The 223,193-nt window shown below is 41.8% G+C and overlaps 8 protein-coding genes across 13 annotated transcripts; 5 read left to right on the top strand and 3 right to left on the bottom strand.

Moving 5' to 3' along the window:
• The first annotated feature begins 17,427 nt into the window (after nt 1-17,427).
• On the top strand, nt 17,428-64,128 carry SEC24B (SEC24 homolog B, COPII component). 4 transcript variants are annotated; one of them, XM_075421347.1, is made up of 24 exons: nt 17,428-17,656; nt 23,432-24,145; nt 30,696-30,881; nt 36,218-36,322; nt 39,875-39,955; nt 41,459-41,640; nt 43,951-44,135; nt 45,295-45,397; nt 46,294-46,420; nt 47,047-47,156; nt 48,093-48,205; nt 49,727-49,845; nt 50,207-50,262; nt 50,586-50,792; nt 51,435-51,558; nt 52,193-52,351; nt 52,811-52,984; nt 53,664-53,774; nt 54,937-55,112; nt 56,757-56,894; nt 59,005-59,109; nt 60,183-60,275; nt 61,956-62,059; nt 63,223-64,128. In XM_075421347.1, exons 1-24 carry the CDS (start codon nt 17,533-17,535, stop codon nt 63,335-63,337), a joined length of 3,711 nt encoding a protein of 1,236 aa, XP_075277462.1. In that variant the 5' UTR covers nt 17,428-17,532; the 3' UTR covers nt 63,338-64,128. The 4 variants fall into 4 exon arrangements, with proteins under 4 accessions (XP_075277462.1, XP_075277464.1, XP_075277463.1 ...); XM_075421349.1 differs by lacking the exon at nt 30,696-30,881; XM_075421348.1 differs by lacking the exon at nt 36,218-36,322.
• An 11,110-nt stretch (nt 64,129-75,238) lies between these two features.
• On the top strand, nt 75,239-128,151 carry MCUB (mitochondrial calcium uniporter dominant negative subunit beta). The gene is made up of 8 exons (XM_075421345.1): nt 75,239-75,359; nt 118,651-118,729; nt 118,985-119,155; nt 123,616-123,720; nt 123,929-124,089; nt 124,904-125,107; nt 126,458-126,574; nt 127,531-128,151. The coding sequence occupies exons 1-8, from the start codon at nt 75,288-75,290 to the stop codon at nt 127,606-127,608; spliced, it is 987 nt and encodes a 328-aa protein (XP_075277460.1). The 5' UTR covers nt 75,239-75,287; the 3' UTR covers nt 127,609-128,151.
• Nucleotides 128,152-128,200: 49 nt separating this feature from the next.
• CASP6 (caspase 6) lies at nt 128,201-138,718 on the bottom strand. Its single transcript, XM_075421346.1, has 8 exons — nt 138,494-138,718; nt 136,861-136,902; nt 136,057-136,099; nt 133,855-134,001; nt 133,337-133,413; nt 132,714-132,889; nt 130,342-130,498; nt 128,201-129,778 (listed from the first exon to the last, which is right to left on the bottom strand). The coding sequence occupies exons 1-8, from the start codon at nt 138,522-138,524 to the stop codon at nt 129,540-129,542; spliced, it is 912 nt and encodes a 303-aa protein (XP_075277461.1). The 5' UTR covers nt 138,525-138,718; the 3' UTR covers nt 128,201-129,539.
• Nucleotides 138,719-140,371: 1,653 nt separating this feature from the next.
• On the bottom strand, nt 140,372-149,820 carry PLA2G12A (phospholipase A2 group XIIA). Its single transcript, XM_075421343.1, has 4 exons — nt 149,603-149,820; nt 148,505-148,581; nt 143,210-143,375; nt 140,372-142,171 (listed from the first exon to the last, which is right to left on the bottom strand). Exons 1-4 carry the CDS (start codon nt 149,805-149,807, stop codon nt 142,053-142,055), a joined length of 567 nt encoding a protein of 188 aa, XP_075277458.1. The 5' UTR covers nt 149,808-149,820; the 3' UTR covers nt 140,372-142,052.
• A 3,085-nt stretch (nt 149,821-152,905) lies between these two features.
• Nucleotides 152,906-167,558, bottom strand: CFI (complement factor I). Of its 2 annotated transcripts, XM_009932131.2 has the most exons (12): nt 167,358-167,558; nt 165,559-165,877; nt 164,500-164,644; nt 162,927-163,105; nt 161,846-161,956; nt 160,161-160,277; nt 158,943-158,981; nt 158,348-158,451; nt 157,599-157,714; nt 156,564-156,838; nt 155,342-155,443; nt 152,906-153,355 (listed from the first exon to the last, which is right to left on the bottom strand). In XM_009932131.2, the coding sequence occupies exons 1-12, from the start codon at nt 167,415-167,417 to the stop codon at nt 153,138-153,140; spliced, it is 1,785 nt and encodes a 594-aa protein (XP_009930433.1). In that variant the 5' UTR covers nt 167,418-167,558; the 3' UTR covers nt 152,906-153,137. The 2 variants fall into 2 exon arrangements, with proteins under 2 accessions (XP_009930433.1, XP_075277456.1); XM_075421341.1 differs by lacking the exon at nt 165,559-165,877 and having other exon boundaries at nt 167,358-167,456.
• Nucleotides 167,559-169,458: 1,900 nt separating this feature from the next.
• GAR1 (GAR1 ribonucleoprotein) lies at nt 169,459-174,830 on the top strand. Its single transcript, XM_075421342.1, has 7 exons — nt 169,459-169,746; nt 170,134-170,343; nt 170,424-170,578; nt 172,054-172,113; nt 172,518-172,653; nt 173,570-173,680; nt 174,037-174,830. The coding sequence occupies exons 2-7, from the start codon at nt 170,169-170,171 to the stop codon at nt 174,048-174,050; spliced, it is 651 nt and encodes a 216-aa protein (XP_075277457.1). The 5' UTR covers nt 169,459-169,746; nt 170,134-170,168; the 3' UTR covers nt 174,051-174,830.
• A 3,642-nt stretch (nt 174,831-178,472) lies between these two features.
• RRH (retinal pigment epithelium-derived rhodopsin homolog) lies at nt 178,473-192,086 on the top strand. The gene is made up of 7 exons (XM_009932130.2): nt 178,473-178,651; nt 184,579-184,769; nt 187,049-187,148; nt 187,872-188,025; nt 188,388-188,556; nt 190,836-191,014; nt 191,937-192,086. Exons 1-7 carry the CDS (start codon nt 178,546-178,548, stop codon nt 192,040-192,042), a joined length of 1,005 nt encoding a protein of 334 aa, XP_009930432.1. The 5' UTR covers nt 178,473-178,545; the 3' UTR covers nt 192,043-192,086.
• A 9-nt stretch (nt 192,087-192,095) lies between these two features.
• LRIT3 (leucine rich repeat, Ig-like and transmembrane domains 3) lies at nt 192,096-206,127 on the top strand. 2 transcript variants are annotated; one of them, XM_075421340.1, is made up of 5 exons: nt 192,096-193,653; nt 194,884-195,362; nt 203,563-203,868; nt 204,909-205,328; nt 205,368-206,127. In XM_075421340.1, exons 1-5 carry the CDS (start codon nt 193,538-193,540, stop codon nt 206,009-206,011), a joined length of 1,965 nt encoding a protein of 654 aa, XP_075277455.1. In that variant the 5' UTR covers nt 192,096-193,537; the 3' UTR covers nt 206,012-206,127. The 2 variants fall into 2 exon arrangements, with proteins under 2 accessions (XP_075277455.1, XP_075277454.1); XM_075421339.1 differs by having other exon boundaries at nt 204,909-206,127.
• Nucleotides 206,128-223,193: the final 17,066 nt, after the last annotated feature.

The following is a 223,193-nucleotide window of genomic DNA, read 5'->3' as shown; positions in this document are numbered from 1 at the left end:
GGGGGCTCCCCCTGCCCCAGCCCATCCAGGTAAGGCAGCCCGCACACGGGGTCCACAGCCCTCCCTGCGCCTGCTCCGCAGAGCTGCTGGGCGGCCCCAGGGCTGCGCGGATGGGACATTGGGCTCTTCACCCACGGCTCACGCTTCTGGTCCCAGCCCCTTGGTGGAAAGACGGAGCCCAGCCTGGGGCAGAGCTCTGGCCCCGACTGACGCTCTTGCAAGGCAGCTCCTCAGCCAAGTCACCTTCCTGCTGCATCTCTTGCAGGACCTGCTGGCTGTCCTGCACCAGCAAGGACCGACGACAGAGGGGATATTCCGCCTTGCTGCCAGCGCGACAGCCTGCCGGGAGCTGAGGGAGGCCCCGGACCACGGCGTGGATGTCGACTTGGGAAGCCAGCCCGCCCTCCTGCTGGCCGTCATCTTGAAGGTGAACCCTTCTCACCTGCAGCTCTAACAGCTCCTGGCTGGCCTGGAGGCTTCCAAGGCTCACCTGGAGCCCTTGGCATGGCAGGACTTCCTCCGAAGCATCCCTGACAAGCTCCTCGTGACCCACCACTACGAGGAATGGATGCAAGCCAAGGAGAAGACAAGCAGGCAGGCAAATGTGGAAGAACTGAAAGCGTAAGTGTGGCCAGCAGCCTGCCTGTTGAGCGGGGACTGGGAGAGGGCTAGGACTTTCCTCAAAAGGGATGGTCTCCTTCCAAAGCTGTGTTCTCTGCCAGCTCGCTCTTGCTGGGCTGGGGTTACATGCTGGGGGAAAGGGCACGCACAGGGAGCCTTCCCTTATGGGGACTTGGGGGAAATCGGGAGCTGGCAAGCAGCGCTGTGCTTCCTTCCTTGAAAGCTGCACAACACAGCCGCTGGCTCCCACCTGCCTTGGGCAAGCTTCGCGGACGGCTGTGGGCAACGCCTGCTTTATTAACGTTCTGTTGCTCTTCCCTCAGGGTGGCCGAGAAGTTGCCTGCGGCCACTCTCCTCCTCCTCAAGCGGCTGCTCTCGCTGCTCCAGCACATTGGCCGCAACGTCTCCACCAGCCCAATGACCTCCAGTAACCTGGCCATCTGCCTCGGGCCAAACCTCTTGAGCCCGGCCAGCAGGGTCCTGCTTCCACTCAGGGCCGTGCTGGAGGCGACTGCAAAGGTATGCTGGATTGACCAGCCGGCTGCAGCCTTCCCACACCATCAGAGCTTGGCTCCTCACAGCTCCCTGGCAGCCCTCTCTCTCCACCAGACCATGGTGGGGTGCCTGCCTGGAACATCAGCCCCACACCAACAGCCTTCTGCGCAGACGCGAGGCTCAGGAGAGGGAAAGGCTGCCTGGCACGTTTGCAGGCACCTGGGTTCACAGCAAGGCTTTGATGTCTGCAGGTGAACGTGCTGGTGGAGTTTTTGATTGAAAACTGCCATGACATCTTTGGGGAGGAGACGGCTGGCCTCTCCTGTCCGTCGGCTGAGGAGCCACCAGCCCGCACGGACAGATCCACAGGTAAGAGGAGGAAATGAGTGTTCTCACAGACTGGGGCTTGGGGTACCAGAAACCTCAACGTCCAGAAGACAACCAAGGCAGGGCTTTGGGTGGGTTTTGCCTTAGGTGCATTTTCCTTTCAAGAAGTCCCTTTGCTGCACCTACTTTTCCTTTCTAGAACTGCATGTGGAAGAGCAAAGTGGCCCTGCATGTGGGGCAGATGCGGAGCAGCAGGCAAAAGCCTTTCAGGACGCGCCGCCCTCCCTGCTGGATGTCGTCCAAGAAGCTGGGGCAGACACAGCAGTGGAGGCCAAAACGGCAGAGGTACGCCAGCTCCACAAACACTGGGACAAGCTGTCCTGGGGAGGAGGGTCATTTCTGACAAGGCCAAGTAGCTGCTGTGCCTGCTCCTGGCAGCCGATTTCTGGCGTGTTTGGGGTTCCTCCTCCCCCCGCAATCATAGAATCTTAGAATCAGTAGGGCTGGAAAAGACTTCTACGATCAAGTCCAACCGTCAACCCATCACCACCATGCCTGCTAAAACCTGTCCTGAAGTGAATGATAAATTGTAAGCAAAAGTGGAACAAACTACCCAGGAAATACCTGCAAAAAGACACAGGGGAGCGGCTGTCCTCTTGAGAGGGCTTTGCTCACATCCTGCTTCATCACAGCTTCATCGAGTCTGTTTTGGAGCGGGTGGACTGTGCAAAATGAGGATGATGCAAACCGGCATCTTCTCAGTAGAGCCAAGGTGGCAATTTGGCAATCAGATGCTTCCTACTCCCGGCCGTCTCTCGGCACCTGTTCACTCCCAATTTTCTCGTTTAGGCACCTCGAGCTTTGCCTCCATCCGCCCCTGAGAGCGCAGCTGGCTCCCTGCTACCCCTGGACTGACTGCGGAGCCTCTCAGAGGAAAGAAGGTAAAACCAGCTAGCTTTGGTTAAAATCAGAACTGACTCCAGCTTGTCCTGGCTTTGCCTATCTAATCCCACTCTGGCATTCAACGGTGTGCAGGATCTCCCCAGGACAATGAAATCCCAAGACAGCGAAAGAGAAAAGAGGCCTGGCGAGAGGAGAGAGAAAGCCAGGAAGAAAGAAAAAGGAGGAAGAGAGAAAACGTTTTGGGGCATCGAAAACTGAAAAAACGCAGGAAGCTCCAGCAGATCAGGAAGCCCAGGTGGGTACCAGGCTCTGCTGCCCGTCTTTCCCAGCTCCCAACACTGCTCTGAGTCGGTCCAACTCGCTGGCAAGGGACGGCGAGGGATGGTGCTGCGCAGGGTGTGTAACGAACTCCACCCCAGCTGCCCGTGTGCTCCCATCGAGCCCTGCTGCGTGGCACAGAGGCACTGCGCATCTCGGCCCGTGCCCAGCACTCGAAGGGCATCACCCATGGGGATCAGGCGCCAGAGCCACCCCGCAGTCAGTGCCAGCAACAGCTGTGTGTTCTGGGCCTCCAACAATTCCTTGGCAACCGTGTTCCCCAAAGAGAGGGGAACCCAGTCCTGCCTGCTGCTGCCTCTGTGGGTTTATCAGTGCTTTCTGGCTCTGTCGTTGTAGGTGCCGCTTTCCTGTTCCTGGCTGAACCCCTGAGACTCCTGGGCCCCCCCGCCCCCACGCTCTCGATGTTTGCAATAAAATGATCTTTTCTCTCTTCCGACTGTGTCGGCCGTACGATATTCTGGACTGGGGAGACGTTCTTGGCTGATGAACCCTAGGGGAGGACTTTGGGATGGTCGCTTGCTCCAGCATCCTGGGGGCCAGCGTCCATCAGGGCTGAGTTCAGGGCCTTGAGGAGTCCAAGCACAGCACAGACCCACAGCAGATGGAGGCCGGACAGCCCCTCTGCAGCCGTGACTCTTCACTCGGCTCCTGCTCGCACTGGGGCTAGCACACAGCTCGTCCTAAGGCCTGGAGTATGCTGGGAGCAGCGCCGTCAGCTCAGAGCGAGGGCGACGCAGAGGCAGACTGGGTGGCCAGAAAGGGCTGAAGGTGCTTATAAAGCCACCATCACCTGCAGCTTGCTGTCCCCTGCGGACCACATCCCTGCCTACTGATTCTCGGGCAGTTTCTTCAGACCCCCCCTAACTCACGCCAGTGGTAGAGATGAACGTCCATGCTGGGCGCTACAAATGCGTCGGCTCACCCAAAAAGCTGCTGAAGCAGCTCCAGCAGCAGCCGCAGTGCTGAGCCCTTCGTGCGTCCCGGTGCGACACAGGGAACGCCCGCAGCCTGACGGAGGAGGAAGGAGGAGCGCTCTCCCCGTCGGCTAGCCAACTGTTTTGCTGACTGGTGGCCATGGTGTAACCCTAGCCGGCGGCTGAGCACCACAGAGCTGCTCGCTCACTGCCCCGCTGGGGGCTGACACGGAGAATCGGGGGGGTAAGAGGGAGAAAACTCGTGGGTTGAGATAAAGACCGTTTCATAATTAAATAAAACATAGTACATTAAAAAAAACCCAACCAAGCAACCAAGAGCAAACTAAAGCCCAAGCCAAACAAGCGATGCACAGCAAAGCAATTGCTTTCCAGCACCTGAGCGATGCCCAGACACTCCCTCAGCAAGGGCAGCCCCCACCAACCTCCAGCCCCGCAGTGTGACTGCCGAGCACAGCGTGGCATGCTGTGGGACATCCCTCTGGTCAAGGGGGGGTCAGCTGTCCCGGCTGTGTCCCCTCCCAGCACCTTGGGCACCCCCAGCCTGCTGGCTGGCGGGGCAGCCGGAGGAGCACAACAGCCCTTGACGCCGTGCCAGCACTGCTCAGCAAGAACTAGCGCATCGCTGGGTTAGCAACGCTGTTCTCAGCACTGGTGCAAAACAGAGCCCCAGGGTAACTACTGGGAAGAAATTTAACTCTATCCCAGTGAAAACCACTACACAGGGATGGGAGTTACAAGTTGTGAATGAGGAAGGAGAGGCTTGGTCAGTCGGAAACCTGAGGAATGCAGTGATGAAGGAGTGACGTCATGTGTTAAACCGCTCTGGACAAGGGGATCGAGCCCTTGTTTGCAACAGGGGTTTGTTTTCTTTCCTAACAAGCTCACAGCATCCAGCTGACTTTACATAGTACCTTGTCCTGTAAATGGGAGAGGTCTGGCTGGGATGGGCGGGGGAGAGATGGTCTCTCATATGACACAATGCAGTGGATATGGGATGCTCACTGAGCAATGCAGAAAGTACAAAACACAGAGCTTTAAGGAGGTTAAGGAACAAAGATGGAGTTCTGGGGAAACTCCGTGTCTGGACTCTGTCATCAAGGTTCGTTCTCTTTCTCCCTGTCTCCTAACAAGAGGCAACCTGCTGACTGAACCCCCATGACTCCTGGCTCACCCCCGCAGTTGATGTCCACAATAAAATGCGGACATCATCCTGACCTATGCAAAAATCTGTTTGTGCCCCATTTACCACCTCGATTTCCATCTTCCTTAAGACCTCAGACCCCCACTCTCCACATTCCACTCCTGCCTCTCATGTTGCTGGCTTTGCTGTGGGGTTATGCCTTTCTTCCCACTGCTGCAGCCACCAGATGGTGGCTGCCTTGATGGCCTTCAGCAGCAGTAACAAGCAGGATGTGGTCCCAAAAGTGGCAGCAGCAGTGATGGAACTGCATGGATGCATGGCTGAGGAGTATTTTTTCCCTTAAATGGCATCTTAAAGTATATACATTTGCTTTAGGTGCACAATATAGCACACCCATCAGGTGGGGCCATAAATGCACAGAGACTTGAGTCTAGGAATAGAGCTACTTATTTATACACTGTTCTGGAATTTAAATTCTATCTATTTATATAGCCAAATAAATGGCCTCTTTTTCTGTAAGGCTGAGAACTGCATTTACTAAATATGGAAATAGGGTATCTAAAAATAAACACACAATTATGAAGATGTTAGCCTTATTCTATAAAATGGGGGCAAGAGAACTGCAGCAACTTACATGTTCAAAATGCTTCTCAAAAGCATCCCCTCTCCCACCCAACCCTCAAAGAGCCCTAAGCAAAACAAAATAAAACAAAACAAAATGAGCCTTCACAGAAATTCCCAGAGTTGAGTGAACATGTCAAGAAAGGCATAGAGAAAACATTGCTAGCGGTAAGTGGGCTCCCTGTGGATGAAGAGCCATTTATGTTGCCAAAGGACCATGCAAATGTGACACCAATTTTCACATTCTTCGTTTTATGGCCACAATCATCATATGCCATCAGAAGACAATACTATCTAATGGCAAATGAACAACGTGAACACTCACAGCATCCCCAGCCACCGTGGAGGGTGATTAAGCTACACAGCATCTGGAGTTTTGCTACAGTGCCTAGCAAATATAAACACATAACTGGAGTTTACAGTTAATCTCCATACTTTTGGATGTCCTTCAACACAGCTCCAGCAAATGCTTTTCCAACACCTTAGTTTCAAACTGGAATCATCATTAAACCTATCAGGTTTCTGCCCAGACATAGAAAATCCCCTCACTTGAATTCCCAGGCATATTTCTAATTTCTCTCTTTAATTACATCCTTCAATTTTAATTTCATTTTATCCTCGAACTTTTTTTCAACATATGTTTAAGTAATATTATCAAGCAGGCTAAACCTTTCCATGTATAGAAACAAACAGTTTCATTGCCCAAATCCCAGCAGTCAATATTCTAGACTAGAGAAGTAAATTCCTGGGTTAGTAATTTGTATCACGCTATAAGGCAATGCCTTTCTCTAAGTGCTGAAGTAGTCCTCCTAAATTACTGCAAACTGTGAGTTACTGTTTCACTCAACGCAACAGTCTTGTACATATTTCTGTCTCAAATTTCCCCTCTAAATGCCTACGAAAAAAAGCGTCATGTCTCAGCCTGGCTTGAAGTATTTCTTCTCCCTTTTTGTCGTTCCTCGCGCATAGTGTATTCCGCGTACAGCAGCATCTCCTGGTGGCCACACCGCCTCTGCCCAGTGGGAAAGGCAGCGAACAGGGGAAAGTTCTCGTTTCCCACCGTTTCAACTACATTTCCATGTGCTTGTGCAATAAAAGGGATCAGCTGGGATCGGGTATTGGCAGTAACGCTGCTCAGCAGTATTTACCTTTGTTGCAGTGAGGGCTGTCCCCTGCACTACAGAAGGCTCTGGCAATGTGGGGATCACAATCCTTCCCACCAGCTGCCAAGAGGCAGGGTGGGCTTTGCCAAACGGCCCTGTCCAAGGGTCCTTTGTGGGAAGGGTTTCTCCGAGGCTTGAATTAGATGTCAGGTCTAATTCTGTGCTAATTTATACCAGTGTAACGCTACTGGATTCCTGACTTCTATCAGCTTAGATGAAAAAGATGCCTACTTACTTTCTGTAGAAAGGTTAGAGAGATGCATAGGATTTCAGCACACTAAATGCAGCAGAGAGATTATAGACACTGTTAACATTTCAGCTCTGATCTGTAGCTAGCAGGCTGGAGCTGGGTTCATCAATGTGCACAGAACCAAGTACAGTGTTTTCAGCACTCACAGGATGGGCCTAATCCTCTGAGCCGCTGGACACCCACTGCATTCCATTTGGCCATTGCCACTGCTGGCCACAGCACAAAAAGCCCGTATTTGAGAGACGGCTGCTATTCAGGGCGGCTTAAGCACCAGCTTAGCTCTTCTTGAAGTCAAGATTAAATGTCAGGCACATGTTTTGGGACTTTACTGAAGGAAGTAAAGAACATTACTTGGAAAGTAACTTGTCTTTTCCAACCTGTGATTCTATGACTCTAATCCTGGTCGTTATATCCATGTGTACATTACCCCAATCCACAACTGTTTGGAGCTTCAATATTGTTTTCTCCAAAGCCTGCTGAAGAGTGTTAAAACAGACCAAGTATTCCATCTTCAGTGGTAAAAAAAGAAGGAAAGAAGTAACGCTGAAGTTGTGTGGGAGTGTGCTCTCTCAGTTTCACGTCCTCTGTGTAGATAAATCAGAGTACTTCTTTTTTCATTTCACATGAGTTTTGATCTCCGCTCCACTATAATGTCTCTAGCAAGGGAAACATTGTGCAGCAGTAACAAAACCAGCATTATTTATTTATTGAGCACTCTCTGCGTGATTGACATTTACAGGACCCAGAGGGACACACAGGCCCTGTCTCCAGGGTCTTGCAGCCTGGAAAAACAACACAGTTTGGAGTCATTGGCTAGACAATGACAGCCAAATATGTAAACCTCAAACAATTCACCATTTACATTTAAATGTTGCTTTTTTTTCTGGATTAATATAGAAAGGTTTAGCAGATGAACAGTATTTGGGGGGAAAATGTAGACTGTTTCTACTGTAAAGTAGAAAAGGCAGAGAAAATACTATTTTCATTGCACCCAGAAAGACTAAGTACACTTTAAGAACCAGTGGATAAAATCCTTAAGAGGACTGGATATTGGTGCTCCGTGATAAGCAGAAATTAAAAAAAATCATAAAAATAACTGCATACTTCTTCAGCCTGAAGTAAGAATTAGAAACATGTTAAGCGTTGATGTGATCTTGAAGGCTGGGACTTGCAGCACCCTGCTCTTCACCCTCTCTGCCTCTCTCTCGACCCAAAACTCCTCTGTTAACCTGTGTTGTATTCTCCCAGGTAGGAAAATCCCATTTAAATCTATATTAATTCTCTTGTTTTACCTCGAAGACCAAAGAAGGTACTGCAGCACAAAGGCAGAGGGATTATCTCCCAGGGCTTTATGAAGTGGGAGGAAGTTGCTGCAGAGTTTGCAGAGCAACCAGTTTTCTCTGAACTATTGTGCAACTGGTCGAACCAGGCAAGTAAAAGCCCCTATATACTATTAGTAACCAGTAACATTGACGCTGTTGCTTCAGTTCAAATCTTGCTTCAAATACAGGACATCCCACTGATTCTCCTGTTATGTGATTGCCAGTAATGCTGTCATATTGCATATCTCTTCTGACATACTGTATGCTAATGGGAAAAAAAAATCAGTAAATGCCCACATTAATTTTTTGAATTCTGAAAATAAATGAGCATCTTTAAAAAAGTAATGATGTTTTTTTAAAAATCAGTATTATTCCCTGGCATTTGTTGAAAATCAGTGCTTTTTCTAATTGAAATCCATAAGAACTAATGACCTCAGCACGTTAAATGTGAATCCTGGGGAAAGATTCACATCCAAAGCTAGCAGAATGTTTCTTGGTTACGGCTCCTGCAGCTGGGAAATGTGAATGCCTGCTGCTATTCTCAGGGGACAATTTATTTATGGTCTCCCCTGTGCTTGACCAGCTCTCTTATTTGAATATGTTTACTCAGGGAACAGTAAAATAAAATCTTTGAGCATGGGCTTCTTAGCTGCTCACAGGTCTCCAAGGAGATGGAAAAAGAGGTCCCTCATTTCTCTGCTTTCTCCACCCCACATGCAAAGGTTTTGGTCCTGTGACACAAACCCTGCTGTATAGAAAGCAAACACTGTGCAACAAGGGCAACAGAAGTCGTCACGGCTATAGGAAGTTAACAGCATGAAATTTTGTACAAGAAGGCTAAGTTTAACCCCAATTTCCCTGCTCAAATCTAGCCTAGAGCTGGAAAGAAAATAGCTGGAAAGAAAAAACACTGTTGCATGACGGAGTTTGCTGCTTTCTGAACAACTCCAGATTCTCAGGGGTGAATGTGTGAGTGCTCCCAGTTTCAGAGACCTTAGATCACGTCGGGTTAATTTATCTCCTGTAAACATAATCCCCACTCTTATGAACCAGCAAACAGCAAACTGGGGCAATGGGGCCTGTCCAGTTGATTCTTCTGGCAGTACTTTGCCCTTGGAAACTACACAGGAACACACTCAGACACATGCTTAACTCCCTTAATCTAGAAGGCACTTCAGCACATCATTAACTTTGGGCACGTTTCTGAAGCAGAAGACTTGTTTAAATACTAAAAGGAATACAAGAAAATGGCTGTTGTCATCTTCTGGCCAAAATGAAAATAAATAAACAGATCTTTTGGGTCAGCCTGATATGAAAACAAAAGGCTTTTTGACACCAAGGAGAAAAAGAAGGGTGAACCCAATATGCATCATTTAGTTGCACTTCAGGTGCTACCAGTCCTTTCATCACCTTTCCTTATTTTGCATTCTACAGCAGTCAAAAGTGCTAAAGAACATACTTCTGAAACAGAATATTCGATCACATTTCCAAATGGTGCCAGGTCAGAGCTGCTTTCTTTGCAGGCAGTAAATAATCTTTCAGCAAATGTTCATCTACTTCTAGAACTGACCCACAACTGGGACCTCAGTTACAATGAAAGCAATTAGGTAGAGGGCAAACGAGGAGGAAAAAACAGAGATGCGTCTCACTACAGGCTAAGAAGCAGCGACGTCTCGTTGTCCCAAGTCACAGAATCACAGAATCACAGAATGGTAGGGGTTGGAAGGGACCTCTGTGGGCCATCTAGTCCAACCCCCCTGCCAAAGCAGGGTCACCTACAGCAGGCTTTAGAGGACCTTGCCCAGGCGGGTCTTGAATATTTCCAGAGAAGGAGACTCCACAACCTCCCTGGGCAGCCTGTTCCAGTGCTCCGTCACCCTCAGAGGGAAGAAGTTCTTCCTCATGTTCAGACGGAACTTCCTGTGCTTCAGTTTGTGCCCATTGCCCCTTGTCCTGTCACTGGGCACCACTGAAAAGAGCTTGGCCCCATCCTCCTGACACCCACCCTTGAGATATTTGTAAGCATTTATAAGGTCCCCTCGCAGCCTTCTCTTCTTCAGGCTGAACAAGCCCAGCTCCCTCAGCCTCTCCTCGTAGGGGAGATGCTCCAGTCCCCTCACCATCCTTGTAGCCCTCCGCTGGACTCTCTCCAGCAGCTCTTCATCTTTCTTGAACTGGGGAGCCCAGAACTGGACACAGCACTCCAGATGAGGCCTCACTAGGGCAGTGTAGAGGGGAAGGAGAACCTCCCTCGATCTGCTGGCCACACTCCTCCTAATGCACCCCAGGATGCCATTGGCCTTCTTGGCAGCCAGGGCACACTGCTGGCTCATGGTTAACCTGTCGTCCACCAGGACACCCAGGTCCCTCTCCACAGAGCTGCTCTCCAGCAGGTCCGCCCCAAGCCTGTACTGGTGCATGAGGTTGTTCCTCCCCAGGTGCAGGACCCTGCATTTGCCTTTGTTGAACCTCATCAGATTCCTCTCTGCCCAACTTTCCAGCCTGTCCGGGTCACGCTGAATGGCAGCACAGCCTTCTGGTGTGTCTACCACACCTCCCAGTTTGGTGTCGTCAGCAAACTTGCTGAGGGTACACTCTAACTCTTCATCCAGGTCGTTGATGAAGAAGTTAAACAAGACTGGGCCCAGTACTGATCCCTGGGTGACACCACTAGTTACAGCCCTCCAACTAGACTCAGCGCCACTGATGACAACCCTCTGAGTTCTGCTATTCAGCCAGTTCTCAATCCACCTCACCGACCACTCATCCAGCCCACACTTCCTGAGCTTCCCTAGGCAGATGTTATGGGAGATCGTGTCGAAAGCCTTGCTGAAGTCCAGGTAGACAACATCCATGGCTCTCCCCTCATCTACCCAGCCAGTCATGCCATCATAGAAAGCTATCAGATTGGTCAGACATGATTTCCCCTTGGTGAAAGTCATAGCAAGCATCTGAGGAAAAAAAGTTCACTTCATGAAATAATGCCACAGATTGTGCTACTTGCTCTTCTGCAAACAAAACGCTTCTCCTTTGCCCTTGCAGGTGTGACCTGCATCTGCACTATTTCCAGTACAATGTGAAACCACGCAGCACAAGCTAAGATGGCAGAGACCTATTTCCACTGTTTTTTAAAGCAAAAGCATCACACCAAAAATAAGTTGGTCTTTGCGTATGAAAATTTACATTCTGTGTTAGAAAAATATTTAGATGTAGGCATTTTGTTACGGAAAGGAAGCCACTGACTTTTATTGTTGTTTTTATAATTTTACGTTGTGGCGTAGGAAATGCTGCAGTCTTAGTAAAAGACATGCTAAATGGAGGAGCGAGCATTCCACTGCTTCCTGTGCAGGTGAATTTGAAATCGTAGTGCCACCACTTACTTCAACAGAAGTCAGAAGTGTAAAAATACAAGGTGAATTCACCCATCATGAAAAATGAAATTAAATTGGGATGCAACTTCTGGGAAGAAGCTACCGACAAGTAAAAAGCTACAGTTTTAAGAGCTCCAATTAAGATTGAGACTGTAAAGGCTATCAGAAGAACTCTAAACGCAGAAGGATTTTTTGGATGGGCAGTTTACACATCTGAAAAGATTTTAAACATGTCTTTCTCCATGAATGCTGCTACTTAGCTTGTGCTTGGAAACAAAACTGAGCATTACTGTTTAATTTTTTTCATGCATATAATGTTATATGAATCACCTTCCACTCTCACAAGCTGTAAGCTCTTTTTTTAATTACATTTATTTATTCTCCCACAGAGTGAAAAGCACTCTCCAGGTTCCCTTGGCTGAAAACAACGCACTGCTACTCCTTAAAAAATCTGACCTTCAGTAAGTAGTACTTGAAGGGGTATTATGACTATATGGCTGTAAATGGAGAATGTGTCACTTCATATGATGCTTTTGAGCAAAGTTTTTCCTGCCAGCGTGTGTTGGCGTGGGTTACGGAAACGTTGTAACAATGTCACCACAATATGAGTATGATCGTTCACCTTTATTAGTCAGCAAAACAAGGTTTATATAGCAAAGCAATTACAGCATCTCATTAGTCAGACCCCCAATTCATATATAGGCAAAACTACTGCAACTCGTTGTGATTGGTGCAGAGCTGCATCTCGATGTGGAAGCAGTGCTGTGGCAGGAAACGACAGCGTGGCAGGAAGGAAGTGACAGTGCGGCAGGAAACGGCGACGTGACAGTCCCCCTGCTCCAGTGTCCCGAGCTCGTCGCTCTACCTTCCCAACAGAGTTCTGTGTTTGCCACTCTCAAGGCTCACCTCCGGATCGGAACCTGGGTTGCTCACAGCACCAAACTATGTCCCCTCTCGTCCAGCCAGGACTCCACAAGCACGGAGCTTCATGTGCCTCCTCCAAAGTTAGTCCCACTGAAGAGGACAAGGCAGTCAGCGCAAAATCTGGCCCTGGTCAGCCAGAGTCCATAATACTTAATTGGCATGACATGCTTCCCAAACATTGCCAAAACATCTTGTGAGAGGAATTTTTCAATTAGTTTCAGAGGGCAGCAGTCTCTTCAGATAAGGACGGAAGCAATTTCAGATTCTCATGTTGTTTCAAACGTACACAGAAAACCAGAGATTCTAAAGTGTTACTGTGAAGTCCTTGACATTTACAGCATTAAGCTGCTAATCCACAGCACAGTACTTTCAAGTTTTAACTGTGCTTCAATGTTTTAGTTATCTTCTATTTTAGTTTTGGATGGTTTGATCTACAGTTCACACGAGCCCACCTCATTGCCATTATTCACATGAGAAGCCCTTTGAAGCCAAGGGTATTGCCATGTGACTGAGCTCCTCAGGACCTACGGCGTACATAAATAGTGGAGCCTGCGCAGCCAAAGAATGCAGGGGACCAGTGACGTAGACAATCCAGAAAAACTGAGAAACTATTTTTAGACACAAGTTCCCATGTTTGCAGTACATTTCTCTTTCAGAAGTAATGGCAAGCTTTGCTTTGGGGGCAACCGGCACATGTGGAGCCACACTATAAAATATCAAACTGCCAGAGACTAATAGATCTTTCAGGGGTTATTAGTTTTACAGGTCTTATAAAAGTTACTGGAAAAACATAAAACTTCAATAGCTGAAAACTGAAAAGGTTTCATGAGTTTAAGCTTGTACTGTTTGGAGCACAGCATCACCACGCTTCTACAGATGGGATGTGGCACACTGGCTGCAAAAATTCCTCAGACTCTCTTCCTTTTGTTTAGCAGTCCTCCAAGGTCACATGCAAGCTTGTGGCTAGAGTTTCCCTTTGAACACAACTTCATGAAAATATTTAGATCTCTGGATATAGCTGAGGTTCTTCTTTAGTCATAGCTTGCCTGGTCATTTCTAAGCACTGATGCTGCAGGCTGATGTTTGCAGCTGATGAAACCACCCAAGAGCATTACACATCTAGATATGGATATATGTGTTTATCTACATGGCATACTCAAGGGGCTTACCAGGCATAATTGCCAACCAGGAGTATCAATTTAACTAAGAATTTATGTCACATTTCCAGATTTGAAGAGGTACCACAGAAATTATAGACTGTGAACAGAGACGAGACCCACCATTAGGGGTTACAAGACGGAACGACCACTCTGACTTCCAGTCTCAAACACAGAAGCCATAACGATTAGCTACATCCAGCAACTATCAGCTGTAGCAGTTAGCAGGGCGCATCGCCTTGGTCCAGAGAAGAGCTAAATCATCTTCTTACATCACTTAGTGCCACCCTAGGATGATGACAGTTACACTGTTGTTTATGCCAAAGTAGTCAAAGGTGGCTGGATCACTACCGTTAGGCTGGCAGTGGCAGTGACCGTCCTCTTTACCCTGTAATCTGCAGAGGGACTGGTAAAGATGATGTCTGTATAGAATGTGCATGTGGAAGGTTTTCCTTAGAGCTGGTGAAACCACAGCCAGGCAGATCCTGATGCTTTCTGAGCTTCTTCAATTACAGATATAAATACCCCAGAAAAAAACAAAAGGAGAGGTAACAAAAAACACCACAAAAATTAAGCACAGTTCAGTCTTCTGTGCCCAACCTGAATACATGCCAAGTGCTTCAGGTGGACAAGCAGAAGCCCTGCTCATTGCTGTGACAAAGAACTCCTCTGGAGTTATCTGGAAAAAAAAAAAAAAAACTACATGGAAAATAAACCTATACACGTACAAGAAAGCTGAGTTGCATCACAACTGATTTCTCTTTCTCTGCTAGGTTTTAGATCTTTGAAAGATTTTTATTTCAAATGGAGCATGACTACCCTGGGGCCTCTTCTAGTAATTAGCCAGCTACAAATGAAGTACAGCAAAGACCTCACCCAGCGGATGCAGGGATTTATCCTTCAGTCAGCTGCAGAGGTCACCCAGGCAGAGGCACACTTTACAGCGACATCAAGAGTCTTGATTTGCCTTTCTCATTCTGGAAAGCAATTGCACAACAGTGACCACAGGCAACTTACCAAATATATCGATGTCAACACAATTTGGGATTTGTGATTGTGAAAACGTGAAGCTTTATTACTTGGCACTGAAATGGCCCACTTCCTGTAAGGAAAGCAGGAGAATAATTGGAAATATATTAGGGAGCTAGGGTGACCCACAGCTATATTTTGATGACAGAGATTACAAAATTGCCTAATTTTGGCATTCTCCTTCTGAAATGTATGGCAAAGTGGAAGAGACTTGCCTTAGTTATGTTAAAGCTCAAAATTATTTCTAACTCTGTTTATAACGATATCGTTCACAGATTTTTGTCCTTGCAAAAACAACTTCTGCTCTCTAGGTTTGCACATTTAATGCCCCTTTTATCATATTACAGGTAATGAGATACACTTTCACGTTTTGCTCCCCCAAACACAAATGACAGAGAGACCTTTTTCTGTCATTGCAAAACTTCCTGCACCAAAGGTAAAAATAAATCTACTAGCAATTTAGCCTCACCAACTGGCCAAAGAATTCATCACTCTTGTAAGCTTGTTGCTAGATCAAGTGGAAGCAATCATCAAGGTGAGCCAGCTCATGTGCTGTTTGTTGCGAGATATTAATAGTAATTTCTTGCTAATGTGTTCAGATTCATTATAAATGAGGAAAACAATATTAATGGATTTGAGTTTACAGTGGATTTCCATTAGGGGCTTATTTTCTAGCTGCCAACACATCTGAATTTCCTAGGAATGAATGGGTTTAACCACAGTGTAATTGTTGTTTGTATAAAATAATTAATTAAGCCGTGTAAAAGCTTTTGTAAAAGCGTTCAAAAGAATGGGAAAATTCCCACTTGCCTCTCCTTGCTTTCAGTGCAATGATACATATCCCCTTGTGCTTGATCTTCAACTGATGTGTAATTTTCACAGACTGTGATATAGGACGTACTGGTGGCCTCACAGCACAAGGAGTTAGAGAAACAAGACTTTGGAAAGGGAAATCTTTGTCAAAAATAAGATTCACATGTGTTGCAAACTGTGACAAAAGACAGTCGTGGGATAAGCAAGGAGTTACGCACCTTCTAGAATGGCACTGGGAATGAAAAGACAAACCAACTGGTTGTCCATATTTCTGAATTATTTTGCTGTCGTGCATTCATTTCACACAAGCGCTTTGTGTGGGATGGAGGATGGGTTACAAAGAAGGAGGAACAGCTTTAACAGTGGAGCTTGTTAACCCCATCACAACAATATAGCCCTTGGAGAGACTTCAGGAGACCACTTGCGCCAAAGTGGGGTGACAAGCTGGCTCTCAGCATATTTGTGAAACCCCTGTTAAAAGTCCTTCAGTTACGGCAGCGTCACATCATTCCCATGTCACCCAGTCCTTTACTCTCTTAAGGTAATATTTTTTTTCTTAATAGCTCACCTGAACTTTGCTGCATTTTGAGCCCATTATTTCTTCCCCTGGTTTATTAGGGCATGGAGAAGAAACTATTTCTTTCAGATATGGATCTATCAAAGGATTAACGGAGGCCTGTGCAAGACACCTGTACATAGTTTGATAGGGTGTGAGGGCTGAGAAACTTTAAAATACCGTCAGTTCCTCCAATATTTAAAGATGCCCTGCATGCTTCGAACAAAAAACAGTAACAGTCAGAGCTGGACCATATGCTCAACATACAGGCAAAGTAATTAAAAAAGTATTAAAGTATTTAATGGCAGATTTGTGTAATAACTATCAGGAAAAGCAGCATACAAACAGGGAAAGAACTGGTTAAATGTACGTAGCAAGTAAAGGTGACTCAGTGCCATTGGACTTGGTCTTGATAATACAATCACTAGTATATGTTATTGTGCTTTCGACTTCTGTGCATAATTAATAAAAGAACCTGAGCAATGAAATCAGTCTTGAACAGCATTTGAGCGAAGGACAAATGACAGACAGACACATAGTCAAAATTAAAACGGTTTAGTGTACGATTGACTGCAGCGAGTGCTGGAGATCCCTTGCCAACAGTAGCCAACAGGGGAGGCTCACCACACTTTCCTCTCTATTCAGAGAATACATAGTATATATTCTGTACAAAGACTGAAAAGCCTTGCCTCATCTCACCTCGCTCTTCCTTGTCAAGGCCTTTCTGTGTATATAGATGGTATATACACGCTACAGAGAGAGAATACACAGTGTACGCTCCTCCCACGGAAAGCAAAGCCTTGCCTCACTCACCCTGCCTCACTGAGGCTTTTCTGTCTGTATATAGCATAATCACACGGGGAAAGTTGTCACTTCACCTCACGTCACCTCAAGGGGCCTTTTCACTGCGCGAGGCCTTTTCCCCCTGCGCAGAGCACACCCATCAGCTCTGTGTGTTCCAGGGCACACAGAATTCCTAAGATACAGATGGCATGTATTATGTATACAGACAAAAAAGCCTCAACGAGGCAAAAAGACAGGAGGTGTACGTACAGCCCCCCTCCCCGGGCCTGGCTGCCCACACCCACAGGACTACGGATGGGGCACGCGGCCTTCGGCACCCACAGACTAATGGGCCGGGCCGGGCCGGGCCGGGCCCCGCCGCGCCGCTTCTCGCTGCCAGGCAGGACGCTCCCGGCACGGAGGGGGCAGGACACCGCCACGCCAGCGCGCCCGGGGCCCAGCCGGGAGCGGCAGCCGCCCGCCCGCCCGCAGCGGCCACCGAGGCCCGGGCCGGCGGCGGAGGGCCCGGCCTCCCTCACGCCGGGCAGGGCGATACTGCCGAGGCGCTGCCAGGGGGCGCTGCGGGCGGCGCCGCTAACGGCCGCAGGGCCTCGGCGGCGGCAGCGGCGCTCGGGCCCGCCTGCGCGCTCCCGCCCTGCGCGTTCCCGTGGCGCGGCCGCGGCCTCCCGCCCGGTAGCGACCCCTTGACGGCCGGCTGCGGTCGGGGCGGAGGAGAAGGAAGAAGGGGAGCGGGCTGGCGTGAGGAAGCGCTGCGAGAAACCATGTCCGCGCCCGCTGGGCTGCCGCCGCGACCCGCCGGTGCCGCCGCCGCCGTTTACCCGGGCGGGCCCGGCGCCTCCCGGGAGGCCGCGGCCGCTCAGGGCGGCGCGCCTTGCTACCAGAACGGTGAGGGGCCGGCGGCCTGCGCGGGGCCTAGCGGCGGCGCCAGCAAGGAGAGGCCGGCGGCGGCGTCCGCGGGGCGAGCCGCGCTGCTCCGCGCCGGGGGCCCTGCGGGGGTGCCGGGCGGCGGCTGGCGCTTCCCGCCCCGTGAGGCGCGGGGTGCGGCGGGGAAGGGCCGCGGCGGAACCGGCGCGTAATGAAGCCGCTTCTCTGAGAGGCGGCGAGACCCGCCGCAGCCGGTCGGGGAAGGCGCGTCCCGGGCCGGGGCCCCGCCGCTACGTGCGGAGTTAACTTTTAAGAAGGCGCGGGGTCGCCCAGCCCGGCCGACGGAGCCGGGGGGAGGGCGTCCGCTTCCCGCTCTGCGGCGCGTTGGGAGGCCGGGGCACCGCCAGGCCTCGGCCCTGCGCGGGAGCGGGCCAGACCCGCGCGCTGTGGGTCAGCGAGCTCGGCGGTGGCGGGCGGGCTGCGTTCTGCGGCTCGGGCCTGGGTTCGGAGCTGAAGGAGCCGGACCGCGCCGGTGGAAACTGGGTCGCTGAAAAACAAAGGAGTTCAGAGTCACCACGTACTGGCTTGCGCGTCAGGTGGAGAGGGGCTGAGACTAACGGCGCTACGGATTAAAATAACCAGCGTGCCGTTCCGCATTTTTAAATTGGTGCGCTGTAAAATAAGGTTTTTAACGCACCTCGTTAACTTTTCAGAATGCCTGTTATCATCTTCCTAATGATCACTTGGTATCTAAATTGGGCCTCTCCTACTTAAGCCCTTTATTTTGTAGTCAGGCTGGTTTGTGCACAGGCATTTTTCTGCACAGATCAGTGTGCAGGGTAATGACCTAAGAATTTTTTAATCATGAATATTTCTCGTGTCCAAAGTGGTAGTTAGGTGATAAGCACTTATATGGCTACAAGGTAGGGTTTGGGTCAGTTTGCAGATAATGCAAAAGTCACTGAAGTGAGTGAAAAGGAAGGTAATTAAATGTTAGATTTTAGGGAGCCTCAAATGTGTTCTCCAAACTTGAGCGTTGTAATGTTGAGTTTTATCGAAATTGTTCAGCAAATGCCAACTTAGATGGCTTTCAGTAAATACCATGTCATTGTCAGGACACAGCTACTACAGCATCAGTAGCCTGAATGTTCACAGAAACGGATAGAAACTGACATCATACATTCTCCTTGTGTTCTTAACTCAATGAAATGGTAATTTTAAATAGCCATTAATATTATTGGTTATTTAATTAATTAACTCCATATTGCTGCCAATATTCTTAAAAACAGCTTGTTTAAAATCTTGTAGTAGACCATTTATTTTCTGTGAAAGTTTTTCCTAATATCTGAGAAATGTATGCACAGTTCAGTAATAGTCCTGAATTCTTGTTGTATGATTTGCTAACTACTCAGCTGAAGAAACATGGAAGCCAAAGCTATCTTGCAGTTATGTGTATTTCATGATTTGTAGGCAAGAATTCTGAATTTGTCATTTTGTGTTATTTAGCAATAGCATTCCAGAATTTTTAGATTAATGTATCTGTCTTCTTTAAGTACTAATCTTCTGAAGTTATAACACAGGATTTGGGGCTTCTTTTTTTTTTTTAAACTGTAATAGGAGGGGGAGTAGAGGGGCATAGTAGCAGAAGACAACTACGGGAACTTTCCGTTCCGTCTGATAGAAACTAAATTTCACAAAGAAGATTGTCATTGTATTTGAAATTTAGTTTTACGTCAGTATAATGGAGTTTAAATGTAAGATACTTCAGTGAATACAGCTATTTATTGGCTGAAAGGAAACACTATAGTGCATCCTTTCAGATGTTTAGAGTGCTGTGTTTTAATTTCATGAAATGTGGATTTTTCAGGTTGAACTTTGAAGTTACTGGGATCTGATGAAACGGAGTCTGTTTTTTGGCAGAAAGCAAGCAACCTGTTGCTGCACATACAGTGGTATTCAGCTTTGTTTTCAATGACTTTTGCCCAGTCCACTGACCAATGAGTATTTTTTCTTACAGTACTCTGTTTGATCCTATAATGGAATTAAGTTTTTTTTTTCCTTTAAAAAAAAAGGCCCTTGTTGGGAGTGTTGTTCATAAGTCTGTGTCTTTAAAATACATGAATAATATGTTATGAAATATGAATAAAGTGTTGCAAGTTCAAGAAGCTTTTATTGTAGTAGTCTTACAGGTGGCTTTGTGTCTAAGTGGAAAATTACTGGTTTACTAATATCAGCATAACAAAATGCTACTTCACAGAATCACAGAATTGTAGGGGTTGAAAGGGACCTCTGTGGGTCATCTAGTCCAACCCTCCTGCTGAAGCAGGGTCACCTACAGCAGGCTTTAGAGGACCTTGTCCAGGCGGGTCTTGAATATCTCCAGAGAAGGAGACTCCACAACCTCCCTGGGCAGCCTGTTCCAGTGCTCCGTCACCCTCAGAGGGAAGAAGTTCTTCCTCCTTTTCAGACGGAACTTCCTGTGCTTCAGTTTGTGCCCATTGCCCCTTGTCCTGTCACTGGGCACCACTGAAAAGAGCTTGGCCCCATCCTCCTGACACCCACCCTTGAGATATTTGTAAGGTCCCCTCGCAGCCTTCTCTTCAGGCTGAACAAGCCCAGCTCCCTCAGCCTCTCCTTGTAGGAGAGATGTTCCAGTCCCCTCACCATCCTTGTAGCCCTTTGCTGGACTCTCTCCAGTAGCTCCTCATCTTTCTTGAACTGGGGAGCCCAGAACTGGACAGAGTACTCCAGATGGGGCCTCACTAGGGCAGTGTAGAGGGGAAGGAGAACCTCCCTCGATCTGCTGGCCACACTCTTCCTAATGCACCCCAGGATGCCATTGGCCTTCTTGGCAGCCAGGGCACACTGCTGGCTCATGGTTAACCTGTCGTCCACCAGGACACCCAGGTCCCTCTCCACAGAGCTGCTCTCCAGCAGGTTTGCCCCAAGCTTGTTAAGTACATACTAAAATATCATGTATTTTTCCAGTAGTGATGGAGGACTTCAGTGCTAGCAATTTAATGTAATGCTGAGAGGATAACTGTATTGAATCCACATGTTTCTTCAGAAGTTTTTTCTCTAGTGTTGTCTACAACTGGTTTGTAAGATGACCATCGGTATCTCTACTAGCATTTTGGGACCGTAATTTTCATTATGATGTTATTTGGCTTTGTTTTCCATCCCTCCTCAGACTTTGGATCTTTTGGATAGTTTCATTAAATTTGATAAAGAGGATAAAGATCTGAAAGTTACAAAATCCCTGAATATTTTGTGAAAATGGGAAGCTGGGTGGATGAAGGAGGTAGACATTAATCCCACGACTGACCTGCTGTGAGAGCTCAGCAGTGGCTTGGTTTGCTGGCTTGCTGGTGACAATTAAGGGCAGGCAAGGCTTAACAAGGCACTGCAGTGCTGCCTACTGTCTATCCTGTGAGTGAGCCGTGGTGAGTCTTCCCTGGAGGTGAGTAAAGGGGTGTTAGAAGTTACAGAAAACGAACAGGTGCTCTTGGCTAGAAGGGAAGCTGGTGGTGTTGAATATGTAGACTACATGTAGGTAGGGTGCGTGGCAGACGGCTAAATTATTCAGGTGAGAGAATGCATAGATAGACATAAACCCCCAAACAAACATGGCGTTGGCAAGCAAAAGTTTACTAATTCACATAGTGGTATAGCCATAGCGCTTGTGTGTGTGTTTGGTGTTTTTTTTTTTTTGTGGTGGCTTCCTACCCCTTTAAAAATGGTAAGGCTTTTGGAGTTCACCTGTTAATGTCTGTGTAGCTATACATTATAACATTATAAAGTAGTCATTTGTCTGTAGAATTAGTGTTTCACTGCTTTCACTACTGAGGTGGCATTTTAGCAGTACACCTTCTGCATGCAGCTAAGGTTTTCAACTCCTCTCATGGAGTTTTTTGAAAGAGATTTGTCAGGTGTTTTGGGAGGAAGGTAGAGTACCTGAGACATCAGAACAGATTGTGCAATTAACCGAGTTTCAAAATGACACTCAAGATGTACCCAAATTTCTAGTGTTGAAAACTGTCAAATTATCTAGTCATCATTAGTAGCTTCAGCTGCTAATTGCAGTACAAAAATTACTTTCTACTCACATTCTTATTATCAAATGGACAAAAAACTCACTTCAGATAATGGGAATAATCTTTCATCTGTTATTGTAGAACTTGCTTTTAAAGGACCAGGAGTGTGAAAGCAAAAATACAACTTTTCAAATGTTGGGTTTGTCTGTCTTGGTGAGGTCTCCATGGAATTCGTACTCTTGGGTGCTTACGTATAGTTTTAAACTTACAGACGTTTCTACTTAAAAATGTGAATAAAGATGACTATTGGTGTATTTTTGAGTTTGCTCTTTCAGACTTTAAAAAAGCCGGTCAGAAGTCTGCCAAAGTTCATGTAGCTGTTAATGACTTGCGAACTCAAAATCATTTTCCTTTAAAGGAGAATAAACTACAGAGCTTTTTGAAGCTGCTCTCACTTTTTCAAGAAAATAGTGAATCAGAAGCATAGCTACATACTGTCCTCAAAACTCAGGATGGAATTTTTATTTTTTTAAGGAAGTATGAAAATACATTGTTAATTTTTTCAGAAAGCAATTTTGGACAGTATGTTCCTTGCTTACAAGATTCCGTTAACAAATTCGTTATTAAGATTGCCTTGCAAGTTAATCATAGAACATCTGGGTGTTACTGTGAGAACAGTGACTTTCCAGAATTTCAAGACAAGAGAAGTAATATATTTTGTAATAATTGTAAAGACAAGGGGGGAAATTAACAGCTTATTATTATCTGTTTAAATTTGTGAGCAGCCAAGTGCCATGCTTGTGCTTCTGCTCACCAAGAGCTGTGAAATAACACCGTAGTCGTTCAGAGTGACATAAGCGGTAGGGTGTAGTAATTTTGAGAAAGGAAGTTATCCAGGGAAATGGATTTGTGGTTCACTGGAAAACAAAAAGAGAGTTCAGGAAAAGAACTTGAGGAGGAACTTTCAGATTTACTATAGATTAGTTGGCATTGAAAAAATACCTGGTTGGACATAGTTAACATTCGATCTCAAGCAAACAAGTACTTGTTTGACCCTTGCTGGAGCAGCATATAATTAACCTCTACTGTTGGAGAGCCAGTTGCTGGACAGCAGAGGTCAATTTCTGTGATATCAACATCTGCTGTACCTGATGGTAGTATCAGGTGGTAAACAGAAATGAAGTGCCTTGTCAGAGACTCTGTAGTTTCATAAAACTGTTGGTTTTCATAAAAGCATGATCCAGAAGAGAAACATAACTACCCTGGAGCACCTTATCTTGGTCACTGTATTGAGGATTTGTAAAGCAGAGTACCTACATTTTTAGATATTGACATGTTGGCTTGACTGCAGCTTTTCGTTTTCTATATTCAGTTGGTTTCTTGAAGGCATACTGTTGTATTCAGACATGTAGAAAAATCAGTTTGGTGCTTACTGTTGCTCACTATTTGTTTAAATATTAACCTCCTTAAGAATATTAAAAGTACGAATGAGAGGCATACAATCTTGGTGTGGAAACTTCTTTCGATAGTGGAAGCAATCAATTTTTCTGTTACTTCTGTGTGTGTTTGCAAATTACTTCAAGTTTTGTATTTTGCATGCATTATACTTGTTTTTTTCTCTTTCTGCTGATGGAAATTGACCTCAGAAATAGTGACAGAAAACAAGAAGAGACCAATTGTTTGTTAGTTAGAGTAAGTAGAGTCTATTGGCACTACTAGCCAATGCACCCTTAATACATGTGATGTTTTCTCTTCGTTTCAGGTCCTGTACAGGGTCAGATGCAGTTCCCCTCTGGCTATGGCTCGCATCCTCCGAACTATAGTGTGCCCTCAGGACACTATTCCGAAGTGCCCAATAAAGCTGCTGCTTCCCATTTGGATAATCAGTATAGAGCCTCTTACTACCCTACTTACTATTCAGCACCAGCACAAAATGTTATGACACCTTCTGTGGGTACCAATGTGTTGAACACACAGGAATCACAGCAGTTGTACAACAAAACTCCTCCCCATACAGTGGGGTCAGCTGAAGGACCTATTCAAGGAGCAATACCACCTGCATCCTACTTGCATACGAATGCTCAGCAGTCATATTCAGCATTTGGTAATCTCTACAGCACTTCTGTCAGCTCTTCAGTTGCGTCTCAGGGATTTCCCCTTGATTCTGGTCACTGCACCATGCCCACCACGCCCGTGGTTTCTGGTGCCATGTATCCTAGCGTTTCCTATCCTGCGGCTGCTGGCAGTGTGTATGGGAAGGCATTTACCTCTCAGAGCCTAACTGCTGTTGGACAATTCAAAGAGACAAATACGTTTTCTAGCTGGAGTATATCAGTACCTCATTCACTTCAACAGCATGTTCCCATGGGATATAATTCAACATTATCAACTATGTCATCTGCTCAGTCCGTTCAAGGCAACCTCAGCAGGAATCTCACTGGGTCAGCTGCTAAAGTAAACAACCAAATAAATACAGGTATGGTATTATTTGAAGGATAGTGAACTTCCAGATGCGTCTGGGAAGCATCAGAAATCATGTGCATTTGTTCGTTTGTACTTGTTCACTATGTGAAATCCTGTATCGTAATTTAAAATTCTGTCCTTATTCATTCTTGAAGCTTTTCTCATTTGGTTACCACAGTCCTCACAATAGCAGCTAATTATATCACTGACGTGTTTCCATTGAGAGACAGAAAGAGACACTATTTGGGGGATGCACTTAGTTTATTGGTTTATTTTTTTTTAATGTAAGTGGCCTTGGAAGGATATTGTTTCATGCAGTTTTGAAGGAATATGTGATTTCTGTGATATGACTATTAATCATAAACATATTTTTTTCCTTTTCTGGCTAGAGATTTTTTTTTTTAAGTCGTGATCTAAATTGATTGTTTAAATTTTACCTAAGGAACACGAATGTACTTTTTTCCTCAGGAAGATCAGAAAAAGTGGAAGCCTACATGGGTTTGGAGGCAATTGAAGTTTTTTTAATTAACATTTTTGATAAACATTTGAATCAGAGCATAATTTTGGTGTTTTTAGCTGATTTTTGTAAGCAACAACTCAATGTTTTTAGTATGGAGGTAGCTATGAATGAAGTTGCGAAGGTGCCAGTTGAAGGCAAGTACGTTCAGTTCTTCCTAGTAGCTGCAGCTTCTGCTTCGTGGGAAAACAGTACAAGTTCACAGGGTAGGCAGTGCTTGGTAGGAAGGGTGGCAGAGATTAGAGATGTGGGAGTGCCTCCACACTGAAATTTGTCTTTCTCTCCCTCTGAGAGCGCAATAGCATGTGCAGGAAAAATGTTTTTTTTTCCTATACTGATAGTTTTCTGACTTCATGCAGTTTTGACTTGTAAGCTGTGCAAGACTGATGCTTTTGTTTCTGAGACAGGTACTAGAGAGCTGTATAATGTTTCCTTTTTTTATGCCAAATATTCCAGATTATAGTTTAACATTGGAATTATGTTAGCAGTCCTTGTAGCTGAGGTTTGCTAAAACCAAGGGCATATGAAAGGTCATGGTTTTGATGATGGTAAAGCTTTGCCTGGGAAAACCAGCTAAACTTAAATCAAGCTCATCTAATCCATACCAAGATTGAATTTAGTTTCAATATTGTTTTTTTGTCTCCCAAGACTAGGATGTAGAGTGTCATCCTTCAGCTCAGTTTTAGTGGTTTGAATGTTAGTAGATCTCAGTCTGTCTCTGTGAGGTGCTCTGTGCGATTTTATTTAATATTTCAAAACCATAAACCAAAATACTGTTTCAAAAAGAAAAATAGGGAGCTCCATAAAAAGCTTCTGAAGTTAATGGCATTTCAAGGTTGAGCATAAAAATGGATTCCTTCAAGGGCTAAAGGTTTCAGACTCTGGCAGAAGATAATTATTCTGTTGAGCACAGAATGTACAGCTGGACTTGACAGAATGCAGGTGTCATTTCAGAATAGTAAGATTTGCAGTAGTCATGTTATTGTTTGTTCAGACTCTTAGTGTTTTATTTATAGAAATTTTTAATTTGAATGCCTGTTAATTTTATTTTTTTGGGGGTGTCTTGAAATCTATTATTTGTTCATAACGGTATTTTTTGTAAGGAACAGCTGTTTTAAAGGTGAAACAGTGGAGCTGACCAGACCATGAAGAGCAATATGAGCAATTAATAGTCTTATTTCTGAACCATTCAGTGCTCTTCGTAAGGGAGTGATTGAGTTAATATATGGCCTCAAGAAGAAGTAGTAATATCACACTTGAATTTCAAAAAGCTGATGATAGAACTGGCTGTGGTAGTGGTGTGTAGTGAGTACACACTTTGCAGCTAAAAAAAAAAACCACTGATCCACTGTTTCTGTTACACTTCAGTAATATTGCAGTACTTGGTTTGTTTACCAGACTGTAGGCATAGTTACTTAAACCACGTTCAGACTATTTCTGAGCTTGTAAAGCTGCTGAGATAGGCATCCCCTGTGCTTCACTGCACAGTGGACTGGATTGTGGAACTGATTTATCTGGAGAATAGTGTTTTTTCTCTTCCCTCTGAATCCTAGTTCAACAGCAGCACACAAATGAATATGTATTTACAGACAGGGAAGGAACAAAGAAAGGCAGCAACCAGTAGCTATGCTGAAGGAAGAGCCAGGCTGCTCTGTTACTAAAGTCTGAAGACTTACACCATTTTTGAAGTCGGGGGCTAAACAGGCTGCCTCCAGTAATATCCGACTTTTTTTTTTTAGACTAGAATTCAACATCTTTGGCTAAAATATATTAAAAATGCAGTTGCTACAACACCTGGCTAATAAAAGATGGCAAATAATTGTTTGGCCCTGGCATAACTGATTATCTTTTTGGGACACTGATATGCTTTCCAAATTTCCCAGTGCAGTCTTATTGTTCTTAGAAGGAGTTATTTTATGTATTCTAAGCCTTTGAAAAAAAAGAGTTGGTTCTTGAAAATTATTTGCCGTTTCTTGTACATCCTTGGAAAGTGTCTGAGTACAACACACATGGAAGTTAGGAAATGATGAATGATTCATAAGAAGAATTATTTTTTTTTAATATTTCATTCTCCCCATTGATCTCCAGGAAGGACACAATGATAGAAAACAGTTACAGCCTGTTCTATGCATAGTTTTTAGCAAATTTGTTGGAAAAAAAAGTTTAAGATATACTGAATTTCCTAAATGTGCTTTCTGTGACCGTTCGTGTAAAGAAATTTTGATGTGGTATCCTACTACTAGTCAGAGTGCCAATAGGACAGTTTGCTGTCATTGCAGCTGTGCTGTGAAAGAAGATGCCTTACAATGCTTAAATTATAAATAAGCAAATCTTACACTGTCTTTCAGGATACTGCTGTCTTAATGTATTTTTCACGAGCAGTTTTGTGCAGTCAGTGAACACTGAAAGCTCCCTGTGATGAAAATGAAACATCTTTATATAGAAGAATGCCGTGTTTTTGATAAAATGTATGTGTTTAAACAAGACTTACATAGGAAACTTAGGCTGGCATAAGCTTTTCAGAAGTTTGATTTCTGAATTGTGTTCTTCTTGAATCAGAAAGGTTCTAAACATTGGACTTACAGTTGCATTTTTAAATAAACCATTTTGTGCAGGGCCTTGGAAAGCCCCCAAAGTGATGAATATATTAAGATCAAACCTCTGAGCTGCTGTATGTCACATACTGAGGACACAGAACTACAACAAAATCTTTTTCTAAAACTTTGTCAGCCACTGTCTGAAATCACTCAAGTATTTCCAGTGAAGCTTCCTGAGAATTCACTAGAAGAAATTTATTTTAAGAGGAATCTCTTGCTGTGAGTTCACCTGTTTTGATGAATAGCAGCCAGTGAGAATAATTTTCTTTGCTTTAGAAAGTATAAATAAAGTAGAATAGAAATAGTTAATTTGAGATTTTTCTGCTTACTGGTTTAAACTAGTTTTTTCTAGCAAAAATACCCTCTTCTAGTTTTAAAGTCTATATTTCAACAGAACAGTGTTGGTATAAATCTGTCCAGAAGCAGTGTTATGCTATGTAAATAATATATTTTGTATTATTTAGGCTTTTTGTCTTTCTAGGTCAGTAGCTTTTCTTAATGTTTTTTCCAGCTTATTTCAGCTGAAATCAGTGCACTCTGATTTTTATTGGTGCTTTCCAGTCAGTGTGGATGTCAGCCAGGATGCCCAAATTTTACTGGACTCCTCCCTGCCTCCCTGAAGAGGAGGAGACTGAGAACTTCTGCGGGTATATGGTATGGGTTTTTGCTTCCTGGGTCTTGTCTACCGTCCTGTAAACGTAGGCAGTCTGCCTGAGCAGCAGACACTTTAATTTCTTTATCTCACGCACATCTTTGCCCGTATGTCAGGTCAGGGTCTAAAGTCCTTGCTGCCCCAGTTCCATAGGAATGTAGGCTATAATCCTGTAAATCTGCTAATATAGGTGTGGTTGGAAAAAGGGGAAGGACTGCAGCTGAGATAAAGTTGGGGAGATGGGATGCTGTTGAAAACCAAGCTGCAGGGTAGTGGTAAATCTCTTAGTAGAAATTACATGCTGTGTCGTGGGGTGGGGGAATCAAGATTGTAGCTGTAGCAACTCAAAGGGGATTGTTCTTGTCCCTCTTCTGAAAACTTGGGAAGATACTACCGTGGTGATACACTGTTTAACTACTGCCTGTAGGTCTCAATTTGAAAATTAAATAAAAATTCAAATGATAGTGTGTAGGAAAAATGATGAATTACACTGCTAATTTGCACAGCTCTGTGGAGTCTTTCAGTAACCTTTTAGCTGTAGATCTTCATTGGTACATGGCTTTTGTAACCAAATGGTATAGTTGGTCACTTTTAGAGCTAGAGATGTTCATGACTGAAAGGTGCAAGGGAAAACTTCAGTGTACGTTAAAGGTGAGAGGAGTGGAAGGTGAAAACTAGGAAATACCATGTCAATGAGATTGAGTCTTACATTTATTGCAGCGTGACAAAGCTCTTGGCTTCTCATGGTATTGGTTGGTGGGAATGTTGTATGGCCTGATCGGACTTGTCTTGCATAAGCTGGTGGGAAACTTGTAGTCCAAACTGGTGTTGAGTCCAGCTTTGTCTTGAGCTAACATATGCGATCCTAAATTGATCAGTACTTGTATGACAGGGTGCAATCTTGTTACTGTCCAGAGGCAAAAAAAAAATTGATAGCAAAATTACCATAACAGTAAATTGTCTCATGTGATGATAGTTACTAATGACATATTTCTAAAGATTAACTTTGTCGAAGTGGTTTTGGTTTTGGTTACTTACAGCTTTTGAAAACTTTCTGGAGTCACCAAATAAACATTAACATGTAATTTTGCAGACAGGCTTTTTTTGTACAAAGAGAAGGTTACATCATATTTTTTCTCAGGAGTTTAAAAATGTTTTCTTACAATACATGTAAAAGATCCATGTAATTTTGAAGGATATTTTGGATAACTTTTATTAGAGAATAGATCCTAGTACATGGCAGGAAGGTATTACATCTTCAACTAATCTAGGTGTAAATTGGTTTTGGCTTTGAACATGTGACACTGTGACTTTACAGCATTTAGCATGCTCTACAGCAGTGCTTGATGTTGCGAGCATTGCTGTATTGACTTGAAGTGTGGAAAATAACCATAACCTCATAAACAACTCTCTGCTACAAAACCTGGGTAAGCACACTAATGTCACAAAGAACTTCCCTTGTTGTCTTGCATATCTTGCTTGAGAAAGCTGTGGAACTACCCTAACGAACATTTCTGCTGACTGGTGCTGGTGCTTCTGTGGTGAGTCTGCAAGGCAGAATGTGTAGAAGCAGAGGTTGTAGCAAGTACATTTCAATAGAAAACTCTGTGTGTGTGTACTTCGGAGAAATACATATTTTGATAGTACTTGCGAAAAAGCAGTATGTATGCTTAACATTATATTTGAAAACTACATAATAAATAAAAGTTCTGTGAAGGGGTGAAAGTGTATGCTGTTATTTTTGATACTAAATTAGGAAAGTGGATCATTTTCAGCCATCTCTTCTTCTTACCACTCTAAAGGAAGCCTCAGCTTCCCCATAAAGTCCTTTCAGGTACCAACTCCAATTTAAGGAAAAGTGAGGAACTGTATGAACTACACTGCTATATGTGCAGAGGAAGCAAAGTGAATGGATGTGCATCCTCTGGGAAATTCTGTAACTAAAGTACTCTACAGACAGTGAATGTTGTTCTTGCTTAATTTCTATGTTTGTTTACTGAGTAGTATTGGTCAATCCATTTCCTTTCTATTCTTATTTTTAACAGTTTTGTCCATCAGTTTTTTTAGGAAGAATCATAATATGATGAATTTTTTCAATTTATAGTCAAGGAGCAACGCTCTTAAAAGCTAACTTAATTGAAGTTATATTGTCCTTTTCAGATAGGAATTTCAACTGGACTGTGTTAAATCTCTCAAAGCATTAATCTGACTTTTTAAAGCAGATTATATCTAGTCCAGATGTTTAAAACACATCAGAAGTTCTGTGGAATACTCAGCGTTGATTGAAACAGATTGCCTGGAATATGGGTCTCATAATTGAGTACCAAAATTGCAAAGTGCCAGCCCTTTGAGAGAGGCGGGATACTGGTCGACTACACAGCTGACTTTCAGGTTTCCTGCCTGTGGGATAAATATTGAGAAGGAGCTATCCTGCATGGACTGCATTCCCCTTATCTGGGAAGAGCAACCTGTGAAAGCATGGACTTGTGGGGATGGATCAAAAATGGCTTAATTTAGCTTCCGTTTAATCTTGATCTTACTACATCATGCTTTCCTTTTTGCTGTTATTTGTCAGAGCAGTTTGTTCATTTTAATGGAGTTTTAACATTATAGGTATTTAACTGAAAAAAAAAAACCCACCAACCAACTTTTCCATGTATGCTTGTTTGAAGGCATCTCTCTTTAAACTACTGTATTGTTTTTGTAGTTATTGTGAAATCAAATGTGATTGCTTGTGTTGTCTAATTGTCTGTGCAAATACAAACAAAGCATTCCTGCTTTCTGCTGTTGTTTTCAGGTGGCATTGATTCTTCACAACCCGTGCACTCTATTAGCCAGAGCATTCCGTTTTCCCAGCCTGGGGCTGGGACATCTGTTTCCTCTGCTCTGATCTCGTCAGGAAGGACACCTGCACCAAGCCTTTCTTCACAGCCACGATCTTCACCCTCTGTTACACAGTCACCAGAGTCAGCCCTTCAGGAAGGTACTAAAAGAGAATGGGAAGTTCCAATACAGACTTCTGCCCTGTTTCACACATGCACGTGCAACCTGGAAGCTTTATTGCTGCTCTTCTGCATTTGTCTGACTGGAGTACATCTCTTGCATCTTGTCAGGCTCCCTTAGTGTTCCTCTTTGGTACCACCTTGGTTCTAGCTTCTCTTAGCTCTTCTGTTCGATTTCCTTTGGCCATATGTCATCATTGGCTTGTTTGTCTTGTTGGCAGTCTCACACATCTCTTCTTTAAAAAGCCCTTGTTTTAGTTCCCTTATTTTTCCTGAAAAGCTGATCACTAGGCTTCTTAGAAGGAGATCTTAGAAGTAGCTTTTGTAATCAGTTGGTATTGAAAAATCAGATCTAAACTAGCAATTTGCTAGTACTAGCGCTGGGTAACAGAGTGAGATTGAGTGTTAAAGTCAAAGCAAGAGAAATGTTTTCTTATTCCCTAGCTGTAAGCTCCGGTGGAAAGCTGCTGCACGAGTTCTTGTGGGAGAACAGAGGAGTTCTTGTATAAACTCCATCCTGTTCTGATGTTGGTAGCCTCTTGAAAAAGAATCAGTTGGGTCTTGAGCCTTCTTCAGCCGTGCTAATTCTGCCCTGATGTTTTGACTTGCTACTATTCCAAATCTAATTTACTGCACTGATTTATAATTGTTATTTTGGTCTGTAGTTCCTCTTGGTAATTTCAAAATTTTAATTTCGTATGGAAGAACAACTCATTGTGTGAGATGAAAGTAAGCATTTATTTTTTCCAGAACGATGTGATATGTCTAGTTTTCAAAATAATGTGACTGTCACAGCATGTTACTTACTCTTAAATGTCAAAGTCCTCTGACATAAATGTCCAGATTTCCCCTTTTGCTCCATTTCTTCCTGTTTCTGGTGGAGTGGAGAATGTAAAGAAATAACTTGTCTGTGAGTCAGCTCTGTTTATCTTACAGGCAAAAAGATACTTCCTGATTCTTATGAAGTCCGATGTACAGTGTACCATTTTAAGGAAAGTAATAAATCAATTTTTGGAACTGTGCTTGGTTCTTGCACAGTTTTGTAGCTGATTTTGGTACTGGATAGAATTTGTAGTGTGAATGCATTTGCTAGAAAAAAACATTGCTTCATCTTCCAGCGAAATCACGTAACTGTGTTTCTAACAAGAAAAAGGATTTTAGCTGTTTTAATTGTGCTTGCCTTAACGTGCAATATATGAGTTCTTGCAGCGATTCCTGTATAATGTGTGAATACTTCCTACATTAAATACAAATTACTGCCCTCACTGCTGAACTCTTCACTAAATTAAAATACTTTCAGTAAGTGGAGGTTAATGCAATATGTAGCTGAATGAGCGCACTTTAAAATCAACAAGATATGTATGTCAGGAATATATAGATAAGTCATCAGGAGTTTGCATTGATCTAGTTGTATTTACGTTAATATAATCAATAATAAATCCATGTGCATGTCATCACATGTATGTTTCTATGTTCAGATGATATTTTTATGACCATTAGAAGATTTCAAACTCTTTTCAGTTAGTTTCATTTGAGCAGTCTGAAATAGATAATGTACTCTTGCAATACCTTTTTATGAACAATTAAGTGTGATAACTTTATTTGTAGAAATTAACCTACTGAAAAAATCACACACATCTACTGAATGTTTGTCTGAGTTGTTAGGATTCAAAGTGTGTTTCTTATGCAGGGGTTAAACGGGCTGATTTTTTATCTTATGTTAGAGTAGTGTTGTGTACATGAAAGCACTCTGGAAAACCAGTTTGAATTAACTTTTAAAGTGAGTTTCATTGTTTTAAGCTCCTGTGTGGGCATTTCTATACAGAATTAAAATACTGCAATTGTTTAGTTGACTGAGTTCTAACAGGACAAAAAAACTTAAAATGTATTAAAGCCTATTTAGTCTTCTATAAATAGCCATATACTTTTAATGCAGATAACCTAATTTACTTGAAAATGGCACCCTAGAGATGAACTTTGAGAATACGTGTCCTGGCTGGATGTTGTTTGTAGAACTCCTTAGGTTTTATGTTGCTGAGAGGAGCTGATGTGTAAATGAAAATAATTCAAAGAGTTGAAGACAGTAGGAGGGTTCATTTTTGTAAGAACTACTATTTGTGATATGAAGATTTTAATGCCATAGTAAATTCATTGAAAATTAGGGTTATGGGTGGACAGCCAGTTAAAGAACTTCAGAATGTAGGGGGGTTTTTTTGCATGTGGTTATTTCATTTTCATTTTTGGTGGGGCTTCCATTATGAAACTTAAGTCACACAAAATGTAAGCTTTATATTTTAAAAGTCTTTCGTGGTATGGGTGATTGTTACTTGAAATACCTAAATAGTTGGTTTATTTCATGGACAAAGGGGTTCTTAGCCCAGTTTATCATAACTTTTGTGTCTTCCCACCTACGTTTCTAGGTGTCTGTACAATATAGCAAGATAAAGCCTTAGGGTGCAATGATACTGTGTTACAGGTACACTGGTAGCAGGGTTTAGAAATTTCCAGTCCAAGAAATTAGTGATGATTTAAATTTGTGGTTGCATTTTAAGCCAGAACTATGAAGGAATCATACTCAAAATAAATAATGATTTCACAAAAAGCTTTTGCAGGTTGAAGAGTGGGAGTTTTTAACTTTATTAGCCACTCTGTAAAAGGTATTAAGCAGAACTGAGTTGTCACAACAGAAATCATGATTAGGCATATGGTGGCACTTGGAACTGCTGTCTTCAGCCACCCATTTCTGCCCTTCAGTTGCTTTCTCTCATGTGCTGGCCTACTGGTGGCATGGCTGGGCAGGCAACCAGAATGGGAGGCTTCTCCACTTGAGAACCACTTTTTAAACTAGATTGTTTTTCAGCCATATCAGTTCTCGGCTTGTTTTTGTGGCTGAACAGTTGTGCTAGCACAATGCAGAAGTATCCTAAAAGCAGAAGTTTGTAGTACTGCTGGCAATGAAAATAAATATAAAAAAGAAATCTTCGCAGACTCATAAGGCTGGTAAAAGTCAAATCAGCCCTGCCTCCAGAGGATTCATAATGACATAGTTAATGATTACTAAACTTCTGTGTCACTAGCATATTTTTAATCTCTTTTTCTGTATTCTTTCTGAACACGTGTATCCTTTACGTATGTGACCAGTGACTGGAAAAGGGGGAGTTTTAGCAGTAAAAGCTTGTTTGTTTTCCAAAAAACATTCCAAAGACTCCAAAGTAGCATTATTAGAATGACTAATTCAGTCTTTTTTCTCTCATCTGCCCGTGCTTGGAATTTTTGCATTGGCATGCCCTTTTGAGGTAGATTTACTTTCTTCTCCTATCAGTGTACATATTTTTAGAGGTCCATCTTTGCACTCTCACACTGTGCCCATCTTCTTTTACTTTGGCTTGCTGTTTGTGTTACACTGCGTCTTTTATTCTCATCCCGACTTTTTTCCCCTATTACTTGCATGTTAATTATTTTCAGTTGTTTTTTCTCCTTCACAATAGTGCGGTGGTTCTGTGTAGTTCCTTGGTAGCTCTCCCAGGCCTGAGAAGAGACATGGTCTCCTTGGCTGTAGCCTGGTTTTGCACAGAGAATCATTTTCTTGTATCCTTATCAAGCACATCCAGTAACCTTCATAAAAGCTTGGACTATGAATCACTTGAGTTAGTCCTGTGTTTTAGTAGTATAGAGAAACTGAAGCATTACACCTCCTCAATTGCACGTGGGTTGATTTTGCCTTCATCATTGTGACCACTGGTATTGTGGAGAAACTTGATTGGAATGAATGCACTAGATAAAGTGAGATAATATCAGTCTCTTTGTGCACTAACCTCTGTATGAAAGTTCAGCTTCTCAAAAGTGTTGTGATATGGTTTTGCTCTGTTTTCTTTTTACTTCCAGTGTTTGAATATATACTCTTCACCTTGATTCTGTTGTTTTTTCTAGAGTGAAATGGAAGTGGTCCTCTTGGGTTCATTTGTTAACCCTTTTGAAAAAGCCATGAAACTGCCAGCATTTTTAGCCCATAGTTTACTAAAATAAAAGTTGATATAGTTGATTGAAGTTGTGGATGGGGAGAGATTGTTAATTACCATGACAGTTTTAGATTGTGCATCACGTAGAACACTTTTGTAGCGCTTTCTGGTGTTAAAATAGAGAACAGTAGTGGTGCCACAGTGCTTCCACAGGGGAAAAAAGTCCCAAGCTCTCAAGAGCCTGAAAAATTCTGAAGAGTTTTGAAGGATTAGAGTATTTTCTTGCTATAGCAATGCATTGGATAGCTAAGAGAGAAACAGTGGTCACTTGCATTTATTTAAGATGCGTCTGCCTGACTACAGGCATATTTAAAAGTCTTTGCTAACCGTGCTCTGTGACAAGAGGCACTTAAGACCTCTTAGAGGTGCTGAAATTGCATCAGTGATTAGTAATGTAGGATATTAATTATAAGCTATTTGTGCATGCTTTGCTCTGTTTTAAAATGGTATATGTGTGTGCTGCTTTTGTGTATTGTTCACATATGTTTAGAGTAGATATTGTAAAAAAAACAAACAAAAAAGCAACAACAAAAAAACACTACCAAAAAAGCCACTAACAAACCCTACACATTATGGTTTGGCGGTGACTGTGGCAACAGTTGTTGAGTTGTCACCAGATCTTAAAAGTGGATAGTGTATTTAGGTGCTCAAATACAAGTCTGTGAGCCTGAATTTAGGCAGTAATTTAAAAGTAACGCTAACCAAGTTTTCAGGTATACCTCACTTAAATTTCACTGTGTTGCCAAGGTATCTGTTTGTTCTCTCGCATGTTGTGGCAGCAGTGTATGTCATTAATTTCTGGTAGCGTTCAGAATTCCAATGTGAGTGATTCTGGCCTTAAAAGGGGCAGGTGTGCCAAGAAAGAGTTTAACATTAGTGTTTTCATAACACAATTTGAATTTCTGGGAAGGAGCTCATTTATATGTATTAACTTATGAAAGTGTTCCAGTGGACAAACTCATATTAAATACATAGAAAGTCTGTGTGTGTGTGTTTAACTTCCTGATACACATGCGTGCGCACACACATGCACATATATATATAAAATTTCCTGCCAACTTCCATGTGCTACTAATACTTTGCTAAACTAGCCCACTAAAAACCGCTTCTACGGTACTGCTCATAATAGTTCGTATATGGACTATAGTTCTGTGGTCTAGGGTTGCAGATTATCTATTTGCATGTTGGGATTTTCTCTGGAATGGCAAATTTCTCTCACTTTTAATGCAGTGATTTGTGACTTGTTTCTCATCTTTCCTGTCTGTCTGACTCTTATGTTTGTGCTTTCCACTTCACAGGCGTGCAGTATGGTGGATATGTTAATAACCAAGCTAGCTCTGCACCAGCTCCCTTGTCATCAAGTTCAGATGATGAGGAAGAGGATGAGGAGGATGAGGAAGCAGGTTGGCTTTAGCTTTACACCAGTGTCTTGTTCTCTTCCTACTCAGTTTTGTTCCATATTTCCATCCCCTGAAACTTTTTTCCTTGAAGACAAAATGTCACTCTGACTTATCATGTATCAAGTTAACTAGACATTTCCCAGCTGTTACTAGTATAGTAAACAAAAATGAGTTCAGTACTGGTCAGGAAAGGGTCTCTTTTTTTTGTTTGTTTTTGTTCTGTTAATACCAGATGTTTTATGTATCTAACAAAGTAATATTCACAACTTGCAAGATTCCCATATTTTTAGTATTTTGATTTGCCGTGGATTTTAAACTCTTACCTGAAGATAATTAGCTCTAGAACTTAGACTGATAATTGCTTATATTAAGCAACTAGATGCTGTTTGTATCATCACATAAAACAGTGTTTACGTTTTTTTCCATTTTGTGCATAGGGAACTCTTAGAATTAAGGTGGTAAAGTAAATATTGAAAGGTAGTAAGTGTGCTTTTTAAGATAGTAAATTAATTTGTGCTGCTTTTTTTCTCCTTCTAAGGTATGTCTCTATGGTCAGGCACGTAGGTTCAGTTTTAACCTGCTTGCTTTGTAAGGAATTTAAAATTTTTTTTTTTTTTTTTTTAAGAAGCAGTTTGTCCTGATTGAATGAAATGTTATGTTCTTGGTTGCAAGGATTCTGCCTGTATTTGTCAGAATTGTGTGGTTTTGTGAGTTTGGTGTTGCTCACCACCTTTGATTCTTGATTGGTAACTTTTTTCCTTCTAACAAAGAAAAGTCTTTACAAACTGTATATGGGTGGTAACAGTGTAAAAAGCTTTTTTGAGATTAAACATTAGACTTCAACCCTTGCTGACAGATGGAAGTAGCAGCACATACCTTGTGCTGATGTACTACTCCCATTTGTGTGTGCTGGCCTTGAGTATTAATTTGGGATAGCAAACTTTTTAAACTTTTCCTTTAATCTTATAATTCATGTTGTAACTAGGCAGAAAAAATTCGGTGTCATATAATTCTGAGTTTTACTAAAATAATTAAGTCATAAAACTAGAATACTGTGAAAATAGTGCCCTCTTAATGATATAATGAAGAATGGAGCAAAAGAATGATGACATCCAGATCATGGTTAAGAACAGTGTCCTGGTTTCAGCTGAGATAGTTAATTTTATTCTCAGTAGCTGCTGTGTTTTAGATCTAGTACGAGAGGAATGTTGGTAACGCTGCTGGGTTTAGTTGTTGCTGTGAAATCAAGGATGTTTTTCAGTTTCCCATATTCAGCTGATGAGCAGGTGTGCAGGAGCTGGGAAGGGAGCACAGCCAGGCAGGTAGCCAAGCTGGCCAATGGAAATATTCCATACCATAGATGTGGTGCTCAGTTTGAGACAAAGTTTTCATATTCCCTACCATCTTTTGCTCTCAAGTTCTGTGCTTCACTAAAGCTTGTAGCCTTTGAGCTATCATTGTATTTAAATTTGATTTTATGCGGAAGAGTGAAAGGACACCCAGGTTCAATACATAGGCTACCTGATGAATAAACTTGCTTTTTCATGCCCTGTCACCAGGGGTTAATACAAATCCTAAACAGATCCTGTAGACAGGTTTCTAGCTCAGGCTGTGCCAGTAGTTTTATGGGAAATAAGTGTTGGACATCTGGCTGCTTGTGTTTGTGTAGCTTCTCAATTCTTTTGTTGCTCTTGCAAGCTAGATCTTTAACTATGTTGCAAAAGAGTTCTTGAAAACTCTGAAAGCAAAAGTTATATTGGTAGAATAATTATTTAACAGTAAAAACATGTTATAAGTATTACTTTTGCCTAAGCAGTGTTTTCTAATATTTTTTTTCTTCCTAAAGCCATTTTTCTGTCTTCCAAATGTGTGCATATTATGCTAAAGTAAACTGACGGCTGTTGTGGCTTAATTTAAGCTTAGGAAAACTTTTGTGGAAGTTGTTGTGGGTTCTTTTGAGGGACAGTATGTGAGATTTCCATGACACGTGTGACCAGCTTAGAGTTTGAAGCTACTTTTGGTCTGCAGGAAACCGTGCAACTCATTTTGAGTTAACTATTTATTTTCCAGTGGAGAGTAGAATAGGACACAGTGTAAGTGTTGGGACTCTGACAGTTCTCAAGAATATGTTACAAAATTCAGAAGTTCTTTAGAGGAAAAGACTTTATGTGAAAGGTCTTCAGTAAGTATACGAGATACTTAGTAAAAGGATTCACTTGCTTATTTTAAGTTTGGCAGACCTTGTTCGTGTTTCAGAATATCTGAGATAATATGCTCTGACTAGAACGTTTCTGTATGTCAGAAATTATGCGTAGTATTTTTTGTAGTAGAATTACAACTGAGATGCACTATTATATCTTACTAGTGCAGACAGCAAACTCATTTTGTATGTAATTGTGTTATAGATGGGTATAATTTTGTGAATACAATTTACTGTGAGAAAAACTCTGTGAAGAGTGACCGGTTAAATCACAAAGCTTGAACTAGTGTGTTGCACGTTCATGCTGTGCTTATATGCTCTTGGTATTTTTTTGAAATGCGGAATGAACTTCTAGTCAAAAAAGAAAAACTTCTTGGAAATTCTTAAATGTTGATCTTGTTGACCTAATAGAAGCGTATGTTGGCTTTTCTATAGTAGGACTTGTCAAACCTTAGAAAGCTGTGTTCCTGCTCAGGGATCAAAATAATGATTCCATTTTCCTTCGGTGTTTAGAATAGAAAGAAAGATAAAATTCAGTAGGAAAAGAAATCTTGCAGTTGTGTCTTGTATAAACTTAAGAAAAACAAAGGGAAATCTACAGTGAAAAACAGTCTGAAAATTAGCATTGTAGGAGTTTCACACTGTTAATATGTTATTTAAAATAAAATCTGTGGTTAGTGTTAAGTGTTTTTTTAATAGTTTTTCTGTTCTTAGCTGAGTGCTTTAAAGGCGAAATGCTCAAAAATAATCTGTACAGTCATGATGTTGCCGTGGTATTAATGTGTGCCAAATTTCAGTGATGTTATGTTTCCATATGCAAGAGTCTCTTTACTTGGAAATCCCAGCTGAAGGGGGATCAAATCTCAAATGTTCCACCATGGAAGTTCTCCATTGAAATACTTTCACCTTCACAATGGGATGTGTCATCACGGTTGATCCTTCTGAGTAGAACAGCATAAGTGAAGGAAGTCACAATAGAGACGATTTTAAAAATGTTGTACACTGCTTCAGTAGATGTAGTCTAGAAAGAACTTTTAGTTTAATAGAAAAATACTTTTTTTATTTCAAGAAACAACTTTCTAAACTGTTTTTGTCCTTTTCTCATTGATCTCTCTTTTGCTGTTTGTTTGGCATGTGCTTGTTTGTTTGTTTTTATTATGTTGATTGTTTATCTCTTCCTCCCCCTCCTCTTTGCAGTGCTAATAGATTTCAAGTCTTAGGGCTGAAGTGGTCTTTTTTCCCAGGATCTTTCTTGACAGTTTCTTACCAAAGTTTTTAGAAAAAATTCAGTCTCTTACTTCTCAAAAATCTGCGATTTCTGAAGCACCTAACTTTAAATTATTTTCCTCCCCCAGCAATTGATAGTTCCTCTACTACAAGCAGTGCCTCTCCTGTTCTAAACAATTATGATGCCCTGGAAGGAGGTGGCTATCCAGGTAAGCAATTTATCACATGTTAGTTCTGAATTGTTTGTTTGTGATTTAAATGTTTACTGTTGATTATTTTTTCTATTTCTGCTGTTTTTTATTAATTAACAAGTAAGTAAAAGGAAATGCCTATGAAAGGGGAGGGGGGAGAATCATCAGAGAACGTACCTCACTTTTTTAATCACTTTTCACAGTTTTAATACTGCAGTTGGAGTAACGATTGAATAAAACTTCCCTGTATCATAAGTCATACTTTCCATTATAATATTGAGAACAATGCTGAAAGTGTGCTCTGTGTGAAAGCAGACAGCTTTCTCTAGACTATACTGTGGGCCTGATTGTGTTGACATTAGTAGCTGATAATAGTTGAGACGCCACTACTAGCAGACTACCTCAGTCTTGAAATCTGTAGAGCTGTCATATTCAGATCAGGTGGAAAAGATTCTGTTCAATGTGGGTATGTTAGCCATTATTTTAAAAGATAATTGGATTGATTTGAGGGTCTCCATCTCTGGGTCTTTTGCATTGATCTGGCCACTGAGAATGTCAAAGTAGTTTGCTTAGTTTGGTGGGTTCCTGTGTAAAGTAAAATCTCTGCCAAGTAAAAAGCCGATATTGTTATCCGCATAGGGTCTAGCTCATGCAGTAAGGGTAGCAGAGGTATGGCTGCAGGATTATGAATTCTGATTTCTCAGCTAATAACTAAACATTTTGGTTCTGCCGAAGGCGTATTCTAAAAATAATTTGTTCCTTTTGTTTTCCTTAGAGTGACAGGATCAGCTTTATATTTCTTCAATATGTTGATTCCCGCCCCCCCCCCTTCTCCTGGAGCACTCATGCCAAACATAGTTTCATGGCAGTTGGTTTCTTGAGTTGTTGGTTTCTTCGCTTGCCACTTTTTCCAGTGGATTTTACCAAGCTTAAGTTCTTCTGAAACTTAGTTCACATTTGTAGACATTTCTAAAGAGTAGTTTCATCTCTTTACAACTGTTTTCTATGAATTTAGGTCTATATGTTACTTTCAGTTTGTCCTTTAAAGATAGTGGGACCAAACTGTGCTGGAAGGATATACAGGAGGGGCTTGCATTACTTCAAGAAAACCTCTGTGTCTACATTTAGAGGATAGTTCTGTTGCCTTAGCCTTAAGTTTGAAAAGTATTTGAAAGTGGTAGAGGAGAGGCTAAGCATGAATGGTCTCTTCTACCATTTATATCGAGTGCAAATAGGGCTTTTTATTTCTTTCTTATTCCATTGAAATACTTTTTTTTTTTGTTAGGTAGCATTTTGTTAGTAGTCATACAAGTCTATGGTCATTTTCTCATGTATACCCTCTTTATACATCAAGTTGTTTATCTGCACTGATCAAATAACTTAGCAAGGAAGACTACTTATAATGTAAAAACTTATAAATGGAAAAAGTGTTGTTTGTTAAGGATTTAGTAGTTGTCATGTAAACTAAGAAAGAAATAGTAAGTATGTTCAATACCTGTGGGATTTCTTTTCTCCTTCCAGAGGCACGTTCTGTGACCAGCAGCCCAGTTCCTGCTCCATCAGTCCCCCAAACATCAAAAGCTTCTAAGCCCTTTGGTTATGGATATCCAACACTGCAGCCTGGCTACCAAAATGCAGCACCACCTACTCCTGTGCAGCCCAGTAATCCAGGACACCATCCTGGGCTTCAGCACTATCCACAGGTTTGTATTTTTAATTTAAAAGTTGCTTCATGAAGTAACTTCAAGGGAAAAGTCCTTTCTGTATGATATATTTCTTTTTTTAAATATATTTTCGTATTTTGTTTTTATAATTTCTGAGCCAATAAATGTTAAGTATAGTGTTGATGTCATAGCTCTGGATCTGAATTTCTTATTAGAAGGATTTTGAATTAAAATTTTAAGTGTGTGTCCAGACAGTTTAGAATAGTTTGAGTTGGAAGGGACCTTTAAAGGCCATCTAGTTCAACCCCCTGCAGTGAGTAGGGACATCTTCAACTAGACCAGGGTGGTCAGAGCCCCAGCCAACCTGACCTTGAATGATTCCAGGGATTGGGGCATCTACCACCTCTCTAGGCAACCCATTCCAGTGTTTTACCACATCATAAAAAAATTTCTTTCTTATATCTAGTCTGAATCTATCCTCTGTTAGTTTAAAACCATTGCCCCTTGTCCTGTTGCAACAGGTCCTGCAAGAAAGTCTGTCCTCATCTTTCTTAATAAGCCTCCTTTAAGTACTGAACGGCTGCTATAGGGTCTCCCCACAGCCTTCTCTTCTACAGACTGAAGAACCCTGACTTTCTCAGTCTTTCCTCATAGGAGAGCTGTCGTCCTCCTCTGGCCCCGCTCCAACAGCTCCATGACATTCCCGTGCTGAGGGCTCCAGAGCTGGATGCAGGACTCCAGGTGGGGTCTCACCTGAGTGGAGGAGAGGGGCAGAATCACCTCCCTCGACCTGCTGGCCACACTCGTTTTGATGCAGTCCAGGATATGGTTGGCCTTCTGGTCAGCGAGCGTGCATTGTTGGCTCATGTCCAGCTTTTCATCCAGCGGTAACCCCAAGTCCTCCTCGGCACAGCTGCTCTCAATCCCTCCCTCCCGCAGCCTGTATTGATAGTGGCGGTGGCCCCAGTCCAGGTGCAGGACCCTGCACTTGGCCTTGCTGAACCTCATGAGCATGGCATCATCCACAGTTTTAAGGTTTGGTATTTCAAAGAGCTGTACTTTTTGATAGGAAACCATAAAGAAGCATAATGAAGTACTTCAGTAAATACACATGTGATCAGAGCACTTTTATAAGCTATGGTCTCAAGAATTACATCACCTTACCAGCAAGGCATGGCATAGGGTCCAGATGAAGGAGTTCTGTAGAACCTGTGCTGGGTGTGTGATGGAGAAGTCTGCCTGCATCTGCTCTATTTTCCTGGAAGAGAGAGCACCAAACACTCAAGTTGTGTACAATCATCTGGCTCCCATTGCATGCGGGTAACCAGTAGCAGCAAAATCTGAAGAAGAGACAGACACTGAGGCAGAATACTTCTCTGCACTGCTTCGGCATTTGTGTATGTGTGAAGGGGTGTAGAAAATGAAACCTACTGACCTACAAATTCCACTCTCTGAAAGAAGTCCTAGCTGGCAAATGGATCAAAGCTGCTGTTGTAGTACCATAAGTTAGCATATAATATCCAAGAGTGCTTTTATTGTTATAGAGGTAATGTAAAATGTGACCTGGAGGGAATGTGTAATTTTTAATTTTTTTTTTGAAGTTGAAAAACTTAGCTTCATCTTCACTATAATGCAAGATGGAGTTAGGCTCTTTTCAGGAGTACACAGTAAAAGGACAAAACGCAACAATTACAAGTTGCAGCAAGTGAAATTTTGGTTGGACCTATAAGGAGAAAATTCTTCAGAATGGGAGTGGGGAAGCAGTAGTACAGATTGTGCTGTGACGTCGTCAATCCTTAGATACTTTCAAAATTCAGCTGGAAAAGGCTATGAGCAACCTGATCTGACTCTGAAGTTAGCTTTGCTTGAGCAGGGGGTTGGGCTTCCAGACCTCAGAGGTGCCTTCCAACCTAACCTTTTCTCCTTTTCTATGGTGTTTTGTTTTGTTTTAATTTAAAAATAAATACATAAAAACCAGTTTCTGGAACTTTTTTTGAAAAGTAACATTGTAACATCTTTGAAAGAGGGGAAGAAAATTGTCAGCCTTGCTGGTAACTTGTTTTCTTACGCCTGGAAAGCTTGAAGGATTGTGTGTGACTTGCAATGTTGATTTGTATCATGAACTTGAATTTTGTCCAATGATACGTTTTTGGAAGGTATGTCACATTTGTCTTAACATTTTTAAATTTCTACTGTACAGCTCTTTCCTTGTTTGTTTGGGTTTGTTACTAATTACTGCTGTATCTGTTTTTTAATACATGTCTGGAAGAATAGGGATTACAAGATTTAAGGTTGTTGTTTAAACATGATCCTGTGTTTACCCATTTGCAATGCTCTTAATTTTTTCAGCAATATTCAGGGGTGAACCAGTTGTCCTCTTCCTTGGGAGGGTTAAGTCTACAGCATTCTCAGCAGCCAGAAAGCTTGAGACCAGTAAACCTTACACAAGACAGAAATATTTTGCCTGTATCTTCGGTTCCAGCACCTGTGCCTAACTTGAATTCTGATCTTAGGAAATTAAACTGCAGTCCAGAGTAAGTGTACTGTTTCTAGAACAGCATCTTACATTTCTTGGTGGCTTAATTATTAATGTGTCAAAAAATGGCTAAACTGACTTTTGACTTTAAATCTTTTTGATGAGCCAATATAACCCGTTTCACTTGAAAAGAAATTTATCGTCTGCATCCTTACACAAATATTGAAACTGTCCTATCAGAATACATTATATGCAGTGTGAGTGTAGCTTGCTTACTAAAATGTGAAGAAACCTGTTTAATCTTTGCCTTGTTTTATCCATCTTAAAAAAAAAGTCTGTTAATAAACAATTTAATGTTATGCAGTACATTTCATAGAATATTTTTGTAATATTGCATAGGATTTTTTCCAGAAAATTATGATGATCATGCCTAAATACACTGAATAAACTGTGAGTACATTTTACTGTGGTAATCCTTCAATCATGATGTATCCTTTCACCTTTAATTAACTTCAATATTATTTATTATCGCAAGTCAGGTGCATCTAGGTACCATGGAAATTGCTCTCCCCCAAAGATCTTAATTCTAATTCTGAAACAAATTTTATTTGTTGCCCCAAATTAACTCAGCTTACTGCCCTGGTGACAATGCATGGTCCCTCTAGAAAACAGAAATCAGAAAACTGGAGGGTTCGAAATCATTCTTAGGTGTGGAAGAATTTGGACAGCACTATCCGTGAATTGGGTTTTTTTTGACGCTCTTTATTTAGCTTGAAGTCTATCCTCCACATACACAAAAGAGAAGATTTTGACTCAGTATTTGACATCCTTTTCTGATGTTTTCTTATACAAATACTACTTTCTGAGAACTAGTAAATACTATATTCCTTCTGTAGTTCCTTCACCCAAATGATCTTTATAATGAATAAAAAAATACATCATTTTACAGTGAACGTTGTGCTTAAAGCAGTTTTATCTCTTTACTGCAAGTTTTGTTTTGTATATTTGCATTGCTGAACTACTAAATTGGGGAGCGGGGGAGTATTTTGTTTCTTTAGGAAGCTTTTTTAATCTCTGCATTAATTTTGTTTATTAAATCAGCTTTGTAAAACATAAGATTTCTTCAATTTCAAAATTATTTAAAATTGGGCGTTAACACAGTGTTTTTAACATTTTAAAATTTTCATTTTCAACATAATGTTTTTATTTCCTTTCAGCTCATTTCGATGTACATTGACAAATGTTCCACAGACACAAGCTTTGTTAAACAAAGCTAAGCTTCCTTTGGGTTTGTTGCTACACCCCTTCAGAGACCTAACGGTAAAGCAGCTTAATTTTTTTTTTTTACTGTGTATGTTTAATATAAGCATTTGTCCTATTTTCATTCAAACAATAAAGTATGATGAACTGTAAGTCCTAATTTTAATAGAAGTAGCAAAAAATTGTTGGAGACGTAAAGAGGAGGAAGGGCAAAAAGCCTTGAAATTACTACTTCATTGAAGTTCATAAGGGCAAAGCTTTGAACAAGTCCTTGAAGATTTTTTTCCTAATTGTTGGAAGTCTTTGCTTACCTGTTGTTCTCTGAAGCTCTGAACTACTGCGCTGTATGTTGCGCTCAGAACTGTCAGATAACCTCTTGAAAAGGTGTTTACAGTGCCCTCTTGAAAAGAGGTGCTTGTGTTGAATGCGTTACTGGCATGATAAGTGCTGTCGAGAGAAGGTAAGCACAGTGTAAGATTGGAGCTGTGTTGCTAACTGTTAAGCACCTCCTCTCCATCTAATTTATTTGTATTTATGTAACAAAGTCAATAACTGTCTGGTATGACTGTTTTCATATAATGTGTGCTCTTTGTGTAAGATTTGCTGTCTATCATGTTTAGTTGCCCAAAGTTGTCCTGTCTTTCATAATTTTTCTTACCATAGTAGCTGTGTTATTGTAACTGTGTAATTTAAAGAAATTTCATTAGAAATCTTATTACGTCTTTGATTTGTGAGATTGGATTAAGACGATTAAATATTATGTCTTCTGATTTTAAAGAGGAGGATATTTTTAATAGGCATCACTATTACTCTGTGTGAAAATGAGCTAAAAAGATAAAAGGAAAGATGATAGAATAGCTAGTCTTACGAAGCTTTTATACACTGTACTGCACAGTAATGTTTTCCGTAAAATGTAGTATGTACCTTTGTTACAGCTTTCCATTGCTTCTTTTTAGCAATTACCAGTAATAACATCAAGCACAATAGTGAGATGCAGATCCTGCAGGACGTATATCAACCCTTTTGTTTCTTTCATTGATCAAAGGAGGTGGAAATGCAATCTGTGCTACAGAGTTAATGATGGTAAGTTTTAATAGCAGGAGATGCTTGCGTTTATAGAACCTCTTTCAAGTATTTACATCATATCAGCCCGAGGGGTACTTTTAGATGAAAATGTAGATTAAAATGACTGTTCTTAAGATGTTTTTTAAAATCTCTGGATTATGTCAGATGTGTTGTGCATTTTCTGAAGCAAAAGGTTGTTTTGCAATTTTCTGGGAGATGAAGAAAATGTGATCACACTATGCTGATTACTTGTATAATGAAACGAAGTTACTCCATTGACTGCTGTTGCAATACGCAAGTGGAAACCTGATGACAGCTAATACTGTCTGCAATCCAGGCCAGAGGTTATGAGAAACAATACAGATAGAAGCTTGTTGTTGTGAAATGCTCTATTTGCATTGGTGTTTTTAACTTGCTGTTAAAAATAAACCTTTTGTTTCCAGTTATTTAACTTTGATGTTGCTTGGGCTACTGAAGTGTTCCTTAGTTTTATGTATCCTTAATGTGAATTTTTTCCTGTTATTAGTGATAATTGAAATATGTCTGCCTTAGTTTGCTTGTAGCTACCATAATGGCTTTTATTTGCTGACAAACACATAAATTTTTGTGGGGGGGGGGGGGAAATAATTTTTTTTTTTTAATAGTTCCTGAAGAATTTATGTATAATCCTCTGACACGATCTTACGGAGAGCCTCACAAACGGCCGGAAGTCCAAAATTCTACTGTGGAATTCATTGCTTCCTCAGACTATATGGTAAAAAAAAGTTTTCATGGTAACTTCCAGGAACAATTGCATGTTAATATAAATGCGTTTGAAATGAATGTTGCACATTGCTCCAGTGGTGAATATTAATTTGTCTGTGAAGGTCCTGTTAACATCAAATAAAATTAAAATTTGTATTTATTTTGAGTTTTGGCAAATGTAGATATTCAGAGGATTGTCAGTTAAGGGCAATTGCAATGTGTGTAGTGTAGTTTAATGTGGCATAATCTGGTTTGAGTCTGATGCAACATGATTTCTGGGTGTCCCCTCGTTTTGAAGAGGTTTTGAAAGACCGCTAATGGAATAACGAGAGAATTAAGTCAGGTTCAGATTTTTAGTTAGTAATTGTGACAGAAACAATTCCAAGTAGGAGTCAACCTACAGTCGCTGTGACAGTAGTCTTGTCTCCAAGAAAGATAAACAAGGCCTGGGAAAAGGCCCAGTTCGTGATGAGGTTAACAGCAGCAAAAATACATTGTTCTCTTGTCTTTGAATTGAAACACTGGTTAAGACATGTGGCAATGAATAAATACAGCTTGCTGTATGATTGGGAAGAGGATGTAGAATATTTTAACCCTCAGTGAATCACATTGTCCACATCCTTAAAGAACAGTGGTGTTTTGAAGAGTGAAGTATTGGACATCAAAGAGTCATGTTTGAGTTGACTTGGAATGAGAGACTAAAATATCCAATTTCTGTTCTAAAGCATAACACTGCGTGCTTATTACAAATGGGAATTATTAACCATTAGGAATTGTGGTTAAGTCTATCCACATGACTCTTACTTAAGTAAATCAGTTTTACTGTATAATGTATACCTTGCACTTTTCCAAGTATTCCCTTTTCCCACTTCCTTTCTAATGACTAATCATTTTTAACATTACTTTAAATATGATTTTTGAACTTTTTTTTTTTTTTACTTTGTAGCTTCGTCCTCCTCAGCCTGCGGTATATTTATTTGTTTTAGATGTGTCTCATAATGCAGTGGAGGCTGGATATTTGACAATAGTCTGCCAGTCATTGCTGGAAAACCTAGACAAGTAAGAATATAATTAACCTTTTGAAATTAGCTAACATGTTATTAGGAAAAATAGTAACCTACAGTTTTGCAGAGAACTTGCATAAACATTTGTGTTTAAACATTCTGTCCCTAAAGGACACAAGTTCTGTTGCCTGAGATTCTGAAATGCAACTTACATGTCTGAAAAAAAAACAAAACCAAAAAAACCCCACCACCAACCCAGCAAAAAAGTCAACGCCTCCCCAATATCAGCTGTGGAAGCACTTTACGTGATGAGAACGATCTTCCCTGCATGTGATTAAAGGTGGATCTGCAAGTAATTTACTTACTTATCTGCAAAGAGTATTTAGCTGTAACTTCTAACAACAGCTTGATTGTGCAAACGTCTGTAAAATGTGTGCTTCCACTCTGCCAAGACCAACAAAAATAACTAAATTACAGAGATTAAATTGGCAGGTTCATGTGCTGAAACAGCTGAGGTGCTGCGTACTGGAATGTTGTCACCACTAGTGTGAGACTGCCTAGCTGAATTGTGTTGTCAGTTTGGGTTTTTTTAGATCACGGTTACCGAGATCTACCTGTGCTGCTTTGTCTCTGTTCTCATTTTTGTACTGGAACAGCATGGGTGGGATTGGTGGTGGTGCTTTTGGAGGGATGGTTGATAAACTTCAGTATGTTCGTGTCTTGAAAACTAATTTGCATCTGTGGAGGCCTTGATCTGAAAATTGTTTTCCACAAGTTTTTCTTCAGAAACTTGATTTTAATAAAGACACCAACATGTACAATAAAATTCTTTGCTTACATTTATTGATTTAGTCTTTATTTGTTCAGATCTTTATGGGTATTTTGTCAACAGATTCTCAGAAACGTGCTAAATTATTCTAGGAAAATTCATAAAGTCCCACGCAAAGTCTATACGAAAATCAGTACCTTCAGTTCATTTGTATACCCAGATGGTAAAAACAATTATTTGCCTCTGTTGCTTTTGTTCACTGTCATGGTTTTTGGCACTTGCTGATGTTTTATATTTTATTTGAGAAATCCTGTGTAGTTTTTCTTTTTGTATTTTTAATGCCGTACGTAGGAATATAGTCAGCATGAGAATTAAGTATGTTGCTTTGTAGAGACATGGGATTTTGGTTTAGAGCTGCAAGTACCCTGTAACTACGTTACTAAATGGGTTTTTTGGACTATGAAAGAGCAGAATTGCCATTTTCTATTGAAGAACTGAGAAGGCTACCTTCTTTTATGTGTCAGTGTAATGTGGAAATGAACCCATTAAGTTCTCTCTTGGAACAAAATGTCGATACATTAATGAGTGCTTACCTGTAACAGTTTTGTATACTGTATGATTATTCCAGCTCTTCAGAAAATACTGAAGAAATATTACTTGAATTCATGTTTCAGATCTCTCTTCTTTTGCTCTCTCTTCACCCCTGTATACATGAGCTAAGTTTCTGCTAACATCTGCAGGAGCTGTGTGTATGTATTTGTCTTGAGAGAAATTTAGGGCTTAATAGTTTATTTTTTAATGCTTCAGGCTGCCTGGAGACTCAAGAACAAGAATAGGGTTCATAACGTTTGACAGCACTGTTCAGTTTTACAACTTGCAAGAAGGTTTATCTCAGCCTCAGATGCTGATTGTCTCAGATATTGATGGTAAGTAAAAAGAAAATGGAAACTAAATTTTTGAAAAGCTACTTTTTTTCCCAGAAGACAGATTAGAAACTCTCAAACATTCTGCTATAGGTCAGTTTTATTGAATGTATAGAGGATATATTTTTAAAAAATGTTCTTAGGCTAACTACAGAGTAGATGGTGTTTAAGAAGTGAAACTCAAATGTTGATTTTGCTTTGAATAAAACAAGCTTTGTATAAACTGTATTATTCTCTCTAATATATGTATCAGAAAAGTAGACTGTATTTTATGGTATGTATAGCAGTGGGCAGTGAAATGTTTTGTACTATTTTAATATTAATTTTTTCTTTAATAAAATGTTTTTTTACATTCTCCCTACAGATATTTTCCTACCTACACCAGATAGTTTACTTGTAAATCTCCATGAAAGCAAAGAGGTATGTTTGCTGAAAATATATCATGAAATTTCAAGAGGTAAACATTCAAAACAGAGGTTCCTTTTAAACTTTGAATTCAAGCCTATCTTCATAATACTTAATTTCAATGCTACTTTTTAATTATAAAAGTATTACATGTTGTTTGTGTGATGCATCATAATTTTTTAAAATTGTGATTTTGTTTTCCTTAGTGTGTTGAAACTAAGCTGAAATATTTGGTACTGGTTGTTCATCACTTTAGTTATGACAGTACAGCTTTTTAGAAATAGTAGAAAATCTCAAGCTTGCAGAATCTCATAAACACCTTGCAATCTGTTCTACAGCTGATAAAAGATCTATTGAATGCATTACCAAATATGTTCACCAATACAAGAGAAACACACAGCGCGTTGGGCCCTGCTCTTCAGGCTGCGTTTAAACTGATGTCTCCAACGGGTGGTCGGATATCGGTGTTTCAAACTCAGTTACCATCTTTGGGAGCAGGGCTTTTGCATTCCAGAGAAGATCCCAATCAAAGGTCAAGCACAAAGGTACATAAACTTCCTGTAATACTCGTCTCATGAAACTGGGGATTTGCCACGTCTTTCTGACTTGCATAGTTCTGCAGATCAGCTCTTGGTTTTTGTTTATAACACTTAACTAAATTTTAATTATTCAATGTCTATGTTTGTGTGTTTAAGATGACTAATTTATACATGTATGTGTGGTATTACTGATTTCAAAGTGCATGGGTTGTCTCTTGGGCCTTTGGACCATAGCTTTTCGTGGCAAGCCAAAGAAGCTGCAAATACCTCTGACAGATAATATCAATGTCAGTTTTGAACCAAACCATGGATATATTACATTGTAGACCTAAAACAGTATTTTTTTACTGGCTTTATGGCCTTGTAGTTTACAGCATCCAGTAAGTGTTACATAGTTACATGAATGTTTATTTGTATGAGAACATAAACTTCTTTGAAAGTAGTATCATAACTGCTTGTAAATACAAGCTAAAAGAATGTGGAGCATAAGGAAAAGAATTTCTGCAGGTGGAGATGCCTATAAATTATTGCTTAAAGGAAACTTCTTTGTGATATGTTGCTACTGAATAGTATGTCTTTTGTTCCATGAATTCTTAAGAGAGCACAATCATTGTCGTAACTCTTTCCTACATAATTTATTCACCAAAGGTGGTCCAGCATCTTGGTCCAGCAACGGATTTTTATAAGAAGTTGGCACTGGACTGCTCAGGCCAGCAGACTGCTGTGGATTTATTTCTCTTAAGTTCACAATATTCTGATCTAGCTTCTCTTGGTAAGGAGTACCTAATATTCACCCTTTTCACATTGTGTCTTACTTCAGAAGCACAGGCTACTTCAGGAATTCTTAAATCATGTAAATCTTTTTGCACTTTTGTAAATGCAGCTAATGCTGCAAAGGAATTGACTTTGAAGTTGATAGAGTAAAGAACAAGAGTATTTGATTGGTGGTAGCTGACAATTTATTCTGGGATTTCACAGTTTTAAACGAGAAGGTACTCTCCTGATCAAGAACAGGAAACAGACAGGTGGCAAGAAATGAACAAAATTTAATTGCAAGGGTTGAACAGAGTTCTCTTCTTGCAGTATTAAACCAAGGTTCATCTCTGCACACAGGCTTAATTTTGCCTCTACACTGTTAAAAATTTCTGCATGCAGTCATGTATTGGCTGCCAAAGGTACCACGCTTTTTGAAGTAAGTGTACGATTAGATAATTGTGTATCGGAGTGACTCATCACTGTCTTCATGGGCCTGAGTCTGGGCCAGTTCTCATTGTCTTACAGATGTGGGTCCATATCAGGAAAAAGATGAAACATAGATGTGAATTGCAGAAGGTTGGACACAGTTTTTGTGTCCTGACATCGTGTTATGGTTTTACTTCTTAACCGTATGTCTTCCTCCTTCGCAGCATGCATATCCAAGTATTCTGCTGGTTGCATCTATTACTATCCATCTTTCCATCGTAGCCATAATCCTACTCAGGCCGAGAAGTTGCAAAAAGACCTTAAAAGATACCTTACAAGAAAGATAGGATTTGAAGCAGTTATGCGCATAAGGTGTACAAAAGGTAGGTTTTAGCTACTGATTCGTATGTAGAAGTTGATGTAAGCATGTTAACTGTCATTTTGAATGCACTTAGTCTGTAACAACGTTAGATTTCAGGTTATTTCTTTTTTGCTGAAGAGTAAGATAATTACCTTCTTCATGTAAGTTACGCTAGCTTTTGCTATTTGGGTATCTGGGTTTCGGCGTGTTTGTTTTTTTTTACTTAAGATGGCACCATCCTCACTTCAACTAAGTTGACGTGTAGTGTAAAGGCTCATTTAGTTTGGAGTGTTCAGAATTGAACGTGAACTCTACAAGATTGTGCTGAAATGTCTCATGATGCATGTAATTGATTCTGCATGATGGAATAAGTATTTTTACTGTTTTCTGAAACATAGCTTGAGGGCTGTGGGTTTTAATTATTGATAGGAGTTTGTCATGCTGTTTTAACCTCACTTTGAATTACTTAATCTGCTTCTAGGTCTTTCAATACACACTTTTCATGGGAACTTTTTTGTACGATCTACTGACTTATTGTCCCTTGCCAATGTCAATCCTGATGCTGGATTTGCAGTACAAATGTCCATCGAGGAAAGTCTGACTGACACGTCTTTGGTTTGTTTTCAAACAGCTCTTTTGTATACTTCCAGCAAAGGTAAATAAATTCAAATGAATTGGCCACTGACGTTTTTGTTTCTTTTTCTAACATAATGTTTGTATAGTTAGTTCCACAGCCTTTTGTTGTTCTCTATACCATAGGAGAATCTTCTCAAATCTAGTGAGCCTACTTGGCAGTTAATCGCATAATGTAGATCCGTATAAACTCTCTTTTGGTGGGAAAATGTAATTTATGTCCATCTTACATAGAGCTGGTTCAGCAAGATTCCTCTACTTAAAAGGCATACTGTTCTAAGCAATAACATGTTTGGCACTCGCTTTGTCCAAAATCACAGACCCGTGATGGATCGAAGCAAGCTGCTGGTACATTGGGTGGGCATAAAGAATAGCAGCTACTTTCTGTTGTGGACGATGCCACAGTATTTTGGGATGGAAATCAATGTACTTCATTAGTACGATCAAGACACTTATTGTGTATGTTATAAGCTAGTTTGTGTTATGAACTTGTGCTGATTCATAAGTTGAGTGCTTTAGAATGTTGCTGAATTTGAACAGGTTAAGAGACAGGAACAGGAGATAGTGTTACAGCAATTTTGAGAGTGGTGTGTTTTTACGAAACGAGTACAAGATGAGAGGGGATATACTGTAATGACTGAATTTGTATACCTCTTTCTACCAGGAGATACTGCATAATGATTTCTACTTACTTATATTAGGTGAACGTCGAATTCGAGTGCACACGCTTTGCTTGCCTGTAGTAAGCTCACTGGCTGATGTATATGCAGGAGCGGATGTACAAGCAGTTGTATGTCTCTTAGCGAACATGGGTGAGTACAGACCAGGAAGAATCAAATATCTTTTTTTATGTTCTTAATTTTGCTAGTCGATTCAATGAAGTAGTGAAGGAAGCCTGAATATTGTAGAAGAAGGTTGGAGTGGAGCACACTGAAGCCTAAGAATACAAAAGGTGACAAAATCAAAGTTATACGAAAGCTATTAACTGAAATATTCCTTAGTCTGAATATTTACTGGACTTTAATCTTTTGAAAGGAGCCTTCTTACATTTGTTTTCTAGAGTTTTTTAAAGGACAAAGAAACATAACCCTCATTTTTGTATCATCATCATGGTTCTTATCTCAAACTTCAGCATTCCAGGATTACTTAAGAAACAGAGTGATTCAGTTCAGTGAGTTGCTGGAGTCTAAAAGGGAACTTCCGACAACAGTGTATCCATGATATACCTTAGTTTTCTATGCTTCTGTCCTGTCGTTGCTGGATTGAGGTGTCTTATTTATCCCCTGCTTGTGGGTCATAAGTAGCTGTTTCATAGACTGATCTCTGCCATTGAACGCCTGTGAGTCTATGCAGCATTTAGTACATGCTGTGTTGTATATTAATAGTCAAATACATCAGAATAAATAACTAGCAGTTACGCATCTCATCTTAAATGTGCATTCAGTCCAGCAGGTGGCTTCCTCCAACCAAAGGATTTGCAGCCCTTTTTTAGCAGAGAAAGGTGAAGCTTTATTTACTTTAGGAGAAAAGATGAAGCTTTATTTACTAATTGTAATTATGCCACGGAAATAAGGGAAGGTATTTCGGGGGAGGGATCAAAAATAATTGCTGTAAACCTTATCTTGGAGATAGGACAGCAGAGAGTTTCATCAATAGATAAGTTATTTGTATAAAGTTTAAAACAGGATTTATATTTAGTCTTGAATATATACCGCAGTTTTAAACAATTTTTTAAATTCTCCAAGAGCAGGAACTAGAGAGTGAAGATCAGCCACACTGTATTTTTTAAGCATCATGAAAGTGAGTTTCTGTATGGGCAATCACCTTATTTACACCTAAAAAAAAAAGTTAGGACCACAGGTGTGGGTTCTTTAAAAATCTTAAAATATCACCCAACACAACTAGTATTTTCAAAATTCGAGGGAATGAATAAGGCTAACTCTAGTAACTCCTTGTATCCTTCTAACCCAACAGCTGTGGATCGCTCAGTTTCATCTAGTCTTGCAGATGCAAGAGATGCCTTAGTTAATGCTGTGGTAGACTCCTTGGCAGCATATATGTCAGCTGCCTCAAATCTGCAGCAGTCCATGCTGATAGCACCAAATTCCCTCAAGCTGTTTCCACTGTATATTTTGGCCCTTCTCAAACAGGTATGTACAATCTAGTGGATTAATGTTTGATATTTAATTCATTGTTCCATTTGAGAAATTCTATAGCTTTATGTCTGCACTTTTCTAAAATTATGAAAATTGGCTTATCCTCTTCAAGCTGACAGAACTCCTATGTAAAAGATGACCATGTCAGCTTATTTTAAATTATTAGTACCTGACCAGTTTCTTGGTTTACTTGATTTTGAATGTTTTATATGTTGTCTTATTTTGTTTTACAGTGAAAATAAATATATATATATATATATATATATATATATAGTAACAATTAGCATTGGCAGATTTTGGCAGCTAATTGATGTTGCTCATAAAGACTGTTGGAAGCTGCTTGATAGTGCTTCTTCAGATTTATTTTATGAAGAAAAAACAAGTCAATTATTTTTCAGTGCACATACTTTGTACTTCAAAGTACAAAGAAGTAAAATGAGTTTCTATGGAGATACAATGAAATCTATTACAGAAACTGAAATTATATAGTTTAAAGTTCATACAGAAGTAGTTACCACTTCCTGATATTTTTTTTAGTATCTTTGTTTGTATTACCAAACATCATATTTAAAAATAAAATGATCACTTACTGCAGTTAAGTGCAGTTTTTGTTATCAGTGAACCTCACAGATCAAAGATTTTCTTGTCTGACAGTTCTTTGTTTTCTTATCATGAACAAAACTTTATGGAAGTTTGGTAAGAAATACAATCATAATTTATTTTCTTTGGCTTAGTGATTACTTCAGTCTCTAATATACTGATTAGGACTTCTTTGGTACTTGTGTAAGTAATGCGGTTAATAAATGGTCTGGCTTTTTCTCCACCATTATCAGGAGGGTCCATGTAAAAGACAGAAGTAGGAATGGCTGAAAAAATAGGTTTAAGGGTTTTTTACTGTCTTTGTTAACAATAAGGAAAACACCTGGGATACAGAGAAACCAAAACCAAAATGCTTATGGCAGCCAAGGAGAAGAGGACTCTGTACTTATCTTTGTTCTAGAAGTGCGTATGAACTTTGATTGTAGGAATATTCTCTGCTGTATCAGAATCAGGTGCTTACTCCATTGTGTTGCTTTTTCTAGCGATTGTTTAGTGATTGCTTTTAAAGGAGATCTGAAAAATCTAGTAGGAGAGAGAGTTACAAAATAAATTTTGTCCTATGAAAGCCTAGTTTCTGCTTTAAAACGTGAAAGTATATTTCTCTTCCAAAGCTTTTCCTTAACATTTAATTCTTACTAATATAAAATCAGACAATCTTCTTACCTACAATAGTATCTTTTTTGAATTCTACTAATCTCGTATCTTCCTGTGATATCTTGCATTGGTGAGTTTCACAGGCCAGTAACATCTGTCAAGAATAAAAATGAGAAATGCTGGCTCAATCACATACGGATTTTATATCAGTGGGGGAGGAATTTTTTCTATTCTGCTTCATCCAATAAAGAGGGAGAACAGATTAAGGTTTAAAATGTACTGTATTCAAGTTGTATTTGATTAAGATTCTAGTGTATCTCAATAAGGTACATTTCTTTACAAAAGCTTTGCCATCTTTGACACTTCAAAAAAATCTGAAATACACCATTTAGATGTGACATAAAATATAGGATCTATCTGAGTAACAAGACTGTTCTCTTACAGAAAGCATTTAGAACAGGCACGAGTACACGCTTGGATGATCGCGTATATGCAATGTGCCAGATGAAGAGCCAGCCTCTTGTTCATTTGATGAAAATGATACATCCCAACTTGTACAGAATAGACAGGTTGATTGATGAGGTAATATACGAAACCTGTTTTATAACATTTTCTAGTTTTAATGGGATATTAAACCTGATGTTGTGCTGCAATAATTTAATTAAAAGTTGTTGTAATTTAATGTGAGCGTTTTCTGTAAGTTATAAAAGAAATCAAGAAAAACATTTATTTTCCAGTTTTAAGTTGCAAGTACATTAGTGTGCTATGAGAAGAACTGTGATTTTATTTCATTGTGTTTCAGTGACCACAATAATTCCATATTTTTCTATTATACAAGGAAAGTGGAGAAGATTTTATGCATTGGAAACATCCCCAGTGTAGTTTTGTGTTTTAGAACTGTCTAGTGGAAATGGATTAAATAGACTTGGTGGAGGATTCTAGGTTTTGTGTATTGAAACCAGGTAAAGTTGCCTGCAATAACAAACTTCCAGTGGTTTCCTCAGACTGATGTGGATGAAATAGAATTGTACTTCTGGATGGTCATGATCAGCCTGAGGAAGTACTTCATGACAAAACCAGTTTTTATTAGTTTGCCTTTTACAGAGGATGGAATTTTTAATAGTGAAACGTAAGATAGGATTTTATTTAGGGTCAAAGTTAGTTTTAATTGCAAAAATAAATTGTTTTTTTAAGTAAGTTTTCACAAGCTTGTTAGTCGTAACTAGCTTTGGAAAAATACATGTAGGAATTTTTCAAATGGCCATATAATCTTGTATGACACTTGAGTAGGTTGTCTGTCAGTTGGTATTGTTCTGCACAACCTGTAAGCTATTTATAGTCTCAAAGTTTCTTTCAAAGTATTTCATAGACTCACATACGTGAGTTTAAACTCAGTATTCTTCAGTGGAATTAAATAGTTGGTCTTTCTATACTTCTCCCCCCGGTACTTGAGAAGCCAGCTTCTTCAACTAACCTTTTTAAGCTTTTTGTAGAACTTACACTGAAACACTATATTCAGTGTGTAAAGAGCCATCAGTCTCTCTGGGAGATCCAGTTTTATTAGCAAAGGGTTTCAGAACAGTTATTTCTAGTGGAACAATACAGAAAATAGGGCTTACTTACCTACCGAAATTAATCGACAAACCACGTTTTAAATCATGTAACAGAGTGCTAGTCTGCTGTTTAGTACTACTCCAGTTTAAAGTACTTGTGACAGAGGCTGTTCTTAAATTTCTTGTTTCATTAGGAAATTCTATTATATATATTACAGATTTTTAATTTATGCCTTTGCTGATTTTCTTTTCTCTTAACGCTTGATTCTTGAGAGCATTGAATAAAGCCTGGAATTTTCCCAGTGGAATTCAGTAGTATGTATAAATCTCAAAAAAATTCTCATCTATTGCATTATAATATGGAATTTTTAAAATAATGATTTCTGATAATCTTTTACCACGTGGAGATGTGCTTACACTCTAGACTGTTTTTTTTTCTTTCCCCTACATTATTTGCAGAATGCTTCACAGATTCTTAATAGATATTCAGCCTATTTTTGTATTGGAAGGGGAAGCAGCTTTAATCTGAAAATGCTGGGGGGGTTGGGGTTTTTAAATTTTGTTTGCTTGTTTTTATTTCTGGGGAGGAAGAGATGGTTGTTATTTTTTAATAATGTCATTGGTAACAGTCAGATTGATCAGATCAGTCATAGTGCTCTGTGGAAAAACCCATGTATCGCTTCAGAGGGGATGTTAAATCAAGGAACTTTCTGTTACTTGAATGCAGTAAAATAGCGAACCCTTATAGGGAGTAGAATTTGACAGTTTTCTGCTCTCGCAACATTTCTAGTGAAGTAGAACTCAATGAAGAAATCTGCAAAAGTTGTTTGTGGAAAAATGAAGTGTAGACACTATAATTCTTTTGATAGCTTGGTATCTATAGCATGAGAAATATTACATACACAACTTAAATGAGCTTGCATTATTCTTTTTTAGGTAATAAAGTAGCCTTTAGGTTAAGTAACATTCTAGATTTGCTTGTGCGTGATCATTTTAGGCTTAACATGGCATTTTGTTACATGAGAATCCTCATTTTTTCTGGAGATTAACAAATGTTTTTCCTGTTTATTTTACCTGGTTAAGATAAAAAATGATTTATTTATATTAATAGTGTTACTGAGTATTGTTTGTTGTTACAGAGTACAATACATGTAAATGACAGAGTTGTTCCTCAACCACCTCTTCAGAAGTTGTCTGCAGAGAAGTTAACAAGGGAAGGAGCTTTTTTTATGGATTGTGGTTCAGTAAGTTACCAGTTTCACACGTTCCTTTTTCATTTAAAAAAACCAATGCATGCTGAATTATTAAAAGCAGTCAACTCTCAAGAATAACAATGTAATAAATCAGCATTCCAAGTCACCTGGCAGTCATCTGTGTTCCAGTGAAAGGCTTTCATATTTTGATCAGAGGACTGTCTTTAATTGAGGTTGCATATTAAGGCTTCAGAGGTTAAGATTTTTCGTGCTAGACTGATTGGAATACACCAAGAGTTGTCATCAAGGGTTTTTTTCCCCCCCCGTGGAAGTAGTGGATTTTCATTTTCAAAAATTTCTCTTAATGGTTATTAAATTGTATATACTACAGTCTCTCTAATAAAGCACTTCTCATTGATGCAGGAATACTTCTCAGGTACACACAAATATAGTGGTTTTATGATTTGTGGCTTGTGTGACGTAAGAGTTGCAAGAGAGAGAAAATAGTGGGGAGTGAACAAAATCTGTAGATACAGTGTAAGGTAATCATAGAAATTACATTAAAATAATTAGTTAGATAAAGCATTATGCTACTCCAATAACGTGATAAAACATTATGCTACTCTAATGGCAGTCTAGAAATTGCTTTAAAACTTGTGTGACTTTAGGAGCTGAGTGTGAACGTCAAACTGGCTTCTGTCTCCAGATGTCTGAAATAATTGCTTTAATGTGTTTTGATAACCAGTGCTTTACTATGACTTGTTTACACTGGTAAGTCAGTGTGCAGTAACTGACAGAGTGATGTGACTTTATAAAATTCTTGGTTTTTCATTTTAGGAGGTAACATGGGAAGTTAATGCATTAACCGTTCCTATATACGTGTCCTGTGTCCTCGTTCTTTCAGTATTTGCATTCTATCTGTATTTTTTACATTTAATGATCTTATTCCAAATGCTACTAATTTATTAATAAGTAATAAGTAAATATACAAATAATGAATATAGGGATGTATATATCTCAAGTGATTCATTTGCATAAAAGGTATTATTAGAATTACGTCACCACTTGTCTCTCTCTAAAATGTAGGCAAGGCCTTTACTAAACCTGATTCTGACATCTTACAGATTTTTTACATTTGGATTGGAAAAAACTGTGATAACAACTTCATAAAAGACGTCCTTGGATACCCAAACTATGCATCAGTACCACAGAAAATGGTAGGCATTTTAATGAGCTGTGCACTATAGTGCTTACATTTGGGATCTGTATTTACTCTACTTTTTCTGCATCTTCAGTTTTTAATTATGTAACTGTTAATTAGAGGGTTTTTTATTGGGAATCTTCTGACCTCTTGCCAGCTTCATAGGAGACAGGTGGAACTTGTCAAATGCTTTCAATAAAAGAATGTAAATATGTAAATTTTGGCATTCATAAAATGCCAAAAAGTTGTTCTATGATGTTCTTCTGTTATTTTTGTAGAAATACATGTGGGCTCACAAGAATAGGATGGGATTTCATAGAATGGATACAAAAATTATCTAATTAGAAGTGTTAATGCTTAAGATTATTTTATTGATGTCATAGTTTTCAGAAGCCTTGTGTTCTCCAGACCTGGTGTAAGATACTGAGTCTATGGTATTAGGTGATAGGCCTGTAAGTAAAGGCTGAGAGTTAAGTTTTGCACAGCTTCCAAGCCTGAGTGAATGTTAAAAAGAAATACTTTTAGCTATTAGAACATCAAATGTGCTTGGATAAGTGTTTTGGTGGAGACGAGGTTTTGTGTTATAACCTGTAGTCTTGTGCGTGAAACGGCAGCAATTAAAGAGAAGACCCATCTTCTGTGGGTAGTGATTCCAAAATGTCAACAAGTAGTGGGTAAGGATGGACCGTTTTAAGACACTCTAGATAAGTTCAGAATCGAATGGTTACATTCAGATAGTACCAAAAAATGCATTAATCATTGCAGAAGCACATAGGAAGATGTCTTCTGCTTATAAAGCTTGCACAGTATGAAGGGGGAAAAATAAGTGACAAGTGATAATTGTAAGATTGGTGAGCTTTAAGACTACTATAAAATTGGACTGCTTCTTCAGATTGTTGTGTTTTGCTTGTATTGGCAATTTAAAACTGTCCCCTCTGATCAGCTGCTGTGAGTACTAGTTGACAAAGTTTTCAGGAAGAATTTTGGTAGAGGAAGGATGGCAACTTTTTTTTTCAATGGTTACATAGCATCTATTGTAATGAAAATTAGAGAGAAAAAACTAACAGAAATAAAAGTTATCTTTGCTTTTAAATTACGTCCTCCATTCATTTACTATAAAGGTAGCAGTGGAATTACTTTTAAGTCTGTAATAAATTCTTTTCTGTCATATTAATTGTCTTAAAAGGTTTATCGGCCTAAGAGTAGGTATGTTTAGCTTGGTGAATGGCTCAGACTTTTTTAGTTGGTCTTTTGTTCCAGCTCATTCCACAGCCAGATAGTCCAGTATAATCTTTGTGTTGAAATTTGTTTACAGTTCGGATTTCACTTCTTCATGTCTTGTTCGTCTTTTCAGCGATGCAAAATGCAACATGTAGGAACTTGATTGCAAGGGGAAGATAAAGGCAAGAAAGCTGCGAAAGCAGCATATTGAAAAGATGACTTTTTAAATGAGCTTGTTTTCCAAAATCTTTGGCACTTAAAAGGCAGTTTAAGTTAAAGATGTACTGCTTCCTATAGAACTGATATTACTGAATTTTTGTACTTTAGCTGAAGAAAACATGTATATATATAATCCATGGTTGGTAATTTCTTGATAGAGATTATGGCATAGGTCATGTTATGACTATCAGTATCTATTTTTTAAAATAGTCTTGATAATAAGTGATGATGACTTCTTTCAATTACCTTCAACCAGACACAGCTTCCTGAGATGGATGCACTTTCTTCAGAAAGGACCCGATCTTTTATATCTTGGCTTAGAGACGGTAGACCTCTAAGTCCAGTTCTTCAAGTAATAAAGTAAGTATTTGTGTTAGGTACTGAGAGATTATTGGCAACTTGTATCTACAGTTTGTATTTGACACTGATGAAAAGCAGAAATACCTCACCTGGAAGAAACTGAATAACATCCTCCTTCTAGCTGATGTAGTGCTGTTATCTAAAACTCCTTAGCGGCAAAGGTGATCTTTGAATCTAGTGCAAATTCAGTTACTGATGGCTTTATTGGTGGGAATTAGTTGCATATTTTTATATTGTTAAGAATATACTAAAGCATTGGATATCTTTATGATCAATGAGTTTGACCAGGTTAACTTCTGGTATAGCTTTTATAATTTCAATATATCCGTATAAAAATATTCAAGTGAGGTTAATAATCTGTAGATGGCTTAATAATTGTATGTATTTGTTAATGAGCTCCATAGGACAGCAGTTGATTTATGACATATGAGGCAAGTTCTGAAGCCTTTTCAAGCCATGACCCACTTGAAGAGAGTGTGATGACTTTCTTACTCAGATAAATAATGTTTAAACATATGACTGAAGCTCTACAGCTGTTGGTGTTGTGGCTGCTGGTTGAATTGCGAGTACTGCTGAGAGACCACAGTAAATAGCAGAGCTTTACTGCACGCTGTGCTATACTGGTACAGAGACTGAGCCCCAGCAAATATCTGCTGTGTCCCAGGAAATTCTTATTGGGGCAATAATTTTGGGTACTAGGTCTTCGAGATGTTTACCTTCTCTGTTCTGTTGCCAGATAAGAAAAAATGGGGAGGGGGTTGAGGTTACTTGTAACCAGAGATGTAAATTTTCCATTTTTTTTTCGTCTTTATCAGGACTTAATTTAACCCTTTCAGAATTCATTGCCACCAGCATATTTCTGAACTTCTAAAACAAAATCATTTTTATTTCCTTATTTGTGTTTCTACAAAATATTTTAAATGCTATTTCACCCTCTTTTCCACTCTGTTATACTTTTTAAAAAGATTCTGTTGGTTGATAGTGTGTTACAAACTTCAGGGTTTTTTTCTAAACTTTGTATTATTTGCAATTGTAGTATCTTTCGACTGAATCTAGACTCCAAAGGACAATAAGCAATTCATTAGAACTTATGCCTCTGCTTGAATTTACAGTGGATTTTTCGCTCAATGTTTGGACTAAAATGCCTTCCTCTCTACTTTCAGAGATGAGAACCCTGCCAAAACAGATTTTTTGCAGCATTTAATTGAGGATCGGACAGAAGCAGCTTTTTCATATTATGAATTCTTACTTAATATTCAACAGCAGATTTGTAAGTGAACAAGGAATAAATAGAAGAAAAATTGTGACTTCAGATGGAAGCATGGGCCAAGAGAAGCATATGGGAAGTTACGGAAGTGGATGCTTGTTCTTCACAATATACAGTGACCAGCACTGTTTCGGAAGCTTTACAGATGAAGAAGTATACATTTCCAAAAGAATTTTGCAGATTTACTTCAGTCTAAAAGTGCTAGGAGTGATGAAGCTGTTTTACTAGTAAACTTGAAATTGGTTTATACATGTTTCCAGTTGTGCAGCGGTATGGTGCTCTGTTTATTGCAAGCCGGTAAATTTATGTAGCTATGTGGGATGGTATTTCTTAACGAAATGAACAATTAGGTAAAGCTTTTTTTTCTTACGTTTATTATAGAAGCCCTTCCAGATCCAAATTGTTAACAGAGATGTCAAAGGGCCATGCTGTATGTTGGTTGTTTATATGAATTTCTTTTTAAAAGGAATGATTCATATTTACTAAAGACTTCAGCAAATTCCCTGTGAAAGTTGTAGAGTTTCAGTAAAGTACATCAGCTGTAGAAATAAGATATATAATGTACATAAATATTACATTTGTAAAGAAATGTAAAAAATATAACAAAAAAAAGACTTAGCTCAGTGTGTAGAATTATCGAGTGCTCAATGATGAATTGTTTTGTCCCAGGCTAGACAATGAAGTTGACTATTAAAACATGCTAAAAAAAAGTATCCATGTAGAAAGAACACAGCTGTTGCTTCTGTTAATTTTAGGTGAATTTATTTATGATTGGCTTACTAATTAAAAATATTTTGCTTTATCATGTGTTTTTATATTATGCAAGTATAATCTTTTTGCAACTAAACTCTTACTGAACTGAATATTGTGAAAAGAACATGTTTACCACTTTTTATTTCACACACCTCTGGAAAGGAGGACAAAACACTGCGTAGTCTGAAATGAGCTATTGATACAACGTTCTTAAAACCATGCTTGTGTGTTATCCTAAAGAAGGCATATCTGTTAGCCTTGTTTTATGTTTTGTGAACTACTGTAGTCTTGGTCCATGTTTCTGTAACTTGTGTTATCCTACCATTTAGAGTAAGCATGGGTAATCACTCACTCACAATTGATGATTTGATTTCTGCTGTGGGAAGAAAGAAGGGGGGGCGAAAAGGCTTTAAAATGTGAAAATTCAAAATGTAATCGCCCTGTTGCATATTTCCAAAGCCTTGATTTTGCTAATGTTTTGTTAACTCAATGGTGTGGGCTTTTCGATAGATTAATCACAGATTTTTAGATTTGGTTGTTAAGTTAGGGTGTTTTTTGTTTGGGTTTTTTTAGAGGCACGTTGGAAGTAATTCATAAAGCACAGTCACTCATTATTCTGAGCTTTGTTTATTTGTTTGGTTTAGTGAAAAGAGGCTACAATGAAATAAGTACAAAAAATTAGATGATTATTAGTATGATTACATTTTATTTTAAAGTAGCCTTGAAAATGCTAACAGTGCATTCTAATTGCTATAGCCCCTTAATCACACAGTCAAGAAAAAAAAGTACTAGCTATGGCTTGCAAAAGCTTTAAAAGCTGCACTAATTAAATTCTGCAAGTGGTGTTACTCTGCATGTTAGCACAATCTCATTGTGTGGAGAAGATGCCTTATTATAAGTTAAATCTGTGTGTTGTCCTTAACTGAATCTGTTTAGGTTACCCAAAGATTACTTCAGAGAAGCTTTCCACTTAGTAAATTAGTTTATCATGTAATCAGTGTCTGAGGCAATGCTGAATGTTGTCCCTAAATCCCTAAATCAAACCTCCAGGATTTCAGTACTTCTACGTTAATTTACACTGGGTGAAAGCTAAGTGCTGCTGAAGAGTGGGGCGTCTTAAAAATCATTTGTAGTTGCAAAGATGAGAGGGCGTGTTACAACTTTAAATGCGCTGTGATAGATGCTTCTGATTTGTGAGCTTGTTATTGAATATCTGGGAACATACTATGCCATGATTAATTGCAGTGTGTTCTGTAAAACCATTACTTAAAGCTTTATTCTTCTATGGGTTTTGTATATAGAAATTATGAAAAGTACATTTTGAGAGCTATTTGTTCAGTAAAATTATTACACAGCACAGAGAATCTAGTTATTGTTTACTAATTATAGAGCATATCTCCATAATGACTGATCTTTAGTGTAAACTTTGAAGAGGCTGTCTCATAGAAGCATCTTGAACATCTCAGGATTTAGTGTTTTGAGCAATAGAGTGTCTGTAGGCATGGTGAAAGTATCTAAAAGACAGCTTTGCTTGGGATAGTTGGATCACACCACTGTACCAGAAAATACACACGAAAGACGAGTCCCTACCCCAGGAGATGGACTGTGAAGCTCAACAAGCATTTTCCCTACAGAGTAAGATTTTTTGGAGGAGAGATAAGGGGCATGCTTTTGTATTTGTTTACATGAAATTCCAAAGAAGATCTCTAGCCATTTTAGAGATTGAACTCTTCCCAAAATGCCTTCAACACTGCATGATATAAATCATGCCTATTCAGTAAGAAATTTAAGGTTTTCTGGGGAAAACATTTCCCAGTCCCAGCTAAGTAAGTCTTCGGGGGATCAGTTCAGATTCTCAGCGTGTTAAATACTGACAGAAATACCCTTTCTGTGTCTTAGTTGTAAAAGCAAAATCTTGTACCTCTTTTTACCAACAAAGTAGGGAGTTCTGTTGGAGAAATTACAGTCCAGGAAGCCCTTAACATGGTAGGACACATGATGCAGCTCCCAGAGAATTATTTCTAATCTTGATTCTGTATTACGTTCTTCAGCTTATTAGTATTCATTAATCTTGACGTAGAGTTTCATGGCAATGGAGAAAAAATGACCAGGTGCGGGTGATTTTATTTGTCTGTGGTTTTCTGTACATTTTGTCAGATACTGAAAATACGGTGTTGTCATTACTGTTGTTTTTAAAAAGCTACAATCAGTTGTTCGTAATCCTGAGAGTCTAGAGCTCTTCAGTAATTTTAAATGTGGAGTCTTACTTTTTTTCAGGCCAAATACATTTTAAGAATTTTACGCAGAATTTTCAGGGTATGGGACAGAAGTGGGTTTATGAGGGAACAATTACAACCTCAGTCACTGATTTCTGTAGTTAGAAGTATTTAATTCATGCATAAGAGTCCTGAAAGTTCTCATTTTTATTTCAGAGTATATTTTGTCTCAGTGCTGTGTTCTGACCGCAGGCAGGATGTAACCCTGCAAAAGCTTAGCGGCCACTTTAAGTCATAGCGAGTTTGTAGGTCTGAGGCTCTAGCTGGCAATGAATTTATGGAATACCCCAAATAAGTGTCAGTTACTATGTCAAAAATTACTTCAGTGACTTCTTGTTTAAAAGCAGTTCTTCAAATTTTAATACATATTAAACCTTTTATGTAATTCTTTCTGATAGTTTACTCTTTTAAAAAAAGGGTGGTGTCTGCACTATTGCTTCTCATTTTTGTCCATAGAGGAGGTAGAATATAATCACTCTTTCAGAATCACAAAAGTTAAGTTCTAACTAGAAAAATTTCATAGTTATTTCATGCCTGTCAGATAATTCTGAGATTTTAACATAACAGATTTTTTGGTGCAGTTGTGTGGGGAATTTTAAAGGGAGGGTAGGCAGACTATAATGTTTTATTGATATATCTTTCTTTGCCTGTCAGTTCCTAGAATTAAAAAAAGCACATTTCCAGCAGCCATGCATACCTTTACTTAAACTGAGATTGTTATATTCAAATGCAGGGATCTGGAAAGTGTGGTTACAACTACTGGAATTTTCATGGAAAGGCATCTACTTGTTTGAGTGTAGAAGGAGAATTCTCACATGATTAGTGCCGCGTAAAAGAGATTATTACAAGAGGAATGAAAATTCAAATAACCACATTTGTAGGTGATTCTTCAATTTCTGCTCCAGTCCTGAATTCTTACCGATTTCCACTTACAGGGCCTTTGTTGTCTTTTGCTTTATGATTTTGATAACTAGAAAAAGATCAGATACTTTACAGATTTTTTTTCTTATTTTCTTTCGAAGGTCCTTAGCAAAAGTGATGGAGCTGCCTAATTAGGAATATCAATCTTGCACAGGATTTTAGCAGTTACACACTTCTACAGTAGATAAGTAAAAGGAGATGGCAGAACTCCTGGAAATATTTCAGAATTTAAAAAGTGTTTTGAAAAGGAGAATGAGTTTTAAATTGTGTTTTTCTTGCATCTGTTTATGATTTTCTGGTTTATATTTTCTTAAAGCTATGTATGTGGCTTGTATTTGATTTTTCAGATGTTAAGAGAATACTACCCTAGAGACGTCAACAAATACAGATCTCCAATTACACCCTTAGTCATGTTACAATTAAAAGTGACAGTTTGTAGAAGGTCAGGAGTGCTGGAAGTAACTGCTTGGCTAACAAGTAGTACAAGATTTCCATTCTTGTTTTTATCAACATGAGCAGAAAGTCTCTGTTTGTGAGACACTGAGGCCTTATGAGATTACGTGAAGTGTTTACTGGCACAAGAATCCTCAAGGATGAGGAAGAGTTGGTGATCATTAACTGTCTTGGTAATACACTAGCCATAGGAAATGTTATTCTTCTAAATTGTTTGAAAATATTTTTTTAAAATTAAAAAAATATTTTGATGTTAGAATATCATTGAGGGGGGAAAAAAAATCACATTTAGGATAATACTGTAGATACGATGCTTTCAAAAAAATTCTACAGGCTGTAAATCCCAGCTCTTGTACTAAAAATTACCTGATGACCTAACCCTGAAGCAAAGAAAAAAGAACAGAATGTGTAGCAGTCATCTGTAGCTAAGGAATTCTTTCTGCTTTTCTTTGTCTCTTTGTTGGCTGAATGCGCTGCCTTCATTACCCGCTGTAGAGTTTAGGAGAATCCAGGAGTAAAAGTAGAACTGGAGCCACTGGTATGCATGATGGATGTCTGCATCCAGCTTGCTCAGCACGTGCATAGCTTCTGAAAGGCTGGTGCTTGACTGCCTATACAGATGTTGGGGTTTAGCAATTTCTTGTGATATGGCTGTATTTCTAAGTGCCTTGTATGTTCATTCAAAATAAAAAGCCGTTTTCCAGGCTTCCTCTTTTCCCCCTTCCAAACTATTATGTCTAATTACCAAAAATACTTTACACAAAAGTGTAATTTATTCTTGGAGAGCAAGCATAAAAACTCTCAAGCCTTCCAAACATGTATTTTGAAAGTGTAACTTCCTGGAAAGAGGGTGGAAAGTACCTCTGCAACCATGACCATGGTGCCTCTAGCAGTGTGGATGGATTAGTTCTGCAGGAGGAATGCATCCGTTGAGAAAAGCAGCACACGAGGGGTCTGTCAGCTCCTCCATCGCTGTCAAACTGCAGCTAGATCTTCGAGCGGCGCTGCCCACCCACCTGCTCTGGCATCCTGTCTCCTTGGAGAGTGGCTGCTGTTGGGTGGTCTGGGGTGAAACGTGAGAAATCCCTGGTGCGCGGGTTGTCCTACCCTGAGTTGTGGCTCTGCCTTACGTACTTAGAGATCAGCCTGACGTGAAACCCTGCTGGCATTTTTGCTACTCCAAATAACTGAGTATTGTTGACTTTAGATTGAGTAATTTCTTGTGATGAAAAGCTTTGCAATCACCTGTGAAGAAAAGTGTAATTTTTTCTTACTCTGAAAAGTTTATGAATGATCCGTAGCTTCCTGTGCTGGGGAGAACAGGAGACAGCAAACTGCTCTTTACCCTTCTGTCTTTGATGCGCACTTGTCATGTCCTCTCCTTAATTTGCTATCTAAGCCTTTCATTTTCTCGGTATCATTAAATATTTGATGGTGTTCATCTGTCTTCTCACACCACCTTACTAAGACTATACTTGAGATAGGGTGCCGGGTTCTATGCAAGGTATCGCAAACAGTGTTGCACGAACTGATTTACATAAAGGTGAGTATCACCAGCCTTTTCTACTCTTTTTCACCCTAATTTCTTGTTATGGTGAACTTTGTTCACAGTAATACTTGGGCTTTAGATAAGTGTGTTTTATAAAAAATAAGTTCTCTTATATGGATTCCAGAAGAAGTTTAAAAAACAAAACAGAAACAAAACCTGTGAACTATCTTCCCTCCTCAGTTGCCTAAGGTAGCAGGAAGAGTCTTTCAACTCCTTACTGAAGCAATGGCTTCAGAGTTTAGGACTTGCCTTAAAAAATAACTATTAAGTAACCAGAATCTTGCAGAAACTGTGCATGTTATGGATAAGGTCTAGGCAGGACTGCAGAGCTTACTGAAGCAAGAGCTAGGACCTCTAGGAACGTCCTTCAGCTATAACTTGTGATTTTTTTACATGAATCAAGTGTAAAATTGCTTAGAAGCCAGGCTTTTCTCCAACAAGTTGCCATGCTCCTCCTGGCAGTCTGTCTTCTTTAGCCTAAAACAGTAACAGGGCAGGCAACATGGTATCACCTCAAAGGGAGGGAGAACAACTCCCAACTAAGAATATTACCACAAAACCCTTGCACAGACGTGCTCTGCACAACAGGTTGATGGAGGATCATTTTCTGGGAAGGGAGTGAGGTTGGGGTGGATGCTCAGCTCCTGGAATATTTGCATAAAACGGGAAATCAGAATTTTTAGAATGAATATGGTTGTGACTCATAGGGTTTGTGCTAAGCATTGGTGGTAATTTGTAATGACTAACATGAAATGCCCTAACAAAAAGAACCTGTGTATCTAGGTGTGCATGGTTTCCTCTGGTATAATTAATGTCTGTACTTGTTTGAGGAGTCATTTATTATTGCTGTTTGTAGTTTTTGGACTGTAAAATACTTATTTCAGTTCCACTCTTTTACCTTGATTCCACCATCTCTTCCATGCATTTGAGTGAAGTGTGTTGAGCTGTGCATAGCTATTACTAACTCTCAGTTACTAGCGCTGAGTACTTACACAGAGGTTTCACTGAGGACCCCTGACCACAGGGACTGCGCTGTGCTGAGCTCTGAACAGCCTTTGCTTCCTATTGCACACTGATGACATTAAATTTACCCATTGGCATGTTTTAAGCCATGAGTCATTCAGAGGTCTAGTGTAGGTCATTAAGACTGCCTGGGTGAGGAAAAAGATGTAAATGTAGGGTTTCTAAGCTCTTCTTAATACTGCAGGTGCCAAGCTAGAGACTTGAGCTCGATCTCTGTGGCAGAGTGGTGCAAAAGGAGCCAGAGCCTGAAGCCAGCTGAAGCTTTGCCCCGTGCTGGTGGTGTGTCAAGGGAAGAGGGAACAGCTGAACGTTTCTGTCGTGCTGCTGCTCTCTGATGACAGATTGTCCTGCCTTGAGCGGGAGCTGGGCCTGGACTGGCTCCAGAAAGAGGAAACCCGAAACGCGAGATCTCCGCCCATATTTTTCGTGTGCGTTGGTTGTGTATTTCTCCCTGGAGCTGTGGCTTCTGTGGCAGCGTAGGCTGATTTCCCTGTGCAGTGGTGCCAAGAGGGGAACGTCTGCCCTGTCCCCATCCTTGTGTCAGCGGCAGCAGTCGTGCGGCTGCTTGTCCTAAGACAGGAGTGTTCACAACTGGGCAGCCAAATAAACTCTCGGCAAGGGTTCAAAGTATACCTATGGCATTCACGTCGCCCTATACAAACCATTCCTATTGTTTCAGCTGGCTGTTCTGCAAGGTCCCAAGTGCTCAGTGCCTTGAGGGATGGGAGATGTAAACTTCTTCACAAAGATGTTAGTGATGGGGACCTAGAAACTATCCGGGCCCCGTGCTCCCCCAGGGTTGTAAGGATGGCTTTCACTGAAGAGGTGCTGGCGTTGGTACCTGCTGCGCAAAGGCCTAATGGGCTGGTAAAATTGTGCTGGGAACATGAAACTAAAAACTGATATGCTGCTTCTATAACTACAACAAACTTATCATTGAACTTGTGATTTTTAATATTAATTAACGTAGTCAAACAACAGTCTTTGCCATGGATGCACTTCTAAGTGAATTCCTAGTGAGTTGGCCTGTCTTATCATGCGGGAGTCAATTTAAATGTCAAGCTGCAGCCTTTCCCTCCTGGGCCAGTTCTTTCCTCATCTAGACCTTTTTAGGAGATAGGATCTGAACCATATTCTGTGTGCTGATTTTCTGCCTGGTGCAAGCCACGTTTGTGTGTGCAATCCTGACCTGAATAATAGCTTACTGCGTAGCTGTGATAGTTTTTTGAGACTTTTGTGCCTATCAAGTGATCCTATGTGTCATTCCTATATTAAGTTCTCAAATGCGATAATTATCTTTTTTGCATTGTAAGCATAAATTCTTACAAAAATAAATTTACAAGCAAGATAAAGCATACAAGAAAGTCTAAGGAAACAATGAGACACAGTAAAAAGGGAGGGAAAGGAGGAAAAAAGGATGACTGTGGATGGTGCAGCCTCCCTATAATCGCGACTCATGTCTCTGCTCTACTGACTTCATGCTCCAGTGCAATTTAGACTGCCTGGCAACTCTGAAATAAGAGTGTAATTTATGATCCTCTGCCTAGTCTAAGCACTTCTCATTCCTTGAGTAAGAATATCTCTCTAACTGGAGTCAGGGTCTTTTCCTATGTAGCGTCACGCCTTCCAGCAGTTTATTTAGGAAATCTTACAGGCATGATCCACTGCTCAGTAGAAAATACAGAGCTTTTGTCTATGTTCTGTGTGAGTCGGTGATAGGTCTCGTCTCACTCTTCCTTTACTAGAGCAGGAGGATCAGCATATTAGTACTGGCAGAGCTAACATTTTGCAATGAGCTGCTCTTCTGTACTTCGAAGAGAGATTTTTGCGCTCTGTGCGCTGGGTGGGAACATAGTTTTCCCTGGTGAAAAAATGTGTCTTTACACTGAATGGTTATTATCATGTCCAGAAGGGGTAAAAGAACTTTATATGCTCCTGTCTTCATGAAAACATAGGAGCTTGGGTTTCATCATTGTGACTTTTGGGAAACTTCAAGCTGTTTACTACTGACTTGTAATGGCCTTACCTGGAATTCTGCTAGCAAGGCTAAAGATCTTAACTCGTATTTGCTGCTGAAGAGGAGAGATTTTGCAGCAGCTTCTTGTCACCAGATGTGAGATAAACCTGTGAGTAGAGGCATGATTTTTCAAAGATTTATCACATAATTTTATTCCATTCCATTATATTTTCTGTTTTGAACTGTAGTATGCAATAGTTACGTGAAAACCAACAGCTAGAGGTTTTTGTTTTAAGATTCCTTGGAAAGTTTTGTTCCAGGGGGCTGCTGGAACAGCAGGAAGTGGGAGGAGGATGTCCTGGTTACTGAAGGAGGACAGCATAGGACTGCCTTAGGGGGAGAGCTTCAAGCTATCTGCCGTGGGTTTGATACTGTTGTACAGATGGGGACGTTGAGTTTTGCCATCAGGTTTTTCTCTCCTCTCTCTCCCTTACCCTGCAACTCTGGAAGGGTGCCTGTGAACAAACAAGGAAGCATTAAAAGGACTCTGATGAAGGAAACAAGGCAGAGGATGAGGAAAAGGGCACTGGCTTCCCTGTAATTGTGACTGAAGTCACATCTAAGCATATTTGTTTCCTTGAGTGATGGGAACATCATCCTATAGTTGGGGTCCTGATTCATTTTGTCATCAGACTCCTATAGCTGGCTAATGAAGAAGATTACCCTGTAGTTAGGCTGTGTGCGGTCCCCTTCCGAATGTATTTGGCATATGGTGCACGGCATCTTTGGTCACGTTCCTCCTTATGGTGAGGGTAGACGTCTCTGCTCTTGCAGTTTTGTGCCTCTGACAATCCAGTTTGTGAGACGTGGCTGGAGTTAGCGTGCTCTTCTAGAGCCTGGTATATTGCCCAGGGAAAAAGTTTTTGATTCAGAAGACCATCTGTGTTCTTCTGTCCTAACTTAGAGTTTGGTTTGGGTATTTTTTACCTAGACAAAGATTTGAAACGAATGCCCTGAGATGTATGAGACAGACCCTTCGCCACTTGGAAACACCGTGGCCAGAGACCCTCTTATTCCCTCTTAATTTCACACTTTCCTAGAACTCCATTTGGTTTTATTTTGTAAATAGTTACCTCTTTAAAAAAGTGTCCCTGAGAATATGACTTGAAACATACATCTCAAGTCTGTAATAATTTGCTTGTTTTCCTAACTATTTTCTTACTGGAACTGAGGCCAGTTGTGTATGTACAATACAAAGACAAGAACCCGGATGCTGTGCATGCATAAATCACTCTCCTTGAAGTGCCATTTCCTAGTGGCAGAGCACCAGAAGGGAAGAGATTAACCTCACGGAAGAAGAAAGCTTATTCCAACCTAGTTTCAGGTTAACATAATCTAACTCCTTGTTTCCAACTACATTGTAAGCATGGGGGGGAAAAAAAGGCAAAAGTTTGGGAACTAGCAAGTCATCCTAAAAGCTGTTCCCCTTGAACAGCCGTCAGATCCAGACCTTGTTTTAGTGGTTGCACTCCAGAAACTTTGCCATTCACTCCATTTTATAGCTATTTTCTATATGTGACCATAATGATGTTTCACAGGATTTTTTTTAGCATTTACTGTATTCAGTGGCTATGAACAGGTAAATATAATGACAGTTTTATGTAGACTTTTCCTTGTCAGGTGTTAATTATGTATGATGTTAGTTTAGAAGTGAAGTATGTTATAGATACATTTCAAGGTGTGATTTGAAAAAAACCAAGTTACAGTGAACAGTGAGTACTCACAATGGAACTCGTAAGACACAGAACATGCTGCCTAGCCAACAAAGCAGGAGTTGCCTCATGAAGCGGTTGGAAAGGTGTGAAAGGTAAACGTCGGGTAGGTTTTTCAGAGAGTCAAAGTCGTCTTTTTAAACTTGGCAGTGACACGAGGCCAAAGTAGTAAAATGTTTTCTTGTTTCTCCTGGCCTGTAGATAAAAACATGAGTCCTGGTTCCCAGTCCCCTGCAGAAGCTAACACCCGCCAGCTGCTGCGAGCGGCCGTGCTTCTTTGCTCCTTGTTGACCTTTTAAAACAAAGCACAGAAAATAAGTGTAACAGTGACCAAAACTAAATGGTCTCTTTTCTAGTCCTGACACTGATTTTTTTTTTTTTCTCCCCAAGGAAGACAATGTTGATAAAACCACTGCTATGTGGTGAGGGACAGAGAAAGCAGGGGAACACGATGCTTTCCTGTAGGGCTCCCTGATGTAAAGCCACGGGTCTGGTGCACTTCGGCGGTTTGTACTGAACATGAAAACCTGCGTATGTGGGCACGGAGATAAGATGATACCAAACAAGTGGCTGACCAGAAAAGGTTTACGCCTTGCTAATTGCCCTACTGCTGTAAGCAGACCTTTCTTGTAAAATAACAAACTCCAAGAGTGTTTCTGCCGTTCGTTTTAGTGGTACCAGGACATGTTTATTCCACTGAGACACCGGGGGGTAGCAGTTGGCTTGTTCCTCAGAGAAGGCAGGTGTTCAGGTAAGACAGAAATTTATGATTCCCTTAATCTTATTTATAAATGTAGTTACTGAAATCCATTTTCAATTGCCAGAAGACGCAAGAGGCGTTAGAGGTGGGACAGCACCCGCGCCCAAGGGCGGTGGGTTGCGCCCGACAGAGCCGCCCGCCCTCCCGCAGCTCTCCCCTGCTGCCGCGGTACCGGCTCCCGGCCGGGCCGCGCCTGGCCCAGCACCGGGCGCGCGGGCGGAGGGAGGGAGGCAGGCAGACCCAGGCACCCGCTGCAGCCGCCCTGGGTCTCGCCCGCCAAGCGGGACGGACCTCGCCGCCTGGCCCGGCCCCTCCTCGCCGGCTGGGGGAGGAAGGAGCAGCGGAAAAGCACCCCCGGGCACCCCGGCCGCCGGAGGAGCCGCCCTCCGCTCGGGCTCGCCCACGCCCGCCCTGGCAGCCGGCGCAGCCCGCCCCGAGCCGAGCCGAGCGCGCCCGCAGGCGGCCCGGTCCCGCCGGCGGAGGGGAGGTGCGGGGCGATGCTGGCGGGGCTGGGGCGGGCGGTGCGGAGCCGCTGGGCGCCGGGCAAGCGGCTGCTCTCGGCGCCTCAGGTAAGGCGGGGAGCGGGGGAGCCGGGCGAGGCGGAACTCCCGCGCCCGGCTGCTGGCTCCTGAGGCGCGGCGGGGCTCGGGCCGGCGGCGGGGGCGCGGAGGGACAAAACTCGGGGGAAGTTCAGGCCCGGCGCGGCCGTTACCCCGGCGGGGATGTGGTCCCGCCGCTGCCTCGCTTCCCGGGGGGGGAAGGGGGACGCCGGGGGGCCCGCGGGGCGTCGCTGCCCGGCGAGAGGCGCGGTGACTCACGCGCGGGGAGGGGCCGCGGGGCCGGGGCCCTCCGTGCGGCCGCGTCCTCGGAGCTCCGTGAGGGGCTCCTGAGGCGGTGCGCGGCCTTCCCGAACCCGGGCCGGTCGGAGAGTACTTGCTGGGCGACAGCCTGCGAGGAGTAAAGCGGGAGCGCAAGAGAAGTTTTCTTGACGTGCTCTGGTGGAGCTGCCTTGCGCACGCAAAGCTAATGAAGTCCGTCTGCCTCGGAGCTCCTCTTGGCTTGCGGGAGCCTCAGAGATACTATGAGTAGGAGGAGGGAAGGAAAAGAAGAAGACGCAATGGCGGTAAAAATAAAGGTCTGCTGGGCCGTCGGGCGGCGTGGCTGTAGAGCCCTGAGCGGCTGCCCGCGGGGAGAGGAGACGACCCCTGGTTATTGCCTTTGGTGACAGAGGCTTGGAGACGTCGCTGCGATGAGACACGCCAACGCCCTGTCCCTGCGTGCGGTGGCGAGGAGGCCGCCGGGACGCGTGGCGGCACCCATGGAGGGAAGGAAGCGCGGGGGCTGGCTCGTGGGCAGCTGCCACAGCTGGGGTCCCCGACCCGCGGCGGCCGTGGGAGCTCGGGAGCTGTGCAGAACGGCCTCTGCGCTTTTTGCGAAGAATTTTTGCACAAACGGTTGAAAAACCGCTTTTGCGAGATTCTGTGGTATTAGTTTGCCCCACCTCTGTGAACACGAACGGCCCTTCTTCGCTTTGTCACTCGCGTACATGAGGACGTTTGAGAAGGGAATTTGAGATAATTATTGACTTAGCCTCCTTAGTCTTCTCAGGTTCAAACACGGGGTATTAATCCTCTTGCACCTCACTGAGAGCATTTACACTGTCAGTCAGCACACACCGATATTACACATTCAGTTTGCCACCTCTGACTTCTCCAGAGTACTGCTTTGCAGACAAGCTTCGTGCTTTTCTAAGGCTCTAAAATGAGACTGAAAGCTGATAAAGCTTCAGGAAGAGACACCAAAAAGGAGAGGAGGAGGAGGAGGAAGAGAAGCTCTTGCTTTGGCAGTGCTGCCATTATAAGAAAGAGCAGAAAAGTCATCAGCCCTGTTACTTCATGGGATGGAAAACGACAGTGACACATCTCAGCAATTAAATTCTTGTGCTGAATAGGTTAAGGAGAGGGATATAGTAACGTTGAAGAAAACTCTTACTTAGAAAAATGTTTAATGCAAGATTTTGTTTACTTCTAAAGTAGAAATGTTTGGAATAAGCTAATACAAAATGCTTTTTATGTCTGCAATCCATAGTTCTATTTCTTTTACAGAGTTGCTAGCATGACAGATAATGAAGAGTGTTTTATCAATTTCACCCTTCCTGTTTTCATCTGTGGGTACCTTTCAATTTTTTGACTGTGTCTGCGGAACAGTTCAGGCAGTTAAAATACTTGTTCTGGTAAACATTAAATGAATGGCCTGTAGCTGTAATTTCAAGCTAGTGAAAGTAAAAGAACATTGTAATTGTTACTGCAGTTTAGCTCTTTAGATTTCAATGCAATGCAGGACCTCACAACACGTACATCTTGTCCGGTGCAAACACTGTCGTGGTTATTTGATTTTTTTTCAGCAGTATTTTATGTTTTAGCTTTTTTTGTTGTTGTTATTGTTGCTGTTGTGTGTTGCCAGCTCTGCTGCTTGCCATTTGGGTGAACAAGTATTTTGCCTCTAGCTCTGGAAGGAAAGGCTGGAGTGCTTCTGCGGCACTGAGGAAAGCAGGGCTTGATAGCTTGTTGCCTTTGCGCTTGGTGTTGTCTGGTGCCGTCGTGGGCCGCGTTCTCCAGCTTGTTTTGCACTGTGTTTGGTGATGGGAATCAGTTTGCCCAAACAGCTTCTGGGGCATTGACTGTAGGTTTCCAGTGGGAAAGCTAGAGGTGATACCTGGGTGGCCACGCAGGGTTGTAGCATGTGTCCTTGGTCATCGCATACTGCGAGAGATGCAAGTATTAATGAGCAGATGTGTAAGTATGAGGTGTATTTGTGTGCTGTGTTTTAGACTAATGAATACACTGCTGTGGGGACACACAGACCATTACTGGCTAATTTGCTGTAATTTTTTCTGTAAAAGCAGGGATTGCTGTCCGAAAGAGCTGTATCTTTAATTGTTAGCTTCTCAGCTCTGCTTTTAGATTTGTCTAAACTTCTTGTCCACAATTTTTCTGGTGGCTGTGATTAGCTGCTTTGCCTTTGGAGCAGTGCTTGTACAGATTCTTCTTAATTTTGTAAAGTTGAAGGGTTTTGTTATGTGAGATTTTTTCCTTTTACAAAGTGAAGCATGTTATATTGTGTTCTTTGAATAGGCTTTCTTATTACACCTAATTTTGTTCCAAAAGGGGTGCAGTTCATTTTACGAGAGTCCCGGATTTGTAATGCTGCAGTTGTTTTGCGTGTGGTGAAACTTAAAGGTTGTCAGCTCTTTTGAGTCCTCTTCACTTGCATGTTTTAACTCCTGCAGCGCTTGGTGAGAGAAATGCCCTGCTTACACTGCTGTCTGCGAGGAAGAGCTCCCCTCACCATATTGCAACGGAGAGCAGTTGTGTTCACACAGAATCAAAGCTTAAAATTGCTGGGGTTTTTTCTTATATTTGTAAACCTTCTAAGTTAGGAAATATTGAAGAGGCTGGATTTAATTTTTTTTTTTTTTTTTAGATGGTCCTAGTTAGCTTCTCTGTAGTGCCAAATCCAACTGATTTAAAATTGTGTTGCTTTTTATGGCCATTCAGATACGTGAGATTCCCAGTTTAGTCCATACTATGGAAATACGTACCAGCATGCCTACATCACTGGGGATGGGTGGAAACTGTGGAAAATGAATCCTGGGTTACGCAGTTTCCCTTAGCTTAAAACTAGGTTTCTTTGCAGTTGCGCAGCCCCATTGTAACTGAAACCGTTTCTATCCTGTATGAAAAAGCTGGAATGGTGACATCACCTCCTGCAAGAGGTAAGGCTTGTTTTGAACAAGTATGAGTGAGGGAACTAAAATGGGGAAACTTTAATTTTTGAAAAAAGGTGAGTTTATTTAACATCATTAATTCAGAATGAATTCCATTTTTGTGTGCAACGTTCTCTTAAAATTGTGCCTCTGGAATACATTGGCCAGGGGAAAGATTATGTGTAAGCTGGCAAGATCAAATTGCAAAGGCTTCTGTGAAAAACATTACAGATTTGTTTTCCTCGTTGGTTAGGATATCGCATATGCTTGTTGCTGAGGGGAATTTTCCTCCTAGTTGCAAACTGCAGCCAATAGAAGAGTCATTGGTTTTGTTTATCTGCAGAAAGCAGAGGAGAGAGGTTTATTTTGAGGATTTTTTTGGTCAGTTCCCAGTGTCATCCATATGTGTCAAAAATGTTTCTTTTAATGCTTTCAGCTGACAAGTTGTTGACTACCCAGTTCCTCAGGCTGGCTTGAACTTTTTGTCTGTCCTTCCTCTTAGTTTTTATAGTTATTCTTCTTACTCCGAAATTACCATAATGCTCCCAGCATTATATCTATCCAGTTTGTCTTCCAGTTTTGTACAGTCTTATAAGCGAGGATCTAAATGCGTCCAAACAGCCACAGGATAATTTGAAATGTGTTTTTTTCATTGGAGTTTTTAATTCTGCCCCTTCCTCTTTTGCACATACTCTGCTGTTGGGATTTCCAAGATGCTCTGTCAAAGCAGCAACGTCAGGACATCCTAGGCAGCTACAGAGAGGTGAATTATCTTTGAATGTCTTGTGCAGCTGAATGTTTCACATAAATGCCATTTAAGTTCCCGCTTTGCATTTTCAGCCTACTCAGGCCCTGTGGAAGTTCAGATCTAATTGGAGCCAAGAACTGGGAGTAATTTGTGGCCGCTGGGCCTGTTTTCACCCCATCTTTCCTTCCCTTTGAAAGCCTTGCACAACAAAAGTTAGCTTGTTGATACAAGCCTTGTTTTCTAAACAGAAGCCTGGTGCTTATACTGGCGTATGTCAACAAAAACATACAACCCACTAAACTATTTGTTTGTGGAAGTACTGTTCACTCTTAGAAGTACTAATTTATAAATACCTTAAAAAAGCCATTTAGACCATCGTTGACACTTGCTGTAGGAAATGTGCCTGTCTCAGCAAGTTCATTTATTTGCCGTTGATGCTGTGTCAGAGTAGCAGGATGGCACTGGGAATGGCTGCTAGTCCTTTGCTGTTGTCTGTTCTCATCTGGCAGCTGGGAGATGGCTATGTTTTCTCTGATAAATGCACTTTTGGAGAGAGATGTGATACATAGCACAGAAATTCATCATCCAGTGTACTTCTACGCATACTCTCATATACTGCTCTTCTGTATCTTCTCTCTCTGGTCCAGATTCTTTAGCAACTCTGTGGGTTGTGAGATACTTTTGTATGTGCATATATAATTACCTGCAAAACACTCATATCCTTAGAGGTTTAAGAAACTTCTCATAACCAGCCTCACTCAGTGTTTGAAACTAGCATAAACAGTGTGACTTCCCAAAATTGTGGTTTTTTCCAACAGGGGAGATGACAGGAAAGCAGCAGATTGGGATGTGTAGATCAAATCAGCTCTCCTTGCATAGAATATTAGGATGCTTTTTTGCCTACTCTGAGTAAGCGCCGGTAGGTGCATGTCATTGGTGTTTGTGTGAATTTTTTTTTTTTTTTTGGCTGGTTGTTTTTTGTTTTCTCGTGGTGAGGACTTCACCTTCTGAAGTCCTTCTTACACATTAAGATTTTTGGCATCAGAAAGGAAGCAAACAGTACACCGGTTCTCAACATGTAGTTAAACATTAAAAGCTTTATTCCCCTCTTCCCCTTGAGGGGAAATGAGCTGAAGGAAAACGAATGGAATAGCTGAGCTTGAGCTAGGCTTGCTTTCTCTAGTATCATCTTCACCCTGATGGCATACTCGCAAGACAGCAGCAGAGGGGAATTTCTCATTGGGCTGTTTGGTGGTGAGGGGAGAGGTTCCTCCAGGCAGGTGAGAAGGCAGTAAGCCATTCTCAGCCCAGAGGTGTTTCACAGTCACTTCTGGGCCTCGTTACAATATGCTGTTAACTAAGTGTCTGGTAAGGGCATGTGACACCAGCTCTTGCTCTGGGTTGGCTTCTTTTCTCTTTTGCCCTTTTCCAGAAAGATGGAAGGGAGAGACAGGTTCTCTCTGATGCTGCCATGTCCTCTGTCTTGCTGTCAAATGCTGAGTAATAACTTGGTGATTAGGTCTATGTGGGGAAGAGGTGGCTTTCTATAACGTCACTTCTGCTACTTTTACGGCTGCTCACTGTGTCATTTCTGGTATCCCAAGCTAATCTCAGGAGCCCAACAAACAAATTAAGCTATTTGTTCTACGAGCTTGCATAGGGAAGCTAGGAAGAGGGCAGTTTTTAGGCCTGCAAGTTATTTTCTGTGACTTTTTCCATCCTCAGCTGATGCATCAGTCCTGGATCATCTTGAAGTTGCATCCAGTGCAGGTATTCTTACGTGCTGTCCCCAATATACTTTGTGTTTGCTGGGCAGGCTGCTCTTCAATTCCTGCCATATGTGTAGAGTGGCTTGGTCTGTAGAAGTACTGCTGTACACCCATTCGTAGGTGATACAGCGTATGAGGGACCTATGGCATCATCATGGTGAGGGTGGATGGCTTATGAGGAATGCGTGGCCCAAAGTCTGGGTTCCCCCAGTGTTGGGAAGGTGCAGACCTGGACTGTGAAGGTCAGGTCCCTCCCTAGCAAAATAAATCCCTCGTGTTAGAATGGCTCTATTTACTGTAACAAAACAGCTGAAGAAGGGAGTAGAAGTTGAAAATGGACATTGGTTGGCTGCCTGCCTACTGAAGATGGTGACTTTTGTAGTCCGTGAACTAATTCTCCTTCATCCAAGGGGGTAAGTGGCCCGCTGCGCTCTCCGTGCGGAACTGTCAGGTGTCGGCGGTCAGTGCGTGGACTGACAAATAACTTCGCACTTGTGTGATGCTGACTGGCGAGCACAACCTCTCCGTACTGGTGAGGAATCGTTCATATGACCTCAGACTGAAATGGAAAAAAGGTGTTTACTGTGAAAATGGGAAATCTATACCTTTTAAAAGCTGCATTTGTCGTGATGAGCACAGGCAGTGCATCTTCAACAGGACAGAAAAATTGAGTACATTATATACAGGCAAGATATCATTTACTGTTTTTTTTTTTTACATCAGGTAGATAATTTGAAGCAATTATCTTCACATTTACTGTGTGGTCATTTTAGATCAAAATTACTACAGTCTTCACATTCTAGTCAGATGGAGAGAAATAAATTGTTGTCTTCTAAGAAATGTTTTGTTCATCTGCAAAGTAGGCAGTGATTTCATTTTCCCAGTATCTCCCCACTGGTACTTAAAAGTATAGTAAGAGACCATGAAGTTGATTTAGAGATCACAAAAGCATCTTTAAATGTCTTGTATGTTTGCCAGAGTGGAGGAAAAATGACATTGCTCTTTCTCCTGGCAAATCAAACTTAATGTATCATGAGGACATCTCTGTGGTCAGAGTGACATGGTGGGTAAAATATGAGTGCTCTCCATGTACAGTGGAGTTGCCTGTTGTACCCGCAGTGCTTAGGCCATACTGTTCACAGAACAATGTTCCTACGGTTTTGTTTGAGCTTTCTTTTTTCCTAGGGCCTGACCTGACCTTCTCTGTACCTTCTCATGCAAACTCTTTGTTATGTATATTCAGTACTTGCTTTTTGAACCAGCCTCTCTCTGCCTATGACAGCACAGCTGTGAAAATATCCCGTCGTGCTATTTGGGGAAGAATAACTTTTCTTATAAAACATATCTCTCACCTCTATGTGTTTGTTCTAAATAGAAGTATGAAGGTGCCGGGCCCCTGAGACGCAGCAGCATCTACGCTCCTCCGTGGCCGCAGCTGCTCCTTGCCGGGCCGCTCTAGGCTGGCGTCCCTCTGGAGGCACGGTCATGGCAGGGCTTGGCCCGAGGAGCAGACCCAGCACCAGCATGGGTTTGCGGCTGGGAGGGTTGGTGGAGCCGTGGGCTGGTCGCCAGGCTGAGCTAGGTAGGGGCTGGGTGCTGCAGTGGGCCAGAGATGTTGGCTAGCCTGGGGTATGCGGCTGAATAAGTATGTTAGCAAATAACCAGTTTTAAGTTAACTGCAATAAATTAAGATGGATTAAACTGTCTAAAAGCATTAGAGAAGATGGCAAACCCACTGCATAACCACAAAGTAGTTCAGCTTCCTCTTCTGCAGACACTGTCTCTGCCTTGCCCTAGACGATGAGAAACTGAAAGAAGTGTTCGCAAACAGTGAAATGAAAACAATACAAAAATATAAGGTCAGTAGAAGAAATAAATCTGTAATAAAATACTGTGTGAGAAGCTGAAGTTATGATCTTGCTGTCTTGAATGCTGTTCCCAAGGCTAGCAATTCTGAATCCACTCAGTGCTGGAGGTCAAGGACCTTGATCAGTGGCTCAGGTAAATACAAGATGCTGTTAGTGTAGATAAAATAATTGAAACTTAAAGCCAGTCAGTCATCTCTCACAACTGTACACGTAAGAGCTGTGTATCTTGTTTGTATATCGTACGTGTTTTAAGCAGAATGGATACCTGTGAAATGGCAAGGTTAGGAGCTGATCTTAGCTTGTCAGTGGATCAGCTTCAATTTACCGCCCCTTCCCCAGTTTTCGGGATTTTAAAATTCCGCATAAAACTACCAGGAAGTTGTTAACAAATCAGCAGCTTCGTAAAGGACAGCAACAGTTTTCAAAGTTTACGCTGAGCTCGTGAATTGACCCAGAGGAATTTCCCAGCTCTGTAAATAATACTGATTTTTCAAAGGGCTACTTATGCTAGTATTTTTAACTGAAGGCAGGAAGTCTGTTATATTTGGGGAGGGAGGGAATGGAGACACAGCAATTAGTGATATTGAGCAGTCTGTTTTCTTCTGCTGCCAGAGTCGAGAGGGTGAGTGTGTCTCTTCTGCCTTCCTCTGTTTTGATTTGACTGCTGAATGGTCCTGAATTATGTTCAAACAGGAAAATGGAATCAAGTCCTTGTAGCTCCTTCATGAGGAGCTCTTGTGCTCAGTAACCAAATACCATGATTCAACCCTACACTGTCTCTGTGTTAGATGGGACTTTGCTTTTAGTGTACACGCTCCCTTTTAATCTTACATGCTGCTGGTGATACCCTGGATTCTTGTTAGCGCCTTCCCAACGGTTACTTTTAAATAAGCTCCGAACTATTCAGGTATCAGGTTATTTGTGTTTGTGGCACACCTTTCGGCCGTTTGCTTGTTGGTTTGGAAAAGTTTTTGAAGCCATAGTGTGTTCCCTGTAATATCCCAAAGCGTAAGCCTTGCTGTAGGTGCAGCACAAGGAGACCATGAAGGTTCACGATGCGGGATTGCTGAGGTTTTGCCCTTGGTTGACTTGGAATATGACCTGCTGCAGAGTGAGTTGCAACTCATTTAAAACAAGAAAAGTCTAATAAGAATCTTGAGACAAGATTCCTGCTAGAATTGATTCCCAGGCATTGGCACCACAGCAGTATCTTTTATCTTGCAGTCGATTCTGACTGGTATGGTTTCTCAGTGAGCTGTAATGGTTTGCAGTCACATGCGGTTTCTTGTAAGGCAGGTAACACTGTTTTTTGCAGAGCTGGAGCCAGTCCCAATTTAATGTGCAGGCATTGAAATTTCTGCACGGAGTTTTCTACCAATTTTTTCTCACTTTAATCTATTGATTGTGAGAGCATGCTCCAGTATTCTTTATTGTAGTAATTTTAAATAACATTATTTATCTGAAGCCATAAAGTTTGACATGCTATAGGGTGTGAAACTACAGTTCATATTTAGGTCCTTGTGCTTTAGTCAGAAGCCAAAGTTGTGTATTCAGTGTTTGTAGCCTTTCTGGTATAATAAAATCAGGCGTGCTTAGATCGCAGGTTGAAGGCTGAAGTTTGAGGCTTAGTCTTGCAGTGGTCTGTGACTGCAAGCACACTGGAAATGTGACTGAGCTGGAGTAATTTAAAGAGACATCAAATAACCCAGGCTGTAAAACTGAATTACAGCTGTTAAACCGTGCGTGCTCCTTGGGAGTATCGACCCCAGGCTGTTCTTCATGGCAGTGGAAGTGTAAAGTGAGTGCATTTTGTTACAGATCACGCCCTGATATGACTTTAATCTGGGCACACCATCATACTGGTGCTGTTCGTCAACATTTCATAATGCTGCACATACTGTAGCTTGTTTCTTTGTGAGCTGGTTACCTTTCCTTCTGCAATGGCCGTGTTACTTTTCCCGTGAACAGGGATGTAACTGTCTTCGGGGATTCCCCTGAGCCAGCTGATGAAACCTGGAGTCTCACAGGCGTTCAAATATAAATATAGTTTTGGGTTGTTGGGAAGTAAGAGCTTATAACTGTGCACTCTACTGCTAACAATTACAGCACATCTTCTCTTACTTGGCATTAACTCTCAGTAGTTAATAGTTTTCTTGACGTATTACCAAAGCTTTTATGCAAGTTATGAATATTCGTAACTAATGCAAGAAGTAACTGCATAAAGATACCTAATAAGGTAGATGCTATCAAAAGTTATTAACAGACTTGAACAAAGATGCTGAGTTGGTTATTCAGATGCTGCTAGTAATTTTGAATGTCACATAACATTTAGAATTCAAGCCCTTAGATACTGCTGATGGCCTTTGTGGCGTTCCTGATAGTTTCTAGGTGTTGGATGACACTCTGCAGTGATGGGTCAGACTGTTCTGTAATCCCATGACTCAAGGATTTGAGCTTTACGAAAAATACACAGCACCTCGTGGCAGCAGCCAGACCAGAGAGATCCACTAGAAGAAGCCAGCAGCAGTGTGCTGGTTCACAGGTCAGTGCATGCTTTGGTGACACAGGCTAATCTTACCTGCAAGCACGCAAGAGAAAAATTATGTATTTCCTTGACACAAATTTGAAATACTCCATATGCACAAGCAATACAAAGTTCTGGGAGCGGCCATCATAAAAAATAGTCAGCCAGGAGCTATTCCTAGGCCTGGAGCTGACAGGGGAACCATCTTCTCTGCAGCTTTTTTATTTTGTTTGTAGCTAAGCTTGAAACTGGGATGGCAGGCCACACATTATATTTAAATCAGGTGGTTGCTGGTGTCAGAGGGGCTCCCTTGCTGCCGCTAGACATTCCACGGTGTGTGTCGTTTATTATTCCACGGTGTGTGTCGTTTATTATGTTCCACCCAGTTTATCCCTCTCAGTGTTGCTGGCACCCCACGTAGCCCAGCCCAGTGCAGCTGGCCCTCAGACTGTGTCCAGCTCCGGCACTTCCGCTGGAGAGGTCACAGAGCCACAGCTGAAGCCCTGTGGAGCGGTGAGGGTCGGCTGCTCAGTGCGGTGTTCACAGCCGGTATGGGGTGGTGACGCTGTTTGCAGCGTTCTCGGGGGATCCACTTGGGGGGGAAGCTGTAGTTGGAGAGACTTGTTTTGTTCCCTGCTTTCATGCTCTGTCCGTGTCCCCCACATTGATGAAAGTGGAAAAAAATGATGTGTGACTACAGAAAAATACAGTTGAACCCCAACAGGACATATTCAACAGGAGGGAAATGTTGAACAGCAATGTTTATTCAAAGGCATGGTGAAAGAACAGAATTGATGAGCTATTTTGCTTAGCCCAAACTATCAATATTTTGTGAGAGGTTTGTCCACGTTGTTACTGGTTTGTTGTAGCATGCTCTGCCTGGTGGAACATGCACTCGGTGTTAGTTATATCCCCTCATCGATGCAGAACTATTCAGGCTATCCCTTTTTGTTTAAGTTACTGTTTCATAGTGTGAATTAATGCTTCTGTGTAAATTTCAGTAGTTTGTATGTTGCTTCAGAGACTTCAGCTGCAACAGGTAAATATGGAGGATGCTAGGTATTTAGATGAACTTCAATGATGTCATTCTGAGAGTGAAAGCAATATAAAGATATGGAGGAAACGACCTACAGAGACTGATCAGTCTCTTTGTACTCTGTGTAGCCAAAAACAAGGAAAGAGGTTTTTCTGTATGTTTATTAATCTATATCAAATCCTCACTTTTGGAACCGGCACACTGGAGAAACATATTGCAGCAAAATACGGTGGTGTGAAAGAGATTGTGATTGTATTTTTCCTTGTACTTTCTTCCAGGGTGGCACATTGCACATATGGTTATGAGTCTGTATTGCTCACTTACTGTTAATCAGGTGTTTTTTTCTAATTTCCTGGATTTTTAATTAGCCATCACTGAAAAAATTCGGACACAGTTTTGCCCTCCAGGAAAGCTTTTCTTGAGTCCTAGAGGTGTTTGTTATAGGCTACTGCAGCTTCTCCAAAGTGCAGTTTTCTCAAGATGATGCAAGTTTTATAACATGAGAAAGATTTACAAGAATCCTTTTCCTGTGTATTTGTGGGGAACTGAGCTCAACTCCTACTGTCTTTCTTCACCACAAAGCAACAGTCTGAGAGCATGGCTGATCCCACTTTCTCCATTTCGGTGAGGAGGGTGCCGAGTTGTTAGTCCTGGGTATCTGCATTTCATATTGCAGGTGGTCTTGGATGCAGATTGGGCTCTGTGAGCATGATTATGCTTTTCACTGCGGCTCGTTCTGAGTGGGCTGCTATATCCAGAAACACCGTCCATACGGAGAGGCTCGCGGGGCTCCTGGAAGCAGCACGTAGCTGCTTAGTGTGTGGGTGCACTGGGACCAGAGAGCCCTTCTGTGTTGTGTAGTGTGCATCTAGCGTGCACCTTCTCACGAGGCTGGGAAGAGAGCAGCGGTGCCAGAGCTTGTTTCAGGCGCTTGCTTCAGGATGCAGCTTTTTGTATGAGTGTCGAATTCAGAAGGTAACACAAAACAAAAAATTTCCTTAACCAAAGTACGTTACAGGGTACAGAGGACTTTTTCCTTCTGTATTTCTAGCAATGTCCTCTGTGTCCACGTTGAGTCACTTGACAGCAAGCAGTCCTTAAATATTTTGTGTGTGTATTTTTTTTCATGTCATAACTTCTCAGAAACATTAGGCACTTATTTTCTAAACAAAATATTATTGTTCTGTGTACTTAATTTTCATGGGGATTTGAGCCTTTGAGATGGATTTGAATAGTTTTGGGGTTTTTTGAGCTCTTTCACAGGCAAGAGGATAACATTATTTTATGAAAATTGAGATTCTTATATGTAGACAAGCAATTACAGAAGATCTGAGAAAAACAGCGCAAGGATTTGGAGCATGTGGATGTCTATGAGTAGCTGATGGATACTGATGGATATGTTTTGCTATCTGAGATTGGACTTTTTTGATTTTTTTTTTTAACTTGGTCAGCAGTATTGACCTGAGTTAGAGTGACTTGACTGAATGTGAAGGGTGTTGTTTCAGCAGGGAATGAGTTTCAGCATCAAAATGATTTTCCGAATGAATTCTGATTATTGCCTTGAGAATGTTTCAGGTATTTTCTATCAAAGTATTTTTTGATCTCATTCAAAAGCTAAAAAAGCTTTCAGCTTTAGTGTTCAGCCTCTCCTGCATAAGGGGTCAGTTAATCTGTACTAGCAGTATTTAACACAAAGTAGCTTGAGCAGACATTGTTTTGCTAGTGGAATTTACAAACTGCTCAAATTGAGAAAGACATACCAGTCAAAGGACGACTACTGCGGTAGGAATTCTGCCTTTTGAAACCTGTAACCAGCAGGGATTTTCTAGCCAAAGTCCTAGGGCCGGTGAGATCCAAGGAACAGGTGTTAATCCTAGTATAAGATCTTCCAAGGAAAAAGAATCACTGTAATTATTTACCTGTCTTGCATACATGAGATGCTTCTATACTTCTATAACTGTACCACAAATCTGTTTCTCTGTAGGAGTGGCATAATCTTTTCTGTGGATGCTTTAAAATTCTCATAAACAGGAGACATAGTATTTGTAACTGCAGTTTTTGAGTGTAACTTATAGCATTTATTAGTCAGCTGTTTTCTGTTTACTTTGAAAATTCTAGGCTCAAAATACTTAGAATAGCATGCTACCATAATATTAATATACTTACACATTTAATTTGGGGTAGGATATGTAAAATTATAAGAAATATGAACGAGTATGGGGAGTGATGCTCTGATAAACATACAGGGAAATTCTCAGTGTCTAGCTATGTAACTGCCACTAGGTTTTACTGTTTATTGATCATTTTCTGTATTGCAGCTGATAGCTTTGATAATTGATGGGGAAGAGAAGTTGCGTGGATTTTTTTTTAATTAGACACTTCAGAGCCAGTAGTAGCTAAAGGACTCCCATATATATATCCTGTGTCTTTCTTGATGATAGCAATATCAGTAAGCTCCTTCTAATGTTGACAATGCCTTAGCAGAGCTAATGTGAAAGCATTTTTAAAATATGTAACTCCATCTTTAAGATCTGAAGTATAGTGAGGTGAGAGCTAAATCAAGTATTGTCAGCTGGACACTAATCACATCTATCCAGTGATGCTGTGAATCAAGGTGAATAGCTTGTCTAGGATAACATGTCAAATTGCCATTTTCTTTGCTAAGGCAGAGGTTAAGCATGCTGATAGGTACTCAGTGGAAGCCAGAGGTGCTGTCTCTCAAAGCAGCGAGATGCTGCCAGCCAGTTAATTGGCAATATCTTGCCTCTTGGTTTCTGTTCAGTGTAGAGCTCCATGGGAGCTGGGAGCTGGAGGCTGATGACTCTCAACACACTGGGATGCCAGCCCTGTGAGGCAGCATGGTCTTCTTTTTCCATCTTTTTGCACCAGCACCATGGGATGCTGAGCTCTGCTTTGTAGAAAGGACAGAGGCCAAACTGAAAGCTGTTTTCTCTTGCCCACTGCCAAATGCAACGTAATCGTCTGTTTTATGGCTACTAATACTGAAGTAAGTTTAACTCATGCTGATAAAATGCCTGCAGAGCAAGTCCTCCATTCTTAGTGGAATACAGAAGTGAAACAGCTGGCATAATAATGAGGTCTGCTGCTTGCTATGGATCTGAAGGTAGAGTTGGGAATGCAGTCCTGGCATTACTATTCTAATGGTGCTGGTGACAGTTGAGCTGGAGTTACAGAAATGAGTGATGTTCTGAATTCTCATTAAAAACCATTTCTTCTTATGCAAATGGTCTAACTAGCGGCTTTTGCTGCAAATTAGAGATATGAACGAAAGCTGCTTTGCCCTATCATTGCAGTGGCACCTAAAAGACATAAAAAGAAATTGCAATGTTGCCTAGACCCACAGATGTGTCCAGAACTGCACTTCAGATTGGACCTTTGGATTTGATACCTTTGTAGCATTTTAATCAGTGTGAATGTACATGATTTTCTTGGCAGATAGATTTACAGATAGGGACCCTGTAACTCCAGATCTTGGGCGTTTTAGGTGGAGTCTGTTCTTTTCTGCATGCTGCTCTTTCAGTTCTGCATGCTGCTCTTTCAGTTCTGAATGCTGACAGGGAGAGCAGGATTCAGCTGACTCTTTCCTAGGGAGATCTGAACGTGCTGGCTACTATAATTTTAACAGGCTCAAGACAGAAGAAAAGAGGCAAAGAAGAGGGAGAACTGATAGTTGCAACTCCAGCCTCTCCTTCAGAGTCCCCAGGGATGGAGACGCCCCAGTGCTGTGATCTTTGCGGCGTGAAGGTGTGGGCATGCACTCTCTGTCTGGAACAAACAGTGGCCGGAACTTACCTGGTGTCCTCAGAAGGGTACAATAAATTGGGGCTGCTCAGTGCTTGCTACTGACCTTTCCCTGTAGCTGCTGGGGCCTGGAGTTGGCTGACGACTTTTTCCACGTTTGCCCTTCCCTGCCGTGGTCTACACCCAAGTGGAGAGCAGTTGACCCACAGCTGTGAAATGCCACCCCTCAGTCTCCTCCGAATAGTTTTAGAGACTAAGAATCATTCTCCCCCTCTGCTAATAGTTGAGGAAAGAGCAAGTTTTTCTAATCTGTGAAGCTGAAGCTCGTAAAGCAACAAGTGTAGAACAAACATTCAGATGATTCCTTATCTGAACAGATAAAAGGAGTGACTGAAGTTCATCTCAAATTAAATGCTGTCGTAATCTGTTAGTAGGATCTGTTCACATCCCAGAGCGGGAGTACACTTACATAGCTAAATACGATATGCTATCAGCTTCAGGCCATAGGAGAAGATGAAAGCATGATGCTGAAGTAAAGTTAAGGAGAATCAAGCTGAGAAATATGTTGGCATGATTCTAGTAGTTAAATATTTACCAGAAGCAGACTGCTTTTAGAGTCTCATTTTTCTTCATCCATCGGTATAAGAAGGTAATAAACCATGCATAGATGGCTGCAAAGGATCCTGCTACAAGGGCAGGGCTACAAGGATGGTGAGGGGCCTGGAACATCTCTGCTACGAGGAGAGGCTGAGGGAGCTGGGCTTGTTCAGCCTGAAGAAGAGAAGGCTGCGAGGGGACCTAATATATACTTACAAATATCTGAAGGGTGGGTGTCAGGATGATGGGGCCAGACTCTTTTCAGTGGTGCCCAGTGACAGGACAAGGGGCAATGGGCACAAACTGAAGCATAGGAAGTTCCGTCTGAACATGAGGAAGAATTTCTTCCCTCTGAGGGTGACGGAGCACTGGAACAGGCTGCCCAGGGAGGCTGTGGAGTCTCCTTCTCTGGAGATATTGCAGACCCGCCTGGACGCAGTCCTCTGCAGCCTGCTGTAGGTGACCCTGCTTCGGCAGGGGGGTTGGACTAGATGACCCACAGAGGTCCCTTCCAACCCCTACCATTCTGTGATTCTGTGATTCTTGACCGAGGACAATTAATGTCCAGTTCCTTTTAAAAAAAAAGAAACTAGAATATATTGAGTATTTGTTGAGAGTAAAGTTTCTGCTTGAGCTGTAGAGTTGCTGTAGCACAGTGTAAGGGAATATTCTGCCTCTGAGTTCACTTCTGCGAGTATCAGGATGGGTGCTGGCTGTAATAGGGTGGCTGTTAAAGTGGACATGAATTTAGTGGTTTGATGGGGTCAGATTTTGCTGTTCATCAGCTGCAAGTCCAGTAGCCAGTCTTAACTCTCTTTCGCCTGCTGTTTGTAAAGGAAGCAGTTTTCAAACCTGCTGTCCTGATGGTAATTTGTGTTGGTAGTGATGGGTGCAGCGATTACGCAAGGCCTCTTTCCTTACCATGAAACACTTTTGCAGGCATGGTCATGATTCTGCTGGCTGGATTTGGTGTTGTCCTCCTTCACAGACCCCTTCATGCTCACCCTGCTTTCTCCCTCTGGACTGAAAGCATTAACACTCCTGCAGAGGTCCAGAATCTGTGTTACATGGAAAGGGAAGAGCAGCAGCAGTACAGCAATGCCTGCTCAGTCTTAACACAGCTGCTAACATCACCCTGCAGCTGCTGCTACTGAAGAGAGAGACTGTGTTTACGTCTGCCTCATGTTCCGTGCATGCAGAATACAACATGAGGTTCTGAAGTGGCCGGTGTATTTCTTTCCAGGCCTTGCTGTCTCGCTGATGCTGCAAAAATAGAGCCATTTGATAAAAGAGATAAATAACTATAAATTGCTCTTGTGTCCCAGTGAAATCCAATGGCATAGATTTTGAGAGAGAATCTGAAGGGCATCTGAACAGCAACATCAACGTGACAGGCTTTCGGAGGATCGACATAGTACTTATTTTGTAATTTTTGTTGTAGTAAACTTGAAGTCTCTTGATATTCCATTTTACTATGCACTATCTCAGTGCTAGACAAAAGGAAAAGAGCAAATGTGATACCTTTGTTGTGCTCCTCCCCATCTCCCTGGAGGAAACCCACTGAATTTTGGCACTCCTGAAAAAAAGGTTTTAATGATGAGAAAACCAGGTGAATATGCTAGGGTCGTAGGAAAGACCAGTGTAATTTTGTGTTGCATATGTGGCAGGAATAATTTCAGGGGACAAGAGAATAAGAGCACTGTTTGGACAGTACCTGAAATATTATGTTAGGCTTCGGTGTTCCTATTACCATAAAGATATTGATCATATAGGGAACTCAAAAGCAGTGTAAGTGGGTAGAAGCTGTAGAGATTAATTTATGACGAAAAATTTAAGAATTAAATATGCATAACTTGTCTAAGCAGTGGCCGCAGGGGTTCATAAATCTAACAAGCGTGAGAGGTGCAAGCAGAGAAAAAAGAAAAGAACTATGTGTACAGTCGAGGGTAAGGCTAAATGGAAATTTTGAGTATCCTACACGTGACTTCTTGAGAGTGAAATAGTCTGAGCTATTAAATACCCTGCTTTGGGAGAGGACAGGAATTCATTACTTCATGTACACAGAGCTACGCTAGACAGAAATCTAATAATTATGTAGTAAGAAAAATCCAGTTCTTTCAGGGTGATTAGATGTATGTATTGAGTCTGGCTTCATCCTGTGACATTAGTCACATTAGCTGTCAGCATTATTTGAATCTAGTGTGAAGGACATGCAACGCAACAAGAGTTAACCATGCTGATTTGGGTCTGACAGGCAAATGCGGATTTATAAACCTGGCAAACTCCTCACTCGGTACTCATCCTTGAACACCAGGTTGAGGGGAGAAGAGCGTTGCAGTCCTTGTGGGTCTCTCAGATTTACAGGACAATGTACTCTGTAAATTAAACTTTATTTAACGAGCTCATTAGGAAAGAAAACAAAGGAACACATCAAACCACAGACCAGTCTAACGTCAATTTAGTAGCTGATCACTTAATTCATGAGGTTTCTGACTCGCAGGTTCTCTGATTTCGTTAACTTGTGCACCTGTGAGCCCAGCAGTTGCCTTGCTGGGGGCGAGAGGGCTCACCCTTCTCCCCCTGCATGCTGCGGGCATCCCCGGTGTTGGAGGCACGAGAGCCTTGGCAGTCTGGCTGCCGCTGGGTCTGCTTCAGAAGCTTCCTGTGTGAGCTGAGGAAGTTGGCTCTACACCCTCTCCATAGGTTAGTGGATTCTAAAAAAAAAAGGCCAGCTGATCGAAATGCAAGGATGACGGCTGCCGGACGCCACAAGCTGCAGGTGATGAAGGTTGCGTAATGGCCTTAGCCCTTCCTGCCCATCATGTCCTGCCGACACAGTGCTCTCGCTTCGACCTGCTGGTGCTGCTCCCGGTACTTCGGGCCTTGGGATGGGCGGCAGGTTAGCCAAAACCTGAGCGGGAGCTGAGCGAACAGGCACGGAGACGCTTTCTCAGACCCGCCTCTCCATCAGACGGTGCTGCCTGGTAACAGCTCCCCCGCCTTTGCCAGGGGCTCGTTCTTCGACCTTTGCTGCGCTTCCGTGGGGTTCTCCTTTGAGAACGTACCAGCTGCATTTTCTGCTGCTTACGGTCACAGGTGGGCATGGCAGATGTCTGCCTGAAAAGGGGCCAGAGTCTGGAGCAGAGCTGACTGCTGTACAGCTGCTGCGTGCTGCACTTGTTGCAGATGTTTTCTACATTTAGCAAAATAGCTGAAGGCTGTGAAATTGAATCTCCTAAAAGCAAGTTGCTCAGTGTCTTTTAGTACATGTGATTTTTGCAGTGACAGTTGTGAGACAAAGCAGCATCGTAGCGTCGCAAGGACGTGAAGCTGCCGTACTTTGTGAAACCCATGTTAAATGCACTTGTATTTTGCTCTTCGAAGAGGAGATGTAAAATGTGCTGTTGAAGGGAATTAAAACATTCTTGCCCTGTTCTCATTCCTCCCTGGGCATCACTAAGGGATCTGCCCAACCTCGGTTGAGTGGGGGGATGCTGAGCTAGCTAGACTTCTGTCTGGAGCATGATGGCCATTCGCAGGGTCTGAGAAGCATGAGATCAGTTCTTGGTTTCAATGCAGTTCTTTCTTCATGACACCTGATCTGCTGTGCCCTCAAAATACAAGCAGCAGGTGGGATAGGACACAAATATCCAATGTCCTTTGGTCAAAAAACAGTTAAATCAATAAAAATATGCACTCATAAAAAAATCCCAGGATTTAGCCATTATAGACTTAAAATTTAAAAGTCATAGGTGGATAGGTTAAAATGTACTGTTTATCTTGGTGGGGCTGTTTTCTGCTGAGTCATAGAACAGGGAAGCACGCTTCACTCGTTCGTATGTGGTACAGAGATGATACTTTGACACACAGGTCTCTGCTCCACCATAAACTTTGTGTTGCCTTTGGCAAGTCACTTAAACTGTGTTGTTTTTTTAGTCTAGATAAAGAAGTTATTGTACTTCCCTGCCTGCAGCAGCAGTCTGAGGTTCAGAGACAGGGATGCTCAATTATGGTGGGAAGAAGAGACTTTTAATCAAATCAGCTGTAAACTCTGTAGAAGATAAGAACATGTTTCCTGCCTCCAAGCTTTCCCTCTTTTCCAAAGCAATGTTTTTCTAAAAAGTCTTTTGGCAGGCTTGCTGCTTTGTTGTTGAGCACCGAATACTGACAGCTGTTGCGTTCTGGGACAAGGTCCTCTTTACTGTCTGTGCCTGAACACCCAGCAGCTGAAAACAAAACACTGGGAAGGGTGAAGATGCCAAGTGCTCATTCTGTTTCGTGTTTAGGATGCCAACTGTGATTACCACGTAGGGTCAAGCTCTTGAAGCAGAGGCGCAAGGAGCTGCAAAGGGCTGTCCCAGGAGACCTCCTGCTTTCTTGGCAGGTGTCAGTCAGCTCCTGACTGTCACAGGCTGCAAGTACAGAGCGTATCACAGCAGCTTCTTGGTCATCAGCGGTAGTGAGACAGGAACGTGACTTTCTTTTCGCAGTAAGGGCTAAACAGTAATGGGGACTAAAGCTAACAGTGTGGTGTAAAGAAGCAGCACCCCATGGAGACTTAGGAATCCTGCAGCCCTGTAAAAATTTTTGGTGTTGTTGCCAGTTTAATTTTCAGAAAGCTCTTGAGCTTTCGTAAATTTGAGCTGTTTTGTTACTATTTAAATGCAGTTCTCCCTTGAAGGGTTGAACTTACGAAGCACATTGTTAAATTAGTCCCAGTGAATTACACAGTGCAAAGTAAATACAGGTTTTCAGCTCTTTGGCTCTGCTATGTTACTGGCTACTGGAGCCTGGCTAAATCTTCATGCTCCAAGCCGATGGATACTGTCAGTAGCTGTTCCAGCTCAATCATCAGTGAAATATTCACAGATTTACAGTCAGCTTAGAAGTGAAGCTGTCAAAACAACCTGCCTGATAATGATAAAGAAGTAGCTATCAAAGAAGTGCCAGGCAGCTTCTGGGCTGAAGTGTTCCACTTCAGATATTTCAGCACCGTTTGCTTTTTGTATCATTTCTGAGAAATACATAAATAAGCATTGTTTCTCCTTTGTGTTTTTTAAGGATTTTGAAATGTCCAAACTTGTCATCTGGCTGTTGTTTTTAGTAGGTTTTGACTATTTTTCCCTTGCAAAGGAAGAAAGAAAGAGGAAACGGATGAATGACTTAATACATGGGTTGTAAAAAAAAACACACAGTGATGGATTAATTTATACACTTTAACTGCCTGACCAACTTGTCTGCTGGCAAGTGGTTGAAACTTACTGTTTTAAAGTTTTCAAAAGAGACTGTCGTATTAACAGTAGTGTGGGTTAAGTACCCACAAGTAGAAATGCAGCAGTTGAGGTCAGCTATTTCCTGTCTGATTTCTTAAACCCAGGTCCACTTTTCAGATGGAGGAAATGAAAGGAAGCGGTGCTATTGTGCTGGTCTGCTTGGCTCCGCGTGGAAGGTCTTCCTTTCACACTCTATGGGAAATAGGAATGGGATTTGGAAATGGTGTCATCTGGGATCCAAATGAGGGTATATTGCGAAAGCAAACACTGACTGAAGAAAAGGGCAGCTTAGAGAAATATGCCAAAGCTGCAAACAGAACATGTCCCTTCTGTGCAGGAGGGATGAGGACTGTGTCTTTGTCCGCCACTGTGCTGTGTCCACCTCAAAAATAGCTGCTGACTGCTTCTCTTGTCTCACTGCAGTAGTTTTAATTTCCTTTACCCGCTCTTTCCATGCTGTTCTTTTTCTCTGTAGCTTTACCATAAACGTGGGAGGAGCAAGGGGCAGAAGCGCTGGGGAGAAAGCCCAGCTCCCGAGGAAGCAGATGCATCGGGTGAGAAAGCAACACATAGTCAGCGTTCCCTGCGGCATGCAGATTGTGGTCAGCTCCACTGCTCTGGGATATTGCTCAAGTTCCTATATTTGTGTGTGTCCCAGCCTTCTAAATCCCCTATTCTGATTCCTGTAAATCCATGTCTGCAAAGCTTCATTTGGGCCACTTGGATGTTTGGTCTGTCTGTTCAGGGAACTGGTATCTTGTCAGCTGGTGACTTACCTGAGGTCACTAGGCTGCGTTATTGTCACTGGGGACATCTTTTACAGGGTGCCTGCAATTCCAGTGGCAGAGGAAGACTTCAGGAAGGGAAGGATGGAGCAGAGCTCAGAGTACAAACTCCGCACCTTGCCATTCCCTGGCCTTCTTGCACTGTCTGCATGAACTGTGTGGGCGTCTCAGTTCCTCGTTAGGTGAGCTCCTGTTCCACAGCTTTGCTGTTACATTGCTAGCAGCCACCAAATTGCTCTATACATCACTGCTTCAGATAAAGGTCAATAGTTTCCATGTAATGTATTTAGAATACAACATAGTTATCACTGCAGCAAAATTCAGCTGTTCTTGTGACTTTCCTTTTAGGACACAGACTGGTTTTTTTCCATTCAGAGCACAACTGACTTCCTACTTGGTTGGTTTGGTTTGTTTGTTTTCTGATCCAGTTCAAGATATAGTTTCCTATAGGCAACTTCCTCAAGATTAATACAGGCTAAGAGACTCCTTCCCTGGTTACTTTTTTCCCTGCGTGCTCTTTTTTGCTCAGAGTGAATCCACTTGAAACCTCTTCTGCCTCTCCTCCACCCCCCCTTATTGTTTTTACTCTCTGTCAGCTGGTTTTCAGCTGGTTCAGATTCCTGTTCTGGTTGATCAGCTGGTTGTAGTGATGAAGCTGGGGCAAGCCATTTTGCTGTGACCTGCACATCTCCTTAAGACGGTCATGAAATTGTCCTGACGTTCCTGAATTCTCAGCCAAGGAAATATGTTTGCGAGCACCTCCAGGCTAGCCAAGGGAGTTGCAGGAGTATTGGAGATTGAGAGCAGTGCTCCAAACAGATTCCTTGAAGCCTTTATTTTCCTACCCCGGAGATCTGTCCTTTCTGCCCTACACACAGCTCCAGCAGAAAAGTTGTTTATCCTTATTACAGAGGGTCTGCCCACTCCAGACTGCATTCAGTATTAAAATGTTAAGTCTGGAAACAGACTAAGCCCTTAATTTGCAGTTTATTTTGGTTGATATCTCAAGCACTCTTAGAGAAAACACAGGCTGTACCTAATATCTGTAAAATGGAGGTGGTAATAGCAAAATATAGATGAGATCATAGGGATGATTAAAATGCAAACGACGAGTCAGAGGGAGGTGTCGCCATAGGAAAGGCGGCACTGGCGCGGGATGCAGGATTAAGGTATGTAAGGAGTTGTGGAGAGGAAAGCAGCGAATCTGTGGTGCTATAGCTTGGTGTTGTGATGCTGATCACGTCTGTCCTGCTGAGCTCCCCTCTGATAGAATTAAACAGTACAGAAAATACAAACATCATTGCTGAAAACAACTTTACAGCTAATGTACTTCGATTTTGTGCCTTTAGGCCTGCAACATGCTGTGAAAGCTTGAGCCATTTTGTAGCTACAGCACCCCCATCCCTCCTCTGTCTACTAGGTTTTGCCAAATGTTTTGTTCAGCCTGCAAGTGTTTTGGTTTCCCTCTCTGGAATATGAGGAAGTGCGGTTTTCCTTATTTAAATGAATATGAGAGAGGTTGTTGGTCATCATGCTCTCCCTGAAAGATCTGCTTTGTTTTGGGCTGAATTACTCTGGAGCATCAGGAAATGTGGTTGTTGCTTTGTGGGAAGTCTCTGTACTGTGTATATTTGAGGTATGTGCAAAACTGGTGCAGAGTTAAAGATCCCGTAACAGCCTTGCTTGGTGTTTGCATTCAGGTAGCCTGCAGTGATGTGATTATAGGTTGAGTAGGACAAGCTGTCATAGTTAGATGGCTCATAGACCCAATGAACCTGTTTTTCTGCAAATGTGTGACAAATATTTCCCCGGTGATCCTTATCCTCACCCACAGGACTTGCCATGTCAGGCAGGGAGTGGAAAGTGTCAGTGAGTGCCTGGCTGGTAATGCAATGGCTGTCTGCATGCCTGCCTCTGTGAGTGGGTGAGCCATTGCCTTGTACTCCCTGGGGGTGTTAATTTGCATCTCTCTCTGCCATCTAGCATCTGATTTTTCCATGCAACGTGCAAGAACACCATAATCTTGAGACCTCTACCATCTCTTAAGTTGAAAATAGCTAGGAGGTTCGAGAGCTCGAAGGATAAGGAAGGCAGACAATTTTCCTACAGAAGTGTTGCTTTCTCAGAAACCTGTGTTATGATCATGGTGCATAGGTACAGTGCAATGAGTGGGAAAAGTAAAAAATTTATCTTAAGAAATACTACTGGAGGGGGTTTGGCACTCTGTGGGCTCCAGTGGGGGGTGGCTGGAGAGGGAGGAAGAGAGACTTTTCAGAAACGTGTGCGTGCTTCAAAGGCTCGTTTCTGCCTATTCTGTGCTCTTAAAACCGTGGGTTCAAGCCTATCTTCTAGTGTCTCTTTACATGGAGATAAAATTGTGTTGTTGATTTTAGAAGAAAACCTCATTAGCCAGAGGTTTTTTTGTTTATTTTTAATCTTATAGGCAGCAAGGAGGACAATCTATTTTGCTCATTGCAGCAGTATGCTGGAGAAACAGAATAGATGGCAAATGGAAATCTTTGTAATTATATGTTTAGATTATTTTCTTCTTTTGTCAACTCACTTGTTACTATTTTGACCACTTTGGTGAGGTGGATTTGGGCGAGTGCTGGGATACATGATGGAGCTCTGCCCATATGCAGTTGTGCAGCATGCTGGTAAGAGTGTAAGAGACTGTCTTTGAAGAAAAAAAAGATTATACTACTAAAGCCCTTTGAGAGCTCTGTGATAGTGGTCTTAATGTCTGTGTTTGTATTCCTGGTTGGTATGAATAAATACTGTGCTGGTTTTTGAGAAATGGGCACAAAGTCCAGGAGTTACAGGAAGTTTAACAAAAATACAGTGTAATGTACAATTTATCAACACCAAAGAAAAAACGAAGTACATTGTAGAGATAACACAAACGAGAGGAAAATAAAGATCTTCTGCACGTGTGCAGGCACTGGAAGACCACCCTGGAAACCTGGGAGGCTGAGTGGTGGGAGAGCTGCTTGCCATCACTAGTAAAATAGGTGTTCAGCTGGTTGAAAACAAATCCCCAGGCTCCTAAGCTCTTAGCTTGCTTGCGAGTCCTCCCTTGATACTGCTCAATTTTATTCTCATCTAACAAACTCCTGTACAAGGCTACTGGAAATTCAGGAAGTCTTGCTTGGCAGTCAGCTGCTCTTTCTGACTGCCAAGGATGGGCAACCCCATGCAGCTGCGTGGATGGCTCTTCCCTTGTTGCCTGGCTGTTAGTGGACCTGAAACTGCACACAGGATCTTCTCTTTGCTGTGGGCTTCAGGACAGTGAGGATGGAATGCAAATTTTAAGGTTCTTCAAATAATGAGCACTGTTTGGAAGTGTCGTGGTTTAACCCAGCAGCTGGCAACTAAGCTCTAGACAGCCACTCGCTCACCTCTCCTCTTTCCTCTGAGCGGGAATGGGGAGGAGAAATGGACAAAAGGGGAAACTTGTGGGTTGAGATAAAGACAGTTTAATAAGACAGCAAAGGAAATACTACTACTATGAATAACAATGATAATAATAATGATAATAAACTATGTAATACGCAGTTTTCTCACCACCCAATGACCGATTCACAGCCAGTCCTAAAGCAGTGATCACGGAGCCCAGAAATCGCGGATTTCATGAAACTCCTGAAAAAGACCAAACTCCCAGAAAAGTTCGAACTGCCAGACAAGAGACAATTTGAACTCATGGAAATGAGAAAAAAAGATTCCTGCCCCGCAGCCAACCCCCAATTATACACTGAGTGTGACGTCTATGGTATGGAATATTTCCAATGGCCAGCTTAGGCCAGCTGCTTGGCTGTGCTCCCTCCCAGCTCCTGCACACCTGCTCATCAGCCGAACATGGGCAGCTGGAAAAAAGTCCTTGATTGCATAGCAACAACTAAAAACATCAGTGTTATCACATTCTTCTTTTACTAAATCAAAAACACGGCAGCTACTGGGAGGAAAATTAACTTGATCCTATCTGAAACCAGGACTGGCAGCAAAACAGAAAGAGATCAAGTTGAATCGACCCAGAATATTGCGGTTCCTTACCAGAACAGAATTTTGAAATGAACTGGGGAGTTCACTGACCACGTCTGTCTGGTTTTCAGGCCTTTGTAATTTAAGCCAAGGACAGAAGGGATATATATGTGTATGAAACAGCTAGTTGAAGGTCATGATGATGTCATTTTCCCATAGCTCAGGGCTTGGGGTGCTTGTTTTCGCTCTAGGCAAAACAGGAGTATGAGTCTCTACAGAGTCACCCATCATTTACCTTTGCAGTTAACATGAAACTCTGCCTAATAAGTATTCCTTGATTTGTTGCTTTAATCTTCTAGAGGTAACACTTAGTTTTTGACATTGCCTCCCTTTCCTTGGAAAATAAATTGAGTCCTTATGTCCCTTAAAGAGAGTAAATTGTTTTCTTAGAAACTTCTGACTCCATTTCACCTACATGTGAATACTCTGCTCTTACTTGTAGGACATAAATTATGACACAAAAGTGAGCAATTTTTTTTTAAATTATAATGCTAGAGACTTTTTACTGGTTGCCTGGAAATTGCCAGCTTGGGATTTCAAAACAGAAAGGAAAGGAAATCAGCTGCTTGCCATTTGACAAAGGCTGGGCTCTGGCTGGTATGCAATTTTATAAGGAAATAGGTAATCACACATAATGTAACAGAGGTACGAGACGGCAGGCTGGCTTGACCATAAGGAGTAAAAAAAAAGGCAGTTACTGATTGCAGAGAATCCTTATGCACTGAATATGCTTCCACTGTATGAAACCTTTTGCTGTTGCCTCTATTGCATTTCATCTTTAATTTATACTCTTAACACCAATTGTCCTAATAAAATTCACTTGAAAACTTGTCTTTCTCATTTTTGTACAAGGAATCTCTCTGGCACTGTGAAAGGTACAGTAATCTATTTTCAATTGTAAAGTCTGAGAAACCAGAGGTGGGAACCAGTAAGACCTAACTGAGCTACCAACAATTAGTAATACCTACTAAAAAGTACTTATCTTTTAATTCATAAATGTCAATAAAGTGAGAGCACAAAATTAGCTGTGAATGCAGTGATGACATATGTTTGGGGTGGCTGTGTAAGAGCTCTTACCTGCCGCTATTTGAGTATCCTAAGCATCGAGCAAAACACAGTTGCTGGTAAAATGTACAGATTACCTGAACAGTATGGTTTAACAGCTTCTTGGCTGATTAATGGAGAGGTCAGTGGTGAGTAACTCTGGGTGCCTGCTGAGGCTGGTTCCTTTTCATCCCCTAAAACATGTAAAGGCTGGTAGAAATTGGGTTAAGTGTCATTATTTCTACTTTAAGATATCCCTATTTCAAGATACGGAGAGCGGAGATGGAGTAACGTGTCCAAGGTTGTCCAGTAAGCTGGAAGGCATTGGCAGCTTTCTCTTCTGTATCTCACTTTCACTGAGTGGTGTCATTTCAATCCATTAAAAAAAAAAACCCACAGAAATTACAGGACATCAAAAATAAGGTCCTCCATCTGGAAATGAAAGACTGCATCCTGTAAAGCAGCCATTCTGAAAGGGGCATGGAGGTTGTGAAGGCTGGATTTGAATCCCATTTTGAGGTTGTAGTCAGAAGATTTTTGGGCAGATGAGTGTGGGCAGGGAGCTGTGAGGTAGGAGCGTTTTTCTCCTGTAGAACATTAGTGAGTCTGGAGTTCTGAGGGCTGGAAAGCGGGAAAGTGTGAGTTTTCCTTTGAAGAAGTTACAAGAATTGTCTCCAGAGTGGAAAAATGTTCTACAACAAAAAATTGAAGACTTTCAGTCTAAGTAGCTTCTTGTAGTCTATGAGTACATACGAAGTAGAGACGTTTCTGAGGCTCGACAGCATTAAAGAGAAACATAGTGCCTGGGGTTTTTTTTACTATGCTAGTTTATAATTGTCATCTGTGATTTACAGAGAATCTACAACATCCATCTATGAAAATCTTTTAAATCAAGGCAAAGACGTTTTCTGAAAAACGTGTTTCAGCTTAGGCTGAGCTTTGTGCAGGAATTGCCATGCTGTATCATGCAGCACAGCAGATAGGATCGATACCACTGGTCTGTTCCCACCTTAATGTCTCTGGGTGTGTTTTCTCATCTGTACTGTTGCGGTTTTGATTCCCTAGCTATTTAAATAACTGAACTGGATTAAAAAAACCCAATCAAACAAACATCTAAACAAAAATACCCAACAACAAAGCAAACCAAACAGAAAGCCCCTAAGGCTCTTACTCTTCTTTCCTTGTGATGCAATTAGCAATATAAAGGTCCAATGAACAGTGATGTACGGAAATGTTCCATGTCAAAATATACACAGGGCTAAACAGAGCAAGAATTTAGGGAATTTGTCTTGTTTGACAGTCCGCACTAAGAAAACTTCTCCCTGAAATCTGGGCTTGTGTGTAGATGGTAGAGGTGTATTTTCTGGTGAGAACAGCAGGCAGTTTACTTGTGCAGAAGACCCTGCAACGTAACACCCAGGTGTGTGCTGCAGAGACCTGGGAGCTGAGCACTGGTTCTGCCGGTTGGGTGCTGCTCGGCCCCCTTCTGATGTGCAGCGTTACTCGGGCGTTGCTCTGTTCTGCCTCCCCCTAACAAGTACATTTTTGTGGAAATAAGTGTCCCTGCCTTTCTGTGCTCGGTTTGATTGCTTCTGAGATCCCTGAGCTGAAATAGCATTGAGGCAGTTTAAACAAGGTTACACTCTTGGCTGCATGTGTATTGGAAATATGTAAACAGTACTCATGCATTGTGACACTTCTTATGCAATTCTCTTTCTAATAAAAATGTGTGAAGATAAAAGCTAACAAACAGAGTTATTTGCTATCCTCCTGTGTTGTTCAGCTGATCAAATTAGATGCTTGATTATATTCCGTTTTTATTACTGCCAAGACATGTGTTGATTTTTGTGTGGTTGTTTACATGGAGCTAAATATACTTACATATAGGATATCATATTTGGACATCACCTGGACAGATTAATTTATGTACCTGTTGGCTGTTGAGCTTTCAACCTGAACTAAAGAAATAAGTTTTATTCATGGCATTTTAAATATGAGGAGAAAAAAAAAATTAAGTCAGCTATTGTTAGTGGTGTTCTGTCACTCTCAGCCACACTGAGAGGTACCAGTGGATCTGTATGCCATTTCTACTCTGCTCTTTGGTTTCTCCTCTAAATTCACCAACATTTTGCTTGTGATAGGCATTTATGACTAGACCTTTCATTGTTTTGCATCCTGCAGTTCCCCTCCGCTAGCTGTTAGTGTGTTGAGTACATTATCGGCTTCATCCTTTTGAAAAAGTACATCTTGAACATTGATATTTGTAGTTTGAAGAATATTATTACCAAAAAAAATGAAGATGGCTGATGACTTCTCACAGAAACCTAGGAATGTTGTCTTGCCTGTTTTCCATACACTTTCTCACATACACAGAAAACAGTTACGCTTTCCTGCAAAACTGAATATACAGATTGTTATCAGTGAGGGTATCCATTAATGGAGATGTAAATCTGGACAACTGTAATGATCTGTAGCACAAAATCAGATTGGTTTTGTTTTCTGGAGAATGTCCTTAAAATATCTTAGAGTAACATGCATATACATGGAAAGGTTTTGGAAGAGGACATCAGTACAGCTTTAAGGAGGATATTACACTGTGATGTCTCACTGATACAAAACCATGATGCATAAATGTGTGCTTTCAACTGAATCTCTTCATCCCATGAGATCTACAGGCTCTAATGAAACGTAAACATTGTAAGTGATGAACCTATTGCAAGTCCCTGTAAGTGTCTATGAGGAGATCTCCAGTTCGGATTACTACAGCTCACTCTGTGCTGGATGGAAATCCACGCGACAGGTCTTCTGAAATCTCATTCTCACGTGGAAGTGGGTGTGTGTTAACCTCTAGTGGTATGGGTTATGGCAGGTTGTGGTTGACTCTGTCATCTGCTGAAAGTCTTACAGCTGTATTTCTGCTGTAAATATGGGGTTTAGAGGCTGAATAATCTGACATTTTATGACATACATGTGGATTTGGGGTGCTCAGTTGGAAGGCAGGTGTGACTGAGGTTGAAGCCTGTGGTAGCTTTTGGGTGCTTGATGCCAGGCTTAAACACCTCAAGCATGAAACACCTTGAGATTAGAGCCGTCTCTGAAAACTTGGGTGCGAGTGACTTTGCCAAGTCTGCACGGTGAGTCCGAGCCAGAGTTACCGCCTGGTCTGACTTCCGGGTCGCCTGCTTACATTGCCAGCAGGAAGAAAATTGGTGCTCTGTAAAATGGCAGAAAATATGTCAGTGTGGTTCTTTTGCTGTAGTGGATGTTAAAATTGGTACCTTCACTGAGATAAAAAGATACGCTCCTGTAATAGACTCCAGGAACAGTCTGTGCTGTCCCTGGCCGAGGGCGGATTGGATGGAGAAGAGTTTGCAGTAGGACTGCAGAAAAAATGACTGAAAAGTACATCAAAGGTGAAGTACCTGCATACGCGTTGAGCAGTTTATAAAGCCTTTTTCCTACAAAGCAGTGATTTCTCGGAGTGGGTTGTACACCTTTTCCATGTTTCTGAGAACATATGTGTTTTATAACTGGATTGTTCCAAGAAAGGCACTAAACAATGTGTCTTTAAATACAGTGCCCACAGTGCTCTTGCCTTGCCTGCATTCAGGCTTTGTGAGTGACCACAGCCTCTGAGCAATATTTGAAGTGCTCCAGTGCTTGCTCTGGAGGTAAAGCTACTGACGACCTGTATGAAAAATGACAATCTCTCCACATTGTAAGAGATAAACAGGCGGAAAGCGTTAATTTGGTTGGTTGAGGATGCTTTTGTCCATACACACAGAATAACGTTAGAACTGTTCTACATACAAATTAGTTGGTGTTAGAAGGGTAGTGGGTAAGCATGCTGAGGTGGAGCAGCTCACCCTTGCTCCTTGACAGGATTGCTCCTCTATGTTGTTTTGGTGGTACGGAGTGCCGAGCTTGCTGCCAGGAATGAGTTGATGTTAGATGTCAGTTTGGAGTAACCTCTCTGTAATCATATTTAATTTAAAATTAACATCTCTAATGTGCTAATATTTTATGCATGCTAGTAGAGAGGATGTAGGCTGTTGGATCTTTGAGCACTTGTTAACTGTTTCGGACTGTGAGTGGCTGATAGCTGTATAATTAGTGCAAACTGACTTTGGTAGACAGGCCAGACAGCATGATTAGATGTCTTGTCCTGTAGGAAACCACACTGCCGAAGCAAAGAAAAATACAGATCATCCATAACTCTGCACAATAGTCTTAACCTGATGTGGGATGTTAACGATGGGAGAGTTTCCTCTCTTCTGTTGGCAGAGTTAGTAAGGCTTTGAATCGCCCCTGATGAACTGAGAAACTTCACCTGGAAAATATGGAAATTCAATTTGGAAATTCAAAAGTGTTAATTAATGAGACATGTAAGATGGAGCTGCCCTGTTAATCCGCTTGCAAAAATAGAAGTGCAGTGAAGACACTCTAGATTCCTTCAGAGCAAGAAGGTTTTGCAGGTGCTGGTATAACCTGTACTATACATCTTCCTTCAGATCAAAGTTGATAAAAGGGAGAAACAGGATCCGTAATTTTTAAGGGCTAAGTGTAGTTTTGAATTCAATCTTATATACTTTTTTCACTTTACAGTTAATAGCTTTCCAGTAAGTGGTTTAGTTGGTGTATCGAAAATGTAGATTGTCCCTCTGTGTTAGTGTTTCAAGGATGAATTTCTTTGCTGTTGTCAAGAGAAATTGGATGCAACATGTTAGACTACCTGTTGGCTTCCCCCCCACCCTGTTTTTTTTCCTGCACAAACTGCATATACATAAGGCTTTGCAAAATAAGACAAACGTGATACTTTTTGATTATTAATATCAAAATGTAGTGGCAGAATATTTTCCTGGTAGGAAATCTCTCTGTGTGTGCGCATTTATGTCACAGAGGGAAGGAGTAACTTTAGTTTCCCAGTGATCCCGTGTTAAAATTCCAAGATTAAGAACTAAACAGTTTTCATGTTCTTGAAATGTGAGAAGTTTATGTGTTCCACTGCTTGCTCTGAGTAGTAAAGCATTCATGACAATTATGTCAAACCTATGATGGCTGTAATAACTTATTTGAAATTTGACTTTACGTAGAATTCTGGAACAAATTGGGGTGCACATCGGGGTGGAGTAAATAGAGTGACCACAGACTGTTAATTTTCTATGTCAGTGTTGAGGCTTGTTCTGCACTACAGTCCATTAACATGGCAACCTGACATAGAGAACTCTACAGGATTTATTTACCTTATTTTAGAATTTGTTTTTAGTGATGCTTTCCCCAAATGATATGCTTCCATTCAATTAGGAGCATGTCTGGGGACAAAAATGGGCTGTAACTGCAAACTTCACTTGATTAATTCACAAGGTGAGATGATTTGTTGGAGATGGCTTAGAGAAAACTTGCCAGCCTAAACCAGACTTTCACTGGTGTTGCAAGCTAGAGATTCTGCTGTCTGCAGGAGTCTGATTCATCGACGGCAGCTTTATTTAAATATATCCCAAAGAACAGAGCTGGGTAAGAGGTTCTGCCTTATAATCATTGCATTATAGCAGTCTGCTGGTGTTGGAAGACCAAGTGACTACATCCAACATATGTTGATGTTACAACGGGCCTGAGGAGAAGAGCAGCATCTTTTGCCTATTGGTTGCTTGTTCTGCGTGGCATTAAATTCTTGTTTGTTTTAGCATTAAAAGGGTTTCCTAAAACCACTTGGTAAACCCTGAATTTAGAGAACATAGGTTCTGGTCCTGTTTCTTGCCTCAGTCTTTCAAATAAATGTCCTAAGTGAATTAGTAGAGGAAAGGGAAATGGAACAGCTCTTTATTGGCTGGAGTTCAAAGGCTTTGGGGTGAAAAGTGAGCAGCTAACATGCAGATTTGCCAACCCCGCCGGGAGGCACGGCAGGCACATCGGAACACAGGTGCTGGACCATCCGGGGCATACAGAGCCTTTCATCTTCTTGTGCTGATTTTAATTGGTTTTCTCATGATAATAAGCTATAGAAAAAGCCATTGGAAACCTCTACAGGAAATCTTTAGTCTTTCTCTTTGTTTTGCCTGCTCTATAGAAGGGTATAAATGTATGGGTTTGTGTACAGAGTAAGACTGAAGGGCAGAGTGATAGCTTAGTATATCACAGCCAGTATTGGTTGTGGATCTCCAAATATCATTGCCGTCTGTGTGCTTTGTACTTCTGTAGGAAGAAGGTGCAAATCAGACTCTGCTGGATTTGGTAAGGAATGTTGTGAGTTCCCTGAGTCACTATTTCAGCTGAGGTATGTTTTTAAAACACTGATGCCCACAGCTGAAACATGGAAGTGGGCAACATCAGCAAAGCCACAGCCATTTGATGTTTTTAGATTAAAATAGCTTTTTGAACAGCAATGGGAGAAGATAGATTTCCAAAAGAAAAACAGAAAATAAAGCAAAAATTTTTTTTTCTTGACATCTGGCAACACTTTGGTGTGTCTGTTTGGGTGATAGCAATGTTTGAGCCCTCTGTCCACAAGTAGATTTGAGAGTGGTAGGTCCTTAGACAAAAGTCTGAAAGTGCCAGGACATACATTGCTCATCAGGACCTTTGCTGAACTCTTGGATTAATGAGGCCTCTGCTCGCTCAACAGCACGACTGTGTTTTGTTTCATGCCAGAACAGCAGTTGGATTTTCTATGCATCTCTGCTACGGCTACCCTTCTGGCAGGAATGTTGTTGAAGCTACTTCTCCCAGCAAAGCTCTTTTCCAAGAAAACGAATAGACGTCTGTAAGCTTACCTGCTTAGATGATTTTCATGGTTTTAAAACTTATGTAGACCCCTGATAAGAGACTTTGAGCAAAGTTGTCTCTCGAGTAAAGTGTTGCTGTTGCTACGACAAGTGTTGCTAAACCCAGCTTGTTGCAGCTGTTCTGTGAAGTGTGCATAAAGGCTGGAAGCTCTTACTCACCTTGGTACTGAGGCTTTTGTAGTGCCCCCTTTGATCTTGTTGCTTAGAAATGTTTACTTACTCTGCTTTTGCCTGAGTTTTTAGAAATTTATTTTATATTTTCCTGCTGCCAGGGTCTATTAAATGGCAGCTCTGCAGTTTCTAACAAAACCTGATGAAGTTTCTATTAAATTGTTATCTTAAGTTCGCTGTTGGTTACTGGCTATGGATGTTCTTATAGTATCTGCCCTAGAATTTTTTCTTTAATATCATTCATCAGAAACTATGGAAAGGGAAAGGATTAGCCTTGTCTGTTTACGTGCCTGTTTATGCCTTTGTTCTATTTGGTTACTTTCTAATAAGGCTAAGACATATATTTTGCACACTCTGGAAGTAATTTGAGGATCCACAGGAGCGTAACAGCAGGTAGAGCTGGAATATAAGCTAAATACTAAGTTCCTTTTGGGAATTACACTATAACTATCTGTTATGAGGGATATAAATCATTGTATCTACATACTAATACTGACCACTAACAGAGAAAAGCTTTTGATTTAATCTAATATGTCAGTTCTTCTGTTTCTACCTTTTTATTTTTTAAGCAATCAAAATAAATTTGTGTTTTTCCTTTAGAAAAATACCTGCTCACAGATGCCAGCACAAAACACTGATTCCTAAGTGTTTGGGCTGGTTTAACTGTAGACCTCAAAAAAAAAAAAAAAAAAAAAAGAATGGAGATACGGAGGTGGTTATAATAACATCTTTTCATGGTCTGCTATGTTAAAATAATTACATAGACAAATGATTCCTGGAAATGTCATGGCAGGAGAAAAAGGGGAAACCTCTCTAATAGTGCAACATTCAGATACTTGCACCTAGATTTGCTCTAAATTATACTGGGACTAAGCCAGACTAAGTACCTACCCTCTTTTACTGTCCTCTGCTGCCTTAGATTTGTTCTGTACCATTTACCTGCCCCTCCAAATAACATTTAATTATTTAATTTAGAAGCCTGTTTGCTCATTGTGGGTGGGCAAATGAAATGAATCCTCCATGTCCGGCTGAAGTCAAGTGCAGGATTTCTTGCTCTGCGTTTTCCTGCTGGGATGGCGTCCCCTGCGCCAAGGTGACCGGGGGAGCGTGGAGAGCAGCCGAAAGGAGAAGGGCTCTGCCTGCCTCAGAGCCGGGCCTGCAGAGCTCGGCGGCATGGGTGGCTCTGCATCTGCAGCTAGCGGTCTGCGTTGCCAGGAAACCTTCTGCTTTTGGGATGGTGCTGTTTGGGTAGCAGAAGTTGCTAGCTGTGGGGAAATGCGCTTCGAGAGACACCAAAATTTCACTACTACTACATAAGAACAGTGTGGTTAAGTTTTTAGGGAGGGGGGAAAAAAAAGAAAAGGTGGGGCAATGGAACAGGGCAGATGGTTGCTTTGATTTTGCAGGGTATTGGGGTTCCTCATGGCTTGTGGTCAGACCCTAGGGAGGACTGAGAGGCAACAAGGTGGGAAATGCACCCAGTGGGATAGAGATGGAAACCATTTGCTGGAGAGGTGTCTAAGTAGGGAACAGAGGGGATGCTGTGGAGGAGAGTCAGCTTTCCCTGTTCTGCATGTTTCCGCAGCTGCACAGCTGGTTCCCTTTCCAAGGTCTGTTTGACAGAGTGGATCTGCAGTGTGTTACCTGCTAAAAAACTTGCTGAAAAGCCGGGGGAGAGCCATCGCTGGGAATTCCTCCATTGCTGATAATTCTGACTGACCTTTTTGCACACATCTGTCAGATACTAATTCTAAGTCCTGAGTCAATCAGATTTCCCAAGCTCTCTCTTTTTTATTAACCAAGCTGTAAATGCCTTAAGGCATTTGAAATCTGCACAGTTTAGTAAAGAAAAGCCTGGGAAAACTATACTCATAAAAATTAACAGAAGTGCATCCTTGTAAGTGTATAAAGAACTGTGGTTTTTTGTGTTGGGGGGTAGGGTTATTTATATTGTGTATAAGAGTGTCCATTCTAAACGAAAATGTTGAGAAGCAGTTCTGTTTTCTGAGTTACATCTTTTTCCTACTTGCTACAACCTGCCTAGTGCTTTCAATCTGAAAAGCTCTGTAAGAGAGAAGCAAAGAGTTGCCTGTAACTTGGTAAACCTCTAAGTGCATTCATCTGGCTTTCTATCCTTATCTCTTTTCTGTTCTCTCATTTCAGCTGAAATTTAAACAAGTTTTTTCTTGGCTGGCAATTTGAAGAATTAGTGTTATTCCTAGAGATGCATTTGAGCAGGGTTTTTTGAGAGAGATAGGAAAGCAGCTGCGTGCATTAAGATACGCTTTCTAAGGCCTTTGAAGGAAAAGATACAGCATGCTCATTTTATTATCTAATGAGATACACTGTAAGTGTAGTTTTGAAAGCAAAATCACTCTTGTTACCCTTAAAGTAAAATTTTGCAACATTTCCCAGGTCAGGATGCCAGTCGGAGGAGGCACAGCACAGGAGCAAAGATCCGTTCTGTGGCACAAATGGAAAATGCTGTCTGTGCTAACAAATTATCTTTTGACCCAGGCTGTTATTGGGCAACAGATGGCACAGCTCTCTAATGTAGGCTTGATTTTGCTTTTGATAAAGCACAAATACATTTTCACACTATAATCCCTCTCTCTCAAAGTCTTACCCCTCTTCTCTTTGCAAACTTCCTTGTAGGTGTTGCGTCCCATCTTCCATTCTGAAAATCAGGTAGGTTGGGAAGGACAGCATCTTTCAGACAACTAGACTTTACTAAAACCGGATGAAGATGCGAGATTTCCAATAGTGTAAAACCTCAGGCTCAGAGGAGATCTTAGGTCTGCTTCTTTTTGTAGGAAGGGAAGAAGAACATTTGATGAAATAATAAGGCACAATTCTTGGTGTTCCTCTTAACAATGGACTTGCCCTGTGTAATTGTGTTGGTTTTAGACCTGTCTTTATGCCTGCTTGGAAGCCTGTCTTCTGGGGACTACACTGGAGGCAGAAGGTGTCAGCTGGTGTTCAGTCCTTCTCGTCTCCTCAGCACTTCTGTGGCGAGGGGTCACTGTTACCAAAATCGCGCTTCTGGATAGGGGAGCGCGTGGCTTAATTTCAGCCTGCTTTAAATGTTAGTGTTTTCAGCATCTGTTTTTGTGGCTCGTGAAACCGGTACGGATGCAAATCCAGGTGCTTCCCTAGATACCTGTAGCTCTGCATCCTCAGCTGCCTGCTGGAGAGTCAGATGGCCTCGGTGACACATGGTGTGAGGAGAGGGCCTTTGCCACCTGTGATCACCCATGACTTGCAGGGGCTGCATAACATGTGGGTATGCGTGGGGGAAGAGTTTGAGCAGGGAGCAGGTGGGAGAGCGCAAAGGGTCGGTGAGCAGAAGTCAAGCGGAGGATGCACACTTGCTCAGCGGAGGCTGGGTGAAACATCTCCTGACGAAGCCCTGCGGCAGGGGTGGATTTGACCAGCTGGGCCTTCATGAAAGAGGTTCTTGGTGGCCAGTCACCTCGATGCGCTTCTCATCACAGCTGTCACTTCGGTCCTTGGTAGTGTTTGTCTGGCTGCTTAAATGTGGTGCCAACTGTTCTTGGAACCTGCGCAGAGGCAGGAGATGAAAGATCACCAGGAATGATAAAGGCGCAAAGAATAACTGGCATGGGAAACCAAACTTTTGATTACTTGGGCTCTTTTTTTTTTTAACAATGCTAGGAATCAAGTGAGTTTTGAAGGAAAGCCACATGAATGCTGTATTGCTCTTGCTTCTTTGAGGTCATCATACTCATGTTGAAACTACTGCTTTGCTGCAAAAGACCTCTTGGTTACTTTTTTGAACTTTGCTTATACTGAGGAAGGGGTTAAAAATACTGTGGATTTTGAGTAAGCTGCATGGTTGAAATGTAAATGTTGCAGTGCAGTTCTTGTAGTGCCCTGTGGAGCAGCTGGGAGAAGGTATTCACCGCGTGGTCCATATTGAGACAGGAAAGCTGCGTCTTAGCAAAATAAGAAAACCTGTCATCTTTTTTTTTCGCCTGTAGGAAAGAGAAGTATATCCTGAATGCTCCCAAGTGTCAGAAGTATCTTCCCTGGCTGAAACTGTTACTTGGTATAGGGGTGTTATGGCAGAATGAGTGGTGTGTCTGTTGCGGGGGTTTGGTTTTAATTTAAGCTGGGTTTCCAGAGGATGTTGCTAAATCTGAGCGATGTGCCTTGAAGCTGCTGTTTGTATTGAGGCTGTTGTTGCATGATCATCTAAACTCGTTCCAGGGCCAGTCAAGAAACAATTAAAATCATTTCAGTGTAAGCTAAGACAAATTACTGAAAAGTTAATGAGAGAGAAGATGTTTCTGTAGCTCAAATGGGTACTTGTGAGATGGTTGTAGGCGGTTGTTAGGGCTCCTGATGTCTTATTTTCCTACTCGTGTGGGATTGCTTATAAAAACAGCACAGAAATTTAACAGCAGATATCTCCAAAGTGGCCTTGGTGACTCATTTTAAAAAGGGAAATACCTTATATGTAGTTACTGTAAGCTTGGTCCGAAAACTGATTAATTTTTGATAATCTTTGTTGTGCAAGATCTGCAAACTCAGTAGACTGTGACAGCACCTGCTTTTTTTTCCTCCTCTCCCTTGGTTTTAAACCTTTCTGAAATGCCTGTAAATAGTTTATTCTGAAATTTCAAATTGTGATTCCGTAATTAATTAATTAATTGCTTGGTTTGTTTCCCTTTGAGAATCAGACAGGAGCCGACATCATTCATATGCGGAGAACTTCTAGATGTGTTTATGAGAGATAGAAAAACATATATGTCAATATGGGAAATATAAATAGCTATTTATAGTACGTGCCCTCACTGAACAGTGGCTAACACGTAGCTGCCCTCATTTTCCTCCTGCTCCAGACAAGCAAGGGTGGGTGTCAGGAGGATGGGGCCAGACTCTTTTCAGTGGAGCCCAGTGACAGGACAAGGGGCAATGGGCACAAACTGAAGCATGGGAAGTTCCGTCTGAACATGAGGAAGAATTTCTTCCCTCTGAGGGTGACGGAGCACTGGAACAGGCTGCCCAGGGAGGCTGTGGAGTCTCCTTCTCTGGAGATGTTCCAGACCCGCCTGGACAAGGTCCTGTGCAGCCTGCTGTAGGTGACCCTGCTTTGGCAGGGGGGGCGGACTAGGTGATCCACAGAGGTCCCTGCCAACCCCTACCATTCTGTGATTCTGTGATCTAAAGAGGTGACTTGTCTTGCCCTCTCCTTCACAGATCAGCACGAGGGGAGAGCGGTGCATACCGGGGATGTTGGCTCATGTAGTGACTCTTAGAAAGAGAGACCTCAAAATTCATTTGCAGGCATTGCAACTACTAGTTTCCCCCATGATTTTTCTCCCTTCCGTGCCCTTTCCCCCTCGGTTCTCCAGCAGCCGTGTGAAGGGAGCTGTACCAGGCGTTCGGCGAGGACTCCAGGCAATAACTCAGCTCTCTTCTCCTGCCAAGGGAAAAACTGTAACATTGTATTACTGTTGAAAAGCACACTGCAAGATACAGTTTAATTAGAGTGTGTTTTGCTGCAGTGTAATTAAAATAAGGGTAAAAAGCTTACTCTCAGTGTGCTTTATTATTGTGCTTTTCTGTTTCGGATTCTTATCATTGCCTTAGAGAGAAGGAAATGAGAAGATGGGAGATGATAGCATTCATAGTAACAGTCTGCGGTAAGCATTTTTGGTGAAGGCTGCTTATGAGTTTGACTTGAGGCATTATCGACAGCATCTCACGCTAGGGAAATATAATGCTTCAGCTGTAGCATTGCATGGCACTTCCAGAGGAGCACAGACGGAGTCGAGCTGACTCTATGTCTTTTGAGTGGAATGAAAAGCTTTCCACTAATAAATGCAAATTAATGGGGACTTGAATGTTGAAGGAGCATTATGTTATTTTTTATGTTGAAATAACAAACCAAATCTTCTGAGATTTATAGGAGCAAAGTCAAAACAGTTTCAGATATGTGGTTGTTGGTTAGCTGCATTTTGATTCAGATTTTTGCAACGTTTTGGTATGGCAAGTCAAAATGAAAGAAATCAACTAAGTGTCAAAGATAGTAATTCCATGCTCTCAGAAAGTCTCCTAATTACATCTTTTCACAGAATTCCTTTTTCAAGGTCACTTTTTCATGAGAAAAATATTTTTACTTCTTTCTCTCTCCCTTCCCACCCACATTACAATTTTCCACAGAACAGAAGTTATGGTTCCTGTTGAGGTTTTTCTCTGCGTATGCAGTGCTGAGGAAGATCAGAGGCTTTTATGCCACCTTGTGTACTGATGCTGATACCAATTTCTTACACCTAACTGGTCACACATAAATTTGAGCTTAAGTTTGCAGCAACAGTCACTCAACATTGTACAAGATTGCTTATTTGGAACAGCTGACTCCAGAAAATGCAATGTAGATGGGTTCAGTGGTTTGCCACTCTCAAAAGTGAAAAATGCAGTATTGCTGTTCCTGTCTCTCCCACCCCCCACGTCTGGCTGCTTCGTTTTCCAGCTCAGTTACACTAGTTCCTAAAGCTGTGCTGTAAACCAGACCATTGAAATTTCCACTCTGACTTCAGCAGTGGCAACTTCTCTGCGATTAGAGACAGAAGTACCATTAAGAGGGGAAGAACTTCTTTAAACTGGATATATATTTTCTGTTTTACACAAACTGGTATTTTTTAAATGGAATACGTTGGATGATTTTTATCACAGTTGGTGCTTTGTGCCTTAAATTCTCATGAGTTTTCACTCCCAGAGTCCATGCCTTGAACTGAGCCAAGAGATCTAGTGCACTGTGGATGACTGCTTCCAGGTCTTTTGTGTTCAGAAGCAAATACAGTGGGGGGAGAAAGGGTGTTTCACACCTAAGTGCTGTTCACAAGCCTTTGGCCTGATTCCAGAACATAGCTGTGATTGCGTCAGAGGTGTGTTAGCCAGATGTCCTGCCACGTGTGTATTCGAGTTGCAGAAGGATGTAGAATAGCTTTCTTTAGCCTTTGTGTGGTTAGATCAATTAGCCAAGAGATGTGTGTACTGGCATATAAAAGAGTTAGTAGGATGCTGTTCTCCTTACAGTATCTCAAAGCTAAAGCTGTGATGCAGTTAATTCAGGGCGTATTCCTCCTATTCCAGCTCTCGTTGATGTTACTGTGAGGGCAGCCTCGTTGGTTTGGTCCTGTACTTTCAAGTCTCCCTTTTAGCCGCGGTGGTTGCCAGCTTCATTTCTTTCCCAGCGGCAGGATAGGGGTCATTCCAAGCACCTCAAAAGGGGCACAGTGATTTGGCTGTAGGGAGCAAGCTAATGGTTTACTAACTTCACTGAAACTGGAGATTTAAATCTGGAAACATGAGGAGAAAGTTAACTCAACCCTTCACGCTTCCCAGCTAATCAACCTAGAGCTTGTATAGAAAGAGTTCATTATTTGGAGCTCAGTTCAACTCCATGGCTCAGTGGCTTTTGCTTTTCTTATACTTCACACATTCTTTGCAGCTGATTTTAATGGTAGGCTGCATTAACAGACAATCTAAAAAAGAAAAAAAAAGGCTTTGGTATTTAGAGATTCTTTCAATGGATCATGAATGGTAAATGTCAAGGTCTGAAGAATAACAGAATCAAATACCTTAAAAATCTTATCTCAATAAATGGAATTTAATATAATAAATGTTTTCACTTAATATATTAGTCTAAATATTTTAATATATTAATTCACAGTAATTGTTGAATGCATTGCTTCCTCTGTAAGCAAAGTAGATACCGAAGTTCACCGAAACAATGACAACTAACCCTTGTGTTTCAGGGACTCTTGTGGAAAAGCAGATCAGGTGTTGAACGTTGTCTCCCTGCTGCTAGGCTCTGTGTTTCTAAGTGTTTTTTGGATGTCCGTGCCCCCTGTAGATGGGATGAGAACTGGTGAGCTGGGCTGTGTCCCCTGCTCTGCTCCATGGAAAGTCTCTTGTTCTGCTGGAGAAACACACAGGTTACCACACCTGTCCTAGCTCTGGGTGGCCATTTGGCATTCCTGCACCCCTAGTGTCTACTCTTTTTGACAATGCTCTTGTGTTTAAGGTATTGTGCTGTTTAGTCAATGTTTCTGAGTGCCTTTGATGCCTGAAGATTACAATACACAAATTTCTCAGTGTAGGAAACTCCCAGTGTGATTAATTTTATTTTCTTTAAATCCTGAAAGGTGCTTGTTCCAGGTAGAAAGCTAGGGCAGGGTCAGCATCTTTGAAACACACAGATTTATTTTCTACAGGTGAATTTTTAATTTGGCCTAGCAGGATATTCCTGTCCAGACAGCCAAGCTTGTGATTCTTTAAAAACAAACAAATCACATGAGCGTGGTGCGCAGTGCTTGGCGTACTGCATGGGCGCAGGCCTCTTGCATTTGTGGCTTTCCTTTCCTGCCTTGTCAAAGGAGACTGGCTTGCAGACTATGAGATGTTGTGGCCTTCAGAAAGAGGAGCTATAAAACTCACCAGAGGGATAATCGGTCCTTGTCATCTCTCCCCACATTGTTTTCCACTTCCCCCAGCTATCATATCTCAAACCCCATGCCTTGGTCCAGCCCACACACAATTTTTGTAACCAGTGTAGTCAGGGATGTGATTTCCCTTCCTACTTCTGCCTCTTACACTGAGTTTATAGCAGTAATGCCTGCTTTGTGGGAGTCACTGCAATAAAATTGTTCCTCTCCCTGTGCAGGGGGACTAGCTGCAGAAGCAGAGTACTCCTGTGTTGGAGTAGCTGCGTCTTTCACAGCGTGGCTGGACGGCTCTGAGTACACAGGTCTGATCAGAGCAGTTTGCTTTTCCATTTTGACATGGCCATGTTGCAGCGTCTCGATGGTTCTCATGAATGTCCCTGGAAGGGACAGGCTTGGGAGCATGGCTGTTCAGGTTCAAAACGTGCTGTCAGCGCTGTCCTGGGGTGTCAGGGCTGCTCACTGCATCTGGGTGTGCCCCTTCGGTGGGGTGCCAGAGCCCGGGGGTGCTGTGAGCTGCAGCAGCATCTCGGCTGTAGTTGAAATAGCCATTCAGATTTAAAAAATAAAAATAAAATATCTTTCATACTTCAGCAAGCCATGTTGTTGTTGCTGTCTTTTAACACCATGAATGTCAATAGTTCACTTTTGGTATATGATACATAATTATGAAGCGAAGGGGAATGACCTCAGTCTACATTGGATTTTATTTTAATTGAGATTATGAAGGGTGCCATTCTCTTTGTCATTCGGCAGTAAAAGATTTCACTGAAACCACGCACACTGTTTCAGTTTACACTGCGGACTCCGAACTGCTGCAGAACACCTCTGCCTTCAGGCACCACGATGCAGAGATCTTTCAAGCCACTGTTTTTGGGGCAGAGGCTTATTGTAAGAGTTGCGTCAAGCACTTCAGAAACACTGCACTTTTTTCCCCTCTTTCTTTCCTTCCCCTTTCCCTTTTCCTTGAGTTATTTACACCACACTAGACAGAAAGTTAAACTATGGGCAATACCTTAATACCCTTGGCAACGTTTATGCTTTCTGTAAGGATGGTTCTATCTTTTAAACAGAAATTGGTAAGCGAGGGGTTTTTCTTCAGGACATCTCTGCTGTCGGATGACACAGAAGCAGATCACCCTGGCAGGGTGGGCACTGCCTTTGACCGGGTAAATCTTGTGTCCTCACCTTTCTGAAGTAGTCTCCCTGTGTCTCTGCTGCAGGTGTGGCTGTGGAGGGACGCTGGGGCTCCGAGGGGCCGGCGAGGAGCAGCACCGTGCAGCACACTCGTGCCGTCCGACGGTAAGCATTCCCAGCAGGCTCTCTCCCTTCCTATCAATGTTAGCCAGCTGTTCATTTATTTTGTGGTGGTAGGGTCAGATGACATTAGTTGCATGTGTTCTTTACATATATATATCTCTATCTATATATATAAAAATATATTTTAAAATGTCCCAGAAGTAGAAGTACTATATTCATGAAAGAAATCTAGAATGTATTGCGTGGTTTTCTTTATTTTAAACTACAACTTATGACTTTCTCACTTTCCCTCCCCAGAAGTAACTATTAATTACAGACATGGTCTTCCTGTGATAACTCTTACGCTGCCTACAAGAAGTGAACGCTGTCGGTTCACTGTCAAGCCAATGGTGACCACCGTAGGGGCATTCCTGCAGGATGTGCAGAGAGAAGATAAAGGTATTGAGAGGGCGGAAGTCTTTGCAACAGGTATCTTACATTTCTGTCACTCCTTAAAATGAATATATTCCTTTTCAAATGGACTGTACTTCTGTCCTGAAGCATGAGTTCAGATCTCCATCAGGTTTAGCATTGCTGCTGTTGGGGCAGCTCTTGAATGCTTCGGGGGTTATTGGTGTTTCAGATTTAATATCTGAGTTCTCTTGGAACAGCTGATTAAAAATGCAGAATTGGACATATTACTATAACATTCCTTATATTTCAGTAGTGTCCTCTATTAACCTTTTAAGGTTGTTTCTTTTTGTAATGCTGTCTTTAAATAAGTGTCTCTCTTCCAGTTTCCTTGATAGCTTTTTCTTTCCATGTCCTCCATGATCATTCTTATAGTCAACCAGTCAGGCTCTTGAATGTGATGTCTGCCAGTTGTTCAGTGTAACTCAGAGCTGGAAGAATCTGTTTGCCTTACTACAAACTTGAACTCGTATGGAAAACTTGCTAAGAGCTAAGCAACCAGATAATGTGTGCAATGATAAAGGGCAGCTTTTTGAGGCTTTGGGGCGTTTTCATTCATCAGCTGGAGTACAGTACTTTGGGGCCCTTGGGTTGAAAGGAGAAAGCTATACTGATATTAGCATTGATGTGGACTTTCCTCCTTGTAGCAAACTGTTTATTCCATTGTCCCAAGTCTTCAGATTATTTTCTCAAGCTCTGCTCACGGTTTTCGTGTGTTTTGTCTCTTTGGTCTGCTGTTGATAAAAGCTAACATCCAGTTACGTAAACTGGTTTTCCATTTTATTTCCAAGACAACTTGGTTTGTATTTTGGCAGTGCTTTTTAGTTTTTCTACAGCAATTCTGAAAAGTCTTGCAACCCCTGTCCTGGTCCTAGAGAAGGACTCAGTCTTAAAAGTAGAACCGAGATGTAGCGTCCTTGTCTGAATCTGATAGAATAGGTACTTGAGTTTGGCTAACTAAAAGCATCTATTTCTTCCCTTCCCCTCTCACTCCCGTAAAAAGAAAGAAAGAAGAGGAAAAAAAAGGCTAGCTACATCCCTATAGATTGCTTTTCCATCAGGTAACACATAAATAGAAGAAAGGATGGGGTCAAGAAAAGTTGGCTCGAAGTTTCATAGCTGGGTGCATTCATAACACTCCCTTTATTCCTGGTTGATGCTGCAGGGACTTTTAAAGGAACTGAAAATAGGTCGATGCTCCTAGGAGATCCAGAAGCCACAGATCTAGGAGGAGCTTCTTTAGTTGCCTTTGAGAGCACATTTAGTAAAACACAAAAATACCCCAGAGAGCAATATGTTTATATCCTCTAGAGCAATGGAGATGTGATCTGTGTGGATCGCAGTGTGTGCATGAGCTTCATGTACACAGGAACTTTGAGGTTGGTTTTTTTCTTTATGCTGTATTTGCTAGGCAGCAAAAGTAAAAAATTCTCTTGAAAAAGATCATTTCTTAAGAGACTGTTCTATCTTCAGAAGCCACTGTAACAAACGGTCATTGTCAGCAGCTGGCCTTGCCCTTAACATGGAAGTTTTCACTAAAAAGGATCTCGTACTGGGGTGAGGCAGGGCTGGCCAAGAACAAGCGCCAGCAAACATTTAACCTCTGAGTACTGCTGTCCTGTGGGGACATCCATGGCCGAAGTATTTGTGATTCACTGCTGAATCCCATTTTTCTGTGATATGTCAGCAAAAGCTAACCACTCATTCTGCTTCAGTGCAAACATCGGTCACTTGTGCAGCATAAGATAATTTCTGTAAGAAACCTACAAGTCTGGCATTTTTGGTGTGAGTGGGCCGCTTTCACCTCATCTCATCAGTTTATGCCCCCCCCCCCCCCTTTGGAATAGAAACATTGTCCACTTGGATTAAAACAATGTCGAACAGTTCTCTGGTCTGTATTTTTCAAGTGCTGGGGAATTGTAATGTTAGAGAACAGCTTACATGTTTAGTTTATTAGGAAACTGATACTGTAGAGAGAAACTATTGGTCAAGTATGAGAGTTGAATTTAAACATTTATTATTAAAGAAAAATTACTAAGCCTTGATTTAGTGCAGACACTAGGTGTCATTTAGCCATTAAATGAAACCCAGCCTTAACTGAAAGTATTAGTGCTGTGTATAATGACTTTCATTTTCTGTGGATTCAATTTTAGCCCTACAAAACTTCTGTAGACAAAAAATGGCCCTTCGTCCACATTTGAACACTTGTGCTTAGGTATAGGAAGGAAAGCAGCCTTTTGCTGAAAGCCTGCGGGGAATTTTCTAAAACAAAACACCTCCCTTCCCCCAAAAACCTTCCTGTTTTTCAGTTAATAAAAAGTTGGACAGGTTAATAAATCGGTGGTGTGCCACATCCAGAACAAAGAGCCTGTCTGGCAGTTCTTTTTAAAAGCATTTTTTGCTTAAATGTCACTTTATAAATGTCACCTTAATAATTTATATGCAAATGAGGTTTGATGTTCTATTACACTGTAAAAAAAGAAGAAATGAGAGGATGGGCACATTAAAATTTCAGATTTTGGCTTGAAAGTGATAGCTTTCCAGGTTTGCTTTGCTGCCCACCCGGCGTGGGTCGGGGAGCCATGGGGTGCGTTGGCTGGCAGAGCGCAGTACTCTCAGGCTCAGCAGATGGGGCGAGGACAGAGCTCCAGTGAATCGATGGTGGCAGGTGTGGGGCTGTCTGCCATGCCTGTCTGTCGTGGGCACGTGGGGACAGGTGGAGGAGCTGGGGCAGCAGCACTGTGACAAATACTTACACACAAAAATCGTCATATTTGGTAGCCTGATCATTATTCATGGTGGGAGTGAAGCTGCTGTTCTCCACCACTGCTCACCCCGTGGCAGGGGCAGGGGAAGACACCCTTTTTAGGTGTAGGAAATGAAGACCAGGTCAAACAGCTACCATGGAGCAGCTGCTCTGTGGCTTTTGAACCCCCCCATGCCACAGCAGCGTGCCTGGCTCTGGGGGCTCTTGGGCCATCTGAACCCCCTGGGGGGGCTGGTTTTACTGGGTGGCTCTGGGATCTGCCGGACTTGAGCTGGTGAGAGCTCCAAGGGATCCACTGGTGCATGTTTCTGCTGATGTTCCTTCTCAGTGTCTTCAGCTCCCTGTGGGGTGTGATGTGTTCCTTTGCCTCCTAGCCGCAGTGAGGTGTGGTGCACGGTGAAATGAAGAGGAGATGTTAAAGCTGATAGGCAGGAACAGTAGTAATATACCAAAGAGGAGAGGTTATTTACAAACTTCAGGCCCATTTAAACAGGGGAAACAAAAAGCAGAGATGGGACAAAACAGATCTTTTACATTCCAGCAGAGGTTTGAGATTACATCTGCTCTCGTGTGTATTGAATGTAAAATAGGAAGATATTATATTATCTCCACTCTCATTTGGATGCAGCTATTTTTCCTGTTATTGTGAAATCAGGAATGTTGCCAGAGTACTAATCTTGCAAGACCTGCTGTATTGAGAATGCCCTGGGAAGCGCTGCGGTGCATCCGTGCCACTGGATGACAGCCTTTTCATATATTGAAGCTGCAGTCTGTCTGCCAGTGGCAAATCTCTTCTAAGCCCTTGGCAAACACAAGTGCAGCCTTTTGGGTGAAAGGGCCTTTGGCAAAGAAAAATGGTAGAGAGGGAATGAAAAGAAGGAACAAATACAAAAGCAGGATAAAATCTTCAGCAACCAGCTGATTGAATGTCACAGTTGCCCCCTTGTCTCTGATTTTAAGTCACTGAGAATAGATATGATTTTTTTTTTTCTCAGCCTGTTCCCTGTGTTGCTGATGGGGGTAGCATTCCTGTAAATTTCTGCACAAAAAAGAAACACAGAAAAGGGTTCTCCAGAGTTTTTTAGAGTAATGCCTCTCTGGCTCCTGGTCCCTTTTACTAGACAGTCTAGCTCTCCAGTTCTGAACTCCCAGTCACAACTGGTAGTGGAACACGGTGATTTCAAGCACCGTTAACTAAAATCTGAACACCACTAGTGACTTGCTCCTTTTGACTAGAAGAGCCTGTTTAAGGAAAGACATAAATCTATAACTGAAGATGAGGTCTCTGAAGGTCTTTTAATTTCCACAAACCCTTTGTCCTAATAAAGATGCGAACTTGCATGTGGATGGAGAAACAAAAATGCAGATCTCTATGTTGCCATTTGTTGCTGTTTTATGCAAGACTTGTTCTTCTTCTGCCCTCCCCTTCCCAATGGGTCGATTGTAGTCATAATCACAACACAAGAAAATACAAGGCTGCTCATAGTAGTGACAAGTCTGAATGACACTGCTAAAGAAGGCATTCAGGCACACACTCCATGTTGATGTGCTCCTCCTTACTGTTCAGCATCAGTTACCAGAATTACTAAAAGTACAGTTCCCTTCCAAACATTATTAATAAAGAACTCTAGCACTTTTCCAAAGGGATGTCAGCTACTGTTTTAAGATTTCTTGTAATAGATGATTTAGAACGTAAATCTTTCTTCTGCAGATGGTGGCAAGGTCTCTGATGCAACCTTGATGGAGATCTTACTGATGAATGACTTTAAACTTGTTATCAACAACACAGCATACAGTGTGTCACCTCCTGTAAAAGGTAAGAGCAATGCTTAATGACTCTGATTATCTCACTTCCTCTAGTGAAAGGCATGGGAAGTCTCAGAAAAACAGAACCTGTCTGGAGAAAGGAATTTCTCTGTTTTTTTTACCATTGGATGGTCCTGCTTTCTGGCGTTAGAGGTGGGGAGAGAATGAAGAAGGGTGGGTTCTTGAAATGTTTTATATGACAAACATTTTCTTTTCAGATAAGCTGAGTAGTGAGCATGCTACTGAAATGGAAGATATCAAAACCTTGGTTCACAGACTGTTCGTGGCTCTGCATTTAGAAGGTCACCAGATAAGGAGAGAGAGAGAATTGCTACAGAAACTGGACCATCTGAAAGAAGAGCTGCTGCCTCTTGAACAGGTTGGAAAGTGGGGTTACTTTTTTTGAAAACTCAAAAGCATTTTGTTTCATCAAGAGTAAACCCTGTGACAGAAGAAAATCAAGCGTGAATCGCTAAGGTGTGTCTGTTTTGTTTGTTATGTAAATGAGGGTCAATTCAAATACAATTCAAATTATTTTCAATACAGTTGTTTTCCCTCCTGTTATGCACATTCCCTGGGTAGAAACCACACCACCTGGAGAAAGCTGTCATGAACAAGCCTCAGCATGGCCAGTATTGGTATTGAAAGGCCACTTAGTCACCTGTTGCTGTATGAGTTCTGTGAGGTAGAAATCATCTGTGGCTTAGGCTAAGATTTTCTGCATCCCCAAGGCAGCAAGGCACATTGTTTGGATTAATGGTTGCCAGAATCCAGGAAGAGAAGGTGTGAATGTTGATCTAGGACAGGCTAAGCTAACCCAGCATGAGGAGAGGAAGCCAGAAAAAGCCTGACAAAGTGGACACTTTTCCTTGGCTTCAGACCTGCTTTGTGATGACCAGCCTCAGCGTTAACCAGAGCTGCCTTGCATGGTAAATGGAAATCCAATAGACATAAATCCATAGTAGTGGGGAGGGGCAATTAAAAGTAGGACTTCTTGGTGCACAACACCCAGGAGATCTGGTTGCCCGTGGATTTCAGTTCTCTTCTTTTTCAGTGGGGTAAGTCGGTAAGAGGAGTCAGTAAAAGATCCTGAAAAAGCATCTAGCCCAGCAGCAGAAAGCATAGCTGAGGAGCTGCTCATCAGAGGAGTGCTCACGTTTGCTTGAACAGGTTTCTGTATTTCTCTTCCGTAGATGAAAGCCAGAATCAAGGACAGTGCAGACGCAATGACCTCCAGGCTTCTGTGGGTCGGCTTAGCTCTGATGTCAACACAAGGGGGAGCGTTGGCGTGGCTCACGTGGTGGGTCTATTCCTGGGACATCATGGAGCCGGTCACATACTTCATCACTTACGGGAGTGCCATGGCTTTCTACGCCTACTTTGTTCTTACTAAACAGGTAAGTCCTTGTTTTGTAAACGTTTGGAGTATTGGAAAGGAGGAAAACTGACTCTTAAATTAAATCACAGTGTGTGGGCTCTGATGAAAGCACAATTCAGTAAGTAGCCTTGCCATCACACAGGGACTTGTTTGATCCCTAATGGGGCTGGATACAAATGTTACATTACGTGACCAGCTGCTGAGCATAACTACTATCTGTAAGATTTCATAACCTAGCGAATGAAAAGTGATGAAAGAAGTCTCTCCTTTTATTTTAAATTTTTGTAGACCACTTTGAATAGTAAACGGCATCTTGCTCACTGCTGTAAAGGGAGAGCAACTAGTGCTGTGCCAGTTTGTGAACGCTGCCTTACGGAAGCAAATCACTGAACAGCAGCTTTAATTTACTGGAGTTTGTGTATAAATGGTGCAGGATACCAAACTGCCTGGAACTCTGGCAGTTGCATTATTGACATACACCTAATTTAGTGCCTGAAAAAGTGTTACTGTTTTGTTCTTCATTATCCGATTGCTTTTCCATGACTTTGAATGAATGGAGGTAAATCTAGGACAGCTGAATGGAGCAGGAAACAGGCATTGTTTAGAAGAAAATAAGTTTGCTGAGTAACAAAAACACAGATCTTAACTGAGCTGCACAATACAGACTTGTCCTGAAATCCTGTAAGACTTCGAGAAATGTTTCTTTTTCCTGTTTTAGCTCTGTACTTTACTCTCAAAGTGGGCATCCTGATGTTGAACTTTCTGTGATGCAAGATTCTTTTTGTTTGTTATGGAGGTATGTGGAAGAGTAACCAACACTTCCTTCCACGATACCAATGGATCTATAGACCTTGTGGGACATCATGTTCCTTTAGTGAAAAGGGGAGACATGTCTGTTTTTATGAAGAGCTAGCTCTGATTTTGAGGAAGGGCTAAGGCATTCCTGCTTTTTCTATGTGAGTCGATAAAGAGATTACTATTTGGCTTTTTTGAACAGCTGCTGGCACCATTGCTTGAGACTTTCAAATAAGTCTTTGAGAAAAAGTAGCTGAACTTTGACTCCTTGGAAGTAGTGTCCATTGACTCAGGTGGCTCCAGTCATAAAGGCCACACTTTGTCTTTATTATAATTGAAAATTCCTTTAGATGCAATAGAAATGATTCCTACCATGTTTCTAAAAGGTCCTTATGACCTATAAGGGCATAACTTCATATGTAGCCTCTTAAAAGAACATATGTGTATGTTGAACTAGATACATCTTCCTGCAACAGGCTGACTTGCTGTTGAAAACTCATTTGTACAGATAACCTTCTGACCTCTACCCAGTTTTCTTGCTAACCCCAAATATGTGCTCTGCTTTCTTTGCCAGGACTACATTTACCCTGATGCTAAAGACAGGCAGTTCCTCCACTACTTCTATCGGAAATCCAAAAACCAGCATTTTAATGTGGAACAATATAACAAGCTCAAAGAAGACCTAGCAGAGGTATTTAAATACAGTCCTTAAATAATGAGGTAGCCTCTGGGTTAAGACTTTCTCAGTAAACTCTCAGCTAACAGCAACTGACCTCAAGGTTTACTTACATTCAGAACAGTGTATTGCTTATCAGCCAGGTTCAGCTGTTCAAATAACCACACCATGTTTGCCATTGGCCTGTTAAGTCATCAGAAAGGGACACCTTCATGAATTTAATTTAAAGCAAGTCAGTTTATCAGCCCTACAGATCAGTTTTCTGCATACTCTAATACGTTGCATTTTGGGCCATTTTAATAGAATAGCTGCATTGCTTTTGGAGACGGTGTGTTTGCTGCAGTGCTGTGGTGACAATCTCCTCCCTTCCTTGGAAGGAGACTGTCTTGCAGAGTTCAGCATTTGACATCTTAATCCTATTCCTTCAGTAAAAGGCTTAGATTTACAGAATATGGGCGACTGGATGGAAAAGGTGGTGTGTGCACCTAGGAGAAACTTTGTGGTCTTCATGAAAAAGTGTAGCAGATCTCTCACTCCTCAGTTCTGACTCCCCCATCCCATCTCACTGGCCCTGTGTTCAAAGTCTCGTGAAAGAAAATTGAAACTACCCCCAGCTTTAGTTCAAGACCAGTGGTTCAGGGTGTCACGTCATGAGCCACATTTGACATAAGGCTAGAGTTTGATGCTTTTTCAGTAGCCTGTGAGTATGAATTTTGTAATTGTAATTTCAGGAAAATAATACTTAGGGGTGTGGGTGATTGGGTGGACAGGCAGGGCACGGGCTTCTCTCTGGAGACTGGCTGAATGACCTGAGCAGGTCTGTAAACGTTCAGCGTCCTCCCTTTGATTAGTTTGGCTTGTTGCACAAGACCAATGCCTTCTGAGAAGAGAAAGATACTGGATGTGTGAAAGAGCACGAGAGAAGGGAGGGCTGCAGAAGGATGAACTCTCACTCTCTCTTGCACTGGCAGGCAGAAGAATCCCTGAGGCGTCTGCGCCAACCTCTGCACCTGAGGCTTCCAATCCAGGAAATCAGTGACAAGGACTGACTTTGATTTTGTATATATTAGAATTGCCCTTTCGAAGCCGATACAAACATTTAGTTACTCAACAGAAACTGGATATTTTTGACCACTATAGTTTTGAAAGTTGCAATAAGTATAAAAATGATTTGCTCACTTGATGGCTTGGGTTTGTTTTTGTTTGTGGCTGGTTTTTTTTTTTTAAACCTATGAACAAGCTGCTGAAGCAAAGTTCTTGAAGATATTTGTCAAATCTCACGAGTAAAATGGAGGCATTCTGCCTGCTGGTAAAATGACAGGGATGTTTTATAGAACAAGGGCTGTCTTTTGAGTACCATTTACTATAGCACAGCAGTACCTAATGGAATAATTAACTTCTGCATTGAGTATTTTTTCCCCAAAATTACTGTTTTCTTTTGCCTGGCTTTGTGCATTGACTCTGTTGGTGTAACACCATTAGTGGCAGTTAGACTTACATCACAAGTAAGCTTTTTTAGTAAATATTGCTGGAAAAGAAAGATATATCAAACTTATTTACTATAAAATCATTTATGTTTCACTGTTGCATTTTATTGAAAAAAAATATCAAAACATTCAAACATACATGATTTATACAAATCTTAAAAGTAACCATAGTAAGATATAACATCTATGACTCAGAACATAATATATGGAAAGATTTAACAAAAGCAGAGCCAGGAAATCAATTATTTTATACCCAGTAAAGTGGATTAAGACACTTTTCTCAGCTTCAGTTCTCCATTGTCCCCCAGAGTTAAGCGTATGTATGGATAACGTAAAAAATAATGAAAGAAATATTCGCTTATAGTCAGTATCATTGAAATTACTGATGCTGCAGTAGTAACGATCCTATGGTGAAACATCCTATGGTGACAAATCACAGACTTAAGAGTGGCAGGGGTTGGAAGGGACCTCTGGAGATCATCCATTTAGTCCAACCCCCCTGCCAAAGCAGTGTCACCTACAGCAGGTTGCACAGGACCGCGACCAGGCGGGTTTTGAGTATCTCCAGAGGAGGAGACTCCACAACCCCTCTGGGCAGCCTGTTCCACGCAGGAACGTTATGTACGCAGTGACAAAGCATGGCTGATCTCCTCTGGGGCCAAGGGGAAGAAGAGGCTGATCCAACACCAAGGCCTGAGGTATGACGGTTTGCATACGTTGTATTTTGCAGAGCTGCCTAGAGATGTCCAGCAGTTGTAAGTAAGCCTGGAACCTTGAAATTATTTGCTTTAGCTTTAGAGATGTGTACAAGGCGAGCTTACCCAAAGTCATGCTAAGCAAGCTGTATGTGGTCTCATTTCACTACTGCTTGCTTTTCTTCTGAGGATGCAAAGCACCAGCAAACTTTAATTGTGCCCCAAACATAAATGATGTGCAAGCAAAAAGAAGCCCTTTATCTATACTAATGCTACAATTGTACTCAAGGAATTAAGTTCCTTTTTAGTGTTGAGAGAAGATAAAAAAAGTCTAAAAGGCTCAATAAATCTGCAAAAATTGGAAGGTGGATACTGCTCTCCACGGATTCAAAAAGATGCCCTACAAACATATTCCCTGTAAACTGTGCTCTTGGAGCAAGACAAGCTGATCTAATGCAACATTTTGGACACAGTAAAATGTGCCATAGATGACAATCAAGCAAAAAACTTGCAAGAAAAAAAAAGTAATCTAGAATACAAATTTCAATAAAATCTGAGCTCCTCTTAACAGTTTTACACCAGTCAACTTTTCCTAAATTCCCTGAGATGAACAGAGCTGTAATACTAGCTTTAAAATTGCTTTAAGATTTTAGAAACTATCGTGTATACAGACTATAACATTTGATCCCAGTGATTTTGCAGACAATCTTGTAGAATATTCGTCTCCTGAACTAAGATTCTGTGTTTTTCAATTCTGCAGTGCGTATTAGTTAATGGTTCTCATTGTTAAGTAACAATCTACTTAGATTTTGGATGAAAATACAATTTTTTAGTTAGCATTGAGGCAAAACAAGGAATCTGCTTCTTTCCTATAGCATTAATGTCTCTGCACATATCTACTTTGCGATGAGATACTTTCCTGTTAACGACAGTAAGAAGTTCTGTGAACTCCAAGGAAGAGCCGTGCTTCCTAAGTGCCTCACACAAATCTTGAATGTACCAGGAGCCATTTACAGTTTCACGATGAGAAAAGTAACCTATTGTAGAACAGGAAAGTAAAATTATATCCAAATGTAAGTAGTGATGCCTCTTGAAAAATACTCATGAGAGTTACTGCTCGCTAGCTGCCTCTGTAAGGGATCACTAATGGCTGTTAATCTTACTTTGCCAGTTACGCAGTTTCTCTGTAAACTGTAGATGGGAAATGGCTTTGAGATCACCTATAGTGCTCAGCCACGAGGAGCACGATTCAGGGACTGGTAGCTTACAGGATCATATCTGCACATTACAAGAGAGCAGATGGGACTTAGGACGAGACACACGGAGGACTGGAGACGACAGCCACATGGTGCCAGGAAATTTGTAAGCCACCAGAATCCTACAATCCTGGAAGAACGGGGAACGCGTGCTGTCAGCCGACAGCTCTGCAGCAAGATTATGATGGGAGTGTTTCTGCTTGGCAGATTAAGTGCAGCCTTGATGGTTTATTTTCACTTTTTCCTTAGCATGCAAAGCAGATGACCTGCACTGCAAAATGAGGAACTGTTCAAGCTTGTTACAGTGAAGTATCAGACATCATATATCAAATATTAGAACTTACCTTGTGCCACAGAGTAGCACATGATAAAGTCTGCACCAGCAGGCAGGGTATAGACACCAGCTGCATCCACTTCAGTCTCATTGACAGCGGGTCGATCGGTGCCATCTATTGAATCCTGAGCAATAACTGGATCGTCATGTTTATCACCTCGACATGCCTGTTGGTGAGAAGTATTGTTATGCTTTCATCTGTCCAAGCTCACCTGTGTTAATGTAATACTTCTGACACTAACCAGAGGGGACTTCTGTTCAGTTAGGTGTTCCACATTACCTAATGTGGATGAGAGTACATATGAGTCTGGATTCGTAAAGACCTGTTTACTTCTGTCAATTAACATATTGGTGACAAAGTCTGGTGAAAGCTCTCAGATGATCACAGAATTCCTGAGACTGGAAGGGACCTCTTGAGATCACCAAGTCCAAGCCCCCTGGCTCAAGCAGGGTTAGCTAGAGCAGACTGTCCAGGACTACATCCAGCCAGCTTTCGAGTATCTTCATAGATGGAGACTCCACAACCTCTCTGGGTCATCTCTTCCAGTGTTTGACCACTCTCACAGTAAAAAAGTGTTTCCCTGTGTTGAGATGGAATTTCATGTGTTTTAATTTGTGCCAGTTGCCTCTTGTACTGTCACTGGGCACCACTGAAAAGAGCCTGGCTCGCTCTTCTTCATTCCCTCCCACCAGGTGTTTATAACATTGGTGAGATTCCCCTGAGCCTTCTCCTCCAAGCTGAACAGTCCGAGCTCTCTCAGCCTCTCCTCATATGAGAGATGCTCCGGTCCCTTAATCATCGTTGTGGCCCTTTGTGGGACTCACTCCAGTAAGTCTGTATCTTTCTGGTACTGGGGAACCCAGAACTGGAAACAGTACTTCAGAAGATGCAGCCTCAGCAGTGCTGAGTAGAGAGGAAGAATCGCCTCCCGCGGACCTGTTGGCAAGGCAGTGCTGAATAAATGCTCTGAAGCAGAACCATCGTTGTATGCTGTTACACTTCTGCTCTTAGTTCAGTCTTAAATGTGTTAGTCAAGGGAGGGGTTTTTTTTTGTGAGAAGCCAGTAAGCAAGGCCAGTATTGTCAACGTTGCAGAAAGGCTATACATGGAAGAAGGTAAGAACACACTCAAAAGATGCAAAGTAGGTAAGGAGCATCACTAAAGAGAGAAACGTGAAAATCTTTTTTCATTTGCGGTGATGAAGTTCTGTCCTTGCTGTTTCCTCTGATTTCCAAAGGTAAATGCTATGCCCCTTGTACTGCAAAGGAGCTCAGCTGATGAACTGAACTAAGTTAATTTGCTTTTGATGAGTATATATTGTAAATGTTTCCAAGTATTACTTAAAACTGAAATATATAAATATTTTTCCATCTTTGGCACCTGGTTAAAAAAAAAATCAAAGCTGAGTAAGTCCTAGTGAAAGATGAATTAACAACGTGCTGATTTTTGTAGCAGCCTTGTGCTTAAGGACGCTTTTATTTGAAAAAAGGTAATTCTTAGGATTACTCTATAAACTACTACAATTGCAATCTGCTGAAGGCCAGGTTCTCATTTGAGTTTGCTAATTGTAATCTGGCTAAAGAGTGGGATAACGCCCTGTGTAACCTGGCTTTACCCCGTAACTGACTCTGCTTTGAACAGGAGGCTGGACTAGAGGCCTCCTGAGGTCCCTTCCAACTTGGATTATTCTGTGAACCAAGGAGTGAAACAGGAGATTGCACAGGGGCTTTATTTGACCACTTAGCACAAGCAGTATTTCTGAGACAGTAAAGCCTTAAATTGACTCTTTAAATTCTACAGAGACCAAGTATTGGTCATGGACAAATAAGAAGAATAAAAAAAAAAGAAAAACAAAAAAACCATTACCACCACCACCACCAGAACCAACCAAACAAAAAACCCACAAAAAACCCCCAGAAAAAAACAACTGCGTAAGGATCAAATAAAGGGACTTGCCTGGAAGGAAACAGTGAAGTTGAGGTCTGATAGCCTTCTACAGCCCAGCCTAGGGCTGTGAAGTGATCAGCAGCAAATGAGCTGAGGCCGGACATGACTGTCTCAGAAAAATGATAGTCTTCTCTGCCATTAAATATATGCTGACAGTCAATCCAACATGGGCTTAATTTGGGTTGCTCTTCCTAAGATTACTTCTTACTGAATACAGCTAGAATAATAGTATTAACACTTGTGTACATAAAAGTTTTTGACAAAAGAGAAGAATCCTTGTCTTAAATGCCTTTAAAGCAGTTTTCTATACCTTCTTTCTTAAAGATGCACAAACTTTCCCTCGTGGACAGACTGTATCAGGAAAACTGACTTCTGTATTGCAAGAAGACCGAAATCAGTGTTAACACCACTGAATTCAGAAACAGACACCTTACCTGAATGATAAATATCTTCGGTTTTCCTACCAGACTTGGGCATTTGTCTCCTCTGAACATGTCTGTCATCGTCTCAATTTTGATTTGGGCATCATATGCATAAACATGATCATTCTCACCATGACTCAGGAACACACAAACAAAGCAGTCAGCATTGCTGTGGTCATCGTTGGAGACTGAAATAGTCAAGCGGTGTTTAGATGACTAAACAGTGATCTTCAGGTTTGAAAAACACTGTACATTTGTATCATATCATTTCATCTCTGATCAGTCCTTTTTCAAATGAACTCTATTTTCAGATAGTGTAATACTGCACAGACTTGAAGGTGCAGTGATTCAACATGGCTGAAGATAAGGGCCACTACAAATGAAAAGAAGAATGTTATTAACTTCTCCCAGCTGCAGGTACTTTCTTCCAGCTTTCAGCGACTTCATGAGTTCTCTCTGCAGAAGCTTCACTTACATCGCATTAAAATAGTATGAAGTCTAACCCTTAAGTCCTTAAGTTAAACAACTCCCTTGTGCACAAATATTTTAAGTTAGACAAACAGAGAGAATGGAAGGAAAGATATCTGGAAATTCTGCTACAACCAGTTAGACATAAGCAATATATAGTCTCCTACCTTCATAGATTTCCTGCAGCACATCCTCTGCTTTCAGATCATCAAAATGTCTGACTTCAAATCCAAGGTCTGTCAAACTATTGTTAAAACACATCAGTATTAGTAAAAATTTTGCTCAAATTACATGTCAGCTGCTACCAACACAGTTGCTTTCCCTGTGAGAGAATGCATATTCATGTTTATGCATTATTTATGAAAAAAAAACCTACTAAACTTGATTTTGAACTGAAACTGGTGTCCAGTACAGGTGTAATGCCTAACGTTATTTCAGAGAGTTCGTCCTAAGAGAGGTCTGGACACAATGAAATCATAGCATTTGTGCCAGAAGTTTCTGTGACTCAAAGGAATGTGCTTTGAAGTTTTTTTGTTATGGCTTTCTTTGCCAAGGTTGCATAGATGCTTGTGTCTCCAAAATCTTTTGTTCTATACCTAAACGTAAGATTTAGGTAACTGCTTATTTGACCATGTTTTCGGAAGTTTAGCTTTTTAAGCTTGAGTAGAGAAACCATGTTTCTTACCTGCGTTTCAGATTGTTTCTGTCTGCAAGAGTCCCACGTCTGTCTGGAAGCTTTAAATGCCAAAAGAAGTGCTCGTGATTGAAGATGAGCGCAACTCCTCTTCTTTGATGGTTCATTTTGTATTGCACTGCAGGATCAAGTGTTTGTCTGTTGCCAGAGACGGAAAACATTCTTGATAAATGAATTAATGGCTAATTGAATTCCCTTCCTGTATTCCTGCCAGTTGAGATTTTTTAATTGACTAGAGACTTTGATGACCCAATTCCAGAAGACAAGACCTCAAAAGGTGCAAGATTTTAGGAAGAGCCTAAATCGCTAAGTCTTTTTCAAAACCTTGGGCATGTTAAGCAATTCAGTAAAAACAAGTGTTGGGTGTGTACTAGGCTCTGTCAGGTAGGTTGAACAGTTTCTGTACAATATGTTTGTGTTTTCTGTTGTCAGGAGGCTGTCCCATTAGTATGGCAGTAAGGCACGTAACAGTGCATTTTAGACTTTGCTCCAATTCTCCATGTTATGTGTTTAGCTAAATATTATTTTAACGTAATTGGATAGTGCATATATACTTATTTGGAATTGTAGCTGTCTGAGATTTGGTTCAAGTTCTTGTAACTAAACCGAGTGCTGCATCATAAGCAGCAGACTATAAACTGGTGATGAGGGGGTACGCATAGTGTATCTTGCAAAAGAGGAGAACAAATTCGTATTATTTACCCTAACAAAATGAAAGCTATGGCAATACAACCGTTCATCTAAGGTTTTAGCAACCAGTCAACAAAATCCTAAAGCTGAACGACAGCGTTGTTCTGAACAACAGAACAAATGAGCAAACCAGCTTCTAAGCAGAGGACTTTATCACAGCAACAAATGTATGGAGCACCTGTCTGTTTGGAGTAGCATTCAGCAATTTACTGTTTTATGAGCAAAACACAACACAGAAGTCTGTGATAGCACACTATGGACTGTACACATGGACCCAGAAGGTCGTTTCCAATCATTGGCATGGCTGTATTTAGAGAAGTAAGACAGAGAATCTTCGTACTTTTGTAGTCGAAAGTATCAGGGCAGAAAACAGAAACTAAAACGCTTCTGGCAATAGCCCTGGCAATAGACAAGGCCAGTGCTTTAGATTTACAGAATGACAGTCCTAGGGCAGCATGACAGAGCTATGGCAGTCCTATGGCAGTCAGAGCTGTGATTTTGGGCATGTTACTGGGTTTTTTTCCTGCTATGGAACATTCCGTTTTGGTGCAACTGGTGGAAGAAGTTGCTTAGAATATTTGCTGGCAGATGTTGCTTAAAAATTGCAGCTTCATCAGCAGAAATGCTTTTGTTTCACTAGAAAATGACTAAAGTTATCTATAAACTATCTCTGCCTCTCCAGTTTATTATGAGCAGCCCTTTAATAAAACATCTTTTTCTAAGGTCAGCATGAGAATTCAAACTGGGAACAAGAATTCTGGATGATTGTTCAAAGTTTGGGGGTTTCTGCAATGTTGGCTGGATAGCCAACAAGAAAAGTTAAGTGGGATGCTTTATCACACTCTCCTCAATTTGAGTACTTCACAGGATGATACTTCACGCAAAGATCATAAACTTTAGCCCTGTGATTGTGAATGCTATTTCACCTGTACCAGTACCAGCGTTTATTTGGATTTGGGCAATTTATATTCCTTAGGATTCAGCTAGATGTAAGGCTGGTAGGGATTTGGAACAATTAGGTCCCTGGATCCTGTGAATGACCACTAAATAGTTCTTCCTCTGCTCAGCTGTAGTCACTGCGTGGGTGAGGCAAAGGAAATTATCAGGCAGGTAGATCACCTTTTCCAGGGTTAGATGATGTTGTAAGGTGGAGTAGGAAAAATTTATGGAATCACTATCCCATTGTCCCTTTACCCTCCTTCCAGAGGAATATATTCCTGTGCTATCACTTAGTCTGCCCAATTGTTTCTTAGATTGTGATGGTATTTTTGCCACAGTCTCTGCACATTGCCCAACGTAAAAGGAGTCGACTCCTGAGAGTCCCTTCTGTATGCCTTCATGATAAGAAGGGTGGTTCCACATCTGGGGCAGCTAAAACTAGAAACGTGTTCTGTAAATAGGTGGAGTTGAATAACCCAGTCACATTCTTAACAACAGCCAGAAAACCCTGCGCTGACCTCAGTGCCATGGGCCATCTCTCTGCCATTGCCATCAGAACTTTACCTTATATCAAGTGCATCTACTTCTGTGAGGTTCTCATTTCCATCTGTTAGAGATCAAAAAATGATTTAGCCACTAAAACATTCACTAAAAAAAGGAACGATTTCAATTTGTGCATCCAGCCTTAAAGTTTAGCTGTTAACGTAAGCCAAAAGCTCATTCACACATCAGGTAAACAGGCATGCAGTTACACAGCTTCATTAGCGTTTGTCTGCACCCACGGCTTTTGGAGGCTGTTTTTAAAGTTCTGACAGTCTGAATGTTAGGTGGTCAAGACATGCATATTTTGTATCTCTCTATCTGTATCTATATAGATACATTCAGAGATCATGACTTTATATAACTAACTAGCTGGCTGTATTTATTTAAAAAGAGTCTCTTTAACTCAACAGTTATGATTTTTACATAATCTAAAAATACACTGGTGTTTCTTTTATTTCAGTAACGCTGCCAGTGCAAAGCTGAGCATTCTCTTTGCGGCTGGATGCAGCCTATGAGTCATTGCAGGTAGTGGAACGGTACATACAGCTAAAGACAACTGAGAAGATGCAAGATTATTATACCCTTTCTTCTGCTAAACTATACAGGCGTAATTATCTCCAGTAACAGAATGCACATAAAGGTAAAATTGTGGGAACAACAGGGAATACGCACATCTTGGGTGCATGCAGAACTAAAGACTTGCAGATGGTTAGGAAAAAATGTTTATTCCTTTCACCTAAACGTCTCAATGGGCTATAAAATCACAGCTCCTACTACTAGTGGAGACTAACTACCACATTATGAAAACTATGTACTATACTGTACCTGTGGTGGTTAACGTAGGTCTGCTATCCAGCTGGATGTGGCCTGCAATTATGAAAGAAGATGGGTCACGTATATGTGTATTTTACAAACTACTTTGTATATACAATACTACCTTTTCACAGCTGCTTTTCACATCTGATTAAAGCCTTTTGCAAAACTAACATAGCTATGTATTGACAGAGGAGAAAAGTTCATAAAGACAGTAAACTTGCAGAAATCTAGACCTGGCTTTGGCAGCTTTTGTGTTGAAGACCCTGGCACGGGAGAGCAGGGGGTGGCTCAGAGGAAGTCACGTGCTTTTAGGTGTTACTATTTAAATGGAAACTTCCCACTGGCAAACACTGATCGTGCTTTCGGGTGTTGGGTCTTACAGTTACCACTGGTAACATGAACGCACAAAAAAAGCGATTTCAGTTTGCCTGAAACGTAACATGTAGATCAGACCAATGACAGAAGTGCTGTAAAATGAGAGCAGCTAGAACACAGCAGCAACAGCTGTGCCCGAGACACCGGGTAACAAGAAGCCAGAGGTCTGTAAGGCTGCATCTGCACGTTTAAATGTACGCTGTGCTTTTGCCTGTGGACCCGAGATCTGGCTGATGCTTTTGTCTCAGCTGAAGGGAAACCAGCAGACCACAGAAATGTTACAGTCGTCAAACTTTTAGACAGAGGATGGTGTCATGTAGACACAGAAGAACAGAATTCCTGGGCCAGAGGAAACTAGGGAAAGATGGTTCTCCTCTTCTTGTAATCCTGTTCAGTCAGTTACCAGTCCTTAGCCTCTCACTGCCACTGCCACGTTGCAGCTTCATGCGAGTAAACGCTACTTAAGCTGTTATGATTTAGGAAGAGCTTTCTGCTTGTCCTGCACAGGCTTGTTCTAAAAGCCGGTTGCTCTCAGGGGGACTGCTTGCTTGTCTTCAATCTCGTGAAGACGAACTGCTTCAAAAGAATCGAGGGTCGGGTAGGCACGGGGTGACGCGGGGATCCGACAGCATCTTTCCCTGGGTACGGCTGAATCCCAGCAGGTCCATCACTCGGGCCGAAGGACGTGGGATTTAGAAAACACCAGTAACCAAGCGGCGCAAAAAAAGGGCGGGGGAGCGTGTACGGAGTGCTACCAGCACCCTCGGGAACCGAACCCGCGGACCGCTGCCGCTCCCCTCCTGCTCCCCACCGCCGTTCCTCCGGGCACCGGCCCCCCGGCTGTGCGCGCCCGCCCTGTCCCGGCGCCAGCTGCCGTCCTTCCGCGCAAACCAGCCCCGCTCCCCGCCGCCTCGTCCCCCGCAGCGGCCGGGCCTTCCCCCGCCCCGGGCCGCGCCGCCCCGGCCTCCCGCACCGCCTTCCGCCTCGGCTCCCCCGCCCGCTGCGGAGGAAAGCGCAGGCCGCGACCCGCAACTGCGGGACAACCGCGGGGCCGGCCCCGCTCCCTCCGGCCCCCGGCAGAGCCGTCCGGCTCCCGCTCCCCCCCCCCCGCCGCGCCCAAAGCCCCGTCCCAGCGCACGGGGAGGCCTGGGCACCGCCGAGACCCTGAGCGGGGGAGCCGCGCCGCCGGCCCCGCGCAACCACCACCCCGCGGGCGGCGGCCGCGACCCGCCGCGTCCCTCGGTTCCCCCCCTCCTCCGGCCCCTACCTGCCGGCCGCCCCGGCGCCGAGCCCGACATGGCCGCGGACGGAGGCAGCCCGGCACGGCTCCCCGCCACGCCTGCCTGCGCGCTTCGCCTTCCCGGGCCCGGCCCGCCTCCTCGGCCCGGCACCCCCCCTCCCCCGGCCCGGGGGCAAGGCGTTTCTCCGGGCTGGGCTCCCGCCGCTGCGGCGGAGAAGCGGGACGGTGCCTGAGGGAGCGCGGGTCCTTCACTCAACCGCCACCCGCGTCATCCTGGAGCTCGGTGAGAAGCTACGGTGGTTACTAAACTGAGATTTTTTTTTTTTTTCCCCAAAACTGTGCCAGAAGCACCCCCCAGGGGCACACGCTGTTGCCCTTGCTGTAAGGCTGCTGTTAACTCAAGATGCCTCTTCATCCAGGCACCCGCGCGCAAACCCTTGAGAGGTTCGGACGCAGAGACTTTTGCAACTTCGCTCTCTTCTTGCATCAGTTCTTTTCTGATGATCTCAGCACCACGAGGAGAGCACCCAGGTACTGAGGAGAGTGCCTGGGTATCTTCACACATGCTGAGACTCCCAGCCTTTTCTTTACGGGGCTCCTCCTCTTCGCTGACCGAGACCGCAGTAAACAAGTTTCCGGACCAAAGCCAGTGACAAAACACATCCTCCTGTGTAAGAGCTTTGCAGATTTGTACCGTGGATGGGTCTGAATATTTGCTACCCAGGCTGTTTCCAGGTAGGCTCTAGAATGAGCTCAGGTGTGAATATGCTCTTACCAGAGGTTGCTGCTGCGAGCACAAAAGCAGGCGAATTTAGAGTGGGATTTTAGGTGTTTTCTACCCAGTCTGTTTGGCCTGTTTTTACCCAGGCTTCCTGCATGACTATATCTTTTAGCCAAGACACCTCCCTTTTGGTTAAAGGAGCCATGGGTATTTCCAGTTACCTCTGCTTGTTTTCCTCTTGTTTGGACTCGTTATCCTCAGGCTGCCAGCAGGCAGCCAGACCAAGACCAAACTGTTGTTTAAATTGTCTTGGTGTATACTTTAGTCAGAACACGTTCCTATCCGCTCTGTTCCTCAGTCCAACAGTTAGCCTGTACCCTCATAAGGCAATCACACATATTTTCCACTTTGAGCCTACTCGGTCAGCCACCGTGTTCAGAGGAGTCACCCGTAACCTGCTCACACGTACAAGGCCTGAGGTTGCATTTGACTGGTTGCATTTCCAGCTTAACACATGAAAATTTTTGTTAGATGAGCGTGTACATGTTTTGAAACAGTTCCAGACTGTTGCAGTAGCTCCACTGTAAGTGGGTATTTTTGGACAAAGCCTTGTGAATGTAGCAGAACTGCAGTTTGAAGAAGGGAGTTTGAGGACACACTGCTGTTACTCAGATCATCCAGGAGAGCAAAATAGCCTAAGGGAGTACGAAGACTTTAACTTGTAAAAAAAAAAAAAAAAAACACTGCAATATTTAAAGAGTATTACTGACTACATAAAAGCACGCAGTAATGACTCAAAGCCAAGAGCTGCTATATATATTTTTTTTTTTTTTGCATATATATAAAAATATCTAAGTTGTTTAATGGTGTGATTAATCCTGGGAGTGACAGCTACCCTTCACTTGGGGGCTGTGGCTTATAAACTCTATTTTGTACAGTTTGCAGGTTTTCTGTAATCACGGATTTCTGCTACAGGAAAAGCCTACACAAAGTGAAGGCTCCCTGGAAGTCAAATGCTTCCTCTGGTTTGCAAGCACAGCTAGCGGCCTGTCAGCTGTTGTGCTGTCTAGCAGTGTTAAAGCTCCTTGAAGTGTTACAAACGGTTTGAAGGAAACTCTGGAAGGCTTTCATGGTATAATTACAGGTCAATACAGAAAGGAACAAACCCCAGCGCTTTCCAACAGTGAAAATTTTCCGTGTTCATTTAATCATCTAGTTTAAGCTTGTTTCTACACAACGGAACGGCCATCTAGTTGAATTATAGTGGTTCGGACTCATTGTGGTACTTTATTTTAAACAAGCACGTCATTACCATTCCCTGCTTTCATGCTAAAAGACTTTGAGGGTTCCAACCATGGAATTCCAGCGTAATTCAGAGTTGTTTCAGTTCTATGACAGAAAATAAATTTCACCAAATTTAGAGGAACCACACAAGTTCCTCAAACACGGTTTTGTAAAACTCTACAGCAATATTTGTCTTGCAGTGCTACCTCATATCCATAAATACGAAAAGAAACTATGAAGCATGGCCAAAGAACTTTAGCAGGAACTTTATGCTATGAGGCACTTACAATCAGTGTCATGTACAGTAAGGTCTAGTGAAAAACAAAACAGAAATACCACAAACAATGGTAAAGAAAAAACATACAGAAGTACTTCCAGAGGAGAAATCACATTATAGTCCACAAGTCTGGTAAATTTTAGGCTTTTAGCATTGTTTCCACTCCCTGATCACAGATGCAGTATTTCAATTTTCAATTCTCTCCTCCAGGTGACTTCAGCTAAAGAAGTCAACGAGGGAACAGATGACAGAAGAACAGGCTCAGATGCTTCTCAGCCTCACAGAGGTCATGGGAACAGATGACAGAAACACAGGCTCAGACATCCGTCAGCCTCACAAAGGGCATTTTAAATAAGAAGGGTTGTTGGGCACACTGACCCCATCTGTGGAACCTTCTTCTACTTTTCATCAGAATGGACTAAACGAAAGCCAGATGAATACAATAACCAAGTTGTGCCACAAGACAAATATAAATCAACTTATTTAAACAATATATACTTTCTATGCATATAATACACAGCACAGTATGTTTTATTTGAAAAATAAACATTTGATTCCCTTTTAAAATAACATAGCAACTACAGTCCACCATTGTGTCAAATCAGAAGTATAACCTTAGGTTGCAAACTGTTCATTTTGGTGGTCAAGCCTTAAAAAGATCAACATATTTGATCTGAAAAGCGCTGCAGAAGTAAGGTTGATATAGAATCAGGTAGAAATACGTAGTGCAGATGTATACCCTTGCTAAGGGTTTGGGGCTTTTTGCTTGTTTTTGTTTTTTTAAAAACAAACCCACGGGGCAGCATACATCGTAGAGAACTGAAGGCAACTGTACCAAAAGCATGAAAGTATTGCCTATTTAAGATGCCATATTAATGTACACAAAACGCTCTTTCCTGTTGCATCGACTATCAGATGCATCGGCTGCTAGTAAACCTAAATTTTGACCTATACTCAAAATAAACTGAGAATTACATACAACTCTCTTCTGTGCCTCTGATTCCCCATTATGGAGTTTTCTTAAAAACTTCAAAATGGCACTGGTGTTTTACGATAGCATACCCTGAGTGTACAGGCACCAAAGGAAACTGAATTCCGTTTCCAAGCTTCTGGCATAAAGGGGAAGAGAAGGAAGACTTGTTCCTTTTTTCCACTAGGAAGAATATCGTAGTGACTTTCAAACCAATATATTCATGTCAGTGTTTAAATATATTACTGTCTGAAAAGCTTCAAGCTTTGTAACAAAACACTTGCTTCTTTCCAGCTGCGTGTTTGACTTTACCATGAGATCTCAGTATCTTCTTTCAGAGATCTGTCTTATCCTCGTAACGACACATACACGCAGCTCTCTGGCTGTCCAGGTATGGTTTACATCCTAAATGTATAACCGCATCGAACAACAGCTGAACAGTTGATTCACACGCTGCAAGCAAAGAAGAGTTCAGTTAAAAGTACTCTTTGAATGGAACATGAAACTAACAGAAATGACTCTGGCAAACTGCAAACGACTTTAAGAAAGCAGCAGCATAGCAAATAGACTGTCAAATGAAAGACCAAACCAATACAGAATCATTTAAGTTTTGAGTAGAGACTTTTCATATGCCAACCAAAATGAAGAAGAAAATTCATTCCAGGTGGAATCTCATCTGTGTTAGAAACATCACTTAGCCCTGTAAAGATGAAAGAGCTGTTCTACCCCCTCACTTTTTGCATCCCAATTTATGCAGAGGTTGCTATCTTTAACAGCAGCTCAACAGAACTGAGCAGATATTCAGCAGTTCTAACACGAAACACTACCATGATGACTTCTTTGCAGTTAAATGAATTTGACAAGTTCAAACATAGGCTTGTTCTAGAAACTGTCTGCTCTCAGTGGGAATACTTACTGTAAAAGTGACATTGTCCAAACAGAAAAGTGTGGTTATGTCATGTATTGCTCAGATACAAGCCAGCCACCAGAAGGAGCATCACATGGCCTGTTACTGAAAACCTAAAATGTGTTCACTAAGGGATAGCACTAACTGCTTCCACTATCAAACTGTATGATTCTAATACCTTACTTCATAAAAGGGAACAATGCGGTATTTTCCTACAGTTTACTAGCAATCACAAACGGTAGGCATTTAGAAATCACCCAGCAGAGCACTGAATAGTCAGCTATACTACAGTAAACGCAAGAATTATACAAGCATTTTGAGAAAGTTTTATTCCATATTCATACTGCTAAATGGGAAGCATTAATTTTTCCCCTCAAGGTTAGTTTTAATCCGGATCATTTTCCTACGCTGTGTCATTGCTTTGCTGTGCAAGTGTCTGGGCTGCACGACAGAGGGACAGAACAAGGCATCTTTTAGCAACAGCATCACCTGATGAAAATGTGGCATCACTGTGCTGCACAAAGATTCTTTGCCAAATAAGCTTGGTTAAAATTGAAAAGCAAGAAAGGCTTTTTCACACTTACCCTGGACACTCTCGGAGATTCCAAGTGTTTTCTGCACATCCCTGCAAATTTTGGAGAGGCAGGACTGGAACTGCTCATCGCAGTCATTTTTTTTATTGCCACAAGTATCGTAGCATCTGTCATGGTGATTGCAGCACTTTGTCATCGAAGGGATACCGATGTCAAACTGTGAAGAAAATCACACACACACACTCCATTGGTACTCCAGTTAAGAAAGATACAGCTGTTGTGGTTTAACCCTGAGCTGGCAACTAAGACCACGCAGCCGCTCACCTCTCCTCTCCGCTCTCACAGAATCACAGAATCACAGAATGGTAGGGATTGGAAGGGACCTCTGTGGATCATCTAGTCCAACCCTCCTGCCGAAGCAGGGTCACCTACAGCAGGCTGCACAGGACCTTGTCCAGGCGGGTCTTGAATATCTCTAGAGAAGGAGACTCCACAACCTCCCTGGGCAGCCTGTTCCAGTGCTCCATCACCCTCAGAGGGAAGAAGTTCTTCCTCATGTTCAGACGGAACTTCCTATGCTTCAGTTTGTGCCCATTGCCCCTTGTCCTGTCACTGGGCACCACTGAAAAGAGCTTGGCCCCATCCTCCTGACACCCACCCTTCAGATATTTATAAGCATTTATTAGGTCCCCTCGCAGCCTTCTCTTCTTCAGGCTGAACAGGCCCAGTTCCCTCAGCCTCTCCTCGTAGGGGAGATGCTCCAGTCCCCTCATCATCCTTGTAGCCCTCCGCTGGACTCTCTCCAGTAGCTCCTCATCTTTCTTGAACTGGGGAGCCCAGAACTGGACAGAGTACTCCAGATGGGGCCTCACTAGGGCAGTGTAGAGGGGAAGGAGAACCTCTCTCGACCTACTGGCCACACTCCTCCTAATGCACCCCAGGATTCCATTGGCTTTCTTGGCAGCCAGGGCACACTGCTGGCTCATGGTCAACCTGTCGTCCACCAGGACACCCAGGTCCCTCTCCACATTGCTGCTCTCCAGCAGGTCCGCCCCAAGCCTGTACTGGTGCATGAGGTTGTTCCTCCCCAGGTGCAGGACCCTGCATTTGCCTTTGTTGAACCTCATCAGGTTCCTCTCTGCCCAGCTTTCCAGCCTATCCAGGTCACGCTGAATGGCAGCACAGCCTTCTGGTGTGTCTACCACACCTCCCAGTTTGGTGTCGTCAGCAAACTTGCTGAGGGTACACTCTAACTCTTCATCCAGGTCGTTGATGAAGAAGTTAAACAAGACTGGGCCCAGTACTGACCCCTGGGGGACACCACTTGTTACCAGCCTCCAACTAGACTCAGCACCGCTGATGACAACCCTCTGAGTTTTGCTATTCAGCCAGTTCTCTATCCACATCACCGACCACTCATCCAGCCCACACTTCCTGAGCTTCCCTAGGAGGATATCATGGGAGACTGTGTCGAAAGCCTTGCTGAAGTCCAGGTAGACAACATCCACGGCTCTCCCTTCGTCTACCCAGCCAGTCATGTCGTCGTAGAAAGCTATTAGATTGGTCAGGCATGATTTCCCCTTGGTGAATCCATGCTGACTACTCCTGATAACCTGCTTTCTTCCACTTGCTTGATGATGGCCTCCAGGATAAGCTGCTCCATCACCTTTCCCGGGATGGAGGTGAGGCTGACCGGCCTGTAGTTCCCTGGGTCCTCCTTCTTGCCCTTTTTGAAGATTGGAGTGACATTGGTCTTTCTCCAGTCCTTGGGCACTTCTCCTGTCCTCCAGGACCTCTCAAAGATGATGGAGAGTGGCTCAGCAATGACATCCGCCAGCTCCCTCAGCACTCGTGGGTGCATTCCATCGGGGCCCATGGATTTGTGGGTGTTTAGCTCGCTTAAGCGATTCCTCACACAGTCCTCCTCGACCAAGGGAAAGTCGTCCTCTTTGTAGGCTTCTTCTCTTACCTCCGGGTCCTGGGATTCCTGAGGGCCAGTCTTAGCACTGAAGACTGAAGCAAAGAAGGCGTTCAGTAGCTCTGCCTTCTCCGCATCCTCCGTCACCAGGACACCCGCCTCATTCAGCAGCGGCCCCACATTGTCCCTAGCCTTCCTTTTGCTGCTGATGTAGTTGAAGAAGCCCTTCTTGTTGTTTTTGACATCCCTTGCCAGCTTCAATTCCAGGTGGGCCTTGGCCTTCCTCGTCGCATCCCTGCATGCTCTCACCACGTTTCTGTACTCTTCCCAAGTGGCCTGCCCCTCTTTCCACATTCCATGGACCTTTCTCTTCTGCCTGATCTCTGCTAGAAGCTCCTTGTTTAACCATGCAGGTCTCCTGCCTCCTTTGCTCGATTTCTTTCTCAGGGGGATGCATTGCTCCTGTGCATGGAAGAAGTGTTGTTTAAAGAGCGACCAGCACTCATGGACCCCCATGCCTTCGAGAGCCCTGGCCCACGGGATTCCTCTGAGTAGCTCCTTGAAGAGGGCAAAGTCAGCCCTCCTGAGGTCCAAGGTTTTGATCCTGTTTATCGCCCTGCTTCCTCCACGCAGGATCCTGAACTCGACCATTTCATGGTCACTGCAGCCGAGTCTACCTCCAACCTTCACATCCTCCACCAGTCCCTCCTTGTTTGTTAACACGAGGTCCAGCAGCGCGCCTTTCCTTGTTGGTTCCTCCACCACTTGCATCAGAAAGTTATCATCGATGCTCTGTAGGAACCTCCTGGATTGCGCCTGCCTAGCTGTATGGTCTTCCCAGCTGATGTCAGGGTGGTTGAAGTCCCTCATGAGAACCAGGGCCTGTGACTGTGAGGCTGCTTGCAGCTGCCTGTAGAAGGCCTCATCAACCTCCTCCTCCTGGTCAGGGGGCCTGTAGTACACACCCACAGTAATGTCACCAGTATGAGCCTGTCCCTTAATTCTAACCCACAAGCTTTCAACTTGTTCCTTATTTGCCCCCAGGCCAAGCTCAATGCATTCTACTTGCTCCCTCACATATAGAGCAACTCCACCACCTCTCCTTGTTGGTCTGTCTTTCCTAAAGAGTCTGTAGCCATCTATGACAGCATGCCAGTCATGCGAGTTGTCCCACCATGTTTCTGTGATGGCGACCAAGTCGTAGCCGTCCTGCTGTATAATGGCTTCCAGCTCCTCCTGTTTATTGCCCATGCTACATGCATTGGTGTAAACACACTTGAGCTGGGCTGTCAATCTCACCCCTGACCCTGGCACGCCAAGCCTATGCTCATCCCTAGTGAGCTGGGCAATATCCCCTTCCCCCTTCGAACCTAGTTTAAAGCCCTCTCAATGAGCCCCGCCAGCTCGTGGCCAAGAATCCTTTTTCCCCTTTGAGATAGCTGAGTTCCACCTGTCGCCAGCAGTCCCGGTGCTGTGTACACCTCCCCATGATCAAAGAAGCCAAAATTTGACTGATGGCACCAGTCTCTGAGCCACCTGTTAACCAGGTGAGTTTTCCTGCCCCTTTCAGTGCTGTTCCCTGCCACTGATGGGATGGACGAAAACACCATCTGTGCCCCTGATCCCTCAACCAGTCGCCCCAGTGCCCTGAAGTCCCTTTCGATGGCCTTGGGACTTCTCTCTGCGATCTCGTCCCCGCCAACCTGCACTACCAAGAGGGGGTAGTAATCAGAAGGCCGCACCAGACCAGGGAGTTCCTTAGCAACATCCCTAACCCGGGCCCCAGGGAGGCAGCAGACTTCCCTGTGGGATGGGTCCGGTTGGCAGATCTGTCCCCCTCTCCTCCCTGCCTCCAGCAGGTTGGGGAGGAGAATGGACAAAAAGTAGAACTCCTGAGCTGAGATAAAGACAGTTCAACATGACAACAAAGGAAGGAATAATAATAATAATAATAATGAACATACAAAACAAGTGACACACAATACCATTTTTCCCACCACCCAACGACCGGTTGTGCAGCCAGTCCCCGCGCAGTGACTGCAAACTCACGGATTTCACTGAACTCACAGAAAAGATCGAACTCATGGAAAAATGTGTTCCTGCCCCCCTGGCTAACCCCCATTCATAAACTGAGCATGACGTCTATGGTACTTGGCTATCTGTCTGGCTGTGCTCCCTCCCAGCTCCTGCACACCTGCTCATCAGCTGAACATGGGAAACTGAAAAAAGTCCTTGATTGCATAGCAATAACTAAAAACATCAGTGTTGTCAACATTCTTCTCCTACAAAATCCAAAACATAGCAGCTACTGGGAAGAAAATTAACTCTATCCCAGCTGAAACCAGGACAGTAGCCTATGAATAGACTATAACAGTTATAAATTCAAAACTGACGCCATCAGTCCGACCATCATTCACTTATCTCTGTATTTTGCTGTTCCCCTCTGGTAAGCTGCGGTGGTTCAGCCCTCTCCAGCAGCCAAGCACCCAGAGCTGCTTGCTCACTCTGTCTCCCCCCTCCACAGAGGGGAGGAGAGAATAGGAACAGCAACAGCAAGAAAACTTGTGGGTCACGATATAGACAGTCCAAGAGGTGAATGAAAGAGGGGGGAAATGTCCCAAAATAAGCAGTACAAAAGCAATCATTCACCACATCCCACAAGTAGACAGATGCCCAGCCAGTCTCTGAGCAACAGCCACCTCAGAAGCCAAGCACCCACCCCTCCCCTTCTTCCACTACTCCCGTTTTTACTGCTGTGCATGACTCTGCGTAGTACGGAATATCCTTCTGGCCGATTCAGGTCCACCGCTCCAGCTGTGTCCCCTCCCAGCCTCCTGCCCAGCCCCAGCCCATGCTGCAGGGTGCCAGAGCGAGGAAAAAAGAAGATAAAGTCCCAAAGCTGTGCAGTCACTGTTCAGCAACAGCCAAAACCATCAACAGTTTTAGACAAAAATCCCAAACACAGTGCCATGCAGCCTGCTATGAAGAAAGCTAACGCCACCCCAGCCAGACCCATTACACAAGCGGACACGGATTTTCTTTCCAGCGTTAAGGAGAACGGATTAGCATCACTAAGGACAGCAAGAGTCAGAGCCAAACCCTCCACTCTCACAGGGCTACACCTGGGGTTACTCAGCGCTTTCAAGATTGTAGGAACAAAACACGGTTAAAACACGGTTAAATCATCATCATTCTGTTTTATCCCTATAATATTTTATGCCAATGGTGCAAATGTTTATGCTGTGTTCACTTATCATACTAACATTTTCCATGTGTTTCTACGAACACATGTGCTGGAGCTGATAAAAGCAGGGACACTACGTAGATGCTGTCTCATCCTTAGAAGGGGGGAGGGAAAACACCGCCCACATTGAGGAAAGCTGATGTATGAAAGACAGACCAAGCAGCCCCCAAACGGAAATACTGACCTGAACTCCAAACAGAGGGGACCCACAACCATTTGGTGGTGAAGGTTTATAGCCGTAGCGAGGAAAAGGCTTTGATCCTGAAAAAGGTAATTTATCACACCTCAAACAGATTTATTTTTGCACAGGAGTTTAGTTCTGTCAAAACTCACCACAGACATTTGTTGGGTTTAAGACAGTATCACTTCTATTTTTAACCCAAACATACATTCAGGCATCTGAATATCAACCGTTCTTACCAAATCACAACTCAGGGGTACTAAGCATTTTGTTTTAAAAAGAGGGACAAGACACCTGAGCCAGTATTAACGTGAGCTTCCCACATTAAATAAAAGGGCCTGAGCTACTAAAATTGATGTGTCGGTTAAGCGTGCAGTAGGCAGGATTAAAGAACAGGGTACTTTAAGTTCATTAAGACATCCACGCTTCATACGCAAGCAACAGCAGTGCTCTGATTTTTTTAACTTAACCTTTAAAACTAAGTGGCACGAAACCTCTTTTTTGGTTTCTACAACTGTAACACTAACTCCATTCGCGCCAGCAGCAACTGCTGAGGAGACGTCTCCCCGAGCACCGAGGAGCGCAGCAAGGCGGGGCGTCCTGCACCCCACCGCAAGGAAGGCCGCGGAGCTCATTTGAAAAATGACCTTTCACCTTGTTCCGGTGTCGGAAGCAAACTGAGGCCGCAATTAAAAGTAATGGAGAGGAAAAAAAACGTATTTGAAAAGGGCACGTTCCGGTAGGGAGTGGAAATGTCAGGGCACCCCGGCCACAGCCAGGGTGCCACCGCCGGGGAGCCATCTCCGGGCAGATTATAAATATATATATATATATATATATACACATAGAGAGAGAGAGAGATATATATATATATTAACGTATAGGAACTTGTAACTGAGGTTTCCCCTGCGGCTGCGCCCCGCTTCCGTGGGAGCGGCGCCCGGGACCGGCAGGAGCGCTGCCGCCAGCCGCCCGCCCTCGCCGGCCGGGCCGGGCCGCCTGAAGCCGGCCGGCGGGACGGAGGGAAGGCGGCCGGGCAAGGGTCGCGGCGGCCCGGCGGGGTCTCGGCCGTCCAGCCCCCCGCCCCGCCGCCCGCCTCACCGTCGCCGCACTTGTACTGGCAGAGGCCGTCCTCGCCGCCCAGCAGGTCGAGGGCCGCGTTGAGGTACACGTCGATCTTGTGCACGCCGTTGCGGATGGTCTTCAGCGTCATCCGCCAGTCGGGGGTCTGCGGCGCCTCCGGGCACGGCGCCGGCCGCGGGCCCAGCCAGGCGCAGGCCAGCAGCAGCAGCAGGCCGCGGGCCATGCCGAGCGGCGCCCCGCCGGGCCCCTCCGCTACGCCCCCGCCGCCAGCCCGCTCCCGCCGCGGCCCGCCGGCCCAGCCCGGCCCGCCGCCGCCATCGTACCCGCGGGCGCCGCCCGGCGGGGAGGGGCCTGGCGGCCCCGAGGGGCGGCCGGAGCCGGGCTGCGGGGAGGCCGCTGACGGCTCCCGCGGGCCGTCGGGCGTCAGGGGGAGGGCCCGGGGAGGGGGACGGAGGGAGCGGCGGCGGCTCGGAGGGGGGGGTTGGGCGACGCCGGGCCACCTCGCGTACCCGTGGCGGGAGGAGCCGCTGCGCAGCGCGGCCTAGCAGCCGGACCGCTCCCACACGGGCCGTCTCCGGCGGGTCGGGGGGACCTTCCCGGACCTGTCCCGGAGCAAACCGGGGGAGCATCCGGCCGCCGGTTCGCCTGGCGCGGCGGGCGCCCTGGTACGGGTGCTGTCCGACACCGCGGAGGCCTCGGGGGGCCCCAGCAGACGCTGCCCCTGGGAGCTGCCGGGGGATGCTGGTGCGGTCGGGGGGAGAACCTGCGCTAACACGGCTGGAAAAACACCGCCCGTCGGGGGGCACGCTCGTTTCGAAGCCAAGAAGAAGCCGAAGGGAATACGTGCCTGAGGCGTTAAAGTGATAACCTGGTTCTGTGGTGCTGTGCAGCGCGAAGGAAGCCGGTCCAGCCACCTTCGCGCCTGTGAGGGGGTCAGTTGCAGGTTACACCATCGCGTGTGCGAGGCGGGGTTGTAAAAGAGGGCAGAATGAAGGTATATCTGTTAAACATCGAAAGCCCCTGCTTGGTTTGCTGAAAAGAAAAATCTGACCCAAATGAACTCGCTAAACATCCTGTTGCAGGGTTATTTTTTTTAATACGTATCAATTTTATATTTAAATTCTGGGTGCTTCAGAGATGAGCTGAAGTGGAACCATGTGGAATTTGTTTTAATTTTTGTAGTGAAAGCTTTGTTGTGAGACGTGTGGAATCCCTTGGGACATAGTGACACTGGGCCTCGGGACAAAGCTGTAGACAAGAACAGGAAATAGAAAGAAACCTGAGGGGTTTCCAGATCAACAGGCAGAGCAGAAAGTTACACGGTAGATATTCTACTGTTTTTTCTTTTCAGCCTCAGCATTTCGTTATTTGTAGTTAACTGAAGAAATAGGTGGGAAGAGTTCTTTGCAAAAGCTAATTAAGTAAAGCAAAAGAGGGAGCTCTTCCTGCACCTGTCCAGCTTTTCCCGGTGGTTACAAAGGCCCTGACTCAGCAAAGTAATTCCTTAAGTGCATTCCTAAACAGCAAGTCTTGGGTGTGGGGTATTCAGAGGAGCAATTCATACCCTTGCTTTAGTTATTAACGATTGACAGGGAGAAATTCGTGCTGATGGGTTTTTTGGAAGACAGTGAAAGATGAAGAAAAGTTAATTAAAAAGTAAAAATGTTGTCTGAAACAGATTATGGTGAATCATTAAAAAAATGTCCATTTATTCAACAGGATAATTAATTGAGAGGAATAAAGTAAAACCGATATTAAAAACATTTATAAATTAGAATCCAGTGAAGTATGTTCTAAAAGTATTGAGCAGTTTGATGGAACTGAGGGAGACAGTCTTGAAGCCATTTGACAGCTTTGTGTTGAGGGCACCAATCCACAAACCAAATTCTGGTACTTTGAAAAAGCTGTTGTGCATAATTTGTGTGCGTAACACACAGTGCGAACGTGACACCAGGCCGTACAGACTGGCGCTGCCGTCTGACAACGCGAAGCTTACGCAGGGGTCGTTCGGGCTGTGCTCCAGTGCTGGCTTCCTGATTATTACGTGGGCAGAACTCCTTCGGAAGGTTGTTGAAGGCAGAAGGGCTTCATAGAATCATAGACTGGTAAGGGTTGGGAGGGACCTTAAAGATCATCTGTTTCCAACCCCCCTGCCATGAGCAGAGACATCTTCCACTAGACCAGGTTGCTCAGAGCTCCATCCAACCTCATCTTGAACACTGCCAGGGAGGGGGCATCCACAGCTTCTCTGGGCAACCTGTGCCAGTGTTTCACCACCCTCTTGGTGAAGAATTTCTTCCTAATATCTAGTCTAAATCTGCCCTGTTTTAGTTTAAAGCTGTTACCCCTTGGCCTGTATTTTTTTTTTCCTGCTTAATCGTTCCGTTTTTGTTGATGGCTCCTCGTCTTTGTCTGGTTCTGGGTCAGTTAAGCCCATGGCAAAACTCCCCCTGACTGCACTGTGCAGGATCAGGCCCTTGGTATTTTTTCTTTGCATTACTGTTTCACACTTTTGTATATTGGTGTAGGAAGCTTGTGCTAATTTGAGAATCTGGGGTTGTGTTGGTTTTTTTTTAATGCCTGAGAGTATTCATTTTTAACTTTAGATCTGTGACTTGGTTGTGTAGAATTAAGTCTATATGTATAATATCTAGACTGTTTTTATATATTGTTATATATGTACATACATGATTTATATATGTATGTGCGCACGCGCACACGCATGCAGTAAAACCCTATTTGATGTTAAGAATTTCTTGGATACCAGAAATATGTACATACACAGAGAACTTAAGATAATAAAGATGCTTTTTATTGAAGTTGAAGATGCAATTTTAAAATGCCTTTGTTGTTTGTGACCAGCTGTGGTTAAATTAATAGAACTTAGAACTACTAAAATTGCCCAAAGTTAGATGATCAGATGGGGTATATTAACTAAATCAAAACTGTTTAAGTTTGTAGCTGAACTACCAGCAAACGGAGTTATTCTTTGGGTAATTGTTGCATTACAACAGATCTCATGATCATAGTCCATCTGTCAGTTAATAGATAGTCTGAAGTCTGCTTTCGCAGTAAGCCTGAAGAATCAACTGCCAAGCACGGCAGCATCCTGAGGGTTTCTAGTGATCTACATGTTGAGATGACAGAAGTTCTTTAAAGTACTCCAGTGGTTGTCTTTTCTGTGAAGGTCACGTATTTCCAGTGCAGTCATTTTCCAACCATTGCTTTCAGTATCATTGTCCGTTTTAAATAAACAAACAACTGCAACTGAAATTCAATGTGAAGTGTGGAAAAAACCCCAAAGTAACAACAACAAAAAGATATTTTAACTTCCTTGCTTTTATTAGAGACTTTTGCTGCGGACTCATGTGACACTAAAATTCTCTTCCTACAGGCTTCTGCAAAATTGTGAGATTCACAGAGCGTTAAGAATTTTCAGAATATATTCTTTAAAGATTTTTACTAATAAGTGCTAAGTTACATGGCTGCTGGTTGTAAAAAAGGACTCTTTTTTGCATGGGTGATAAGAAGGAAGTATTTAATTTTCTGAGCTTCAGATATTGTACCGTGCAATGAGACTCCTTGTCACGTGATGGCTAATCCAGTCATAATAGCTGGCAACTTTTGTGTACACGCCAGGGTGACCAGCCTCCCCGCAGTTCTCGCCCCAACTCACAATACCCCAGACGTACGCCACATTTTCTGCATCAAAGCAGACCAAGGGTCCTCCTGAATCACCTCTGCAGCTGTCTATGGAGCCATCATAAGTACCTGAATGAAAAGAGGAAAAAAAAAAAAAAAGGCAAAAATTAGTTCATATACAAGCTAGCACACACAACAGAGCTCAGGAGGATTTTCAGGTCGATGTTGCTTCCTGACAGATGTTTGCCTAATGGTCACCGGTAAAGGAGGTTCCTAACCTCTTTGGTCTATTACTTCTCGTTTCTTTTTATGTGTGGGGTGCTCTCTTTACACTTGTGGCTGGCCCAAGTTCTCCTCGTTTACTTTGATGTCAGTGATGCGAGTCTTGTTTTACCCCACACAGCAGAGAAGAAATTCAGCCATATCGCCTATCGCATCATTAGGAGTAGCTCATAAAAAGTGAACAAAAGTGGGAGGAAAAAGGTAAAAAGGTTTGAGGGCTGATTCCTATGCAGTCGAGGGTGTCGTAATACGTGTGTGCCTACGTGTCTACCTTTGGTGTCTTCTCCACCCAGTAACTCATTGGCCAATTTCATCTGAGCTGTAAAGAGAGGCAGAGGCCTGAAAATTCTTTTCTCTACCAGCTTTATGAAAACAGGTGGGCAGGTACAAGAAGGACAGCGTGTGAATGCTGGGATGGGAGGGAGAGACACTGTCTAAGTGTCCTCGCTGCAAGGTCTCAGTCACAGGGTGGACCGTTCGCAACACCAGATAGTAGCCCTGAGGCACAAGTGTGGAAGATCCAGTGCTCTGCATAAGTTTCAGTGCTCGTGGAGCTACTTGTTTGCAATTCATAAATATAGTGTTCGTGAAAAAATGAGTTAAGAGTGAAGGATGTGATATACACAGAAAAAACACTACAGAGCTAGAATATGATTTATGCTTTGTCCTGTATACTCAGTAAAAGTTTATTAATTTCTTACTACGCTTTTCTGCTTAGTTGATTGACCTAGTGTGAAGAAACTCATACTAAGCACGTGTCTCCAAGTTTTTCAAAATACAACCTCTTTCTTGAATCTATACATTACTGAGAAGGAGCTTTCTGAACTTTTCATAATTGGAGTTACTAATCCTGTAAAACAAGATCTTATTGCCTTTACTCAGTTTAATTAATAGCGGCTTGTGTAGCTAACTCCTGTGGATACTAGCCCTTAATTCCAAAGTTTGTGTTTACATCAGGGAGGGGAAGCTAACCCCAGATACCCCTTTTCTGATGTTGTCCCATGTGATACTGTCCTTGTTCCCTCCTGGTAGACTGTGATCACTTGAAATGCATTGAAGATCAAGGAGATATGGAACTTGCACAGTAGACAAACCCAGCATCTTACAGATGTGATGCTGAATTTATCACAAATGATTTGGCTCTTATGTCTAGTTTGTATTTTTCTTGTTAAGTAGTTTATTTAAATATTGCCTTTACTTTTTGATTTAAAGAACAGTTGAAACTGTCTGCCCTGTAAGTGGAATACTCACTGCTTCTTTAGTTGTGTATTTGGCAATACCTTTCGTCACTTGAGAAGCAAAAGATGTGTATTCAAAATCCTTATTTTAGTACTAGGAGTGACAGCCAGTTTCCTGGCTAGACTAATCTTGGTTTGAAAAGTTAATAGTATTTTTCCTGGGGTGCGGTGTGGTGGTGGCAAATGTCTGAGCAGATGAATAGTCACGTGCTAGTCAACAGGACTACTCGTGCTGTAAGACAGGCATTTGCTTAAATATGTTGCTGAATCAGAATCAAACATAGTAAAGGTAGGAAGTTCAGTGGGCTGTAAAGCGCTTGTATATTTAGAAAATATAACTCAAATTGCATGCTAAAATTTGCCCATGTCATCATAGAAACTTGACATACTATCATCTTAATTCTGCTTATAAATAGATACATAATTTAATGGTGGATGCATCTAGGCTCCAGTGGCTAGCATTTTGCTGACGGTGATACTGTGGCAATTGGTTTATTGTCTTTTCCAAGTCTAAAAGATTCCCAGCCAGTGTGTCTGACCTTACAAACAGTGGGTTTGATGGTAAAGAAATTATAGTAGGAAAATTGGTGCTTGCCTGCACATGCCATTTGTTTAAAAAATCGTCCTGGATACAATTCAGAACAATTCTGAAATAAATTAACGTTGCCCCACTTGAGGATAAATTGTTTGGTATAACCTAGAAAAGAAAAGAATAAAGTTTTCTGTTAAGAATGTTAAGTACATATTAGACGCTTTTAATATCATAAATTGAAGGTTATGTATTTGCTTGTCTACAGAATATAATCTTCAGTATTACAAACCATAACACCTTAAACTGCCACTAACACCCCATATGAATTGCAGTATATTGGCCATGTATTTAAAAATGAAAGCAGAGTGGTTGAATTGCAGTGTTAAATACAGTACTTTCATTTTATGACATTTTCACCCTTTCCTTTTCCTTGTCTTCCTCATTTTTTCCCTGTGTTTTCCATATCAAGGTTTTCAGACATTGGGAAACTGGTGTATTGTTTTCTGTGAAAAGGAGATGGGGCTCTGATCATCTTTGTTACCTTTTTTCTAGTTCTACTCTGTCTTTTTGGGATGAGTGGGCCAGGTATTGAAGATACAGGTGAACTATGTATTCACTAGGTTAAGGAGATTCTCTGTTTCGTTCTCTGTCCATTTGCTAGTAATTCCCAACTTTGCGTTGCTTTGAGTGTGGACAGGAGAAGTCTCACAACCAGTATGCGGTAGCTCCAGTGCCAGGCTGTAACTCCTGTGATGATACAAAACAAATGCTTCCCAGATCTTTGAAAGCGTGATTACCTTTGGCTTATCTGTCTCTCTGCAACCTTCTCTGGGATGAACTCAAACACAGCTGAAGCAAGATGTGCCAAGTTTCCTAACTGTTGGCTGCAGCTCGGATCCACTTGGGCAGGGGACAGAGAACGGGTTGTGACTATGGGCGGCTGTGATTTGTTAACCGCCACTTGGCAAACTTCATTACCAGGTGTCCACAGCTAATACAAATCTTAAATTGGCAAAAGAACTTTTCTTATTGTCAGGGTAGTTTTCAACCAGAGGTGTCTTCCAGATCAATTTACTAAATGGCTAAAACAGCAGAGGAAGCCGCACAGAAAAGAACGAACAACGATAGCTGAATGCCAAACCACAGCCTGTCTTTTCTGTACTCGGCCTCTTCTGAGTGCTTTGTGCACAACTACTCTTCAGCCTGTTCAAAATGAAAGCTCACCACAATGAGAAAATGAGTGACACAACTAATACATTCTTGTAGTAAGCACTAAAGTAAATACCTTTCGCTAGTCCCCATCCAGAAACCTTGCATCTGTCGCCAGCCTGGAACATATACTCTGACCAGGGGACACAGGCAGGTGCGGTGTATTTCAGGGAGCATCCTCCTTTTCCAAAACCTCTCAGCTCCAGCAGAGCAATGTCATTTTCATAAGTTGATGCATTATAATTTTCATGGATTATCAGTTGGTTTAGTCTGAAAGTGTCTGTCTCTGTGTCGTACAGTATGATATCCAACAGTCCGACCCAGACACGGTACAGATGAACTCGATTTGCCCTAGAGAAAAATACTGAAATAAAGTATGTTCTGATACTTAATACAAGCACTGTACATTTCAACTAGCTGTAAACTTTTGCATTTTATCAAAGTTTCTCTAGAATAAAAATTCATATTCTATACATATAGTTTCTTTCTGGGCTGGATGTCCAGGTTTTTCTGAAGTGTAGCAAGTGCAAGGCATGTGACACTTACTGCTGAGTACTGCAACTAATACAGAAAAAAATTAAATTAAAGGCCAGCCTCTGTGTTTAGTGCTGTGACAAAGAGAAAGCAGGCATTTATGCCTCTCTGATTTCAAGTGAAAGAAGAGTGAGCAGATGTTGATGGGATGCTGGGACTGGCAGATCTTCCCTGTCTGCTCTTGCTTGTTCTGGGGAATATATGACCCCAGGGATGTTCTCAGGGAACAGATCCTGGACTTCCTTAAGGTAGGGACAGGGAAGAGAGGAGGTCCCTTGGAACCTCTTTTTCAGGCAAAGTGGTCACAGCGAACCTTTCCTTCCTGCCTGCTATCTGAGTGAAGAATGCCGTGTCTCTTCAAACTTATCATTACTTTTTCATCTTTCTATTCACTGCCAAAATATTCTGCTTTCTCTGAGTCTTCCCCATTGTTAATGTGGGCGAGTCAGTGTTTTAAATTGTTTTATTCAATAGGCAAACAGTAATTAGCAAACAGGTAGCTAAGAAGTGCAGTAATATCCAAATCAATCTTTCTGCCTTGCAAGACGAAAATAGTTTCCCAGTTTGTTGTTTTTACCTGACACAGTGTGCAGCAGTCAGAACCCAACAGCCACCAATATAAACCCCTCCACAGTACACCTTTGCACCATCACTGCCAGTTTCTGTAATTGCCACTTGCCAAGGGAATTCACCCTGTTCAAACAACAAACACCTGAATAATGTGAAATCATAATAATTGTACTATATTTAGTGCATAAAAGGACACATAGTTCTTGGTATCAGCTCATCTCCTTGACTATATCTGATTGTAAAGAAATAATCTGCTATCCAGAAATTGTGAATTGGGCTCCATCTGATATAAAGGGTATATATTCTGAAATACAGTAGTTTTCTTCAACCTTCTGACTTTGTGCGATGCCTCCTTCCCTCCAGCTTTCTGTCATGAAACCCCTCGTAGCCAGAGAAACAGATACAGGATGTGACCTGGTACGAGCAAGTATAACATTTCTGACTGTGTTCTGTTTCAAAGGCGCAAATTTAAATTCCATTTTGTCAGAATTGTTATTTCTGGCTATAGTCTTAACTACTTTGCTGAGTAATTCTCAGTGTGTACCTGTACTATAATGCTCAATTTTGCAACTCCATATTTTACTTTTTAAATCATGCTTCTCTTTACTTTTGTTCAGTGCAATGCCACTACTGCTGCAAAACATGAAATTAGTGTTGTAGCTGAATTTGTTATTTCTGTACATTTTAACAGAAGGACAATAATGCCCATTTAAATTGATGCTGAATGAACTCATATCTGGTAATGGGTTTTTTTACCTTTCTTGCAGTCTCTCCACCTATGATTCTTTTCCGTCGAGTTAATGTGTGATTTGTAAGACCGCAGTGTACTTGGGGAAGAAATGTCTTCATCATTTTTCTTTCTTTAACAAAAAGGAAAAATGTGTCTCAGAATTCAGGTATCCATTCTCTCTATTTGGAGACAGGTTTATCTTAATCTTGAAAATTTGAGTGCTGTGAATATGCCAGCAGCTGAAGTAGCAGGAGAGCAAAGACCAGAAATTTTGGCATCTGTTTTTGCTCTGAAAATTGCTTGAGTCTTAGCATTATATTACTTCTCCTCATTTTCCACTGCTGCTTGCATTCAGGCAAATAATTTTAATGCGGTTCCCCTGGATTTGCTGAGAGTTTACGTCCACCAGTTGCCAAAATATGCAGATGTGGGTCCTCAGCCAGAAAGAATTATTATGGCATTCTTGAAATTGGTGGAAAGCAGGATAAATAGTGAGCGTATATATTGCTAAATCCCAGAGTCCAAATATCTGAGTGTTCTGGATCTGGCCAGCTGGCTGGTAGCTGGAAAGCTACTAATAAGAGGGTATGCTGTTGTTTTTGGAGGGTCAGTTGCACTTACCTGTGTCCATACTGTGATTTTCAGCACTTTTGTCTTTGCCTGTAGTAGAACAACAAATACTGAAAACGTGGGCAAACATTTAAATTTGTTCTATTACTTGAATATATGTTTGTGAGACAAAATCGTGGTACACATTTTAAATGCATAAGGGCACACCACTTCACATGGACAGCAATACTCTCTCAGCCTGGTGCCTGCTGTTTCCTTTGCTACTAGACATTCTTTGGCTGCCTCAGCCTACAAATGACCTACATCCAGGAGATACTCATTCATAACTACATGACATCTACTTTGCTTTCCATGCCTAGAGAACCCTTCTGCAAAGAAACCCTGAGGAATGGCCTTTTTTTTGGTTTTGATCTCTAGAGTGATATCCCATTCCCCTCCACCAGGAAACAACAGAAATTCCTCCTCCTACTGCATCAACCTTTTGGAGCTTTGTAAACCCCAAAGGAGTATTAGGTAAGAGGATTCTCCCCCCCCCCCCCCCCAATTTAGATGATACTGTGTGTACTGTGTGCCTCCTTTGACAGGGTAAGGGAGGCTATTCAACGGGAGAGGGAAATTAAATCTTCCTGAATTTGGTTTGTCAGCTTTTATTCAAACAAAATGCCCATTGGATTCAGTTCCTAAATGGAGGTTGAGGACGGGGTCTGTTCTCACGTTACTGACAGCAATGTTTACCTCTAGAGGTCAGCTTACCTTTACCAATTACCATTTACCAATAGTGTTTACTTTTTGGCTTTAGACTTTGTCTTATCAGATGAAGGAAGAACATTCTAATTTCAAAACAAAACAAAATCATTTCAACAGTGAGGGGAACAGCACAGAAGAATTGTTATATTGACAAACTACTTGAATTCCTTATCTGTGAGGAAAATATTCCTGCCCACCCTGTCTACGCTTTCTTCGCAAATATGGGATACCAGTTTGATAGATGGCCATGTAAGCAAAGACATAATCTGCCTTAAGCCTCCTAAAAACATCTGTTTCTTCTTTCCTTTAGTTTTCTTGCTATTCTCTTCTGGAAGGAAAGGGAAGAAAATCACATAACCTTTTCTTCCTACTGTGCATAACATAACATTGGGAAGACTAATTCTTGCATGCATTTTGGTTTTGCTAATCTGTTAATTAATTGAATAATATGCATTGTGTAGTCTTCAGTTATAATTCAACAGAACGAAAGGAAAGAAACAAAAACATCCTTCAGAAGGAAACCTGCACAGAGAACTCGAGCTTCATCCTCTCCTGTGAGGCAGTCCTTTTCTTTGTTACAGACATTCTTATTTGGAATACAGATATTTGACTGACAGTGAAAACTGTTGTCTCTGCACTCTGTAACACAGGAGAATTACAAATGTAAATCACAGGCACATATGATTCAGCAACCTCACATAGTTAGAGAGCTTTTTAAAATATAAACACAATATAATATTGATGTTATGGGAGACTTGGCTCTTCATAAATAGATCACAAAAGCAGGCTTTGTAAGTGTAAAATGAAATAAGTACTTGGCTCTCCTTATTTTACTGTCTTGAAGTTTTAAAACATAAGAAATGTGGATTTCTGTTACCAGTTCAGTACTGTACCACTAGACTTGGTATCACGCCTTACCAGTTACATCCACAACACGTGTCCACACTCAACCTCAGGCAACGGACCTCCAGTTTTGCCAGCATTCCTGATCATCTCAAATGAGGAGTTTATGATGCTTGGGTCAGAATTCCACCCCCAAAATTGGAGTCCAAGCTGGCTTTTGGTTGAATGAGCTAAATGCCTAAATGCAGGCTTAAGAGTCCTATTTTGAAGATACTGGATCTAGTAACTTATTTTTTTTCTAAAATTCTTGATTATATGAAACATTATTATAAACCTGAGAACCCCCTTTCTTTTAATTCTTGTGATCGCTTTGTATGTTAACAAAAGCAAAGTAGTGCTTGAATTTATGGCTGGTTTGAGCTATTGATAATCTTATGTCAGTCTACTATTTAAGGATGTATGTCTTCAACAGCAAATAAGATAGTTTTCCAAAAGTATCCAGATATTCCAATGTGATCCAAAGACCACTGAACACAGCTGAAATACTCCTTTTGATTGCAGGAAGAATTGTTTTCAGCCCATACAGCTGAAACAGCACTATTTTGGTCAAGTGGAATCTGAATAAATGTCCTAAATATATGAAGCCACAGGTATTTATTATTTTTTTTTCTAAAATGCCTGTGACTGTGTTTCCACCATTACCAGATTAAATTTACTGACAATCGTAAAACCACAACATTAAGGTTATTTAGGGGTAGTGATGGGATTTGTAAGCCACATTACCAGGTGGCACCTGAAATCCAACTTCTGAAAGTATTCTCCTGCATTCAGGTTATGCTAGATCCATTCCTTGTTTCTAATCAAAATTGTTACAGCTGGAATTGCAGGTGCTGAAAAAATGACTGCTCATGAATAAGCAATGTGACAGGAACTGTCCACAGATATTCTACAGATAATCTTGCATTAGTAAAAAACTTCAGAGATATCTTACTTTGGTTTAAAGATAGTTCATTTGAAAAATGGTGTTTTTGTTTAATTCCTATTGATTTATCCCAAACCAAAAATACATTTTCATTCTAACATAGCTCATTTTTTTGCATCAATGTTTAACAGCCTGCTAAATAACCTCATTGTATTTCCTTTTCCTCCGAGGAAATCCAGATCCTCAGAGATCACTCACCTGCTTCAAAAAATTATATTATGCCTACTTTTTTTGCACTTGCATATACATAAACTATGGTTTGATTGCTTTAATGTAGTGACTTATTGGAAAAGAGACTTTAGCTGTTACGTCACTGTAAAAATTCTTTGGGGGTGGTTTTCCGCTGAAATGATTTGAAACAGCCGAGAAAGGAAATTATTACCTCTACAGCACAGTTCATCACTTAGGTCTCCACAGTCATTGATTCCATCACAGGTTTTATTCAGAGAAATGCACTTCTTGTTGACACATTGAAACTCACCATCTGAACAAGCTGTGCAGCATGATGAAAATGAAGTTAGTGTGGAAATGTCTGTAGGTTCACAGGTGCCCACAGAAATAGTCTGCTTGCGCATTTTATTCTATCAGCAGTTTGGCATAGCAACAGCAGGCATTCTGGGGCCCAGTAATGTAAATAGGAATCTTTTTCATTGTTTAGTTGCCTTCTCATCAAGCTTTCAATGTAACCACTTATTTTCCTCCTCCAACTTGCAGTAACCTGGCAAAAGGGAACTTCATTTCTTCTAGACAAGGACTAAACGAGAAATGATTGGTTCAGATCCACTGTAGATGACTCAAGTGATTAAGATGATGGATGCTCCTAGAAGGAGGTAATCAAGAGCCTGTGAACTCCAGCTTTCATGCCATAAGAAAATCTTGAGATGATTCATAGCTCTCCTAACCAGCAGCATCTCAGGCTGATGCTTATCAGTGCCAAAGCAAACCCACTACAGAGAAAAGAAAGCTGTTAAAAGAAAGACTTGACTCCCCTTACATCAGTGAGACACTGAAGAGTCCCGAAACTCCCCAGAAGACATTAGCAGTTCTGCTATAGTCATGCTTGTCTGGCTACAGTGCTACCTGTGTCCAAACTGATCTCCCTCATAGACAAAGCAGCGAGTAGGAGGTTGTCACCTGTCTTGTCACCAGTTGACCTGGGAGAGACAAGACGTGTGGGATACAGTATACCTTGGTACCCTTGGAAGGGATGGGGGGAAAAAACAGAACTGTGGGTGAAATATATTTGCTTCGGGGAAGTATCTGTAAATATACAGGAGCAACAGTGATTTTCCAAACTCAGGACGGCCTTAGTTGTCTTAAGGTTTGCAGAGGGATTATGTAAAATAAATCAAAAGGTTTCAGTGCAGGTTTACTGTGACTGAGAGTTCAGCAGACTAGGTCCTAATTATTTAAAATAAAATGTAAGAACTCCAAATAGATATAAAATTAAAAAACCTACTAACCTCTGAGAGTTTCATGGCACTGGAGGCTAACAAGTCCCTCATTACTATCTCTTGATTTCATCTCTATGTGACATTCAGCAAGACTTGTCTCTAGGCCCCTGCAAGTTATTTGCAGACAGTGCAGTGAATTTAAGGCAGAGTCTGTGATGTTGGGATTGTCTTGGTAATATTCAGCACCTCTGTGAAGACACAAATAATAATAAATTGTATCATTTCACAATGGATTGTCCACTGCTTTTATTGTTTAGGATTTGTATGATTTTCCTCAGTATTAAAGAATTTTGGTCATGGCTAAGAAAAAGAGCAGACTTTGCATGGAATGATCTCAGGGTGAGTAGGAGATGTTTACTTTGGAAGAAAAAGTAAAACTGTCCTGGTTTCAGCTGGGATAGAGTTAATTTTCCTCCCAGTAGCTGCTCTGTGTGTGCTGTGTAATACAAAGTGCTAATTTTTGCAGGTTGCTGCATAGAACTGTCCCTAAATCCCCATGAAGCTCTGCGACGGTCACTCTGTATCATGATGGATAGAAAAGTCTTCTTAGGCAGCAGAACTTGTTAGCTGAGTTCTCTATCTCTGTGTGGGCACAGGTGAGCCATGATTTGGAAACCATCCTGCATGGGGTACAGTACCCTTGATGTCATCAAAGCCAATGCGTATTGAGGAAGCTCAGGCCACTGCAAGGTTGGGATCAATAAATTTATCTCCCTTGGTTTTACCTGAGCGGTATCTTCCTAACAGTCTACGTGTCCCCTACCTTAAAGAAATACGGATTGAGTAAGTAAGTAACTGGAGAGGCTTAAATGGGACTCCAGGGCTGAATGCTCTGTCCCAGGACAAACCCTTCTCTGCTGTCTGAAGAGATACTGATCTGGACTAGGAAATACTTGCTTCTCACCTAGAGGGGACAATGTAGGGCACTGCAGTAGCATTTTTAGACTGCAGGTAGGGTTGAGGAGGCAGCCCTACCTGACTAAGTTAAATCAGTTGTATATATGTAAGATTATTATGTACAGGATATAGAGTTGACTCTATGAGGAGCTGGATGTGCAACTCAGATCATCAGCATGGCCGCAGGAAAAAGAACAAGCTCTCTGGCTTCAGCTGTTCCTGGGGGACAAAGCAAGCAATGGCAGCGGGAGCAAGGGGTGAAGAAAAAAAAAGTCTTCTGGTTCTGGTGCAAGTGGCAGAACAGAGCTGTACCCTGTTGTCAGCTAGTGTGGGAAACTTTTCTCTCTATACAGGGTATTGCTCAGAGCTACTTGCGGATGATCTTTTTGTGCGCTTTCCCTTACACAGACCTGAGAGAAAACCTGTGCATTGGTCTTCAGCTTTATTTTAAAAGTAAAACAATTATGGTTTGTGTAGTTGTAATCTGTAATAGAACACAGAAATCTATGATTTTGCTTTCACTCTCGGGTGTCAATTTAAGAAGCAGTATCAGAATATTGTAGCCAATACATTGTTCATGAGTTTTCTGTCTCAACTGTTGGCTGACTGTGACTGGCACTTGGGTAAGCATCGCTACTTTTTCAGAACCCTTGCAGATATCCAGAGATAAAATCCCCATACTTACAATTCAAAGCCAAGGTGCCTGCAAGCCACGTTTGCTTCATTCATAGTCCACTCACTATCACATACAAAAAAGTCATTCATTTGATTTGTAGGTTTTACTCGAAGCAAACTTGAATCTCCATGGCCCACAGAGATTGCAAATGTTTCTAAAAAAAAAAAAGAGATTAAAAAAATTCCCCAAATATAATCATATTATATAGATGTATCTAGTGGAAAGACAGCACAGAAACAAATCAGGACTAATTTTGTATTGACAGCCAAAGTTCATACAGAAAGAACAGTAGATTGGGAATCAGAAGTTTCAGGTGTTATTCCTGATTTTTCTGAGGATTGACCTTGTGGGTGTGAGCCTGCCACTTTTTCAAAGCGTACCATTTTCAGGACAAATGAGGGTAATGATTCCTACCACGTAAGAGTACCTGGAGGTCTACCGAGGAAAGGTGGCATCTCAGTATAACAGCGTTCATTAGAGGACTTCTGGTACCCAACCAGTAACACCTCAGGTGTGGTGTGATGGCCAGATCCTGCTTCTGTTACCTGTGTAGCAAAACTTCCGCTGTCTGCAGTGGAGCTAAGGTCCTCAGCTTAATTTAGTGAAGCCATATAGGGAGCGCATCAGGAACACACGGAGGGTCCGACCCTTTTCAGTGTAACAGGCAGAATGGCACTTTTCCACCCAGAGGGTGACGGGCTGAGCTGCTGTTTCTGCTGGGAAAGGGAGGGATGGTGCTGGGGGAGAGGTCGGGCAGGGAGGCCCTGTGCCCGGCTTGCTGCTTCTGCTGGGTTCGGTGTCGCTGGGGCTGGAGGATGGGCAGGAACAGTGACTGCGACTGCTAAGAGAGGCCACCTGCCTAGCTAGCAGGAGCCATCGCTCCCGGTACTCAGCCGGAGGTTGAGCCAAAAAAGCAGCTCGGTGCCCACTTTTAATGACTTCTCATTTTCTGTTTCACGTTCTTACTAGTACAAGGAAATGAACAGACTTTCTGAGTGGTAAATAGTAAGCACCTCCTTGGCCACCAATGACCAACCGATACATTTTGGAAAAAGGAGGTGTTAATACCTTCAGACACGCATTTTCCCTTGTGCAGAAACTTTGCTTCAGGACGTTGACACTCATAGCTCTTTAGGTGACAGTAAGTATGGAAGTACTTTCCGTTGGTAGAACAAACTGAAGAGCCGTTCCTTGGGCACTGGTAGGGAAGTTTACAAAGGCATTTTCCCTCCACACATCGTTCCCATGGATGACAGAAAACTTTCTCGCAGGACTTGTGTGTGTATTGGTGGCTTAAGCATTCTGCTATGAGGTACATGTCTTGCTCAGCTGGCTGGGCAGGCTCAACCTGCCGAAACTGGGTTTGTTCAGCATTAAATGCTGCATTCTGCAAGGCACAAAATTAAAAAAAAAAAAAGGGAGTAAGATTAGGAATTGTGCCAAGTTCTGCAGATCCCTTTACTGACCTCAACAAAGTGTGTGTTTGTTCATAAGCCTTTTCCTATCTCACGAGCACAAAAGTGCTAAATATCATTTATAGTGTTTATTCCCTTGTCTTTGGCCATCTCATCTTTCTCAGTCCTTCTGGACATTTTTTCTTTTCAGATCATGCACCTGCTGTGATCTTCACTCTTATTGGTCTCCCACAAGCTTTATGCTCTTTACTCTTCAAACATCAGCTGAAGTGCACAGCAGATTATAAAAAAATTTTAAGCCAGTGGTTTATAACACACCACAGCAATGAGATTGCAAGCAAATCAAAATGTAAGGGGACTTCAACACCAGAAAAATAAGAAAAATAAAGAAATCTAATTATTTATTTCACCATGTGACTGCTGAAGTAACAAGATCTGAAAAAAATCTGAAAATTAAGTGCCCTTCCTTATCTTTTCCTGTATCTTGTGCAGCAGTGGATTTCACTGGACCACAACTACAGATTCCGACCCTCCGTCCGGATGCCTCTGGGTGAGCGACTCCGCACCTGCATTTGTGCAGCTCTCTGGTGGCCACGTTGCTGGTGGAACGCTTTTGCGTACTTAAGATCTATGGGTAGGAAGGACGTTGAGACATGAAAAATATATATGGATGGACTTTGCATAAAAATGGGTGGGAAAAGTCAGCCCTCAGATGTGATTTATGAGCTTTGACTGTGTCCACTGAATCAATAAAGCTGACGTTTAAAGTTCTCGTGAAGAAATCCTGGCCGTAGTAAGCACTGGGGATATTGTTGGGGCAGAGTTTAATCCAACAAAACCCCTTTTAATGATTGTATAATCTTACTGAACGCTTCCTTCTGTTCTTAGCTCAGTAGAATCCAAACTGTCAGCCAGATCCAGCTTGCCATAGCTCCCATGCTGTGCTAGGCATTTCTCCCGAGCTCTGACCAAACAGGAACAGAAGGTGCTGATTTTTACCGGAGGGTTTCTCTGAAAGACTCGGGGCCTGCTGAACGCTCAGCCCAGGTGGGCTCGCTGGGATGCTCCTGCCCGAAGAGATTCTGCAGCATGCCTTCAGGCGGTATGACAAACCCTGTCGCCAAGTCAGAAGACTCTTCTTGTTTCTCAAAAAAACGGGGGGCAGGGAAAATTGCGGCACTTTTCTGTGGTCACCCATGCTTGCAAATTGGGTTTAGGGTAGGACCACAATTAAAATCTTTTCCAGAAGCCTGTTGGCGTAAACACTAGATAGAATCAATACATGCAATAGAAAGCTTCAAACATTCAAACTGGGCTAAAACAAATGTACAAAACACAAATACTACGGAAGGAAACTTTAAAAAATCAACGGGTTTTGCTTCTGTAACAATAAACTGCTTTTTAACTGTATTTTTCTTAAATTACTGCTACCACAATGAAATAAATTCTTACCTCTGATCCACAAAAACAAAAGAGAGACAAGAAAACCAAGAGAACCAGGACTGCTCGCATGATGAAATTTTATCTCTCTTTGTAGACAAATCCCTCTGGCTGGGATTCTTTTGAATGCCAGTTGTTAGACCTGCATTTAATCTTTAACCATTAGCAAAATATTTTAGAGCATGTTCAAAAATAAAAGTACGGGAGCCTCAACTATTAACCAATAAATCCCATCTCTCCAAAAGGACCCGCCGCAGTTTAACTGGTTTTACTGTAAGCACAAGAGCAGATAACAGGACTAAAGCCCTTAAAAGTAAATGATTAAAAGGGAGCACTTATTAAGAACAAACGTTTCCTGTCTGTTGCCAGAGGAGACCGATCGAACCGCCACGCCGGCTCTCCTGATCGCAGGTGTCAGCCTCACCTCTGTGCTTGGGAAGATCATGGAACAGATCCTCCCAGAAGCCCTGCTAAGGCACATGAGGGACAGGCGGGTGATTTGAGACAGCCACCATGGCTTCACCAAGGGCCAAGTCCTGTCTGACCAACCCTGTGGCTTTCTATGACGGAGTGACTGCATCAGTGGGCAAGGGAAGAGCTATGGATGTGATCTATCTGGACTTCTGTAAGGTGTTTGACACAGTCTCTTATAACATCCTTCTCTCTAAATCGGAGAGATATGGATTAGATGGGTGGGCTGTTCGGTGGACAAGGAATTGGTTGGATGGTTGAAGCCAGAGGGTAGTGGTCAACGGCTCAATGTCCAAAATGGCTCGATGTCCAAATGGACGCCAGTGACAAGTGGTGTCCCTCAGGGTTCCGTACGGGGACCATTGCTGTTTAGCATTTTCATCAATGACATAGATAGACAGCGAGATCGAGTGCACCCTCAGCAGGTTTGCAGATGATACCAACCTGAGTGGTGCACTTGACACACCAGGACAGGATGCCATCCAGAGGGACCTGGACAAGCTGGAGAGGTGGGCCTGTGTGAACCTCATGAGGTTCAACAAGGCCAAGTGCAAGGTCCTGCACCTGGCTCAGGGCCACCCCCACCATCAATGCAGGCTGGGGGATGAAGGGATTGAGAGCAGCCCTTCCGAGAAGGACTTGGGGGTGCTGCTGGGTGAAAAGCTGGAAATGAGCCACCAATGGGTGCCTGCTGACCAGAAGGCCAACCATATCCTGGACTGCATCAAGAGAAGCATGGCCAGCAGGTCAATGGAGGTGATTCTGCCCCTCTGCTCTGCTCTGGTGAGACCCCACCTGGAGTCCTGCGTCCAGCTCTGGAGCCCTCAGCACAGGAAGGACATGGAGCTGTTGGAGTGGGTCCAGAGGAGGCCACAAAAATGGTCAGAGGGCTGGAGAACCTCTCCTATGAAGAAAGGTTGAGAGAGTTGGGGTTGTTCAGCCTGGAGAAGGCTCTGAGGAGACCTTATTGCTGCCTTTTTAGCAAGGCGGGATGTGGAGCAATGGTTTTAAACTAATGGAGGGTAGATTCAGACTGGATATAAAGAAGAAACATTTTACAGTGAGGGTGGTGACACGCTGGAACGGGTTGCCCAAAGAGGCAGGGGAGGCCCCATCCCTGGAAACCTTCAAGGCCCGGCTGGAGGGGCCCGGCGCAGCGGAAGGCGCCCCTGCTGGCCGCAGGCGGTTGGCCCAGGTGGCCTCCGAAGGTCCCCTCCGGCCCAGAGCGCGCCGCGGCTCCCACCCCCGCTCGCCAGGCCGCTGTACAAGGCGCGCGTCGGTTCACGGGAGCGACGCCCGTCCCGCGCTCGGCCGGCTTCGAGGCGCCGTCACGCCGCGCGCGCGCGGACGGCGCCCGAGGCCCCTGCAGAGCCCAGCGGGCTCCTCGCGCGGGCGCTTCCGGGAGAACCGGGGCGCGCGCCCGCCGCCTCGCGCAGTTCGCCCGCGCGGGAGGGGAGCTGGTCAGCGCGCGCGCACCCGCGCGGGCTCTCGGCGCTCAGAGCCTCGGCCCCGCGAGCCACGGCCGCGGCTCCCTCAGGAGGGGGCCGGAGCGCGAGAAGAGACCGGCCGGAGGCGGAGCCACGCCCTCCCCGGCGCCCGCTGCGCGCCGCGCGCCCTCGGGCACACGCTACCGGTTGCAGCGGCGGCGACGAGCGCCACTGCCCCCCCAGCAGCCCTCTGTTTCACGCGGGGCACCCGTGCTTGCGAGCGGGGCGGGTCGCGCACCGCCGGGCGGCCGCCCGCACCAGCCGCCTGCCCGGTGACCGCCACTTGGAGCATGGCTCGGTTTGGGCTCGTTTTGCGATGGTGTCGGGCGGAGGTGCCGTTTCATTTACGGCAGGCAGCCTCGTTTGCGGCGGCGGGGGCGGTTCCCCGGCGGACGCAAGAGGCCGGTGGCGGCGGCGGGCGCGTGGAGGTCTGCCACGTGCGGGTAGGTCGGGCTCGAGACGCGCGCGGGGGGCACGCGGGAAGGGGGACGGAGCCGTTAGACAGCGGCCGTTGGTCGTTGCTCGGCGCCCGGGTGCGGGGCGGCCGCCGCGGGGATGCCGGGGCCATGTGAGGGGCGGCGCGGGGGCCGGGCCGCGGGATGGCGTTGTGGCGGGGCGGGGGAGCGCCGGCTGCGAGCGCAGAGCGCGCCGTCCCTGCGCGGCGCTTGTCACGGGTGGGCCGCGCGGTGGGTGGCGTTGAGGCCTACGCTCCATTTTTCAGCTGCCCGCGTGTTGTTAGGGCTGGAACGGTTGAGCATTAAATTCACAAACAGGCCGTCAGGAGACCTCAGTTCGTACGCCGAATGAGATATCTTTTATTTCCCAAACAGCTGATCTTTGTCCGCAGTTCAGGAGGGAGTAGAGAATGTCTTTTCGCGGACGAGGAGGAAGAGGAGGTGGCTTCAATCGCGGAGGTGGAGGTGGCGGCGGTGACAGAGGTGGCTTTAATCGCGGTGGACGAGGTGGCTTCGGACGGGGAGGTGGACGAGGAGGCTTCAACAGAGGCGGCTATGACCAGGGACCTCCAGAAAGGGTAGTTTGTAAGTTGCATGAAGAGGTTATATTTGTTTAATTTCGAGTGACTGCTCCAGATCTTTAGCTTGTTTGTTTTTTATTTCAGTATTGGGAGAGTTCATGCATCCCTGTGAAGATGACATTGTTTGTAAATGTAAAACGGAGGAAAACAAGGTGCCTTATTTTAATGCCCCAGTGTACTTGGATAACAAGGAGCAGATTGGTAAAGTGGATGAAATCTTTGGACAGCTGAGAGATTTTGTATCCTTCAAAAAACGTGTGATGTACAATATTTGTTTTTTAAAGGCTGGTTGATTATTGAATGGAATTTCTTTAGGATTTTAAAATATTTCAGGGCTTGGCTGCCAGTTAGATGTGGACAGTCCCAAGTCTAGCTGCAAGTGTTGATGTCAGTAGGTGCCTCATTCACATTAAATGTCTATCTTAAAGCTGTTTCAATAGGACAGAGTACCTTATGTCAGGCAGAGGTTCTGGTACAGTACTGGCAGATGTCTTTTGGATTCATGGTTGTTCGGGATATTACTTTTTCTAGCTACCTGACCAAATTTTCTGCTATGTTACCCACCTATAACAGAGTTGTATCAAGGGAGTGGGTTTTTTTTGTGCATTAGGGGACCTTGCTCATGCTCCAGCTCATTATTTAATTATAAAAGTGAGTTTCTGCTAAGATGTCCTGTGCTCATTGCCAGTTTATTACTTAAAGTGTCAATAAAAGTGGATGTGTGCTAGGATGTCCTCTTGCAAAGCAAGCTTGGTGAGACAGAGGCACTGCGTTTGTTCTGTTGTCACTGCCAGATTGACAGAATCCTTGACAAAAGCGGAACTGGGTGAGTGACCCTGTAACATGGCAGTAGGACTTCGCCTGTGTTGGCTGGCTGAGCATCGGTAACCAGCTGCATGCATTTTCTTCTCCCACATTAAATGTGAAGTGAAATGTGCAGGTTTAAATCATTCTCACACTCTGAATGTATTAACTTGCAGATTTATTTTTTGTATCAGAATTACTTGAATTTCAGAAACTTGTTTTCTTCCTACAATAACATATTCAGAAAATATGTTATTGGATTTTGCACCTCCTTGCTTCCCATTTAACCTTGAGTTTTAATTAAGCCAAGTTGGCCAGCAGCTCTTTGGGATCTGAGGAACTGCGTACCAAAGTCTTTGCATACTGCAGAGCCAAAGGATTCATGCAAGACTGTAGGTGGGATTACAGGGAGTGTCTGCCGCTTCGCTGTAGGATGAGGCTGGGCATGTGGCTGGTCCAGCAGTCCCTGCTGGCGCTCCTCTCTCCATAACCAGGCTGTTGTACCACCCAGCAGCAGCAGCACTAGCAGAGCCCCTGCAGCATCTGAATTATTCCAGATGCGCCTTGATGTCACCCTGGCGTGAAAGGGATAGTCACTTGCTGCACAGATCTGTTTCTTTACAGTCATGTTTTTATGTACTCTTTCCACTGGTGTGTTCTTCCTTGTGCCTTAATATGTGGAGGGAAAAAATAATTTTACCACAAAATGCCGTATTTGTAACTGGGAAAATAAAAATTGAAAATAGTTGCTCTTGATTTTGTAATTGTAATTTTTCATTTGCAGTGATGATGTTTAGCTTCATTTATAAAATACTAGTTTAGAAAATATTTGAGTGTGCCTTTCATGTAATAACCAAAACCACTATTTCTAATGTTTTATTCCTGCTGTGTTCCTTAAAGAAACGAACAGTATTTTTCAGTGAAACTATCCGAGAACATGAGAGCCTCTTCATTTAAAAAAATGCAAAAGGTTAGCCAATCTCAACAACAGAATTATACTGGATGTCATCAGTTAGATAAATCTGCTCTGTGTTATCAGATACTAAACGCTTTATTAAAATTTTATTAACTGTAAAAGCTAGTTGTTCTTTGTAAACATAAGTATTCATTTCCTCTTCACTTTTGTGTTTGCCACATTCTTCCTTCTTGCCCCACAAAAAAAAGATGTGACAAATGAAACTCATGCAAATATCATGTATATTTTAATAACTTTATAACACTGCGATTTATTTTTTGTGTGCTTTATTTGGCTATTTACAGAGGACAGTTTGATGTGAAGGATTAAGACCAAATTGTGGATATTTGTAAAGGGAGATATTAATGTGCTCTTTAGCCTTGGTATTTTCAAAGCCTAATGGAACTCTCTTCCTACAGTTTTACATTGATCCAGCAAAGCTGCTCCCCCTCCAGAGATTTTTGCCAAGGCCTCCTGGAGAAAAAGGTCCTCCCAGAGGAGGTGGTAGAGGAGGACGTGGTGGTGGACGTGGAGGAGGAAGAGGTGGTGGTAGAGGTAGGATCCCAAGAGTTAAAGATACAAAATGTTGTGGGTTTTTTGGTGTGGGGTAGGTTGTTTGGGTTTTTTGGGTGGTGGGGTTTTATGTTTTGCGGTAAAGCTACAGTTGAATACTTCAATATCAACAGTCCTATTGCACAGAAAAATGTTATGCATATTTCTGTTTGACTCAATGGAAGAGACAATTATATAATTCCAGTGGCAAGACCCAGGCTTCTGTTGCTAGCTAAATAATAGCACCAAAGCACAGGGAGGAGAGTATGCCGATTTGTAGTAATAGACAGAAAGGGTGACTACTAAGCAAACTTAGGGTAAAAGGTTGTAGATAATACACACTCAAAACTGTTAGTGAAAGCTTTATCTTTGCTATGTTCTAAAAATCTAGTTTGGACAAAATACGTGAAGTGCAGTGTTTGAGAGAGGGGTGAATGACCTGGTAGATCTCATCCTTCTTTGCTTTTTGAACATCATCTGTGATGTACTCCTCAGTTAAAGCTGAGGTTAATTTTTTCTCACATCACAGTTTTTTTCCCTCTTCTCCCTACCCTGCCCCTTTGTGTGCAGCAAGACACAAGTGTTTCAGTTTTTTGGTTTGTTTGTTTCAATGTTCTGTTGAGTTGTAATTATTAATGAATAGTTGTAATTAATTTTCTGCGCTCACAAAAGAAAATTATGGTGGAGTTTTGTTAGTGTCTTTAGTATTTTGGATGTTGCATATCAGATATCAAACAATGCTAAAATACTGCAAATGGTCTCTAGAAGAGGGAAGACACTAGTAATTAACCTAGCAACTGTTCAGCAATTTACAGTTTTTTGGTTTTTTGTTCTTTTCCGAAGCTGTCAGTGAAATAAGTTGTTATGCAAACAAAGAATTTATATGCTCCTCAAAGTGTAATTTCTTTCCTATGTTCAGGAGGATTCGGAGGAGGAAGAGGTGGAGGAAGAGGAGGAGGATTCAGAGGAGGAAGAGGTGGAGGAGGAGGAGGATTCAGAGGAGGAAGAGGTGGTGGAGGAAGCTTTCGGGGTGAGTGTGTGGTTTTTACATTTCGATAATGAGAATGGCTCCTGATTTCCAAAGCTTTTAAATATTAAACAGAATGTTGTATTTTTTGATCAGTTACAGATGTTTGTAGTTTTGTGCAAAAAGTTGCTGTGCATCACAGTAGCTAGCTTAAAGCGAAGCACAGTATTCTGTGTTTTTTGATGTTTGTGTAAGACCATGATGGTTTTTTGCATTCAGAAAGGACTCTTGAGAACAGATAAAGATGATAAATTATTTTTGTTTTATGAACTCATTTAGTATTATGTATGTAATTTATTTGCTTTAAATGCATTTAAGATGTGAATTTTTCAGTGTATTTTTCTTCCCTCTTAAAATAGGAAGAGGATATTAAAAACGGAGCCATGAGTCTCCCTGCTGTCTTACCATATCACCTGCCAAAGCGAAGAACAAGGAAAAATTTTTGTAAAGGATCCTGAAGAAGTTCTTTTTATAAAGAACTTGAAGCTGTAAAATGACAATTATTGTTACGCTAAATGACTGTTGATCAACACATGAGGAGAGCATAGCCCCAGGCAAAGAACTGAAGACTGCTCAGAATATACTTGAACTTTTTTTAATTAAGCCAGGATTCAATGTTATGCTTAAACTGTTTGCCTCTGATGAGTGACGTAGTCAATGCCTGACTTCATGTGGAAGTTTGGAGTAAACAATCAATGGAAATGTCTTTTTAAAAAAACCCTACAGGTTCACTACATGCACATTCATCGGTATGAAGCTGTTACCTACTTGTGACTGATCCCTAGTTCTCATGCTTGTTTTATATTGAATCTGCGGGGTTGCTCTAAAGTGGACCTGTTGTTTAAACAACCTTTGTGACCCTTTTTTTACAAACTAAACTTCAAAATTTTGTGTTGATAGAATTTTTTTATACATAGTAATGTATAAAAGGAAAGAAAGGTAACAAAGGATATTTTGTGGATTTTTTTGTATAAATCTCATTGAAAGCGAAAGGCATTAAGACATGTTCTTCTTAGAAGCTGCTGTCTGATGAATAAGCTAAGGTTAATACTATTCTCAGGTCACCTAATTGTATCTAATTACACTGATACCAAAATTGCTAAGGGTTTTTAACTGCCCCCACCTCCCCCTTATCCTGTTTCTCTTGAGGTTTCGATGCCTTGGCACCGCACCCCTGTGGTGCTCTGAGCTTGCGCAGGGCTGAGGTTAGACAGCCCATCACAGGGCTCCTCTGCACACAGCGCTTTCCTGAGGCAGGGCCCATCCACTCCCTGTTCTGCCTGGTTTTCTCTGTGCCATGGCATTACCCTGCCCACCTAGTGCAAGCAGTGGCTAATTAATAGATGAAAATTCAGTGTCTTAAAAAAATTAAGACCTCGTGTCTTGTCTGCAGTGTAATGCTGCAGTGAACTAAAACACAGGTTCCCTAATTTTATATGACACCTTCCTCTCTGTCTTGGATTTTTTAGTCAAATCCTACCTGTGGTTCTGTCACTGTGCTCCTGATCCTAGTGAGTGAAGTGTTTAAGTTTTATGTATGTGCTTACAGATACCCTAGGCTTTTTCCACAGACTATAGGAAAGGTGGGCTCACCAGCATCCTGACAGAAATGGAAAGTTACAAGTAGCTGTAGTGTCTGGGGAAAAAAGTGATAGTGCTGTCTGAAGTGAGGCAGGGGCCATGGGGGGAAGGCGTTAGTGGCAGTGTAGGCTCTCGGTGACAGTTTGCTTTTCCCTGGATTTCCCTTGCTGGCAGCCATTGCGGAGAATGGCTGGGCTTCACACCCAGGACACAGCAGTAGTGGTGTCACCTGCATGTCTTCTCCACTTGTTGGTGTCTGCATGTGCTCGCTGTTTGCAGAGGCAGAGCATTCAAGGACCAAGTCCCATTTTCAAAATGCAGTTGCAAGTGAGCCTGTTAGCCACTGCAATATTTGACCCAGATGTAGGGTCTGGCTTTCAGCTGTTTTTGAGAATGACAGCTGGTAAATCACTAGGATCAGATTGCTTAAAGGTGTCTGCAGCACTGGCTGTGTGGAACAGAAAGGGTTCTCTCTAGCACTGACGCAAAGTTATGGACGCTTGCCTGAAGCAACACTGGATGGCCACATACATACTGGTGCAAAGTTACCTGCAGTTGTGCAAAGCATTGTCTTGGCAAGAAACAGAGTTTTCTTTCAGAAAAAGCAAAGCTACTGAAGTATGGCAAGTAAAAAGCTTTGTGGAGTCACATATTTTTCAGGGCGTTTTCTTCAGTCAGCTGAAAATCAGTGGAGTCAGACTTTTCTAATTAACAGTTTAAATCCAGTAAACGTCTCTGTGAGGGAAGAAAAAAAGTAATTGTTTTTTATTGGGTTTGACCTATTTACGTCTGTGACCGTAAGATTGAAGGGACGTTCTGCCTTAGGGAGCCCTCCAGCGGTGATGTGCTTAATAGACGTGGGGAGGTTTGGTTTGCTTTTCTAGTGTGGTTACTGCTGAAAATGGGAAAGACGCTTTGTTTTGGTTTTTAATTTGTTTAATGCAAACGGTAAGTTTCTCTACTCTTGTCACTTGTGGATTGAAATACACTTTGCATGTAGCTGAAAGCAACTTGCTAAACCCTGCAATGAGATTTACATTGCCCCGTATCTATACAGATACCTACAAATTGAAGAATGGACTTAAATAGACATTGCATTTTGTTGCTACTGATCTGGGACAAGTGGGGAGGAAAAGCATCACTTGAGGTTATCAAGTGCCCCCCTGATTCTGGTAATACTATCTGTTATTGGAGGATAAAACCAGCCAAAACAGGGGGTTTGGCTTTTTTTTTTTTTCTTATGGCAGTATTATAAAGCAATGTGGTAAGCTGTGTTTCATCTGGCATAGGCACTGCAGTTACAGCTTTCTGGATCTTTATATACTTTAATTCCTTGCTTTATCTTTTTGGCTGTGTTTTATGAACTTCAATGTTCTAGAAAAAAATACATTTTTTTTTTTTTCTCTCTCAATTCCTGTTGCTGTAAAATTAGCCAAATTTAAGAGAAGAGGTGACAGAGGATGTGATGGTACATAGGATGTACTGCACACTTTGGAAACTTGCATTTTAACTAAGAATTGCATACAGAATCTGTATGAGCTCATTAACTGCTACTCGAAGTCTGGAGTCCTATCTGAATAAAAATAGTAATGCTTGGATTTTCTGAGACATTCAGCATTGCAAGCTCTGACTTCTGTGGAAGCTGCAGGATCTGAGATGCTTTTGAAAATCTGGAAAGAGTTTCAGGGGAGGAAAGCAAAGATACCGAATTACCACGATGCTTTTATCTTTTGAGGCAGGACTGTGGGGCACTAGGGAAGGGGCTTCATTGCCAAACAGATCGTCTTTCCTTTCGGAGCCCTCCCACCCCGCTCCTGCCTAATCCTCTTCTGACAGGAAAAATACCGTAACAATACAAGTACCCTGAGAACTGGAAGAGTGACTGTAGATCTGTGGCAGTAAAGAAAATGTTTGCTCATAGAACTGTGACACATGACCATCTGTAGTAATGATATGTAACTGTGATGACTGTACAAGCTTTATATCAAAATTTTCTTACCTTTAGATTCAAATGGGTGAAAGATGCAGGGTGTCTGTTGTGGAAAGCCGAGGAGTGGGAGGGGATGCTCTGTGAGTGACTTAATGACTTAGAGAAGCGAGAGCTCTTCGGGTATACCTCCTGTCTGCAGGATAGCTGCGTTCCTCAGTACTGCCTGGGTCACCGCGCCCTTCCAGCTGCTTGGAAGGCCCGGCCCTAGCCTGCGTCCTGCTCAAGCTGCCTGTGAACCACATGCAACTGGAGAACCACTGGTTGCTCATCCTTGCTGCTTTTATACCCAGTATGAGTACAAGACTGGAGGCAAAAACTATAAGGGGAAACTGGTAGGAAATACCTGCTTTGAGTGCCTGTACTGATACTGTGTATAAGCTCTTTGGGCAAGGGGCTACTGCAGCTGATATTTATGGAGGTGTTTGTAAAAGGTCTTTGGTGTGCTACTACCTCATCATTGAAGAGAAGAAAACACAAGCTTCTGCTGCTCAAGGCTTTGGAAAATGCCTAATAATTTTCTGCCCAGTAACATGCTCAGGAAAATTTGCCCAAAGTAAGCTTGCGTGTGTTTGGGAGAGCGAGTGTGTTTAGGCTTGTAAGGCATATTCAGCTATTTTCTGCAGACCAGGCTGTTTTAGAAATGTAGCAGGTGAGTTTTCTGGAAGTCATGCTTCACTTTAGAAGATACCGGACTGTGTTCTTGTGTCTGTGGCAGCTTGAGAGTTTAAATCAAACGAAGAATCTTGAAGAAGTAGATCTTTAAGGATTTGAAGGGATGGGCTTCAGAGTAAGCGTATCCTGCTTTTTAAAGAAATTGATGTTGGTGCCTTTACGTTGTGCTGCAGTTTTGTGTGTTCACTGTGATGGTGGGAATTAATTCCAAGCCAGGCTGATGACCAAGTGACCTGAGCCAACTTTTGTTGAGGTTTCCAAAGCATTGCACAAGAGGTTTGAAGGAAAATGTTTGGGGACATGTGACAGTTAATCTCTTTAGCAGTAAGAATTAAGTTTAAGCATACTGTTGCAAACGTACTCAGTTCTGTGCTGCTCTTTGTTTCAATTAACAATCTCCTGCATAGATTGGGAATGTAAACTTCTTTGCACTTTAGTCCAATTAAATCATGCTTGGAGGCTGTCAATGGGGGGGGGGGAACTCCCCCCTACTTCCCTTTTTTTTTTTTTCAGTTGTTCTGTGAGTCTGTTGAATAATGAAAGAATTTGCCTGACGGAGTTTTGTAGTGTTTCGTCGTCTCGATGAATTATCGCAGAGAGTAGGCAACCGTCTCTTTTGTCCAAAATGCATTGGAATGATTCGTCCCGTTCCTCAGAAACTGGCTATGAAGCTCATTCAGCCTTTACACAGACTGAGCACAACGTAGTTGCAGCTTATTTAATAACAGCAGGTATGGGCATTGGTAAATTGTTGCGTAACTTTTCCAAATAGAACTGTATATCTGAATGCTCAGTTTGTATAGTAACAGCAATGGCACTTCATTTTGTATTACACAAATGTCTGATGGCTTTTCTCTGTAGTTTACTGACGAGTTAACAATCAGCAGGCTGACTGAAGTGTGCAGAAATATCTAAGTTTTCTGCTCTATATTTGAAGGCAGAGTTGAAAAGTATTTTTTTGTTGATACGTAATTATAGAAGAGAGTTAGAATTAATTTCTGCCAGCTTGCAAAAGAGATAAAAATAGGGCATAGATGTCACGTCTTGCATTTTTCTGTGATGTACTCGAAGCTATCTTGAGATTTCTCCTGGGCCACATGTTTGTAGTAATAGATGTGTAGTCTGAGCATGCGAGCGGGTGTCTGTTAGGGGGATGTAAGGGGAAGGGTTGGAATGTGAGTTAGAGGGAGGGAGCTGGTCGTTAATCAGAGAAGAGCAGACTCCGGTTGCAGCTGTATTTTTCACCGATGACACATGTTAGAAAAAGCACGCTGGAAGGCTTGACATCGTGTTCGTTCCCTGTGACTGCAATGGCCTCTGGCTAAACTTGAACGATGACAGAATTTTTTTTTTTTCTCCTTTGAAAATTTTCTCATTGTTGTAAGCACAACTGCTTCAGTAATGTTTTTCTGAAGCACTGAGTGCTATAGCAATGAAGTACCAACCTAACCAAAACCTGAAACCTCCTGTGTTTAAAAATAGACCTTCTATACCTTTAATACACAAAATTAGATCAGTTTATAAATACTTTATTCATAGACTGTACCATACATTTTCTATGTTATAATTAGCTTTTAAAATAATTGAAAATATTAATGTACCTTAGGTTTATATAAAATAGTATAGCCAATGGTCATATTTTATTTACAATATCTGTTTGAAGTGGTGAGTATCAGATTGCTGTTGTGGTATAGTGGGTATTTTTGAATGCAAAGGCAATAATTTCTGGTTTTCAGAGAAATCTGTAGAATAGCTACACAGATCAGTAGACTCAAGAAGCTTTAGAGATGGATGATGGTCAAGTGTCAGAAGGCTAGATACACTCTGCAGTACTACCACACTATTTGCAGGTAACTGGATCTTCTAGGTGCTGCAAATACATATGATACTTGTTATATTTTAATTAAAATTGATTACATTGTGTGTAAAACGGTGATCTTTTCAGATAGTTTGACCACCTGGTGTTAGGGATCAAAGCCGTCATTGATGATCAGTGGGGTCATTGATGATCATTGGGGTTAGCCAGAATCCCCCCAGCTCTTCTTTCTTGATCCTGCATGGAAATTATATGTCTTTAAAAAAAAAAAAAAAAAAAAGAAGAAGAAAAAAAAAAGGAAAGACGTTAGATTACGTTGTGGATTTCTTTGTTTTGTTTTTCTTATTATAATTGAGGGAATCTAGTAAATCTTTCACCTGTAGCTTGGACTTTGCTTTCTTAATGAGGAATGTTTTTGACAGTAAGGTCCATAACATCTTTGAAAGTATGATTGATTGCTTTGCAAATGCTTACATGGCAAATCTCACATCTGGAAAATTTCAGCTGTGTTAATAAGCAGATGTCTGAGAATAAGAACGAAGAACAGGTACAGTGGTCATCGTTATTCTACTTTTTTAAAGATTTGAATGATTCTCTCTCTTGCAAATAATTGCTTTGTTTTCTGAGAAGGAGGTAATTGTGAAGTATTGCAGTCTAGAGGGGTCAGTGTATGAATTTTAGTGTTGACAACAGGGATGCTCAGGCTGCAGGAAGCAATACTGCCTCATCGATGTCCTTGAGCTTATAATGGTGAAATGCTCTGGTAGCATTTTAAAATGCTAACTGGAAAAGTAAATTCTGTGCTATACACAGACCTAACCTTTGCTGTTGTGATGCTACTACCCACGTGTCTTGCTTAACTCTGTTAGGGCTTGTATTTGCATTCGATCTGCCTCTAGTTTTCATTGCTTCCCTGGGAAGAAGAAAAGTCTTCTGCTCTTGATCACGTCATAAGGCTTTTGTCACAATTTTCACATAACTATAAGGTTTAATTAAAGAAATATGGGAATAGTTGTCTAAGCCTAAGATGTTTCACAGGTCAAGTGGTAGCATCCATGTGCTTTTTCTGAGTCACATGAGTTCATCCCAGCTGATGATTTCAGGTTACTGAATGTCTTGGCCTTGGTCTGCACTCCCTGTCCTTTAAGAAATCATAAAATTATTGAGGTTGGGAAAGATCATTAAGATCATTGAGTACAACTGTTAACCTCACACTGCCAAGTCCACCACTAAACCATGCCCCGAGGTGCCACATCTACATGTCTTTTAAATACCTCTAGGAATGGTGCCTCAACCACTTCCCTGGGCACCCTGTTCCAGTGCTTGAAAACCCTTTAGGTGAAGAAGTTTTTCCTGGTATCCAATCTAAACCTCCCCTGATGCAACTGGAGGCCATTTCCTCTTGTCCTATCACTTGTGACTTGGGAGAAGAGACCAATGCCTGCCTCACTACAACCTCCTTTCAGTTGTAGAGAGTGATAAGGTCTCCCCTCAGCCTCCTCTTCTCCAGGCTAAACAAGCCCAGCTGCCTCAGCTGCTTCTCACAGGACTTGCTCTCTAGACCCTTCACCAGCTTCATTGCTTTTCTAATGGGCACTGCTTAACTGCTGCCTGGAGAAACTCGGTTCTTCTACTTAACCTGATTTGCAGAAACAGGGAACAGAGCATTTCTTGAATCTACATGCTTTTTCTCACTTTGTTTAGGATGGAGTCTGTCTTCTGGCTTACTTTTTTTTTTTTTTTTTTTTGCCTCTATTACTAATTTTTTTTAGTGGTACTAAAATTTTTCATGAATATACACTTAGCAATTTCCAGTTTCTCTTCCCTGGTTTGGTTTGGTTTCTTCCCAACTCCCTCCCTTTGTTTTAAGACTGAGCTCTGAAGCACTAAATTTAAGTGTGTCTAGCAGGATCCTTCCTTTACCCTGAGGGTATGAGTTTACAGTCCTGTTGTATTTCTGCTTTCATTCTTCGTAGCTGTAATATCTGTTAAAGCATGCCTTATAAGAAGCCTGTACTGTTTCATAAACTTGTAATTCTGTTTTGCTTCCTCTTTCCCAAGAGATGACATACTGCCTGTCAATAGGAGAGCTGACAGAACTGGCTCTGCAAGTGCTTTTACTATGGTGTTGGTTTCAGATCAGATCCCCAGCTCCCTGCTTTTGTTTGTTACAGGGGCTCATGGCGTCACAGTGTCATTCCTGAAATGTATGAATATATGAACGTGATAGCTGATGGCATCTATGTGGCTGTGCACCTCCAACATAATCTGTAATGTAACTTTTATGGAGTAAGCAAGAGACTTTTACACCTGAGAACAGATGTGCTCCGGTGATTTTTAAAAGAGAATGGAATGAGATAGCCAACACTTAACTGTAATTTTGCCTCATTTGACTTTCAAATTACTGACTCTGTTAAGAGAGTTTCTGTAATGTAGGAGATTGGTACTGATTAATAAAATGTTGCAGTGAAGCTCCTTATGGGAGTTTCAGATATAATAAAAAAGGTACCAATTTACATAATTGAAATGGAGAAACTCCATTTAAAAGCTGAAGAATTGGTGTTGTCCCTCATGTCTGTTATCCAAAGTATCATCTTTGTAATATTATGTATGTTATTATAATTGCACTGGCTTTCTTTCTGCCCTTTTTCATATCTGTCATGGTATTAACATAGCTCTTGCTGAGCACAGTGGTTCAGATGATATTTCTGATGTGTATTTGGCTCTAGAAATGTCTGCCTCAGTTTGATGCACTGGGGTGTGTGCTGCTATTTATAAATCTATGGATTGCGTTCCTGTGGACTGCCAGTGATGGAGTCCACAGGACTTTGTATGATTTTAAGGAATTTCCATATCGATACCAGCTGAACTCTTCGAAATTCAACTGTAGAGCTGAAGTGCTTGAAACTGCTTCTTGCCCTCAGGTTTTCTAACCCTGCTGACACGAGTTTATTGCTTGAACCGCAGCATGTCTGTAGTCTGACTATAAACTGATGTTAGAGATTTTTTTAACTGTGTGCTGCAGCGTTGACAGTGACAGAAATGGAAGATCATTGCATAATACTTAAAAACTTTATTGCCCTTTCCACAGAGACATGTCAGCAAAAGCTAAGCTGTGTGTGTCAGCTTTTTAATGGAGTCAACAGAGGAGCAGAAATCCCATCAGTGAGGGTGGTGGATTGCCAGGGGACTGGAGCAGGGTGGGCAGTGACTGTGAAAGAAGACAGGTCTGATTTTGGAAGTCCCCATTCGGTATGGCGCTGTTCACTCAAGCACCTTACACAGTTATGCCTCAGATCTGTGATGACAAAACCTATAGCGTTTTGATTCATACATGAAACTTTTTAAATAAAAAAAAAAGAAAAATTCCAGGGGACATTTCCATGCATAATGTGTTGTTAGACTTTTACCAGAATAACGTTCCGCTATGCACGTGTAACTTAAGGTGCCCAGGCTATAAAAGTGTTTGTAAGTTTAGGATTTGGTTCAGTGATACTGTAACAGATGTGCCAGACTAGGGAATCTATGAACGACTTACAAATTCCCGTTATTATTTACAAGTTATTTTTTTGATGGCTATGTTTGAACATGTTGGGAACATGTTGGGTTTCTCCATTGTATTGGTAAGTGAGTCTTTCTCTGCTGAGGTGCAAGGGGGAGTTTTTAACCTTATTGGCTGTTTATTAGCTCGTTTATTAGCAGATTAGTAAAATCTGGAGGATGGGAGCTTGCTCTGGATATCTGCAACAGGCTAGAGCCCAAAGAGAATAAAACCACAAGAAGAAAGCTCCATTTTGTGGGAGTGCCATGTAAACTCACTCCAAGAGCCATGCATTTGGCTAGGAAGGAGGAATAGCAGAAGAGGAGGATCTGGAGGTTTTAATATAGGTCACCGTGATCTGAAGGGTGTCTAGGCACCTCACAGAGCCTTAAGTCTCAAGCAAATTTCGGAGGGATTGGACATGGAGAGAGGAGAATATACATTTTAGCCTTAGTATTGTATTTCTTTATTATAACTATCGACTAGCCATTTCTTGCGTAGCCTAATAATACACTTCAGACACAGTTTGAGTCAAGCCAGACCAAAGAGGTTTAAAAATACACAGGTTAGCGAGGCAGGAGCAAGCTTAGCGCAGAGCTGGACTTGTGCTATGGCTGTGACACAGCCCTAGGGCTTGTCAGGTGGAGGAGACAGCTCTGGTGCAGGCCCAGCCATGACCCCATGGCAGGCGGTGCAGCTCATCCAGACTGCTTGACAAGGCTTAGAAAATGCCATTTGCGACAACCTGAGCCAGCTTGGATGATTGCAAAGAATGGGAACTCGTGAGCAGAGAGACGAGTTAGTCGGGCTGGGATAGTGGTAGCACAGTCAAAGTTTCTATATTCCTTTTGCCCAGGAGCATTGTCTGAATGCACAGTGGAAACTCTCTGCTGAGAAAGGAAGATCTCGGGTGATGGCAGGGGTCTTCTGCTACATCAGTTGAATCATAAACCCCACTTTGTTTTGCTGGTCACCAACCTGCATTCTTTTTTGGCATGGAAGGCAGCACTGTAGTTGGTGGCTAGAGTGTTTGAGTTCTAATCCGAGATGCTTTTGAATTTCTGCTGTGCTTGTTGTCATTGCATCGGAAGTCCCAGGTTCAGCAAAACACTCTGCTTTTGCCCTCGAAGTGCAAGGTATCCGACCGGAAAAGCCTTTCTCTCCTTTTCAGTGTCTACTCTCTTTGCAAAATTGCGTTTGACTGAAAATAGAAATTATTTAGGACTTAGATATTGCAATAGGCTGTATTTTCTTCTGCACATACGTTACTGCTTTGTAAAGTTTCCGTTCTTTTCCTACAGGAGTGATAAGCATTTTCAGTAACATTGTTGTGTTGGGCATCTTTGTGAAGTACAAAGAGCTTCGGACAGCGACCAACGCAATTATTATCAACTTGGCTTTTACTGACATTGGTGTCAGTGGCATTGGTTACCCCATGTCTGCTGCCTCAGACTTGCATGGAAGCTGGAAATTTGGATTTACTGGATGCCAGGTATTGCAATTCAGTCAGAGAAAGTTTTGAGCATGTAAAAGCAAACTGAGAAAGAAGTAGTAGCTCTACCTGATGTTAGTTCTTTTAAGAGATGCAGTGGCGATGCAAAATTTTACTCTAGACCTGAAGTTGGTGTTCTGTAATGTCAACAATTTCTGGATATAGGATTTTGTGTGAATTTAATTCCAAACTGTCTGGCAACTAAGCACTAGACAGCCACTTGCTCACCTCTCCCTTTCCCCCACCCAGTGGGATGGGGGGGAGAAATGGACAAAAGGGGAAACTCGTGGGTTGAGATAAAGACAGTTTAATAAGAGCACAAAGGAAACAGTACTACTAACAACAATACTACTACTACTAATGATAATAATAAATATGCAAAACAAACTACATACAGTTTTCTCACCACCTGATGACCGATTCGCAGTCAGTCCCCAAGCAGTGATCACAGAACATGGAAATTGCGAGTTTTGTGAATTTCGCAAAACTCCCCCCAAAAAAACCTGAACTCCTGGAAAAGTTTGAACTCCCGGACAAGAAGAGATTCCAAACAGTGGAAAAGAGAAGAGAGCATCTTGCCCTCTGGCCAACCCCCATTCATAAACTGAGCATGACGTCTATGGTACGGAATATTTCCCTTGGCCAGCTAGGGCTGGCTGCCTGGCTGTGCTCCCTCCCAGCTCCTGCGCACCTGCTCATCAGCTGAACATGGGAAACTGGGAAAAGTCCTTGATCTCATAGCAATAACTGAAAACATTGGTGTATTATCAACGTTCTTCTTGTACTAAATCCAAAACACTGCAGCTACTGGGAAAAAAATTAACTCTGTCCCAGCCGAAACCAGGGCACAAAGTTAAATATATAATCTGAAAACATTAAAGTGTGATCTTATATTTATCAACTACAGATTTAAAAATAGCTTTAAGAACGCTTAGGGAATGAAGTCCCCAAATGAAAAAGGTTATAGTAGCATATGGATGTTTGACGACTTATTTGACAGTTAAAAGACTTTGGATGTGGCTACGATGAGCTTGACAGATCTTAATGAGTTCTGCTTGGCAAGTACATGTTCTTTTGGATGGGATTATTAGGATAGCTAAAGTGAAGGCCTGCAAGGCTATTGGTCTCCACTAAAGATTTAGCCTAGTTTTAATAGCCATCTGGTTTTAATGATAGACTGACTGAAAAATTATACTTCCATAGCAGAGAGATGGTGCCCTTTGCTTGCTATATACTGTGATTTAAATCTACTTTTTTAAAAAAGACTGTTGGTCTTAAATGCCCAAGGAAATGAGTAGTAGTGTGAAGGCATATGCTGAAAATGTGACTCAAAGAAAATACTAGCAACACTGTACATTTTGGACCTTTATATAATGGATGTTTATAACAGTCCGACATCACTTGCCTGAGTACACAGTTATTTGAAGCTCAAAATTCAGTGACTGTTTACAGGAAGCCTCACTTTTAACATCTTTGGATCTAGACTGACTTGTAGTGGGTTGATGTGAAATCTCACTACCAGTGCTTTGGGAGTTAGGATCACCTGAAGCACAACTCATGTCAACCTAAACCAAATGAACCCTGTGAACTGAGATGGCTGAATGTCATGTGGTTCTATTATAGTGGCTGGTGGCATGTGGTCTGCCACAGGACTCTGTATTTCGGGGGTGCCAGTGGTAGCATAGCCCTCCCAGTCATCCCTCCTGGTCAGGCTACCTGTGGGATGACTGGGCAGATGCATTTGCAGTATGTTGGAATTGCAACCTGTGTCACTCTGTGGAGTAGATGGGACACATGGCTGATGGGAAAAATCAGTGTGCTGTATCTGTGGAATAAGTGCAGTTATACAACAGAGGAAAGAGTGACAATTCAGGACCTCACATTTGCTAAAGCCATGACTACTTCTGGTGAATCAGATGTGCTTCAGGTTTATTTAACATATACTGAAAACATGAACTGAACCCTCCCCAACCTCCAAACTCTTTGTCTCTGAATCTCAAAATTTACTTACTGAAGTGTGGTGTTTGATTGCTTTTTAGACTACTGTCTTTAGGGTTTCTGATGTGCAGACACGCAGGTTGCTTTTGAAATGTTTAATTTTAAATAAGCCAGCTCCAAATTGCCTGCATTGAATTAGTTCCTTCAGTACCTTGCTTATGGAAGAGAACACTGGCTGAATGTAATGTATCTTAGTGCCTTCAATGCGGTCCACAAATTTGTGTTTGTACCTTTGAAAGATTTCTGAGAAAGGATTTTTTGTTTGTTTGTTTTAATTTCAGATCTATGCTGCCTTAAATATCTTTTTTGGGATGGCAAGTATTGGTTTGCTCACTGTTGTTGCAGTTGACCGTTACCTGACAATCTGCAGGCCTGATATAGGTACTGTACTTGTGGTCAAAAAATCATTCACTGTTGGGTTTCTATGAAATAAGAGTCTAATTGTATTGTTTTCTCATGAATGACTCCATAATTACAGTGCTGGGCATAATTTGAATTTAGGGCATGATCCCACGGTACTTGGTTAGGTAAGTTATCTGGTTGGCATGGGTCGTACTGCTTGTGAAAAAGAAAATTTCAGAATTAGGCGGCTGTTCTGTTTATAAGTTGTATTTTCATGGCTGTTCCCAGTCTTTAGAGGGCCACATCCATAAACAGAAGCACATGAAAAGCCTCTAGCTGTGGGGGGTTTTGACCACTGTCAAGCTAGTGTGTGCCTCTCGTGTTGTGTTAACTTTGTACTGGATGTTTTTCTCCCCTCTGTGTTATGGCTGTATTCTAACAGTTAATTCCTCCCCCTGCAATCATGCAAAGATACACCTGAATGTACTGTTGCATAATAAGCTTTTTGCCATGGGGTTAGGATCAGCTATTGCCTGCAATTGGAATAGGTGACGATATTTAAGTGGCGTTTTAAGGCTGGAAAGCTTGAGTTGCTGTTCAGCAGCACAAGAGAGATACGCTACGGTGTTTGGGAGTGCAGGCTTTCAAAAGGATGATTATTAACCTGGTATGTGCTTGCTGGAAGCCACTTGTAGTTCAAGTTTGACACTGAAAGCAAGCAAACGATGGCAATGGTTTGTGATTGTATGTGCTTGGCCACAGGAAGAAGAATGACTGCCCATAGCTATGCCATTCTAATCCTTGCTGCTTGGATAAATGCAGTCTTCTGGGCTTCCATGCCTGCTGTAGGCTGGGCTAGCTACGCTCCGGATCCGACTGGAGCAACGTGCACAGTAAATTGGAGGAAAAATGATGCGTAAGATTCCTCTTCACCCGTTCTTTTAAATTTGCTGTCTCATTGAAGGCTAAGATTATTTAATTCACCACTATATGAGCATAACTTCTTTCTCAAGTATGAAGCCTAATTTATAAAAATAATTTTAAAGCAAAGGAAATAATATAGAGGAAGTCTAGAAAATACCATAGGAATTGAGCCATGCTTGAAAACTGCAAGACTTTTAGTTGCTAATAAAAAAACATAAGGCTAAATAAAATTTTCCCAATTCTTTAAAAGCTTGCTTTAAAATTTCGTAGTCAAATCAAAATACCAAATTCTTTAGTAACTTTTCCTGGATGGCTATTTGTAAGTTACTATGTTTTGTTTTTCTGTCTTATCAGGTCCTTTGTTTCCTACACAATGAGTGTAATTGCTGTTAATTTTGTTGTACCCTTAACAGTCATGTTTTACTGTTATTACAATGTTTCCCGGGCAATGAAACAGTATGCCAGCAGTAACTGCCTGGAGAGCATCAATGCAGATTGGTCTGACCAAGTAGATGTGACAAAGGTACGGTAAATGAAGGCATGTTTTGTTTTAAGCATCTTCTTTTGTGTTAAAGTCTTGGGGGCAAAGAAACAGTGCAGCCTTCTAAGCGTTTCCATTTCCTACATTCCCCTTTTCCTTTTGCACTAAATAGTAACTGAAATTTAGCCTTGGTGAAAACTCTTGGCTTGACTTAATAACACTAGATTCTTTACTTACTGAACTCATGGCCTAGAAATGAACGTGCGTCTCCAAGCTCCCGAGCTGTGTGATTCTGATCCCTTGCTCTTTTCAGTCTGTTGAGCTTCTCTCTTTCTTACATAAACAATAGCAAACATGAGTGATGGTGTAAAATGGTATATCCTCCCTGGAAGGCTGACATAAAAGTCCTTCAGGAAGCCTGACATTCACTAGCTCCTTTGATTTTCCGTAAAGATATGATTTATGGTTGGGCATGATAAAAAAAGTGGGAGAGAATTGGACAGAAGAGTGTGTACCTATGCTTTTGAATTACTTATCAATGCAAACCTAACATTTCTTGGAAAGCTTTCTAACTGCTAAATTTTGAAAAGTTGTATTTTTACCTAGAAGTAATAATTTGAGCATTTTTATCTTCTGAAGAACTTTCAGAATTCTTGAAACTGAGGATTGAATTACAAATTTAGACTTATATTTGTGAAGAAAATGCTTTTTTTCTGGTTTTGCAGTTGAAGACACTGAGTTATATTAAAAAAAAGGGAAGGTTTGGCGTAAAACAGTATCCTTCTTTAGAACTGGACAGCTTGCTTTTTCACCAGTTAGCATCTTCTAAGCTTTCTACACACCAAACTTCTAAACACAAGGGTTCTTTCTTTACAATATTATCAATAGGTATTGCGTTTGTGTTTAAGTAGGAATCTTCTGTGGAGAGAGTCACAGCTTGTTTATCGTGTGTGGTCTAGAACAGCTCATATGAAGCAGCCGTTTACTTCTTGTTTCTCATTTTGTTCATCACTGAAAGACCGAATGAGGGTATAGTTAATACAACGGAATCTTGTACATACAAAGAGCCCTGCAGTTTGGTTTGGTTTGTCCTCTTGATTAATTTGAGGTTTCCATCCCAGTTTCCATTACTGATTCCTGTCCCTGACAAAAGCCAGAGAACTCTGTCCTGGTTGATTCCTCTCCTGCTTTCCCGCTACCCCAGTTTGTCACGGTTCAGTTCTAGCTGTGGTGTGGTGTGTGCCAGGGTGTGAGTCCCAGCATTTGCCAACTGTTCCCTCTGACAGGCAGGCAGAGAAGACAGATGGCTGCTCAGATCTCTCCTCAGTGTGCTGCTTGAACACGGCTACCATGCTTCATTAAACCTAGCAGACACCTCTGGGTTTCTTAAGTGTATGGACTGAGCCTTTGTGTCCTGGAACACTCACTTTCTTTTATTTAACTGTACCATAGTTAAGCCTTATGAAATGTTTTTATTAGATTGGTTGTTTGGCTTAGATTTTTCTCTCAGTTCGTATTTATTTTTTGTGATAGCTTCTGAGAGTGACGTGGTTTTCCTGGATTCCTTCTCCTTGGGCTCTCCAGAATGGCAAAAAAAGGTTACATTTGAAACTTCTTTTTCTTGATGTGTGCTTCAAGTCTGTTTTGAAAGGAAATCTGTCATTCTGATAGAGCATTTTATCTTTGGGAAGCAGTTTGTCATACTTTCTCTAGCAAGGTCAGTAAATAGATTTCAGGTTGTTTGCACCTGAACAGAAAACAGAGGGAGGGGCTAGGAAGTGGTTAAACTAAGGTGATTTACGTAAAAGTTGGTGTCTTCTGTGGCTCAGATGATGTTGATTACCTGATCATTTTTAAATGTATCTTTTTCTTTTCTTAGGGATGGATAGCCATCCTCTGGTGCATGTCAGAGTGTAGCTCTTCAGAAATATAATAAAACCAATAATACAGCTAAGGTAACTTGCAGTTTGAAGGAGGGGCTTTGCTGATAGCTTGCAGTGCATTTCCAGCTCTGACGTGATGATCGTAATTCATGTGCGGAGTCCTCTCTGGACATTTAAACTTTTGATGGATAGATTTAACATGATCAGTAGTGCTGACTGTAAAGGCAAATTGTACATAATGAAATAACAGCACGCCAAAATAAATGGCAGCATGATGAGATATTAAATCCCGAAGGTGAGATTTCATTATAACCTGTCAAAATTTGTCAGATGTGCTTGTTTACGTGTGGTTATTTGGTTCTGGACAGCTTGCGTTAAGTTATGAGCTCTTCATCTTCAGGTAGTACTGGTTATGTGTCTGTTCCTCTTGTTTTACAGATGTCTGTTGTGATGATTGTAATGTTCTTGGTGGCATGGTCTCCATATTCTATTGTGTGTTTATGGTCTTCCTTTGGAGACCCAAGGAAAATTTCTCCTGCAATGGCCATCATCGCTCCTCTATTTGCAAAATCTTCCACATTCTATAATCCCTGCATTTATGTAATTGCAAACAAAAAGTGAGTGCTCCTAATTTAGTATCAGTCTACTGCATTATTTTAGCATATCATGTAACTGTAGAATGATCATCTGTAGCATATGCCAAACTGATTAGTGAAGAGATCAAAAAGTAAGCCACTGTTGATATACCAGAGATGACATTTTGCACAGGAAAGTGTAAAAGAAATTGGTTTGGTCGTCATCAGAACATACTGAATTGATAAAGATATTTGAGAACATGTTAACGAAGCTTTTGTAAGACAGTTTTGAAAGTCCCTTTGTGGTTTCTTAGAGGGACACATTATGAAATTTGAGTTGCATCAGCAGTAGACTAGTTTTAATGACTGTGACCAAAATGTGTGTTGGCTTAGTGACATGTAACTTCTGTGGATTTCCTTGCTTGATTTGAGATGTGTCATATTCTGACTGACTAGGATGGATTGACACTTTTCATTAAATAAGTGAAGTCCATTCTTCTGTTTTGAGCAAGCATATCAAATGTTCTAACCAAGCCAGTGCCTCTGACTGGGAACTGGGTTTTGCAAAGGAGCATGCTTCCTTTCTCTACTACCAACATACAAGTAGAGCCTGTGATCTCAGTCTAGGTGACCTTATCTGGTCCCTTTGAGTCAATGGAAAGCCATCTCATTTTTTCCCCATTCTGTCAGTTTATCTTTGTTGTGACTATACTCTGTCCTGGGATAAGCAAATCTGCTGTGTCCCCTGTTACAAAAGAAACATTGAACTTAACTCAGTTATTCCTGTACATGGAAGTGAAAAAGACTCAGGCCTTTTTGAATTCCAAATACACTGGTTGTTATTAAGGAAGTTTTACTAAAATTGAAAACTGTTGTAATACTTGAGGCTAGCTTACCCAGTTCTTCTTTATATTTGTGTCTCCAGCTAGTGATCTTTCTGCTTTCCCTTTCTTGTCCTTTGCAGGTTTCGGAGGGCAATCCTGGCAATGGTGCGATGTCAGACGAGACAAGAGATAACTATAAACAATGCCTTGCCCATGACTGTATCTCAGAATGCACTGACATCATAGAACTCATGTCATTTGCCTGCATAAGTCACATGGAAAGGAGTAAAATCTGGGTTAAAGTTAATTAATCTTTTGGAAGATTAATCTTTTGGAATAGTAATCTGCCCCAGCCAGCCATCTGTTTTCTGTTAAACACAGTAATCTTCTTAGATAGGTTAAAAAGAAGAAAAAAAAAAAAGAAAAAACCCGCTAATGCTTCAGTTTTTGAAAGTGAGGTTTATTGGCCTAATGTGTCTGTCCCAAACAAAAAAGGCTAGTGAGGTGTTCACTGTGACTCTCACGGGGTTGGACAAGGTGACAGGGGCAGGGAGAGACTGAAGCAGGAAGCACTTGGATTCAGTAATGTGGATTTTACACCTGTAAGTCCTTTCATGAATTACTTTCCCTCAACTTCCCTTGAAAGTTTTCCAGACTTTAAATACTCTGGATTATCCCCGTGTGAATATATTTCATTACCAAGTGTCCATGTTGCTATGCCTTGCAGAGTTCTGTGTCTGTGAGTATGTTATCAAAATACCTAGCCAAACCCTACAGAACCTGTTGTCAGCTTCTAGGATTGTGAAGGAATTTCAGGATATTTAAAGTATTTGTGAAGTTTTGGCTCACACAACCAAATGAATATATAGGAAAGACAGCTTTTTTTAATAACAGTAGTATGCTTCCCGTGCTTGTGACTGCACAGCAAATCTTCAAAGTGAGACAAAATGCACCCTAAAGCCTGATGCTTGGGAGGCACGTAAAACTAAGTAAATATTTATGGTTTTCATTCCTTGTGGTATTTCTTATCATTTCTAAGTCAATCTCATCATTATACAGGTCTGTTGTGTAATTTCAAAAAATACCTTTGGCTATGTGAGCAATGGATTTCTTCAGGATGGAAGAGATGACTGTGTATAGACCTATTTATCAATGTTAGTACATGCACTCTTGATGATTCTCAGATTTTTGAGAATAAATATCTATTATTATGTATGCATGCATCTGAAGTTTGGCTTTGCAGTGTGTAACATTTAAAATTTACTTTTTTTTGGTAAAAACCTGTTTTTACACATTTTTTTGTCAAAGTTCTGGAATCTAGACTTCCTATTAATTTGTGATTTTTAGTATTAAAGAAAATGCAGCCGATATCCTCAAGCTGTACTAGATTTCCTGCAGGAACTTTGTAACACTTTACGGACAGTAATAATGCATTGTGTCATAGAAGGAGCAAAGAAATATTACATACTAACCCTACAAACTACATATTATAATAGCCTTGAAACATGCTGGATATGATGTGAAACAGAGTGTGTTCTTCTGACAGCATAAAGAATGAGCTGGTTTAACTGATCCCTTTCGGGATACATTTGAAGGTTAAGCAACTACAGATCTCAGCTAATCTGATGTAATCTCCTGTTACTAAATGGATGTCTACATTCACATTCATAGCACACTGCACATGAGTGCCTAGGAATAAAGTTTTCAAATTTTTTCGTATCAGTTCTGCTGAGAGGAAGCCATGTATCTGTTTATTTACTTCTACCTGCTAATGAGCTTTTTTGAAGAAGTGCATGGTTTTTGTCCTTCACAATGCACTTGTGTTTACCATGGCAGAAGTGATGGCACTGGAACAAGGTATGTATATTATTATTTGTTATAGGAGGCAATTTGTAAGGAAAAGGGTTGAATAAATTGATTGAAAATAAGATTCTCGTATATTGCAAATTAGTTCTAGCATGATTGAAATAAAGGCATATTTTACACTGGTGTTATATGGCTAGTGGTGTTCCTGAATAGGAGCAGATGGTGATTATGGCTTTGTACTTAGCAAATAGCTACTCTAAATCTTCAGTTTTTGCAGAAGGCAATTTCTTTCTGCTCCTTGATTTTCCTGCTATTGTAATGTCCTTGCTATTTCTACAAACTAGTTGTCTACTGGAAGGTGATTCTGGTTTAAATGAAATGAAACAGTACTCTCTTCTTTTTTAATCTGCAAGAAAATCATATAATTTTTGGTAATAAAGAGGTTAATTTGAAATTTGATCTGGGTGTTGTCATGTCGGTTTTGGGAGATGCTGTTTGTCATTGCTACTTATTGTCACAGTATAAAGCTGCATGAGGAGTAAGTAAAATAGAGGAAGAATGTAGAGGAAAGGGGGAGAAAATTGAAGATGGGCTTATTGAGGGGAGCAAAATCTTCAAGCTAATATGTGCAAACAATGTACCCCAAAGAAGTGGAAACATACAGATTCTTCAAAATGCTGAGAAATCCCATTTCACAGAGAACAATGGGAGCAGAAAGTTCTTAGCACCTCTAAAAAGCAGGTCATTTCTATGTAGCTACCAGAAATAGGGCTAGGAAGCTCTTCTTTAGAGAAATATGCTAACATTCTCAATTTTCAGTCTATTCTGAAATGTAAATATAGCCAGTTACTTTGAATCTTTGTCATGCAGAAAAATTAGAAATTATTAATCCAACAGCCTGAATTTCAGTAAAACAGATGGCATGCAGTGCCCACTTGAGATACATGCACGTATTATTCCTGGTGCAATGGTTTTGGTTTTTCAGTTGTCAGTGGAATGATGGACAGAAGATGGTGCTTACACGTGTTTGAATAAAGCAAATCTAGATTTCATGTGAAAGTATCATTGCTATTTTGTATTATTTTTATCTTTAGAAAATTACATTAGTCTTTTCAGTTTTTAAATGCAGATAACTGTTCTTGATTTGACATTCTTTATTCTGCGAGTAGGGTTGCAGAAAGAATAGTATCTGCGTTTAAATCTGAAATACAAATTTCTGATAATGAAATGCCAATATCTCTCGCCTCTTTTTGTTATTTTGTTTTGGTTTTTTGATGCTAGGTCTGTGCTCTGTAATGATCCTGACATGTATGAGATCCCCGTGAATGTTCCTGTGGATACTGTAAAACTTCGTATAGAGAAGACTGTCATACGAAGGATTCCGACTGAAGCCTTTTACTACCTAGTAGATCTCAAATACCTATGGGTAACTTACAACTGTGTAGCCAATGTTGATATCAGCAGTTTCTATAACTTGAAACAACTGCATGAGCTACGGCTGGATGGTAATCTGCTCTCGACTTTCCCTTGGGAATCGCTGGCAGAGATGCCCAACCTACGGACTCTTGATTTACACAACAATAAAGTGACCAGCATTCCTGCTGATGCTGGCCGGTACCTGGGAAACCTCACCTACCTGGACATCTCCAGCAACAAGCTAACCACTTTGCCGTCAGACTTGATGGACATTTGGCCCCCCTTCTCAGAAGCTGCCCTGTCCAAGAACACAGACATTCTGGCGACCCAGAGAGTCATTTTGGGTACGTTAAACAGCCTGTCTCATTCCTTATTAAAATGTATCTAACTAAATGTTAAGTTGCAAGTGAGAGCAGGTAGGGGACCATCCTGGGATTCAGGGGAGTGAGTTTTATCCTGGTTTGCTCTGTGGTGATTTATTTACTTATTTAATGTTGGTGACAGAAAACTATAAAATGAAGATCGTGACCTCCCTGTACGTTGTTATCTCAAGGTTATAAAACTAAAGTAAAATCTACAGGATTCCGGTCTACAGGAGTACAGGCCATACGGAGTATGCAGTATCCATATAAATGCAGGACTTCCAAAAATGATGTTTCTGATGACAGTTCCCTCATGACTGTGTGTGGTTGCAACTGCAAGCATGCCCATTTGCAACTGTTTTTCCAGTGGCTTACAAGTCAGACAAGCAGGTAGAGTTGATGCTTATATGAAGTCTGTCCTGGGACACTGTGCTGCAAACTGTGTTGGTGGCTCAGGAGAGGGCGACTCTGTTCTCCCCATGATTCTCGTTGACCTTGTGTTGCTCTAAAGGTGACTGATTTTCCTGAAGTTTTTCTCAATTTCCATGTTGCATATGAGAGAGAGAACAGGAATCTGATCCCTACAACTTCACAGTACTTTTTGTAGTATTTGAGGTAAATATTTAAGAATAGTTTGGCCAGACTCTGATTTTTTTTCATAATTTTATTGCATCTTGCTAGCACACCATCACATCAGTTCTGTTTGTGACTTTGTGCTTTATCTTACACTTTCATTCCACTTCCTAGTCTTGCAGGTAACCCCTTTCTCTTCTGCAGTTTCAGAATATGGCTGGAAGAGCTTTATCAATAGCATTCTCTTCTGTTGCTGTTTACGTATAAGTGCGTGTTCTGATGTTTTTGTAGTGTAGCAGATGGAAGGGAGGAAGACCAGCTGGCTCTCCATAGACTAACTGCAGTAGTTCTATACCCACTGGTGAAGATCTGCCCTGCATTGTACTACCCAGTATTTCCAATTTCTTGATCTAAACACCCACTATTCAGTGTTCATTTGTTCAGCTGCTTTGTTTCACAGCAGAAGCTGCAACTTGAAATTCTCATTCAGATGAGACTGTATGTAACTTCATAGATGCAAGTAGGCTGAATGAGTTCCTTACATGTATGGTAACTGTCGGTTTGCGGCATTAATAGGATATTAGTTTGTTCAGGATAAAAAGAAAAAGCTGTAAAAGTCAGTCCAGCTCAGTACCCCTTTCCCTGTCCTCACACTGAAGGCTACAGGAGGCAGTGAAGTAGGAGCTGACTGTGCTAGATCTAATCCTCCTGATGATCTCATGTGGGAGTCCCAGAGGTTATTTGGTTTCCTTGTCTTATGTAGCCCTCACCATTTAAAAAACAAAACAAAAGAAACAAACCAAAAAAACCAACCCAGAAAACAAACACCAAAAAAACCCCCAAACCATACACACTTTTCTCTCCTCCCCTTCCCCCTGACAACCATCTGCAGGCTTTGTTGGTGCAGGCACTTTGCCAGCCTCATCTAGTCCTGGCAAACCTTCTGGTGCCAGCACTGAGTTCACTAGAGACTTCGGATGTGACCTTTGGATCATTTTCATTTGTGAATTACAACTGGGTTTGAACACAGATCTCCAGAGGGGAACATGCACCGGGTTCAAACAGTGCCTTGCTTCTCTTTTTTTAATGTTACGTGCTGAGGGAGGCTCTGTGCAGTTGTTATAGATTTGAATCTGAGAATGCAAAATGCCAGATAGTACTTCTGTTGTGTTGTGTTGAGTAAATGTACCTTAGGTATGCTGTCAGTAATTAGCTGAATTTTCTTTTGTTGACATCATAACCTTCTGATGAATATATCCCAATGCAGACAGACAGTGCTTGCTATATAAAAAACTCTACAGTGAAGAAGAAAACATCCCCTTCCTCTAGAGATTAGAAAGTGCAGTGCTTTTTATGTCATGGGGTATTTTGACAAGCTTACGTAGTCTTCACTAAGCGTTAGTTTTGTTACTGGAGGTTGCAGTTATGCTACTCACACTCACAGCCAGAGGCTCATCCTTAGGTTGCTGTTGATGGACTGTTACAAAGCAGTTGTTTTTCAGGAATGAATGGTTGATAGAAACTATCAGGCTAGAAAGATGACCTAGGAGTTAAGGTGTCTCCCTGATGCTCCAACCATAGGAGATGTTGTCTTAAAACGACAGGAGCAAGGCATGCTCTGTGGCATTGCTTGCTCTCTGATGCCCCTCCTGTGTCTACCAGAATTGCTGGAGCCTGAGGGAGGAGAAATGTATCCCACAGATACCCTCCTCCTCCTCCTCTGAGGTGCAGAGAAGGAGCACAGAAGTGTGTGATCAGGAAAGGCTTCTAGCCCGCCGGGATGCAGATCCAGATGAATGGAACTGTTCTGGTTAAGCCAGTGCTGTTCTTCAAGCTTGCAGCCAGACCATTCCAGAGCCTTCTCTGGTAACCTCTTCCAGTGCTTATCTATCAGGATAGCGATAAAGTTTCTCTTAATATCTAACCTCAATCTTCCTTACTGCAAACTAAGCTGATTACCTCTTGTCCTACATGAGATGGACATAAAGAAAAACTAATTACCACCTCCTGTAGTAGCCTTTCATACATTTGCCTTCCCCATTTGCCACCGTAACTAATCACACCATTTCTTTCACCAGTTTCTGATAGACTGTGAGGGGTTTTTTTGTAACTTCTACCATGGTTACTTGTTGCCTTTGGACTCCTTCAGGTTTTTAAAAAAAAGATGTCCACAGATTGTGGACATCTCTTAAAACGTGATGCCCACAATTGCACGCAGCGCTTGCTTTGATGCTTAAGTGTGTCCTGTTTTCTCCAGCTGTTGTCTTTGGGAGCATTCAGCCTGACCTAGGTGCCTGCATGGAATGGTAACTGCAGCCAGAGCTCTGCCAGAAGCTAGAACCCAGAGCAAATAAATGCTATCTTTTGTCTAGTCAGGAAAAGAGCAGTCAGATTCTACTTAGTGTAAGCAATTATGGCTTGAGCTAGCTTCTTTCCTAGTTCTGGCAAAACAAGATTATCACTTGTATTTAATTAACAAGATCAACAATAGTAAAGCCCTAAACTCAAATGTTTGTGCATACATATTTTTTAACATCAGGAGGCAATTTTATCTTTGGTGTCTTGACTGAGCATCAAGAAGGTTGCATGTAAGAGAACGTTTAGGTTCCCCATGTTTACTTCAAGGACTCTTGGAGGAGCCATGGACTACTTTTGCCAGGGGACTGGCAGGTTAGCATCTCCTTATTCCAATTCGTAATCTCTGTGCTTAGAGGGTTAGGTTTTTTTATTACCTTCCACTGTATGCTGTTCCTCTGTGTGGATGCTATGCTAAATGAAAGAGGGTCAGGGCCTTGCTCCTGGCCCTATGGCCAAGCTGCTCACTCTGGCTCTCATCCATGCAGGTTAGGGCCATCTCTCTTCAAAGCTGACTGGCGATTCCACACTTTGTAAGATTTAGGCCTTCGTTTTCTGTGAGCTCTAAGGGACGGGACGCTGCAGTGAGTTTAAAATGTAACTGTGTGGGTGGGGCTGGTTTTTTCTTTAGTTCAAGCTGCCTGAGGTAATGCAAGAATTGCTTTGCAACCCATAGAATTGTGCTTTTGTAATATAAAATAGCAAGGGTCTGTTGTATGCCTGATGGGCTGATAGGCATGCAGGATGTTTTGGAGATGCAAAGCCTGCTGCACTTGTGTTGGGGGAAAGAACAGGATAGAACGAGGTGTCCTTGGTGTGGTCTCATCCACAAGTCCTGCAAGGAGCAGTCCCAGGAGTGCAAACCATCCCTGGAGCCACGTCTGGCTTTGTCTTGGAAAGCGCCCTTTGGAACAGTTCAGGACAAAGCTGTGAAGCGAGCTGACAGCTAAGCAGTGGAAATGATCGAGGGACCAGCGTATGAGTTCATCTGGCCCTCTCTTGGTTGCCTCTGGAGCTATAGCCTAACACTTTGATCCAGATCACAGCTAAGTTTCAACATTGGCTGCTGTACAGAGATTGAAATTTCTGGTATGAATGATGAAAGTAGCATTTTCCGTATGGAAAAATACATTTAGTGAGTCGCTGAGAGGAACAGAAGAATCCAGCATTTGGTAGAGTGGCAGTTACATGAGATCTTGCCTCTGTGTCATGTAGAGGTGCCAAAAAATTGAAATGCTGCAGGTCCATCAGGCTCCCAGTTGTTATGCTGGGCCATTGGGTAGATGCTGATTTTCCTGAACTACTGCCTAGCAGTTACGGTGTGTAGGAAACACTAGGACACAGCGCGGGAAGTGAGCTTTACTGTTTAGAACCATGAATTAAAAATTTTGTAGCTTCAGCTGGAAGATAGTCTTGGGTAGGTTGGCCCAAGCTGTGGTGAATATTTCCATCAGCCCCAAACGAATATTTCACGTACTGCCATTTTACAGCAGCTGAAAAACAGTATGTTAGGCAAGTTATGGACTGAGACTGGTTACTGATTTACAAAGGAAATTTCACTCATAGCTGTTTCGAATGCTAAAGTCCATATTGACACAGCATAGGGAAACCTTGCTTACTGAGAAGACTGCAAAAATGTGCACACAAACACACATATATGTATATTTGCTGTTGTACACACAAACATACATATAAATGTGTGAGAGTAAATTTAAATATAGAATAAAGAAAGTTTTTTAGAGCAATTTATAATCCATATTTAATGTTAAAATACATGGCATCAGTGTACTGCAATGCATACATATTTATGAAAGTTTGTTTTGCCTTGATTAGTGTTTCTTTCTCAGGTCAACAAGCTGCCTTAGTATTTCTGCAGAAGAATCCAGGTTTTATAAAGACTCGGTGTTCCATCAGATGCACGTGCTGTTGGAGACTTACAATTATTTTTATTTTCTCTTCTTAAGAAATTATTTTCCTGAAAGAATTCCATCTAATTCCTTTATTAAAGCTCCCCGTTTTTTCGGAGTTCTTAATTTTTTCTTTTAACCTTTTCTTTATTATTTCACGTGTTCTTTCTCTTGTAAACACAAGCTGTGAAATTTCAGAATACCCTTTGTAGCTTTCAAACTAGGTTTACATTCCCATTTCTGTTCTCTTCAATAGCTAGCTGAAGTATAATCAAATTCAGTGTTTTATCATTGCTTCCAGCTCAATAGTGCTTTCATCTTTTCATTTTGGGAATGCACATGACTTGATGACTTAGAATGGCTGTGCAAGTTTACTAAAAATAACGTGAATACTGCCAGATATTGGCAAGACACAGATAAATAGAAGAGATGAGCTGTGGAGGCAAGGAAGGATCTCCTGTAGGTGTATATATTTACATGTATTTATGTAAGTCCTGCTTCTTTAGCCAGTTCCACTGGGAAGCATGAGGGGTGGGGGAGATGAGGTGACTAGTTGAAATAACTCTTTGTTTACCCTAAAGCACAGAAGTGCAGAGTCTTCTGGGACTACAGCTTTCTTCTGAAGCTGAAACCAGGTCTTCAGAATGATCTGAGATGATCTAACCTGTGTCCCAGACTGGACTAGACAAACATCCAATCTAAGAACTATCCGTCTTTGCTTCATAATTCCTTCTATTTTTTCAGTTTCTGATACTTACTGTAACAACTTGGGGTCTTCTTTGGGATACTGGGAGAATATGAAAGCCATGTATTTATATATATCAGGAAAAATTTCTTCACTGAAAGGGTTATCAAGCATTGGAGCAGGCTGCCCAGGGAAGTGGCGGAGTCATTGTTTCTGGAGGTATGTAAAAGACGTGTAGATGTGGCACTTGGGGATATGGTTTAGTGGTGGACTTGGCAGTGCTAGGTTTACAGTTGGACTTGATGTTATTAAAGGTCTTTTCCCATTTAAATGATTCTATGATTCTATTTGAAAGACCTTTGAGCACAGCTAGTAGTATTAGAAACAGTAATAAAATCCATCCTTTCCTGCAGTGAAGCTTGTACGATGCAGAAAGGTTGCAAAAGAAATATTTTCAGTACCGTTCAGTATAAGGGAGAATCTGCTGCCTGGTAGGTGGGATGGGAGCCCTGCTGATGCTGCAAACCTGTCCTGATTAATGCTGCGGACCCTGAGTTCCTGCCCTGCTGCCAGCTTGTGGCACAGCTGCCCCATGCTTCTGTCCTCTGGCTAGCCCGGAGGTCGTGCTGGGCGTTCACATTCATTTTAGCAGCATTTGTTACGGAGGAACGCTGCCAGTTGAGGCCTTGTTTTAGGGGTATCCTGTCTTCCCTCTTATACCTTACGGGAATTTAATTTAGTGTGCTTCTTAACACAGCGAGGAAAAATGACTCCTTATAAGCAAGTGAGAATGAAAAAAAAAAAAAAAAATTACAGGAATATTGTCTCTAACTGCAAACTAAAGCTTGCCTTATTTAAAAGATGAGCACAAATAGTTACATATATGTGCTTGACTGGGCAGAATTTTTATAAGCACAGTCGATGCGCCTAGACATGTGGAAAACATTTCACAGAATCACAGAATGTTCGGGGCTGGAAGGGACCTCTGTGGGTCATCTAGTCCAACCCTCCTGCCGAAGCAGGGTCACCTACAGCAGGCTGGTATCTCTTTTGCTTGTGAATATGTGTGTGAAGCTCACAGTAAAAACTTTTATATTTTGGAGATTTGGTTTTTTTTTTTTGGTAAAGAAAAGCAGTTGTGGATACAGTTTCCTTGATTTCTCCTTCTACGTTCCAGCAGGCAGTAAGTAGTGAATAGGTGTAAAATCTCTTATGTCTGGAAGGGGTGAAATTGGATTGTGATGTCAAAGTCACGGAATCTCTTCAGGTCAAGTCTTGTTTTAAAGAGTGGGGATTAATTGGGGTTTACCACAATTTTAACCAATCACTGCCATTGTGCTTAAAATAACCTGATCTTGGTCAGGTGATAAAGGGAAGCAGTAGTTAATTATTCATGTGTTCTTTCATCTACAGGCTTCTTCCAGAACAAAAAGCTGAATTTTTCCACTAGCTCGTTTGATAATTCCTAAAAATATACACTGAACAATATTAGCAGGTGTTTCTTTTTATTTCTTTTAATTTTGGTTTAACTAATATGACTTGTCTGTTGCAGTAATCAGTAAATTCAATAGTGAGGGGTTCTTGCATACCATCTCTTGTTTCAGACTGTAAGTTCTGTTTATTGTTAATACTCACAAAAGATGAAAAAGGTATGCCCAAAGGCATAGGTCAAATGAGAAAATACTTGAACTACTGAGTGACATGCTGTGTGGTGTTTTACCTAGTGAAGCCGCTGTTGCTCTATGAAGGTCAGCATAGCAGAGCAATCAATACTAGCTGAGGATTTCGACTTCTATTCCTCAGAAATGGCTACTCTCACCATAATAAGCTCACTAAGAGGGAAAAGCTTCTGATTCAAAGACTGTGGAATCAAGAAGCAAATGTAGTAGCCTCTAACGGCAGAGGAGAGATAGCGTTCTTGTGTGCCATCATAAAAGTATCGTAGTCATCAGCTTTTTTCAGAACTCTTCCCATTTTCTACTCTTCTGGTATTCTTTTTGAATGTATTTCAGAGGTTGTACTAAATTGAAGCCAGATTTCTATGAATATTGGTATAGTTGAGAGCCAGATGAGAGTTTTATTGGCCTAAAGCTTTTTCTCCTTAGCTTTTATCCTTTTTTCAAGGGGGAGAGATGTTGGTGTAAGCTCTAAACCCTTAAATCATCATGTTCTGTGCAAGCATTGAAAAAAGGGTCTGAGTAGGTCAAACTCTAAGAGCCCAGAGAAGGACTGAGAGCAGAGGAGAGTGACAGGATGCAATAGCTCTGAGAAGCTCTCTTTCCAGAAGGCACAGGCAGGTGAAAATGTATCATCAGTCTTGAGCCGTCTTTTCAAAGTGATTTTCCTAGATAAATAGCAGAGTTAAGCAAAGGTAGTGCCAGTATATTACTGTGCTCCTGTAAAATTCTGCGAAGAAAAAGTTTAGCTCAGTAAATATTCATACTGTTCTTCCTCACCTCTGCAAAAACTCCACCACCAGTCAGCCAAACAAAAAAGGCAAACTGAAAGAGAAAAGAGAAACTCGGAATAGGTCCATGGTTCTCCTTGATTGTACTTGGTGGTAGCCATGTGTCATACTTCAATCACAATATGCATATATTGTCTGACAATGTGGTTTTGGTTGGGTTTTTTTTTCCCATTCTCTCTTCCCTCCCTGCTTCAGGTTTGCAGGACAACCCATGGTTTTGTGACTGTCGCATTTCAAAGCTGATTGAATTTTCCAAAATTATGGACAACTCAGTTGTACTTCTTGATCCATTGGTTTCATGTAGTGGACCTGAGAGCCTGGCAGGAATCTTGTTCCAGAGAGCTGAATTAGAGCAGTGTCTTAAACCATCTGTGATGACGTCAGCGACAAAAATCACTTCCCCGTTGGGAAGCAACGTTCTGCTACGCTGCGATGCGACTGGTTACCCAACACCGCAGCTTACTTGGACTAGGTCAGACAATATACCAGTGAACTATACAGGTATAATTGCTCTTTTTTAGGAAATGGGAGAGCCTGAAATTGTTGGGTTGCTTGTGCTTTAAGATCGTTATACAATGGACCAAGTATTGCACCAAGCTGGCAGTTGTATCTGTGCACAGCTGTTAGGAAGTTCCTGAACAGGTCCGACAGACTGTTTTGATTGTGGATGTGGTCTGTAGTAAGAACAACATGTGTGGAGGGGGGGAAAATGGATGAAGGGAGGGGAAGGATAAAGGAAAATGGAGGTTGGGGTAGTTGGGCCCAAACTCGGAACCTGAAAAGCAAAAAGGAGAATTTGTTACTGGAATCTCTGTTTTGGTTCAAATGTTCATGTTAAAAAAGTGAGTGAGGCCACAAATGAGCCACTTAAAACTCAGCAATGTAAATACAGGATTTTCCAAAAGCATGTTTTCTATGTTATTTGCAAATGTTTATTGTTTATTTGCAACAGCCATCCTGGATGTTAAAGAGGCTGTGATTGTCTAATACTGGTCTAGCTGCTACAGTAGATATTTATGCGGTAGCTTAAATATAAAAAATGCTGCTTGCTAATGCTAAGTAGTTGGCAGTTATCTTAAATTGTAGGTCTGAAGAAGGTAATAGTCCAAAGTACGGAAATATCTTCAGACAAAGGTAATTTCCAAAAATGTTTTAAATGGCTAGTGTGTTCAGTGTCACGTGAAGTCAGAGAGACTTGTATTTCTGAGTCACTTAGCAACTTTAAGACATTTGATTTCTTTTTGTGTGGTTTGGTTTTACTTAGTGAAACTGCAAATTATATGGTAATTCCTCCAGACATTCAATTCCATTTTGACCCAAGCTGAGCACTTTTCTGCAATAATATAAGTTCCACAGTTCGTGTGTAGGATTTGGTTTTGGTTTTTGGGCTTTTTTTTTTTTTTCTTTTTTTTCTTTTTTGAAAAGTTTAATACATGTGATTCCCTCTGGCAGAAATAACTTAAGGGAAGAAGTAGTCTAATAATGTTTGCTTTCTCTTTAGCTTCCTTTTATAATGTTTTACTCTTTGCATTTTTCTGTAGTAATTCAAGAAACACCTGGAGAGGGTGTCAGATGGTCCATAATAAGCTTGACAGGGATTTCATACAAGGACGCAGGAGAATACAGATGTAAAGCCAAGAACTTAGCAGGAATGTCAGAAGCTGCTGTTACAGTCACAGTGGTTGGTGTAGTTACTACAACTGTATCACCACAGAAGTATGGAAGGAAGCAAGAGGTGGAGAAACAGAATACCACTCGGGAGGAATCAAAGCAGGAACCTGGGAGGACAACCACACCTCTTCCCAACACATCGACCACCACAGCACTAGTTAGCACTGAAAGATCAACGAGCATGAGGTTTAGTGACAAGAAGCAATCCAGGCCCATGTCTGATGGAAAGAAAAATTCAAAGGCAATGACAAATGGAAACCAAAAGCAGACCGGGGAGATACGCAAGAAAGGTGAGGAGACAAAGCAGACTGGGGAGACAAGCAAGAAAGGTGAGGAGGCTTCACTGAATACAGCAGGTATGGCTGAGCAAAATGTTACTGTAAAGAACCTAAGAGTGATCAGTGAAACTGATGAAAGAGTGACCTTAACTTGGAAAACTGTCAATGCCACAAGCAATGCTGCAGTGACTGTGTTATACTCAAAGTATGGTGAGAAAGATATGTTGCCTCTAAGCACTGATTCTAGCAAAAACAAAGTCACAATTGATGGTTTGCAACCTAGTACTGAATACATGGCATGTGTCTCACCCAAAGGAGTGCCACCTACGAAAGAGCAGTGCATTATTTTCTCCACTGATAGATTAAGTGATGAAAGCACCTCTCAGCTTTCTATTCTGATATTGGCCAGCAGCGCAGCATGTGTGGTTGTTTTACCTGTGATATTTTTCTTACTCTACAAAGTTTTAAAACTTCGTGTGAAACCAAAAACTGCAAAGGAAGCTGACCTTGCAAAAGAGACCTATGTGAAATTTGAAACACTGTCTCTGAAGCCTCGAACAGTGAATGCAGGAGAGCAGCTCTGGGCACGAAGGTACACGGGCGAGTCGGAACGACTTCTCCTTTGTTCTAGGTCAAGCATGGATTCTCAAATGACCTTCAAAAGTGAGGGCTCTAGGTCTGAGTATCTATGTTGAACATGGGTAAGCATGGGGAAGATGGAATATACAATAGGTAAAATTAATCCAAAATAATGATACTGCATGTGGAAGCAGGTTGATGCCAGGTGGTGGTCAGAATATATTATCTGATGTATTGGAGTCTACTGGGTGGGTAGGGTGGTGGGTAGGAGGGAGAAGAAAAATGTTGCCTATTTATTTTCTTTTTTTATCTTTGTGATTTTGGATGTGAAGGAATGATGTTCTTCAGTAGACAAATACAGCATGAAATGGTTGCTTGGTTAAAGATCTTCTGGTTTTTGTTTTCATTAAAACATCATTCTGTTTTCTCATCTGTTGTTTTAGTCTATGATGTGCTGGTTGCATGTACCAAACATTAATCACAACCTTCATAAAAACTATGTACTAAACAGTAACAGGAAAACAGTTTAAACTCCTTCTATTGAGGTCAAAACTTTATTTGAAAATACAAGTTTTCTTCTGACATCAGCTTGTGCTTTGAGATGTCACACAGCTCTGTTTGTACGGTATCTTAGACTGGAGGTGACTGCAGGCCAATGAAGACTGAAGCTAGGTAGACACAGCTTATGGACTCTTGAGAGGTACAATACACATCATATTGTCATTTTGCAGATGCTATCGCAAAGAAGCTTCTTTGGTATTTTGAATCTGAAATAAGATATTATGAGTAACTCTGTGAGAGATACTAGATATTAATAATGTTAATTTACATCAAATGATCTTATTGCAAAATCTCAGCCTTAGAATTTACTTGGATGCATATGTCTATATACCTTAATTTCATAAATCTCTGTACAGAAAATTTTATGGTACTGTATAATACAACACACATTCTTATATACCTGTATGTTACATAGATACTGCACAATATTATGTACTACACTGTAGTAGCAGTGTAATACATTTTGAGATACAGTAAGAGGAGATCTTGTCCTCAGGTCATGTTGATGTGTAAAGAAGTTCAATAAGCATAGTGAAAGTTAATTGTGAGCATGCTTCCCAGTGTTTAAAAAATCAGGTAGTAATAGTAATGATGAATGCAGAATTGCCTGTTAATGATAGTAATGAATAGTCTATTCTGCAGCTGCTTTTTTATTGCCCGAAGTAAATAACAGAGTTTTATTGTTTTAGGTACAGATATTATGGTTAGGAGTATGTATGAATTGAGAACCGTAGTTTTTCCTGAAAATTATAGCTGCGTTGTTTTCTTGGATCTTTCTATGTCTAGAAGAACTGTTTGTTTTGCTAGGATATTGGGAATCTTCTCTTTCTAGAGGGAGAAATATTACTCAAAGCTACAAACCAAAGCATAGTTAGTTAACTTTAAAATAGTGGCATTTCTCGATGTCACTAGTGTAGGATTAAATTTTGCCTGCTGGAATGCTAGAGAGCTTATCTTGTAAGGCATAGCTTGGTGAGAGGAAAATACTTTGTCAAAAAACCTCCAACATAAAATCAAGGCAGAAAACGAACATACTGAAAAATCTCCATAGCATCTACATGATGGTGCTCAATACTCAGGGATAGTAGAATGAGTATTTGGGATGATGGGAGCTGTAGTAACGAATCATGTGAGATGTTCAAAGGTGAAAAATTAGCTTACCTGCATATGCTTTTAGAATTAACCTTGGTGTTCCTTTCTGTGTTACTAGTATGTATGGTTAAAAAGCAATCTTTCTTGTTTTTTCATGGATAATTTTGATTGCAGTGAAAATGTTTTCAGTTTTTGGGGTGGAATATTTTTACTTTGTTTTTTTTTAAATTTGGGATTTTTTAGAGAAAGTAGATTCTTATTGTGTCAAAACCAAGGTTCATCTGACAAGCAGTTTATGATAAACTAAATTTTTAACAGGACCCAAAGTGTTACAATATTAGCATTCTATTTTCCATATAAATAGTGTAGCCAGTAGTTGCTGCTGAAGGTGTTTCCAATTAAAAACACCACATTTGTCATTAGTGAGAACAATTATTTTAACATTTATTTTTTAATTCCTGGAGAATATTTGATTTCAGGTTTCAAAGCTTTGCAAGGAACTTGAATCTAATTCTGGAGCTCAAAATTGGTATCACCTGACTTGTAGATGGTACATCAGTATATCGGACTGAGGTGGTGTAAAGCTCATTTGAGACCTCACTTACAGATATGAAACCTTTTGAATTGACTAATCCTTGTGGAATTAGCATGTCCTAAAGTTAGAAATTCATCTCTATGACCACATGTGCTATCAGTATATCAAAGATGGAATGTATTGTAAAGGGCATCTTCTTTCAAGGAAGCATGAGATACAGTATTTTTTCCACAGTTCTTGAGACAACATATTTATATAACCCAGACGTGCTTCTGTACCTCGTGTCAAACCAGCAAATTTGCTGGGGAATTTTGACAGGAATTTGATACAACGGCCAAACCACCCAATAAAGACATGTGCCCTGCATCACCCAAGATTTCTTTAATTAAAGAGTTGAAGAAGTACTTCTGGTAACAGATGCAATTTTTTGTACTGTAAATTGTTAATATTAATGATAGAATTGTTATGAGAGAGATTTTGTCACCTGTAATCAATTTGTGTAGTATCTTCTGAAGTGCAATACTGAATCAATCATCACTGTGAACAGTGATAATTATAATCTGTGCTTGTTGGGTAGGAGAATTTGGAAAGAATTTAACCGACGTTTATGCATTGCCTTTTATATGTTTTGCACTTTGTTAGCTCAATTCATCCTGCATTTCACCAAAAAGGTTAGACTTCTTTTTATATATTACCTACAATGGGTGTGTCAAAATCGGATTGTTAATGGAATAACTGACTAATGTGAGATGAATTCCAGATAGTCCTCGTTTTTACTTAGGGCTTTAGTGGGCATCAGCACTTGACATAGTTAGCCACAATCCGGGCTTCAATGTGCACTTACTAAGCCAAAAAGGCATCCATGTGTCTGTTTTAGTATTTGCCATTCCTCGCAGTGGACTTTGTATTCCTTGCACTATCATCAGATTCGCATACTTTTCTCACGTGGGGAATTAAGAGAGAAAACTCTTGTGTGTGTACCATGAAAATGTCTGCAATAGCAAAAGCATCCAGAGTTGGGCTATGTCTAAGAAGCTAAACAAAGGACATTTTAAATGCATTACCTTTTCAAAAAAATAATTAAAATAGAAGTTGTTTTGATGTGAAAATAAAGAATTTGTTTTATACATGACTGTGTGTTTGCCTGACCCTTTCATCTTTGTTTATAGCTTTAGACAATATGTAATGATTGTAGCTGTGTGGACAAGAGGAAATCTGGAAGAAATGACAGAAAATACAAAAAGAAGGCTGAGAAACAATAGAAGGGTAATATCCTAGAGAATGCTGGGACTGCGTGCCACAAAGTATGCAGTTCTGCTATGTACATAGCAAGGATGCTGCGGTGCCTGCAGATTGGTAGCAGTAAAAAAGATGGATGAAGAGAGTGCTAGCTTATTGCAACGAGTGGAGATCTATACATGCCCAGTTTTGGCAGCTATAAAATTGGAGTGTGGAACAAAAGCACTAGGGGAATTTGAAGAATGAACTTGAAACTTGGTCTTAAAGCCTGCCTGTGTCCCCATGAAAGTTGTGAGAAATTTTTGAACCACATTGCCTATAAACTCAAAATAGAAGCGTGAGTAGTTTATGCGATTATTTCAGGACAGAGGGGTAGGCATCAGTAACAATTCTGGCTAGGGTGTGAACCCAAGATGTAATATACTACAGTAGTCTATCGTGATCTATGTTTTTCTTTTTAAAACAAGCAATTTGTTAGATTTGTTGCTGGGAGTTAGACCAACTTGAATTTCCTTCATGAGCACAGATGAGATTTCAGAATGAACCTTTTTTAATTATCTAACTGGGTGTAGACTGGGAACATGCTGACTTGGATGCCTTCTCTCACAGAATTCATTGCATTGTTCTAGGTGTTGCAGTCAGCCACAGAAGCTCCAGGCTAGCACTGTCACTTTTCTTTATTGAAAATGAGAAATTTTCTGTAGAATAGGTGCTTTCTCATTTCTTTTTAAATCACTGAAAACATTTTCCTCTGAATTTCAGAAGATCAAAATTCACATCAACTGGAGGCATGATTAATGTGTCATTTTTATAAACTGTTTTCTATAAATCTGAAGGGGTCCCTTGCTAAACAGTGGCAAAATCAAGCTGAAGTACCAGTCTGACAGAGCCTATAAGAAGGACGGAATTCTTTTTACAAAGCTGTGTACGTTATTCATCAGTGTTCAGGATGAGAATATTTTCAATCAATAAAGCAGAAAGCAACTATGAACAAAAGGATATAATTTTTCCCAAGACATAAGTTAAAAAAAGATGCACTTTTTTCCAACTTTCCATTTTTTTTATGAAAAAACATCCTAACCTTGTGTTTAGAAAAGAATGTGAAATTGCTCTAATTATTGCAGCAAGTTCAGTGACACCTGTCAGGTATGTATGTTAAATACATTTGGTCTAACTTAAGGTCTGGTATTTTTGAAAGACACTTGATTGGCTTAAGAGTGTTATGAAAGTAGTTGGCTTTACAAACAACTGTAACTTTCACCTCTCTTAAAAGTGGAACACCAGTTTACTGACAATATGTGACTTACTATATTTTGGAGAAGATACTCTGACAAGAGTATACTTTATTCTAAAATGCGATCAGTAATCAAGTATTTGGTACATTTTTTTTAAACAGTCAAAGGAATTTGGTAGTGGCACGGGGGTTTTGTTTTACTTTGGTTTTTATGGATCTAATGTGACTGAAAGAGGACTTGGTGAAAAACTTCACGTCCAGAGCAGACTAAAATACAATGTGTTTTCTTCTTCCCTTTTAACACAGGACAAAGGAGCTTCATGTATATGAGTACTGAGGGCAGGAATAGCATATTCCAGTGTTGCCTCAGACAGAGTTCAAGTAGTTTCTTCTGAGGCCTCTGGTATGGGCTGCTGGTACTTGAGACATGCTACTGGACTAGATGGAAAATAAGAACAATCCAAAATTACAATTACTAGTAGATTCAGTGCAACTATAATTTAAATTCAACGGGTTGCACGTTCAGTCAACTAAACGTGCTTTGTTGATTTATTTCTAGTCTTTTCATTCATTTAGGCATATACTTGTAGGAAACCTTTAGAGTCCTGAAACAGCTGTTTCTCTAATCCTTCAAAAACTAAATCGTAAACTTGCTTAACTCTTTCTCACTTATTCTTTCCAGTTTAATATTGTTTTGGAAAACAGGAACAAAACACTATATATAGTCTGTGTTGTAATATTTTCTAGTCTCTGAAACAATTATGCTTTTGTCAAAGAAAAAGGAAATTAAGTCCAATACTCATAAGTACCCTTTTTTGTAAGAACCTGCTTTAATTAATGACGCTGAAGTCTAATGCCATGGGCTGATCAGATCGACTTCTGAGTCATGTGTCTTGAATTTTATGCTGCTAAGATTTGGCCAAATGTTTGAGCCTCCAAAAATAACTCATAGCAATTATATTTTTTGTTTCATAGCCCAGTCCCTTGTGTTTAAGATCATGTGGAAGTTAAATCACAGAGGAAGAAAGAGGACAATGTAAGAATATGGTAAGCAGCCAGCTATAGAGCATGGCAAACTAAATTCAGAGTAGTATGACTTTCTCTTTTAATGTTACTTTTCTCTGTTCTTTGTCTTTTAAATTTTTTCCTTACTTGACTTTGGATAGAGCCTTCTTCTTTGTTAAACTAATCCTGCAGTGTATTGCTAGCTTCAGATTACACATGCATGACATTGCTCTGGAAAAATACCCATGGCCATACTCTTAGGTCTTGAGCAACCTGTTCTGTTTTCTCACTGATTGGTTTAAAAAAGAAAAATACTTGGTATTTCTTGTTCTCTAGCATAAAGTGACATGGTGGAGTGAGTTCCTTCCGCTGTTGTCTGAGGCAACACTGGAATACTCTGTTCCTGAAAACAGGAATCATAACACTGCTGCTTGTTCTGTGACTCAAACTTGATAGCTGAGGATCACTTACACCTTTCAATTTTTTGTTTGCTTTCATGACTGCATTGCATCAATATACACAGAACACTCAATTCCTGGAGCTTTGTGCCAATCGTTCTGAGTTCAGCTTAAAATTTGAGCATAATATTTTTTAGTGGAAGCTTGCCACAAATTATTTCTCGACATGAGGAAAGAATCTCTATAGAATGGCAGAGGCACATTTTTATGTACAAAAGTGCTGCTTATTTGCTCCTTAGCTTCCTTGAGCATTCTTTACTCTTTGACAGAGGAGCAAACATTCCCTTTGGATAGGGTAACCAGCAGCAGAAACAATGCAAGCCACGTTTTTCACAAGCCTGAAAAATAAAGGTCTTTGTTCTGGTCAGACAATGATTGAATAGACATTATGTCCAATATCTATATGAACTATTTATTTGAAACTATAGCAGGGACTTCATGAGGAGAGGTGACTAATGAAGTTCCTTGTTTATTGATAGGAAAAAAGTGACCTTTCCTTGTCTTTAACAACAACTTAGCTCTAAGATTGCCTGAATCTGAACTGGTATGGACGAAAGTTCAGCCTGTCACAAGATGGATTAAGTTTTCAGTTTTTTACTACTGATGAATCACATAGAAATGAAGTCTGGATAAAATGATACGAGGGAAAAAATGGTGATTCTTAAAGCTTATTGACCTTCATAAAGAAGTTAGAAGAACTGTTCTGAAATTTCTTTTAAGGGCTGATCAGCCAAAACTTATGACAAAAAAAAAGGAATAATGGTTAAACAACTGTGTTTTTTGTTTTTTTTTTTTAATAAAAGATCGGAAAGGCCCAGAATCAGCAGATAGACATTTGGAAAGGCACTCAGTACAAACAGAACACATAAATGATGATTTGGTGGCTGGAACATGAGACAAGAATTTTTAGTATATTTATGTGCAAGTCTGCCTTGGAAGAGACCATTAAATTGGCAACCTGATCAAACACAGATTCTAAACAAGCAAAAAGTGGAATGCATGAGTAGCAAAGAAGAAATTCCTACAGAAAACACAGAAGTAAGATTAAGTAAAGAATAAAAACACCCTGCTGAAGAGTAGTCAGTTCCCTGAGTGGAAAGACCGCATTCACCAATCTGTTGGCTTATAAAATAGCGGACAAGAAGAACAGTGAGAATTCACCACTTCCAGTAGATGGATCCAGGAAAGGTCTGTAGTACAGTTTGGAGAAATCTGATCTGAGGGACAAAAGACCGTACTCTTGTACATGATTTGTTCATTATATTTAATATTAATTCAGGAGGTGAGGAAACTGCTTTGAAACAAGACTTGCAGAAGGGGAAACCCTAGACTTAGGGTTTTGCTTTCAGAGTCTAATGAGGCTACATAGGCAAGGAGCCGTGTGGCTGACACCTTTGCCATCAGAGGAGTCTAGCTGAACTGTAAAAATGAAACGAGCCACGTGGCAAGTGGGAAAAGCTAGGAAAGTATTTGATGGCAACTGCCAGCTAGAAGGATGGTTGGAGTGAACTTGGACGGCACTGCCTGAATGATTTTCAGTGTTACTGAGAATAATACTGAAACAGAAGAGAGAAATAAACTATGAAGATGATGTACTTTTATAGGATCTGTTACAGTCAAAACATATCCTTGCATATCTTTGTTTGCAGTTATACGAACTTCTAGGCAGAATGAACTGACAAAACTTTAACTATAGGAAGCCCATTACACTACAAATAACTTGTGATTCATCAAAAGGGCAGGGGGCAGGCCTGGAGGAAGTTGCAGTCAAATGTCACCACCTAAAAATATATCTGAAATGATGAGGTTTCTTCCTCTGATGAGTATTTGGAGTAAATTCTACAAAAGGCCATACTCTTTATGAACTGTGTGATGCCGACCTTGTGTGGGCTGGGGATAAAACATAGGAAAGGGTTCTGAAAAGATGTTCTAAATAACTTATTGACCACATCCTGGGAACTGGCATTTGATTATGTTTCTAAGCCCACAGCCATTTCAGCAAATGCCAGTAGCTCAAGACTCAGTGGAGTGGTACTCCAGTTACACTGAGATGAATCCTGTCACACGTTGTTTCAGGCAGCTTTCAGATGCCAAGAGTAAGTATGCACAAATAGCGAGTCTCTAGTGAGAGGGTGGGCCATGGGAGAGATTCAGAAGATGCTTCCACATTTCGGTAATTTCACCAAAGTGACAGGTAGGTCGTAAGCCACCTGCGATGTTGATAAAATAGTAATAGTCAGACAAAATACCCTATAATAATGTGTTTCAAACCTATCTCAAAAATATTATATCAGGAAAGTCTCTAAGGATGACTGACTGTCTGTTAAGGATACCATAGATGACTGAGATTTTCAGCATGATAGAGGAGCCTGTGAAGATGCAACTGGATGGCCTCCTTTCGTCACTGTACAAACCTGGTGTGAGTAAGTAAACACTGATGACCACAGACAAATGAAAACTATCCATATTTTTTTGAGTTGGCCTCAATAGCCATCAGCGACCTGTGCTCTGCCTGATACTTTCGTGCAAGAAGGGGGAGCTTGTTGTTTATGTGCAGCAGTTTCATAGCAGTTCCACGGGCCGCAAAGGTCAGTGGTTTCTGAGAAACAGCCCTGCCAGCTGCCATAAAGTTGCCACTCACAGAACTTAACATACCCACTGCCTCAGTAATAAGGCTGCAGAAAGGTAAAGTGCCTGGCATTCACACTGCAACATACCCATTCCTTCTATGGTGTTGGCTGACTGCTTTCTCTAGTTTTGTGGTAATGCTGCTTCTCAGTAGCTCTGCAATTTGTCTGGTCACAGAAAATTGCTTTGGGTTCAACACTCTGATGTCAAGAGCATTACTTCAAGTCCTAACCACCTTGCCCAAGCACTGATTGCCAAGAGCTTTGCTGCATCAAAAAGACTTGTTTTTTTTTCTTCTAAGCTACTGAATAGTGACCACATTACTTCTAGCAATAGTCCAGTTGGTTAGTTAAGAGAAATTCTGACAACTTTTGAGGTAAGTATTCATGGTAAATTTATCTGTTAAACATGTGAAGCTAAGATACAGCAGTCTTTTCCTGTCTGTACATTTGTCTGAATTCAACAATATGCTTAATCTGAAGGGTCCTGGAATATGAATGTTGTCATTTATTCATCATGGGTGCAGCTGTAGCAAGAGTTCTCAACAGCCATGCAGCAGTACAGGCAAACCATTCAGCCTTAAATACTTACAATGCTTTTCTCCTTTGGATTGTTCTGCACTTAATAGATTGTTGTTCTTCATCTTATGACAAAGATAGCAGTAGTAGCTGAATACTTGATCCACAGAACACTATGACTTGAAGAATTTTTAATAACTGATAATCTCTGAAGGTATAATTGCTTTGTTGGGTAGTAGTGAACAGATGCCTGTTACTGGCAGTAGCGCAAAAGGAATGTTGAGGTCAATTTCTAGTTAATGTTTGCTGGTGGAACCTCTCATAGACTTAAGATTGAGAAAATAAAAGTCCGTTTCATATGCTCACTCAATAGCAACTTGTGTTTGTGATAGGTGTAAAAGTGCACAGCATGAAAAGCATGTCCTGAAACCTTAGTCAGATTGTCCTCTTATTTTGCCTTCACTTTTACTAATATTTTCTAAAATATTAGAAATATTTTTCACTATTTCTCTTATTTCCGATATCAGACCTAAGTTAAATTATACACTTTAAAAAAAATACTTAAATAGCCCCTGGAGAGCATCTGATAGAGATATTCTCTTACCCAAGGACCTAATCTCTTCTGATTTATGTGTGGGGAAAAAGAAATGTACTTACTTAGAGCTGTGTTGCTGGTTAAGACAAGAATCTGTCCCTTTCACAAGATCAGCCTAGTCCAATGTTTTTAATGCAGTCAATGGGAGTTTGATATTGCCTTCAGTGAGCTCAGGATCAGTTTCTCCTTCATGTCTGGAAGCAAAGAGCTGTCACTCTGGGTATTTAATTCTGGAACGTGAAGATGAGCCTGTGATCCAGCAACATGCAGGGACAGTCCCCGCCCTTGGTCCACATGTTTTACAGCAACGAGTGGCTATGAGCATTGAGAACATCTGCCGGAATGAGTGTCTTTGACTTCTGTGCCAACATATGTAAGGTAGGTCCTGCTGTAAGTCTCTCTAGAAATATGTAGATGATATTAGAATTTTACTGTTTGGTCCAGATATTTTAGGTATTTAGGTTTCTTCTTACGACACGTTCTGCCTTGCCTTGTCAGCTCAGTTCTAAATAAGGCAGGCAAACACAAACGTGCAAATGGAGAGGTTTCTTTAGCATTGGGAAACACATGCAAACTCTCAGAATAGATTTCCCATTCCCCTCTCCCCTTACTAGAGTCTTGTTTCATTTTGGAAAACTGGGCACCTATGGCTAATTCTCAAAGCATTGCCCAAGAGGTACACTGAACCCTCTCCCATGGGCATTGCTGAGAAGGATTTGGGTGGATACTCCATCTTGTAATTTTGTCCTAATGCCCAGTTGACCTTAACTGCAACAGAATTGTAAACTTATACAGAATGGCACTGAAGTACTCTAGTTTTTAATAAAGATGCTATAACAGGTTGGGGTGTATCATATAGATGGTGATTCTGGATTTGCTACCGTGTTCTTTATTATTGTGGTTTTAGTTTGGTAACTTGTGAAGTGACTTGAGAGTGTCAAGCATTTATTTATATAGTGTGTATGGCAGAGAGTCTCAGAAATGCTCTTTTATTACTTTGAGCTAGCTGGTGTATTCCTACTGATGTCGTGTGTTAGTTCTAGTAAAGTCGCGGAAGACTTCTGTGTATTTTATCTCATAGTACTAATAGGAATTTTATTATAATAAACTTAGTTTGCACTTTGAGAAATAAAAGTTTCTGTGATGTAGTGTAATGATTTTTGGCAGAAATTAAGTATAAACTTTAACATGTCTCTTTTGAAGGAAGTGTATTTTTACTGTGCTTTTCTGTGTAGAAGTAAACTTATATTGCATTCTGAGAGTAACAAATGATATTTAAAAGTTTTCAGTGCTTTGCAACATCATTTGACAAGAATATTGTTTTTTATTTCTGATGCAACTAATGTACAAACCCAAACTAATTTTCTGTTTTTCCTTCTATTTTGTGGCCAAATTTGTTCTCTCTATGTGATCTTAGCAGCAATAAATTAACAATTGCTTTACAGTTTTGAATACTACCTTACATACAAGGATCTCAGTGCACTTTATAACACCTATTAAACTAAGTAACCCTCCTTCATGCGAAAGCGAAGTATGGGTCCTTTTTATTATAAAAAGGTGAATAGTGAGGTGCACAGATCTTGCGCAGTATGCCAAGATCACGCAGGAAGCCTGTGGCAGGGATGTAGATGCAATGAAGGAAACTTCTAATACGCTGTGCATATGGGTATAGAAACCACAGAATTTGTCTGTGCATCCATAGACATGTTAACTTATAAAGTCTAATCCTGCCTGATTTCACTGTTGCTTTTCCTGGTTTGTAAGTTGACAGCCTAGTGTAAGGCAAAGGCTTCTCTCCCCTTTCTGAAATCACCACTGTCACTTGAGTCCGAACTGGAGCCCCCGTATTCACACTCCCACCAGAAACACGGGATCTGTCTAAAGATCTGGAGTATGCAGAACCATTCTCTAAAAGTTAAATATAATGTGGGCTATTGCTTGTACTTAGTACACCTGCCTTTTTCCCCACTGCTCTTCTCTCCTCGTCCCTGTCTAGATGGAGAATTGACAGCTGTGGCCTCAAGCAGGGTGTGTTTGGTAGCTGCAGGATTTGGATGCCAAATTCTGGGATATCATGCTCGCAGTGGCATTTGGGTCTGTGATAGGCTCTGGCATTGCACTGCCTGCAGCTGTGAGGCTCTCCGAGGTGGTGTCGGGTCAAGCTGCCTCCTCCATGGCAGAGCCCCTTGCTGATCTCTTCCCACTTTCTCTACCAACTGCTTCCTGATATGGTATAAGAAATCCACATGGCTGCTGCGGGTAGGGTCTGACAGCCACATGTTGTTTTGTTTTAGATCTGTACTGTGCCTGTAAAATTATCTCACACAGTAAATGCCATCACATCAAAAACTTGCACTTGCAGTGCAAGCTTGCTTTCAGGAGGCTCTGGGCAAATTCTTCAGGAGATTCTCAATGCTCAAATGTTTATTGGGACGTATTTGCTTCTGGAGATCTCTTGAATCTGTTCTATGAATTGTAGGGACATGAACATTCCCAGCAGTTAGCAATGTATTTTATTACACCTGCTCTTGGTTGCCCACCAATTCACTGATGGATCCCTCTGGCACCAGCTGCATGGCCACATACAGGAAAATGTTAAATTTCCATGGAAAGAATGTGGCTTGCAGCTTTCTCAGGAGGTCTTCAGCTTCTTCAGAGTGTTTGAGTCTGGCAGCAGCTGGGAGCATCCTGCAGTCTGCTCGCGGGAGCTCAGTACCAGGCGCTGACAACATCTCTGGCAATTCCAGTCTTTTGAGTTCACCGAAGGTGCTTTTGCTGCGGAAAGCTGACTGTAACAATGCCTACTTCTACTTCTGTTCCTATTTATTGTCATCCAGTTTGATTCTGTCTTTGTGATGTGATATGCAAGGTGTAAGCTTATGCAGGGGAGTGTGTGTGTAGATACACTGAACTGGTGTAACAGACGCACCAGGTTAAATGGGGTTGATCTGACAAAGTGAATTAGATTGGTAAATGCAGTGCTTCTGTTCCACATAGCCAACAAGGTAGCTGTAACACAAAATCGTCAAATGTTCCCTGGTGTTTATTTTCTAAAGGGCATCGTGGTCACAAGAAGAATGAACCATCTGAAAAGGTTTGTAGCGCGGAGACAAAAGTTGACGGAAAAAGTCAGTTTAATTATTCATCTTCCCAGCCCAGAACTCACGGGATAAAAAGAGTAAAAGTAACAATACCTGTGGTAGATGGACTCCAAGTAAGAACCTACAGACTGATATTTACAATCCTGATCTCTTACTGGTATCAGTGGAAATGGTGAGTGCTCAGCAACTCTGAAAATCAGTGAAATCGGATTTCAGCCAGTGCCTTTTTTTCAAGAGTTCTGTTAGAGCAGCTGTTCTAGTACATGCGCTAGAAATCATTTTGCTGCGGGTGAAACAGAGCTATCCCTGGGATGGAAACACAGCAAAAAAATGACGGGGAGGATACATTTTTTGACCCTGATAGTGAAGTAATGCCATACCTGTTACTAAAATCCTGTCTTAAATGTTCTCACATAGCAAGCTGCATAGACCTCATTCAAGGTAACAAATTGCTTGGTTTATCTTGAGTTTTATCTCCACTTCAGAGAGCCAAATGACTGTTTTAACATGCTATTTTATCTACTCCTTTATGTCTGCTAACATAGAGGCCTAATGTAGTCATGTAACATTGATAAATGTCATAAGTCATTAACGTGGCTTCCCCAGAACCTTTTGCGCTTGTTCTGACTGTCTGGATATGAGAGAGAGCATATTTAACTTTCTTTCTGGATCCTTCTGTGGATTCCGATGTGGTCTAGCTGATGAAGTAAGTATTCACTTGTACAGCAGCTGGTGAAAGGTGCCTGCCAAAATGATAAATGTAAAACTGCTTTAAAAAGATAGTATCGGTTATAATTGACAGTATAGTTTTAACTGGATTTTTTATGTCTTTTTCTTTTCCTTAAGATAAGATTGCAATAGGAAAAATTGTAACCCTAGCAGAAAAGACATCAGACTCAAATTGCTGAAAAAAAGACAGTGGATATTTGTTGTAATTGCTGCTATGAAACAAATTGAGACAACTGGAAAGAGATTACCTACAACAGCACTTGTTTTTCATAAAGCCTTCATGATTTAAAGTCCCACTCTTTAATAAATTTTATTAATAACTTAAACTACAACATCCTGCCAGCCAAATATCATCTCCAAATTGTTAAAGAGAACAATGAGTGACATGCTTGAGGACAAAACCAGAATGGCCATCATACTTCAGGGGGAGATTTCAGGCATTTCTGGCTTCGAGAGATCACTGGAATATGCCAGTCTCTCACGCTGTGCTTGCCCCTGCTCTGTCTGACAGGCAGTTTAATATCGCATAATGTCCCTTTTGTCAGAATTATACGTGATGCAGGCTCAACCTGCTGAAGTGACGTTGGCAGTACTGAATCAAGCACTGTCATCTCAGAGAGAGTGTGGTGATCAGTCAGCCACCCCCACACTGACCCTGAGATCAGGCCTCAGTAACTAGGTGTAAGACATGGCTTACAAAATTGTTGTGTATTTTTCCTGAAGGCTATCAGAAATCCCCCGTATCATCATAAAAGTTGCTTGTGTCAATTAGCTACTGCTCTGGTGGCGATGCCTTTTCTGACAGAGTGACACGTACGTGAACATGTTGAGCCAGGGACTGGCAGATTTCCTGGGTCATCGGGGAGGATCTGGAAGCTGCCTTGTGGGGTCTGAGTGTTCCTCACAGATCTGTGCTATTTGTACTAGAGATAGCCACTACGCATTTCCTGCACCATTTCAGTGAACTCCTGCATTTAATCATTAACCTGTGTTGGCAGTAATTCGGATTGTGATGACCATAAAATATAATTTTAACCAGATTAGAACATGCCTAAGGCCAGAATCAAACTTCCAGAGGCTGACAGGAGAGGTCAAAGTGCTAACAAGCTAGTGTAATGTGTAGTAAGCAAGAATAAAAACTAAGATATGATTTAAACAACATGCTAATTAATACAGTATAGATACTGAAAGCCCTGGGAAACTGAGGGAGGGCTCTGTTTGCTTCACAGTTTAGAAAGAGCCAGAGCATACTGCCCTTGAACTAGATAACAGCAGCTCGTTGCCAAGGCAGGGGAGAAGACCCTCTCCATTTGAACCGCTAGCTGGTCTTTGCCAACTTTGCCAAAGAAAGCTTTCCAAAGCTAGCCGAGATAGCAGAAAGTCCGAAAGAAAGGAACAAAATGTTTATTTGTTGTTAGTTCATCAGTCTCTTGAGTCAGCAGGTCAAATTAAACGAAGTTAGTTCTTTGCATTTGATGTACTGGGACAGATAATTTTAAGATCATTTGGACTAGTTCTGTGGTGAGCTGTACAAATGAGACCACTGGACTGTTTTAGTCTAATTTATTGTATGAGTGCTAGACTGAAGTAAATTGCTGTACTTCGTACCTGTAGGTGAACACAGTAGTTTGCTTTGTAGAAACACGCTTCAACAACTTCTTAAATGCTAAATGACTTTAGCTGTGAAGGAATTACTATGTGTGGTGTGCTGAACGACCTGGTGAAAAATGGCCTGTTTGAAAAGTTTAGGTGTGGTACAGCCTGATGTGTTTCATACTTTGCTGAGAATTTTCTGGTTTGGTGTAAGGGGAGGTCATAGGTTCTATCCACTTTCAAGTAACTCATTTACATCCTAAGGCCTAGATTGTATCGTCTCGTATTGTGAGTCTTGGGGCTAGTTCTGGTCTGAGCCACATTTGGTTTTTGAGGGTAAAAAAAAAAAGAAAAAAATAAAAGTAATACCATTATGAAGATATTTTTCTTCCTGTTTGTAAACTATTCCTGTACTTCTAGGATGGTAAAATTAATGAGTTTATCAACCGCTCTTTACATGACTGCAGTGAAGGGATCTCTTCCTCCAGAAAAGATCATTTTGGTATTGGCATGTCAGATAGTTCTGTCTTCACTTTTACTTTAGAGAAAAAAAGATAAATTCTGGGACATGCCTTTGACTGTGTTTTGAGTAACGGCAAAAAGAGGGAATGGAGCCAGAGGGGGGGAAGATTGAGGGAGATGTTCAGAAAAGGCAATGTGTGTAAATGAGAAACTAAAATGATGTAAGACAGAAAATGCTACTGATTTTTAATAGGAAAGGGACAGCTTATGCATTTGTCTCCTTCAGTGAGTTTGTCTGAGTCTGCCCTGGAAGAGGTCAGGGCTGTGCCAGGACAGCCACCCTCACTCAGTCTAGCAAACACTCTGCTGGCGGTTGCTCACAAAGAAGTGACACATTCCTTTTGAGCTGTTTAGGTTGCATGCTCCCAGCTTGAACACTGAAGAAAATTGTGTGAGGAGGAACCGACGGCTGCAGGAGGGGGAAAAGAGGTTCACATGGAAAGAAACGCAGTTCCTGGGCAGGATCATGTAATCCTAGATGGGATGGCATTATACTGCACTTTCACATTGGTTGCCCTTTTGTATTCCAGGGGACTATTTGGAGCAGCAAATGCTGTTTGGCATGAGTCTGGCCCTGCATAATTTGAATTACTGTTATTGTATTTTATAGCGTGCAGAATAGAGACTCGATTCTGAACAGAGTATATGGAAATGTGGCTGCCATTTGTCAGTCGGGATTTAATTAGTTACTTTAGCTGTAGCAGTGAAGATTGAGCAAGTGGAATGTGCCTACACTCAGGCAGAAACATCAAGAAACAGTTGCTTTTAATGGAGAGTGGCCCAATTTATAATCAGGTTTCATGCTGCTTGTTTTGACAATGCACTTGTATCGATTCAGACGAATATGGTGGGGGGGCAATTCCTAGAGACAGAACTCGTACAGCTGTGCGTTACTGTCTGATGCTGCTGCTGTATCCAGCTGTTGTATAAGTATTTATTCTAGCACAACACTGCAGAAATAAATTAAAAAAAAAAAAAAAAAGAAGAAAAGAAAGGTGCAACAGAACTGGAATGCCTCACAGTAGTTAGTTCAACAAAGCCTGGCACAGTCAGCCATTTAAGCACCTGCTGAAATCTCAGCACGTTCAAAATTCAGCAAAATCGATTATGCTTGTGCTCTAGAGCTTTGCTGATCTGGGCCAAAGGACTGGGAAAAAGGAGATTTACTTCAATACTGGAAGAATTATGAGGTCGATGCACCTGGAATTTCTCTAGTTTATATACCTCAGCAAAACAGGTGTAAAAGAGCACTGCATCATAACAGCAGCCTCTTGCAGCACTGATGAGTGCATGTAAATGACTGCAACATGTGTGAGAGATGTGGACTCGGAACACGCTGCCTCAGTCTCTGACAGCAGGTATTTTCCTGGAAGTGCAGAAAGACTAAATTCAGACTTGAGGGAGATGGTTGCAACTTCTTTGAAATCAGAATTACAAACACGTACTCTAGAGCTGAACTTGACCTTAAGGCAATTTGTATTCCCAGTT

This window comes from Opisthocomus hoazin, chromosome 5 (genome assembly GCF_030867145.1).
Source record: "Opisthocomus hoazin isolate bOpiHoa1 chromosome 5, bOpiHoa1.hap1, whole genome shotgun sequence".
Classification (NCBI taxonomy): domain Eukaryota; kingdom Metazoa; phylum Chordata; class Aves; order Opisthocomiformes; family Opisthocomidae; genus Opisthocomus; species Opisthocomus hoazin.
The sequence above is the reverse complement of the archived record's forward strand: the minus strand, read 5'-3'. Positions and strand labels throughout refer to the sequence as shown.

Bases quoted from the DNA above. Each gene is read 5' to 3' on its own strand.
- CFI (XM_009932131.2), bottom strand. From the start codon at position 167,417: ATGCGAGCAGTCCTGGTTCTCTTGGTTTTCTTGTCTCTCTTTTGTTTT. The intron at 163,106-164,499 runs GTAAGTATGGGG...GTGTCTTCACAG, and splicing joins AGGCACCTTGGCTTTGAATT to AGGTGCTGAATATTACCAAG. The intron at 158,452-158,942 runs GTAAGTGCAACT...TTTTTGTTAAAG, and splicing joins AAATCACAGTATGGACACAG to AAAGAAAAATGATGAAGACA.
- GAR1 (XM_075421342.1), top strand. From the start codon at position 170,169: ATGTCTTTTCGCGGACGAGGAGGAAGAGGAGGTGGCTTCAATCGCGGA. The intron at 170,344-170,423 runs GTAAGTTGCATG...TTTTTATTTCAG, and splicing joins ACCTCCAGAAAGGGTAGTTT to TATTGGGAGAGTTCATGCAT. The intron at 170,579-172,053 runs GTATCCTTCAAA...AGAAACGAACAG, and splicing joins TTGGACAGCTGAGAGATTTT to TATTTTTCAGTGAAACTATC.
- PLA2G12A (XM_075421343.1), bottom strand. From the start codon at position 149,807: ATGGCCCGCGGCCTGCTGCTGCTGCTGGCCTGCGCCTGGCTGGGCCCG. The intron at 148,582-149,602 runs GTGAGGCGGGCG...TACCTTTTTCAG, and splicing joins CCAGTACAAGTGCGGCGACG to GATCAAAGCCTTTTCCTCGC. The intron at 143,376-148,504 runs GTCAGTATTTCC...TTTTCTTCACAG, and splicing joins CCCCTCTGTTTGGAGTTCAG to TTTGACATCGGTATCCCTTC.
- SEC24B (XM_075421347.1), top strand. From the start codon at position 17,533: ATGTCCGCGCCCGCTGGGCTGCCGCCGCGACCCGCCGGTGCCGCCGCC. The intron at 17,657-23,431 runs GTGAGGGGCCGG...TCTTCGTTTCAG, and splicing joins CGCGCCTTGCTACCAGAACG to GTCCTGTACAGGGTCAGATG. The intron at 53,775-54,936 runs GTGAGTACAGAC...CTAACCCAACAG, and splicing joins ATGTCTCTTAGCGAACATGG to CTGTGGATCGCTCAGTTTCA.
- RRH (XM_009932130.2), top strand. From the start codon at position 178,546: ATGCATTGGAATGATTCGTCCCGTTCCTCAGAAACTGGCTATGAAGCT. The intron at 188,026-188,387 runs GTAAGATTCCTC...CTGTCTTATCAG, and splicing joins AATTGGAGGAAAAATGATGC to GTCCTTTGTTTCCTACACAA. The intron at 188,557-190,835 runs GTACGGTAAATG...CTTGTTTTACAG, and splicing joins ACCAAGTAGATGTGACAAAG to ATGTCTGTTGTGATGATTGT.
- MCUB (XM_075421345.1), top strand. From the start codon at position 75,288: ATGCTGGCGGGGCTGGGGCGGGCGGTGCGGAGCCGCTGGGCGCCGGGC. The intron at 118,730-118,984 runs GTAAGCATTCCC...TTCCCTCCCCAG, and splicing joins CACACTCGTGCCGTCCGACG to AAGTAACTATTAATTACAGA. The intron at 125,108-126,457 runs GTAAGTCCTTGT...TTTCTTTGCCAG, and splicing joins ACTTTGTTCTTACTAAACAG to GACTACATTTACCCTGATGC.
- CASP6 (XM_075421346.1), bottom strand. From the start codon at position 138,524: ATGTCGGGCTCGGCGCCGGGGCGGCCGGCAG. The intron at 133,414-133,854 runs GTAAGAAACATG...TTTTAACAATAG, and splicing joins AGAAACAATCTGAAACGCAG to TTTGACAGACCTTGGATTTG. The intron at 130,499-132,713 runs GTAAGGTGTCTG...TCTCACCAACAG, and splicing joins CGAAGATATTTATCATTCAG to GCATGTCGAGGTGATAAACA.
- LRIT3 (XM_075421339.1), top strand. From the start codon at position 193,538: ATGTATCTGTTTATTTACTTCTACCTGCTAATGAGCTTTTTTGAAGAA. The intron at 193,654-194,883 runs GTATGTATATTA...TTTTGATGCTAG, and splicing joins AGTGATGGCACTGGAACAAG to GTCTGTGCTCTGTAATGATC. The intron at 203,869-204,908 runs GTATAATTGCTC...ATTTTTCTGTAG, and splicing joins TATACCAGTGAACTATACAG to TAATTCAAGAAACACCTGGA.